Source organism: Pogona vitticeps, chromosome 4 (genome assembly GCF_051106095.1).
Source record: "Pogona vitticeps strain Pit_001003342236 chromosome 4, PviZW2.1, whole genome shotgun sequence".
Classification (NCBI taxonomy): domain Eukaryota; kingdom Metazoa; phylum Chordata; class Lepidosauria; order Squamata; family Agamidae; genus Pogona; species Pogona vitticeps.
This window is the reverse complement of record NC_135786.1, coordinates 16,050,358-16,293,845: the sequence shown is the minus strand read 5'-3', so window position 1 is coordinate 16,293,845 and position 243,488 is coordinate 16,050,358. Positions and strand designations below refer to the sequence as shown.

At 42.1% G+C, this 243,488-nt stretch overlaps 4 protein-coding genes and 3 long non-coding RNA genes across 9 annotated transcripts; 6 read left to right on the top strand and 1 right to left on the bottom strand.

Moving 5' to 3' along the window:
* Positions 1-18,480: 18,480 nt before the first annotated feature.
* On the bottom strand, positions 18,481-18,961 carry LOC144588804 (uncharacterized). The gene is made up of 2 exons (XR_013544514.1): positions 18,811-18,961; positions 18,481-18,764 (listed from the first exon to the last, which is right to left on the bottom strand). It is a non-coding gene; the product is annotated as an uncharacterized LOC144588804 (long non-coding RNA).
* A 9,847-nt stretch (positions 18,962-28,808) lies between these two features.
* On the top strand, positions 28,809-71,968 carry SPO11 (SPO11 initiator of meiotic double strand breaks). The gene is made up of 13 exons (XM_020797483.3): positions 28,809-30,810; positions 34,998-35,111; positions 39,089-39,177; positions 40,020-40,086; positions 40,636-40,744; positions 48,519-48,605; positions 50,815-50,848; positions 51,262-51,371; positions 52,536-52,635; positions 54,572-54,609; positions 56,628-56,704; positions 63,993-64,104; positions 70,164-71,968. Exons 1-13 carry the CDS (start codon positions 30,653-30,655, stop codon positions 70,281-70,283), a joined length of 1,215 nt encoding a protein of 404 aa, XP_020653142.2. The 5' UTR covers positions 28,809-30,652; the 3' UTR covers positions 70,284-71,968.
* A 1,764-nt stretch (positions 71,969-73,732) lies between these two features.
* On the top strand, positions 73,733-90,631 carry RAE1 (ribonucleic acid export 1). Of its 2 annotated transcripts, XM_072996823.2 has the most exons (13): positions 73,736-73,889; positions 74,058-74,102; positions 76,218-76,314; positions 76,430-76,534; positions 81,361-81,453; positions 81,788-81,874; positions 82,913-82,999; positions 84,369-84,440; positions 84,745-84,852; positions 85,758-85,864; positions 85,986-86,061; positions 88,251-88,445; positions 89,262-90,631. In XM_072996823.2, the coding sequence occupies exons 2-13, from the start codon at positions 74,095-74,097 to the stop codon at positions 89,346-89,348; spliced, it is 1,122 nt and encodes a 373-aa protein (XP_072852924.1). In that variant the 5' UTR covers positions 73,736-73,889; positions 74,058-74,094; the 3' UTR covers positions 89,349-90,631. The 2 variants fall into 2 exon arrangements, with proteins under 2 accessions (XP_020653145.1, XP_072852924.1); XM_020797486.3 differs by lacking the exon at positions 74,058-74,102 and having other exon boundaries at positions 73,733-73,889.
* An 11,882-nt stretch (positions 90,632-102,513) lies between these two features.
* LOC110081077 (uncharacterized) lies at positions 102,514-122,323 on the top strand. The gene is made up of 3 exons (XM_020797477.3): positions 102,514-118,938; positions 119,622-119,679; positions 121,032-122,323. The coding sequence occupies exons 1-3, from the start codon at positions 118,804-118,806 to the stop codon at positions 122,195-122,197; spliced, it is 1,359 nt and encodes a 452-aa protein (XP_020653136.3). The 5' UTR covers positions 102,514-118,803; the 3' UTR covers positions 122,198-122,323.
* A 9,273-nt stretch (positions 122,324-131,596) lies between these two features.
* On the top strand, positions 131,597-168,345 carry RBM38 (RNA binding motif protein 38). 2 transcript variants are annotated; one of them, XM_072996821.2, is made up of 5 exons: positions 131,597-132,062; positions 139,263-139,386; positions 141,907-141,961; positions 142,210-142,239; positions 166,825-168,345. In XM_072996821.2, the coding sequence occupies exons 1-5, from the start codon at positions 131,895-131,897 to the stop codon at positions 167,126-167,128; spliced, it is 681 nt and encodes a 226-aa protein (XP_072852922.1). In that variant the 5' UTR covers positions 131,597-131,894; the 3' UTR covers positions 167,129-168,345. The 2 variants fall into 2 exon arrangements, with proteins under 2 accessions (XP_072852922.1, XP_072852923.1); XM_072996822.2 differs by lacking the exon at positions 142,210-142,239 and having other exon boundaries at positions 131,752-132,062.
* A 16,994-nt stretch (positions 168,346-185,339) lies between these two features.
* LOC140706496 (uncharacterized) lies at positions 185,340-202,632 on the top strand. The gene is made up of 2 exons (XR_012086126.2): positions 185,340-185,486; positions 202,321-202,632. It is a non-coding gene; the product is annotated as an uncharacterized LOC140706496 (long non-coding RNA).
* A 1,935-nt stretch (positions 202,633-204,567) lies between these two features.
* On the top strand, positions 204,568-219,181 carry LOC110081087 (uncharacterized). The gene is made up of 2 exons (XR_012086127.2): positions 204,568-217,444; positions 218,419-219,181. It is a non-coding gene; the product is annotated as an uncharacterized LOC110081087 (long non-coding RNA).
* Positions 219,182-243,488: the final 24,307 nt, after the last annotated feature.

Genomic DNA, 243,488 nt, shown 5'->3' with positions numbered 1-243,488 from the left:
AAATTAATGGTATATGGCAGGGCTCTCTGGTATAAATTATCCCTCTTTGCAAAAAGTCAGTTGAAACATCTCTTTCATTCATGGTTTTCTGAGCATCATAGTCAACTATAGATTATTGGACAATTAATATGATTTCCCCACCCCACCCCCAGTTAATACATTGATTGCACAGAGAATAATGGGAACAAAACAACTTTTGTTCAGGCTAAATTGTTCCTAATGATCCTCTGCATCAACAGTGGCACCAGCAGATGTATCAACAAGGCCTTGTATTGAGATCCCTTTCAAAGGGCCAAGCAGAGCAGAACGTGAAGGAGAAACGCTCAGAGCTGCTAGGTATTCCTGCAGCTACTTTGGTGGTCTGACTGGAGGGGGGGGGGGGGAATATGGGTTGGATAAAACAAGAGCAATAGAGATACCGTGTTTCCCCGAAAATAAGTCAGGGTCTTAGATTAATTTTTGCTCCAAAAAACACATTAGGGCTTATTTTCAGGGGATGTTTTTTTTCCCATGTACAATAATCTACACATTTATGCAAATACAGTCATGTCATCTTCTTCTGGTTGCTGCACAATCGTGGAGAGCGAGGTTTCACTTAAATGGGGCTTATTCTGGGGGTAGGGCTTATTTTCGGGAAAACAGGGTAGAAGCTTGACAAAATAGCTTCGCATGACTGAATTTTGCTGTGAGGCCTTATTCGGTTTTCAAAGAAGAGACTGCAAGCAAGAACTTGTGAAAGTTCATTAGAAGTGTGGGGTTATAAGACAGCAGAGGGCTGAATCTTCCCCAATATTGGAAGGCCTTATTAGCGATCAACAGCAAAAGGCTTTGGGAGGAACCCATCCCAGCTACTCCTTCCAACTTGTGTCTGATTGCCTTGGCATTTAATCAGGACTCAAGACAGCCTTTTTTTCGTTTCTTATGGAGCAAATCTAATCACATTGAAGCTAGTGCTTTGAAAGCAGGCTAAGTACCAACTTCAGGACTCAGACTGTTGTCCATCAACAGAGGGTGCTTTGCCCCATCTGGCCTTCTCTGCATGGAGGACAGAAGGTGAGTTCCTTAGAAGGTGGGGCTTCTGTATGGAGTGACCTAAGAACCTCTGCAGACTAGGGCAGGGGGGCACGGGCAAGCTGTGGGTTCCACCTACTCTGATGTACTGACTTAACAGCACAATCATTGGCCTCAAATTAACTTCATTTAGAAATCAAATGCTCTGTGTGCCTAGTTCTCTCCATTTATAAAAGTACAACAGAGAACCCATTCAATGAAATCCTAACCATAGAGTGAAATTCTAACTACCTTGATCCTACTGGGATCAGTAAAATTTACTCAGTCATAGGTATGTATGCTTGGGATGATGCCCTATTCCTTGTGGCCAGTTCCTTACAGTCAATTTTCACTGTTTCACTGCAATGTGAAACAACAGTCTGCAAAACAAATATGAATGAAAGGGGCTGGAAAGGAACTGTAGATATAGGAGCAGCAGAACTAATGCTTTCCCTCTCTGTTCAATGGATAAGAAAGTTTGGCTCATACTGTATCTTCCTTGGTTCTTAAGGACTAGAGCAGTACTTTTGGATACAGAAATAAACATTCTTGAGGGTGAGGTTGCATACAAATATTAATTACTTGCATTATTTACCGGAGCATAAATATTGGAATATAGAACATTTTGCAATGTCTAGGAATGCTGCTCTTCCCTGAAGCTTTGGCTACTCAGTTTAGGATCTGCTGACTTAACAAGAAAAATAATATAGGTATCTCAGGAGGATGAAACAAGTAAACACACGTTCCTGCCTCTTGTGCCAAGTATTTCTCTGAGGGATTATTTCCATCAAAATTAGGAAAGGTGATCATTTATTTATTTTTAGCCAGGTGTTCTCCTTAAAAAAAAGGACCCAAGGTGGCTTATATTATTAAAAAAGACAATATTTGAAAGCTAAAAACAGTAATTTATACAAATATTAAAAAGAATTAAATAAACATTATATTAAAATGTTAAATAAAACATTACTAAAACAGATCTAAAAAACAATAAAAAGACAAAACATCCCATTTTAAAACTCCTCTCAGACATCCAGCCACTAAAGGGAAAGCTTGTCTGAAGATAAAGGTCTTTGCCTGCTTGCAGAAGGACAGCAAAGATGGGGCCGACCAGGCCTCCTGTGAGAAAGAATTCATAATTTGAGAGCAAAAATAGAGAAGACCCTCTCTCATCCTCACCAAATGCACCTGTGAGGGAGGCCTTCCCAAAACTAGTCAGACTCGGAGGCAAATCAAGAAGCACACCCAAGCTGCACACCTGTGTTTTCAGAGGAAGTGAAACCTAATCTAGAATGGACTGGATCCCTATTCTTTGATCTGCTGTTGTCTTGTCTGGGTTAAGTTCCACTCTGTTACTGATACCAGACCCTGACCTGGAACCAAACATTTCCCTCAGATTTAGATGGAAAGGAGAGATACAGTTGGGTGTCATCTGCATACTGGTGACCAGCACTCCAAAACTCTAGACTACCTTTCCCAGCATTTTCATGTAGGTATTAAATAGCATAGGGGGCAAAACAGAACCCTGAAGGATGGGTGCTGCTCATAGAAATGGGGTTCAATGAACTATTTTTTGTGGCCCTTTCCTTAACGGGCAAATGGCCAGACGTGGGCTATTTGCATTTGTGTCCCTGGGGATACGAATATGAATAGCAGCACCACAGGTGCCACAGAGGCCCATTCCTCCCTCCCCCCAGAACAGGCTGGTCCACTTACCCTTTGGTGAATGGCACTTGGCTCTGTCATTGTTGTGCTGGCTCTTTCCCCACCTCCCCACGTAGCCAACCACTGTGGCGCTGATGCAGCACGTGGATTCTCCCTGCTCAGCTGATGAGTGGTTGGCTGCTTGGGATGAGATGGGAACTAACTCCAAAGGTTGGGTGGAGAGCCTTCCCTGCTCCAGTCATTTTCTACCTGGGTTAGAGGAGTAAGGATATGATGGGCATGCAAGACCTTACAGAACTGCAAAGTGGACACGGCATTAAGCTATCCTGTCTTTGTCACATTTCAAAACTTCACAATGACCTGGAACCACTATAAATTAATGTCTGCTCTATATAGGATGCTGCATCCTCCTAAGTAGATGTCAGGAAAGTGTCTCTTTCTCCTAAGGACCAGGGTTACAAAGGTCACAAATCATTTCTCAGTTAGTTTCTTTGTTTAATCTGGTGCCCCCAATGTTTCCAAATAATACAGAAAAATGACCTCTGTTCACCCACTGAACTTCTTGTCTCTTTTCCCATAATTAGGAAACAAGGATTAGTCTGAGAATAGGATCCTGGTCTTTGAACTGACATTGATTTAAATCTGCCGAAGAAAAAGCTGCCCAGCTTTTTCAGGAAGTGGGTGTGAATGCTGTTGTGAATTCCTCAGATCTGACAGTTTGGCATGGGCTAAGTTTACACCAGGACACACAACCTGACTAGCTCTACTTCTTTCTACAGTATTTAGGAAAATAACTCCAAGGTCAGCTCCTCCCCCTCCTCTTTTGGTAAAGAATATTTTCACCCAGCAAAGGAAATCCAACTTATGCAGTTAAAAAATATTAGACTGGAAGACAAGCAGAGGGCTGGAAATGCCAGGAGCATCTCTTGAGCTCACTGGAAGCATGAGAGCTACAGAAGTGTGAGATCACATTTTGCATATATGCATCATCTGAATTAGAGCAGGAACAAAAACGGGTGAATGTAAAATCAACTACACTGTCCAAATGTCATGGTTTTGAACTGGGGTGCAAGAGGTCAAACAGGCTCTCAGAAAAGCCATGGTCTAAGTGAGGCAAAGGAAAAGAAGGATAAGGCAGCTTTTTTTTTTTTAACTGGAAATTGAAAGGGGTTGCTTTAAAAAAATATATTTTGCTTTGTCTGGGTTTTTTTCTTGCAATAATTTCTGGAATTCCCTAGCCATCACATCCATTGGCTATGCTGTCTGGTGTTTCAGGAGATGTACTCTAGAAAAGTAACGTTTCCTCTTTACAGGCTTTTTCTTCTATAGAATCCCAACATCTAAACAAATAAAGCCAGAAACAAAGCAGTGTCTTGGGGAAAATACGATACTCCTAGAACTAGGGGATAAAAAGCTTCTGAGCATATATTTGCCCCTTCGATTTGTTTCCAATGTCCCTATTGAGTTCATAGTCCTTTCACATATAAACATGCACTGCAGAAAGCCTTTGTGACCAACAGTAGCTTTCCAGAGCACCTTTGGGAAGAGACCTATTTACTTTTTAGCTTCCTTTTTTAAAAAAAGTTAAGACTAAGCAGGCAAACAGAAAGCTAGGGAAGTAGTCAGAAAAGCATGGAAATGGCAGAAAATTCATCACATTGGTGAGAATCTGGTGATCACCCAACCCACCAACAACCCAGGGTTGATCTGAAAGCATTCGCCATTGGGCCAAAGGGATCCAACAAGCTGACTGGGTAGGTAAAACTAAAAGTTCCAGCGAAAGGGGCTCCAAGGATCACACAAATGCTTAAGCTTTAAATCACTTGCCACAAATGCTGGTAAAACATATTTGATGGCCACAGGGTCGTTTCTCCTGAGAAAGTCTGACAATGGAAAGGGCAAGAATCCAGGAAGAAGAAATAGTGAGAGAACTGGGCATATTTAACCATGAGAGAAGAAGATTGAGGGGAAATATGATAGCACTTTTCAAATACAGTACTTGAAAGGCAGTCTTACAGAGGAGGGGCAGGATGTGTTTTCCATTATCTGAGTGCAGAACATGTAATATTAGGCTATCCAGTAGTTGCTGTTCAACAATATTTCCTAATCCAGCATAGATCATAGAACAATTGAGTTGGAAGGGTCCACCTCAAGTCCAAGTCTACCCGTATCACTCAATCTAGACACCTAGGTCTACCTGTATCACTCAATCTAGCCAGGAAGTGAGACTGAGGAGCGTAACGCCGAGGGAGCCTCAGAAGGAAAAAACAAGAAACCGGGCCTTCTCGGCAGTGGGTCCTCATCTTTGGAATAGCCTCCCTCCTGAAATCCACATGGCCGCTTCCCTGGACATCTTCAAATGCCAACTAAAAACCTGGCTGTATAAGCAAGCCTTTCCTCCATCCACCGCCTGATTTTGTTCTCTGTTCCTTTTTCCCATCTGATTATTGTGGTTTCCTCTTTTTTTTTTTTGGTGAAATGTTGTTATGAGTTTAAATTGTATTAGATCTGATCTGTTGTTACCTGCCCAGAGTAGTCGGTACGACTAGATGGGCGGGCTATAAATGTAACAAATAAATAAATAAATATAAATAAGTCTCTGCTCAGTATCAGGAATCCAAATCAAACTAGATCTGACAGATGGCTGTCCAGTTTTCTCTTGAATGCCTCTACCGTTGGAACACTAACCACCTATTGAGGTAACTGGTCCTATTGTCGTACTGCTCTAACAGTTAAGAAGCTTTTCCTGATATTCAGCCAAAATCTGTTTTCCTGTTAACTTGAGTCCATTAGTACGTGTCCTATATTCTGGGATGAGAGAGAACAGATCCTTCCCCTTCTCTGTATGACTAGGAAACTTGAGGAATTCCTTCTCTGTCTGCTCCTTCCCATGCAAATATAAGCATTTTATACAGTGTAAGCTGAGTTGCATCCAGACCCCTCCAATGTATCTCATGGGGGAAAGTGTCTCAGTTTAATAATATGTACACATTTGCAAGGCATTTGGGTTCTTGTTTTCAGGACAAAATGTACCAGCGAATGTCTCATGTCTTGTCAAATCTTTTTACACTATAAAACTATGCCACATGTTTGTCTCTGTTACTTCAAAAGTCTCTTACCCGAAAGGCAGCTGTTTACTTGTAAGGCTTTCTGATAAATGTTTGACTAAACTGATGGCAGTCTGCTGGCTGCAGCTTCAAAGACATCATAGTTTGGAAATTCCAGAAAGATAAAAAATTGTTGAAAACACATTACCTTATTATTTGAAAGCCACCCAGAGAAGCTCCCTGAAATGTTTAATTCATCCAGGGCAAAATAAGAAATTGGGATTGTAAGTCTCTTGCTGTCATCCTTTCCTTATTCTACCCACCTCTTTTTTTCTGCCTTTAATCTGTTTTTAAAAGAGGTATCATAAGCACACCTAAGAGATTGTTTATGCACTTGCCTGCTGGGTATTATTTCACACATCCCTTTGATCCAGTGCATCATCTTCCATACTTAAAACAGATCATTTGTTTATCTGTTTGACCCTTCTATCCTCCTGTGTAGATAAATTGCAGACATTGAAGGCACAGACATTCAAGGCTTACCTATATTTGTGAAAGGTATAACTGATTCCATCCACACTGATTCAGCAGTTGTGAGCACTCAGCATCTACATTTTATATTTTGTTTCCCTGTTAGGGGGTCAGCCCTTCCAAAACATTTCAGCTTATGCACCTACAATATTAAATGAAATGTCCAAGGAGTAAGCCATGTCAGAGCCAATTTCATGTTATGGATAGCGTTGGACTCAGGAGTGTTGGACAAGTTCAAATCTCTGCTTGGCCATGGAAACTAGTGGTAGGGGAGGGGCACCAGTAAAACAATTTCTTACATATCTGACATTCCTTGGATACCATACGAGGGTTGCCATAAGCTGGGATCCACTTGACAGCACATTACAGAACACACAGCCACAGTCCTAACTAGCAAAGATGGGCAGGACCAGATTAGCTAACAGAAGGTTAGATAGCACTGTGCTGAAACCTCATTTGGTACAGATCAATTGAGACCTGAATTGAACCAGGTCCAAATCAAAATTCAGAAATCTTGATTTTCACCTCTATTGATTTGCAATGGAAAACTGAAATGGATACAACATTCTTATTTTTTTCATTGATGCCTAATAAAAGTACTACTAAAATAGCTCTGAGACAAACACAGAGACTCAGTCAAATAAACAAAAAAAACATAAAGGATAAGAAAGAGTGAGTTTGGATTAGGGAAATATTAGGAAAAGAAGATTGATGGGTGGATATTAATACAGTGAGCAAAATAGAAATGCAAGCTATAATAAGCAAAAAAAAATATCTCCCATTAACTCTAAAAGAAGTCATTTTAAAAACTGTGATAACAAAGTGCTGCTGAGATTATTGCTCAGGTCAAATTGGAAGCCAGACACTTGGACGGGGGGACAAATAGAGGTATCGCTACATAATACATTAACACTCATATGCAACATAGATACAGTATTACTATTCAAATAAGCAAATGAACAAGAAAAGCCAAATGAAAGTAGGCTAGGTTACTCAGATGTACAACATAAACTGTTTGGATGAGTAGAGACAACAATCAGATTAATCAAGACCATCAACAACCTCAAAACACTCACTGCAGCTTTTTCAAATATTTGGCACCAACGGGTAAGGGAGAACAAAACAGTGAAGTGCTGCATGAAAGAGTTGAATATAAAACTTGAGTGAAATCACACCGTCCTTGCTGCTCCTAAAAGAGAGGGCTGCTATGCCTGCAATGAGGGCAGGTTTGCAGGGATCCTCTCTCCAGAGATCTGTACCTGTTTCTCCCAACATTGATGCTTAAACTTCTGCTTCCTCCATGAGCTCTCCCAACCTCAGTTGAGTCCTTCGCTTCCTCTCTCCCCAGTAGGGTGGCCTGAGAGGAAGGGAGTTTGAAGTTCTTTTCTCTTTACCCTTCTCCCTTGGGGACCTTAGCTGAATAACAACAACAACAACAATCCTCTGAGGTCTTCTTCTTTTTAAAAGCAGACCCACTCTCCTGGGGGTTTTGGTTTCCCTTCTGTGGAGTCCTTTATCCAAGAATATCTGAGACCACACTTTCTGGATGTCCCCACAAACTCCTTTACCGATGTCTTCCTTCCCTTCCTTTCCTGAGGTTTCTCCATCATATATCCTTCATTACTTCTTCAAGGGCCTCTGGTTGTCGTCCTTCTCCATTCCATAGCTGGACTTTTTCCTAGATAGCTCTTGTAAAGGTTCTACCTCCACTGGCAGCAAGGTGGCTTTTATAGCTGTCATCCATCAGGACTAGACCAGTCTCCCCTTCTCCTCTAGGGTCCATCCCCCAATCTCCAGAGCCAACGTTACCACAAGGGCCTCAGTCTGGGTTTGGTCTCATGGGAGTGTCAGGCCTCACTGCCTCTTTCTCCCTCCTCAGCATGGTGGGGGCCCCTCATGAGCCATTATCACAGACAGGGCAGGAGACTCAAGTCCTGGGTCAGAGTGCAATGGCTCACCAACAGGGCCATATATGGTCCTGTCCTCTTCACACATAGTGACAGGAAGGCAAACCGTGTGTTAGTTTCTTATGGTCTGGTTAACTCTGGCACTGAAAAACAGCTAGATTTTCATTGCCAAATTAGTATCATTTCAGCTTTGAATTTAACATATGCCAAGTTTCATTTGTTCTATATGTACTTAATAAAGCTTTGGCTTAGTTAACCACAAGTCATTATATTGTACTTTCCCTTCATTCTCTGGCTGGTACAGCCAGTGATTTGACGTTCCAGTCAATCTCCCTCAAAGAGAAAAATGAAGCTTTAGTGCTTGAATTTTACTACTGTGCTCCAGTATCTCTTGTGTTGGAAATGTAGGGCCTCTCTTATGCCCAAGGCAGGAAGATGTAGAAAGCATCCATCTAAACCTTGTTGAGTAACAGGTGAAAAAAGTAAGGGGTAGGATGTTATCTATGCAGCATTTAGATTCTATCAGCTCAACTTTGGCATCAAGAATATCCAATGGTAATGCATCTCACACTTTCCCAGAGTTTTGCTGGCACCAGAGAAGGCTCCAAACCACTTTCTACTGTTAATGAATCATTTTAATGGACTCTTTTAGCAGGAACATTCATCACCTTTTGCACCACAATTTTTTTTTAAATAGCAACATGGTTAAGTAGGCAATAAATGCTCATCAGGCCAACCACTGTAGGCTAGTAATCTATAACCATAAATCACTGGTAGATTATCATTGTCCTATTTAATTAACACTCTCCAGGATTTCATCTGGGCAACTTTTTCAGGGGGTGCTCATGTCCAAAGTTGGCAGAAGTGTTCATGCGGGGGAGCATTAATCTTGGTGACCTGCAGTTGAAAAGACTGGGAAAAGATAAAGAGTGTGAAAAAATATATATCAGGAAACACCGCTTTTCACAAGAAAATCAGTTATTTGTTGTTTTGATGTATAGAATATCTGCTCCTCTTTGCCACTTGTAGAAGTAGGAATTATGGGTTGTGTTTTTTGTTGTTGTTGTTGTTTTTTGTGGGAGGGATCCCTTTAAAAAGGGAAGCAAAATCCAATAATGGGGGGGGGGGGTCCAGAAGTTATGTTTATTGCTCCTTGTAGATTGAAATGGTCAGTAGGTGTAGCTGTGGCTCCTGTAGAATCTGCCACCTACATCATCTTCTTCAGGCTTCTTTGTGGTAAGGCCAGTCCAGCACATATTGCTTTCTTTAAAAGGATGATTTTACACTGGTCTGGATTTCAGGGCAAACCATTATTACATTTTGCATCTTAAAGGATTCAAGACTTCAGATGGTGGCAAGGGGGAGGGTAATAACAAATATATAAAATTCAATGTAATTCTTCATTTTTAAAATCTGATTCTCCTTTATTTGCAATAATATTGCAGATAAAATGAAGTAATGACAAAAATTGTTTGTCAGAGGTCAAAATCCTCTTGTTTAAAGTTATGCAGCACAGACAGGATGACGTTGCCATCTGGTCCCAATAATAATTAGTTTAAACTAATTAAAAGCTTCTTATCTCCCTCTTTCAGATTATGAGGCTTCATGGGAGTTCCTTTTGCCCTGGGGAAAACCTTTGGGCAAAACTGGGAGACAAAGCCTTAAACAGTCAAAAATTTTTTGCCAGATCACCAGTGGCAGTCCCAATCCAAGTGGCAGCTATCTGACAATGATTTTCTGATATGAAAGCCTCCCCCATCCCTGCCGGAATCTCAAGGCTCCCAAAGGCTACCCCAGAACAAAAGGGAGCCTCAGAACCTGAAAGGGGAGAATAGGAAGCTTTAAATTAATTTACATTAACTATTAACAGCAGTAGATTTTGCCATCATCTGATCTGTACCTTGTAACTTAATGAAAACAGGATTTTGGCCAGTGTGTGATTACTGTTGCCAGAGTAGAATTGTTTCAAAAGAAGATAAAACTCTGTCCTGAACAGAGTGAGTGAACAAATTCCATTAGTGCTGCTATTTGTGGAAAAAATCTAGGAATTTTATTATATCACTTGGTGAACATGAGTCAACAGTGGATGCAGAGGCAAAAAAAAGTGCACACAGTATTCCTGTATTTCAACAGAAGTATACTGTCCGGTTCAAAGGAGGTAGCATTATCATACATACTATTCTGCTTTGATCATATCTGCTTTGATCAGCATGCCCCCTCTCATCCTTCAGGTGACAGGTGAAGACCATCCTTTTCAGACAGGCTTTTGTCAACTAATTGGGCAGTGAAAAAAACTGATACTGGGTGCTGTATTTTTATTACCTCATGTATGTTTTAAACAAATTGCTTTAATTAAATCACTTATTTAATTATTTTAGTAGTAGGCATCCTTCAGTCTCGAAAGACTATGGTATCGTGCTCTGTATGGAGGACTTGGAACAGCGTCTAGTGTGGCTGAGGAGGCCAATTCGAGAGTGACAATCCCTTCCACACTGGAGACAAATCCAATCTGTCCCCTGTCCAGCTCCCTGGTTTTGCTTCCTTTGTGACTTCCTCTTTGCCTCAGCCTGCTGGACAAGGGTCTCTTCAAATTGGGAGAGGCCGTGATGCACTGCCTGCCTCCAGGCTGAACGATCAGATGTCAGAGTTTCCCATCTGTTGAGGTCTATTCCTAAGGCCTTCAGATCCCGCTTGCAGATATCCTTGTATCGCAGCTGTGGTCTCCCTCTGGGGCGATTTCCCTGCACTAATTCTCCATATAGGAGATCCTTTGGAATCCGACCATCAGCCATTCTCACAACGTGCCCAAGCCAGCGTAGACGTCGCTGTTTCAGTAATGTATGCATGCTGAAAATTCCAGCTCGTTCTAGGACTACTCTATTTGGAACTCTGTCCTGCCAGGTGATGCCAAAAATCCGTCGTAGGCAACGCATATGGAAGGTGTTCAGCTTCCTCTCCTGCCGGGCACAAAGGGTCCAGGACTCGCTGCAGTACAGGAGTGTGCTCAGGACACAGGCTCTATAGACCTGGATCTTGGTATGTGTTGTCAGTTTCTTATTGAGCCATACTCTCTTTGTGAGTCTAGAGAACATGGTGGCTGCTTTCCCAATGCGTTTATCCAGCTCGACATCTAGAGAGAGGGTGTCAGAGATGGTTGAGCCAAGGTACACAAAGTCATGAACAACCTCCAATTCTTGTGTGGAGATGGTAATAGAGGGAGGTGAGTCCACACCCTGGCCCATGACTTGTGTTTTCTTCAGGCTGATTGTTAGTCCAAAGTCTTGGCAGGCCTTGCTGAAACGGTTCATGAGTTGTTGGAGGTCTTCAGCAGAGTGGGCAACAATGGCTGCATCGTCTGCAAAGAGGAAGTCCCTCATGCATTTCAGCTGGACTTTGGTCTTTGCTCTCAATCTAGAGAGATTAAAGAGCTTTCCATCTGATCTAGTCCGGAGATAGACACCTTCTGTTGCAGTTCCAAAGGCATGCTTCAGCATGACAGCAAAAAAGATCCCAAAAAGTGTTGGTGCGAGGACACAGCCCTGTTTCACTCCGCTTCGGATGTCAAAGGGATCTGATGTTGAGCCGTCAAAAACTACAGTGCCTTTCATTCCATCGTGGAAGGACCTGATGATGTTAAGGAGACGAGGTGGACATCCAATCTTGGGAAGTATTTTGAAAAGGCCATCCCTGCTAACCAAGTCAAATGCTTTTGTAAGGTCTATGAAGGCCACTAAGAGTGGCTGTTGTTGTTCCCTGCATTTCTCCTGCAACTGTCGGAGGGAGAATACCATGTCAGTGGTGGATCTATTTGCTCGAAATCCGCACTGTGATTCCGGATAGACTCTGTCTGCAAGCACCTGGAGCCTCTTCAGCACAACACGGGCAAGCAGCTTCCCTACAACGCTAAGAAGAGAGATACCACGGTAGTTATTGCAGTCACCCCTGTCACCTTTGTTCTTGTACAACGTGACAATGTTTGCATCCTTCATGTCCTGTGGTACTCCACCTTCCCTCCAGCAGAGACAAAAGATTTCATACAGTTCGGTGATGATGATCTCCTTACTGCATTTCAGCACTTCAACAGGGATGTTGTCCCTTCCAGGTGCCTTGCCAGAGGTGAGGGAATCCAAGGCCGCATTTATTTCTGCTAGGGTTGGTTCGCTGTCCAGCTCTTCCAAGACAGGCAGGCACTCAATGTTATTTAATGCTTCTTCGGTTACTACATTCTTTCTGGAATATAGCTCGGAGTAGTGCTGCACCCAGCGTTCCATCTGCTGTGCTCGGTCCTGGATGATCACACCTGTAGTAGACTTCAAGGGAGCAGATTTCTTCTGTAATGGACCTAAGGCCTGCTTGATACCATCATACATTCCTTTGATGTTACCTGTGTCCGCTGCTATCTGTATCTGAGAGGAAAGCTGAAGCCAGTAGTCATTGGAGCATCTCCTGGCAGCCTGTTGGACTTGGCTACGAGCGGCTCGAAGAGCTTGCAGGTTGTACTCGCTAGGACAGGCTTTGTATGCTGCTAGAGCTCTTCTCTTATCCTCAATGGCTGGCATTAACTCCTCCGAATGGGCTTCGAACCAGTCAGCCATCTTTCTGGTCTTCTTGCCGAAGGTGGACAAGGCAGTGTTGTAGACAGTGTTCTTGAAGTGTTCCCATCGTTCAGGTGCATTTACATTAGCTGGACCTGGAAGGGTTTCCTCGAGTGCTTGGGCAAATTCCTTCACTTTTCTTTGATCGCGAGTCTTGTTGATGTCAATACGTGGTCTTCCTTCCTTTTTCATGTGATACAATTTCTTTGTTCGCAGTTTTACTCTACTACACACCAGGGAGTGATCAGTATCGCAATCAGCACTCTGGTAGCTGCGTGTGATCGTAACACTAGGAAGGCTAGAACGTCTAGTGAGGATCAAATCGAGCTGATGCCAATGCTTGGATCTTGGATGTCTCCAGGAAACTCTGTGTTGCAGCTTCGTATTAAAGAATGTGTTGCTGACACAGAGACCATAGTAACAGCAAAACTCCAGTAAGCGTTGGCCATTTTCGTTCATCTTTCCAATGCCAAAACGGCCTAGACAAGTGGGCCAAGAATTGTGATCAGCACCAACTCTAGCATTGAAGTCTCCAAGAATGAACAGTGACTCTCTTTCAGGGACTTTTTTGATAGTAGCTGCCAGATCGTCGTAGAATTTGTCTTTCACTTCTGGAGTGGATGACAGTGTTGGTGCATATGCACTAATGAGGGTTACTGGTCCTGCTGATGAGTGGAGCTGCAGAGACAGGGTTCTTTCACTCCCCACAGTGGGTGGAACAATGCATCTCAGGAGAGTGTTTCTGACTGCAAAGCCAACACCATATTCCCTGGTCTCATTCGATGGTTTTCCCTGCCAGAAGAATGAGAAGTTTTTTTCTTTGACAGATCCCGAGTCCGGCAGTCTTGTCTCTTGCAGGGCAACAATGTCCATCTGCAGTCTACTCAGTTCCATGTCAATGACAGCTGTCTTGCGCACATCGTCTATTTCTTGCAGGTCGTTAGGAAAGCCGTAGTCAGGAAAGCCAGGGGTCATTGTCCGTACATTCCAGGTGCCCAGCTTTAGGGCAGAAGTTTTCTTATGATTGTTGCATGGTGCACGGTTGTCGATCTGCTTGTCGGGTTTCACCCTAAACCCCACGCACCCCGTGAGGTTAACAGACCGTGGCGAGGTAGCACCTTACTGGCTGGGGGCTGCCCAGCTTAAGGCGGGCGGTATCTACCTAGTGAGGTGCAATGACCTCTCCCACCGTCAGAAGTAGCCCCTGGCGTCCTGCTCTACGCCAATTGAGCAGAGACTTATAACCGGTAACTGCTACTTCCCGTGTTGTTTCGACGCTGTATGCGAAGCTGGAGTGTCCTCTCCAGAGCACGAAGCCTGGGTAAAATAGTATGGAGGATAGGCTGTTACCCAAGCAGCAAATCCCCCCTCTCCACATCGCTGAAATGGTCCAGTGGAAAGGCAAGAGCCAATACAACTGGTTCCAGCAACGTCGCAGGAGTTGGCAGAATGAAAGAAAATGCCTCCGGGACTCCGGCTCCGGATTTTGCCTCGAGGTTATCTCCTGAAGCCCTTTCCATAAGTGGATATAGCCACAAGGCAGTGGAGGTTTAAATTCGGATTTAATTTAATTTTAATTAAATTAAAATAATTTAATTATTTTAATGTAATAATTTATTGGCTGAAATCCTGTTGCATCACTTTATTCCATGAAAGGATGTTGACATCATCATCAAGCAGCAGAAATCTTTAATTTAAGTTAAAATGGCCAATCCCTTCCTTCAGGTTCTGAGGTTCCCTAGGGATTGGGACCATCAGCAGTTATCTGGAGGCAGTTTTCTAAAATGCTTCCTTCCTCAGCCTAAGGCTCCCAAATGCTTCAGCAGGGCAAAAAGGCAACCCTAGGGAGCTTTGGAAGTTAAAATATGGGATATGAAGTTTTAAATTAGATTTAAAATTTCTATCACCAGCTGATGATGTCATACTCATTGCACAACATAAGGTTATACCAACTGGATTTTCTGTCATTGTCTTTTTCAACAGATTTTTAAAAAATAATTGGTAAGCCATGTTGGGTCTCTTCACTGAGAGAAAGGAAGCATAGAAATAAAAGTCAATCTCACCTGGAGAACTGTCTCCAATTCTGGGCACTGCAATTTCAGGAAAATCTCTATAAACTGAAATATATCTATAAGATGGTGACCAAGACAGTGAAGGATTTGGAAATCTAGCCCCATGAGGAGTTACTGAGGAATCTAGTTACATTGAACCTGGATAAGAAAATATCGAAAATGATATAAGATAGCTATCTTCAGATATCTAAAGACTTTTCATGTGGAAGATGGAACAAACTTGTTTCAGCTGTTAGGGTAAGGCTGAACAATGGATTCAAATTGCAGGAAAGAAGATTCTTACTAAATCCTGATGGTTAATGCTGTTTGACTGTGGGATGAAGGATTGTATCTTCCTGTATAATCTTCTCCACCTTTTGAGATCTTCAGGGGACAATCTTCTCTCTATCCTACCATCCTTGTTTGTTGAGGACATTAAAAAGAGTGTGTTTCCAGCAGCTACTCTCAGGCTACTGAACGACCTTCCAAAAGAAGCTAAGTTGGCCCCCTCCCTGTTGCCCTTCCACTCCAGGTAAAAGCCTCCCATTTCAAAGCTGGCTTTTGTTAGACAAATGCCTTGAGAAATTAGTTTTATTAGGATTGCTGCAGTACACTTTACTGTTTTATGGTGTGTTTTACACTGGTTTTTTTTAACTGTTTCTAGTAAGCAGCTTTTAAATATAGGTATATGTTTTATTTTCTTTATTTAATAATGCAATTCAATGTAATATTGGCAGTATTTGGAATCTTGGGTCCCTTTTGAGGAGGAACCCAGGATAGGAATAAGATAAATAAATAATATGGACTACCTCAGAAGGCGGTGGACTTCTCTTCACTGCAAATTTGGAAAGCCATCTATCAGGAATGATTTAGCTGTGGATTCTTGGTAATGGGCTGGACTTTATGATCCCTTGGTGTCCCTAACAACTCTAGTTCTATGATTCTATCAAACAACATAGCAGGATTGCTAACATCAACTGCAGCAAAATATCTCAACAGATATCCTTTCAAACAGCAAGAGAGAAAGCTGAGAAAACCTTTTAAAAACCAGGTGACATAAAGGGGAAAAAGGATGGGAGAAACTACATAGTCTGCCTGATTTATATTCATGTGCCTAACTATGTTTGACATTTTTCAAAGTTTAATGAAAGCAAAGGGATAATTTAAGATTTCAGAACTTCTGTCAGACAAAAAGAAACTTCTAAGGAAATCTTACTTAAAACCTATCATTAGAAATGTCAGTCTCATCATAAAATCATTTGAAGTGAAACACATTATATTCTTACTTAAAGAATCTTCCTCATTTCTAAACATTATGTTTAATCAATATTTACTTATTTATTTACCATCCCTTTAGTAGTGGAAACTACTACTCTCTATTTTATACCTATGCGGTATTTCTTACAGAGCATGTACCATTCATGAGTATTGACTGCACATATTTATCAGTGTTCACGCTGATATCCTTCTTAAGTATGTACACAAATACACATAGCTATTAATCTGAAAGAAATCTTTCAATCAACAAAGAGGAAAAATAATTCTAGTTTCTCTCGCCACATAAAAGTCAGAAGGATAAATAGACGCAAAGGATAAGCAAGCAGACATGACAGCATGTACATGTAGAATAAAGGCCCAAATTAGCAATTGTCATAAAGATGTTGTAGCTCAGCTTAAACTCAGCTGAAATACGACAGGCTGACTGAGAAGATTTCAATGATCAGCCTCTAATGAAAGAGTCAATCCAAATCTAGGTTGTTTCAAAGGTGCTCTTACATACTTCACCACATGGGGCAGAGAAAGGTGACACCTAAAGAGGGCATATATTTGACCAAACTCCGGGAGGCAGTGGAAGACAGGAGGGCCTGGCGTGCTCTGATCCATGGAAACGACTTAACGACTAAACAAGAAAAAGAGGGCATATAGGCAAGTACTATGGAGATAGCTAGGGGGGAATGTGGTGGCACTGCAGGCTAAACCGCAGAACCCTTTGTATGCTGCAGGGTCAGAAGACCAGCAGTCGTAAGATCGAATCCACGCGGTGGAGTGAGCTCCCATCACTTTGTCCCAGCTCCTCGCCAACCTAGCAGTTCGAAAGCATGTAAATGCGAGTAGATAAATAGGTACCATCTCGGTGGGAAGGTAAACAGCATTCCAAATCTAAGTTGCACTGGCCATGTGACAACAGAAACTGTCTTCGGACAAACGCTGGCTCTACGGCTTGGAAACGGGGATGAGCACCATCCCCTAGAGTCGAACACAACTGACTAAATGTCAAAGGGAACCTTTACCTTTTTATGGAGATAGCTTAATATCAGTGTTTCCAGCAGTAAGCTGTTGAGAAAAGAAATATACTGTATTTTATCAACTCCTAGTAGCAAAAATGAACTGTTGGAAATCTGGTTTCCTTTTGCCGATTTATGAATTCAAGAAAATGCATGCAGGATCTACCTACAACATATGCTGATATCATAGTTGGAAAGCTGCTAATATTAGGTTTCTCCATTTAAGAAGCAAACTGTTAATTATTACTGATTTATTCATTAACTGTTTTCATTGAGCTGTTTCTACTACAATTCTCCTTTGAATTACATGGACCTGAGCAGCACAGTTTTGGTTATGCACTCTTTTTAAATAAATAAATAAATATTTCAATAAATAAATATTCAAATAAACTGTCTCCAGAAGGTGGCCAGAGAAAGATGGGTCTTGAGCTTACCTAGGTCCCTGTTGTTGCCAGCACGACAACCCCCAATCTGATGGCAGGAGTCCAGCTGGCTACCTCTCCTGTCATGGCAATTCCACATGGTGGCCAGGGAGGGTGCTGGGGCATGCCAGGAGCATAAAAGTTATACAGCACAGGTGTCAAAAACAAGGCCCGCGGGCCAAATCCGGCCCGCCAGACCTCGACTGATGGCCCGCGGAGCCGCCGCCAGCCTTGCAGCCTCCCCCCCTTTTTTTCAATGAATTTACTCCGTGCCTGCACGGAGTAAATTCATTGAAAAAATGGCTCAAGTTAACAAGGCTATGTCCTCCTTCCGATTGGCTGTGGCGCTGTCACTCCTTTCCTCTCCCTCCGCCCCCCGCTCCCCCTCCCTCCCTCACGTGCCTGTTCCTCGCTCGCTCTCGGCCTGAGGCGAGAGCCGTTCCCAAGGTCGCGCGAGGAGAGGGCTCCGCGCCGCCTCTGTCGCCCCGAGGGGAAGGGAAGGGAAGGGGAGCGGTGGGAGTTCCTGGCCGGGCTCCGAGGCGGAGGGAGGAGATGCTGGGGGGACGTGGGAGGCAGCGGCCAGCGCGGCCCTGAGGAGAGGGAGAGAAGAGGGAACGCGGAGCGATGCGCCGGCCCGGTTGGGTAACGTCGGAGGCGGCCGTTCGACCCAGCCGCGGAGAGAAGGGAGGGAGGGCGGTAGGGCTGGCTGGTTGCTCGCTTCCCTTCCCTTCCCTTCCCTGACGTTCCGTTCTCTCTCTTGCTCGATTGGAATGCCTGAGGATTTGAAAGGACCGAAGAATGTGTTTTTTTGCAAGATCCAAGCAGAGTTGCATATACTAAATAACTCTCTCTCTCTCTCTCTCTCTCTCTCTCTCACACACACACACACACACACACACACACACACACACACACACACACACACACACACACACACACAGATCCCGGCACTTTCCCTTCCTTCACACACACATACACATTCTCTTCCTTCCTGTAACTCTCTCTGTCTCTCTCTCTCTCTCTTTCTCTCTCACACACACAGAACCCGGCACTTTCTCTTCCTTCACACACACACACACACACACACACACACACACACACACACACACACACACACACACACACACACACACACACACACACACACACACACGTTCTCTTCCTGTATCTCTCTTTCTCTCTCACACACACACACACACAGGCACTTTCTCTTCCTTCACACACACACACACACACACACACACACACACACACACACACACACACACACACACACACACACACACTTTCTCTTCCTTCCTTTTCCCACCAAGTCGGATAGGGTCCTTGCAAGGCCATCAGTACAGATACAACCAGCCCTTTGATGGGGACCAAACTGCTGATGCGGCCCCCGATGAATTTGAGTTTGACACCCCTGTTATACAGGGATTTTGAACTACATGGGGTCCGGCACCCCTAGCCCCTGTGTTGTTGAAGGGAGAAGTGTACTCATATATGTTTAATAAAACAAATCATTTAAAAGAAAGAAAAAATAACACATTGCTTGCTTGCTTATTTCCTAACTTACATTTCTGTTATCCTGGTACATACTCATTTGAATGACTTGGGTGACATAAAAAATAAAACTAGCTGAAGTTGGGTGCAATGTGAAACAGGCTTAGGCACATAGGACTTGCACTGAGCATAAGATGTATTCAATATCAATTAACCTGCAGTTCTTATTTATATCCTCTGTGTTACTTTTAATCAATGTATTAATTCACATTTATTTCCTCTCCACTTAAGGTACAACTACATTAGGGGGGAAATTCAGGAAATGCTATGGGTTTGGCATAGGGTATTTGCATTTTTTCCATTTACCAAATGATGTAAAAGGAAATGTATATCAACCCAGAGTCCCCTCTTTGAAACTGTAGCTTTTCCTTCTGCCACTGGGGCTTTTGCTTAAAAATGGATCTATTTGCATCGGTTCAGATATGCAATCACATGGACTGATGCAAAAAAAGCAACCGCACCAGCACAGACTCAGGAAACAGCAAAGTCCCCCTAATTAGCTGTTTTCTTATTAAATCACTGATAAGAGGAGGAAATGAAACCAGGACAGCCTTTTTTGCATCTTATTAGATAATTACCTTGTAAGTGCACCTCCTACAGGGCTTTAGTAGAACTGCAAACAAGATTTTCTTCCTATTTCTCTGTGTGGCCACTTAATGTAAACAGACCCAGGGAAATCCAAACTCCCCAGTGCAAATTTACAGCTAGTGAATGCAGGTAAATTCATATTTCCCTCATTGTGTAGTCACACCCTTAACTTCAAGCTATTCCGTATGGTTTTGGCATAGTAATATCTTCTATACATCCACCTCTACTTGCTCATCTATATTTCAGTAGCATACATCACACTGATGAGTAGAAGAATGAAACTGAGTGATATGACTGGATGCTAGAACAGTGTTGAGAGCATGGTCATGCACCCTGTTTGATTGTTCATGAAAGGGTTAATCTGAAAACATAAGTTGGGGAAAGTTCTAGCCCTGCTCCCCTGCTTGTTGATCTATTCAGATGAAAAATGGCAGTCTGAAGAGGCAATCTGCCATGTGTGTACATGCAATCAAGAAACCTGTTTTTTCAGGATCCTCAATCATACAGATATTCCACATGTAGAAGTTTTCTCTTCAGGCAGTCCCTTTCCCTGTGTGGACAATAACAGGCAGGAAGAATGAGACAGATGGTTTTCCAATTTTCTCTTGAATACCTTCAGTGTTGGAGCACTTACCACCTCCCAAGGTAATCAGTTCCATTTTCATACTGGTCTAACAGTTAAGAAGCTTTTCCTGATATTCAGCCAAAAATTAATCTTCCTGTAATTGGGGCCCACTTTGATGTGTCCTGTACTCTGGGATGAGAGAGAACAGATCCTGCCCTTTCTCTTTATGACTTGGTCTTCTAGGAAACTTGAGGAATTCCTTCTCTCTCTATCTGCTCCTTCCCACGCTAATATATGCATTTTATTCAGTATAAGCTGAGTTGCATCCAGACCCCTCCAATGTATTTATGGGGAAAGTGTCTAATTCAATAATTTGTACACATTTGCAAGGAATTTGGGGTCTTGTTTTCAGCACAGAATGCAAGGTCTGTTAGTAGTCTTTTAAAACTGAGCAGCTGTTTTTGAATAAGTATGAGCTAACTACATAAGGCCTGCAAGAAAGGTGTGTACAGAATAGGCTGTAGATCATTGACGAAACATTTGAGTTATTTTACCTAGAAACCATAAAATGGTTTTTTTAAATTATTGAACACAATAGTGTCATGGTTCTCTTGTCTTCTAGGTTTTTACTACAGTGTCTACACAACTATGAATTCTAGACATTCTTTCTGTTTGCTGCTGAAGCCCCTGTGCATGTTATTAATCGGCTGTCCTTTGCAATAATCACACAGTAGCTTTTTTCCATTCCCTGGACCAATCTACCAAGTTAAAATAACAAAAAACTCATTTTCTAAAGAAGTTCTAAACAAGAATTTAATTCAATTTAATATTCAATTAGTCAAGATGCTTTAAAAAAGTTTAAATTGGGGGGGGGAGTCAGCTAAATCATAGGGGGAAGCTGATGATCAAAGAGGAAATCAGCACAGAATTTCAGGAGTAGCCTATAGTCTAAATGAAGAGTATACTCCAATGGGCCACAGCATTGCATATGAAGCAGAGGTGTATTGGTTGAGAAAGGAAGATGTAAAGAAATCAAGCTTAGTCTGAAGGAGAAACTCACAGCAACCCAGTTGTAAATGTTTTGGTACCCAACATGAGCCCTTTGCTGCATCTGAAGTCATGCTACTTTGGGCCATTTATTTGTGTACCGGCACAAAAATATTTGGTGCCAATTCTTGTGCTTTCTCTTTTGGCCGAGGAGAAGTTATAGCAAAATACAAATTGCTTGTATAGTTGCTTTCATTGAAGGAGATCAGCTAACAAGTTGGAGAAACCAGTTCAACAGTTTCCCATGGCATTTTAGTGCTGAAAGAAATTTACATACAGATCAAATTTTCTTTAATCTTTCTAATCTTGATCACACCCAAATTAAAGGTTGTGCAAAGAAGTTTCCTCCTCCTCTTCTTCTGCTTTAATACTGATTAAATTCAAAAGAAAAGTAATGGACAAAAATAAATCACTCTACAGTTACCTATCAAGAAAGAATAACTCATGGGAACTAATGAAACTATGAAAGACACTTAAGATGAACACTTCCAGCTTTACATGTCAACACTAACACCTTGAAGGACCATCATTCTCCATTGCTGTGACTATATCCTTGTTTTTGACTTCTGAGCTTACCTGGTAGTGGCTCCAAACAGAAGATAGATTAGAGGACCTAAAAGCCAAAACAAAGGACTCGCAGAAGACTTCTCTACAGGCCTGCACGCTGAAGTTACCTGCTATTTCATTTTTATTTTAATATTTTCTTGCCTTTTTTTAATGGCCAACCCCCCATTCCACCCCTGAACTGGATATTATTGGAGAGGTAATGAGGATTCACAGCAGTCATATGCAATTTCACAGCAGTCATGTATTGCTTCTCACATCTATTTTGGGTTTCACTGTCACTTCCAACTCCCTAATATGTATAAATATGCTAAATTTTTATTTACAAATGCTCTGGTTAATAATAAAATTCCAGTTGTATGTGATATGACTATTTTTCCTATTTCAGCAGTATGCTCAGCTTAACAAACATTTCATTTAGTTATTCAGTTTAGACTCCTTTGATCCATCTGATACAGCTCAGCAAAATCTGAATGTATGGACCCAAATCAGACTTCAAGATGTTCTTCAGAAGGCCACCAGAATAGTTTCTTGGGGCTCAGTCTCATATTTCTGCAGCCAAATATACAGTATGCTAATTACTTCTTATTTTCCAAAGCTTTCTGTAATCACACACACAGCAATTAGAGTCACAACCCCTCTGATTATCTGGTGGAGGCTTGGCAAGATGATCTTTGAAGTGTTGATTATAGATATATAATTTCAGCCACACTGTTTGAAGGAATATGCCAAAACTCATATGAGAGCACCAGATATTAGTTACTGAATTAGAATGCTTCAAATCCAACAGTGTACAGTAGTTGCTTTACAAATGTACATGCATCTTTGGATGAGCCATAAGAGACAGAACCTTTATTTCAGTTGAGATTGCTCAAATGAAGCTCACAGAACAGGCTTCTTCTGCCTCTTCCTTCCCACTGCACCTCTTACAGTGTACGCCCCCCTGACCAAACTATTCCTAAGAATTTGTCACAACCATTTGTTTTAAATAAATCCATTTTCATATTTAGCTTTGACTCATCAAGCAGCAAATAAATAAAATGATGCAGTATCAGGTGGCCCATAATTTCTGGCAATTCTGAAACATTTATTTTCAAAGTTTAAAAATATTCACATGAGCATTACAAATGTTGCCATGGCAAATACAGCTACATGGGTTTGTACTAACATTTATCTATTTCACCTTCAGCAATGATATTTATCCTCTGCTCCAGAGCAAGATACCTTAATCACTGAGCTGAAGGAATTCCACCAGCATTTCAATAACTTTGATTCTTCTGTTAACCTAAAAGCAGACCAGTTTACCCAACAAGTACACTTTCTGGATACCATTGAGCAACTAAAGAAAGAACTTATCGGTGCTGTATCAGAGGCCCATTGGCTGTACATGCCTCTGTCCTCCATCCAAAACACACCACCTGTGTTTGCAACAATCTATCTCATATAACTAAATTAGCTTAGAACCACAGAACAGAAACTCAAAACTCAAAGGTTTACAGTAAGCATTTCCTGGATTCCAGAAAAAGGGAATTACAAAGGGATCTCCCTCTATGAACCTGCCTGGGCTTTAAGATCATCAGCAGAGGCCTTTCTCTCAGTCCTGCCACCCACACAGGTGAGCTTGGTAGGGACATGGGAGAGGGCCTTCTCTGTTGCTGCTCCCAGACTCTGGAACTCCCTCCCATAGGAAGCCAGGCTGTAACCGTCATTGCTGTTCTTCCGCAAGCCGGTCAAGCCCTTTCTGTTCAGACAGGCTTTCCCTTAATAACTGGTGGTCTGAAAGGATTTTTCAAAATTAATGGTTGTGCTCTGTTGTTTTAAATATGTTTTAGTATTGGTTTTAGTATTCTTTTTAATGTAATACTTGTTTAATTCTTTTAAAATATTTGTATACCTACTCTTTTTAGATTCTAAAAGGAGAAGGGCAGGATATCAACTAACCAACCAATCAGGGAGACTGAAGAGGGAAACAGCAGAAATTAGCTACACGAACACATTTCAGAGCAGTTGTAAAGACCTAAATAAAGACCAAGTCTTCTTAGCACATTACCGTACTCATACTAATAACCCAAGTTTATGTAATATGTTACATAGGATAAAATAGTTATCATCTTTGACATATCTGACCTGTGCTCAAAAACAACTATTAGCATTTCTGCAAGAGCCAAATCTTTCTCGCATACAGTTTATGACCAGCAATTTAAAATAATTAACATATTGTTGATCTTATTTCTGGATCACTGATACACTGACTTTGTCTATTGTCTGTACCCTCACCTGGTCATGATCTTTTATGCGAATATGTATAAATACATAATATAACTACTTTATCTGTGAAAGCTCCTCTGATACAAATTTATTCTAGAGCTACAATATTTTATCCTTTGTTTTTCCGTATTTTGCTAACATGGCAAAGGCCTTTGTTAGCTACAACATGTACACATTCACGTTTAACACTGATTTATGTGACAAAGTATACCTCATTATTACAGTTTCTTGCTATTGTTTTGTCTCTTCTATCTCATGGAATAAAAAGTGTAAGCATCTTGAAAGTCAGATTTGCAAATCAACATGACAGAGATTAGACATAAATTCCTTCTCACTAAGAAAGGATCTGTCGGACCTATAAGTGGCTTTAAGATTCAAAACAAAGAACAATAGTTGGAGAATAAAATCCATCTATTGCACTGATGGATACGAAATTACCTGCAGGTGTTTCTCATTCAAATGTTATGTAATCTAAAATGTATTGGATTTTATTCTTTAAGCAAGGCATATCAAATCAGAAAGGATATGCCCTCTTTCTGCTCTTTGCTGTGAATGACTTTTCATCTTCTGTTTCTATGCTAGAGGCCCTGTTCATTAAAAAAAGATCAGCATCTTTCCATGTAAGCAGCAGGTGATAAGTCTGGTTCCCATACTAGCTAACTTGGTCACAGACAAATCTGCCAGTGCATGGAAAGCATTTTTCTTCAACATTTTCTCACAGCCATAAGAAACTAAGAAATAATAGAAATAGACCAGGGAAATTCTTTCATGCCTCACTGTTACATTTTCTTTCAACTTCTTCAGATTTTAAGAACAGGAAGCAACTGGATTCCTTTTGTACATGTTTTTAAACACTGAATTTTGCCCCAGAAGGGACATGAACACATTTCAATGCACCTGTAAGAACATAATGTCATAATGGACTAGAAGTGAAGAGCCAGTGGTGGATTTGGCTGCAAGCAGTTTCTTGACCAGTGGTAATCAAGAATCACCACTGGCTGTCCAGTGGATCAAGACCACCACTGGCTGTCCAGCAGGAATTTCTAACTTTTAAAGGCTTTCGCCCAACCATCCGGAGGCTCCAAAACCTTCCCCTGGGCAAAAGGGAGCCCTAGGGAACGTCAGAACCTAAAGCAGGCAATAGGAGGCTTTTAATTTGTGTAAATTGAGTTCTTCCAGTACCTGATCCAGGTTACAGTGGGCACAATGCTAAGCAACAGGAACTTGCCCAATGTTTCAGATGTGCCTATTGATGAATATTATATTATGTGATAATCTGAACTAGAAAAACACTTTAAAATACAAGTTGTGATTAACATTATATCTTCTGATAAGGGCAATTCAGGAAATTATGTTCAATTCTAAAGTCATGCCTCACTTCAGTTGATATTTTATGGTGTACCAAAGAGGAGGAGGAGGAGGTTTAAAAACACTCTCCCTGTGGTGTGCAATTTAATTTGTTGGTGCTATTCAAGCCCTTGACATATACTTGTCAGCCTGTATATCAAACAAGCCTTGAAACACTTACATTTGATATGGAGTTCTTAGGTTGTGCTACAGGGGTTTTCCATAAATATTTTCTACATGATCTCAAAATACCTAAAGGCCATAAGAAAGGTGTGTTAATTTAAAGGGATTTGTTGATTCCTTCTTCTTTTGTTGTTTCTTCGTTAATTGCAGCCCTTTCTTTCATGTCAGAGCCCAAGGCTTTACTGGAATTAAAAGAAAAGGAAAAAGAACTTGAGAATTACCTTGCTACTATCAGGGTGGGCTACATCTGAGTTTTCAAATGCAGTCTTAACTAGCACAGACAGCTAAAGGCCAGCTGAAGCTGTGCTGCATCCAATTTTGGTTTAAATTTGTGCTGCCATAGCAGATATACTCCCTAGATGGAGGGACTTTGGATAAAAATAATTCTGATCCTTTTCTCTTCCTATTATCTGCCTTTTTTCTGATTCTTACTCTGACAGATTTTGGTAATTAATGCAGTTATGTTGGCAGCCTCTCCTCCAGGAGATTTTACCAGCAAAATGGCACTTCTGATAATATAAAAGTTTTTCTACTGGAAGAAGAAGATTCTGACTCTTTAAATTCCTCTACAGCTGATGCATGTTTGAGTTAGGATTTCACTGCAATTAATTTAGAGATAAGCAGTGAAATCAGTAAGTCAACTGAATAGCTCAGGAAGATGGAGAACCTAGAATTGGGTGTTTCATTCCCTACTGTGCCATATGAGAGAAAAGCCAGCCAATGTATCCTTCAGAAAGACACATGGTCCCACAGCAACCCCATGAAAAAAAAAGATAATGTTAACCTAATTCTGGATATGCCATAATACATCCACCAGACAATCCAAGAAGACTCCAGTGTCATCTCCAAGACCAACAGTGCTAGTTCAGAAAGGAATACTGTACTGTTGAACAGAAGGGTGTGTGGTACAGTACATCAATCCATATTATGTCCTGGGCCCCCATTTTTGTATAGATTTACTCCAGCACACTACAGGATGTGGTACCTAGTAAGCGCGCTGCAGTCAACAGACAACTGCCTAGGTCTCACCTGCTGCTGCCAGAGAACCCAGGAGTGCAGAGCTCAAAGAGATTACCTACTCACATGCACACAGAGATAGGTTTATCCAACTAGGTTTCTATATTCCAGCCAAGTATCTATAATTCAAGCAAGTCAGGATGCTTATCCAGAATTAAGTCTTGGATGGATGTTATTTTACCATGCACTGACCTGGCATTTAGTAGTGGTATTTTCAGTTGAGAGTATGAATACGAGTACCTGAAGTTTTTCAAAGCTATTTGAATTAAGCAACAAATTGTTAGGAACTGTTTTGTCAGAAGACTATTTGCTCAGCATGGCCGACCTGGCACTGTATGCTTCCCATAGACCCCAAGTGCTGGTCAGTGTCCTTAAGCTAGATGTTTCAATCAAGAATACAGATTTGGCAGGAATCTAACATTTTATTCTCATACACGCTTCAAGAAAAGAGAGTTCTTAGATTAAAAGTGAGCCATTGCCTCTGTAACAGACAGTCTAATTCTGAAAATCTTTTCTTCCCTGGATTAAGGAAGATACTGTTTGACAAGGAACAGAGTCACCTTTTGAGAGCAGAGTATCACAAAACCTTTTAAAATATACATAAATACATTTAGAGACAAAAAGAGTTTATTGGAAATCTTCTGATTTGGGAATCTTTGTGGAGACTCTTTCTAAGTGATCAACAGATGCCCCAGACATCTGAATCCTGGAATCACTACTTTAATTGCAGGACAAGAAAATGTGCAGTGATTAATTACTGAGCCATTTCAGGATTTAAAGGGTGGAATTCTTAGAGCAGAGGTCATCAACCCCCAGTCCATGGCCTGAGCCATACCAAACCGTGGAGACAGACCTCCCGCCTGCCCCCGCATGCACTCCCCACAGCTGCTTTACACACACACACACACACACACACACACACACACACACACACACACACACACACGTGTCAGCACCAGCGTAAGTACTCCCCCACCCCTTCACGGATGCGTCCGAGTGCCCACGAGAAGGGGTGGGCGGGCACGCGGGTGCTCCTGCACATGCGTGAAGGGGTAGGGGAGCACTCATGCTGGTGCTGGCGGGCACATGCAGGCTCCCCCACCGCTTTATGCATGCACCTGAAAAAGCATGCATGTGCCCAAGAGAGTGCGCGCATGCGCCCAAGAGTATGCACATGCCCACATGAGTGCAGGGGGGTCCCCCACCTTCTTCAGAGGCTCAGCCAGTCCATAGTCACAAAAAGGTTGGGGACCTCTGTCTTAGAGGTTCGATTAGTTGAATTGTGTGACACTGGAACTTAGCTGGCAAGCAATATAGGCTTGGCAAAAAGGGATTTCTTAAAAAGGGGAGATTTACCCTGAAACATTTGTGGTGTCCTTAGAGTCTAAAATGCTTTTTAAAAAACATCCAGCTTTAATTTGGCTTTAACGATACACAATTACTCTTTAGGCTTTTCCCACATGTACAGTAAATAAAGGAAAAGGGCTATTAAGAGCTGTAAATTACATAGTTACACAATTTCCTTGCTATTTTAACCTCTCCTTTTCTGTCAGATTTTAAGCTGTAAATTTTTGGGGATAAGGGGCTTCACTTCTTCAGCTTCTGTTAGAAAACCCAACAGCCAAAATGCTGTTGATTAGCATATTAAATCAAACTAGTATAGCTCATTGAATCAATGAGGATTTGATGAGTCAGCTCTCCCATAAGTTCCATTGATTCAAATCCATTGTAACTACAACTTACAAAGCCGTACTGTATTTAGAGTAGGTTTATTTGAATGGAATTTATGGAGAAGCTGACACACCAAATTCCGACTAATTCAATGGGCCTAATTAGTGCAATTTACTACGGTAGGCAATAGGATTTTGGTCAATATGGACTAATGAAGAGAAGGATGCAAAACAGTTCTTGTGAAAGACATTGTGTAGTACAGAAAGTGGTAGAGAAGTTAATGAGCAATTTCAATCTAGAAAAAAATATGAGCTTTTGCGCCACAATTGAGAGAAAGAAACATGGTGACCATCCATCTTCCATATATAAAGCCTGTCTCTGACATACTGAAGAGGAGAAAGCAGGTCAGAGCAACCACTCAGCTACTCATGACAATGTATTATTCCTGATGGGGGGAAAGGTGGAAAATAGACACAAATGCAGGACATGTCCTTGAATTAGAACTTGCCTTCTGCTGCTCTATTCTATATATGCAGTAGGTGCTGCTGTTGAATAATGTTCTATGACTACCGAAAGCCAAGAAGCTGAAGGAGGACTGATGACCCTCCAACTGTGGTAGAGGAATGCAACAATATAGTGTTCAGATTTGTGTCTGATAGTGTGAGGTGCTGTGGTTCATCCTGGGGGATAGCTAAGTGAGGCACATAAAATTGCTAGGGTTGAGCAACAGCATTGCCTTAATCTCTGCCAGAAAATGTGGAGGTGACAGAAAAAGTGCAGCCCAAAATATGCTCGCAAGCTTTTTAAAACTCCCATTGACTTTGACTCTTTCAAGAAGCTATGCCAGGAGTGAAAGACCATCCCTTCAGAAACCTTCGGTTCTCCTCAGCATCACTCTTTTCCCTTGTCTTTGGGATCAGAGCACAGCCAAGCATGGCTTCAATCCTTGCCTCAAAACGGCTGCTTTATCCTGAAAATTAATTCAAACAGTGTCATAAGCAGAGCTTGGAAACATTGCTTTCTTTGCACTGCAACTCCCAGAATCCCACAGTTTCTGAAAATTCATGTTCAATTGCTTCCAACTTCTGGTTCTAATGGCTCAGCTACCAGTCGTGCCAGAAATATGCCTGCTAGTCAAACAGGACTAGTAAAGGATCACTCCCTTTGACCCTGGTCTTCTTGGAGACCCTTTCTTCCAAAGTATGGACTGCCTCAAAAGTATGGACTGCCAGCTCTGTACAACTAGAAAATATTGTTGTTGTTATAGCTTAAAATACCGTGTTTCCCCGAAAATAAGACAGGGTCTTATATTAACAGGGGATGTTTTTTTTTTCATGTACAATCATCTACACCTATTCAAATACAGTCATGTCTTCTGCGGTTGCTGCACAATGGTGGAGGGCAGGGTTTCACTTAACTGGGGCTTATTTCTGGGGGTAGGGCTTATATTACGAGCATCCTGAAAAATCATACTAGGGCTTATTTTCAAGTTAGGTCTTATTTTGGGGGAAACAGGGTACTAGAAACTTATGATCTAGTCAAAACTTTTTTCCTCAGTGAAGTCTCTATACATTAAACACAATGACATTTTGTTCTCTGAGGTAAAGGACAAAGTAGCATTCTTTCCCCTTCAGTGTCCTCTTCAGAAACTGGTTGGGCTGAGCATTATTTCCACCCTGGAAATTTATTATATATTTATGTTACTTATATATGACCTTTCTCCCCATAGGGGACCCAAGGCAGTGCACAACAATTAGAAACTGTACAATTCTCATATAATAGGGTCTTTGACCACACCTGAGGGCAACAAGTTAATTTAGGGGAAGGAAGGATGAGCCCTAGGGAAGCTCAAGAACAATGGCTGCCGGGCTGCCTCTGATGCCTGTACTTGTAGCATTTATCAGCTGAGAGACACCCACCTCCCTCCATCACTCCCTTTGAGTGGTGGGAGAATCTCCTAATTATTTTTAAACAGGGTCCTTTTAACAGCTCACCCTCACAAACCCCTTTCTGGATAAAAATTACCAGCAGCCAGTAGGGCTTCAGCCCCGCCTCTGCCTCCTCATTTGATTGGCTATCTGGCTGAGCCCAGTAAAAGATGGACACAAAACAGTCACTGCCCGACACAGGCACATGTTACCTCATGATGCCTTTCTTACTCCTTTGAATTACTGTGCTGAGGGACAGAAAAAAAGTATGGGTTTGGTAGGACAGGTGTGAGCTTTTTATAGGCCAGAAAAACAGCAGCAGAGCAGGTGGGGCCAGTAGCATCCTTCCCCACTCCCCACTTTGTAATAGATGTCACCTTTCCCATTATCCCCTCCTTTCAGCTTCGCAATGGCCTTTTCTAGAAAGACAGACTGGGCTTTGTTCACTTTACTGGATCAACACCGACAATCCCTCAGAGAAGCAGTAAGGGAACCTGGTGCTGACAATAACAGCTGTGAGATATCCAGGTAAAGGCAGAAAACTGTGAGTTGTCAAAGCAAGAAGCTGATATGAGTTCGATTTAAAATAGAACTTTTCCCACTAAGAGCAAAACAGAAACATGGTCAGGAAATCCCCACCTCTTCCTATTAGTATCATACTGTATAAAATAGAATCACATACAGAGTAACAGCTGACATTGATGTCCCTGCTCTCTTGAAACCTGAAACCTTCACTCCTTTACCTCAAGAGATAAGCCACATAAAGGTAAAGCAGTAACCTGCAAGTTCATGCATATGATTTATCCCCAGCCTCACTAATCTGACTGACATGCTTTGGCTGGTCATTTCAGAAATATAGAACAGAAGTGGGATTTCTGTTCTGCCATCATACAATTCAGAACTCATGCTCTGAAATTAGGAATATCCAACCTGTCTACTTTTTGATCAAAATGTATGCACCTAAAGGACAAATTGTTTTGCTGTACAGAAGTGTACTTCAAATTATTTAAAATTATAAAAAAAAACATTAAACATACAACAAATAGTTTGGAGAACAGAAACAGAACACACTGGGCCTTATTAATCAGTCTCAAATCTTTGATGTTTCCTGTTCTCTCAATCAAAACAATAGGGAGAAAGATTTTCCCTTTAAAATGTAGTCACTAGCAATAAAGGATGTTTGCCAGTTTGCTCCTGTCCCAGTCATGGCACATCCTAATTTCCCAGTCCCAGAAATCACATGAATGCACTCAAAATCTTATCAGAGGGCTGTGCCATAAAATCACATACATTATTGTGAACATATGAAATTGCACTGTAACTAATGTTTCTGTTCTACCACCGGAGGGCTGAGGAACCCACAGCAAGAAAGGCCTTAGAAGTACTATAACATATGCCTAAGCAGGGGAGGGTAAAATCCAGTCTTCCAGATATTGACAGTGGTCTGCAACTCCCAGTCAACACATCCCCTGTCACAGTATGCTGGGAACTGCAATCCAGCAACATCTTTGCTTTCCCTTGGCCTAAAGTCATTACTAAACAGTCCATGGTTGAAATAAAAATTGAAATAAGGCTTTCTAGCCCATACAGAGACTGCAGTTCAAACAATTATGATCTTTACTGAATACTGATTTTCTAATCGCTGAAACTACATGCATTTCCAAATAAGTGTTTCCAATTGTGTAATGATTTTGTTTCTTTTCTTTCCATTCTTTCCAGGAATGCTGCATTTTGTAAATTCAGGGGGTTTAAGAGTTCTTACCAGTGTTTTTGAATATTGTTATCTTTATTTTTTAAATTTTTTATTTATTATGGTGTTTTTAAGTGTGTCTATCGTGTTGCTTTATTTTACTGTGAGCCTTCTTGCGTTCCAGGGGTGGGATGAGGAGAAGGCAGCATATAGATAACATTAATGGTAGAAATAATTCTAAGCAAATAGTCAACTGCAAAATTGACTATGCAAGTGTACTAACTTTAGATTCCACAAAATTAAAGAGTAGTACTGTACTGTTTTTGAAGTTACGTGCATTTATCATGTTTCCTTATTGGTTTAAGAGTGTATAAAATTTGCCATTTTAATACTACTTACTTAAGCAAACTCTTTTCCAAATTTAATTTCAAATATTTTTTATCTCTGTTTATATACCAGGTTTGCCAACACACACTTTCTCTCAAGGATTAATTCTGTAACTGGATTTAATTCATGTTGTGAAATAATGATTTAAGTGCATTTCTGTTTCTGTTGCCAAAAACAAAGAAAGAATGCTCATGCTGTGACTTGTTGGAAATGAGCTGACAGGCCTTTTCCTTGTGTGATACATCTGTAGTTCCTTGCTGTTCCCAGCTTAGATTTCTCTGTAATTAATGCTGAGAGCTTTTTAAGTTGGCATGTTTGGCCATTAATGCATCTTTTTCTTCTGAAGGGTTACTTCATCTTTAAGAAGTGGGAGCTAAAATGAAAGGAAGAACATATGTGATTTGTTCCAATGAGCATGCCATTCAAATCCTCCCCTTTCTCTTTTAAAGTACTTTCAACTTCTGTTGGCTCTCAACCCCAGGCATTAAGCCTGGATGTGAAAACTGGATTTATCATTTGGCACTGTTTACTTACCCACACATTTCTAAAGATGAAACAGAAACATATCTGTCTGATACTTTGACATATACTGTACAGAACAGTAGTAAGATTCAATACACATGTGTCGTAAATGATATAAAAGTTATAACTGCAGGAACTGAATGAATCAGAAGTAACTTGATAAAAAGTATCAGTAGAAATCATTGCTAACCAACAGTTTCAACTAACCATTTTTGATTACTTTCTCCATCAAATCAATTTTATTTTTAAGCCTTTCAGCCTCAAGTATGGGGAATATCCAAAGTAAATATATCTGAAAAAGCAGGGATTCATTGTGCATGCCTTATAGAATATGCTTCTGATTCTGAGGATTTCCTCCTTTTAAAGACATGAGTAATATGCAATCATCTTCAAAAAGAACTAAGTAGTTTCTTAATAGGGAGGAAGTAGATTGTAAGTGTCTGCGGTTCACTGTGATATACTGTATTCCATAAATGTGCTCCTATTTTAAAAATTGCCATGTTCTCTTCCACAACCGAATGTGATCATTCAGAATTAGTTGTTTAGTTTGGACCCAAGAACCTCACAAGTGGTTCTGCATGGTAAAAGAAGCTTTGGGCTTCTGTCCTTTGAACTGAAACCAAACTTCTTTCCAACCCACCATCTTCATTCACAGGTGAAACTATTTTTGAAATTGTGATATGACATGATATATGTATCTCAAATATAAAGATTTTTTTAAATAAAAGATTGGGAATAACTAAAGTACTTTTCCACATTTTGGCTTATGTTTATTTGTACTAAAGATACAAGTTATATGTGAATTTCCCATCTATTAACGTTTTGCTCCACACATGGTCCTCCAAGAACAATGTTACACAACTGTGGAGCAGGGGGCTCAAAAATTAAGCAAAAATGGTACTGTATTTTGTTCTCTGGAAGTTCAAAGCAACCTCCTATTTTTTAAATTAGGAGCAGCACTATTAGTGCTTTTAGTTCAGTTCATAACACATTTTATCTACCCCCGCCACACACACACAATGTTGCTATCCAGCCAAAACCTTCATATAATTAAAAACCACAGGCATTCATTCAAAGTGTTAGATCAAAAGGTTAATGTGCTATGGTAAAGAGGAAGTACTTCTATTATACCCTTGAACATTTTTTTGAAGTTTACAGCATTTAAAAACAAGTTAAGTCAGACTCTGGCCAAAGTTAATATTACATCATTGATTTAAAACATTAATCATAGCTGTTTTAAACCAGTTGAGCCAAATGTTTGGCTGGCTGGAAAAAAAATCAGGAGTGGCTAGCAATCTACTTCCTAATGTTGACGCTTACAGTAGAATAACAAACTAAAATTGTTAAGAGTACTGAAAGCAAGACAAATTGCAATGAAATATTTTTTGTGCAACACTGTTAAGATTTAAAGGGCTATTGGCTTACTATTGATGAATCTTGCAAACACACTTTCCCAAAATAGGTGTCTTTTTACTTGCATCCATGTGACAGTCAACATGAGCAATCAAAATAACAAAATAACAAAATGCTGTAATTTGTACACCCAAGTGTTTGCAACAATACAGAAGTTGCTTGTAGAATTTACAAAGTTCAAGTGTCCATTTGATTTCAAAGTCAAACAAAAATCCAAGATATCTTCCTCAACTGGGTTGGGTATCCATAACACAGGAGAATCTTCAAAGCCTACAATAAAATATCAAAACAATTGTCTGCACTTCATGAATTCACTATCTAGATTCACCCCTCCAGCACAAACAGATTAAAATTAAACTTATTTATTTATTTTTATTTATTTATTTTATTTTTATCCCGCCTATCTGATCGGGTCAGGACCACTCTAGGTAGCTAACAATACTTAAACCAAGTTGGCAAGGGCCTTTGCAATCCAACTGACAACAGTAGCTTCAGCCCTTTCAGCTCTCCCAATCTTTCTGAGATTTAAATCTCTTACTCACAGCCATCCCTTTGAACTGAACCAATATTTCATGGGGGTTGCACTTGCATCTTCATAAATCAAACAAATAAATTAACCAAATATTTGTGTTTTTAAGTTTCATTGGAGATTGTGGAATTGGTGTACATGCTATGTAATACTATATATTATAACTTGTTTTAGCTCTGAGATTCTTAAAGCAATCGAAAATGTTATTGAAGAGACTATTACAAGCCTGTCCAGAAATGAAGCACCTGTTCTCTTCTTGAAAAATAGATCTGACTGGGCAAATATACAGTAGGTATTTTTAACCATACTTGCGAATTTAATTTATCATAATTAAAATGTTGCTTATTTATTAAAATGAGCTTATTTATTGCCCTTCCTTGTATCAGATTTGAGGGTGGAGTACACATTAAACTGATCAGTTATTCCCCCCCCCCCCATGTTGAATGAGGTTCTATGCCTGGTATAATGTTGCCGAGATTACAGACCTATTCTTACAATCCTTCCAGTATGTGATATCTGCAGTTTTTAGTCAGTGCTTTGGAATGCTACTTACACAATCAGCTCAATAGATGACAATCCAGCTATAACCTACTATGGCTTCTCATGGTGCAGTGTGGTGAAAAATTCACTAGAACAGGTCTCAATAGTGGGTGATCATTCACATTCTTAAGTAATCAATTAAAATCGTAGGCCTAAATTTAATGGTTCCAACTACAGTATAGTATATCTACTGAATCAGTGGAACTCTAGCCAATCAGTTATCTAGGTCTAATTAATTCAATAGGGTTACTCTAGTGAGATTAACAACTGGCTTGTGGCCTTAGTGATAAGAGAAATGCTGAAGAGAGAAATCAACTGTTAGTGTGTATTAAAAAGTGATTTGAAGAGGAATTTTTTCAGCTGATCTATATTCTTGAAAAGGAAAGTGGTATAAAAAGTTAATGGAAAGAGAGGGGCTGGCTGCTTTAATATGTTCACAAGGAGCTATGGGCTGATTTCAACCTCTTGCTCTCTTTGTTTACAGAGCCTCATGGCGCAGTGGTTAAACTGCTGTACTGCAGCTAAAACTGTGCTCATGACCCGGGGTTCAATCCTGGGTAGCCGGCTCAAGGTTGACTCAGCCTTCTATCTTTCCGAGGTCGGTAAAATGAGTACCCAGCTCGCTGGGAGGGGCAATGTGCAGCCTGCATAATTAACAACCGCCCAGAGAGTGCTTGAAGCACTATGGGGCGGTATATAAATAGCACAGTTTGTTTACACAGTTCTCCTAAGTGCCCTAGCAATACTGTGTTCCAGCGCTGAGTTGAAATCTTTTAAAAAAGGAACTGTGGAGAATAGAGGCACATAGTTGAGGTGAAATGATTACCACCACCAGCCCGTGAGCCCCTCTTTGCATCAAATCAAGTAATCACACAGACAGAAAGCAGAAAAAAGTAATATCAACTTGATTGGAACAAATGGAAACCATGGTTTTTGGCTAAACAAAACACACAATTTTCCATTCAACAAAGATAGTCCACAGTGAGCTTCCTTGCATTGAGGATTATATTGTGTAGTCACTGGATTTTAATTTGAATTTATCTGTCCCAATCTGCAATAAAATGCAGAATAAATGGCCAGTATAGCTGTCTCCTAAGTCTAGTGTTAGTCAGTAGCAAAATGGGAAACTGTCTTTGAAGCCAGTATATAATGCCTGGAGTTCTATGAAAGAAATATGTAATATCCATATAATAAATAAGAACATTGCAGGGACAAATGAAGTTATTTGCCTAAAACAATGAGTTTGGGTACAATATGGTATATGAATTAGGAAGAGACAGAAACTGTTGGCCTTAGTAGATGGGGAAGTAATAATATTATGATTTAAGAAATTCCAGACACCTGACAGAGCTTTTATCACAGAATGCAAAAACTATATTTGGTGTAAAAAGACTAAAGAAAGCTTCCTCAAACTTTGACTTATCTCTATTTTTCATTTTATGGTAGTTTGAATTATGAAATGTGCACAGCAGGCCTAAACAAGAAAAAGTTGACTACTGCTGATGTCTAGATGAATCTTATTCACCAGCTGTACAGGAAATATGATCTAATTGCGATTTAGTCTCTATATCCATCATGACTCTTAAATCACAACATTTTAGATGTTTTGCCACATTCAGGGTGCAGAATTGGAAGACGTTAATTACTAACATAGTCCCACTGGATTCGGTAGGTCTGTTTTACTATGTCTAGATACAACAAAATAGATTGAGGAATCCCAGGTTTTACAAGCAAAAGTCTTTTGCATAGTGTCTTCTGCCACCTTCAGGAAAAAAAAAGGTAATGCATTAAAAAGCAGCTAACTCATATTTTGCAATACAGTGTATTATTTTCTAATCAGTTCATTAGATATTTCATTGATATTTCATAGATATTTCACTTACCAACAGTATGTTAATTTATCACTTTTAAATCTAATAGATATTACTATAGAAGTAAATGCTACATATTTTATAGCAAACATTTTCAAGTTAGAAAAATACTAAAAGACCCTTGAAAAGTAGCAAAGTGGTGTAGCTAATGCAATTTCCTAACCACATTTCTTGTACATATCTTACAAATAACAGTATGTTTTCTAAGGAGTCCTACAAATTATACTTTACTAAGTGTCCTGAACAGTCCTTATAGAAGCAGTATTATTTGTAACAGAGAATAATTGACAACACACAGGAATCACAGCTACTTCCAGAGACAAATAATCAATGAACCTTAATGAACCAATTTGATTGCCATTTCGTTCTCATTACATACAGTAACTGTCAATTTTTAGGGGGACCTCCCCCATGGTTTACAAATAATAACCCATGGGCAGGAACAAAACCATCTTTTCTATATTTGTACAATGAGTTGTACACATCTGATGTTAGACATTGCCTATTGAACCTTCACCCTAGAGCCTCTAAAATATATATTTTAAAATTAACATGTAACAAACACAAGCCAACGACTAAGTAACATACCAAATTTTGACTCATGGAACAGTTTTGGGCAAGACTCATTTTAACATAACATCTATGTTAAAAATTGGAAAAGGTAAATTTACAGTACATATTGTAAAAACAATAGACTTTTTTTCTGAATTACAATGTATTAAATTGTATGTTTTTATAGTAATTAAAGGCACACTTACAGTATGGATACTGCCCTCTCATTTTTATCTTGTGATGCTATTGCATCAGCAAGTTTGCCCAATTTCTCTTTCTTTCCTTTAAATAACATCAGAGAAAATTGTTTAAAATAAAGAAAAAAAATCTAATGTATTTGCGAAGGCTTTCACGGCCGGCATCTAATGGTTGTTATGGGCTTTTCAGGCTCTTTGGCCGTGTTCTGAAGGTTGTTCTTCCTAACGTTTCGCCAGTCTCTGTGGCCGGCATCTTCAGAGGACAGCACTCTGTGCTCTGGTGTAGTTTGCTTGGGAGTGGAGTATTTATGGCAGTGAGATAGGCCTTTGTCCTATTCAGGAGATGGGTGATTAGTGTGTCTTGTTGTGGGTGTATTGTTGTGATAAGGAGGAGAGATTTTTTGTCACTGTAACTGATGGGTCTCATTAGCTGGTTTTTTGTGTGTAGTGATCCCCAGTCCTTGCGGCAGGGTAGAGGTCATTGACCTTTTGCACGCTGTATTTTTGAGAGCTGGGAGCCAAGTTTTGTTGAGTTTCAAACTTTCCTCTCTTTTTTTGAAGTTCTGCTGGTGCTTGTGGATTGCACAGACTGCACAGGGAAGCCATTGAAATCCAAATGTCTTTGGAATTACAAAAGAGATAAAGGGAATATCACACCAGACACTGTAAATATAATCCAAAATGCAGAACTGCAAACTAAATTAGACAGAATCTTATTACACAGATGCACCAGCATTAGGCACCACGTAAACTGCAGCCATGAATTGCTACTAGTTAAAGAGCTTGCAGTTGTGTTCTTCACCACATGCCAGTCACATGGCTTATTCTTTATTCTTATTCAAGTATAAGAAACTCAATAGATCAAATAAAAGTAATGTGGCCAAACTCCATCTGTCCTTCTGACAAGGCTAAGTAAGCAACCAAGGCTGATGTCATTCCATGACTGGAGTCATAATCACATCTGACTTAATTGCATCAGAACCTTTGACTTTTCCTGATCTCTTTTCATAAAGATTTGCTTTAAATTGCACAAGATAATATGAACTAAAAACACAATGCAGTTATTTATTTTTATAAATGTCTGGATTAATTGATAACATCACAGGTTTGAAGACTGTGTAGGTTTGCAGATGACATCTAAATGTACAATAAGGAAAATAAGAAGTGACTGTCCTAAATCAGCAACAACATACGGTAAGATAAAGACACCATGTGATTTATTTTTCTTTTCTGTTACAATCTGCAGTACGCAATGTTTTGAAAACCATTTTAAACCTATACATATGGTACTGATACAGCTATGGTGAGGAACGTTGTCCTAAAATTTGTGGAAGTCTAAAGCAACAACATTCATTCTATCCATGGTTATTGTCATTGTCAAGGGCTAGTGAGACAGGGCTCAAATTTTCATGAGGCAAGTTAATCCCTTTTCCAGCAACACAGTTCCTTTTCTTTTATGTTTGATAATATTTCATTATGTGATTAAGGAGATTTGCCTGTACAACCAGTGATATATGTACTGTACATATATCACTTGCTGTCAAAAACCACAGACATCCAGATGACCAATATATAAAAATAGTTGAGACTGCATTTGGACATGGCTGATGACTGTATGCCCTGTACTGCTTGCAATGATTTGCCCATCTGATTGGACCACATCCCCATTTTGGCACAACTAGTAACATATACAAATGCTTTAAAACAAAATTTGGATCATGGCAATTAAGTCTGAAAATGGGACACATTTGCAGTAAAAACATTATAACCAATGACACAAAGTTTTCCTTGTAATACAGGCCAGTGTACAGGTAAAGAACAAGGTGGAATATTGGGATGTGGGAGACCTGATCTCTATTCTGACTTAAGACAGGACACTTATAATTGTAGCAAGGAACATGTATCTATGAATGCAAATTTCATTTACAAATACTTATGCCCAGAGAAATTCCCAGTATTTTAAAAAAGATAATATCTGAAAGTATGATGGTGTTTTCAGTAGGGTTAATAATATCAGGTTTCATTTTATATTTCAGCTCTGTTCCTTAAAATGTTAGCTATTATTTACAAGCTGGTGCAGACAAACACTTATGCAACGAAAAGGTAATAATTATGTTTATGTAGTTATAAAACTAAAACATATACACATTTGAAAAACTATATTAAATTGGAATGTTATATTTCATGATACAATGCTTTTTGAGGCATATCAAATTGTTTATATTTCACCCTTACCAGTAACTAAAGAAGTCTTTTATATCCTGCCTTTCTTCTAAGAAGTTCAAGGAAGCACATACTTATAGTTCTTTTTGTGCTCACAATCCTGAAAGGTAGGTTAGACTGACGCATTTCAAGTCTCATACTTGGACAGGAATTTGAATTAGAGACTCCTCAGTCCTAGCTATGATCCCAATCAGTGCCTCATTGCTGTGGACATTCTGCATTAGAAATGCTGTAAATACTCCCTTTGCTTCTTTTATATGAAATTCAACCACTACTATCTGCTGAAGACAGGGGAAAAAATGAGGGCTTTACTGGTGGCCATTTAGCTAAACATTTATGAACACTGAAGTGTTCCTTATGAAACATTAGATACCTATAAGACTATTTATTATTCATTTGTTTATAAACTGTAGTGTTTTATCTTGACAGAGACATATTTTACACTGATACAATACATTTTGGTAACCAAAGAGTTGTGGACAACATTATTAATGACATTTCCTGCTTGCTCAAGATACCTAGGAGGAGTCTACATATTGTTAAGTATTCTATAATTCTTTTATTACCTACAAAATAATTTAATTATTTGGAAAAAGGAAGAAAATAATAACTTAATAGTTGTAGAAGGTACTGTTAGGATGGCAGGGTCAATCGGAAACTTCCACCCATCTCCGGCGCAATACAGTGAACAAATACCAACAGCAACTAATGGTTTAGGACTTCATTACTTGTTTGAACACATCTCCCCGAGATCGTCCACTGTTCCACCCGCTGCACTCAAGTTATAACGCTGTGAGCCGCCAACCTGAGATTGGCCTGGAAATTTACAACTAGGAACCAGGCTTCCTTGGTGGTGGCTTCAAGGACTATAACATTCACTTTACCTTTTAATATTACAACCCGCAAATTCTTCTGCAGCTCAGTTTGATCCGCAACCTTCTTCTCAATGACCAAACTCCCTGCTTACAAAGTAAAGCCTGTAAAGCACAAGAGATGGAAGGAAATTAGTATGGTATATTGCCCACTCCTATTGCTAGTTTCCTTTGTTGGCATGCTGACGTTGCAGCAGTCCTTTTAAAAAACTGCACAGAGCTGCTTCAGTGTTGGAAGGAAAATACTTGCCCTCCTAGCCCAGAAATAACAAGGTGAGACACAGATTGTTGGATTAAAACTTGCACCACAACTTCATTAACTATTTAAATTGTATCCCCCAAAATACAAGGGAGCCTACCGTAGTGCGAATTCCTTTTATGTCCGGATAATCCTAGATCTCCAGATGCTTCCTAGAGCAGGGCGAGCTCCTATTACTGAATCATGCTATCTGCTGAACAGCACGCTTTCAGTTGTTCTATGAAATGGTACCCCCCCCAACCAGCTCTTCCCATCGAGCCTCGTGACCCTAAATGGGCAGCTGGCAAGGAGGTCCTTGCATATAAGACACCTCTCACCTGCTAATCGATAGGCTTGACCTACCGGCGAGATGTCCTAATTTTTAGCAACCCTGTGCAAACATGAACTCAGCTCTTTTTGCATCACACTACCTGCCACGGCTAGGGACTATTTATATGCCCCATGCCTGCCACCCAAGCTGAAAATTACGGCTCTAAGGCCCCCTTGTAGGTCCTTAAGAAAGAGGCCTATGCCCAACTTCGATAAATGAACACCATTGCTCTGATATAATTTGGGCCAGTAACTCACAATTTCAGGATGTGATATCACAGACCCCAACCCCGCTCTCATTGCACGGCAAACTTCTCGGGTCACACCACACCATGCCCTGTCTATCCTGCCAGGTTTGCAGTCAGCTTGCCAAGCCCTCCATGGGATCATAGTGGACCAAATCAGCTTCATTGAAGGAAACATATCCTTCAATATCTGGAGGTCCTAGATGACCTGCAAAATCAAAGACTTGCCCGTTTGTTTCATCAGATTGTTACTACCCAAATGAACAACAAAAATATTGGGGGGGGCGCAACCCTGAAACTCAGTACTGCAAGCTCCAGAAGCTCATGCCACAGTATACCCCTTTTGCCCTTCCATTCGAGGGCAGCTGAAGCCCCCAAACCTAAATTACACCCCCATCCAGACTGCAGAGCGTGCTTCGCTGCCCAGTGAATATAGCTGTGACCATAAATAGCCACTCGGGCCCTGGGTTCTGAAAAAGGAAAAAACAGCATCACTTTTATTGAGGGAGGGAACGAACATATGTCTTAAACCTACAAGATGATCACCCCCCAAATTTCTTTATTTGATCCTCACCGTAAACCAAAGCCGCTGCCATGAAAGCTGCAGCTATACGAAAGGAATGTGTGCCAAATTTCCATCCTACAATGCCTGGTTTCTTAAGCCCTCAGGAAGTTACAGTCCAAAATTGATATTGTGTAAGGGGTAAACTGTCCTTGTGGCAAACTAAGTCTCCTCCAACATCCCCTCTCAACTGAACAAATTCAGATAGTGCTTTTACCGGGCAGAGTTCAGTTACAGAACAAGGCCCTAGGTTTATAACCTGTCCCCTTCCAAACTGATCATTTTTAGAACTGCGGAGATGAAGCAAAACCCTGACTTCAGAGACAAAAAGGTCATCCATCTGCAACGCTGTCTGAGAATCATCATTTTTGGATGCTGTCACTGGTTCACTAATATGGAAAGCCCCGAAAAAAGCATATAGTGTAGCTGCCCTAAACAAATTAACCCCACACTGATAAATACAAACATCTTCCCAAACTTGACTCAACTGAGCTAGAAACCTGGGGAATATATGGGTATGCATATCTAATTGCTTACCCCTTTCTTTGCGCCATTCTATCATTTTTTTGACTTGGAAGTCGCCAGCCAAATCTGGACACCCATGGGCTGACAATCTACCTTGAATGGTGCAGGGGGCCAAACCTTTGAAACGAAGGTAAACTGCAAATTGCTGCAAATGGTCCACCGTTATAGGCCATGGCCTACCCATGCCTTCACATTTGCTGAATGCAAAAAATTCTTTGCATGCTGCTGCATAGCTGTACCTGGTGCTAGGAGCAATTGCCAAACTTATCGCTTTGTTGGCTTCAATCCTCCAGCGCTCCATACCTCCTGAGGCAGTATGTCTGGATAAATTCTATCTTTGGGGGCCAACTCCCTGAACCTGTCAATCTGTTGATGGGACAGGACGTCAGCCAGCTCATTCTCTATACCAGGAATATAACAAGCCTGGAACACAATATTGTACAATGGTGCCTTGCTAGATGATGTTAATCCATTCCATTGAAATTGCTGTCTTGTGAAAACATCGTCTAGCAAAAACAGTTTCCCCATTGGAATGCATTGAAACCCGTTTAATATGTTCCAATGGGGAAAATAGTCATCGTCCAGCGAAGATCGCCCAAAAGGAAGCCATTTTAAATCACTGTCTTGCGAAAGAAAACACCCTAGGGAAGCCACTTCGTGAAGCCGCCGGTCAGCTGTTCAATTGACCTCTTGCTGTTCAGTTGTCCTCTTGCTAAGCACCCCCCTTCCCTTCCGTTGTTTTTGTGAGTGGGCGTCTGACAAAATTGGGTTGAGTCCTGAGGGGCTCTGGCGCCTGGGTGGTGTTGGTGTGTGTTGTCGGAGCAAGAGGGATGGTGTGCCGTGGGTCAGCGCCTGGGCTGGGAGGTGCGGTGGATGATCTGGGGAAGGCTGGAGGCAAGGGAACAGCTAGAGGCGACTTCTCATAGCTGTCCCTTGTTGCACCGCTCAAGCAACAGCAGCCAAAGACAGCGAGGCAGCAAGCACTGGGAAGAGTCTTTGGCTGTTGGCGCCCAAAGTCCTCTTCCCCCCAGCTCTTCCCGCGCTCGTCGCTACAAGCTATGTCTCCGTCAGGCTGTGCTTCTCCTTTGCCCTCACCTTAGCTAACCAAGCAGATTTGCTGAGGGGATACGGGAAGGCTAGCAGAAGGAGTGGGGGGGAAGGAATGCGGGGGGGAGAGATGGAGCGCTTGACAGGAGAGCACACACGCACGCTGTGCAAGACTCCCTGCTGGGTGGGAGAGGTGCCTTGAGCCTACCGGAGCCACCTTTCCACAGCCAGCAGTGGGGCCAGAGGCAGCCCATCACAAAGTCTCCCTTTTGTGAAGAATGCTGCGGGGCAAAGGAGTGATGGGGGATTGGTGGCGACTGCGACTGACTGGCAGAAAGGCTGCTTGGCTCGGATCACCTGCATGGGAGGCTCTGCAGGCAAGGGTTGCGCTGGGCTTTTTGCATTGGCGTGCATGGTCCTCGCACACAGAAAATGGTTGGAGAGTGCTGCCCCTAGGGAAGCCATTTGCAGAGCCGCCAATCAGCTGTTCAATCGTCCTCTTGCTAAGCATCAGTCCTGGAAAAAAAAGTGTCTGGGGAAGCACGGACCTAAATGGAGTCCAGCGAAATTCCTCCATAGGAAACACTGTTTTGCGAAGCACAATGGCGGTCGCAAAACCTCGTCATCATTCGGATTCATCGTTCTGCGGGGTAATCGTCTTGCGAGGTACCACTGTATTCCAAACAGCATAGTGTGAAGGCTTTTATGAGTCTCATAGCTCTCACTGATTTAGATGAGAGGTTATTCACTACTTGGACTACAGCCATGTTGTCACACCAAAAGGTGACTGCTGAGTTGGCCCAAATGTCTGCACAAAGCCATAGTGCCCCAAGAATTGGGAAAAAACTTCCAAAAACGTGAGATCTTGGGTGACTTTGGAGTCATACCAAGCCACCAGCCATCGCCCAGTGCACCAACAGCCTCTGAAATAAATACCATATCCACATGACTCTGCCACATCAGAGTGCACCTGGAACTCAGCTCCAAGCCGCTGCTCGTCTCTCCAAAATGAAATGCCGTTGAATCCATCCAGGAATTGCAACCAGGTATGCAAATCATCTTTCATATCCGCTGACATTTTTCTCCGATGATATGGCTTCTTTAAACCACTCATGGCTCCGCAAAGCCTTCTGAGAAAAGCCCTACCTGGGTCAATGACTTTACACACAAAATTGAGGTGACCCACCACCTCATTAAGCTCTCTCAATGTGACGTGTTGCCGCAGCAACAGGTTCCGGATCAGGATCCGCAGATCAGAAAGCTTGCTATCCTGTAACCTACTGGATTGCCGAACAGTATCCAGTTCAATCCCCAGAAAAGTAAGACAAGTGGATGGGCCCTCAGATTTTTCTTCCACCAAAGGAACAGCTAGGTCCTTCGTGAGGGTTTGGAATGCTCTAATGATGAACTGGCACTGTCCAGATCTGGGTTCCCCACAAAATAAAAAAATCATCCAAATAATGGATGACATGGGAAAGTCCCACCCTGCGCTTTAGTGCCCACTCAAAAAATGAGCTAAAGCGTTCAAAGGCCACACAGGACATGGAGCACCCCATGGTCATTGCCTTATCCACATAGAAACAGCCTTCAAATTGAAAACCCAACAGTTTAAAATCAGCTGGATGAACTGGCAGCAAAGCTGACTTAATTTCAGCCTTTGCCAGCTCCGCCCCAGTGCCTCGGGATCTTACCATCGGTATTGCGGCATCAAAAGATGTGTACCTAACTGTACACAGCTCTTGGGGAATCATGTCATTTACAGATTCACTAGCAGGGTGAGATAGATGGTGTATAAGCCAAAATTCCCCTGGCAACTTTTTCGGGACCATTCCTAAAGGAGAAATGTGCAAAGTTGGCACAGGAGGTTCTGCAAAAGGTCCAGCTACTCTTCCTTCAGCTACTTAATTCTGAATCTTCCTCCTAACTTCTTCTTCCATACCCTTGAAAGATTTTAAATTGGACGCTGAAGTGGCACACCTAACACCCTGAAATGGAATCCTAAAACCCTCTTTAAAACCAGTTAACAAATAAACTGCGACCTCTTTGTCTGGGTATTGCAGCAAAAACTCTGCCAGTACCAATAAATGAATTGGACTAACAGGCAACACACCAGGATCAATTGGAAAACAACCTGGGGAATTGACTCCACCCCAAGGCCAAACCCTTCCTACGTGATGTGTATGTTGTACAGGTGCGCACTCATCTTGAGTTATAGCTGCCTGAACCACCGAGGCAGCAGAAGGCAATGCCAGCACTTCCTGACTGGTACCCAGAACAACACCAACAGGGCTTCTCTGCATGTCGATCATAATGCCCATTCCTGCATCAGTAGTCCCACTGAGCGGTTGGTCCTGGAATTGGCCTGTTGCCATCATGCTGCCTTCCTGCATGCCTTCAACTTGTATTCTTGTGGTCACATTCGAGGAATTGCCCTCTTCAGAAACCACCTCCACTGGCCCTGTGCCTGCAGAACACTACTTTTCCAAAAGAGCAATTCAAGACATCATCACCTCACCTAATTGCTTGAGCTCAGCCATCTTACAGGCTTTAGACTTCCTTCTCAATCTCCTGGGTATGGCAGCTCTTGAAGTGTCCCTGGCAAGGGCCTTTTTTCTCTCCAACTCGCTCAGCTTAGCCAGAATGGCACTATAGTCAGGGCATTCCTCCTCGTCTGAAGAAGAAATGGCTGGTGCTGCTCTGGCTAGAGCAGGGTGTCCAACCTTTCACCTTCCCTGGGCCACATTAGAAGATGAAAATTTGGTTTGGGCCGCACATACATTTGGTTTGGGTCACATGGGGGGCAGCCCTAGCCATCTCCACAGCCCTGCTCCAAGTACGCTTACCGGCAGCTGCGATCTTAGACAGCAGAGGCTGCCAGCTTCGCCTCTGGCGGCTTTATGGGGCCGGGAGAGGGTCTGCCTATTGACGGGGAAGGTGCAATGCAGTCACGCATCCCCCCTGTCCCCTCCCCTCCCACTCCTTCCTTCCTTCCCTCTCTCCCCCTCTACTGTTGTGACATGCCCCGGCCACATTCCGGCCGCAAGCACCGGCAGTGTAACTTGAAACTTTGGAATTTCTTTTTTTTAAAAATTGCACTGGGCCGCATTACGAGCTGACCTGGGCCGCATGCAGCCCTCGGGCCACAGGTTGGACAAGCCTGGCTAGAGCCTTGTGTTTAGCAGGATATTTACCCTTCTTCTCTCCTTGCCCTTTTTTGGATCCCATAATAGCTGTGTCTATATCCTTCTGTGCTCTTGAATTACCTTTATTTTTTATTTACTTATTTAATTCTAATATTATTTAACTTTATGTTATGTATTTGTCTGTTTCAATTTAAAGCCAAATTGCAATATAAAGAAAGTTCGGCCAAACTGCAGGCCAGCAGGAGGCGCAAAATCAGCCTGTCTGCCTTACTTACAGCCTTCCCCCCCTTTTTTGGTAGTACTTAAGGACGTGGTGGCGCTGTGGGCTAAACCGCAGAAGCCTGTGCTGTAGGGTCAGAAGACCAAGCAGTCATAAGATCGAATCCACGTGACAGAGTGAGCGCCCGTCGCTTGTCCCAGCTCCCGCCAACCTAGTGGTTCGAAAGCATGCAAATGCAAGTAGATTAATAGGGGCCACCTCGGTGGGAAGGTAACAGCGTTCCATGTCTAAGTCGCACTGGCCATGTGACCACAGAAGATTGTCTTTGGACAAAACGCTGGCTCTATGCAGAGGGGAAGAACCAAAAACACACATACACCCTTAATCCCCAAAGCAAACTTAAAGAATTAAAATGCAATAAATAAGCTACGTTCACAAATAAAGTAAAAGAAATAATGGTGAAAGACTTAATCCTTTTGATCTTGAGAAGAGGTCTCCTCAGGGGGAAACAGCCGCTTGCAAGAAAGTGAAACTGCGATCTCGCAAGGCTACGTACACAGCTCATTCCTTGCTGGCTCAACCGGCAAAAGAGGCTGAGTCAGGGAAATGGAGTCTTTTTGAAAGCTCCGTCCTTCCTCCCCTCCGAAAGCAACATCACCTGTGCAACGCCACTTTCCTAGCGGGAGGGCAAAGCATCCCTGCCACGGCAGGAGAGCGCTGTGACAGAGTGGACATTCTCACCTCTTGTAGCAAAAATGCTTTTCTAGGCATGATGGGAAAGATAGCTCCTTCTCCTTCATGCCTGGTTAAGCGAGGTTGGGAAGGTCTGATGTTCAGATGAACAGGGAAGGCCTGGTGGGCAACCTGCGTGTACAAAGTGAGATTGACTTAGAGATTAAGTCATTACTCAGGTTTGGGGAAGCAGATCAGATCATTTTCTCAATTTTTTCAATGTGAACATTAATAAAATAGCCCATTTCTAATGAAAATGAATCAATATGTGAAGACATGAATACACTTTGAGCTTTCTGAATTTTTACCCATAGCACATACAATTTACACATAGCATTAACAATTCATTCCATCCTGCAAACTACAGAATACTTGAATTGCTATTTTCTTTTCTACAGTTGTCTACTAGTAAAGGCTGCATTGCTGGTAATTTAAGTTATCTTGAAGAAGATGGCACAAAAGTCATCTGTACCTTCAGCACTACAGTATGTATTAGCAACTTCTTAGGTTATTCATTTATGTAAGTTTATTTTATAATTTCAAAGATAATATGTGATTGTAGTTGTACAACTTAAGAAATGAAGACCTTAGATATAGTTAATTTATCTGTTAGTTAAGATAACCTATCCAATATACCAGAAGAATTAATAGTTAGATAATTATATGCATATTGTACGAATTTTGAGTATTAAAACAGTTACTTTGTGGTAACTGATTCAACAGTTTCAAAGTGAAATTTTAATTTTTTAACAACTCCTCTGCTTTGAACAGCAAATTATCTTCTCTGCACCTTCAATGCCTTTTCCTTCCTTTGGAAATTGTGACTCACTTGCTAATATCCAAAATCTACAGATCCTCTGTTGTATATTTATATTTGCCCTTCCTTCCTCACAAAGCAGAATGAGGTTAAGGATTTTAATATATATTTTAATGTGAAATCTGCATGCCATTGCAACAATGCAGTATAACAGCAATAATTATATGCCTTCAAGTAATCTACCATTCCCTTTTCTGGGGGCATCTGGGGACTGTGCAGCTTGCCCAAGGCTACACAGCCTGGCTCTTCTCCTGGGAGGTAGACTACTTCTGGCTCCATAGCCAGATACCTAACTCACTGAACTACCTAGCCAAGCTAACATAAATATTTCAAACAACAGTGAATTATAAAAGTAAGTACAACATACTTGTGGCCTCAAAAGGGCTATAGTATTATATTCATAATTCATTTAAATCACTTTGAGGTGTACCACAATGGCTGTCTTCAGATGAAACATTAAGCTATGCTTTAGCAATATACAACAGCACCCTTGACCAATTGTCTCAAACATGTGGGAAGAAAAGAGTTTAGAAATTTCTATTCCTGGTAGCTGAAATCTATTATTTGCACAAACCACAGCCTGTCAGCAGATCAAAGGCAAATAAGTAATCATTCACCAGGTTCAAAGAAATAGAAAACCATGGTTTCCTAGATACCAGGACTGGATGCTTCTAAATTGCTGTCTTCTTGACACAAAGAAACAAGATAAGGAAAGGCTACGTAGGCACAAGATGCATGGGTGCCACTTCACAGAATAACACTCTTCGATTTAGTGATGGTTACATCTGAATATAGGTAGTCACTATTACAGTTTTCTGTAACTGAAAATTAACTTTAATCGACCTATTTAAAATAAGTCCCCTATCCAGGCAGCTACATACTGTATATATATGCGCACACAAGCACTGCATATGCAGTTATTTTGTGCATGCCTGCCCATTTATTCTGATGGAAGATAACCCATATGAACGTGCACTCTGCTTTCTTTCCTGCAAAACTGGGGGCCTGAGAGACCTAAGCATACAACAGATTGTCCACAGCCCAAACAGCCTGTGAATGTGGATCAGTTTAGAGCAGCGGTTCCCAACCTTTTTGGGGCCGGGGAACGGTTGGTGGAAGCAAGCTCCAGAGAACAGTGTTTCCAGTCTGAGCACAAATGGATGGTATGGGGGACCCTCCTCCCCTTGTATTTTTCTTACTTTGTTAGGATTACTTATAAGGTTCCTTTATGATTAATATTTTGAAGGGAATCCTCATGTTTCAGTATGTATGTTCAGCTGTTTCATCCTGGACACCTGGAGTGATATAATGGTTAAACAGCAAGGCTTCTCAGTTTTTATTACACAGATTTCTGTGCCAACTCTCCTTGCCCTTGCTTCCTTTTCTTCCTGCATATGTTTGCCATATTGAGGCAAATTCCAGTATGAGATATGAAACATTAACAATGCTTCCCATAATTCTAAGTATCAGCTGAAAAGCAATAAAATGAATGGAAAATAAAGCAGTTTAAAATGTCTGTAAACATCTGTCATCAGGATGTTTAACTTTAACTCAATTGACCATATGAATGTTCCAACCCAAAAAGAAGGCTATTGTATGCTGGTAGTGTCTCATGGCTCTTGGGCCTGTTGATTTAACTGGACCAATTTCCAAGCAAGTACAATTAAGATTAAGAGGTTAATGCATGAAGATTATAAAAACCATTAATGTTTATCAAGGAATATCAGGTTAAGTCTACAAATATATCAAGTATTACTGCAGAAAACTGTTTTAAAAGCCAAGGACTTGGGGATTGTTATTCCTGTTTTTCATTAGCCAGTTATTTTAAACTGATATATTTTCTCTATTGATGATAACACGTTACCTTTTGTTTTTAGGCAGCAGTACCATCTAATGTTGAAGGAATGAGAAGTATCCTTTGAAATAACTACTTGTTGCTTAGAACAGGGGTTCCCAACCCCCAGTCCACGACCCAGCCGGTTTGAGCCAGACTAGGCCGTGGAGACAGACCTCCCACCCCAGCGAGCGAGCACCTGCACAAGCCACCATTTGCGTATGCGCATGAGTGAGTGCCCACACCAGTGCCACACCACCATTTGCGGATGCATGTGTGCGTGCTCATTTGTGCGAGAGCGCTCATTCACAAATGCGCATGAGCACAGGTGTGCCCCGTCTTCCCCAGCCAGCCCATGGGGTGAAAAAAGTTGGGAACTCCTGGCTTAGAATACTTTTTAAAGACAGAGACATAAATCCATTATTCAAAGCTTTTATTCCTGGTGTTTTGGATTTTCACTAGTATCTTTTCCTCAGCCTTAATATTACAGATTTGAAAACAGATGCAAAATTTATTCTAATTGTAGAAAAAGATGCAACCTTTCAGAGACTGCTGGATGATGATTTCTGCAGTCAAATGGCACCCTGCATAATGATTACAGTATGAAGCTAGTATTTTAAATGATCAGATCTAGACGTTCATAGATAAAAAAGATTTTCTGAAGGTGTTAAATTGAAGGCGCTAAAACCTTCAATTGAGGTTTTAGCACCAGAACTGTCTTGGTTGACCTGTGAGATGACACTGAGAGAATAATTTTATATTCCTGGACTTTTTGCAACTTTCTGGAACATCATCCATAGTATCCCTTTTCACAATCTTTCTATTCTTGCAGATCTCTCTAAATTGTTGTCTCCTTTCTGCCCTGTTTGTTTTTTTACAGTGGCATTAACTTTTTGAAATTTCAAAAATCTTTAATGGTTTCTGCATGTTAATTACTTCAGGATTTGAACAGACTTTTGTACTATTTCTTATCTTGTTGATTTAGATTTTACTCAATTTTTGCTTTCATGTTTACTTACATTTCTATTAGTCACCCTGAGAACAAATCCTTATAGACTGATAGACAGAGAAACTGCTTGCATTTTGGAACACTTGTGACACATTCTGGTGCAAATTATTATCTGACGATAAGATGATGTACAGTAGACAGTGGGCTAGTCCAACCTTGCTCTGGGTCCAAGCCCAACCTTTCTGTCTAGCTCCTGTCCTAGCTACCCTTTTTTGGATTGGGGTAGGAGTGATCCCTGTACGCATGGAAAGGTTACTTTAAATAAGATCACTCTCAGTGAAGCAACTCTTTCCAACATGATCAGATGCAGTTCTTTATCATTGTCTGATCATACCCTAATACAAACTAAATGAATGTGTAACTCTAGAAATTGGGGGTGATAGCTTCCAAATATATAGTATATTCAGAACGCAACGAATTGTATTCTCGAAGGCTTTCACGGCTGGAATCTGATGGCTGTTATGGGTTTTTCGGGCTCTTTGGCTGTGTTCTGAAGGTTGTTCTTCCTCTGATGGACAGAGTTCCTACTCCAGTCCTCTGAAGATGCCAGCCGCTGAGACTGGCGAAATGTCAGGAAGAACAACCTTCAGAACACAGCCAAAGAGCCCGAAAAACCCACAACAACCAACACAACTAATTATTATAAAAACTCTAATCAGATATTATCTTTTTCAGGGTATGTTGCATAATACTTTCTAAAAATATATTCAAAAACATAGCTAAGTAAAACCACCAATTAAACATTATTTTCATAGGGGAAGGGTGTACCAGATGTGAATACGCGGCTGCTAGTCAGAAAATTGTGGGATACTTGCTGTGTACCTATCTTTGCTCTCATGGATGCTGACCCACATGGTAAGTATGAGGAGCATCTATTGAACTAAACTACAAAATATCTTTAATGCAGCTCGTGCAGCAGGAATAGGCTGTCTACTCCAGGACAGAAAAACTCCCCCCTTTATTCACTAAGAGCTACATTCCCCCTAGGGTAACCTGTTGGAGATAATATGCTGGCAATAAGCAGAACCAGAGTACTGTAATTCCACTCACTTTTCCTTAAGAACATTATGAGAGTGGGTGGATAGAAAATGAAAGCATGGAGTGATAATGATCGCTAACTTTTAATCTGTCCCACACACACTCACACAAGCTCCGTCTATCCATAGTCTTTCTAGGCAATCTTTCTAATAATTTATAGCATTCAAGGTGGCTTAAAACAATAAAAAGAAGTTTAAAAACAAACTGAACAGTAAAACCTGTAACATAAGATAAAACACCAAAAAAAATCAGTACATTGCCTATAAAAACAAGCAGTTTAAAAGGCTAGTTTGAAGAGATGTATCATTAAACTGATTACAACTGTTAAGCAGGCCTTGCAGGTGTTCGTATTCTCAAGAGGTCCTCTCTTGAAGATTTTAAGGAGTTCATCATATTATGAACCCAAATAGGTTCATAATATGATGAACCCATAATATGATGAACCCATATTTGAGTTCATCATACTATATAATGAACCCAAATAGGTACATAATGAGGTAATTTAGATCTGTAAATGAAAATTGGCCATGCAACTATACTAATGTTGAATAAAACAAGTGAAAATAATGTAGACCAGGGATGTGAACTGGTACCTCAGAATCTGAACAGCCCCTCCTGTGTTTTTTGCCCTGGGTAGGCTCTACTTTTCCTTTCTACTACAGCAATCAATGCCTGCCTTCTCTATGGATACACCCATCCATCTACTTACATCCATTATTCAGACTTACATAAGCTAATTTAAGAGAGGACAACCAATAACTACTGCAGCAGAAGAAATAAAAGCAGGTACCATAAGCCTTACCTAGTGTTTAGGCTGCTGGTACTACATGATCATCTAGTTTCAAAAGATAAATATCATACAGTCTAAGGACAGTGCTAGACACTTTTTTTGGAAGCAGGGAGTTCTTAACTTTGCATTTATCTTGTAACACAGTACAGATGAGAATCTGCAGAGTCAAATTGATAGGGGATGTTCAAACTTTTCCTAACTACCAGCAAATGCCTCCAGTGGTCTCTCTCTCTCTTCATCTCCTGCTCTAGATTCTAGAAACAAGAAAAGTCAGGTGGAGGAAAAAACTAGCAGGCTTGGAAAAGGATTAATTATCCCTCTCTTTCATATCTTTACCTGGGATGCTCTTGTCCTCATAGTCTAATTATGTAATAAAACCCCAAATGAATCATGGAATATTCTGGTTTACTAACATCATGTCTAGTGCTGCTTTAATGAAAATTGCGGGTAGCAATTGCTTTCTATCCCCCATTGCACATGACAAAACTCAGATCTGTAGTATTTGTGATAAGGTTGTATATTGTGGTTTAATTATAATAATTATGTACTCTCAACTCAGTTTTGAGCTACAATGACCCTTTACAGGGTTTTCTGGGTAGAAGAGTGCCCAGAAGTGGCTTACCAATTCCTTCTTCTAGGGAGTACCCTGGCATTGTGCAACTTGCCCAAGGCTACACAGGCAGGGTATTCTGCTTGGATGCATAGAGGGGAACTGAACTCCCAGGCATACCTACCTCAGTGAGTTATCCATCCAGACTACAGAAATAGATTTATCCATTCATTTAAAAACTTAACTCATTATAATTGGTATAACTTCATTTATGAATTTGACCAAACTCCGGGAGGCAGTGGAAAACGAGGGCCTGACATGCTCTGGTCCATGGGGTCACAAAGGGTTGGACATGACTTAACGACTAAACAACAACAATAACTCCATTATCTTTGATACTGTCTTCCTACTAGGTATTGAAATAATGTGTATCTACAAGTATGGTTCGATGGTAAGTTTTTCCTTAAATTTAAAATCAGTATTTCGTTGCCTAGCTAAATTTCATTTATTTATTTATTTATTTATCCGATTGATATGCCACACATCTAAGGCCATTATGGGAGGTTTACAACAAAACAGACCACAATAACATATTAAATCAAATAAACATATCAGTCAATTAAACTAAAAGAAAGTAATGTGAAAACAATGCAAAATTAAAACACAAAAATTAAAACATTAAAAAAAGGAAGATGGTGGAGCTGGTAGTTTAAGTTGTAAAAATTACTTGTTTATTTCAATGGAGCTGATATACATAATACCTCCATTAGGTTAAGAAGAGGCATAACATTTGGGCTTGTGATGATAATGTCAGGTCAGAGATCAGCAGTGATGAAAAATGTGAATGACATTCTAAAATAGAAGGAGAAAGAACTGAAAATATAACTAGTCAGAACAAAGAAATGCTTTGCTGGGTGTTAATAAAGACTGCAAACATTAGGGCATGAAAGAAACCTAGCCCTGCAATCAGATCACATACCTTCAGAAATACAAAGGTTGGGATAGAAGTCAAGAAATAATCTTTACCTCTTTGACAATAGACTAAATCTCAATGGTGGATAGAGCATGTCCCCCAGTTTGAAAAATATAATGGGTGAACAAGACTATAACAAGATAGGAAAGAAGTAAGTTGAGATTTTAAACTAATGAGAGGCTTCCATGGACCAAGAAAAAATAAAACCTAAAAATCTGATTGATGGAGGACTAAGATAATGCTTAGACAAAAGAAAAAGAACAGAAAGAGCAAAAACAAGTAATAAAATTAGGCTACTATATTACAACAACTGTATCTTGAGACAGAATGGAAAACCTCTTTAACTTTGAAATCTATACTCTCAGTTTTAAACAAATAAACAAACAAAAATAATTCACACAACCTTCATGTCACATTGCCTGTTAGAAGATGGTAAACAAATAAATTTTATCCATCCAGTTCTTATTTTCATTATAATGTAAACTATTCCTCCAGCACATGTCTTCATTTACTCCTAATACTTGCATTTAGTTTGCAACATTTATTGTATAATCACTTGGAAGAGTGATTATACAATAAATGTCCCTACACAGAAATAGTTATACTGAATCTGCCCACTATTTTCCACTACAAAACACAGACAATCCTTGACATCATGTGCTGGGATTGGTGGGGGTGGATATCTGTTTATTTACCTTCCACTGAAGAAACAATATATATCAGATAAACTACCTATTTGGCAACAAATAAAAAATTCCCGACACTGCATTTTCTGCCTGTGTACATAACAGTGGCAACTGAAATATCTGCACAGTAGCTGGTGGAAGGGAGAATACATATTTCTACCCTTGCGATTCACTTTTCATTCACAGACTCAGTCCCCAAGAGATAATTTCTCTCAGATAATAGATATATCTCAAGCCCTGATCTGTGGAAATGCAGCTGGTGAAAAGGCTGCAGAGGAAAAGTGATAGCTAAAAGAATGCATAAATACTCCATACTCATTCTTCTCCTTTACAAAATACCTATCCACCACCACTGTACACACCAGTGGAGAAAACCAAATGGAATCCCTTGCTTTCTGCCATATTTGTAATTCTGTCTTTTGTATAAATTCAGTATTTTCACCACAGAAAGGATGTGTTTTTAATTTTTGTCTACAGCCTGGATTGTTTGGTTTTTCTCAGATTTATTTAAAAGGTATTAGTGCATACATGCGCAAAATAGAAATATATATGTGTAGAAAAGTTTTGAAATCTCTAGGAATGTTTAGGAGGCCGAGGACTCAGCCAAAACCATGTATTATAGCAGAAAAAGAATGTGGCTCATTTAGTTTCCATTCTAGTACCACTGCTATCCTTTTTGTATGCAAAATATTTTTTTTTAAATTGACCTTCATGACATTGCTTGAAAACATTCTTTGGTATTAAGTTTCAGTCTAATAAAGGCAAATGTAAGTAATACTCAGCATAGTGGCTTCTATTCCAATGTTTCAGTCTATGTCATTTGAAGCCCACCACCTCACGGTTCCAGCTATAAGATGGCTTGGCCTCCTTCCATCCGATTTTAACAGGTTAGTTTTTTTAAAGTATGTTATTCCTTCATACATATAGACCCAAGACACCTGCTCCCTTCCCCACCTTTTTCCTTTGTCCTCCTACTGCAGTTGTCACCATTCTATTATAACAATAACAATAAAGCTGTGGGATTAAAAACTTCCACTGGACTGGAAGTTCAAAAGGAGTTTCAGCTGTACCAACAGTTATTGCTGTTGAAGGGGAAAATATTTTTTTTATTTAAGATATTTTTATCCCGCCGTTCTCCTTTAAAAGGAAGACAGTACTTAAAGCTAACAACTTTCAGTATACAAATACTAAAATGTATCAAATGCCATACTAAAAAGAGTAAACAAAAGCAACACTAAAACACATTAAAGGCAGTAACAACAATCCATTTTAAAATCCCACTTGGGCAACCAGTCACTGATGGAAGGCTTGCCTGAAGAGAAAAGAATACACCTGCTTGCAGAAGGATGGTAAAGATGGGATCAGTTTAGCCCAGTGGTGGTGAACCTTTTTCGGCTTGTGTGCCCAAACTGGGGGGGGACGGGACCAGCGGGTGGCATGCCACAGTGGCACTGGCAGAGGAACCAGAAGTGGTGTCTGCAGAACTGGAAGTGGCAGCGGAAGGGGGAATCCTGGCATGGAGGTGCCTTGAGACCCCACTCCAGATCCGCTGCCAGCACCAGCTGCTCCTCATTCGCCTGCTGAAGTGCCAGCACTGCAGCTGCAGCTGCCTTCTCAGGCTGCACAGGAGGGGGAGTAGCAATCCGGTGACTTATGGCTCGTGTGCCGGCAGAAAGGGCTCAGCATGCCAGCTGTGGCACGTGTGCCATATGTTCGCCATCGCTGGTCTAACCTCCTGTGGGAGGGAGTTCCAAAGTCTGGGATCATCAACAGAGAAGGCCCTCTCCTGTGTCCCCATCAGACACAACTGTGAAGGTGGTGGGACTCTCTTGATTATCTCAACACCCAAGCAGGCTCATAAAGGGAGATGCGTTCCCTGAGATATCTTGGGTCCAAGCCATTTAGGGTTTTATAGTTAGAACTAGCACTTTGAATTGTGCCCAGAAATGGATCGGCAACTAGTGCTGTAACAGGAGGTTATGTGCTCCCTGTTACCAGCCCCAGTTACCAATTTGGCTGCTGTTTTGAACCCACTGAAGTTTCTTGAGACTTTTCAGAGGGAGCCCCACAGAGTGTGTTACATTAAACCATCCAGGTTGTAATGAAGGCATGTGTCACTGTGGCTAGATCAGAGCTCATTGCAGAAAGTATGAATTTCCTTACACATCCAGTGCAGGGTGTTAGAGAGAAAAGTAAGAAGCCAGCTACACAGGAGTTTATCCCAATATGTAGCCCCCTGCTATGCAATGTTCTTGTTAGAATGTTCCAACCCATCCTTAATGGGGATCAATCTTTCCCACACTGGTCTAGGTTGGATACTAATGTTTATTTGGAATGATCGGGATCAGTCCAAACAAACACAATTTTCTTGTGAAGTGATCACTCCATTGTGGGGTTAGGGATGTGTTCTTCCTACACACCAGTGGTAATGTGTAGAAATGGGTATGGTCTGGCCATTACTGTGGATGGCACTCTTTATCTGACTTTGAAGTGAAAAAAGGGAATTTTTGTTTTAACTTAATGTTTATTTGTTTAAAAAAAAGTTCTCACTATTCTGCTGTATGTCTTAGGTGTTAAAAAGTATAGGGTTAAAGATGATATCCTGGCTGTGTTGCTTTGCCTTTACACACATTTATTACCAGCCAGTTTTGCAAAGTTGATGTTGCTCAATATCTGCCAATGAAGACTATATTGCACAACAGTACAGTAGGCAGTACTGTAATGTTAATTGCTTTAGTCAGAAATATATTTCAGAAATTAAGAAAGCCGAAGGGTCACTAATGAAACAATGCAGTGCTATGCCATTTACCAAAAATTAATTTTAAAAAAGAGGAATGAAAGGGGAAACCTGGGACTGAAATATGGCACTCCATACCATCCTGTGTGCATAAAACATCAGCATTAATGCCCACCTGCAAGCAAACAGAAGCAGGCTGGCTGAAAACTTTTACAAAAAAGAAGTCAGGAGGTAGGGAGTAAGAAGGGGAGGGGGCACATTGGGACTAAAACAAAGCGATCTAATGATGGTTGACTAGATCGCTACCACAAAGGCTGTAGGATCAATTTCCAGAGACAAAAGAAATATTACAATAGCCATTGGAAAGAGATGGAAGAGAAGAACAAAAGAGTAAAAAACAAGAGATCTCATCCAAAAGAGTGAAACAAATCAAAGGGAAATTTAAGGCTAGAGTAGGAAAACTAAATGACCAGCAGGGAAGCACACTAACTGACCAGGAGAAAAAGAAGGTGGAAACAGTATAATAAAGACCTATACAGAAGAGATAAAAGGATGTCAGATTCCTTTGAAGAATAATCCTATAATAAAAAACCTGAAATTCTAGAAAGTCAAGTAAAAGCTCCTCTGAAAGAACTGGGAAGAAATAAATCACCAGGGCTAGATAGGATATCAATAGAACTATTTTGTAATACAGATACTGAATCTGTCAGAATTTTTAAAAAAATGTGTCAACAAATATAGAAAGCAAAACAATGGTCGACAGACTGGAAACATTCAATATGCATTTGAATCCCCAAGAAGGGAGAAGGCAAGGAGTGCAGTAACTTTAGGAACACTGGCGTAATTTGCCATGCAGTCAAAGGGATGCACAAGATGTTGTAACTAAAGCTTGTACATCATATGCAGCAATAAATGCTTTCATGTTCAAGCTGGATTCCAAAAACGGAAGAGGCACTTGAGTTCATATTGCAAATATCTGCTGGCTACTGGAGTACATCAAAGAATTTCAAAAGAAGGTAATTGTATAATTCATAAAATACAGCAAAGCCTTTGATTGTGTGGATCATGAGAAACTATAGGTTGTTCTGAAAGACTGTCCTGATGCGTAACTCGTATTGTGGACAAGAAGCTACTATTAGGACAGAATATGGAGAGACAGAATGATTTCCTATTGACAAAGGTGTCGGACAAGGGTGTATTTTATCTTCTTATTTGCTCAATTGGTATGCAGAACATATCACATGGAAAGCCATACTAGATTCGGACGAAGGGAGAGTCAAAATTGATGGAAGAAACATCAGTAACTTAAGATATGCAGATTTATTTATTCATTTATTTATTTATTTAATTTATATCCCGCCTATCTAGTCGTGGTGGACTACTCTAGGCGGCCAACAACAGAGATAAAATACAATAACATAAAACAGCATAATTACAACAACAATTAAAAATAGGGAAACAATAAAGGAGAGAAGAAAATCAAAAGTAATCTGGAGAGAAGGCCTGCCAAAACATCCAAGTCTTTAATAGGTTCTTAAAGGTGCCCAGCGAGGGAGCTCCGCGAATGCCAGGAGGTAAGTTATTCCAAAGGCGAGGAGCCACCGCCGAGAAGGCCCTATTTCTTGTTTTCTCTTTTCGGGCCTCCCTCGGCGTTAAGCTCCTCAGCCTCACCTCCTGGCTCGCCCGTGTGACCCGGGTAGAACTTGGTGGGAGTAGGCGTTCCGCCAGGTATCGAGGCCCTAAACCGTTTAGGGCTTTATACGTAAGCGTTAACACTTTGAAGTCGATGCGGAACCTGATGGGCAGCCAATGCAATGCGGCCAGAGTGGGTGAAATATGTTGGAATTTTTTCACTCCACTGAGTAATCTGGCCGCCGCATTCTGCACCACCTGTAATTTCCGCAGCAACCTCAAAGGAAGCCCCACGTAGAGCGCATTACAGTGGTCTAATCTTGAGATTACGAGCGCGTGTACTAAGATGGTGAGCGCCCCCACATCCAGGTAGGGCCGCAGCTGGGCTATCCGCCTGAGGTGAAAAAAGGCGGTGCGGACCACCGACGCCACCTGTGACTCCATGGAGAGCACCGGGTCCAGATGGATCCCCAAGCTGCGTACACCATCCTTTGCAGGGAGAGTCACCCCCCCAAAAGAGAGGGAGTTTCCCAAATCCCCAACTGTGGGAGGGCCCACCCTCAGTACTTCCGTCTTGTCCGGGTTCAACCTAAGCCCGTTCTCCTGCATCCATTCCAGTATGGTCCCCAGGCAGCGCTGAAGGCACAGAATGGCTTCTCCTGCGGTTGGCGAAAAGGAGATGTAGAGCTGCGTGTCGTCCGCATACTGGTGACACGAAGCACCACACCCCCTGATGACCCCACCCAGCGGCCTCATATAGATGTTAAATAGCATTGGGGAGATAATCGACCCCTGTGGAACCCCACAATTGAGGCTCCACGGGGCCGAGACTCTCTCCCCAAGCTGAACTCTCTGGGGGCGGTCCTCCAAGAAGGAACGGAGCCAGGACAATGCCAGGCCACCTATTCCCAACTCGGAGAGCCTCCCCAGGAGGATACCGTGGTCAATGGTATCAAAGGCCGCTGAGATGTCGAGGAGGACCAACAGGGACACTTTGCCCCTATCGGCCTCCCTCAATAGGTCATCACACAGGGCGACCAAAGCCGTTTCTGTGCCGTGGCGCGGCCTGAAGCCCGACTGGAATGGATCCAGGGCATCTGTTTCATCCAGGAGCGCTTGAAGCTGGTCGGCCACCACCCTCTCGACTACCTTGCTAAGGAAAGAAACATTGGCGACGGGCCTGTAGTTGCCAATTTCGTCCGCCGCCAAACTAGGTTTCTTCCTGATGGGCCTAATGAGTGTGTCCTTCAGGGCAGATGGAAATCTGCCCTCAAGGAGAGACTCATTTATTATAGCCGTGGCCCACTCCGTTGTTAGCGGCCTGGCTGCTTTGATTAGCCAGGCCGGGCAAGGGTCCAAAGAGGAGGTGGTGGCACGACAGCGGTCAAGCGCCCTGGAGACAGTGTCAGGCGTAACAGGCTGAAAGGTGTCCAGGATCACCGGGCAAGACGGAGCGCTGGACATCTCAGCTCGACTCACTGTGCTCAAAAAAGGAGAGAGGTCCCGGCGGATGGCCTCCACTTTTGATTTAAAAAATGCTGCAAATTGGTCCGGTGAAAAACTAGGGGGAGGCCCATCGCCCGGACCAATTCCGGAGAGGTCGCGTACTATACGGAATAACTCCGCCTGCTGGTTGGACGCCTCGCTTATCCGGTTAGCGAGGTATGATCTACTAGCAGCCTTTACCTTAGCAAGATAAAGGTTAGTAGCGACCCTGACAGCTATCCTATTGAAATCCGTCGGGACCTTTCTCCATTTGCGCTCTAGCCGTCTCCTGACCCGCTTCCTCGCCCGGAGGTCCCGATTAAACCAGGGTGCCGGGCGGTCTCTGCAACGGAGAGGGCGTTTAGGTGCGATCATGTCAACAGCCCTAGTCGCGGCAGCAAACCAGCCATCCACCAGAGCCTCGACAGGAGCGCCAGCCAGGTCAGCCGTAACACCTCTCATGGCATCCTGGAATCCAACCGGATCCAGTAGCCTTCGAGGGCGGACCATAACAATAGATCCCTGCTCCCTGCAGGGGGGGGGAGAGCCATTTTAATGGTACACTTTATTAGGTGGTGATCCGACCATGACAAGGGTACCGACTCAAGGTCAGTCACCATCGGACCACTCTCGCTCCCATTAGTGGAAAAAACCAAGTCAAGTGTGTGGCCACCCACGTGGGTGGGGCCGTTAACATGTTGGGACATGTTCAAGAAGGCCATGGTCTCCAAGAACTCAAGAGCTGGCCCGGAGGTCTCTGCCCCCGCATGCACGTTGAAATCCCCCAAAACCAATAGGTTCGGGGAACTCAGCAGTGCCGCGGAGACAAAGTCCACCAGCTCCGGTAAGGAAATGGCTGGGTCGCGGGGAGCTCGGTAACCCAGCAAGATCCCAATACCATCCCTGGCCCCAATCGACACGTGGAGGGCCTCAAGACCCGGCTTTACCACTGAGGAGCGCCTAGCGACCTCCAAGTTGGATTTGTGGACAATGGCTACTCCCCCCCCCGACCCTCCAGTCTACCCTGGTGTTGGACAGCATAACCGGGCGGGCAGATGAGTGCTAGAGGGGGACCCCCCTCTCCGCCGATCCATGTTTCGGTTATGCAAGCCAGGTCTGCATCCTCCTCCAGGATAAGGTCGTAGATTACCTGGGCCTTATTGGATACAGACCTGGCATTCAACAACACCAGGCGTAGGGTGGAAGGCTGACTGGTCTGGCTGCCTCGATACTGGGGGCTGGTCACGATCTCAGAACAATGTACAGCCTTCAGACATCTGTTCATCGTTCTTCTTGCACGAGTGGGGACCGTGCCAACGCCATAACGCCCTCTACCCGTGACCACAGAAATGTTTTGGGGTCCCTCGCTGGGAGGGCAGGCCGTCCATTCCATGTCAGAGGGGAAAGGAAGGGAGGGAAAAAGAAAGGGGGGGGAGAAAAGCAGGAAAGGAGGGGAAAAGGAGAAAAGAAAATTTAAAAAAAATTAACTTAATACAACTAGGTCAAATAAAAAAAAAGAAAATTAACCATATACAGTAAGACAGTGCACAAAAATGATATACATAAAGTAAATAAACATAAATTGAATACAGTTAATAATAATACAAATAAATCAAATAATAAAAGAAAAATAAACCATATACAGTGCATGCAAATAATATACATGGCATACCACCCAGGGCCAGGCTTCTGGCTTTTATGGCCTCCCTCCCCTCCCAGCCAGGTGGCTGATGTTATGGAAGGGGGTGGGGTGGCCTGAAGCAGCATCAGCAGTAGCAACAGGGTCCCAGTCCTGAAAAAAGGCCAGGGAGTGCAGGCCAGAAATTCTCCCAGACACGTCTCTCACTCCGTGCCTGGGGATGGCAGATATTGCAGGCAACTCCCCCAACGTCAGGAACACTGGTCTGTGAGGGCCCTGGCACAAGCTTCTGGCTTTTATGGCCTCCCTCCCTCCCAGCCAGGTGGCTGATGTTATGGAAGGGGGTGGGGTGGCCTGAAGCAGCAGGAGCAGTAGCAGCAGGGTCCCAGTCCTGAAGAAGGCCAGGGAGTGCAGGCCAGAAATTCTCCCAGACACGTCTCTCACTCCGTGCCTGGGGATGGCAGATATTGCAGGCAACTCCCCCGACGACACCATCTTACTGGCAGAAGCAGCAATGATATGAAAGCGAAAGAAGAAAGTGCCAGACAGAACTGCTGCTGGACATTAAGAAGACAAATAACATGACTATGGATTATTCTAATGTGTTGCATTGAGTTAATAAACCTAAGTCTTTAAAACAACTGTGGGGAAAAAAAGCAAGACTAACTTTTCTGCCTTTTAGGTTGAATATACCTAAGAATGCATTGATTCCGTTGACTAAGCAAGATGAAAGTAAACTGGCCAGCTTGCAGATGAGACCTTATATTGCCTACCAGCCAGGGTGGAAAACAGAAGTATGTATGAACCATATTATTGTTCATTTATTACATCGTGAATAACTTGAAGAAATATATTTTTATTCTACTTGTGAACATAACAGAGAAGCAACTGACTAAGGGTTTGACTGGATACGGAGGCTTGTCAATTAATTTTAATTCAGTCAATCTGAAGTTTCCTATGGTGGTTAAATCATTATGGTCGTCACATAAGATGTTTTAATTATACCAACTAATTTTAGCCCACATCATACCTCAAATCAATACAGTTATTAGTAGTGGTGATAGTTTTATTTATATGCCACATTTCTCCCAACAAGGGACCCAAAGCGGTTCTCCCTGCAATTGCCACCGTCCTCTGTCTTTGTCACCACTCTCTTCCCCACCTCTTCTTCTTTTTTATTTGACGCAAGAGAAATATAACTGAATTGATAAAATAACTTGTGAAATTTCAGTGCTTATCTGACATACCACTAAACTGAAAAAGCATAATTTTAAAAATTGTTTGAATAAGAGACAAGAGGTGTTCATGTCAGGGGGATGTTCCCAATGTACTGTCATTAGCGATGGGTTAGAATGAATTAAAACAAACATGGAAGAGGAGCTTAAGTTTGTTTCCGTGTTCTTCCATGGCTTTCTAAGGAAGTGCCTCAAAAATACTAACCATCTGTTTCAATGAACAAGAGGGACATGGATTTTTCCATAATTACTTCATTCAGCACCTCTACTTACTCCATGAGTCGCCTCACACTGATGTTCCAATAGTTCACTTGCTCTGTTTCCCTCGCTCTCCTTGCCTAGCCACTGCCACTGCTGTGTGCCTCCAAAGAGTCAGCTAGCCACATGACTCTTTCCACCTTCCTGCTGCTGTAATCATATACCTTCCCTTTTCCAGCCAGACTAGGGTTGCCAGAAACATGGGTACCAAAAAGAGGACATAGAAAGACAAAAAAAGAGGACAGAGGAGGACGTATTGAATGTTTCATTTAACAAACAGGAAGGGGACCTACCAGAAGCAGTGGCCTCTGATTGCGAACAAAGCAAATAAACCCGAACCCACCACAGCCCAGCTGCGGGATCCCCCAGCCGCTCGCACTCTGCACAGGCTCAGAGGCCACCTTGCTAATCTGGATGCCCAAACAAGGCTCCGTGGCACCAGGCAAAGCCAAATGAGGCAGCCTCCCCTCCCCTGAGGGTTATAAGTTCAAGGCTGGGGAGTGTGGGAGTTGGGAGTCCCAGAAAGAGACTATGAACACACACAGTCCGGGTGCTTGCTTTCCCATCAATGCACTCAGGCGCTGCTTGCTCCTGCCTGGCTCGCCGGGTGGCACTCCGCTTGCACTGACTTTCTGGGCTCCACATGGGCTGGACAGACATGGCGAATCGCTGAGCAGCTGCGGCGGGAGGGGGTGAGAGCCGGCAGCAGGTAACGGGGGCGGGCAAGTGGGGGCAGGGAAAGACAGGGGGAGGGGGGCCTTCCACCTCTCCCCCTCCCACCCAAAATTATAACATAAAATATACAAAAGCCAGACATTTTATAAGTTTTTATCTTTGCCTACTGGATGGAGGACATTAGGCTAAATAGGAGGACATGTCCTCTTTTTGCCAGATGTCTGGCAACCCTAAGCCAGACCCACTACCCCTTTCCTTCTTCCCGCCATACACATCCTTGCCAAGTCAGCCCCATTCTTTCCCTACAAATAGGGGGAAATGAACCAAAAGGACCAGAAGGAAGCATCTGCTTTTGCGATAAATGAAAGGAATTGTGCGTGAAAGAACAGAAAATGAAAGAGGCATCACACTAAATGAAATGAAAATGAAATAAAAACATATCTCAATGAACAGGACATGTACAGGGGGAACATCCCCCAAAAGTGAGCACCTCTTGTCTCTTCTGAATAATTTTCTTATTGTGCTTTTCCAGTTTAGTGCCATGTCAGACAAACACTGGAGTTCCACAAGTTGTTATTTCAATGCTATGTCACTTGCCAAACCTTTTCCCCCAAAAAGACTCCGCACTATCAACCTCATCCTAGAACGCATCCACCATTGCTCCTTTGAACTGATATCAGCTATCAGAGAACTTTCAGAGAACTAGTAAATTCTATTAACTACTCTGCAGTCTACACATTAGTACAACATTCCAGGATCAGATCAGTTCATTCTGCAGTATAGAGTGAATGAGTATCTCAGGTATTGTAACCATTATTCGCTCCATAGTTCCTTCATCAATTCCTGCTACACTAATGAGATAGCTTTTTCCATTAAAGACTAAGTACTCCACAGTAAAAGGCTGGTTATTGTTTACTGAGCAAGAGGGATCTTTGGCCAGGTTTGAACCGAACTGTTTTCAGTTGGTTTAAATCTCTGCAAGTCTGTCTTCACTGGTGGTCTTTATTTCTTGATGGTTCTGTTATGGTTTTTATGACTTAATGTGTTGTGATTTACAGCCGAAACATATTGGTTGGTGGTGTGGTAGTCATAAGTCTGCATTGCAACAAAAAAAGGAACACCGTATATGAAACAAGAGGGCCATAATTGTCAAGCTCTAATGTCTCTTGTTTCCTGTAGGTATTTTATTTGGTGGTCTACATTTGAGTGTTTTCATTTGCTGTCAGATAAAAACCAGAGAGAGAGAGAGAGAGAGAGAGAGAGAGAGAGAGAGCGCTAAGTAACTGCTCAAACGTAAGAGTGAAATTATACAACTGTCATAGTTATACATGGCCTCGTGATCAGGTGGGGATACAGATATTGGAGTGCCTCTGGATCATCAGAACAAATATGTCATACAGTCTCACTCTTGTGTCTGAGGAAAAGGACTTGATCCATGAAATCTCACATTAAAACAAACAGTTATTCTTCATGGTGCCATGTTGTTGCCTCTTAGTTTTATTTTGCTTTCTTTTTTGGTTAATAGGCTTGCATGAGCCTGGGTATCTCTTTGAAAATTGTGGAAGACCTTTGTCATAGAAAGGATGGTCAGTGGCATGTGTCAGTGTTCCTTCTACGCCCAGGCATACTTATACATGTGCAAGAGGGTTCTGGATATAGTTATAGATTAGTGGACTTTCCCAGCATCTTCCAAGACATACAAGACAAAGGAAAGGGTGCTCATTGACAAGCAGAAGAAAGTGAAAATGTAACAGGGATTATGGAGGAAGAGACACTTCAGTGGTGGTGACCTGCAAAATGTGTGCACTATTTGTGAAAGAACTGGAGGAGCGAGTGGCCAAACTTAAAGCTATAAGAGATGAAGAATACATAGACAGAACACTTGAGCGGCGGCAGCGAAAGGAGGCACAAGAGGCTGAAGAACAGCAAGACAAAGCAGAGAAGGCGAATATTGAGGAGAGAAAAACATAGTGGTGGAAGCACCATGGAAAAGAGTCACAGGAGCAAAAGAAGGAGAAGACACTCCTCACCAGTGGAACTGCAAAACTGTGTTCAGATTCTTTATGAGCCAACAGCATGCAAAGGAAGACACACAGGAGACTCTACGGGAGGACATGAGAGAGGCCAAACTCAACCAAACACTGAACCCACAACCTACGGAAAGAAGAAGAGAAGAGTAGTTGTAGTAGGAGAGTACCTACTATGTGGTATTGAAAATTAAATATGCTGGGAAGATCTATGGACCTGCCTGGTATGAAATATCCCTGGAGGACAGATTAGGGATAAGACAGAAGGATTCCCATTGCTCATAAAATCCACAGATGCATATCCCTTTCTTCTCATCCATACGGGAACAAATGACACAGCCAAGATGAACTATAAAGAAATCCCATCAGACTTTGAAGAAGATTTAAGCCAATCTAAGAGTATTAAAGGGACTTGTTGAAGACCTCTCAGAAACACTATTTATTATTTTCTTGAAATCATGGAGGATAGGTGAAGTGTCAGATGATTGCAGTACGGCTATCCCTACCTTCAAAAAAGGGGGGCAAACAGACCAATCAGCATGACATCAATCCCAGGGAGCAGATTAAAAAGCAGTCATTCTGCATGCATCTTGAAAACAATGTAGCAATAACTAGGTAACCTCCATGGTAGATAGTAGAAATGCTGTAGATGTAATATATCTTGACTTCAGCAAAGATTTTGAAAAAGACCCCATGATCTTCAGATTAGCAAACTACATAGGATAGCCCACAACAGTCAGGTAGATGCACAGTTGGTTACAGAATTATACTCAATGCTTATCAATGGCTCCTTCTCAAAGTTGGAAGAGGTAACAAATGGGACAACACAAGGCTCAGTCTTGGGCTTGATGCTCTTCAACATTTTTATTAATTGTTGCAGATCACAAGCTGAATATGAGCCAACAGTGTGATGTGGTTCAAAAAAGGAAATGCTATTTTAGGCTGCATTAATAGATGTATAACCTCCAAATCCCATGAAGTTCTAGTTCCCCTCTATTCAGCACTGGTTAGGCTCATCTAAACTGCAGCAGTCCCCAACCTTTTTGGAACCGTGGACCGGTTGGGGGGGACAGGCCTGCGAGCACAACACACCCCATCGCGAGCACAACACACCCACCGTGCAGGCGAATGGAGGGGCAGAGATCTGTCTCTGCAGCCCAGTCCTGGGAAGCCCATGGACTGGCACCGGGCCGCAGACTGGGGGTTGGGAACCCCGATCTAAAATACTGTGTTGAGTTCTGGAAACTGTACTTTAAGAAGGATGGCAACAAACTGGAACAAGTTCAGAGGAAGGCAACAAGGATGATCAGGAGACTGAAAACCAAACCTGATGAGGAAAAGCTGAAAGAACTGGGCATGTTTAACCTTGAGAAGAGAAGACTGAGGGGAGATATGATGTTGTTGTTGTTTAGTTGTTAAGTCATGTCCGACTCTTCATGACCCCATGGACAAGAGAATGCCAGGCCTGCCTCTCTTCCACTGCCTCCTGGAGTTGGGTCAAATTCATGTTGGTAGCTTTGATTCAGGTGGACCGCGTTTAGTCAGAACTCTCCACTATGACCTGTCTGTCTTGGGTGTCCTTGCACGGCATAGCCCATAGCTTCTCTGAATTACTCAAGCCCCTTCGCCACGACAAGGCAGCAATCTGTGAAGGGGGGGATATATGATAGCACTTTTCAAATACTTGATAGTCATACGGAGGATCTGTACCCAATCATTCTAGAGAGCAGGACACAAAATAATGGGCTTAAGTTACTGGAAGCCAGATTTCAGTTGAATATTAGGAAAGCATCCTTAATTGTTAAAGCAGCATGAAAATGGAACCAATTACCATGAGAGGTGGTGAGTGCTCCAACACTGGAGGTTTTCAAGAGAAAAATAGACAACCATCTGTCAGGTATACTTTGATTGCAGACGTGCATTGAGGAGGGGTTAGATTTGATGGCCCTTCCAACTCCATTATTCTGTGATTCCGGGATATTGGCAAATTAAATTCTTTCTTTAGTATTCCATGGAGAGCAAAGGAAGCCAAGAAAATGTTTTTACACTCTATTAGGGCAGTGCTGACGTGCTACATGAATTATGAAAAAAAAATTCAAAAATGAAAATTTCCTCCTGGAAGTGACAGGAGGTAGGAGGAGGCAACAAGAGGTTTTTTATTTTATTTTATTTGACTAGTTTTAAGCTTCTGGTCAAGAACCTGCCCACAGTTGAATCCACCACCGGCTTCTTGTTTCATACCTGCTTTTGCGTTCTATTCGGCAATGCAGAATTATGATTCTACCGCACAATAAACTGATGAAATTGGGCAGTACACCACTAAACATTAAGACATATAAACCATTAGTGAACTGACAAGAAATGAAGACCACCGTCAACACAAACGTAAGGAGACTTAAGACAGCTGAAATCAACAGGGTTCCTATACTTTACCTGGCCCCTGGAATGTGGCCAAAGATTCCTCTTACATATTAAAAATAGCTAGGTTTTTTTACTATAAAATACTTAGTCTCTAAAGGAGAAAGCAGTTTTCAAGTTGTCTTTAAAAACAAGAACTCTTGTCCTGATGCTTCTATCTCATAACACTGTTGCACTACTGTACACCGTGCATAGTATCAGTTTCAACTGAAATTTAATTTTCTCTCCTTTCCTTTGCAGCTAGATATCATGGCAACATGTAAAATGAAGGCTGAAATTCAGGCTTTGACTTCTTTTTCATCTGATTACCTTTCCAAGGTGTATTTGCCAAATAAGCTGCAGTTTGGCGGGTGGATATGAATGTTCAGACAAACTTTCAAAGTTTCATGAGATAAATTGAGTTAAGAGTTGTTAAGACAGACCTTATAAATTGTAAATCATTCTACATGACAAAGTGTGAAGATATATTTACAGTTTGGATGTTTTAGAATGTGCCTGTGAATTAGTTTTCATCTTTGATTTTTTTTTCCCTTCAGTTGGGAAAAATAGTTGTTTCCTAATTTCACAAACACTTAAACTGCTGAACATAAAACTAAAGGGGGGGGGGACATGTTAAGATGTATATTTAACACTTAATTACTTCTCACAATTCTACCTTTTGAAAATAGTTGGATAGTTATCACTGTGTTGGATACCCACAAACTGTTATAGATTAACAATTTAAAATTAAAACAATTCAAATTTAAATCCTAGCTTTTAAAAACAATTATTTCCATTATGTCAATCTCTTAACAAGTTAAAAGATATATTTTTTCTAGTTTGCCATCTTTGTAAACTCAGAAGTGACTGGAAAATAAAGATGAAAATTCTTCTTAAGAGGAAATATAATGGGCAAAATCCCATTATATAACTACGCATATGCAACTCAAGCTTATACTTGCAGTACCCAGGCAGAAGTACTACCCATGCAGCACTTCTGATGGCACACTGCACAACTGGTAGCATTGGGGACGCACACCCTGCTGCAATTGTGCAATTTCTGTTGCCAGGAACAAAGCCTGGATATTATATTTGTATTATAGGTGAAAACAAAATAAAAAGAAAGGGTTAAAAAAAGACAAAAATGTGGTTAAACATTGTGATGATAGACAGTGTACAGTATTTGATATGCAGGTCTAGTAGAAGCTAGTGCTGTAAAGAAAGTGAGAACCTCTGAGTGACCAAGGAGCTAAGATGGAGACACCTCTCGCCTGAGCACTGTCCATTCCAGCAGAGAAAGGGAAAAGGAACAGAAGATCAGAAGTGGCCATGCCCAGAGAGATCGCTCATATAGGTTCCTATAAAGGGGTCATGAAAGAAGAAACTGAACAGGACCCAGGGGAAATAGAAAAGGTGGGGGAACTGTTAAAAAGGGTGGGAACAGAGGAGGGGATGATAAACCAACCAGGGAGAGAGAAAAAGAAAGTTGGCAGGAGAGGAAATATGAGAAAGGGGGAAGTCTAGCTAGAAGACAGGAGAGCCACCACATCCTGCCACCTAGATGGGAATGGATCTGTTAGAGAATCCGTGGACGCACAAGTGGAAGAAATTGATGGTGCCCAGGGAAGAAGCTGAGCACAGAGGGAGGGCAGTTGTCCCACAGAAACCTTACTTGGGAGAGAAAGAAGCATGAGAGTAGTAGTGTAGGCTGAGAGAAGAGAGAGCAAGAGTAAAACAAGAAAGGAGAGAGTGCTCCAAATGGAGAGCAAAAGAGACGATGGAGAAGAGAGAGTCCAAGGCACCTGAGATTTCCTTGAACTAGGTGAACAATTGAAACAGGAGAAATACGTGGGAGAAACCACTTTGTCCTTGTTGCCGTTATCACCAGGGACAACTGTGAGAGACTGGGAACAAATAAATCAACCAGGACCCTGGAATGTTAGTCAGGAGAACCTGTTTGTTAATCAGGATTGAAACCCCTTTTCTGCCCAATTGGCAAGAGAGACAATATTCAGCTTGATGTAAATCGTTTTATTGAAGTTCCTACAATAACTGTTAATACTTTACAACTTGAACCTGAGCCTGCATCTGAAGAGGTTAAACATAAAGTAGAAGGTACACTAAGCAAATCTAAACCTGCACCTGCAGTAGTTATGACAGCACTGACACAGAAGTACTATCCATGAAGCATTCTTAAGGTCTGATTTATGTCCATAGATTTGTTTGTGTATATTGTCCTGTTCGCCCTATGTACAGTGCAAATGGGGATTGTCGGCAAAAAAAATTGCATAAATAACATTGGTAGAGGAACAAGAAATAGTGCCTTTAATATTGTGTGTGGCATGGTTAAGTCCAGTAATTGTGTTGCCCAAAGAAATATGGGGGCAGAGCATGTGGGTTGTAAAAGGGTTTCATTCTCATCTCTGTCAGCATTGCATAGTCCATTATGTGTCAGTACTATACAGGTATTTGTTTGAGGTTGGAGGATTCTCTATAGTACGGAGGATTCTCTAGTACGGGTCTGCTACCAAGGGCTTGGGAGAGCAAAGTGTTTTTGTCGAGGCTTAGTTGGAGATCATTTGTGATGTGTGTGCCTGAAGTAGGCTTGTCCATGAAAGTTCACATTAACAAATATAAAGGTACTGTAAAGGTAAAGGTTCCCCTTGACAATTTTGTCCAGTTGTGTCCGATTCTAGGGGGCGGTGCTCATCTCCATTTCCAACCCATTGAGCTAGCGTTTGTCCACAGACAATCCTCCGTGGTCACGTGGCCAGCGTGACTAGACACGGAACGCCGTTTACCTTCCCACCAAGGTGCTACCTATTTATCTACTCGCATTTTTGCATTTTGCATGCTTTTGAACAGCTAGGTTGGCGAGAGCTGGGACAAGCGACGGGCTCACTGCGTCATGTGAATTTGATCTTACGACTGCAGGTCTTCTGACCTTGCAGCACAGAGGCTTCAGCAGTTTAACCTGCAGCAGCACCACGTTAGTCTTTAAAGTGCCACATTTTGGCTTTTTTAAACTCTTTATTTATATTTTGTTTTCCTCTATAATGCAATTTCATTGTAAATTCAAAAATTCTGCTCTCTTTTTGTACATCCTTGTGTCCTACTTTTCTATTCAATTTCTTTTCTTTCGAAATTGTCATCAGCTATGACTATTCACAGTGTGTGCAAGAAGCACCTGTATTTATCTTCTTTATGTAGTTCCACCAGGGGAAAAAAAGAAAAGAATTAACCACAACATAAAAATTGGCATTCCACCTATCACAAATACCTGTGAATTTGAATCGCTATCGAATTATTTTACGTCTGGGCAGTGGCAGACCTACATTTTTGGGGCCCTGAAGTTTGAACTGTTATGGGCACCCCTTCGCAACAAGGTCTGGATAGCCCTTGTTATCTTCTTCAAGGGGTTGTTCCATAATAAATCAGTACGATTTTTCTTAAAATGTGGTCTCAATTCGCTTTTTTGGGGGGGTCACCAGGACTAGGGCCCCCGAAGCTTAAACGTCCTTAGTTTCACAGTAGATCCATCCCGCCCGCCAACAAAACCGAAGCAAGGGGAGCGGGATCTGATCCTCACTACTGAAAAAAGCTAGCTAGCAAAACATACGAAATAACTTGCGAAGAGGAAATTATGTGCTAGCAGGAGAGAAAAAAACACAACCCGATCAACTCTTTTGAGACCGGCCCCTTGCCCTCTTAAGTAATAACCCTCTTCAACCCAAGAACTTTAAGTCTAGAAGTATTCAGGAAGTGTTCGCTTTCTGGACTACAATGCCCACAATTCCTCGGGCGACTAGGAGGCACGTCCCCAGCTGACGCATGCGCATTAAAGAGAGGCCTAGACTCGCGTGAGGCGAGCCTTTGTCGATCTGTTTTGCGTAAGGGCGTCGTGAAGGGAACCGCTTGGTCAGGCGGCCTCTTCCGGGGCCCGTTGAAGGCCGGTTTCTGACCTCACGTGCGGGATCTGCCTGGGAGGTAAGCGAGGCGGCCTGGCGTGGGGGTGGGGCGGCGTGGTTTCCCGCCCCGTCTGCCTGGTCGGCTAACCACCCCTCGCCCCTGTTTCCTTGGGCTGCGCCGGTTCCGTTCGGGGGCTCCTGCTGCCCTCGCCTCTCACCGACCGGACCCTTTACTATTTTCCCGCAGGTGTCGCTTCTCCCCCTTGCCTTGGGGGCCATTTGCCATGCACAGGTCAGCCCCGTCGTCGTTCTCCCTCGTTCAGCACCGTTGCTTTCGGGGGGCGGCCCAGAGATTGAAACAACGCTCTGGGTTGGTTGGTTGATGTATTTACTGGCTCACTAAAAAGTTTCAAACAAAAAGAGTTTTCTGATCCTGCAGAAGTTTTTAATGGGGAAACATAGTATCTTTGGATTATAGGCAAATCGTGTTGAAATTCGGCCAGATGTGCTTGCTGTGGCTCTTGAAACTAGGCTACTACCAAGGCCCGTTGGCGTTGCCAGTGATTTCAAGTATAGAGTGCACGTCATAGGAATTTGGGAAGCCGTTTTAGGCTGTTGGCCCAACTCATTCCGTGTTGCCAACCCGCAGCAGTGGCTTTCCAGTGTTTCAGGTTCTCCCCCCCCCCCCCGCCCCCAATCTTCTTATCTGGTATTTTTTTTGTATTTTCCCATGGAAGTACTGAGTAGGCAACAACTTCCAAAATGAGACAAGATTAGTGTGGTTAGGATGATAAGAAATCCTATGATGTTGGGATGACAATCTCTTATATCTGGGATTATTTATCAGATGCTGAAGACAGTCCGTCTTTTTAAATTGTGTGCAAAAAAGCCCCCCCCCCCAAATAACCCAACCTTAACCTTCGATTTTTAGAAATGACAACCTGGAGCATGTGCAGGTACTCTTCTTTTGCTTTCAGTATACACGTGCTGAAAGTTGGAATTCTGTTCATTACTTCTGGTTTTGTGGAACCCTTGGGGAATGTTTGGCCCTCTGACAATGCTTAGACATTGGGTGAAGGCGCTTGGAGCTAGCCCATCTCTGCTATATGCATCATAGTTTCGTATAGCAATTTCTACCAGTGCCATGTGCTGTCTTATGTTTATGTTGTTTACCATGCTGAACTCCTTAGAATACATGTGACTTTCCATGACTACATTGCACAGCTATTCAAGAAGCCAAGGTTGAGAGTTCTTTGACAGGGTACAATCCACTGTCACTTACTCTATCAGTAAACAGCTCCTGCACGAGAACAGCTTGATTCAGTTAGCAGCCTCTGAGCTATGATTAGTTTCTCTCTATGTCTCTAGCATGCACTGTGGAAATTGCTGGGAGGAATTTTGTTGTATTTTCTTCAGACTAGAATTCAACTGGGGCATGTAACAGAAAGTCATGTTTGTTGAAAAATGTGGCCAAAAGACATTAAAAGTTCTAGACATGTCTCATGTCTAACTTCACCTGTGATGCACTTTTCACGTTAAGGAAGAGGACAGCCGTGTATGCACCTGCACATAGAAAATTTCCTGAACAAATCTGTATATGCCCCTTCTCCAATGACTTAGGTTTACAAATTCTTAAAATTCATGTTTTAAACCTGCTTCCCGGTATATTTTTATACTTTGCATTCATGTTTATTCAAGGTTAGAGTAAATCCATTGAAAATCAGTGGGATAAGTTAGTAATTTATTAAGTTCCTCCTCTCCCCAAATTTCCTTCCTCCTGCAAAATAGGAGGTGATTGAATTATGAAATACCTCTACTGCTCCACTACGTCCTTATAGATGGAAGTTTGAAAAGAGCTGCTTCTTTTCATGAAATGCAGGTTGTGCAAGGTAAGGCCTTTTAGCTTACGAAAAGTGACAGAAGGTCAGGGGAGGGGAGAGAAACAGTAACAGTCTAGTTCTGTCACAGATGAAGCTGGAGAAATACCATTCCTCAGTTGCCTGCATAGCTTCAAATGGTGGAGTAATCTGAAAAGAGCCTTTGATGAAGAAGGAGGAATTCAGGGAAGCCAGTAGAAACAAAGATGTATCAGTGTGTTTGCTTCCATATGCAGAATCATTTTTTAATCCTGTTGCCTGCAAATGGCAGTGTAAATCAATGCTACCCGTTTGCTGGGCTGTCTGCGCCATATCTGGTCTTCCTGGGATTCACACTGATCACACAATCTATAGCATGCTCAAGAGGTTCAAAAACCACCTGAGCAGTTCTTTTTGTAATAGGATTTTGTCCCATTAGTTTTAATTATAAGTTTAAATACAGTGTGCATGCATTATATGATGACTGATATGCATCACATAATCTTGTGCAACGTGCAATGTATTCAAGTTGTTTTCAACTCTGTTCACAGGACCAAAATGAGTTTGTTTGGCTCAACTTCAGGATTTGGAACTGGGGGCACCAGCATGTTTGGCAGCACAGCTACAGATAACCACAACCCCATGAAGGTACTCAGCCCATGTTCACACGGGGGCAGGGAAAATATGTTGGGTTTTTGAACCAATTAAAATTGTCTGCTGTGCATATGCACTGGGAAATGAGTGTAACCTTGATCTGTTCCAGGATATTGAAGTTACTTCACCGCCTGATGACAGCATTGGTTGTTTGGCTTTCAGCCCACCAACATTGCCGGGTAATTTCCTTATTGCTGGATCATGGGCAAATGATGTAAGTAACAAAGAAAAGAACATATTGGGGCATACCATATATACAGCTAAGAGAGTTTATATTAAATGTGTATTTCTGCTTGTTGCTAGCAAAATGAAATCAGATTTTTGTTTTCATCAGACTTTCATTGGCTTGTACTGGTTTGACACAATGGTTGGAATCCTGTTCGTTGTGGTGCAACATAATATTATACCTGCTTAAACATGCTTTGTAAATAGCACTTCTGCCTTGACACAGTTGCACCTGTTATGTGGGCAACATAAGTTATGCCTACATAGTTACTCAGTAGGATTTCAGTTATTAAACTCATTATAAACAGGGTATTTTCTATTAGCACAGTCTTATATGTGTCTCAGAAGTCAGTTGAGTTCAGTGGGTCTTATTCCCTGATAACTGGCTACAGGGCTGCAGTTTCAGTCTCTTTTGATTTGTTTATATGTCATGAATAGACATGGGCATGAACTGACAAATCAGTGTTTTGTCCTGGTTTGTTTTTCAGTCAAAACAGGTGCTCAGTGTTTCCCAGCCCTGTTTCCTCTGGTGGGAGCCCACTCGGAGGATCTGGGGTGGGGAAGCTGGTTCGCTGCCTCTGAGTGGGCACCTGCCAGGAGAGGTAGGGCTGGGAAGTGCTGAACACTTGTTCAGCTGAAAAGCAAGCTGGCATGAACCCTTGGTTTGGCATTTCATGCCCATTTCTAATCATGAAACAAAGTTGAAAGAGCAAATGAATTTGAGAAGAGCAGTCATTATAAAAGGAAATTGTCATCAAACATAAGGACGATAATAGACATTTTAGAATATTATGAGCTTCATCCAGGAAAGCAGATGATGCTGATATTTTTAGATGCAGAAAAAGCCTTTGACAATGTTAACTGGGACTTTATGATACTGCAACTAAAGGAAATGGGAGTGGAAGGAAAATTCCTACAAACAATCAAAGCAATATATTCCGAGCAGGAAGCCAAGATCAAGGTCAATGGGAATTTAACGGAGAGCATACTGATTGAACAAGGCACAAGACAGGGCTGTCCGTTATCTCCCCTCCTATTCATACTAACGTTGGAAATTCTAAATAGACAAATAAGAGCTAACGAAGGAGTCAAAGGCCTCAAAATTAGAGGAGAAGAATTCAAGGTACAAGCCTACGCAGACGATCTGGTAATAATACTTGAGGACCCGCAGGATGGCCTAAAGGAAGTACAGTGGTGCCTCGCTTAGCGAATGCTTCGCTATGCGATGAATTCGCATAGCGAGGGGGTCCGGGCCATCGCTGGAGCGTTCGCTCAGCGATGGCCCCTATGGCGATTTTTCGCTTTGCGATGATCGCTAAGCGATTCGCTTAGCGATCTTCGCAGAATGAAGCGGGGGAGAACAGCTGATCGGCGGTTCCAAAATGGCCGCCGGAAGGTCCGCGCTGCATTTTCGCGCCCTGCCCTCGCTTACCGAGGGCGCGAAAATGGCGGCGCTATGGAGAAACATCGCTTAACGGTGAGTTTTCAAGCCATAGGAACGCATTGAACAAAGTTCAATGCGTTTCTATGGCTTTTTTATTCCCGTTTAGCGATGTTTTCGCATAGCGAAGGTTAATCCGGAACGGATTAACCTCGCTATGCGAGGCACCACTGTATTAAGAATTATAGAAGAATATGGTCAAGTAGCAGGTCTCCAAATCAATTATCAAAAAACAAAAGTCATGATCAAAAACATAAAGAAAGAGGAAGTGGGAAAACTGTTGAGAGAAAGTAACTTTGAAGTAGTTCAAAAAATTAAATATTTAGGAGTTATTATCACTAAAAAACCCAGCAATCTAATGAAAGAGAATTATCTTAGAATACAGAAGGAAATGCAGAAGAATCTGGAAGATTGGAGCAAGCTTCAAATATCATTGATGGGAAGAATTGCAATGATAAAAATGATGATTTTGCCTAAACTATTATTCCTTTTCCAAAATTTACCAATACTTATGAACTTTAAATACTTTAAAGAACTGGATCGCCTGACAACTAAATTTATATGGAATACTAAGAAACCAAGAATAAAACTTAGGCTATTACAGGATTTGAAAGAAAGGGGTGGTGTAGGGCTCCCAAATTGGTTATTATACTATAAGGCGTGTGCAATGACATGGATAAAAGAATGGATAACCCTGGTAAATCAAAGATTATTGAAATTAGAGGGGTATGATTTAAGTATGGGGTGGCACGCATATGTGTGGTATGGGAAAGATAAGGAACAATCTCATTTTATGGAACATATTGTAAGGAAAGCTTTGGGTCTAGTCTGGTATAAATTTCGAGCACAAACATACAAAAAAATCCCACTGTGGATAGCCCCCATAGAGGCATTTTCGATGAAAGTGATGAATCAGAAAGGGATGTTGTTAAATTACAAAGAATTGCTTAATAGAGAACAAAAGCTAAAAAGCAAACAAGAATTAGAGGAACTAGGGGTGGCAACAGACTGGTGATCGCTGAACAAACTAGAATCAAGATACAGAAAAGATAGAATTTTGGGCTTTTTTGAAGGTGAAGTACAGGTAGATAAACTCTGGATCCACTCTGATGAGAAAATAATAAAGAAAATGTATACATATCTATTGGAATATGAAATGGAGGATGAGAGGGTGAAGGAGACAATGGTAAGATGGGCAAGGGATTTTGGTTATAATATTGACATTGATCACTGGACAATGATGTGGAAAGACTGTTATAAAATGATTAAGCCAGTTAATTTAAGAGAAAATACCCTCAAAATGTTTTATAAATGGCATCACACTCCCATAAAGCTGGCAAAAATGTCAGAAGGAAGCAGCAATATCTGCTGGAAATGTTAAAAAAAATGGGATCTTATTACCATATGTGGTGGTCATGTGAAAAAGCCAGGGCCTACTGGTCACAGTTGTGGGATATGATACAGGGAATTATTCAAAGGAAACTAAATTTTAAACCTGAAATAGCTTTGTTAAGCATTATGCCAGAGATTACTGATAAGAAAGTTAAATATTGCTTGATGTATATATTGATAGCAGCTAGAACTCTCTGGTCCCAAAAATGGAAAAGTGAGGAGGTACCTACAATGGAGGAATACCTGAAGAAGCTGTTGGACATTATAGAACTGGACACACTATCAGAAGCACTACGAGATCAACCAAGAGACTATGCAAAACAAAGCTGGAACTTAATATATGTTTGGGCCCAGGGTCAGATATGAAGATAGGATAATGTGGTTGGTGAACTGTGTTGTTGTTTTTTTTCTTTTTCTTCGTATTTTTTGTTTTTCCCTCAGCTGTGTTTGTTTATGCTTTAATGCTCTCTGAAATTTGGGAAAGTTGATCTATATCGAGGTCTGAACCCTTGTCCTCAAAGGGGGGAGGGTGTGGGGTAGTTTGTAATTCAAATTAATAATAATAAAAAAATAAAAATAAACTGCAGCATTATTGAAACAATCTTAAAATAAACTCCTTTGTGGATATTGATATTTCATTCCAAGGAAATCTGCATCGGATCAGGTTGTATGTGTTTTAGTAAAAATAAAAGGTCTCTTGCATCCTAAAAGCAGTGGGTTAAGACTGGACTTAGTTCAGTTTTAGACTCACTAGATTTAGACTTAGTCATGTTTAAAATAGATTTATTGAAATCAGTTGGGCAAGTTAGTTATAACTAGGATTTCTATGACATGTCACACTTTCTCTTCAACCTATACTTGAACCCACAAGTGAGTTTAAACATGTTTATGAGTAATCTGGCCTTTCTCACCAGATTACTCATAAACATTTTCAAACATAGGCTGCAGAAAAAGTATGACCTGTCATAGAACTTCTCCCCCTAATTATAATTAACCTAAGTCATCTTGATTTCAGCAGATCTCTTCTAAGCATACCAATGACAAGATGGGAAGAAGTTCTCATATTTATATAAACCTCATCTTGAAAGTGGTTGTTACGGGTTTTTTGGGCTCTTTGGCCGTGTTCTGAAGGTTGTGCTTCCTGACGTTTCTACTCCAGTCCTCTGAAGATGCCAGCCACAGAGACTGGCAAAATGTCAGGAAGAACAACCTTGAGAACACGGCCAAAGAGCCCGAAAAACCCACAACAACCATCAGATCCGGGCCGTGAAAGCCTTTGAGAACTCATCTTGACACGTTGTACTTCCTTCATATTTGGGTCAAGTGGATGTTTCCAGTTTCTTTTGGCTTTTGTTTTATTACTACTGTAGTTTAGAGCAGAACATTCATGCTCTTTCTGTAAATAATGAAAGTGGTAATGCGGATAGTTGCATGTAATGTGTTGTATAAATAACTTTTAAGATTCCAGTACAGTGATTCTCAACCTTAGGTGAGCCAGCTATTCTTTGATTGAAATTCCTAGAAACCCTGGCTATCACAGCTAGTGGTGAAAGCTTCTGGGAGTTGTAGTTCAAGAACACCTGAGTTACCCAAGGTTGGGGACCACTGGTTTACTACAATTTCTTTTGAATGTATTATAATGCTAACCTATACATTGTCCCTCTCTGTTTTCTTTCTTTTTTATTAGCTTCCACAGACAGCTCCACATTGCTTGGGCCAAACATATTGTGCAGTTCCTAAAGCATAATAAACCAGGTTTTCTTAACATCCTGAGGCTTTATGTCTCCTTCATATTTGGGTCCAATTGATGTTTCAAGTTTCTTTTGGCTTTTTAGCTTTTGTAGGTCAGAATTGGCTTCATCAGGAAGTCCTTTGAGTTTGGTTTTTAGAAATGTCCCCAAATAATGTTGTTTACAATAATACTGAGAGTCAATGGCACTGTAGTACAGTAGTTTAACAAGTTGTCTTTCTTTTAACTTCAGGTGCGTTGTTGGGAGGTCCAAGATAATGGGCAAACTATTCCAAAAGCTCAACAGATGCATACAGGACCTGTGCTGGATGTTTGCTGGTGTGATGTATGTTTTTCTTGTATATTCATCCATCCATCCATCCATTCATTTTTACTTTGCAAGGATTCTGTTTAAATAGTTTGTGCTGTCTATTCATGGAGCTGGAAATCAAAAATCTTGACTTAAAACCTTGGTTTCTCCTTGCATGGAAATTAATCTTGAGTGTTAGGAGCATCCCACTCCAGGGCACCCTCTATTCCCTAACAACCAAGACATCATAGTAATGAAACATTCTTATAAGAGAGAAAGTTATTGCCACTGGGATGCTTCAGCATCTGTGTTTAGCCAACCACAGATAAATACAGTAAACTACAAACTTTTTTTCTTTGTTATTGTTTAGGATGGGAGTAAAGTCTTCACAGCGTCTTGTGATAAAACGGCCAAAATGTGGGATCTCAACAGCAACCAGGCAATACAAATAGCACAGGTATGGTTTTCAAATGTAACTATATAAAAGGGTATGCATTGAAGTTTATTGCATTGAAGTGTATTTGAAAGAAAACCTCAGGTTAATAAGACTTAACATCAAGATTTCTGATCCATTAACTGTTAATATAGTTTCTAAAATTAAAATAGAAAAATGGCATGCTTGGAACAAAGCTTAGATGAAATTACAACATTCCTGTGCATGTGAAGACTGTAGTTCTCAAACTGGAGTAAGGCAGAAAAGGGGTGATGTTTTCAGAGTTCAGGACTCTTTTCCACACATTGGCCAAATCATGAATGAATCAAATGTCCTATAACAGTGTGAGCTACATGTTAGAATATGTTTATATGAGGAGTGCTTATGGTACTAAGGAATGTTAAGAACTATTTTTGAGCTGGAAACAGCAAGTTTAAATTTTTGATATATAGTGTCAATCTTTGTTGGTATGTTAGTGGACGTCTTGGTGTCACAAACACGTTTTAAGTAGTAAAACTACCCTAGAAGCAAATGCATAATGTTTAGGAATACATACAATTTTATCCCAAGGACTGAATTTGGAGAAGCTAGAACTGTCTGTGTTGTGTGTTTGGGTGGAAACTGGCTGCCCATTTGAAGCTTATGATATTAAATACTGTCTTTTTCTTGTGCCCCGCCAAGTGAAAAGGGACAGATTTGTTTAACTTCTTCAAATTGTGGAGTGTTTAAAATACAAAAGATAGTGTTTTGTTGCTTCAAATTCTATTTGAACTAGCCCTTAAGTTGGCTGAACCTGTGAATGCATTTAAAAGCAAAAGAGACAGACAACACGAAGAGACGTGGGAAGTGTAACAGATAGCTTGATCAGTGTTGATTTGCTGGTGTATCTGGTATATCTGCCTGTCAGAAGCATTGCAAGGTCTGCTTGAAAGAGCCGTCTCGCTTTCCAGGAGATAAAAGTAAAAGGAGGAAGTCTGTATTGCAAGTTAGGTTGATCCACATTCTAAACAGAATAAATGGGGAATGTATCCAGTTATCTTCTGAATCTTATTTATTCTATAGCATGAAGCTCCTGTAAAGACTGTCCATTGGATAAAAGCACCAAATTATAGTTGTGTGATGACTGGAAGCTGGGATAAAACATTAAAAGTAAGTGTCTTGGTTATTTTTTAATAGTACTGATCTATAGATCTAGATTGATCTTCTGAAACTGTATGTGGTAAATATTATGGGGAAACTTGTGTTTATTTTGTGTAACATAGTGATGTGTAGTGTAGTCTTGTGTATGTTAACATGGAAGCAAGTCTCCTTTTGTTGACCTAAGTGCAGGAAGTGAAGCCTAGAAGTGTGGTGTATTAATAGGAACCCCCGATTCAACTTCTAGCTCACTTTGACAGAGGGTAATTGCAGAAGGGCCACGTGCCCTTCCCAGCCCTAGTCTGTTGTAAGGCAACACTACTGTTCTCTCTTAAAAGGCCACATTAGGGTGGGCAAAGGGTGATTGTAAATTGCTTCAGACCAGAAGAAGATGGAGACCCGAGAGGTGGGGCAAGGAGAAGCTATAAAAAGAGATGAGCCCTTGCCAAAGGAACCCTGGACAGATAGATGGGAGAGAATTGGAGTTGCTCCCGAGGAGGCGGATTACAGGAGAAGATCCTCCTTCTGGTTCGTTGTTCTTACTGGGGGGGGGGACTAAGGAGTGGCAGAGAAAGCTGAAGGAAGAGAGAGAGAAAGGCAGAAGGACAGGAGAGGACAGGATGGAGGATTCTGGAGATGAGAATGGAGGAGAAGAAAAGGGATGGCAAGAATTGGATAGGCCGGGGGATACCCAGTGGGACGAGATTTCCAGAGATGACACTGTGTCCCTGTTGCCGGGTTTGCAGACCCCCAACTTTGAAGCATTGAATGTCTACTGAATCCCCCAGGACCCTGGAACACTATAATAACCCATTTGTTTTGGACGATTGGAAACCCCTGTTGGCCACGTTGGCTAAAGGAGATAAGAACTGAGATACAATTAAAGACACTGGTTTATTTGTTAAGAGCACAATAAATGTTCCTTTGTTAGAAAAGCAATCCACGTCTGAAACATTCCTTTTGAATGGGCCAGAGTTGGCCCCACACACAACGAACCCTCACAATAAGGTTGCAGTTATTTACAGAGACAGTAGTTATCAGAATGTCATACCCATCACGGTCATTTTGCGGTTCTTGCTATAGAGCTTCAATGTGAAAAATGTCTTACAGTCCTTCAAGTAGGTCACTGTCACTTACATCCAATTGTTAGTCCCAATTACAATAGACCAATAAGTGAACACCTAGGTCTGTCCTCCTTGGAATGAAGACTTGGATTTAACTATGTTTGAAGAAAAATTTTGGGGTTGATCAAAATATTAGTACAGAATAAATAGGCTTCCTTTGTAATTGTCATGGAAACAACTTGAAGCCATATTATGCTAAAATGGTCCTTCTTACATTCAAGTGGGGATTATTAATGCCTTATTTATCTTCTCTTTAGTTTTGGGACACACGGTCACCTACTCCAATGATGACTCTGCAGTTGCCTGAACGGTGTTACTGTGCTGATGTAGTAAGTTAACCAGCTTCACAAATTTATACCAGAACTTATGCTGTACTTTGCCATTTGCTTGGCCTCCTTCCTAGAACAGTAATTAATATTTGGAGTTTCTGTTGTTATGAAGAATAAATTTATAAGAGTATGGAGGGAAATGGCATAAAATGAATTATTTCTTAGATAATCAGGGATATGCCTTTATTACTTGCCAATGACGTGACACGGATTAAAATACAGCAGTGAAGGCTATCACTTTTTTTCTTACAAGTGCATGTCTTTGTAGCAACTATAATTCAGATTATTCATATTTTGTTTTCAGGTTTACCCGATGGCTGTTGTGGCTACTGCAGAGAGAGGCTTGATAGTTTATCAATTGGACAATCAGCCATCAGAATTTAGAAGAATAGACTCTCCTCTTAAACATCAGGTAATAATTAGACTTGAATTGAAGCTTCTTAATTTTCAAGACTTGGGTTAATATTTGAGTTATTGTTATAAGTTACCATTTTTAAAACATTGCTTAAGTTACACATTACAATTTTTAAACACAATGGGCAAAGTTCTGAGAGCTGTTTGCATAAATACATCTGCTAGGTTGTAAAAAAAGCATCATAGGAGCACACAAAGAAATAGGTTTCTTTTAATTTTGCAAACAACTCTAGCTTGTTGTGTGAGAGACCAGCACCTAAGAATGCAATACTTTCAGTCTTATTTGGAGACTATATAAGGTGAACTTAAAAAATAATTTAGCCATTTTGTACTTTACTGTGAAGGGAACAAAATGTATCCAGATGGAATTCAAAAAGCCATTTCATTCTCCCTAAATATTTGAGCTTATGCTGTAGAATTCTTCTTTTCTTTGACATTTGGACCATCATGGCATAGTAAAATTATTTTGAACTTCTCTTTGGGTTCAAAAGATGTTTTGCCAGGTTGGAATAATTCAGATTGAGCCACCATGTATAGGCTAAATAGGTGGCAACATTCTTTGTATGCTAATGTCATATTGAAGCAGCTAGGTAGTCAATGGTTTCCCTGCATTTCAGTAAGTCTGTTCACATCAGTGTTGCAACAGTGTGGGCACTTGGTGGCCTAGTGTCTTCACAAGTTCAATTGTCTTTTGTTTCTGGCTGAGGAAATATGAGCTATCTGCCTCCCTTTGATTGGAATGTCGAAATAGTATATTGTAGATTTAATAGTCCTTATAAGTAAATGTTCTCTGTAGTTGTAACTATTTGGTGGCTTTCATACTATGGTTGTACCTACAAAAGATGCCCAGCTAATGCTTATGTTTCTCTGATACTTTACTAAAACACAGTATTTCTTGTTTAGCATCGTTGTGTGGCAATTTTTAAAGACAAAGTGAACAAACCAACAGGGTTTGCTCTTGGAAGCATTGAAGGAAGAGTAGCGATTCATTACATTAACCCACCAAACCCGTAAGTATCTTGAAATAGGCCTCTGTGACTTCAGGCTTGCAAGAAACATGGGCTGTTATAAATACTGCATTGTGTGCCCTATGGAATTGAGAATATAAATGTGGGTGTTTTTTCCCCTTAGTGCCAAAGACAACTTCACCTTCAAATGTCATCGGTCCAATGGCACAAACACATCTGCACCTCAGGATATCTATGCTGTAAGTATTTCTCGTGTCATGCAGTAAGCACCCTCCAGGGCGGTTATGCATAGACTGCCAAATCTAGACCCTCACTTCTTTGACATTTTGCCTCTGAAGAGAAGATCTGTGCTTTTTTTGTCTAAAGGGAGAAAAGTGACATCTGTAACAACCAGAATGACAGTGAGCAAAGCACATGTATCTTACATTGTCAACCCAAGATGTTCTTATTCTACTAAATATATCTGGAGTGGAAAAATTGGCAGCCTTTTACAGAGGCATTTGGCTATACCTTTATATAAATAATTTCTAATGTTCTTTGGAGCGCGTTCTTTCTCAACATGCTGTCTTCCTGTACTTTAAGACTGAGGAGCAGGATTGGTTTGAGAGCTAGATTCCTTCCCTTTTCCTGGAACCTGTTGAACCTATCAAGCCATACCCCTCATCTAGCATCTCTCCCTTTCTCTTCAGGCAAGCCTTCCCTCAGTGACTGGCTACCTGTGTATGATTTTTAAATGAATTACAGTGGTGCCTCGCTTAACGAGCGCTCCGGTTAACGATGAAATCACATAGCGATTAGGTTTTTGCGATCGCAAAAGCGACTGCATTGCAATGTTTTAAATGGGAAAAATCACTTTGCGATGGTCGGTAAGCTGTTTCGCTTACTGATTTTCGCATAGCGATGTTCTCCCAACAGCTGATCGGCGGTTCCAGAATGGCCGCCGGGTAAAAAACATGGCCGCCCACTGTGTTTTGGGACAGATTCCTCACATACTGGGCAGTGAAAATGGCTGCCGTATGGAGGATTTTTGCTTAAAGGTGAGTTTTTTGCCCATAGGAACGCATTGAAGGGGTTTCAGTGCATTCCTATGGGCATTTTTTAAAAATTGCGTAGCGATGTTTTCAGTTAGTGACGATTTTTGCTGCACCAATTAACATCGCTAAGTGAGGCACCACTGTATTATGCATTACTGCTTCAACTGGATTTTTAGTACTACAGTGGTGCTCTGACTTATGAATGTCCCGACTTACGACCAATTTGAGTTACAACCAACTTCGGCTGCAAAATTTTGCTTCGACTTACGACCGGAGCTTTGAGTTATGATCAGAAAAAAGGTGGGGAATTTAAATTGCTAACCGTTGGTTGGCGAAGAGGCTGCTGCTTTGTAGCTCTTTCGCCCCAGCGGTTAGAGTGGGTGTGTTCAGAGGAGGCTTCGGACTGCCTGGTGCTGTTTTCTGCTTCTGAGTGGGTACATACAGGGTTTTGCAGCATGGGTTTGGGCTGGGGGGGGGGTTATGTTTCTGTGCTGTTTTTTTGTGTTTTGGCATGTGTGTTTTTTTCAGCCCCAGTGCGTTCTGGTGGGGCTTGCTTTGTTGTTGTTTTTCCTGGTCAGTAATGGGATTTCAATGCATTCCTATGGGAAGTGGTGCTTCGACTTACAAACAGTTCGAGTTATGACCATCTTCTGGAAGTTCATAAGTCGAGGTACCACTGTACTTGTGTTTTCCATTTCTCAGAGTGGCATTTGTTTGTTCCTTTTCAATATTTGTATACTTATTGTTCTTAGCTTTAATATTGGTTTTTAATAATGCCTCTTTCTATTCATTGTTTTAGCTTTAAATATTGACTTTTAATTATGTAAACCACCATTGTATAATTATCTTCAGATTGAAATATAGTCTTTCAATGATGTAAGCCGCCTTGGATCCTTTGTAAGGAGAACAGCAGGGTAAAAATATTTTAAATAAAATAAAAAATAGGCAATCGTTTAATAGTAGGAATTTGTGATATGAAGTAGCTTTGTTTTTCATTGATCTGAAATGTTAAAACTCAAGTCCTGTCTATCACATGTTGTTGCACCCTTTTTTGTACAGGATCCAGACCTGCATCACATGCTTGCCTTGTTTTACATGATACAGATATTAACTTGGGCAGAAAGGAGAATAGCGAAGTAGTGCCTCTTAGCAAATTCTGCTTAGATATCTGCCACAGTTGGCTTTTCCTTTCCTTAAACTGTTTCCCTTGAAACACATCATCACAAGATTTGTTTAAGGTTGTGCTGTAGTATGGTTGTTTTGTACAATGTTTTTTAGATTGGAAGCTTGGAAAAAAGGCACTGCTAGGTTTGCCATTTTTGTTACAAAAGCCCCGATTCAACTGAATAGCCAGGTAACCTTAAGCTAAATTGTAATTAATTTTTATTTAAAAGGTAAATGGAATTGCCTTTCATCCTGTCCATGGCACTCTTGCAACTGTAGGATCTGATGGTAGATTCAGCTTTTGGGATAAAGATGCACGGACTAAGCTAAAAACATCAGAGCAGCTGGACCAGCCAATATCTGCTTGCTGCTTCAACCACAATGGCAACATATTTGCATATGCTTCCAGTTATGATTGGTCAAAGGTAAGTCAGTTGGTTAAGTGGGAAGATAAGCGCTCAGCATCTCTTTCAGACCAAAGTCTATAGTTAGAGAAGGGAAATGTTTCCAGTAAGGTTGCAAAGAAAACGTAGTCAGAGCCCTACTCAATATTAGAGGAGGTAGCCATGTTAATCTACTAGCATATCAGGCCAAAACAAAAAGAATAAAACATAAAGAAAACAAAAACGTGGCACTAAAGATTAACTGATGTATTTTAATGTGAGATTCAGTGGACAAGTCCACTTACATTTATATCTGAGGAAGTGGGGGCCTGTCCACAAATGCTCAAATTAAACTATATCAGTTGCTACTTAATTTTGTCTGTTAATTTGAAACCTAGAAATAGTGGTTTCCAACCTGGGGTCCCAAGATGTTCTTGGATTACAACTTCCAGAAATCTTGGCCAGCACAGCTAGTGCTGAAGGCTTCTGGGAGCTTTACTCCAAGAGCATCTGGGGATCAACATCTCTCTAGAATTTTTTTTTATGCCAGTTCACAATTTTTGGCTACAAACCTGATCAGTTAAATATGTTTTCAGAGTACTTCACAGTGCCTTTGAGTAGTTAGTTTTAATACATAACCTTCCATTTGTTGTCTTATTCTTAAAGTCTTTCCATGTAAAGCCTCACAGCAAGGAATATAACTTACCCTCATAGAAGTAATGTGGATTTCTAATGTAGCAATGAGACTATTATCTTAAATTCTGTCTGACTGAATATCGGAAAAACTGGTCACTAGTTGTACTGTAAATGTAATCAGTTGTGTCTGTGTAGTAGTAACTCATTTTACTATTTTTACAGGGGCATGAGTTCTATAATCCACAAAAGAAAAACTATATTTTTCTGCGCAATGCCGCTGAAGAGTTAAAGCCCAGAAACAAGAAGTAGTGAGTATTATTCAGATCATCCTTCTAGTGCTGCTTTCCCACCACATGCCCTCCTTTGGTCTCCTCCTAGTTTGTCAGTTCTGGACTGTAACCCTTCGCAGGGGGGCTCTGTGACTAATACCAAAGCACATTCTGGAGAACTCATTATTTTGAGTGATTTGTTCAGTGTTGTACAGAAACGTCTGACAATTTGCATGACAAGTTGCCAGTTTTCTCATTAGTTGCAAAATCCCTGCATTGGACCAAGAAACTTATTGACTTTCCTGTATGCACATACTGCAGAAATTCAAGGCAAACACTTATTTTCTGGCTGGGGTAAGAATGCAACTAACTCAGATTGGGAAGATCACTTGAAAGGGGCCACTTACAATTTTAGTCTTTTTACTTTCATAGAAATGTAGATTTAATATTGAATTTAATATTAAATATTAAACTGTGGGCCATTTAGAAAAAAAGTGTGCTGATTTTTTTCGGGGGGGGGGGGTTGTCTTAAAATTTTAGTTTTCCACTCATGCAAGTGGACATATGTATTAGAGGCAAAAAATCTAAAGACCAAATGGGCATTTCCTCCAAGAAGGCATCAATACCAGATTTTGGGAGGTGCAATTCTGATTTACTTCCCTTTTTACATAGGTTCTACATTATACTAGGGGATGTATTTTAGTACCCCCAAGGAGCTAGGGCTTCATCTTGTCTTTAGGAAAGGATACCACAATAGTTGAGAGTATGTTTAGAAGTCCAAGGACACAGTTAGGTAGAAGTGCTATTATAGCTATGACTCTGAACTCAGCCATTCATTTTTACAGGTCGGTGTTTTTTACCAGTCAGTCTTGTAAGATTAAGATTGCATTTATCCCCTTTCATGCAGTAGCAAGCGAAGGGAAGGGCTACTGTGTAGCTGAAAGAAGATTTTTTTAATGAATGTGTGCTACATAATATGGCCACAACTGTCACTCAGCCTGTGCCCTAATGAGCTGCAGGATCGTTGTCTCTCTAACACCTTTGCATCAGTTACACCATTATCTAACATAAGCATCAAAGTACAGCCAAGTAGAAATGATGTTGAAGTCTTTGGTTGGTCATCTAGTTCAAGCTTGCTTTCATGAGAGAACCTGATTTGTGAATGTAAACCTGATAAACCTGATGCTTATTTTCATACGTATGAGTGAAATTAAAATAGGGAACCAGAATGTGTACACAATGCTACTTCTGACAGAATTCTTTCTGTAAATTCATATGTTGTAAGACTTGCTACAATTTAAATAAAATTGCTTTAAATAAAAACATTGTTGCATGTAAGTAGTTATCAAAAGTCTTAATAAAATGCAATGTTGAAGGGAATGTATTGAAGCAGAATTCAACTGTTCTTCCTAAGAATAAGCCAGTCTGTTTTGTACTGAACACAAATCGGATTTCCTTAATTAATGCTGAAATCCTGTATGTCAGATCCCTCTGATTTCACAGAAAGTTAAGAGTATGTAGGGTGAATATAGGATTATAGCCTTACTTTTACTATCACGTTGAAACAAACGTTCTTTGCTTATCTACCTCACTGCATTCCTTAGTCCAGTAAATAGACTGGATGCCAGTATATAGTCAAAAGTATACTTCAGGATGCTTTCTTTCCAATAGTAAGAAGTTTAAAACTGTCTCATAATCAGGTTACAGTATTTGTCTGTCTACTGCAGTATTGTCTACTCTGACTGGCCTTACCTCTCCACAGTCTTGGGCAAAAAAAGGCCTTTTGAATGTCATTGCTTGAGGCAGTTTTAACTGAAGAAGCCAAGAATTCGAACCTGAGACCCCCTGTCTACAAAGTCAATATTCTGCCTTTGAGTGATCGTTCCTCCCTTATGGTAGAGATTACAGAAGGCAGTACACTAGAATTTGTTACAGATACACACATCTCATTAGAGCTTTTAAAGAACCCTGATTTTTTAAAAATCCACTTTCTACATAGCGCAGTGTATGTGAGAAACACTTCACCAGTGCAGTTCAACATGGCAAAGTGTTGGCCTCATGTCTTGTCTCAGCAGCTTAGAACCCTCACCCTGGCCCTTTCATGGGTACTTCACACATTAGCAGGAGCTCTCTGTGGGGCCATCACTCACTGATCTGCTAACACTGCATGTGAAAGCACTGGTAAATGGATTTCCGTTAGTCGAGATGCCAAGCTACATGGAACTGCTTAGTAAGGTTTGTATGGTTTTAAATCAGCTGCCAAGGCCATTTGTGTGGGCAGAGGTGCATATTGTGTCTGCATCGTTGCACTTATAGTGGTAGTTCTGTGTGATCAGTAATTTGAATTCAATGCACACCATGCACAGTAACTTATAAATAAGGTTTTAGCTCAGACAAATAAATCCAGAATCATTCCTTTGACTAAACATCCCAATCCATTCCTTAAGGTTATGTTCTCCTTGCTCTGCTTCAGTCTCTCGTGCAGGTTTCTAGACAGCAGATACTGTAGTTGCTTTTATTTTCAGGCATTGTTGTAAAGCTTAATGTACTGCTGAACTGTAGATAGGATACTATAAATTCAATGTTTGTTCTCTCTAATTATTTTTGCAGTTAAATCTTATGGATGTCAATAACAGTCTTAGCAGGTAATGGACGTGTGTATGTGTGTGACCTGTGCAGAGCCAGTATTTCCTGGCTTCATTAGAGCTACTGACAGCTTATCTGTGTAGTGACTTCAGCAAAGTACATATTTGCTTATTTTTAGAGTATTGTTGTAGTTGCACATAAGCCAGTGTCCTGTTGCTAGTCCCAACTAGAGTAGATCTTTTGACTTACTGGGATTTATATAAGTGTTGACTTATCATTCAGTAGTTTTTAGTTAGGTTTAACAATAGGAATAGTGAAACTTTCAGACAGTCTACTGCAGTAGAGGCATTGTAAATGAAGTTTCAAAAGCAAATTGATCTTTACCTATAATAATAGTTCAGGTTTGCAAGAACGTACTATTTGCTTACATTATGTGCTTCTAACCTTAATGTGTATATGGTAGGTCACAGCACATTTGGTATGGTGGCCCTTGTTTTGGGAGGCTGCTCACATGGCACTGTATCAGTAGTCATCTGCATGTCATGTGTTCATCACTTCTCCTGTGTCAAGACCATGCATATGACTTAGCAAACAAGTTCTTCGTGACCACTGGGCAAGTCTGTATCAAAAGAGGAACTTGAATCAGTTTAAATTTTTTTACAGTATCTTTGGAAGTGAGTTTAGTACTGTGTAGGAAATTTTGGGAAAGCTGAAATGATAAACCTGAATTTACCAACAATTTATACAAGATGACAGACTGGTGTGGAGTATAATACTATATGGTGAATTTTTGTAGTGATTATTTGAGTATACTTATCAAAGAATCCACCTGTCTGTACATTGTCTTTGGGTGCAGATGTGTACTGCTGAATTCTTGGGAAATCTCAGTTTATGGAAAGGCTGCCGAGTTTGGATGTGGGAGGCACTGCTTGCCAATAGTGCCTGCTGAGTCAACCTTGTTATTAGAGCTTCTGTAGCTGAAAGCATGTTTAGTCAGCTTTTGCTGGTCCATTAGCTGCAACCTCGCTTGGATGGACTTAGTCTGACTACAGCATACCTATGTATTGTTACCTCCTGTTTGGACTGTTGCAATGCTTTGTATGTGGTGCTGCCTTAAAAAAATTCTCCAGAAACTGTAGTTGAGCCTGAATAGAGCTGTGAGATTATTAATTGGGTCTTCAACTGTATTATGTCAGTGTTCGATGGTTGTGTGAACCCTCATACCATTTCCATGTCCAATTAAAAATGTTGGCAGTCGCCCCTAAATCTCTTGATAGATTGACTATCTATCAGCAAGGTGATGTCTGCTTTTCAAGAAGGTGTCTAGATTTGTCATCGTTTTCCTCCCAAGAAGCAGGCGTCTTTTAATTTCGTGACTGCTGTCACTATCTCCAGTGATCTGGCTGCCAAGTAAAATCTGTCACTGCCTCCATATCTTCCCCTTCGATTTGCCAGTGGCCATGATCTTAGTTTTTTTGATGTTGAGCTTCAGACCATTTTTGGCGCTCTCCTCTTTCATCCTCATTAAGAGGTTCTTTAATTCCTCCTCACTTTCTGCCATCAGAGTGGTATCATCTGCATATCGGAGGTTGTTGATATTTCTTCCAGCAATCTTAATTCCAGTTTGGGATTCCTCCAGTCCAGCCTTTTGCATGATGTATTCTGCATACAAGTTAAATGAGCAGGGAGACAATATACAGCCTTGTCGTACTCTTTTCCCAATTTTGAACCAATCATTTGTTCCATATCCAGTTCTAACTGTTGCTTCCTGTTCCACATATAGATTTCTCAGGAGAAAGATAAGGTGGTCAGGCACTCCCATTTCTTTAAGAACTTGCCATAATTTGTTGTGGTCCGCACAGTCAAAGGCTTTTGCATAGTCAATGAAGCAGAAGTACTGGGTCAAGTGACGTAGTATGCAACAGATAATGCCTGTGAGGATTTCTTAATTTGAGGTAATTCACCTCCAAAAGTTACACATTTTGATTAAGTAACAAACAGGATTTCTGCTATTGTGTTGCTTACTATATAAATAATATGTTGCTTACTTATAGTTTCTATCAAACTTTCATTGATTAGAAGTTTATTACACATGCAAAATAATATGGCAACTGTATTTGATCTCAAAATATACATTTCCTTCTGTATACTATACGAGAACAGTGAGCAGAAGATTCAACTATCAGAATTTTCCAGAAAAAAGCAATTGTTTCACAGTGCAAAATGTGTGGTTTTATATATCCAGTGGGATGGTGTATAAACTTTTTGGTAGTTGCTAGTTTTCCTAACTCAATAATCAGACGAATTAGAATACAGGTGAACGAGTCTGTAAAGTATAGGTTTCCTGTGCTTCTAAATGGAATACAGGGCGTGTGGTAATTTGATTTAATTACGCCATTATCAAGGTCATAAAAATATGCTTTATGCAGTTCTCATAATGCTTGTAATCAGAAAACATATTCTATATTGAATGATTGCTTTTTGTGTCTGTAGACAATGGATTTATTATTAAGAGCCACATGTCAACTTTGTTTTAGCAGGTTTCTGTTAAATTCAGTTAATATTAAAAGGTAATTTTACTTTGGTTGAAATTTTAAAAATCGAATGCATTTGGAATTAAAAGCAGCCAAAATGTCTAAAAGCAAACAGACTAAAAGCTAGCATTCCCCCTTAAAACATCAGAGACATCAGTCTACCTTAATGCAGACATTAGGTGTTTCAGTATTCTACCTTGCAGTGTTTAACGTTTATACAGTGGTGCCTCGCTAGACGATGATAATCTGTTCCACTGAAATCGCTGTTTAGCGAAATCATTGTCTAGCAAAAAGCATTTCCCATTGGAATGCATTGAAACCTGTTTAATGTGTTCCAATGGGGAAGAGTCATCGTTGTCTAGCGAAGATCGCCCATAGGAAAGCTGCTTTGCAAACCGCCGATCAGCTGTTTAAATCGCTGTATTGCGAAGCTTAGGTCCCGAAAACACCTGTTTTGCGAGCGTGGAGGAAGCTGTCAAAATTGTCGTCTAACAAAAATCGGTTTGTGAAGCAGGCACCAAACATTGCCCAGCGAAATTCCCCCATAGGAATGGCTGTTTTGCGAATCCCTATAGCAATCGCAAAAAGTCAATGTCTAGGAAAAAACGTCATGCGGGGTAACTGTCTAGCAAGGCACCACTGTATTTGTATCCACATAGTGCTGCTGCTGCTGTTGTTTGAAATAATTTCTTGGCCTTTTCTACCATATATCAATAATAAATTTATGTATGCCATATAGAGCTCTGCTATTCACCACCATGTTCCATTGTGAAAGATTCTGCAGTGTGTTGTGCCATGCATGTCAGGCCTTAGCCCTGGCCGACATCAATGTACACCCAGATGCCTTTGAGAATCTGTATTTAATGATAAAATCATTTAAGGAGGTCAAGCTGTCTTACAGTGAAGCCTGTCCGCTATTTTACATGTCATAACTTCTTTCCTGAAATACAGTATAAAAATAATTGATATTTGTGCTGACTGCAAAATCTAATATATATGTCTCAATCCTTGTATATATTTTTTAAAAAGTTTACATTTTAAGAAATGAGAAAAAGATTTTTCATATTTTAGATATGAAACCTCTTTGGCCAATATATATGTGGTAGCATGAATACTTTCTGATGGGTATCCTTTTCCCAAGTCTATAGTATAGATGGATCCATATGTTAAAACAAGTTTCCACAGCTGGGTCAGCCATATGAAGTACTCAGAACGCTTTACATGGAGGGAGAAAAGGCTGCAATAGCATTTACTATTGTAACTATTATTTTAGAATAATTCATAATATATCCCAAAAATCATAATCTAGTATGAACTGGTAACACATTGGTTTGTTGTATTATCTGATGCTATTGCACTGTTTCCCTGTATAGGTTTGTGCTTTTGGTTGCTCCAACAGTTTTCTAGCTTCAGGGAGCTATGTCTCACTTCTTTTAGTGACAAATGATCTAAAGCCCTAAATGGTGGCATCATAAGACAGCTATCTGGGAGGATGGCTAAGGGTAACTAGGCAAGAGGCATCCATTACCAGACTCATTCAGAATCCAGTTAAATGCACATACTTAAACAAGGCTGAAGGAATTAAATCATTTGGCTTGACCATGTACTTTTTCTAACTTCAAAATTTAGATCAGCTGGAGTTAGGTTCACTGTAAATAAGCAATATTGAGTTATGAACTTAATCATAGCATTAATTTTATAATCCTACAGGGTGCACTGTTTGTAGGTTTTTAATGCTGCATTTCTGAGAACTCCTTAGCTTCACACAGTGGGGATTGCTTATAAGGACAGAGTTCTTTCAGCTAGTCTTAATACACAGTTGATCTTTTACAAACCCAGCATCTTGGACATTTTGAAGAGCTGAAAATTAAGGCTATATGTTAGCTAATATTTTATATGTAGAAATATACGCAGATCAAAAGCAACTATGGCATGTCAACTTCCACAGTCTCATTTTCAGGTTATTGTACTGGGTTTTAACAGCCAGTACAACGTCATCAGGAAACATAGTACAAACCTTGGATGGTAATAGATGTAAGTCATTGTTTGTGGCTTGTATATATGCATAAATCTCTGTGAACATTGTTTAAATGCTTGGTGTGAATCCTAAATGTTGATACCTGCCCCATGCTTGGAATGTGCGGCTTCTAAAGTAACAACCCTTACAATCCTCTTGTTCCTTTTCATTTTGAAGGTACCACAGAAACTTCAAATGAGGAAGGTGTCTACCAGAAAGTCAATCTTTCCTGCCTAATTGAGTTTCTTCCTTATGTCTTTTATGGTGCAACAACAAAAAAAGTGCTCAAACGTGATTACTGTGTTTACCTCAGGTTTTGTTTTTTTTTTTTTAAATCCTGGATGCCATTTTCCATGAACTGCTTCAAATTTTCCTCAGGTTGCCTGTCATCTATATATAAGGTTTAAGGTTGCTGTGTTTATACCTGTTTATGTGGCCATAACCCCCACTGGGCTCAGTGAGGACTTTAGGGCAGTGGTTCTTAACCTTTGTTACTCGGATGCTTTTGAATTGCAACTCCCAGAAACCCCAGTCAGGACAGCTGGTGGTGAAGGCTTCTGGGAGTTGCAGTCCAAAACTCCTGAGTAACCCAAGGTTAAGAACCAGTGCTTTAGGGTGTACAGAAATGTACGGTACGGGCACATGGCAGCTTTAACTTTCTCCTGTAGCAGAAGGCTGTGAGCTGCAAAATATTGAAGTTTGTTTCAAAGACTCATAGATGTTGAATAACTGATTTATGAATAGCATCTTGCCCTTCTCACTCTTTTTGGGGATTGTGACAAACCCAGACCTACTGGGACCTGCCACACGTTAACTAAGCTGCCACCAACCATTCCCTGTAAGAAGTCACACAGACCAGGGATGGATTTTCAACCAATAAAAGAATAAGGTTTATTTAAATACAACACACAGGGAAAATAAAATGATCAGGTGAATAAGATATAGTAACGTGGCTTAGTCTCATTCATACATGCATACAGTTTGGTTCACACAGAACACTTAACTTGAAGCACAGACCCTGAACCTATCAGTTCTGGCTAACCAACAGACACCTGAACCTATCAGGTTGGTACTCTGACACACAGTAGTACCCTGTCTGACACACAGACTCCCACACCAGCTTCTTCTTCCCAGCTGCTGCTTCGTCACATCCCAGCGTCTCCTAACTTCACCACACAGGCTTCACATATATATACAGTACAGCCCCTCCTCCTGATGTCCCGCCTTCCACTCCCCATAGGATGGAACTTTCCCTCCAAACCCATGACAGACAGGTAACATCAGTGCTGTATGTAACACCTCCCCTCTTTATAAGTTGTTTTGTAGGGGGAAAGCTAAGGTGCTTTTTCCCAAAAAAACAACCTGGATAAAACACACAACAACAGTTATACATACCATATCATACTTACTTATACTTACATTCTAAGTTAACCATATCAATTAGGCATTTAAACATTTACCATATACATTACATCAATTTACCTTTATTCATACAAACCAAGTTCAAAAAACAGGTACATTTAACTTTTTGTCATCAATATATATACATAGTCCATGTCTCTTTCGCCGTCTTCAATCTTCAGGTCTTCTTGACAAGGCGTCAGCAACACAGTTCACTGACCCTCTGACCACCTTCACTTCAAAGTCATAGTCCTGTAGGTTTAAAGCCCACCTCATAAGTTTGCTATTGTGGGTTTTCATTGTCTTTAACCATTGCAGTGGTGAATGGTCAGTGCACAGAACGAAATGTCTTCCCCAGATGTAAGGCTTGGCCTTCTGGATCGCGTAGACTATGGCCAAACACTCCTTCTCCACGGTTGCCAAATGTCTCTCACCTTTTTGAAGTTTCCTACTCAGGTAGGACACTGGATGCTGGTCACCATTCTCATCCTCCTGGCAAAGAACTGCTCCTACCCCGCTGTTAGACGCATCGGTGTAGATGATGAACTCCCGGTCGAAGTCTGGAGCACGCAGCACTGGATAGTTGATTAACGCCTCCTTCAACCTCTGGAACGCCGCCTCACAGTCGCTGGTCCACGGGATGCGGTCATCAGCCTTCTTCCTCGTCAGATCGGTCAGCGGAGCCGCAATCTCGCTAAACCTTGGGATGAACTTTCTGTAGTAGCCCACCAACCCAAGAAATGATTTGACTTTTTTCTTGGTGTTGGGTCTGGGCCAATCACGAACAGCTTCTATTTTGGCCTCCAGGGGTTTTATCACTCCTCCCACTACCATGTGACCCAAGTATTTTCTTTCTGGGATACCCAGCTGCAGTTTGCTCTCTCTGCAGGGCCCAGGCCACAGCACTTCCTCCCCTGGGTCAAAGTGCCTCTCCCTGCCTTCCTGGTCATCCCAAGCTTTCTTTCTGACCTTTTGAGCTTGCAGGGTCTCTGCTGCCAGCTCTAGATTTCTCTTTAGGTCATTCATCAAGGTGTCTATGTATGTCACAACGTCTTGTGGGTCATCCTGGGTGATCTGCTCCCAATTTTGTTTGATCAAATCAAGGGGCCCTTTCACCCTTCTCCCAAATAAAAGTTCAAATGGACTGAACCCGGTACTGGCTTGTGGCACTGATCGATAAGCAAACAAAAGGGATTGCAGCTTCTGGTCCCAATTGTTTGGATTCTCTGCCAAGTAAGCCCTAATCATGCGCATTAGAGTCCCATTGAACTTCTCAGTTAACCCCTTACTTTCAGGATGATAGGCAGTGGTTTCCTTGTGCTTAATTCCACAGATTTGCCATAAGCGTTTCATGAGCTTTGATGTGAACGATGCTCCCAAATCTGTGATTATTTCTGAGGCAAATCCCATCCTGGACATATACCCCACCAAGGCATCTGCCACTGTGTTAGTTTCAATGTTAGTCAAGGGTATGGCTTCAGGGTACCTCGTGGCATGGTCCACAATGGTGAGAATGAACCTGTTCCCCCTCTTTGTGGCCTTGGGCAAAGGTCCCACAATATCCACCCCTATGCATTTGAACGTAGTGTCAATCACAGGCAAAGGGCACAACTTTGCTTTGGTCCTGTCGCGGCTATTCTCCTGCCTTTGACACACATCACATTGTTTACAGAACTCCCTGATCTGCTTCCCTATGTCAGGCCAGTAAAAATTCTGTGTGATTTTCTGCTGTGTTTTGTTCACCCCTAAGTGCGCAGCAAACATGTCAGAGTGCCCCCTTTGTAAGATCATGGGGCGATACTTTTCAGGCACCACTAGCTGACTTCTGATCCCATGTCCCCCTTTTGAGGTATTCCTCAGGGTCTCTCTATATAAAATCCCCTTTTTCTCCAGAAATCTCACTGGGGTTTCAGGTGTTAGCTGGGCGTCAGTCACCTGCTCAAAACACTTTTGGAGAGTGGCGTCTGCCTTTTGCTCCTGACCAAATCGGCTGTCTGTGGTTAAGGTTTCCACCACAGCTTCTGAACTCCCCTCTGCTTCCGTCTCTGGCTCATCATTACCCCCCTGAACTGTCCCCGTGGTGGCTTGTGAGCGTGTAATCACTAGCACCCGTTTCACATGTTCAGCCAGGTCATTTCCCACGAGCACGGCTGCTGGCAGAGTCGATGAAATTGCTAGCCGCCAAACTCCCCTCCAGCCTTGAAAGTTGACAGGTGCCTCCGCGACTGGCAGAGAGATCACCTGCCCCTCAATCCCTGCCACCTTCATGCTCTCATTTGGGATTACATATTCCCTAGGAATAATATCTGGATGGCACAGGGTCACCTGGGAACAAGTGTCCCGCAGCCCCCGATACTGACGGTCAAGTATTCCTACGTCCACCCCTGCTGTCTCAAACAACTGAGAATCTGTTCTCACCAACAGGCAGCGCCTGACCTCTACAAGAGGACCATTTTCCTCAGCCTGATCAGCAGAGGTAGCTGTTCCAGATTGAGTAGCCATGGCAACAGGCTCCCTCAGTGAGAATGAGCCTTGCTCTTTCTGGACACAGAACACAGCTTTTGGCTTGGTTCCACTAAAATCCTGAGGCACCATTCCTTTTAGCTGCCTTAATTTCTCACACTCTGAGATTAGATGGCCCTTTCCCTGACAGAAATAACATTTTCTGGTGTATTTTGAGTCTTTCTCATCTTGTTTTGGTTTTCCCTCCAAAATCTGAGGTCTTAGTTTCATGTCTGAGGGCTTCCCTTCACCATGGGCCCCTCCCCCTTGCTGGCTTTTCCCTGGTCCCTGAGAGTACTTGCTGTAGGTTTCTTTGGGTTTTCCTACAGATTTCTCCTCACCTAAGGGCTTTCTTATCTGGTAAATAAAATCTGCGATCTCGGCAGCTTCGGCCACAGATTTCGGTTTCCTTTCCCTCACCTGGAATTTCAGTTCCCCATGCAGGACTGAATAGAATTGTTCCAGCGCTATCAAGTCTTTAAGCTGCTGGTAGGTCTCTGTCCCCTCCTGAGATAGCCATTTCTCAAGCAGCCTCACCAATTGGGCCCCCACTTGGGTAAAAGTCTGCTCTGGTTTCTTTGTGAGGGACCTGAATCTTTGCCTCAGCTGTTCCGCATTTATCCCATGTCTTGCAAACACCAGTTTTTTAAACTCTGCAAAATCTCTCATCAGTTCCTGTGGCATCTCTGAATAAACCTCAGCCAGGCTACCACTGATTAAAGATCGCATGATGGTCATCTTCTCAGTTTCCCTCACTGAGAAGTCCACAAACGCTCTTTCCACTAAGGAAAAGAACACCTCAGGACAATCTCCCTTGTGGTACACAGGGAATTTCTTCAGGTCAGCCTTAGACAATTGGCCTCCCTCAGAATCCCTATTGTTATTATTGTTCTGGTTCATCATTTCCAATTTCCTTAATTCAAACGCCATCCTTTCTTTTTCCAGAGCAATTTTCTCTCTCTCTCTCTCTAATTCAAATTGCCGTTGTTTCTCTCTTTCCTCCATTCTTTCTCTCTCTAATCTTTCCTCCATTTCCCTCACCCTCAGTTCATGCTGTTGGGCTAGGAGCAATTTTCTGAGTTCTGGGTTCTGCTCTCCTGTGCTGTCACCTGCACTGAGCCAAATTCATCCTCAGAACCTTGGTCTACCTGGGGGTCTTTCACTTCACCCATTTCTGCCATTTGGCTTCGAGTCAAGGGCATAATCCCCCCTCAGAACAGGCTGCTTTAAAAAGTCAAGCCTCAAAATAAAACGACCACTTTTTTTTTTCTTTTGCCTCAGAACCAGCTTTCCATAGATTGCTGCTGTCCTTCAGCACTACTTGCAACTGTAGCGAGTTAGAGTCTACCCCCCTCTGCTGGGCCTCTCAGCAGGCAAGCTAGCTCACTGCTATTTCACAGTTTTGCCTCAGCTTTTTCCCGCCAAAACAGGCTGCCTCAGAGCTCCCTAATCTAGTCCCCAATCTGAGGTTACACGTTCTTCTACTAGTGCACCCCCCCGTGAGGTACACCTAGAAGATTACCTACGTGCTCTCAGATTGTCCCTGACTAGACCCCCCTTGCTCTGGGCACACTTGCCAAGGCTTTTCTGGACCACTGGACAACTGGACCAGTCGTATCCCACACGCTGGACACCAATCAGTGTGACAAACCCAGACCTACTGGGACCTGCCACACGTTAACTAAGCTGCCACCAACCATTCCCTGTAAGAAGTCACACAGACCAGGGATGGATTTTCAACCAATAAAAGAATAAGGTTTATTTAAATACAACACACAGGGAAAATAAAATGATCAGGTGAATAAGATATAGTAACGTGGCTTAGTCTCATTCATACATGCATACAGTTTGGTTCACACAGAACACTTAACTTGAAGCACAGACCCTGAACCTATCAGTTCTGGCTAACCAACAGACACCTGAACCTATCAGGTTGGTACTCTGACACACAGTAGTACCCTGTCTGACACACAGACTCCCACACCAGCTTCTTCTTCCCAGCTGCTGCTTCGTCACATCCCAGCGTCTCCTAACTTCACCACACAGGCTTCACATATATATACAGTACAGCCCCTCCTCCTGATGTCCCGCCTTCCACTCCCCATAGGATGGAACTTTCCCTCCAAACCCATGACAGACAGGTAACATCAGTGCTGTATGTAACAGGGATGACAGGGCATTCCAAGATTTTTTAAATTATTATTGTTATTATTGGCTGCTCCCAGTTTTTTTTTTAATACAGCTTGTTAAAAGAAGTGCTTTGGACTACAGCTCCCAGAATTCCCCTGCCAGCAGTAACTTATTTCACTACTGGCATATTTTAAAAAAACAAACAAACCTATAATTGACAGAATCTCACAGCTGGGAGTTGTAAGATTTTAAAAAGTATCTGTTCCAAGCTCTGTGGATAAGTTCCTGAAAAACTCTTCAGGGCTGTCCCTGAACTTGATTAATTTGTTCTGGCATTTGAGAATGAAGCCAGTTTATGGAACAGACTAACAAAAGCCTAACGTATTATCCTTGATTTTCACATAGACTGCTGTTTTATTTGGTGGTGCTAGTGCTGAAGAAACGTTACTACAGATTGAATTGCATGAGCATCTTTGTCTGCTCTGTAGTTGGGCTTTTCCAAGCTTGTGCAGTATCTCCTACAGGCGTGAGCCCCATTAGCTGCTGTGAGGCAGTCTTGGGCTTACATAATAAATAAATAAATAAATAAATAAATAAATAAATAAGTTAAATAAGTTAAATAAATAAAATAAGTTAAATAAATAAAATTAAGTTAAATAAATAAATAATAGCAAGGCAGAGGTATTGTAGAGTGTTGCAGCAGTAGGTCATCACACTCCAAGACTGCAGGTAGGATACTAATATGTGCTTTGGTTTGAAGAACAAAAATATTGAGTAGTTCATTAATGGCCTGTCCCCCACTTTTTAATGAAAAACTTAATACACACATACTTACACAAAGTGCTGCTATCCACTGAGACCTTTTGAAGATGGGCAACATTTCTTTCATTTGTGATGCCCCATTACGCTTCCAAAACTGCATAGTTTCTTTTGATGGTGCATGACCCTTCCCTTTAATTAATACATAATCAATGAAAACTCCCCAAATATATCTAAAGATATTTGTGTTTGTGAAGCCCTTTTTAAACTTAACATCACAAGTTAGTTTATTATTAATAGCAATATTCCTTATTTCTTTATATCATTCATTTAAGTGAAATTCATGCTTTAATTTCCAATTTTTAACTGCAATTAATTTTGCTGCAGATATTAAGTTCATCAATTCTTTTACTGTCCAATTCCATTGTTCCTTTTGTTTGCTATTCTCAGGGTAAACTCTATATTTAAAGTCAAGTATTTCATTAATTTATTAACCCATTTCAATTTGTAAATTGTGGGGAAAACAGAAAGAACAGTATTGTCTAAGGTAGGGGGCTTCAAACTATATATCTGGCCCACCTTTTTATCCAGCCCGGACATAGGAAGAGGATGGGAGGGGGGACCCTTTGCAATGACAGCAGTGATGAGGGATCAATTGAGTCCCCCTTCCCTCCTTCAGCCATTGAATATGTGTAAAATATATGATGTGGCCCTCACACTGAAAAAAGTTTGGAGACCCCTGGTGTAGGGCATACTTTTCATATAATGATGTGGAGCTATGGGCTTAGCTAGTGCTCTGAATAGTTGGGTATGTTGTACGGTACAGAGTCCTCTGCGGTGGAATAGGCATATTTTCATGTAACATATTTGGAAAACATTTATCTCTATATCCTCTCCTTCCTGCCTTTAGATGTATATCCTATATCTGTACTGTTATTTCTTAATACATTCAGCAATCCTTTTTTTGGGGGGGGGAATGGACTTAGCACAGTAATAGAGCCAAATGGAAAGATGACAAAAACATACTGCCTTTGTTCATGTCCAAGAAAAAACTCAATTTTTTCCTATCACATGGCCCCTTGTCTTAGACCACGGGGTCTCCAAACTTTTCAGTGAGAGGGCCACATCATATATGCTCCACATTTTTGAGGGCCAGAGGTAGACATGCGCACCCACACGCCGGGCCAGATAAAAAGGCAAGGCGGGCCAGATGTAGACCGTAGTTTGGAGACCCTTGTCTTAGACCATGAATCAGTTTTTAAAAACACACAGTTACAATGTACTTCCTTTTGTTCGTTCATCGTAACCATCGTCCATCATTATTCATTTGATAGTTGACTTGGGCTAGATATTTGAAAGTCCTCCTTTGCACATAAATTGTTGTTTGTTTGTGTGCTCACAAGTTCTCATTACACATTCCAGTTGTCATTGTACCAATGGTAATAGTCATCAGTGCTTCCCAGAGATTATTTCATCTTGTCTGCAACCAACACTGAAAAGAAAGAAATGGGCCATCAATTCTAATGTTCCTGTCTAGTCTACAAAAACGTAATTTACACATATTAGGGATAGGGTAAAAATGCTCCATATTCTTCCTGACAGTTGTAGGAGATGGATAGTGTGATCGAATGAACAAAAAAACAGATATCAGGGAGGAGAATTATATAGCCTAGTTTCTCCTTTTTATATGCTAGCTTTTTTAAGGGTAAGGGCTTTCTTTTCAAGGAGATGCTCTGCAAGTCGGAGGAGCTGAATCACATGATTGGTACTGTTCTGGTTTTATCTGCTCTTCCATTATGAATTGGAACGAAGTATGAGAACTTTCAGAAAGGGTTTTCCTACCACATTTTAGTAACTTGACACACATTTTCAAATGATCTTATCCTGTCAAACATGTTAATATTTTGGGGGAGGCAGAGGAATCCAGTGTTATTTTATAAGCAGTGAAATCTATGACTTTCACCAAAGATGATGTGTTGCATATAAAGCTTAAGTCAGTATCAAACAGCATATGTTACATGTTGTCATCTTGACAACAAAGACAAAGGTAACAGTTTGCCAGAATCATTCTCATGCCTTTAACTTGGATTATTATTTCGTTATGTATATATGATCTATATATGACACATAAGAAGTACAGTGGTGCCTCATTTGACGACGTTAATTCGTTCCAGTGAAATCGCTGTAGAGCGAAAACGTCATAAAGCGAAATAAAAAAGCCCATTGAAATTGATTGAAAACTGTTCAATGCATTCCATTGGGCTGAATAACTCACCGTCCAGCGAAGATCCTCCATAGGGGCAGCCACTTTCGGTGCCTGTAAAGGAAGGAATCTGTCCAAAAACACAGTGGGGAGCCATTTTGAGCAGCCGGCGGCCATTTTGAAAACCCGGCGATCAGCTGTTTTGATCGTCAGAATACGAAGAATTGGCTTCCGAAGCAGGGAACCGATCATCGCTAAGCGAAAAAAAACCATCTAAACATCGTTTTGCAGTCACAAAAACATCATCGTGAAGTGGATTCATTGTTATACGGGGTCATCATTAAGCGGGGCATGACTGTACTTGCAGTTTCCTGAATTATTGGTTTAGCGTTAATATCTATGAAGAACAGATCCGTTGATGCTATTTTATTATAAGTAAAATGTGCAAGGCGGAAGTCTTGTAGTTATTTGCTGTCTTTTCCCCAATAATTTTTGGAGCATACATTGCTCCTGAGATCTCCAATCTACTTTATACATTTTGATGTAATTTGCTTATTAAAATAATAATAATCCCTCTTTTAACGATAAATGTCATGACTTTTTTTAAGGTTACAAACTGTATAGCACTCCAAAACATAGGCCTGTGCAGCAATATATCAAATTGGGAATCCAATTAATATTTTTATATGAACTATAGTGTATTTCATATATCATTGTTAGATGTGCAAGCAGTGCAAGGTCGTATGTCTGAAGATTCTCAGTCATCCAGGTGAGGTTATCTGGGATTTGAGTCATGACAACTGGACTTGGGTGGGCAGTGGATGGAGGAAGACTGCAAAGGTGGGATTTTCACTCACAGACACCCCCATCCGTTGTCCATCTAACAAGCCCTTTCAGACCAGGGGGGAATGAAACCAAGGTGAAGGATACATCAGGAGTCTCCTACCAACTCTCCTCAGACTGAAGAAGCTACTTGAATGAGTAGCAAAATGTTCCAGCCTAATAAGAAAAGTCCAGTTGCCCTGACTGAACTTCCAGATACAGTGTAAGGTAGGTTTTGCAGCACTAGTTGCAGGGGGCTGGGGGAGATCCTCAAGCAACAAGTCTTCATTTGGTGCCCTTGCCATGTGGGCTCATCTTCCCTTTGCTGTGGTTGGCAAAGCTCTCTTGGGGTGCAGGCCACCACTAATGCCAGTCCTCTTTTTTACCTTGTTTCTGCATTTGAGCATCAGGATCAGATGGCACTCGCATGTCTTTTCAAATGGTTTCAAGATCAGACAGGGGACAAGGAAAGTCTGTAAAAACTATTCCAATTGACTCTGATGTACTGGTGGGGAAAAAGCCATGACTGCTGTAGAACACCTGAGAGTCTTGTGTAGAGATGGGCACAAACCTCCGGCAGCCGCCCATTCAGATGAGGAGGCAGGGCAGGGATTCCTGCAGTGCTGCCTTTGAGTGGACTGCTGCTGAAGGAGGTGGAGGAGGGAAGCATGCGCTCCTGCCACGACTGGTCGAACACCCGAAGGGAAGAGCAGTGTGCGCTGGCTGGTGATTGGAGGATCCAGCTGTGAGGGTGGAGGGAGGGATCATGCAGCACCCGGAATGCCAGTCTGACAAACGGGCACAAACCTTCAAACCAAGGTTCATGGCCATCTCTAGTCATACACCATTCTAAAGTCTAGTAGAGTCCATCTGTGTGATGGCCATTTTAATCCAGACTCAATATCATGAATCAAATTCATGAAGCAGTGCCCTAATTGGACATGGCTCAGGTCCTCCTTGACTACGTGCGGCCAAGATCACAGGACTTGCATTGCAAATAGCTGAGGTTGTGATAAGATCAAGCTAAAGAAAGTGCAGGGGGAATGGGATGGTGAAGCTTTTCTTTCAATTGTCTTATGTGAAAAGTTGGAGCTTGTAAAGCTTTTGCTTTATTCCTATTACTCATAGGTACAAGGAGAAGATTTGAATTGGTTTTATTTTCTACTCATTTATTTGTTTATTTAATTTAATTTATTTATTTATTTAATTTATATGCCGCCCACTCTACCCAGAGGTCTCTGGGCAGCTTACAATAATTAAAATTCAAAACAATAAAATGACTAAAATACAATTAAAATACAATTAAAATTGCCATCATCAGGACCCACAGTCATGCAGGTGGGCATATTGTATTAGAGGCAAACAACTGGAGATGTTTCTCAACACTAAATGGAACATGACATGATCCAGAACACAGTCACATCCCATTGACACCACACATTTTGCAGCTTTACATCCCTAGTTTTGGACCAGGCAGCAATGCCTTCAAACCTTTGTGGGTTCTTCAGTGAGAAGATCAGTAGAGGAATACAGTCAGTACAAATGACTGGTGGATACAGAGAGTATTCTTTGAAGCCAGAATATAGGAAAAACACTGCTCTGTGCCAAGGATTTGATTGAAGTAAACTTTGAGTGAACAGGTGTGCTTTCTGTACCTTCAGCTGGTACACCAACAGCACCCTTTTCTGGAACATATAGATCTGGGCATGCTCCTGCATATTCTTATTTATACGTTTGTTTGATTTTTATACTGCCCATCTGGCTACTATGGCCACTCTGGGCACTTTACAAATTCCATCATTGTAAAATAATAACCTATTAACAGCTTAAAACAAAGTGCAACAATAACGAAAAGAAAATAATTAAAGTAATAGGCATGACGGAGGGTTGAAAGTGTAGTTGCTAAAAGCATCGCTGTATTAAGATATTATAGAGTCCGGGAAGGCCTGTCTAAACAACCATATTTTTAGTAATCTTTTGAAAGTTCCCAGTGAAGGCGCCAGGCGAATTTCAGGTGGAAGACCATTCCAGACTTGCAGAGCGACTGTCACAAAGGCCCGATTTCTAGTCATCCTTTTTTGGGCCTCTCTCAGGGTCAAAACTCTCAACAACTTGACCTGAGAAGATCTTACAGGATGGGCACATCTAGTCAGAAGGAGGTGTTCTGTCAGATATTGAGGTCCTAAACCGTTTAGGGCCTTATAGGTTAACACCCTCACCTTGAGGTGGCCACAGAAACAGGCAGGCAACCAGTGCAGGGCGGCCAGAGTGGGAGAAATGTGTTGATGTCTCCTTACGCCACTCAATAATCTGGCTGCCAAGTTCTGAATCTCTAATTCTGATAAATATCAGATTCCATTTTGGTAACACCCATAACAGTTGTCTGCCTCGAAAAATATCCTGGAAACTATCATTGATGTAGAATCTCACAATCATCTGTTGTCATGGTAGGAAATGATCACCAGCTTCACTGATTTTAGATTACTTCAAAGTACTGTATAGGTCTTGTAGGTCAAAACCTTATGTGATTTCGCAGCAAGATACCCAAAGCAGCTCCCTTCTCAGGCCTAGTTCATCGGAAGCATAGTAGATCAAAGGTCTAGTGCATCTGAGGCACATTAGATGGACATTTATGGTGAGGCTTTCATCACTCTTGCTACACTGGAATTTTTATTCTCAGAGGCATTCATATTTATCTTGGGACTATTTTCCTGCAAATCACAGATTTTACAAAAGATGTTGAGTGAGTATCCATGTGGTTTTATGAGTTAATGTGGCTCCTATTTCATTGTAATGGTTGGACGTGAATTCCCATATTTTTAATATATATAACCTGGACTTTAGGAAAGCCAATTTTAATAAACTCAGAACAATGATACGTAGAGTCCTATGGCAGGAAATCCTAACAGAAAAAGGAGTTCAAGGTGTGTGGGAATTACTCAAAAAGGAAATTCTAAATGCAAAACTACAAACAATTTCAACAAGAAAAACAGATGGAAGAAAGCAAAAAAGGCTTCACAAAAACTCGGAGAGGACCTGATAACAAAAAAAGGACACACATAGAAAGTGGAAGGAAGGCTAGGCTACACAGGAGGAGAACAGACAAGTAGCAAAGAATTGCAGTAGGAAGGGAAATGCTGAGAATGAGCTGAGATTAGCAAGAGATGCTAAAAGCAACCAAAAAAGAGAGCATTGTTCAGGTGCATGCATAGCAAAAGACATAGGAAAGTGGTGGCTCAGTTGGGAAAATGATAAAAGATAACAAAGAAAAGGAAAACCTTCAGAGCAGTATGAAAATTGGAATCAGTTATCTCAGGAGGTGGTGGGCACTCAAACTCTGAAGGCATTCAAAAGAAAATTGAACAACCATCTGCTAGATCTGCTTTGATTTGGATTCCTGCATTGAGCAGAGATTGGACTTGATGGTGTTATAAGTCCCTTCCAAGTCTATGATTTTGGGATTCTATTTTAAAAGAAAACATTTTTATAATCATTTTACTGCTGGTGGCTTCCTGCCTTGTGTTATCTGACTGAGGCAGGATACAGTTGTTTCAAGAAATATTAAGAGATGCGCTCTCTTCGCCTTAGTGAAATATGAAAATGGTTAAATAGAACTCTTTGATACCTTGGGAAGTGGCATGGGTGACATCCAACAGCACTGGCTTTGATAGTTGAAATGGGAAACGGTCTCATCTGAATGCACACATTCTGCCTTTGCTTAATTTCCAAAGAGGCAACCCAATTCACACAAAATATGTTATAATCCACTGGCTAGATAGCTCAGTGGTTTAGGCATCTGACTGTGAAGCCAGAGATTGGGAATTTAATTCCCCACTGTGCCTCCTGGGAGAGGAGCCAGCCTGTGAAGTTATGGGCAAGGTGCACCATCCCGGGATGCCCTCAGAAGAAGGGAAGAGTACACCATTTATTATTTATTTATTTATTTATTTAATTTATATGCCGCCCAATCTACCCAGAGGTCTCTGGGCGGCTTACAACAATTAAAATGCAATACAATAAAAGATAAAATAATTAAAATACAATTAAAATTGCCATCATCAGGACCCACAGTTGATGTTATTTCAATTAAAAGCCTTCTGGAACAGGAAGGTTTTGACCTGCCGTGGAAATGTCATCAACGTCGGCGCCAGACAAATTTCAGTCAGGAGGGCGTTCCATAGTCTGGGGGCAGCTGCTGAGAAGGCCCTTTGTCTACAAGCCATCCCTCTTACCTCCTTGAGGGATGGCTCTTTCAAAAGGGCCCCCTGGCTCATATGGAAGGAGGCGGTCCTTCAAGTATCCGGGGCCCAAGCCGTTTAGGGCTTTATATGTCAAAACAAGCACTTTGAATTGGGCCCGGGCAGCAACTGGTAACCAATGTAAATTAAACAGAATCGGCTTGATGTGATCTTTAGCAGCCCTACCACTCACCAGCCACGCAGCTCGATTCTGGACCAGTTGCAGTCGCCGGACTGTCTTCAAAGGCAGCCCCACGTAGAGCGCATTGCAATAATCTATACGAGATGTTACCAGTGTGTGTGTAACTGTCATGAGACTCCGCTTCTCCAGGTAGGGCCGTAGCTGGTATAATTTCCGCAGCTGAAGGAAGGCACCTCTGGCCACCGAGTCCACCTGGGCTTCCAAAGTTAGACTGGGGTCCAGGAGCACCCCCAGGCTGCGGACCCTGTCCCTTAGGGTGAGTGTAACCCCATTCAGGGCAGGGAAATGGCCCCCCAACCTGTCCGGCGAAGCACCCACTAACAGCACTTCCGTCTTGTCTGGATTGAGTTTCAATTTCTTAACCCTCATCCAGTCCATTATCAAGTCCAGACACGAGTTCAGCACAGAAACCGCCTCACCTGGATTGGTGGAAAACGAGAGGTAGAGCTGAGTGTCGTCAGCATATTGCTGACTCCTCAGCCCAAACCTCCTGATGACCTCTCCCAGCGGATTCATGTAGATGTTAAACAGCATGGGGACAGTATCGAGCCCTGAGGAACCCCATGACATAAATGCCATGGGGCAGAGCAACTGTCCCCCAGCACCACCCTCTGGACAGGGTCAGCTAGGAAGGAGCGGAACCACTGTAAAACAGTGCCCCAACTCCCAACCCAGCCAGCCTATCCAGAAGGACACCGTGGTCGATTGTGTCGAAAGCCGCTGAGAGGTCCAGGACTATCAACAGGGTCACACACACCCTGTCTCTCTCCCAGCAAAGGTCATCGTACAGGGCGACCAAGGCAGTCTCTGTACCAAAACCCAGCCTGAAACCTGATTGAAATGGATCCAGAAAATCCATTTCATCCAGCAGCTCCTGGAGTTGCCAAGCCACAACCAACACTTTGCCCAAATAAGGGAGGTTCGCCACTGGTCGGTAGTTAACCACCAGCCTTGGGTCCAGGTTAGGCTTTTTAAGGAGTGGTCGAATTACCTCCTCTTTCAAGGCAGTATGGACCACTCCGTCTCTCAAAGAGAGACGGCCTCCTGGACCCAAGTGCGAACCCCCCTGGCAGATCTTCCAATTAGCCAAGATGGGCAAGGGTCGAGCAGTGGTAGAATGGGCAGATCCAAGCACCCTGTCTCAACAATTGAAACTCATCCATTAATGTTTGACCTAAGCACGGCACGCTGGACACATCTTCCGATTTTGCAGTAACAGTGGAGTCCAGCCCACTGCGAATCTGAGCGATTTTCCCCCCAAAATGAATAGCAAACTCATCACAGCGAGCTGATGAGCAGTCCGGGACGTCCACCGGATTTCCTGGTTGAAGAAGATCCCGGACCACATTGAGACAGCCCCATGGTTGTCATGGCGGCCATGAAGTCCTGAGCCGCCCCAGTCAAGACAGCCTCGGCATGGATGTTGAGGTCCCCCAGCACCAACAACCTGGGAGTCCTCAACACCAGGTCCAAGACTACCTCCGTCAGCTCAGGCAGGGAGACTGTTGGTGTGCAGCAGGGTGGGCAGTACACCAACAGAATCCCTAATCTGTCTCGCAAGCCCAACACACAATACAGGCCCTCAAGACCTCCTCTCAAAGGGATAGGAAGCCTGGTCAAAGAGATAGAACTCCTATAGATTATAGCAACTCCCCCTCCCCGACTCTCCGAGCGACACTGGTGCTGGACCGAGTACCCAGGCGGACACAGTTGGTAGAGGGGGACACCACCTTCCTCTCCCACCCAGGTCTCAGTAATGCACGCCAGGTCAGCAGCCTCATCCAGAATTACATCATGGATGAGGTCAGTGTTATTTTGTACTGACCTGGCGTTCATCAACAACACCATGTGGCTCGAGGGTTTGCTGACATGGTCACCTGATACCATCTGGTTGGGGGCAGAACTAGAAGAGGGGATAGATGTAAGGTATCTAACCTCTCTTCTCCTACGCGGGCATGTTTTACCCCCACCGCCATTCCTTCCCCTATCCAGCACCACCTCAATGGCTGCCCCCTCCAATGCCCTCCCCCCTTCGTGCTCCATCAGGTCGACTGTGGGTCTCTGTGCAATCCGATGGCAATTAATAGTAATAACAGTTAAAAACAAACAAACAAAAACAAACCCACACACCCTTCTAATGCCCCTTCTCCCCTCCCAGCCAGGTGGCTGGTGTTAAAGAAGGGGTGGGGTAGCCCGAAGCAGCAGCAGGGGCCCAGTCCTGCAGGCCAAGGGGGTCCAGGCCAGAAATTCCTCCAGACACTGTCTCTCACCCAGTCCCTGGGGATGGCAGGTATCACAGGCGACTCCCCCAACTGCAGGAACTGCTGGTCTAGCAGGGCCCTGGCACAAGCTTCTGGCTTTTACAGCCTCCCTCCCCTCCCCCCCTCCCAGCCAGGTGGCTGGTGTTAAAGAAGGGGTGGGGTAGCAGCAGCAGGTATTCTCTACCTAGAAAACTCTGGAAGGGGTTGGCATAAATCACAATTGACGTGATGAAATAATTGTTATTTATTCTAATCCAGACACTGCCTCTCTCCACATCCTGAATGTTCTTTCCTGAGATTAGGGCCACATCTGCATAACCTAGTTAACTTTTTGTTAATGGTGATGAGACTACCTACAGTCATCCACAAGTGAACATTTCTGTGTGATAGTGGTAATGTATCAGTAATCAAGACAATAAGGAATCCATACACAGAAACAAGTGCCACTGATAGGAAGATGATACGTCATTTGGATATCACTTACCCCATACACTATGAGTTCTGCACGTTAAACAGGATGTATGTTCCACTTTGTGTATGTTTTATATGCAGCATATTTGAAGATCTTACCTCCCTATTTTTCCAGATCTGTTTAAAGCTTCATTTTGTATAATGTATGTATCTGCCCACTGGATAGCTATTTTGCTAATGTAATAAATAAATTCCCTAGTATTTAAGTAGCTTTGTATTTCTTAAGGTTGTAAACCTTTATTTGGGCCAGGAGATGGCAATGTATGTATCTCTTGCACTCATGAAGCTCTGTGCTAAGAGAGAGAGAGAGAGCATAAAGTTAAACTTGAGAAAAAAGAGATGGAGCAGCGAGACTTCTGTGCCGTTTTGACTTTATGAAGACTAGAAAATAAGGACCTGGCGTGCTGTGGTCCATGGGGTCATGAAGAGTCGATCACAACTAAACGATTAAACAACAACAATAAGGAGCCAGCTCTAAAGGCAGGGTCCTTATTTAGTTTTCTGATAATTGTATGTGATTGCTGCACTTAAATGTGATTTAGAATTAGCACTGATTCCTGCAATAATGATTACAGAGATATATAGTTTTCTCTCTCCGTTGAGATGATATAGTGACATTTTCCAGTTCAATGTCAATTTGCAGGCAGGCCCTAATGCTCCATGAAGGGGTCTTGTTCAGTGTTCCAAATAACCAGTGTTGATTTCTATCAGAATACGCCATTCTCCTTCCACCCCAAGTCAGCCATTATTCTGAGGCTATCAAGTATTGGACTGTCCCAAGAGAATTTCTCTCCTAGGTGTCATCCCATGAAAAAAAAAATTACACTTCTACAAATGCTTCCCCTCTCCACAAGTCTGTTGTTCCTGCTTCTTGACTCATATCAGTTCACACCATTGGGTCATCTGTCCCTGTATTGGCAACTCTGACTGGCTCTTGAGGGTTTCAGGCAGGATTCTTAACCTTAAGAAAATAAGACAGAGGGGTGATATGGTAACACTTTTCAAATATTTGAAGGTCTGTCATACAGAGGAGGGGAAGGATCTGTTCTCAGTCATCGCAGAGTGCAAGACACTCAACAATGGGCTCAAGTTACAGGAAGCCAGATTTCGGTTGAATATCAGAAAAAAACTTTCTGTTAGAGCAGTACAGAAATTTAATCCAGTGGTTCTTAACCTTTTTGAAAGAAATGCCCCCTTGAACCATTGAGGAAGTTATCATCGCCCCCCTCCCTGAGGTGATATCTTACCTACCTACCTACCTACCTACCTAGTCTCCCTCCCCATCTGGGTGCGAGGCAGCGCTTCACGGGGCGAGGATGAGGACCCAAGAGACCCTTTCCTTCCACCCAATCCACACTCAGTGCTCCCCTAAAGGAGAAAGTCGAGATGTGGCAGGTAGAAAGAGCTGGATCATCTGGCGGCGGCAGCAGCACCGGATCTACTGCCAACACTGCGGCTGCAGTTGCCTTCACAGGTTTGGCTCGCTCCAGCGCCCCCCTACCGCCTCCTTCTGTTCTTTCACCCCACACCACCCCTTTTCGTTCTACCGCCCCCCTGAAAAATGAAATTGCCCCCTGGGGAGCATTATTGCCCACGTTAAGAACCACTGATATAATCAATAACCTCGAGAGGTGGTGAGTGCTGCAACACTTAGACAACCTCTGGGCAGATATCCTTTGATGTGTATTCCTGCATCGAGCAAAGGGTTGGGCTTTATGGCCTTATGAACTTCATGATTGTATAATTCTTCCTCAGACCTATGTGGTGACCTCTGATACAAATTGTTTTGCCATGTACATGGTTGCACGGCAGTGTGGACAGAGCAGCATATTCAGTGAGGTAGAGCAGTGTGGACAACTTGTGGCCCTCTGGATATTGTTGGACTGGACCCACCGCCCCCGGTCAGCCCTAAGCAGGACAATTGAGGAGAGATGAGTGGAACTGCAGTCAAGCAATATCCTGCAGGCCAGAGGTTACCCACATTTGTTGTAGACCAAGGACATATTCCCTTTGAAGAACATGTAGTTTGAATAAATATGCTCAATATTGTAGTCTCCAAATCTCATGTGGCACCTGCCCCCCTCTATTCGGCACCAGTTAGGCCTCATCTAGAGTATGTGTCCAGTTCTGGACACAGCACTTTAAAGAAGGATTCCAACATACTGGAACAAGTTCAACAGAATGCAACAAGGATTGTGAGCCAAGCCCTATGATGAAAGACTGAAAGAACTGGGCATATTTAGCCTTAAGAAAAGAAGATGGGGGGGGGCGGAATATGATAGCACTTTACAAATACATGAAAGGTAGCCATACAAAGGAGGAACAAGATCTGTTCTCAGTCATCCCTGAGTTCAGGACATGTGATAATGGACTACAGTTACAGGAAGTTAGATTTTGGCTGAGTATCAGGAAAAACAACCTTACAGAGTAGTACAACAACAATGGAACCAATTACCTCAGGAGATGGTGAGTGTTCCAACACTGGAGGCATTCAAGAGAAAATCGGACAACCATCTTGTCAGATCTGCTTTGATTTGGATTCCTGCATCAAGCAAGGGGTTGGACTGGATGGCCTTATAAGCCCTTTCCAGCTCTATGGTTCTATGAGTATGTGATACACAGAGGAATGTGGGAGGGGAGGCAATTCCATCTATTGCTTTCTTGGTATATTTCTTTGCTGTATCATCATATGATATTTAGGAGTACACTTAACTATCTCAGTCTTTGAATTGCACTGTAATTAATGTTTTTTAAAAATGGAAGAGTGAAATAAATATTTTTGTCTAAAAGTACAAACCATTTTGTCTGCTGTTTGTTTCTGTTGTGTTATTTCAAATTATTTTTAGAAAGGATAAGGAAAGGCAGATTTGAATGGGGATGCGATTTTTATTTTTTTGTTAAAAAAGGGGGGCATAGGTCAAAATAAATTTGAGAAATACTGTCCTACATGAAATACAGAAGTGAACTTTTGTAGTAAGTTCAGGCTCAGTCAGGGGGAAGTGCTCACCCGTTACAGCTCCTGCTGAGTGTACAAGTATGATGGATGTGGTTGCAAAGACAAGTTTCGTAAACCTTCGTTTTACACCTGCAAAAGATGTGGCTTTTAAGTGTCCCAGAAAGAAACCTACTTTAAGTCAATCAGAAATTTGTGCTGTGCCGAATTCATCCCAAGTTCCAGAATTTCTGAGCTGCACCATCCTATCTGCAACCTCACTTGTTTTTAAGTCAGACAAAGGATCCGGCCGCCAGCATTGTTGGCTTCCTAAAGGGAGCAAATTTTCTCCTACTGACCGATTAATTACTCAGTGAATTCAGTCAGCTTGAAGAGACACTTTAATTATTCACGGACTGCATGGATGATAAGATAGGCGCTTTTTTTGTGTCTTTTGAGTCACCCGGATCTCGTCACATGAAAGCAAACCCCTGGTTTTGTATATTCAAGGAAACGATTCAGAATGGCTGCTTTCTGGCATCAAACTCCACTAGAGACAAGGCCCAGATATCAGGGCCAAGGTAACATTATACGTCTGGACTGGGAGTGTTTTGCTTATCCTGACTGCTTTTGTTAGAACTTTGAAATGAGCAGCTGGTCTGGGCACATAAACCCCCCTCTGATCAGCAAGCCAGTGTCATAACTCTGTTTGGAGAACACGTCATGCAGAAGAAAAAAGAAGTGTGACATTTGGAAGTCAGATTCAACATATTTCTCTTCTGGTTTTCTTTCTTTTTGTTGTAAAATTAAATCTGAGTAGACATGGCTGTTTCCTTGGCTTTTATTTTCTCTCTCTTCATCCACTTTCCACCTAACTAGGATTAACATAAGCTGTGACTCAGTAGTATTTTCTTTCCTAACTAGTTTTTTTTGAGAGGATCTAGGTTAAGGTGGAATCCTGAGGTGCTCGAAGCTTAGCATCTTCTTTAAATCCAAATCTACCAACTGAAAATGTGAGGTGGTCTCCTTAATTAGTAAATTCTGAAAATGGAGCACCAATGCACGTAACAGAGAATCTGAACAGGGGCACTGGAGGTCAGTCCGCATGTGTTCTTCCTCCTTTTCTAGATCTATGTTTAGATTGCTACTTTTAGACTCTATCCTTCTCTGTCTGACATGACTTCCTGCTGCTTCTTCAGAGTTAAAGAGAAGCAGACTTGCCAGGCTTCTCCATAATGACTGAGCATTTGTACACATAGAAGCCAGCTTTGGGAACTTCTGTAAACATATTCAGGGCTCTTCTCCCCCATCTCTGGATTTCCTGAAGCAATAAACATTTGTTTGTTCTATTTTCACAGAATTACAAATATTCAGATCAGTAATTTCTGCTTCATACCCATATGTTCAGCACTACCTTGCTGCACTTAGTCATCTAAATGCTGAATATTCTTAGAGCAAGTGCTGGACTGTGGCAACAAGATGTAGGAGGGTGGAGTTGTGTGCCCTATATCCTCAGCGACTCTGCTATCTTCAGGTGGGGTTCTGTTGTCAATGAGTTGATTCAACTGCAAGTTCAAGTCCATGTCTAGTTGTAAGGCTGAAATATTCAGCTGCCAGTCACTCAAACAATTCAGCCATACATGTACTTACACACACATGCAAGCAAAAATTCATACAAAGGAGAATTTTCTGCAGCTGGAAAGGAGTGGGGCCGGGGCAGGATGCCTGGGGTAGCATGAACTGAGGTGGGTAGTGCTCCCCTTACTCCAATACACAAGTCGCTGGTTTCTGACATGCTGGCCTCAAGCCATTTAAGAGTTAGCAGGTCAAAACCGGCATCTTGAATTGAGCTCAGAAGCCAACTGGAAACCAATGCAGGTGATTTCAGATCTGAGATATACGCTGTTTAAAGCACACATCAACCAACAGTCTGGCCACAGTCCTTTTGCACTGGCTGTAGTTCTTTCTCAGGGCCAGCCCCACATAAAGCACTCTTTTTGGACATTTTGGTCAAAGGTCCAGCACTCGCACTAATGAGACTGCACAGCAGCTGCAGTCAGCTTCGGGGTAAGGGTGGGGGAGTCATGGCAGGGCCAGAGTGGCCATATCCTGGCCTGCCAGATGTTGCCCTGCAACGGTTGCCATAACGAGCCGGGCCAATGACAAGGAATTCTGCAAGCCGAGGCCTAACGCCTGGAAGACCACTTTGCCCCGCCCCCTTGCTCTAAAATGTAGCTTCTGATTGGCTGAGCCAAAACAATCTTCTGCTGTCTCATGGTTAGGATCACAAAGGCTGAGGCAGGTGCTTTAGCAACCCCTTGAGGCCTCCTTCACTGCGGCAGATGTGCCTGTGCCAATCACAGCAACAGTGGAAGGGGTGGAGATGAGGGGGGAAATGCTGTACTGACTTCCAGCTTCCTTTTTGATTCTTCCAGCTATGGCTCTGCCAGGGGACAAGGTCTACAACAGCTACCTCCCCTTTGGTGAGCCCCACCAGCAACTACTGGCCACCATCTTGATTGTGTTGGGCCTTTTTGCCGTACTGGAGTATGCCGTTAAACTGATTGCCTTGGTAAGTAAAAGAAAGTACGGTAATAATAATTATGCATGATCAAGTCAATTCTGACTTACGGCAAACCCTTTCAGGGCTTTCTAGGTACAGAGTATTCAGAAGTGGCCTGCTGTTCCCTTTTTCTGGGGGCATCATGGTACAGTGCATCTTGCCCAAAGCTACACAGGCTGGCTCCTATCCTGGGATGAACAGCAGGGAATTGAACTCTTAATTCTGGCTCCACAGCCAGATACCCAACTCACTAAGCTATCCAGCCAGCCCAAACCAAAGTAGGTAGGTAGGAAGGGGCATGGATTGCCCACCAGATGCTATGCACGTGTTCAGTATCTACAGTATTCAGTATACTGTTATCTTTAGACAGTTTTAAAAGGCTGGTTTTGTCCTATCAAGCCCTCTGTGAGTTTCAAACCAGATAATAAGTTTTTTGGAGATAAAAACCCCACTCCCCGAAATGATGGAAAGTTGCTGTTCATCATGGCCTGTGTCTTAGAAAGATTGGGAGATGTAGATCTCCCACACTGTGGACAAATTTCCTTTCCCCTAACCCTTGATAGTCTTTCCAGTTCAGGAAAGCTTAGAGGGTCACACTATATAGTCACTGATACTTTCACAAATTTTGTGATACTCCATGAATCAAAACAATGGTAAAACAATGACTTTGTTCTCCTCGCCCCCCCCCCCAGGTCTGGATTTATCTTCTTCCATTCATGAACAGCATATGTGATTCTTGCTTCGAGAAAGGTAACTTGTAGATGAGTAAGAAGTATACTGTACAGTTAATTAGCTCTTTTCCTTTCATTTAGTCTGTACTTTTAAAGGATTACCTTTCTTTCTTTCTTTCTTTCTTTCTTTCTTTCTTTCTTTCTTTCTTTCTTTCTTTCTTTCTTTCTTTCTTTCTTTTCCTTCCTTCCTTTTCCTTCTTTCCCTTCTCTTCCCTTCCTTCCTCCCACAGTGTTTCCCAACCATTTTTTAGAAACACAATTTATTTATTTATTTATTTATTTATTTGTTTGTTTGTTTGTTTGTTTGTTTGTTTGTTTGTTTGATTTATATCCCGCCCATCTAGTATAATTATACCACTCTGAGTGTAGGCAGTGGAAAACTATCAGGTAGCCTCATGGCCAGAAATGACAAGGGTTAATCAGCAAGAAAGCGACTGAAGGATGAAAAGCTCCTGCAAATGACATTTCTGCAGTATTTCCTCCAATACTAACCAGTTACACAGTACAGTTGCTGAAAAAGACGCTACCCTTGTCTGTAGCTGAAGGAATGTAAAGTGAGTGAGAAAGGCCAGCAAAAATGTAGCTTCTCTCTCAGGGATGCTGAACAGTTGGAATCTGTTAGCAAAGAATTGATAGGTAACCATCTGTTTGCTATAATAATTGAAAGAGGATCTGAATGGTGTGGGAAGAGAAAATAAGGGAAATAATTTCTCCCAGACTACATGGTATAGACTAGGTGTAGGGAAAATTGTGACTCCTCAGACATAGCTGGGTCAGAACTCCCACCAGCCCTGGTTGGTATGGTGACGGTTTTGGGAGTTATAGTGGAGCACTTGTACCCACCTGGCACTGCTACCAGATAAGCCCATGCTGGAAGATCCATCAGTGGAGGTGCATCACCAGAGGGAAAAATTCCAGGAGTATTCTTGAACTCGGAGACAGACCTGGCTATGCTACAATTTGATCATGGTTTTGTACAAAGCCTGGAAACATTACAGTGGATGTGTGTTGGTGAGCGTGAACTTCCAGAATCCCCTACCTAGCATAGGATGCTAGCAGGGATCCTTCTGGAGTTATCATCCAAAAAAGATAACTTCCTCAAGCTAGAGTTTTGTGCCATTTTAAATGCCATGGCGTTTCTTAGAGGTAACATTGTCAGATGTTTCCATCTCTACAGTTCCCTCTCCTGTTCCCACCTGGCCCTCTGCTTCTTTCACTTGGCTAGTTGTTCTGAATAAAGCATGGAAAGCAATCTGGACTTTCGCTTGACTGGAGATTCAAGAAAATAATTGGTGTAGCATAACACTTTTAACTATTTTGCTGAATCACTGTGTCTCTCTTGCTCTTATGGTTCCTTTTCTTGGCCTACAGGTGGCAGGTTACTCAAGGCCATAAGGATCTTCTCCAGCACCAAAAGATTATGGAAAGGGTCATCGACGGTCGTAAGTCGGAAAAAACTCTCCAATCTGCGATTCCGCTGCATTGTGGATCCTGTGAAGGTAACTGTGAGGATGGGCAACCCACGCGAATCCAAGACCTACTCTACTCAAGTTGGCAGGAAAAATAAGGCCTGCTACTCCGGTGAATGGTCAAGACGTAATGATGAAGATAATAAGAAAGCCAGCTGGTACATAAACCAACAACATCACCAGACTAGTCCATACAGTTCCCATCTCTCAGACACAGAAACCCCTCAGCCAGCATGTCCTGCTGGATCGGTTGCCTCATGGGTGCGTTTCAGATTCAGTTCTCCAGAGCACGTGGCTGATGTGGGAAGCAGCTCAACTCATTATGGCGTCCATACCCGTAACCACCAGAGGGCCACTGGTGACAAACGATGTAGCTCTGAGGTAGCTGGAGAGGGTAGCCATGGGCAGAAGTTCCTGAAATACTCTGTGGGTTTCAATACAGAAGAACCTGCCCTCTGCCATCTGGAACGTCCTCATGAACAGCTTAATCATCAGACCAGTGAGACCAATTTCATCCCTAGCCCCATCTTATCAGGCCCCAGTCGGGTGGTGTACTCAGCCCTGGCTTCAGATACAGCATCCAGAACTCGTTTCAACAATTACACCTATCCACATTCTCCAAGAGGTCCGCAGCACCATCTCGGGCTAGAATGGCACCAGCGTTTACCAGTAGCCCAGCAAGCAGAGGTGTATGTCTACTTGGTCAGCCCACCCCCTCCCAGCCCTGAACACAACCCAGAGCATCCCAACCATCCCTTCTCAGCACCTCGGACCATCTCTGGGAAGGATGGGCTGGCCAACAGGATCTCTCTCAGCCAGAGCAGGGGCAGTTCCAGTCAAGGGCCAATGGTCCATGGGAGCAGCGAGACCCACAAGCAACGCAGGAGCATCTGGGAGAGAAAGCATCAAAGAAGGTCCCTGCAGCCAAATTTGGACTATGAAAAGTTGGCAGGTAGCAGTGGGGGTGGCAACCTGGAACATCATGAAACGTTCCCCCACAATTCATCCCTTTTGGCAGACAGGGGGAGAGGAGGACCTGAGGCCACACCACCTACCATTCCCAGCTGAAGATGCTTCTCAGTGAGGGTGAAACACTGGATAAACTCCTTGGGAAAGGAAGAAACAGCATTTTCTGATGTTTCACAGAACACCTTGGGCATGCTTGGGTCAATTAAAAGGAAGACAGCACAAATATTTCTGTATTCTTATTATTTAATCTGTTTGTAATTTTTTCCCTCTTCTTCTTTCTCTCCCCTCCTCTTTTCTTTGATATGGAATGGAACGCCTGCTCTCCCAGCGAGGGACCACTAAACATCTCTGTGATTATGGGTAGAGGGAGATAGAGCATTGAGACAGTCCCTACTCATGTCAGAAGAATGATGAACAGATGCTTGAAGGCTGTTCATTGTTCTGAGACTGTGATCAACCCTCAGTATCGAGGTAGTCAGACCAGCCAGCCCTCCACTTTAAAACTGGTGCTGTTCAATGCCAGGTCAGTATCTGTTGCTTAGTACAGTAAATTGCACTAGCCTAAACACACTGAAAGAAAGAATGAAAGATGTTCTTGTCATTAAAGGGGATTGGAATGCTAAAGTAGGGAGATAAAAGGAACAACGGGTAAGTTTGGCCTTGGAGTTCAAAACGAAGAAGGACAAAGGCTAATAGAGTTTTGTCAAGAGAACAAGCTGGTCATCACAAACACTCTTTTCCATCAACACAAGAGGTGACTCTATGCATGGACATTACCAGATGGGCAATACCAAAATCAGATTATGTTCTCTGCAGCCAAAGATGGAGAAGCTCTATACGTACAGTCAGCAGTAACAACACCTGGAGCTGACTGTGGCTCTGATCATCAACTTCTTATATCAAAATTCAAGTTTAAACTGAAGAAAGTAGAAAAAACCACTGGGCTAGGCAGGTAAAACCTAAACCAAATCCCTTATGAATACACAGTGGAAGTGAAGAACAGATTTAAGGAACTAGATTTGGTGGACATAGTGTCTGAAGAACTATGGTTGGAGGCTCGTAACATTGTACAGGAGGCAACAATTTTACAGAAAATTGAATGCTGACTTCCAAAGAATAGCAAGGAAAGACAAGAGGGTCTTCTTAAATGAACAGTTCAAAGATATAGAGAAAAATAATAGAAAGGGAAAAACCAGAGATCTGTTCAAGAAAATTGGAGATATTAAAGGAACCTTTTGTACAAAAATGGACATGATAAAGGACATAAATGATAGCGACCTTACAGAAGCAGAAGAGGTGGCAAGAATACACAGTGGAATTATACCAGAAAGACAAGGCTATATATTGTCTCCCTGCTTATTTAACTCATATGCAGAATACATCATGCGAAAGGCAGGACTGGATGAATCCCCAAACAGAATTAAGATTACCGAAAGAAATATCAACAACCTTAGATACGTAGATGATACCACTCTGATGGCAGAAAGTGAGAAGGAATTAAAGAACCTCTTAATGAGAGTGAAAGAGGAGAGCGCCAAAAATGGTCTGAAGATCAACATAAAAAAAACTAAGATCATGGCCAGTGGTCCCATCACCTCCTGGCAAGTAGAAGGGGAAGATATGGAGGCAGTGACAGATTTTACTTTCTTGGGCTCCATGATCAGTGTGGATGGTGACAGCAGCCACGAAATTAAAAGACGCCTGCTTCTTGGGAGGAAAGCGATGACAAATCTAGACAACATCTTAAAAAGCAGAGACATCACCTTGCTGACAAAGGTCCGCATAGTCAAAGCTATGGTTTTTCCAGCAGTGATGTATGGAAGTGAGAGCTGACTGTCGAAGAATTGATGCTTTTGAATTGTGCTGGAGGAGGCTCTTGAGACTAAACAACAACAAACCCACTGAATCAATGAGGATTTAATTACTCATCTCCTCTACGTATATGTTCCACTGATAAAATAAGCCTGCTCTAACTGTGACTTACAGTAACATAGTATGTTACAGTTAGAGTAGGCCCATTTGAACAAAGGAGCTAATTCACGAAAACACCACTGATTCAATGGGCCTATTCTAGTGGAATTTACTACACTAAGCAACAAGATTTTAGCTGTTGTGTTCAATGCTTACAGAGTTCAGTCTCTTCAGTGCTACGTCAGCAAGGCTGCACACTATTTATATTACACAAACAAACCTATGGCTCAAAATGACTTCATAATACTGTAGTCAACCTAGTTCCTGTTCTGTGCAGGTTATGTTCTTGAATGTGGACCCGAATGCTGAATTCAAAAATATTTGAAAAGGTTAGTTAATTCCGAAGATGTATGGCTGAGCAAAGGCAAGATCTAGAACACTTTCTACTTTCATAGTTCACTAAACACAGAGATTTTACCACCACCACTTTAATTCAAAGGTTTATTATTTATAGTAACAGCAATTTTAAAGGCCACAGTGCATGCAGGGTGACCAGCCATGCAGAGACAAAGGAAACAAGTTTTAGATACAGCGTGATCACAGCTACAAACATTTAGGGCATCTTCACCCAGGATGCTTCACAGCCTAGACCGTGGCAAACATCCATATCTGATATTAACAAAACCAACATGCCTCACTATTCCCACAGTACTATAAAAACTACTGAGTAACTTGTTGAGGCTACAGTCTATAGCGCACAGTGCAAAATAGCTGTGTTCTCTTCAAGCCTCCTGCCATCAATCCTGACTTGTAATTGCTATCTCCAGATCTGTTCTCCGTCTGCAACCTCAAGTCTCTTTGAAGGATTGTTGTTGTTTAGTCGTTAAGTCATGTCCAACTCTTCATGGCCCCATGGACCAGAGCACGCCAGGTCCTCCTGTCTTCCACTGCTTCCCAGAGTTGGGTCAAATTCGTGTTGGTTGCTTCGGTGACACTGTCCAACCATCTCGTCCTCTGTTGTCCCCTTCTTCTCTTGCCTTCACACTTTCCCAACATCAGGGTCTTTTCCTGGAAGTTTTCTCTTCTCATGAGATGGCCAAAGTATTGCAGCCTTAGCTTCAGGATCTGTCCCTCCAGTGAACACTGAGAGTTGATTTCCTTCAAAATGGAAGGATAGATACCTGTAAAAATGCAGATAAAAGTGATCCACTCAATCAAGGTTGGGAACAAGTCCCCTATGACGAAAGGCTGTAACATGTTGAGGCTCATTAGCTGGGGAGGAAGCAAATATGAGGTGCTATCATAGGTCATTTATGCATGACATGAAAAAAGTGGAGACAAACTCATCCATTGAAAACCCATAACTAGAACCTCAACAGGCAGTATATGCTGAACTGTGAATTTGGGGATTTAAAAAGAGATTAGATATATTTATGAAGGTTAGAGCCAGTATAATAGGGTTCAGAAGCAGGATGCAGGTTCAAATCCGTGCTCAGCCATGGAAACCCATGGGGTGGGTGGCACTAGTAAAACCTTTCCTTAAATATATTGTACCACCTATCTTGAAAACTACTAGGATCATTGCACATAGAGTAGACTTGACATTTACTAATCTGGACAGCTATTCATTCCTTCCTACACCAAATCCAGTATGCCTCTCTATATATTGGGCAATGTGCAGTGGCAGGCATAGCTGTATCCCTCATGGGCTTTTCTTAGGCAATAGGCTGACCACTGCAGGAACCTAATGGTGGACCTGAAAGGCCTTTGGTTTGGTCTGGACCTCCTCACCCTTTGAAATTGTGGCCTTGCAGGCTTGTCTCTGCCCAGTTTTAACTGCTGCCTGAGACTAGAGGAACATGCTTGACCATCAGATCTTTGTTCTGGAATACCTTAAAGTGGGAAACTCTTTGTTGACAGTACTGTTCAGATTGCATGCCTGAAAGCCTTCTGGATTAAAAGCCTCATTCTAGGTAAAAGTAGTATGGACCAAGTTTCTAATCATCCAGGCATAGTCTCCTACCAAGCACTCCGTAACTACACAGCATTCTCATTCCTCACTTGGTTAGTCTGGAAATCCCTAAAGATGTCTCCTGCTCCCCCAAGCAGATATTGGGGTTCCCCTCAATACCTCCTTATGGATGGATGGCACCATTTGGGCTGCATAAAGTGCAACACATAGAGAACATGTTTGCTGTCAATCTACAGTCACACATCAGTAGAAGAGAATGAATAGTTCCAGTGGTGATCCAGGTGGAGAAGCTCCTGAAGAGCAAGCAGGAGCAGAAAGTGACACTGGCAGAAGATCTTCCATAGATAACAGCAGTGGCACAGTGATTGGGAAGAAGAGACTCAGACTGATTTAAACCATTTTTTTTCCTTCATTAACTCGCAGTGTTTCTAACATTAGACCAACAGGGTCGAAACAAGACAAATCCGGCAACTGGCCATAACTAGTCCATGAGGATCTTTCTTCCACTCACTGCAGTGCAGGGCCAAATCTTTTGCGGTCGGTGATCTTGCATAGGGGTGCACTCCTCATTGCGCACACCGTCCCACAACATGGGTGACGCACCCAGTCCCCTCCTTTTGGCGGAGAGTTGCAGACCTGACCTGGGCATATCACTGTCCCCTTGGGAACACTATTATTGCCCATTCTAATGTTTCATACAGTATATCTTCTCTCCTTCTCTTGTGATCTCTGGGTCGGGTAGCAAACCTCCTATTTATTTACAAGGTTCGGAAAATCCTTTAACAAATCCCACGCTTGCTCATATTTTTTTCCCCACTTGGATCTACCTTGATTGACTCTTTATTCTCCTCCCTTTCTTTTTCTAATATGCTCCCCAATCTCTTCCCTCCCTCCTCTTTTATATCTTCCTCCCACATTGAAAGTTTTAGCTCCTCCCCTTCTTTCCTTCTCCCTCCTCTAGTAAACAAACCTCTATGTCCTTTTTTCCCCTCTACTAACATGCCTGCTATCCCTCCTGTATCTTTCTCGTTAACGTCTTTCTCCTCCTTGGGTGGTCTTGATGCTGAGGATGGCACACTTGCCTCCTGACCTCCTTCACAGGCACTCAAGATAACTCTTGTTAGTATTACACAGAAGGCAGCAAAGGTAAACCCAGAAGTGTTTCTGCTCATTGTACACACATGATTTGAGAAGGCAGAACTCTCATTTTCAAGGTCCCACTCTTCATTTCAAGGAGGTCATTGGGAAAATCAGTAGCGTCACCTATACTGTATATTGTGTGCAGATGCTGTGAAACATTAAAATTTGGTAACATCCGCCCTTTGATATTTAAGAAATCCTCATACCTCCCCTCCTCTTTACTCCAACTCCCGTTTAACAAAAACAACCCCAAAATTTTAAAAAAGCTCATTTTGTAATTTAAACATTAAAAACTAATTTACTTAAAAAAATTGAGCTAAGAGATTTGAAAATAATTTTTTTAGTTGAATGCCCCCTCCTGGAATTTCTTCATATCCTCCTTGGGGGAGGGATGCAAACCTAAGTCTAGATGGATGAATCATCCTGGCAAGGATTCTTTGGTGATGGAAAGTGCTGGGAGCATTAAGACATGCAACTGATTCCCTAAGGTTCAAGAAAAATAGACAGAGGTCATTATTATGAAGCATGCCACTATATGCTAATTTGCCTCCCTCACAGTTACCTACCACAGATTATCATCCACCCGTTCCATTCTGCATTTACCTTTCCTCCTCAATCGTTCTTTGACCTTGCAATTTGCTGCATGTCGATGCATGGTCTGGCACTCCCATATGGGACTGTTAAGGGACTCAGCAGACACTGGAGGCTGTTTTTGTGTGTGTTGTAAGCCATGTGGAACACTCACTTCCTTTGCACCTGTGCTGGCTGAGGCCAGGGTTGTGATTAATTGATGATAACACCATGGTTCCTTTCTATCATGTTGACATCTCATCCTAATCTCAGGGGAGGCCCTCAAATCAAGCACCGTGAATCGTTGTCTCCAGGAAAAGCCAAACGTGCCATAAGGCCAGAACCTTGCCCTGGAGTCTCAAGCCAGGCAGCCAACGTCAGCCATTTTACCAACATGTTATCAGCAGGTGCACTCAACACCAACAAGACGGAATGACACATTAGTCTCTCTTGATGTTTTTGACTTCTTTTGGAGTCCACTTGATTCAGCCAGAAATAGCAAGATTCAGCTGCTGTTCAATGAAGGCAGTGGGGGAAAGAGTTTGGAACGACAAACAGAGATTTGGTTGGGAAGAGGTGTAGCCGCACATCGGCCATGGTGCAGCAATGTCATCCCAGCCCAAAAGAGAATACACCCACCAGCATACCAGGACTCTAAATGCCCTCAAAAATAGGAAACTAAATGCCCTCAAAAATGCAGTAGTTTATTACGTCAGGGTCATATTAAAAGCAGCAAGGGGAGGGGAAGAAAAAATGCATTTCACAGCCGTCCACAGCAAAAGACAGACAAATGTCATGCGTTTTGCAACAAAATCCCAGGACCTTTTTCAAGGCTAAAGCATGATTATCCACTACCACCACCTCACCACACAACCCATTGCTCTCACTACCAAAAACCATGTGAGAACCTTCTGGGATGCAGCAACAAATGTTTGCTTAGACTTCCCTGGGAAGAGAAAAGTATTAAATAAAGACTTCAAATGAAGAAATAATGTACAGATGTATGAAAAAAAAAGTCTCGGGGGGTCTGGGATTTCTCTAAGCAGTATCAGCAGCACCAGCACTGTTTTAACTACTTTAGGAGTCATTCTTTTTAAAGCATACATGGTTTCTGTAACAGTGAATTGTTAAAAAGAAATTCCAGGTCTCCAATCTGACATCGTCCATGAATGAATGAGAAGGAAAAATTCGTTTGTCTCCACATCGCCGCCACCCCCCGTCCGCCACCCAAGGCCCCTCTTTGTCATAATTTACAACCACCAAAAGCGCATCATAAAGAGATGGCAGACTACCCAGAGGCAAAAACTTCCCAACGACCTTCTCCAAATGCCAACAGTTGCAATTATTTGCAATTCTCATTCTTGCAAAGGGTTTAATGTCCCTCGCGCACCCCCCCGCCCCGCCTTCTGTTAGGCGGCTTTTCCTGGCGGGCTTCTTAGCGCAAACATTTGCGTTGCAAACGGTGTTATTTCTTAGTCAAATCCATACAGCACTCCTCCTCGCCTTTCCACCCACCGAGCCCGCCTTCGATCCAAAGTGCTCGCCCGCCCGTGGCTGCGAGGAAGGGCTGTTTTGGACGGTGGGGGGGGGGCGAGGAAAGGGATACCGCACTGCCTGTAGGGAAATGTAGTCATAGGCAGAAAGCCGAACTCTCAGAGGAGTGGCAGGGATGTCGCTCTTACCTGAGGTCAAGTCGGGATCCCCATAAGGAATTTATGTGAGATATTTATGGGGTATCTTATCTTCGTCAGTGAGATTCCATAGCCAAGGGGGGGATTTGAACCCAGGCCTCCTGAGTCTACTCCATCACTCTACCTTTGGGAAAAGAGAGTGTGCTCTTTATAAATGAATTGCCTCAGTTAGGTTTACTAGTAACCATGCTTCTGTTTGAAAGTTTGGTCAAAAGAGGCATATCCTGCACTCAGCTACCAAGAAGCAGTAAATGAACACTGTCTTAAGCAGTGACCTCTGTAAAAATGGGGTGACTCTTGTGTCCATGATGCCTCGCTTATAAGGTCAAATGAATGAGTTGCAATTCTTTCTAAGGCCCCCTGGACCCAGAAACAGAGTCCCTCCAGCCCTCTTCCTCCGGCCTGTCAACCAGTGTCAAAAGGTGTTTTTCACTCCTGTGTGTGTGTGCTTTCTCCCTATATGAATGCCTGTTTCAGTCCCTGCTCTTCCCAGTATTGATCGCAGTGCCCACCAAACACCATGGGCATCAACAGCGTAGGATTCAATTGCTGGGGTGAAACAAATACCCTACACAGCCCTGGCACTTTCTATATTTGCATCAAATGACTAGGGTTTTTGCCTAGAAAGATCTGGCAGCAAAGGCACAATCCTGTTCTGAGGGGCCACTGATTTTAACAGGATTTAGATACATGTACGTGTGGTTTAGGCTTCTGGTTGTTGAGAGGGACTGGACTCTGCAGTTGCAAAGATGATTATATGGGACTCATGCATCCTAGAACTAAAACAGAAATACTTGCAAAATAAAAGGCACTTATAAGAAGGTAGAAGTTATGAATCCTAAACCTGATACATGTTATACATTAAACACACATGTATGTGTACAAAGGCACTGCATCGTGGCCTCTCCCAGTTTGAAGTGACCCTTGCCCAGCAGGCCGAGGCAAAGAGGAAATCACAAAAGCAGCAAAACCAGGGAGCCGGACAGGGGACAGATTGTATTTGTCTTCAGTGTGGAAGGGATTGTCACTCTCGAATTGGCCTCCTCAGCCACACTAGACGCTGTTCCAAGTCCTCCATACAGAGCACGACACCATAGTCTTTCGAGACTGAAGGATGCCTAACTAACTAACTATGTGTACAAAGGCACATATATTTATTTCCGAGAGATAGCCACCTTAGTCTGTTTCAGCAGTTATACAAAATGAAAAAATAAAACAGTAGTAGCACTTTACAAATAGATTTATTTCAGCCTGAACATTTCTGGAGGAGGCCAGTCCAGTTGTTCAGACCCATGGAGCATCACAGGGATAACTAGCCTAACTATTATGTTCCCTGTGGTCTGAGCAAGTTGACAGGGGAACAAAAACTCACTCTGGAATAAAACTGTTAGCCTTTAAGGTACGGCTACCCTTTTGCATATACTGTATGTTTGACTTCCCCTGTCAATCACCCGAAGGATGATGGGCTCCCGTGGTGGACGAGGGTCAGGTAAGAGGAGAACCACAAGCGATCGAGCCGGCCCCAGGTGTTTTGCAGCCTGAAGCAGAAGAATTGCACAGCAGTTCACACTCATTCCCATCAAGGGGCTTAATACCAAAAGCCATCCAAGTTATTTTGGCAAACGAGTCATAAAAAATTTCCCTCGCCCCTTTTCTCCCTCCTCGGCAACAACCGCAACCATTACAAATCAATTAGGCGCGGCCCCTTCCAATCCCTCTAGTCTCCCCGGTACGGCTCGCTCCTGAACGAGCCACGTGTCGGACGGCGCGGTCCAGGGGCGCCGCCGGGGGTTTTCCACCCGCGAGAGACGGGAGGGGGAAAAAAAAACCCACACAGGACGAGGCCGGCTGCGAACTACGACGCCCAGGGGCCTCTGCGGGGCGGGGCGGGGCGGCGGCCTTCCCTTCCCTAATACCCTACCCGGGCCGTCGGGCAGGGCAGGGAAGAGAGAGGCGGGGCTGGAGCCGGAGTTGGAAGGGGCGGGGAAGAGAGCGAGAGAGAAGGAGGGCTGCTCCAGTCCAAAGCGGGGCGGGAGCGGCCGCGCAGAGGCTGGGGAGGCTCCGCGGCGGCGAGCGGGAGGTCTCTGCCCGACGGGGCGGCGGCGGCGGAGGAGGAGGAGGGGCCGCGAGCGCTGCTGAAAGGCCGTCGATGCCGCCGGGGGCCATGCGTGGGGCGCGGAGGTGCTGCGGCTGCTGCTGCTGCTTTCGCTGATCCGTCGGCGGCGTGGCTCGGGGGAGCGGGCTCTCCCCCTGTCCCCGCGCCTCCTCCTCCTCCTCCTCCCGAGTAGCCCTCGCGAGTAGCCCGTTTCCTCCTCCGAGGGTCGGACGTCTCGCTCCGCCCTGGAAGTCTTGCCTCCCGTCGCGGCTGCCCCCTCGCCTGGCTTTGGATGCCCTTCCTGGCCGCCTGGCCCGCTCGCCGCCAGCCGCCGCCGCCTCTTCCTCCTCTCGGACCCGCCGCCGCCCCAGCAGCAGCAGCAGCAGCCCCCGCCGGGGTGGTTGCGCCGCCAGCGCCATGCACACGGTGCAGAAGGACACGACCTTCACCAAGATCTTCGTCGGGGGGCTGCCCTACCACACCACGGACTCCTCGCTGAGGAAATACTTCGAGGTGTTCGGGGACATCGAGGAAGCCGTCGTCATCACCGACCGGCAGACGGGCAAATCGCGGGGATATGGCTTTGTAAGTGCCCAGCGCGGGGGGTGGGGTTGCGCCCACCTGAGGAGGTGGCCAAGAGGGGTATAATAATAATAATAATAATAATAATAATAATAATAATAATAATAATAATAATAATAATAATAATAATAATAATAATAATAAAATTGCTCCAAGATGAGGAGTCGCCCCACGCTCTTATCTTCCCGCGCTTGTGCGGGTTGGTAGAGAATCCGGAGTAGTTACCACGGAGAGGGATTCGTCCTTCTTATCGCTGAAAGGGGGTCGAATTTCTCCGTCTGGTGGCTAAATGCGTGTTGAAACGGGGACTTTGTAAGCTCTCCTCCTTGGTCACACTGGGTTCCCCTTTCACACGTTGCCCCGTCTCTCTGCTCTCCACCTCCACTTTGGAGCAACTTTATTTTCTCCTTAGCTTTCCTTGTCTCTCTCCTGCGTTTCCTTTCAGGAGCTCATGGCACATGGCTGCCTTTTCTGTCCACTTTCCATTCACAAGAGCCTTGGGAAGTTGGCCGGACTGAAAGAGGGGCCGTGGCCCAAGGTCACCCCAAGAGTTTTCATGCTTTCCTTCAGCCTTCTACCCATTGCACAACACTGTGTAAAAATACACTTTTTAACTATTTTGGTTTGGGACAGGATGTTGTGTGGCTTGAAATAGCGGGCATGCTGGACGGTGGTGTTTGATTATTGAAGAGGTTGGCAAGGGATCCAGATTGGGGTCGTGGGGAGGCCAGGGTTTAACCTGGAGCATGAGAAAGGAATTCCTTGCCTTGGAAGACGGGGTGGGGGGGACCCACAATGATGGAGCCACTGGCTTTTCATAGGTTTCTGAAACAAAATGAATGCCACTTGGAGAGATTCTGTTCCAGTGATAGATCTGAGGTGAGGGGATTCCTGGGTGAAAAGCGAGGTAGGGCAGAAAAGGGTTTGGTGAAAGGCTGTAGATTTGATGGCCGCTTCTGAAGGAACCGAAATAAATCAACAGTGGAGTTTCGCTAGGTGCCCGTTTTAGATGGTGCAGGGAAAATAGGTTTGTGATCTTTCAACAGGCACAAAATTCTGGCAGAGACAATATCATTATATCCAGAAGAAAATGTTCTGGGAAACTCTGAAGCTCAATTTTATTTTTTCGTTCTTTGCGTGTCACTGAAAGTATTACCCAATCCAGAAATTTGGCTTCTAGAATGGTCTCTGGCCGTGGATGTTCTGTTTGTTGGGTGCTCAGTCCAGTGGCAAAGATGCTCAAGAGCTGGCTGGATTTATAGTTCAGCCCCGGTTTTTGCTTGGTAGGCATTTTCTTTTATCATTGCTGAAAAGCTAGACTTTGTTTAGAGGCACAGGAGCGGGAGTGGGATGAGGTGGAGACAATGTTTTTATGGATGGACTGGATGGCCCGGGCGTCCCTGTGGAAATCCACTGATTCTCCTACTGGGGTATTTTGAGTCTCTGTTCAGTGAAGCCATGTTAGATCTTGGTTATTTTTTGTTTCTGGAGACATCCATCCCGTTCAGGGAGAGGGTCAGTTCTTGTAGTTACACGGTGTGAAGGTGGGTCAGAATTTGCTAAAAGATTTGTGTGGACCCAGGAGGAGAGGCTATCGCTTGAACCAGAAGGCTGGATTAATTTAATATCAGCAGTTAGAACTGTTTTGTTTGTGTTTCCTTCTTGCCTTTTGGTCTTGCAGCCTCTGGTCTTTATTAAACTGCAAAAGCTAACAGTTGTTTCTCTGACAACTGAAGGGTGCACCACTCAGCAAGAATGATTTTGTAACTGAATATATTGGCTGCCTATACTGTGCTGGTTTTGTTGACCCTGTTTTGTTCTGTGTTCTTGTTCATAGTTGCTAGATTTCACACTGGCTTTCAAATTATTCCCTTTTCTATCGTGGTCATCTCTTACACTATTTCAGAGTCATTTTCTAGATTGATTTCAGGAAGAAATATCCATCCTAGCTCCTGTATTCTAGATTGTTCAGGAGGGTGGGTGGGACCAATGACTATCCCTCCCCTTCACATATTGTTATCCTGTGTAAGTATAATTGCACACCAATAGCAAACACTGTCCTTGAGTGTGAAATGTGTTACCCATTCCTGTTCAGAATTGTACATCCTTGTACTTCCTTGTTAATACATCCTTCTGTATGAGGATGCTGTTTTGTTAACAAGTTTACAGTATTTGCTTTTATTTCTTAGATTAGATTAGGCATCCTTCAGTCTCGAGAGACTATGATAACGTGCTCTGTATGGAGGACTTGGAACTTTTATTTCTTATGGCACTTTTATCTTGCCTTTCTCTTGCAGTGAGCTTAGGGCAGTATAGATCAGACCTGGGCAAAATGTGGCCTTCCAGATGTCGCTGAACTGCAACTCCCAGCAATCCTAGCCCACACAGCCAATAGTGAGGATTGCTGGGAGTTGCAGTTCAGCAACATCTGGAGGGCCGCATTTTCCCAGGTCTGGTATAGATGGATTACCTTCTCCCCATTATCTTAAGAACAGCCCTGTGAGGTTGATCAGCTTGAGAGGGAGGAACTGGCCCCAGGTAACCCAGTGCCTTTCGTGACTCAAAGGGGAACTGGAACCCAGATGTGACACTATCCATTATACTATAGGAGCGCAACGGAGTACAAAAAAAGAAAGACATGTCAGAGTGGGATTGCTTCTTCCAAGCAGTACAGTGAGGGACGAGCATGGCCCACTAACATAGAACACTGGGCATCTGGGGGGGGAAAGAAATAGTGAAAGTGAGGTGAAAGGATGTGGAATAGTGAATTCTAGAAGAGAGCCAGGCTGGCAGCCAGTCTCAACAGGAGGACTCTCCGCTGGAGCATTTTCCAGCATCACCCATTTGAGCAGAAATTATTCCTCTGAATCTGGAAGCTGTCCCTGGAATCCACCAGCACACACTGGTGTCAAAGGTCAGGAAGAGTGGCTTTTGAGTGGAATTGGAGAACTTCATGGAGGAGGAAGCTGCCAATGGCTGCTAATCATGATGGCTGTAAGCAGCCTTGGGGGGGTGTCACAGGGAGCCTGGGTGGGTTATATATTCTATCCAGAATGGGGGGGGGCAGGAGACCAGTTGCTGAAGAAAAAGAGTTCAAGAGGGCTGTTGCCATCACGTCGCGGAAGCATCCGATTGACTGTTGCAGGAAAAAGGATGCTAGACTAGAACAGACCTTGGTCTGATTCAATAGAGCTTATCTTCTTCAGAGCCTACCTTATTTTCAAGTCAGGTTAGATCATCATCCATGCAGCTCAGTGCTGTCTACTCTGATCAGCCTTGGCTCTCTGAGGCATCAGAGAAGAATCTTTTCACATTATGTCTAGCAATATGAGAGGTTGTCCAGTACTTGGGATCTTTTTTGCATACAAATCCCAGGATTTGCCACTGAACATTTTCTGCTTTCCCATGTCTTTGTGGTGTCCTTAAAGCTGCTCACAAAGAACACTCCTCAGGCAAAATCTGTATTCGTGGAAGCAGCAGGTTGGGTTTAAACATTCGATTTGCAACCTGACATTGGAAAAATTAATTTTTTTGGATCAGAGTCCCTCACACAGTATGATTGGTGGCCGCGCTGGCTAGGGGATTCTGACAATCGTAGCCCACAAAAGTGACCTTCCTGCTTACAAATGAACTCACTTCTGGAACCTGGGTAATGCTCCTGAAAAGCTCTCACAATCACACTTGCATGTCCATACACCTAGACATACACACACAGCCTTGCTGTTTAGTGTTAGAATAAAAAGTCGGAGTGCAAGCATGTGCTGCTTTGGTAATTATTTTATGTGGCTTGTTATTTTGTCAGTAAGAAAACTTGTTTCATTGGATGCATTTGGGCTTGGGTTAGCTGTCATTTCGCCAGTTGACCTTGCCATTACAGTGGGGTCTTGACTTGAGAACTTAATCCGTATTGGAAGGCGGTTCTCAAGTCAAAAAGTCTGTAAGTCAAGTCTCCATTGACCTACAGTGCATTGAAAACCGATTAATCCCATAACAGGCCGTTTTTGTTCCATTTTGGTTTTTTTCTGGTCTGTAAGTCAAATCTCAGTCTGCAAGTCAAACCTAAATTTTGTGGCCAGAGAAGTCTGTAACTCAAAAAGTCTGTAAGTCAAGCCATCTGTAAGTCAAGGGTCCACTGTATATAAACACCCATATAGGATGAGTGAACCTAATACAGTGGACCCTTGACTTACAGACGGCTTGACTTACAGACTTTTTGAGTTACAGACTTCTCTGGCCGCAAAATTTGGGTTTGACTTGCAGCCTGAGAATTGACTTAGAGACCAGAAAAAAAATATGGAACAAAAACGGCCTGTTAAGGGATTAATCGGTTTTCAATGCACTGTAAGTCAATGGAGACTTGACTTACAGACTTTTTGACTTGAGAACCGCCTTCCAATACGGATTAAGTTCTTAAGTCAAGACCCCACTGTAGGACTTTCAAGGCAAGTGAGATATTTAAGGAATGGCTTTACCAGTTGCACTCCCCTAATGGAATTCCATGGCTGAATGGGGATTTGAACCCTGTTCTCCAGAGTTCTAGTCCATCACTCTATCCACTACACCACTGGTTCTTAACCCTGGGTTACTCAGGTGTTTTTGAACTGCAACTCCCAGAAACCCCAGCCAGCACAGCTGGTGGTGAAGACTTCTGGGAGTTGCAGTCCAAAAACACCTGAGTAACCCAAGGTTAAGAACCACTGCACTACACCACACTGGATATACAAATTCTGGACTTTAAAAACCAACAAATTTGCATGGATTTCCTTGTCAGAGGAGTGTAATAAGGGGAACTGTATCCACCAAAGCCACCACTAATCTATTGGCCTTTGAGGAGCCATAAAGTCAAAAAAATACAGTATTTCTTCAATATCGGTGCCCCGCAATAGCTTACTACTTGCATACATACACTATTGGAAGGGGGATCTTTTAATATCTTCTTTCTATTTCCCAGCTGTAGTGACACAGGAGAACCGAAGAGACCTCTAAAGTAAACAGCTGTGCCCTCAAGTCTCAGAGCTGAAGGAATATTAAAGTTTGCAGGAGTTGAGCAGGGCTGTTAACAATCCAGTCAGGGTTTTAGAGTCACTAATTCGAAAGACCCTGTGAAAGTCAGATGCAACCTGATGGCATATAACAAGGAGAACAGCTTTCAGACCACTGACTGATGTTGTGCCAGCACTTCCCACTCCAATCAGTCTGCTGATTCAAACTCGCTGTCTGGTTTGAAGTTAGCCATGTGTTTCATAATTGCCCACAAAGGCAACAAGTAGCCATGATAGCTGCATTCAGACACAATACAGTGTACTCAACTTAGGGTGAATGAGTCGTAGCATCAGTGGTATGCAACAACCAGCCTGAGCCTTGAGCCTTCACTTCAGTTTTCAAGTAACTGCAGGGTCAGCGTTTTGTCTGAACCTGAATAGCTTGCAGTTTGTCTTAATGAGAGACTGGAATGTAACCTTTTTTGGACTACATCTCCCAGAATACCCCAGCAAGCATGGTAAGCACGCTGTAGTCTTAAACAGTGTGTGTGGAGGTATCCTTCTCCAGATTTAAACATGGTTTACTGCTACTAGCCCACTTAAAACCACGATTTGTTTCAAGAAATATTAGTTAAGGCTAACAGCAGTTTGGGTGTGTGTGTGTGTGTGGATGTAACACTATTATATTGCAGTTAAATGAAAATGCAAAGCAAAAGCTTCTCTTGCTTGGAGTATTTGCCTAAATGAGGAGGAGATTCACATGTCATGAATGTGAGTCTGTAGTTTAGTGTTACTTCTCCAAGAGGTCAATGATTTGCAGTTATGTAGGACAGCCACATTCAAATCTTTCTGCTTTAAAAAAAGTTTTGTATGATCTATATGTGTTAAACATGTTGGTTTCTCCCTGGAGACACGTCATTTCTAGCAAATTTATCATATATTACAGCAAGCATCACCTTGCTGGCAGACTGGATTGGCCCCTGTCTTCAAACTCTGATAGTGTAATGAAATTCAACACTTGCATTTTTTTTTCACTCCTCTGCTGTTCTTAGTGTTGATTCGATGAGGCTAAACTATTTCTGTCCACTTTGCCATAGTATGTACAAGCAAAGTTATTCGTTTCTGTTCCTTTGCATTGTTGAAACCAGCTTGTTGGATATAGTGGAGATATTGTTCCCAAAGGAAACAAGAAATAGAGTAACTAAGGAGTCATTTGCCTGTAGTCAACTGCATAGCCTCTTTATTGTGATTTCCTTTGGGAATGCTTCCATGTACTGCTGTTCTGTAGATCACTAGGTTTGAAGTCCATATCTTACAGGAACAGAAGCATTTAAGCTGTAAAGCTGCTAGTAGAATTGTTACCAGAGTTCAGGGCATCTTGAATCTTAAGCACCATTCAGTGTACTATCGAGGGCTTGGGAAGCAACAGTTACAAAAAGTAAGATTTACAAATATAGCAGTAATTAAGGCATAACTAAAGTACCATAGGATGGTAGGATCTCAAAGACTAAATTGCAACCTGTCACAGTCACTTTTTACAGTTAACAGGATGCATGTGGTCTTACCAGTGATGTGTGTTTTCTATCACAGATAACCAGCTTATTTATTTTGGTGTGTATTAGAAGTAATTTCAAATCACGCTAAAGAGTTGCGCTTTAGATTTACAACTAACCATGTGGTCCATAAGTAAAAGCAAAAATTAGAGCCAGAGAATGCTTTTATTAGGATCACTAAAATATTATTTAAAAATGCAAATATAATGGTACCGATTTCTGGTGGCATGGGAACTTTAACTGTAACTAATTACATTTTAAAGTAACTCATTTAGTGCTTAGACCTCTGATGTTTTACTTCCGATGTTAAACAGGAAAGAGAAAAAGAAGTGGGTGTAGAGAGTGTTGTTATTCTCTATGCACCCAGCCATTGTGACTGTAGTTATCTTTTTATTCTGGTTGCGTCAGGGAGTATTTGCTATCCCCCTGTAGGCATGTAAACCCTGTTGTTTTAACCAAGTGATCTTTGACTTGCATAACATCAAGCTAAGAATAGCTGGTACAGTGGCAGAGTGCTCCACCATGGAGTGATTATGCTCTGCAATTGCTAATCAGATTTTGCCCAGAAGCTTTCCAACAGTTTTATGCAACTACTTGCAAGAGAGGGAGGGAGGTGAAAACATGCTGGACTTTTCATCTCTACAAATGCTGTCTATCCTTCTCTCCAGGTGACGATGGCAGACAGAGCTGCGGCTGAGAGGGCATGCAAAGATCCCAATCCCATCATTGATGGCCGGAAAGCAAATGTCAACCTAGCATATCTGGGAGCAAAACCAAGGAGTATTCAGACTGGTGAGACAAACATCTCTGGCTTTCTATCTCCCCATTTTGCTTAGCCTTGCTTAAACGAGTTCATGGTTTCTCTACATTTGAATGGGACAGGGCTCTCTCTCTCTGTCTCTCTCTCTCTCTCTCTGTGTGTGTGTGTGTGTGTGTGTATTCTGCGCCCTAGGAAGCTCATTCTGTTGCCCAAATAAACTGCATGTTAAGCTGATTTTGTGCAGTTCTCCTGCCAAGATGATGGGGGTGTGAAAGCCATTGGCAATCTCTTGGGAAATAATGGAGGGGGAGAGGTGGGGAAAGGCGGCAGCAGGCCTGTAGCCGTGTAAGGTATAGTTCCAGGCAGCCAAGTGTGTAAAGCTTGAGTGCTTATGGGCCAGCCACAGTTGGATGGCAGCTGGCAAGATCATCGGTCTGCACCAGCTACTGTACATCAATATCAGAAGCAGACTGGAGTGTTACATCAACTAGCTACAGGTTGCTGATGGTAACTTTGAAAAGTTCCCTTTTTAAAATTACCGTTCCCAGAACCTTCCAGCCAGAAGGAATAGTGGCAGATGTTCAGGGTAGATTTGATTTAAGTCAGTAAGACCTGACTTTAAAATCATGATTTTAAAATGTAAAGACTCATTCTTGCTGAGATGTAATCTTTAATATTTGCAACTAGACGAAGATTTCATATTTAGAATAATAACCTGTCAGATTCGTAAAACAGCTCCATCACAACAGATTCTAGGTTAGTAAGTTAATTACTCGTATTTGGAGAACTACTTAAATTGTTTTATTTAGCGAAAAGAGTAACTACACAGCATACATATTTTTGTATTTGCTTAAATATCAATGTGTTCATTGTTCGTGCATAGAACAACAATGGGATTAAGGTCTTTTCCTGAACATTTTATACCATTTTTACTATGAAAAAATGCATGTTATCTCAGCTTGGATAACTTGGATTAATTGAATTAGTTTACAAAAATGTAAATATTGCATGAATATACAGCTTCATGCTGTATAACTAAGCTCTGTTTCATGCTGAATAACCTCTCAACTATAATGTATCTTAAATATAAAACTGTATTAGATAGATTTCTCCTCCAGAAGCATTTCATTAAAAGAAATGTGATTTAAATTTTAAAAACTGATTTTTAATTTTTAAAAAACCATTGATTTTATAAGCTGAGCTTATAAATGGTAAAACCCCCATTTGATGGTATAGTCTGAGGATTTTAGGTTTTTTTATTAAAAGAGAAAAAATTAAAGTGGGTTTGATTTAAAGCAAAATGAATCAGATTTTTGAACAAAATGATTTAAATATTTTTGATGATTTAAATAAAATATATTTTAAATTTTAAATCGTTTAGATTGCAATTTAATTTTTTTTAAAAAAATCATTAATTTTTATCCAACCTGAATAGACACATTCTCTTGGACAGGGAGTGTCTTTGTGTTCGCTTGCATTTTTGAACAATCACAGTGGGGAAAAATACGTTGAACTGGGGCAGAAAAAAACATGCAAAAGGAAAAATGACATGGAAGTTTTTCCAAAGGTTAGGCTGGTTGTTCTGAACTCATACACAGATTTGATAAAACAATTAGTTCTTGCTAAAAGAGTTGCAATTTGCTTTGATCTGAAACGTCTCTGTTTTTCTCACACACATGCACATACCCCTTGGATCAATGCTTCCCAGCCTTGCGTCCTCCAACGTTGTTGGACTACAAATCCCAGAAATTCAGGCTAGTGCAACTAGTAGTGAAGGATTCTGGGAGTTTTAATTCAAGAACATCTGGCACCCCAAAGTTGGAAACCATCGCTTTAGATTGGGGGTCTCCAAACCTTTCACCGTGAGGGCCACATAATATATTTTCCACATTTTTGAGAGCTGAAGGAACGGGTGCACGCTCCCGCATGCATGCACTCCCGCCCGTAAGCACGCCAGCACTGGATAAAAAGGCAAGGCCAGCCGGATGTGGCCCGCGGGCTGTACTTTGGAGACCCCTGCTTTAGATGGAGGTGGGAGACTGACAGCAGTGTAATATATGCAACAGACAATAGGAAAAAGTTGAAATATAATTTAGGAAATATAGTGTGAAAGGGAAAAAAATGAGAGAGTTTAAAAGCTCCACAAAGCAAAACTATAAATGTCATTGAATTGAATGTGGCTTCCTCTGCATGAGGAGGTCTCTGCTTGGGTTGTGATTACCAATACAGTGGACCCTTGACTTACAGACGGCTTGACTTACAGACTTTTTGAGTTACAGACTTCTCTGGCCGCAAAATTTAGGTTTGACTTGCAGACTGAGATTTGACTTACAGACCAGAAAAAAACCAAAATGGAACAAAAACGGCCTGTTACGGGATTAATCAGTTTTCAATGCACTGTAGGTCAATGGAGACTCGACTTACAGAATTTTTGACTTGAGAACCGCCTTCCAATACGGATTAAGTTCTCAAGTCAAGACCCCACTGTATATAGAATACCCCATGGACTAATCTAACCTTTCTCTTATTGAATTTTATTTTCCCCTCTCCAGGTTTTACCTTAGGGGTTCAGCAGTTGCATCCAGCTCTCATCCAGAGGCCTTACGGGTAAGTGGGATTTGGTTGTTTGTTTGGTTTCTTATTTCATTAGCAGCTAGTTAAAAGTGAAATTAATAAATCATCATGGGGAAGTGAAATAACTGCCTTAGTTATTGGAGCATACCTTACCCACAGCAAGACTTCCTGGTTCTCACTTTCTGTTTTGGGTAAAATCTTTGAAAATATTATGCATGGATTCCTCTTGCCTCTTTCAATTTATTGTGGCTTCGTATCTGTCTGCATATGTCAAATTTCAGATATGATCCTTCCACGCCCTGCCTCCGTGGGTGAGTTTTCTCCATTTTCTTCTTCCTCTTTATTTCCTTTTCTGTTGAGCCTTTTTAGCTTGTGTGGCAGAGGTTGGGGATTGCCTTGCCTTCTGTTAATTTTTGTGAGAAAATTACTGTAGTAAAAAGCTTGTGTTTTATGATCTTAATAAAAAAAAATTATATGCTTATGACATAACACTATAATACAGCTACACTTTTATTAGTATTATTGATGTACAAGCCCCACTGAGAGCTTCTGTAGCTGTAGAGGACAGTATAAATACTATAAACAGAAGGGACTCAGTAAGGTTCAGCCAAGTATTTAATCCTCCCTTCCACTTACCATGTGCTACCTCTTCAAACAGGGGATTGGAATGCTAAAGTAGGGAGTCAATAGATAAGAGGAATAACAGGTAAGTTTTGCTTTGGAGTTCAAAACGAAGCAGGGCAAAGGCTAATAGAGTTTTGTTACACAAACACTCTTTTCCAACAACACAAGAGGCACTTCTACAAATGGACATCACCAGATGGGCAATACCAAAATCAGTTTGATTATGTTCTCTGCAGCCAAAGATGGAGAAGCTCTATACAATCAGCAAAAACAAGAGCTGGAGCTGATGGTGGCTCTGATCATCAGCTTCTTATAGCAAAACTCAAGCTTAAACTGGAGAAAGTAGGAAAATCCACCGGGTTTCTCATGTATAATCTAAACCAAATCCCTTATGAATACACAGTGGAAGTGAAGAACAAATTTAAGGAACTCGATTTGGTGGACAGAATGCCTGAAGAACTATGGATGGAGGCTCGTAACATTGTACAGGAGGCAGCAACAAAAACTATCCCGAAGAAAAGGAAATGCAAGAAAGCAAAGTGGCTATCCAGCGAGGCCTTACAAATATCAGAGAAGAGAAGGGAAACAAAATGCAAGGGAGATAGGGAAAGTTACAGAAAAATGAATGCTGACTTCCAAAGAATAGCAAGGAGAGACAAGAGGGTCTTAAATGAACAGTTCAAAGATATAGAGGAAAATAATAGAAAGGGGAAAAACATCTGTTCAAGAAAATTGGAGATATTAAAGGAACATTTTGTGCAAAGATGGACATGATAAAGGACAAAAATGTTAGAGACCTTACAGAAGCAGAAGCGGTGGCAAGAATACACAGAGGAATTATACCAGAAAGATCTGGATGTCCCGGACAACCCAGATAGTGTCGTTCCTGACCTTGAGCCAGACATCCTGAAGAGTGAAGTCAAGTGGGCCTTAGAAAGCATGGTTAACAAAAAGGCCAGTTGAGGTGATGGCATTCCAGTAGAACTATTTAAAATCTTAAAATATGATGTTGTTAAGGTGCTACACTCAATATGCCAGCAAGTTTGGAAAACTCAGCAGTAGCCAGAGGATTGGAAAAGTTCAGTCTACATCCCAATCCCAAAGAAGGGCAGTGCCAAAGAATGCTCCAACTACTGTACAATTGCACTCATTTCACACGCTAGCAAGGTTATGCTCAAAATCCTACAAAGTAGGCTTCAGCAGTATGTGGACTGAGAACTCCCAGAAGTACAAACTGGAGTTTGAAGGGGCAGCAGAACTAGAGGCCAAATTGCTAACATGCGCTGATGGAGAAAGTCAGAGAGTTCCAGAAAAACATCTCCTTCTGTTTCATCGACTACACAAAAGCCTTTGACTGTGTCAACCACAACAAACTATGGCAAGTTCTTAATGGGAGGGCCTGATCACCTTATCTATCTTCTGAGAAATCTATATGTGGGACAGGAAGCAACAGTTAGAACTGGATATGGAACAACTGATTAGTTCAAAATTGGGAAAGGAGTACGACAAGGGTGTGTATTGTCCACCGGCTTATTTAGCTTATTTGCAGGACAGATCATGTGAAAGGCTGGACTGGATGAATCCCAAGCTGGAATTAAGATTGCCGGAAGAAATATCAACAACCTCAGATATGAAGATGATACCACTCTGATGGCAGAAATTGAGGAGGAATTAAAGAACCTCTTAATGAGGGTGAAAGAGTAGAGTACAAAAAATGGTCTGAAGCTTAACATCAAAAAAACTAAGATCATGGCCACTGGTCCCATCATCTCGTGGCAAATCGAAGGGGAAGATATGGAGGCAATGATGGATTTTACCTTCTTGGTCCATGATCACTGCAGATGGAGACAACAGCCACAAAATTTAAAGACCCCTGCTTCTTGGGAGGAAAGCGATGACAAACGTTGATAGCATCTTAAAAAGCAGAGACCTCGCCTTGCCGACAAAGGTCCACATAGTCAAAGAGATGGTTTTTCCAGTAGTGGTCTATGGAAGTGAGAGCTGGACCATAAAGAAGGCTGACCGCTTTTGAATTGTGGTGCTGGAGGAGGCTCTTGAGAGTCCTCTGGATTGCAAGGAGATCAAACCTATCCGTTCTGAAGGAAATCAACCCTGAGTGCTCACTGGAAGGACAGATCCTGAGGCTCTAATACTTTGGCCATCTCATGAGAACAGAAGACTCCCTGGAAAATACCCTGAGGTTGGGAAAGTGTGAAGGAAAAAGGAGAAGGGGACGACGGAGGATGAGATGGTTGGACAGTGTCATCGAAGGTACCTTGACCCAACTCCAGGAGGCAGTAGACGATAGGAGGGCCTGGCGTGCTCTGGTCCATGAGGTCACAAAGAGTCAGACATGACTTAATGACTAAACAACAACAACCCTTTTAAGTGCTCTTGCTTTGAGCACATCCGCCTTCTGTACCCTCACCCAGTCTTCCTTCCTGGACCATTGAGTTCACATGATACGTGTCTTCACATGATAGGATTTTTAGAGAAGACATACAAGACTGTGGGCTCCTTCTGCATGAGAGTACCAGGTCCATACAGGGAAGGATCACAATCATTCATACAGCTGCAAAGAATTTGCACACATACAGCCCTTGCTGGACAAGGGGAAGGTTCTGAGAAATGTCATCAAACCCCAGAACTTTTTCCAAGCTCTGCTTTCATACAGTTCAGAAATGTTGACGTCATTCCTTAATACTGATCACTCTGAGCTTCTGTTCCTCATGGATGCTTTGTAAAAGGTGCATTGCCGTGGGTGAGGGCCATGCAGGAGCATAGCATTGCAGGGTTTTTGATGTCCAAGAATGCCAGTACAATGTGCACCATGGACGGGCCTCTTAAAATGGTTGCTGGTGAGGTCTCCCCCCCCTTCCGCCCCTCTACTTTTGCTTTGGGGTGGCTTTGTGTTTTTGATTTGCTCTCTCAGCTCTTGTTTAAATGGGGGCCTACGAGGGGAGGCCTTTGCTCTCTGTTGTTCCCCTCTGCTTTTGTGCTCCAAATAACAATTCTGGCCCAGAGAATGAATTGCATATGGATACAAAGTTTAATATTCAATGAAAGAAACATTAGGTCAAGAATTGATTCTGGACAGATGTTCTGCGGGGCTTGAACGAGTCTGCAGAAGTGAGCCATTGTCTCCAGTTTTCAATAGCATATTCCATCCCTCCCCAGTCCAAAGCATCCTCTTTTTTATGCCCCTAATAGGATCTGTCAGCTGCGTTGGAAAAGACAAGTGTGCTGAGAGACAACAATAGGGACTGTCATACTACCTCCATTTAACTCTTTAATGATTGATCCAATTCCCTTTTCCTTAAACAGTATTTTTGGGGGGTTTGGAGAGGAGAACGTTTTGCTTGTGGGTGGCTATTCGTAAAGAACTTTAGAAAAGTAGGTTCCCTCTTTGAAAAATAAGTGTTGGAGGGCCGCTGGTTTTAAGAGACAGTGCACCAGCTCTCTTTTTTTGGGGGGGGGCAGGAAAAATTAATATTTAATGTTTTTTCCCCACCCTGTTTCCATACAAAGGCTTTCTTTCTTTTCAGTCCCTTGTAGCGTTCCTCTTGTGGGTTACACAACCATATTGTGTTGATGCTTCCAAAAGTTTTGCTAGCAGGCAAGACGGCATTGTCACAAGACTGCTGTGTGCGTTGTTGGTTTTTTCACAAATTGTCAGCTCTTTTGGGATGCACTAAACTGATGTGTGTTCCTAAATATGCAGTCTTTGTTCTTAAAACCTCTGGGGGGGGGGAAGAGCACCAAGTTCTGAACGTTTTATTTTCCTTTGAGGGGTTGGTATGTTGTGGGAGGTTGTTGTAGAAAACATTAATAAGGATCTTGTGGATTTCAGTGTGTCACATTTTGTGGCTGTGGGCACAGGGTTTTTATAATGGCAAAAGAATGTCTTCGTTCTTGAAGTTATTAACTCCACAGTTCCATGCAAGCAGCCTGCGTGTACACTTGTAGGATAAATTGGAGCACAGTTTTTAACACGAAGGATAATTCAGAAAGAGAAGTACATACTATTTATCTTAAAGAAAATAAATGAAAGCTTTTAGTCGTTGAAATTAGTTCTGAATCGCTATTAGCTGAACTCTGCAATGTGGACTAGGTGGTATATACTATAGGACATAAATGAGCTTGCTTCCACTTCAACTGGGCTAAGGTTCATAGCTGACAAAGTAGTGATAGATTGGTTTGATAACAATAGGTTGCAGAAGGGGGTTGCCTAGTGAGAGGAGAGGCAATACACCAAAACTTTTTTCCCATCAAATAAACAGGCTGCAACAAACCCACTGACCAGGAGTTTATGATCCTTGCAAGCAACAGCACTGAGGGCAGGGCATTTCATAGTAGGAGCTAAATTAGGCTGTTGGGGAAAAAAATTGGACTACCCTTTTGGGGGAGAGTCCTGAATGGAGCTGCAAAACATTTTTTCCCTTTTCCACTTCCTTCCCTCCTTTTCCTTCCTTGAAATATACACTGGTGATGTGGTTGGTGAATTGTGTGGATAGGCACTGAGTTTTTAGATTCCCTCTGATTATCATCACTTGCCTCCTTGCTCCACTTGCACAGCTGTTTCTCCTAAGGAGTCTTTCTTATTCTTCCACACCAGGCTTCCCTCCCTCTAGGCAAGCCGCCTAGAGTGGCCTTATAGGCCAGATGGGTGGGGTATAAATCAAATAAATAAACAAAATAAATACATAAAGTCCCAGCCTCGCCTCCTCCCCCTGAAAATCTAGTCCTTTCAGTGCTTATTCATTTTCAACAGAGCGGGTTCTCTTTTTCCTAAGAATATGGCAGATTTACTTTTCAAATTAACCAGATCCGGGAAGGCAGAGAACAATTTCAAGTCCTTTCTCGGTTCTCCAGCCCATTGACAATTGGATTATCCTTCTTCTCTCCCATCTCTTTTCAACAGAGGGAGGGAGAGATGAGAACCTGATCATGTTCTTGAAGGAGAGTTGCTGAAGGGAAGGAAGGGAAAAAAAAATCTGAAATGGATTTATGCGAATGGGTGGCGGAAACTGTGTCTTAGGTTTTCGAACCCCATGTTTTGAAAGCGTGCTGGCTAACCTGTGATGGGACTTTCCCACGAAAGTGAGATCAATGTTTAATTTTCATAAACACCTACAGAAGACTTAGCCCAACAGGGAATAATGCCATCACAGTTTTTCTTCCTACTCAATTTTTTTGGGGGGAGAAGTGGACCCATTTCTGAGTAGAAAGAGAGGAGTGATTAGGGATGTGCACTTTGGATTTTTTGGGGACTAAAGATCCCAAAATTCTCCTTACAGGAGTCTAACCTGCAGGATCCAAATTTAGATGCCCAGATTTTGCTCACTTGGCTAGACTAGCGGGCTTCATGAATTGGATAGGTTTGACTTCCTATTTGAATAGAAAGCTTCCCATCCACCACCAGGGTGACTTTTTTCTAACCGAAAGTTAAGCCTCTCCAAGGCATGAAGCCTGCCAGTTGTGCCTTCTCTCCAAAAGAGCATCATTTAGGTGTCCGTATGGTTTGGGTACTCCAGTTGGGACTCCCTGAAAGGACAATCTGAAATGCACATCCCTAGGAGTAATTTTTGGCTTCTTTTAGACCCCAGGGGCGAACTCCTGCCCAGTGATGTAAGCTGCTGTGGTGTCATCAGTGCTGGAGGCAGGAAATACAAAAAGTGAGGAAAGCAGCATTACACATGGGTTGAAGTGGTGTGCATCAGTGCTGAAGAATTCAAGGCAGGAAGGAGAGGGATAAATCTCCCATTTTAATTGTATGGCATTTCAATAAGCCAGGACAGATCTTCCACTCAAGCCTTTCCAAACTAGGCAGTCTAAGCTCTACACAGGCTGGCTCTTCTAAAATGCAGAGTGGGGGAATCAAACTCCCAATCTGTGCATCCAAATGCCAGACGTACTGAGCTATCCAACCACTTCATATGATTTCAGCAAGAGACAAATAGGTAGAATTGCACAATAGTTAGACTGATCTCCCCACTCTGCCACTGCTTCTTGAGCTGCAGACCTGCCTAGTTCCATCCATTCTCCCATTCAATACTACTTATCTGAAGGCCTTTTGGTGTCAAGCAACGTTGCACTTGTTTCTTTGCTATCCCTTAGCAGGAATAGAGTTTTGGAGGGGTTTTTTTTTTGGACTACAAATCTCATAATTCTCCATTCTGAGCATTCCACCTGACAGGTGGATACCTAAATGTGTCTCACCTAGGAGAAGAGGCTATGCTGGAAGGTAAAGGTAAAGGTTCCCCTTGACAATTTGTCCAGTCGTGTTCGACTCTAGGGGGCGGTGCTCATCCCTGTTTCCAAGCCATAGAGCCAGCGTTTTGTCCGAAGACAATCTTTCTGTGGTCACATGGCCAGTGCGACTTAGACACAGAACGCTGTTACCTTCCCACCGAAGTGGTCCCTATTTATCTACTTGCATTTGCATGCTTTCAAACCGCTAGGTTGGCGGGAGCTGGGACAAGCAACAGGCGCTCACTCCGTCGCGTGGATTCGATCTTACGACTGCTGGTCTTCTGACCCTGCAGCACAGGCTTCTGCGGTTTAGCCCGCAGCGCCACCACGTCCCATAAGCTGGAAGGCTTTATTTATTTAGCTAGGCCTAGCTCAAAAAAGCTGCCCCACTGCTCGCTGGGAGGTTGCTTTCTACACAGAGAGCTAGGCTGCAAAGTCTCCCAGCTTAGGCCTTTCTCCCAGGTGAGCTACATTTAGGTATCTGTCAGGTGGAACTCCTAAAATGGAGAATCGTAGGATTTGTAATCCAAAAATCCCATGCCTCTCCTCTTTGCAAGAAATCTTTGATGCAATCTCTCTGTCTCAAGTCCTAGTTCAGCCTCCTCATAGCCTGAAACCGTCTAAATGTGTCACACTACAATATCCACCATTCCTAATTGCTGGCTGCACAGCTGAGGTGATAGGACCTGAAGTCCCACACATCTAGAGATGCTTTATCAGGGAACGGATGCCTTTGTCCATGTGGCAGAGGCTGTCTCTGGACAGGGGGGCTTATCATACTAGCAATCAGAAGGTGCTTCTTGGCTATTCTGTTTGGTCCCCCCCTTTCTTTAACTGTTTTTTTGAACAGTTAAGAAAAAAAAGGAAGAACTGGTGGAAAAACAACAAGCTAGAGTGATGAGTGGAAGAAAGTAATTGCTCGTAGCCCCCCCCCCCCCGCAACCGCCTTTTCAAGGAATGAGGCATGGCAAGCAGTAACAAAAGTCTTTCCTAGAACAACTGGAATAAATAACAGCAGATCCAGGTCTGGCTGTATCCTTGCTTCACCTCTTTTCTGTTTTTCCCCTGTGCCAATTTTCTTGTGCTGTTTTGGGGGAGGAGACTTGACCTGTTGTCGGTTGTGAAATGCATACCGATAATGCTGTGTAAATCATTATCACTTGTTACAATGGGCTTAATGAGCTGGCTTTCACGAGAGTCAAAGCTGAAAGTGCCACCTTCAGTGAGAGTGACACAGAAAGCAGCCGTCCTGGGATGTAACGCTTGACTGCTTGGATTTGGCTGGATTCCTCTTGTCATGTGAATAGCTGCCCTGCTGCTTCATGCTCCTTGTGACCAGTGACATTGCTACTCACACTGTGATAAGGGTGAGCTGAGCAGTATCTAAAAATTACAGCTTGAAAACGGAGAGGTCATAGTGGATGTTATTTTCGACAGCATTCCTCTACCAGGCATGATGCATCTGTCTGCCGTGAAGGTGCAGTTTTAATTGGGCCCAAACAGCATGTTTCATGCAGAGGGACATAGTGTTAAGACCAAGGTTTGCTCTCAAAAAAGCAATTTCTATTGGGGTCAGAGAAGTGGCCTTTGGTTGGCCTTATGCCACCATCAGGTTTCGGCAATATGTGACTCCATCTGCCTTGAGACTATTGGCCTTCCTACTGTAGATATTGTATGTGCATGCATGTACTTAAATTCAGGTGTCTGAATTGTCAGTGATCATTGGCCCTGATGGCTTACTTGGGCTTCCACTGACTGATGCAGTATACCTTAAATCCTGAGATGCAAGGACAGACGGCATATGGCTTCCATGTCTAGCTTTTGACCTTCAAGAAATAGTTTGCTGTTTGTACCTGATTAACGAAACACTAAATTGGGTGAACCTTTTATAACCCACTCAGTGTTGTAGTTTTCTTGGTAACTTTGGGTACAGGTCACTTTAGCCAGAAAGGTGGTGTATGGGCAGAAGCTGTGCAATGGGGTTGCCTCTATATATGCTTTGCAGGAAGCAGTCAGTGTTATATGTCTGTAGCATTAGTGTCCCTAGTAGGAACCATCAGAGTTTCAGTTAATCATGTGACAGTGAACATTATGAATTGTTTTTCGGTTGCCAAGAGACAGGGACTGGGAGACCAGTGGAGTCAGGACAGCAAGGTGGGGGATATTTAATATATATCACCCTTGCAAGCATCAGTAAGCAAGAATGTCAGCATATTCCGCTCCAGTGGATGGTTTAAACACCGAAGATGCAGGCTGGAAAGAGTGGCGCAGTTACACCGACCAGTCTTGGCTAGCATGGTGCCCTTTTCTCTTTACTGAGCACCAGGATCTCTCCCAGGCAACACGTTTGGCAGTTGCCTCTCTTAACGTCCTGTTGGAACAACCAGCAAAAAAAAAAGCTTTAGTGTTGGTTCCAACATTCCTTGAACATCCAAGGCTACTTTAGTCTTTGGACTGAAATGTTTCAGCCTTTTTTTGTGTTAATGAAGATCAGTTATAGGAGTGGTTAAAAGTGAATATGTTAAAAGCACTGTCCTTGATGAAGAGAGAGAGAATAAAAACAGCAAAGAGTCTTGTGGCACCCTAAAAACTAGCAGGTTCTATTTGGCACGAGATTTTGCAGTCCATTTTGTCTGATGCCTATATAGCTTCAGTAGGCAGACCATTAAAGTGAGATGCAGTTGTTTACAGGTTCCTCTGCAGACTTTCATGCTCAGCCTTCGAAGGTCTCGCTGCCTTCCAGGTGGAGCATTTTTTTTTCGTCCTCCTTGGTTTCAGGTGTAACAGGGCTGCTGTTAGCATGGTGGAGAATTTTTTGGCGTGAGTAAACAACTGAACCTAGCCAATTTGGCCACCTCCCCTTCTGAGATGATCACCTGAGTTTCTGTAAGACGTGAAACTTAGAAAGAAAACAGGATCCCTGGGGGAAACAAATTCCACATAGTATGCGTTCTCCACAACTAGGTTCAGGGCTGGCCCTGCCATTAGGCAGAGTGAGGCAGCAGATGCAGGGACAAGCAAAGCCGTGGCAAAGTGATGGAGGAGAGATGAGCACACAGCCTGTAAATTAGGCTGCTGATTTCATGTCCTATGAAGGATGCTGCCCTGTCTTCATTATTAAAGTAAGATACAGTGGTGCCTCGCATAGCGAGGTTAATCCGTTCCGGATTAACCTTCGCTATGCGAAAACATCGCTAAACGGGACTAAAAAAGCCATAGAAACGCATTGAACTTCGTTCAATGCGTTCCTATGGCTTGAAAACTCACCGTTAAGCAATGTTGTCCCATAGCGCCGCCATTTTCACGCCTTCGGTAAGCGAGGGCAGGGCGCGAAAATGCGGCGCGGACCTTCCGGCGGCCATTTTGGAACCGCCGATCAGCTGTTCTCCCCCGCTTCATTTTGCGAAGATCGCTAAGCGAATCGCTTAGCGATCATCGCAAAGCGAAAAATCGCCATAGGGGCCATCGCTGAGCGAATGCTCCAGCGATGGCCCGGACCCCCTCGCTATGCGAATTCATCGCATAGCGAAGCACTCGCTAAGCGAGGCACCACTGTACACTTGGCAGTCTGCTTAGTTCTGCATATGCCAGGTGTGCCTACATGCACATGCAAGGGAATGGCATCTGGTCATTTGTCTCAAGGAGCAGAATATGTTGGGCCCACTCTATCCAAAATAGCATGGGTTCAGGTAGTGCTTGTGTTTTCCTGCCCCAGTACTTAATTTTTTAAAATTTGTGTCTATTTATTGTCATTGTAAGTATATACACAGTATACCCATACAATGAAATTCACAGACACCCAGAGACCAGACACATGCACACACATAAAATTCCCCAAACACTCCCCACCCACTAAAAAATCCCCCAACACTCCCCACCCACTAATGTAACGTGACACATTTTTCTGCAGACATTCTGCGAACAGAATGGGGAGGCTAGGGCCCAGTATTATTAAGTTTGTTCCCAACATCTAAGCCCTAAAAGCTGCAGAACTGACACTCGAGTTTTACACTCTCTAGTTTTATAAATTGCTCAGGGAGAGTCCTGCCCTCCCTTGCGGGCCAGCTGACCTGACAGGGTTGTGAGGCCGGAAGGGATGTGGCGCGTTTGTTCAGGCAAAGGGAGAGGTGCACATGTGAGAAATAAGATGAATTGTGGCTTCCTCTTGGCCTGTTGCCAACTGTAAGCTGCATTTTTGTGAAATGCCATGCCGTTGAAGGAGATGGTGGTGCCCTGGCACTGCCTGCCTGTAGAGATGTCATTAACTATTAAGCGTTTTAAGAGTAACCACGAAATGTGACTAGTGCAAGGAAGCAGGCAGCTTGGGCTGAGGCAGTTGGGTGAACAGGTGCTGCTTACAACAGGTGCATGCTCAAGTGTTCCCGTCTTTGCCCAGACTGGTAGGGTGAGCAAGGGGGTGGCTAGGCCTGCACCCCAGATTAGTACCATTTGGTTTCAGAGCTGGAGTATGGAAAGTGTTTAATAGTTCATTTATTTAGTAGCAGCATTTATATTTCAGCTTTCCTTCAGTGAGGTCAAGGTGGCCAATGTGGCTTGTCTCTTCTCCATTTTATTCTTGTTATAGTACTGAGAGGAAGTCAAACTGGGACAGAGCAAATGGCCTCTGTGGTCATCCAGTGAGTTTTGGGGTACAGTGGAGAGAGGAAACCAGATTTCCTCCTAGTCTTCATCTAGTCTAAAAACTGTTGTGCACTGGGCAGCTTAACCTCCCAGGCTTGTTAGGAATAAAGGGAAGATGAAAGTTTCCTCAGAAAAAGAGTAGGGTATATGTGTTAGAAGTAAAACTAACTGAAATTTCCTCTTAGATCCATACATATTCGCCAGTGTGATTCTCCCTAATTGTCCATAGTGTTTTTCTGCTGCACAAAATACTCCTTCCAACCCAATACTTGGGTTTGTAGCATTTTCCTGACTCACTAGCACCTTACGCTATAGATGCAGAAGCTTTGGCCCTTCAGATGCTTTAGACCAGTGTTTCCCAACTTTGGGTCCCTAAAAGTTCTTGAATTGCACCTCCCAGAAGCCTTCACCACTACCTGCACTGGCCAGGTTTTCTGGGAGTTACAGTTCATCTGGGTACCCGAGGTTGGGAACCACTGCTTTAGACTAAAGGGCCCACTTCTTTATTCTTGGCCACATCTGGAGAGCCACTGGTTGCCAGTTCAGGCAATCTAAGGCACCTCTGGCAACATTGGGCTCACTGGCTGAAAAACAAACAAACCACAAAGCCATATTCCTGAGTTTGCAATAGAATCGACATAAAGTGTGCCTACACTACACATTTAGAGCCATTTGATACCACTTTAACTTGGTAGTACGATACAAAACTCTTTCCTGTGGAATTCTGGGATTTACCGTTTGAGTCAGGAGACAGAATTCTTTACAAAATAGTTCTTATGCCTTCCCTTGAATTGCAAGAGAGATTTCTAACAAGCTCCCCAGACCACCTGTCCCAGAACTCCAGAGGATACAGCTAAGGCACTTAAAATACTATCAAACTACTGTAGTTCTTTAGTGCAGCTAATGCTCATAATGTAACCCAAGCCCACCACTATAAACGTGTACTGCATTACTGATGGATGTTCAGTGGGCATTTTTTCCTCAGCTGTTTTACTTACACAGGCCTTGGAGTCCTCCATCCCACTTCCTAATACATCTCTTGCTCTTTTGGCTACATAACCAATGATAGTTGTAAAATCCTGAACTTTGGAAATGGAAGGGATAATCATGATGCAATATTTGTAGACGGGGAAAGTCAAATTTAACTCATCTGCCTCTTCCTTCCCTGTGGTAATACTGTTTTCTTGTGAAATGTTACAGACAGTATTCTGCTTCCTTTACTGTGTCTTGATGGTATTTTTTTCTCCTATCCTTGTTGCTCAGTTCCCCCACCTCAATGCCACTTCCTGTCTCAGTATATTTATATAATTTTAAAGGTGCCACCAACATCAGAGTTTACAGTGGGAGACTGACAGTAGTGTGGTAGCTATCTTTCAAGGGAGTTTTGTTTGCAATTACAGTGGGGTCTTGACTTAAGAACGGCTTGAGTTAAGAACATTTTGACTTAAGAACCGCTCTCATAGGAAAATATTGACTTGACTTACATACTTAGATTTGAGTTAAGAACTGAAAAAAACCACGTGGGAGGCAGGGAAAGTGCGAAATTTAAACTTTCAGTTAACTTGTTGGCCAGTGAAAAGGGTGCCTGTCTGCTTCCTCACTCCTCCCAGCGTTTAGAGAGTGGATTGGGAGACAGTCTTCGGACTGCCTGGTACTGTCCTGCCTGGACTGTATTTTCCCTGCCTTCCCTGAACCTTTCTTGACCTAAGAAAAAAAGAAACACCTCTAGTGGTCGAAGGCAGAATAGCAGCTTCCCATTAGTTTCTATGGACGGAAAAGAGCAGATACGGATCAAATGGTTTTCAATGCATTCCTATGGGAAATGCAGATTTGACCTGAGAACTTTTTGACTTGAGAACCGCCTTCCAATACGGATTAAGTTCTCAAGTCAAGACCCCACTGTATTACGTTGTCATGCTAAGGAACTCTGGTCTCCTTAAGGGACATCAGGTTTTCCCATGCCAGTATTTCAAAACCTCCAAACCCTGCATTCCTAGTTCTTCTGCAGGATTTGCTTGTAGGATGCACAGCCACTTAACTTCTGGAGACTGGAAGATTTAAACATGCTTAGCTGCAGATTGGGTTTAAAAACATGTGCCCTTCAGTTGTTGTATATGGAAAAAAAGCTTATCCAGCTTTCACTAACATTTTGCCCTCAAGGTATGGGACTACAAATCCCATCATACCCTGCCAGTTGAGCACTAGCAGTCTTACACATCTGGTGGGCACCAAGTTGGGAAGGTTAAACTTTTAGTTCTCCCACAGTATGGATTATTTTTTTAATACAACATAATCCCCCATCATCCATAGTGGTTGGGGGGTTCTGTGGGATACGATCCAAAAATTTAACTCTTCCAGGCTGCATTTTTCTTTCTAAAGCTCATAAGGAAAGTCTTCCCTCCTTACCGTATGTTGACTTTGCGCACAGATTGTATCTTAAACTCTGTTGTCAAACCACCTTTTTTGTTTGCATGTCAAGAAAGATTTCTAGTTCTTTTAGCTACCATGTAGTTGCTGTAGTTGCAGGCAAGATGGATCTAGAGATATTTCAGATGGATCCTTATTTGCAAGTCATGCAAGGGGTTTGTCTGAGCTGTAAAAAGGTCTCTCGCTCTTTCTAAATTAGAGACTGTTGGACTGTCATGGCCTCCTTCGCACTTTCCCGCCATTCTTACCCTACTTGTTGTTTTAAAAACAGTTTGTCATCTTGGGAGGGCGTGAAATGTTAAAAGTCTGAGGCAGGGAACATGTTTCTAGCCCTTTGGGTTACAAAGGTAGCCTTGAAGGCCAAATGAAGAAATTGAAAGACTGTTTTAAATCTTGAAATCCAGCCAGATAAAGTGAGAACGTTGTGGATTGTAGGAGCTTTAGTGGCCTCATAGTCTAACCAAAAGTTGGAGATGTATATACTCTTTCTCTCACCCATTTGTGTAGAGAACTGACCTTTTTTTCTTCTTTTGCACCCAAATGCAAGTAATTTTGGCTATAGAGAATGCATTGTATTTCTCTTATGAGGATAGCTGTTGTCATTCTGATTAGACTGGGTTCTTTAATATCCTGCACCAGTGATGGCTAAAAGAAACTTAACAGTGGGATAATAAAAAAGGTAAAGGTTCCCCTTGATAATTTTTGTCCAGTCGTGTCCGACCCTAGGGGGCGGCGCTCATCCCGCTCTTCAAGCCATAGAGCCAGCGTTTGTCCGAAGACAATCTTTCCGTGGTCACATGGCCAGTGTGATTTAGACATGGAACGCTGTTTACCTTCCCACCGAGATGGCACCTATTTATCTACTTGCATTTGCATGCTTTCGAACCGCTAGGTTGGCGGGAGCTGGGACAGGCGACGGGAGCTCACTCCGTCGCGTGGATTCGATCTTAGACTGCTTGGTCTTCTGACCCTGCAGCACAGGCTTCTGCGGTTTAGCCCACAGCGCCACCACGTCCCTCTGGATAATACCAGAGCTAAAATATATTTTATTTAAAAACCAATAGCCTAGCCCTGTCTGTTTCCTCTGAAGTTCCATTGATTTCAATACAATTCGAAAGTACCGTAAAAGGGTTTGAGTACAATTGAAGACTCCAATCCTGTGCACATTTGCCTGAGAATAAACCCTGTTCAACACACTGGGATTTGTGTCTGAATAAACATGCATAACTTAGTGTGCTCAGTAGTGTGATGTAATGGATACAGTGATGGACTGGGTTCAATTCCGGAGACCTGGGTTCAAATCCCTGCTCAGGCCTGGAAATTTACAGGAGTGGCAATGGTAGAACCACTTCTTCAAACATCATAGATCATGAAAAGCCTAGTAGGTTGGCCAGAAGTCAGATGCATTTGGACAGTACATAATATTTACAGATGTACATAGGATTATATTGGAAATCAATTCTTTTTATGTTAGACTTATCTGTAATAAAATGCAGTAGCATTTAAGAAAAGTTGTCTTGTCTGGCTGATACTTGCTGGTCTGAAGCAAGTGAGACATGGAGATATGAAGATTTTTGAAGAAGTGTTGGGAAATATTGACTTTCTGGTTCTTATTAGCTGAATTTGAGTCAGTAGAGCACTTGAGACAGGGAGAAAGGAGGAAATATATATGTCCTGTCCTTTGAAATGGTGGTGGGATTTTTGATTCCCCAGAAATTTTGGCTGGTCAAATCCTCACATACCTTAGGTATCTCTGGATGAAGCTGTTGATGGTCCTCATTAAATATTCTGTCAACCTTTTGAGAGAGAATTGGCTGTACGGTATATGTATATGTTGGCCCTGCTGGGGGATGATTCTTCAAGTGGTCATTTGAATTGTTAGCTGTGCTACTTAGGGATGCTAATTTACCTCATTTTGGGGACTTGGTGTTTTGTTTTAAAGAAAAGCAACAACGATTGAAACATTCCTTTCTAGGAAGCAATTTAATTGCTGTCTTGCCATGTGGGGGAATATTATGATGGAAAAGCTTCCTTCTGTTCTCTCTTAATAGGCCGAGATGCCAGCTGGGCTCATGTTCAGTATGGGGCAGGAATATGGAACTTTTGGCATTCCAAAATGTTTTAGACTACAACTCCCAGAATCTTTTACCATAAACTAAGCTAATTAGGGCTTCTGGGAGTTGAGGTGGGGCCAGGACTTGGATAGGAGACTACGTACAAGGGAATCTTTAGGTAGGATTGAGAAAGACTCCCACCTGAAACCCTGGAGAGCTGTTTGGTGCTGATTCGGGTTGACTGTGCGAGACGCGATGAGCCAGTGGTTTGTCTCAGCATAAGGTACCTTCCTGGGTTCCTAATCCCAAAACACCTAGATTTCTGTATCCATTCTTTAGGAGGTAGGTGGTGAGCACAAATAAACCTTTGCACTGCAGCCAACTTCTATAAATAGGTACCCTGCTAGAAAACCATGTACCATCCCCTCATTCAGTCTAGTGCATCTGTAGGTTTGCCCACTGGGTCATTTTACGAATGGGTTAAAACTGAAACATTAACTGATTTGATTATAAGTGAAAACCAGATCATGTCCTGCTTGTTTCATATGTGTGTCACTTCACATATGTACATCTACATATAAAATTATGTATAATTTACTTATATAGTCTTAGATGGTTTTGCTCTATGTTTTAAGCAGGATTGGTTCTGGCATTGTCTCACATAGTTAGGATAGCATCTTGATCCTGTTTATGAGATATCTCTAAAGTGCCCCATGAAACCTAACCATGAATCTGTCCAAGAAGCATTCGTGTCCCGAATTTTACGTTTGGTCATGTTCTTTTACTTTGGTCTTAGTCTCTGATTAATAATCAGTCCCGCTGTGAAGCAGCTCCTAAGTTGCCATTCACAGGGTGAGTTTGATGTGTCATGACAGTTTGAAGATCACTCAGCAGATGGTTTTTATAATCACATTTCAGATGAAGCTTTCTTCTGGCATGAAGAATTGTAATTTGGTCCTTATTTTGGATTCCTTTATACTTTAAAATTCATGGCAAGCAGTTGTTGTTCTTTGCCATTGTTGCTGATGTGCAAAAATTTATTTATTTATTTTATTTTATTTTATTTATATGACGCCCACTCTACCCAAAGGTCTCTGGGCGGCTTACAACAATTAAAATGTTACAATAGCACCTCTATCCCCCCTTAATAATTACATGTGTAGTTTTACACATCCTATGTTTACTTTTACGAAAATACAGTAACTCTTTTTTTAAATACAAAAGTCAAGCCAGGAAGTAAATTCATCATATTGCAGCTGATTTGTGCTTAATTAATAGAGGAATCAGAATTAAACTTATCTGACGTATATTACTTTTTTAGTGCTTAATAACAAAAATCTCAGTCACCACCTCTTCCTGCTTTCATAAAAAAACCCACTTTGTCACTTACATTAGTTTTCTGTTTCAAAGTTTCAGGCAACCCATCTTTAAAATCAAAACAGATTCTGGATTTGATGCCTACTTTCTTAACATCTGCCACTAAAACCCCATTATTCATCTCAGCTAGAGCCGAGCCCTTGAACCAGTGGGATTTACACACCTGTTGACTTACCACTTAGCACTGGGCCTGCTCTAACTGGAATTAGTAAAGTAATTGGATCTAGACCTAAATGCGGTGGAAGAGGAGAGGAATCTTTTACAACAAGGCTTTGTAATATTTGCTTCATTATGGAAAGAAATGTGTAGTAGCTTGTGTTGGACCTCTGCTTAAAAACCAAATTGAGCGGGCAGCAGATATAAGGAGAGTGAGGGAACTTTGCATTGCAAACGTTGAACTTCCTTTCTCAGCTGTCGTGGTCGTCTTGGCCGGGGCAGGTGATAAGAACAGTGGCAAGTGATGATAGGAACAGCGGTCAAATGTTCCACACCACTAAAATATAGGCAAAGGATGAGAAGATGAAGGAAGGCTCCAGGATGCACAGGGATATAATGCTAATGAACTCATCCTATTTTAAAAATATTTTTGCAGAGGCATTTGAGCAGAAGCAACTGACTTTCATCCTAGCCCCATTCATAAAGGACCTTGCTCTCCCCTTGCCCTCTTAGGATGGTAGGCTAAATAGAACTCTGCCATTTATTACTTAATTAATTCATTTTCTATCATTTATGTCTTTATCTGACATACTACACAGGGGTTATTATGAGGGTAAAATGTAGAGGAGGAGAAGCATATAAAACCCATGGAAAGAAAAGAAGAATGGAAATGTTAATAACAATTAAAGTGGAATAACAATAGCAGCAAGTATAGACAGACGAGGTACAACATCAACCCCTTAAATCCAGGGCAAAAGCTTTCAAGAACCAGGGACTATTTTGTTCTACTTTCGCCCTTGGAAATAAGCGTGCAGTGGAGAGACATTTACACTCCGACCAACCCCCAAAAAGCAAAGGATGCTATTTATATACTGCCCACGGCACTCTTGGGGAAGTTTACAGCTTAATTAAGGAGGCTACACATCCCCAATTCCCCGAGTGAGCTGGGTAGTCAGTTTACTAAATTTGAAAGGATGGAAGGCTGAGTCAATCTTTAAGTTGGCTACCTCTGAGCCCGTTGGGACGGAACTCAAGTCGTGAGCAGAATCTTGACCACAGTACTGTAGTGTAGCTAACAGCACCACATGGCACCAAAAGCATGCATGATTATTATTATTATTGCCCCTGCAATGCAAGGCACACATCTCATACTTCTCCATTACAGACTGTCAGAGGCCTTAAGCGCACGTGCGTGTACTCTCTCTCTCTCTCTCTCTCTCTCTCTCTCTCTCTTTTTCAAAGACCTACTGGTCACTTACCACTTTTGGTTTTCAGCTGTCTCTAGAAGTGATGGGTGTATACTGCAGCTCATTTGGCCCCAGAGCCTTGCACAAGGAATGCAAGTTGCATTTGAGGGGCAACAACATTTGGGAGACTGTTTTAAGAGGTGAGAGTGCATTTGCTCCCGTCCGTCTTAAATATATCTTATGTTGCTGAAAGGAAAGAGCAATTAATGGTTCTATACATTATTAAATATGTTACGTGTTGAATTCTTCTACGGTTTTTTTTTTTTATGGGAGCACTCATTTTAAGATTAGATTTTAAAAATTATAAAATACAAAAATGCGGAAAGATCTTAAAATTGCTGTTTTCATGTAATTTTAACAAGTAATCAGGAAGCATTACTTATTACATTGTGGTTGGATGAGGTCTAGGGGTTCACGGGTCAATGTTTAAAGGCCCACATGGGTTGAGCCACCCATGAAAATGCAAGAATAATGGAAAAAATTGAAACAGGTAGTGGCTGGAAAACTATAGTATGGTTTTTGTTTTGTTTTGTTTTTTGTTTGTTTGTTTGTTTGTTTTTGCTGGTGTTTGGAAGGTTTACTGCAAATCTGCAGCTGATGGGGGATTACAGAAGTTTAAAAAACAAAGAGGTTTTGCCTCTCTCCCCTTTTGAATAAAATAGTGTATGAGCAATGGCATTGTGCTTACAGGCCAAAAACCATGACCAGCAAATGCACCTCTAAAATGTTGTCAGATAATATAAAAACAAATAGAATTGCTAGCTGGACAGAAAAGATAGCTGACAGGAAAAAAAAATTGATTCATGTGAAATGTGGTGCTAAAGACCTTTGTGGACAAAGAGAAAGAAGTGGGTCCTAGACTAAATCAACCCTCAACTATCTCAGCAAAAAAATGTTGAAACTGGTGCTATGCTGCTTTGGGCACATCATGAGACGTTAGGATCCTGAGCTATCCAGCAGTTTAGTTACATTCCCCATACACTCAATAGGTCTTGAAATGTAACTTTGACACATCTTTGTTGTCCAAAACAGTAACAGGAGACCTGCTTAGGTGTTATTTAACTATTCTCAAACTCGGCTGAACAGTCTGTTTTCAAAACATATGTAATGAAGGGCAATATGGCGAAAAAGCATGTAAAATGACTCCTAGATGAAGCAATCTTAAACTTGGTGCTGTGTGCAGGGAATCTTTGGCCCTCCTGATGAGTTCAGTTTCAGCTCCCAGAAATTCCAGCCAGCCTGGCCAATGGTAAGATATTTGGGGGGGGGGGGGGGGCTGGCAGCGAACATTTGGCGCACCAGAGGTTACCCACCTCTGTCTTACATAGTTATTAGTAGCAGGATTTGAAAACACTATTTTTGAAGCAAAGAACCATAGCTTATCTTCTAGAAGCCTGGGGTATCTCTCATACACAGTTCACCATCATGGAAGGAAGAAGAAGAAAAACCCAAGACACCAAAATGGAACCTTAAAGACTAACTGCTATATTTTAATGTGAGCTTTCAGGGTTCAAGCCCACTTCCTCAGACCTAAGAATGGGACTGTACGACTGTCAGATTTATACATGGTCCTATGACCAGGTGGGTGTACAGATAATGGAGGGCCACAATATTTTTGTCTCTTTGTGGTTTTTTTTTTTTTGCCTTTTTTTTTGTTTTTGGTCTGATATATTACTACAGACTAACATGCTCCGTCCTCAAAAACTACATCTTGAAAGAGATTCTCTGTGCTGTGTGAAAGACATGAGAGGATGTTTCTTCAAATGGTACCTTGCACTGAGTGCCATTTAAAAAATGGTTACTGTGTATAATGAGTGCTGCCCATTTTAGTTTTGAAAGCATGTAAAAATGCGAGTAGATAAATAGGTACCACCACGGTGGGAAGGTAATGGCGTTCCGTGTCTAGTTGTGCTGGCCACGTGACCATGGAAACTGTCTACGGACAAACACTGGCTCTACGGCTTGGAAACGGGGATGAGCACCGCCCCTTAGAGTTGGACATGACTGGACATACCTTACCATTCTTAATTGCTCAAGATTTATAATAGATTAATTTACTCAGAGGGATAACACATGCTGACCTCCTAGCCATCACAGAAGGGGGTAGAAGCCCCGATGCTCATAAGGAGGTATTATCTTGTCCATATTCAAAGGGACTTTCCAGAACTACTAAACAAATGGAATATATATCCAACTTGAAAAAAAATTAGAGTTTCTTTGCAACTTACTCTTTGGAGGTTAAAAAAAAAACATTAGTATAGTGTAATGCTCAGTGGCTCGCTGCTATTTGACTGATTTCTGTCTTCCTCGTTCTGCCCTCCTGTCTTTGTCTAGGGTCCAAGATGAACGTATCTCCAGCTGAAACTAGCACAAGTCTCAGCTTGTTCAGGGAGTGGGGAGGGTGTTTGCATGGTAGCTTCAGAGAAATATGAATAGGGAGTGGGCGAGGAGAAGGAAGAGTAAACAGAATAAGCATTTTGTGCTTTGCAGCAAATGCCCTGCGGTAGTTGCCAAAAATGGTGGGAGGAGAGCATTGAGTATTGTGACAATACAGGTTGAAACATGGAGTCGGTAACAACAAGCTGGAATCTCAAATAAACTTGAAAAGCCTTCTGTGATTATATAGCTAGAAGAAACATCACGACCTAACGATGAGACACTGTGATGAGAGGTTTAATGGCCATGCCTCCCAGCCATGCTGAGGTGGACAGGGGATAATGTTTTGACAATAACTCCTGTTTCGTGTGGAAGTCACAGCTAGAAATTACTGCTACGTGTATTATTTGCCAAGATGCACTTCAGTTATTATTTTGGTTCTTGTGAGAATCTGCGTAAACCACAGTAGAAATTAATACACATTGACTGTGTAAAGTGTTCTAAAAACAAAAAACGAAGTGCTGGCCTATTGCCTAAGTGCCTTCCAAAGACATCTTGTATAAGCAATAAGAATCCAGGAATTCACAGTAGGAGTGCGAGCCCTACCATTATGCCTAGTGAGGCAAATCGCCTCCAGTGGCAAATTACTGAAGGACAGCAGCAGCCTACTGTGGCAAATTACTGGAGCAGCAGCAGCCTAGCTGGCTATTCATCAGGCACGTGCGCACGCACACACGCGCACACACACACACACAACTGTCAGAAAAGAGAGCTATATATGCTAGTCAGCCTGTTCCGCTACTTTCAAGGAACCTATTCCATCACTGGTGAAGTAAGAATCGACTAGCAGTCCAGCTGGCTTCTGTACCTCAGATGGGGAGAGATGCCATTTTGTCCTTTGCATTGGGGCTCAGAATATCTTGAGCCTTCTCTGCCCAGTGCCTCATTCTCAACATCATGAGGAACAGGCAGCACTTTCACTGGAGGTGGGAAAAGTAGGAAGCTCCAGAGGGTGGTGCTGGGGGACAGTTGCTCTGTCCCATGGTGTTTATGTCATTGGGTTCCTCAGGGCTCGATGCTGCCGCCCCCCCCCCCCCCCGTGCTGTTCAACATGTACATGGAAATGGAACTGCTGGGAGAGGTCATCAGGAGGTTTGGGCTGAGGAGTCAGCAATATGCTGATGACACTTAGCTCTACCTCTCGTTTCCCACTAATCCAGGTGAGTTGGTTTCTGTGCTGAACTCGTGTCTGGTCCTAATAATGGACTGGATGAGGGTTAATAAACTGAAACTCAATCCAGACAAGACGGAAGTGCTGTTAGTGGGTGCTTTGCTGGACAGGTCGGGGGGCCATTTCCCTGCCCTGAATGGGGTTACACTAACCCTAAGGGACAGGGTCTGCAGCTTGGGGGTCCCCCTGGTCCCCAGTCTAATTCTGGAAGCCCAGGTGGACTCGGTGGCCAGGGGCACCTTCCTTCAGCTGCGGAAATTATACCCTTTACGGCCCTACCTAGACAAGCAGAGTCTCGTGACAATTACACATACCCTGGTAACATCTTGTATAGATTACTACAATGCACTCTACGTGGAACTGCTTTTGAAGACAGTCCGGCGACTGCAACTGGTCCAGAATTGAGCTGCGCAGCTGGTGAGTGGTGGGGCCGCTAGAGAATACATCAAGCCAATTCTATTTAAATTACATTAGCTATCAGTTGCTGCCTGGGCCCAATTCAAAGTGCTTGTTCTGACATATAGAGCCCTAAATGGCTTGGGCCCTGGATACCTGAAGGGCCCTGGATACCTGAAGTACCGCCTCCTTCCATATGAGCCTGCCCGGCAGTTAAGATCTAGCCAGGGGGCTCTTTTGAAAGAGCCATCCCTTAAGGAGGTAAGAGGGATGGCTTGTAGACAAAGGGCCTTTTTGGCAGCTGCCCCCAGACTATGGAACGCCCTCCTGACTGAGATTTGTCTGGCGCCGACGCTGATGACATTTTGGCGCCAGGTCAAAACCTTCCTGTTCCAGAAGGCTTTTAATTGAATTAATATCAACTGTGGGTCCTGATGACAACTTTTAGAGTATATATTTTAATTGTTTTTTAATTGTTTTATCTTTTGTACTGTATTTTAATTGTTGTAAGCAGGCCAGAGACCTTTGGGTAGTGTGAGCTGCATATAAGTTAAATTAAATAAAATAAATAAATAATGGAGCCCATGCTTGCAGAAGGTCCCAGAGCCAACCCGTGGCATCTCTAACCGACCAGATAGGCGGGATATTAAATAAATAAATAAATAAATAAATAAATAAATAAATAAATAAATAAGTCTAAAAAAGAGTCAGCCACATTTCACACCCTGAGGGAAGAATCCATCTCAGGGTGGCCATTTTCAGCATTTTCTACATGATCATTAATACAGAAGGGCAACCAGACCAGGTTCCTGAATCATTTTCCATCCTCTTCAGCAAGGCAGAGATAAATGTTATGATGCATCTTAGGCTTTGTGAGTGACTAGGCACCTAATAGCACATGAAGTTTGACACACTCAGCGTGATGCGATATTTTTTAAAAAAGTCTCAGTAAGCAGGGAATTTGGGGGGAGGACATTCCTTTTTTCGAATTAAGGCCCAAGAGATGAGATAAGCTCATACCATAATCTTGGCAAAAGTCACACAAAAATACTAGGATGAGTCACAGATAACGCCAGTTCTTGGATTAGGCAGGCTCCTTGGAGGTACAGTTCTGAGGCATCATGAAAAGGCAAAAAAAGTTAAATCTTTTTATTATTTGGGTAGGGAGGGCAGACAAAGAGGTCCTTGTGGATTTTCTTGGGTGCCAAAATTACTTGGTTGGCTTAGCAATGAAGTGTATGGTGATAACTCAACACTTTTTCAATGGGTCCACTACAAGGTTCCCGCCAAGCTGGGCATGTGCATGATTCTGCTTCCCTCCGCGCAGCTGTCTTCCTCGTTCACACAGCAGTCACGTTAGTCTGGTTGCAACGGAACCGAGCGCCCAGGAGGGCAGAGTCGCATGCATGAAGAGGTGGAGTTGAGAGAGAGAGAAAGAGAGGTGGAGACCCACCCAGCAGGGCTGAAAATTAGAGAGTATGTGGTCCATTACCAATAAGAAACCAGTAGGCAATGTGTATGGTTAGGGACCTATTGAAGAAGATAAGAATTTGTTACAAACTCATACTTAGAATTTAGATCCTCATCTAGTCAGAGTGGATGGTGTCAGTGTCTTTGTCTTTCTCTCGCCTACAAGTACAAACAGGAAGAATCATAAGGCTCTGAGGAAACCAAGATTTATAGAAATACAAAAAAAAAAAATAGGAGGACGACAACAAAAACAACCCCCTTAGGTCGCTTGGTGAACATAATGCTTACCAACTGCTTGGTAGGAGAGAAAGGGAATTGAGTATTTTGAAAGAAGCTGGTTGGCTGGAAACTCGAGTGGGAGCACATTCTGACACTTCCTTGCCGTCCCATTTTACTTTTAGGACTAAACCATTCTTCGACTTCTGTGTTTCACCTGTTTTCATTTAATCCTTCCGTATTCTCACTTCCTGTCTTGTGCCTTCCCCACCCCCGCCTACCCCCGCCCCCAAACTGTATCAGGTAATGGAAATAGTTCTTGCAGCGCAGTAAGGGCATGATCCCCCATGTTGCTGTTCTTCCATCTTTTGGTGGTAACAATCTGACCGTATCTCTCTTTGTGTGTGTCTCTGTGTTTTCATTTTACAGGCTCGCACATCACTTTATCTACCCGCAGGCGATTGTCCAGCCCAGTGTGGTCATCCCGACCCCTGTCCAGTCCATCACATCTCCGTACATAGACTACACAACAGCGAGCCAGGCCTATTCGCAGTTCACCGCTGCTGCCTATGACCAGTATCCATACGCCGCCTCTCCTGCTGCTGGTTTCCTGGGATATGGCTACACAGGCGCTGTTCAACAACCGCTCACGGCTGCCAACCCTCCAGTGGCTGCCCCCACCGCCTTTGTGCAGTATCAGCCTACACAGCTGCAACCCGACCGCATGCAGTAGAAGCCGGCAATGGGCTCCCTCACCACCTTCACCGCCCTTACAAAGAAGACTATGATGGAATGGAAAAGTGCGGTGGAAGATCTATTCAGTGACAGAGGAAAACAAACTTTTTTTTCCAAAAAAAATAATAATTTAAAAGAGGCAGTCACAGCGCAATGTTATTAGGAAGAATGCCTATGGATACCTAAGCTATTTATAGTGTTACAGGCAAGGTTTTTTTTTTTTCAAATCCTTGCAAAAGAAAAAAAAGACACTAGTATCAATGAACTTTGGAAAGCTCTCTGGGGCTTTTTAAAATCAAGACACATATTGCTGCAAAGATGAACTAGAAATGAGTTTTTCTCTTAGTGAAAACTGCATGTTTTCACACACCTGTAACAGTCTTATTCCTGTCACTAGTAGTTCTTCTCTCCTTTTACCACTGAAGATGTTCCTTATGCACTGCGCCTCTTCCCCCCCCCTCCGCCCTCCAAGCTCTACAGACTGGTCATTTGCCCTTTCCACAGAAGGTACTCAAAGAATACAGAACCTTCTTCTTCTTTTAAGTGCAAACGCTTTCTCTTTGGGCTTGTAAAAGTTGGTAATACTCAGATGCCTTACAGGAAAAAAAGAACTTATTTTTAATATTTATTATGATCTCTTTATTCACAGGAGCTGTGAATCGCAGATGGAAGAATAGTAATATCTGCCTTGTTTAATTCTCAACTAAATTATTGTGTGTAGGTGGGAAAAGAAGTTGCTAAGTAACTGCTAAATCACTTTCAACATGCAAAAAAGGGAATATTGGCTTTAAGGACCATGGGATATTCCTTTAGTCAACGCACTGTAATTTTTCTTATTGTTAATTGTTACTCTTAAGATTATTTCAAAGTTTTAGGTATATTTTTAAAACAACAAAAAAAGGAAGTTAAAAAAAGAATATTGAACATATTGTCTACTTTGATAGATCTTTTGTCTATAATGCTGCAAAGTCTAGAGAAATTTTACAGTATTTATATAAAAGTGACGCGAGGTCATGGGCTGGTAATGCTTAGGAGAATATGGCAGGCACAGATTAGAGTTGTAAAATGAATGGTGTTTACACACTTGAACAAAAGGATTTGAAACATGACATTTTTAATCCCCATTGGTACAAACTGCTGGTTAAGTAGAAGCCAGTGTAAGTTAAGTGCATTTTTACAAAGAAAAGCAATAAACTATTTTGATTTTTAAAACAACACTGTGTTGTACCTTGGAACCCTGTAAAAGACAGGGAAGTGACGGGGGTTGCCCTGAGTGGTATGTAGCAGATGGACTGTGGCTGTCGTTTAATGTAAAAGCGAAATGTTTGTTATGGAGATGTGGTACAGCTGTGTTGGGTGGGTGGTATTGTGCAGGGGCTCTGAAGAAGGATAATCTCCCAAGGTGGTGAACCTTTGGCCCTCCTGATTGATTGTTTTGGCTCCAACCGGCATGGCCAACAGTAAAGAACTGTGGAATTGTATTCCAAAACATCAGGAGGGCCTGAAGACAACAACAACACTGAATAACATCGTTTTTAAAAATGGAAGACATATGAAGTGCCTCAACAATGAATGAGTGAGTGAGTAAGTGAATGCTGTATAAATATGTGCTCAAACATTTGTAATATTGTATATAATTTGTTTGCTACATTTAAGGTACACAACATTTTGGAATGGTTTACACACAAAAATGGGTTCCCAACAATCTAAGTTTAATTTCTTTTAAAAATGCTTGGGAGAGAAGAAACCAGAAGACAGGGTCAAAGACCAGTAAAACAATCAGTCCTGAATTTAAAAGGTTTTCAAATGTTTGAGACAAATAAAAACGGCATTGCCTGGTCTTGAGACATCGTCTAAATCGACACGGCATGGGAAGTGTGTTCTGGATGAGATGCCACAGCACAGTCCTGGGTCCCCAGTCAACCGAAATGCAGAGAGCCTTCTAGCAAAGATTTCAGCACCCGCGCAGGTTTTTTGGTGGGACGAGGCAGACGTTGAGATATTTCAGTCTGTGGCCCGAATCCATTTGGGATGCAATCTGACATCTGATTATCCAGAGTGACTTCCCACTAAAACAGGGGCTATCTTTTAAGTAAATATGAAGGTTTGCAATGTTAAGGGTACAATCTGAACAGGACCTGAAAATAAACTAGGAAGCCATGTAGAATTACTACTTGGATGGAAAATTTCCCAGAAATGTAACATAACTACTGATCATCCTAACTGTAAGATTCTGGAGGTTGGAGTCAAAACAGCAATTTTTCCTTCTCTGAAATTTGGCACACGTGTTTACTATCAGGCTTCCTATTAAATACCAATTGTTTTAAGAAGTGTTTTGCACCACTGGTTTGGCTTCAGTGAGTTGTGAAGGAATAGGGAACTTATGGATGGATGGAATTGTCAGGAGATCATGACAAACAGTAAGCTTACCCTGAAGTGAAGGGGACAAGGGAGACCATCCTGATCGATGAAAATACATCCTAATGCCCAGCAACCCTCCAAAAGTGCCTCATGGCAAGGGAGAAACTCTCTCTTGCTCAGCAACCATTGATCCACATTGCTCTTGGGTCGCTTCATTTCAACAGCTCTATGGAGACAATCCTCTCAACACAGATCTAAGATGGCAAACATGGTGAGCTTCCATAATGGTGTCTTTTATAGCACATGTTTAATTAGCCATCTCTTCTTTTGCTAACACAGATGTTTGACCAAAATATTTTAGGGTGTATGGGGCACTGCAGCAAAATATTACTTTGTCACCCACCTCTTTCATCTATGTTGTCTTGAGGATAATCAGTTCCTCTTTGCCCCTGTTTTTCCAGTGTTTTTCATCTAAACATTTAGCATTCTTTGTCTACTGGATGTACTCAGGCCTCACTGTATTGTTTTGAGTTCCTTCTACTGTTTGTGTAAACATATACACATGTACACCAAGCTTATTGTTAGCACAACGAACAGCGGCAAACATCTAAGTTAACTTCTAGGTTTAGTCCCTAAAAATCAGAATGGTTAGCAGAGCACACTTCTTCCTTTGGAAGTAAATCACATCCACCCTTACAGGAAAATATGAAAGCTAGTGTTTATTAGATAACTATATTGGCTAGAATCCTACAGGTAAGTCATGGGGTGAATGGCAGCTAAATAACAAAATGTCAGTCATGTCACTTTGTTAACTAGCTGAAATTTGCTACAATGCTTAAGTGATTGCAATTACTCTGGAATACTGAATAGGATTCTGGCCAATGAGATAGGAAAGATAATATGAATCCTAGTTCTGGCTAAAGTGGAGATGTAGGGAGTCACCTCTCGAGAACAAAACCACCACCTCTGTCCTCTACAACAAGAGAAGGTCAAAGGGAAAGGAAGTAACACCTAGTTAGAAGGAAGGTCAACATAGGTCAGAATATAATAAATCTGAGAAGGTCCTTCTCTATATATACTTCTTTCCATGCAAAGCTATGCATTTTCTTCAGTGAAGCTGAATTGTACTCAGTTACCTCCAGCAACCTGTCTAAAGAAAGTCACTCTCAGAATTGAATGTATCTGCACATTTGTAGAAGTACTGTACAGTCCCTTCTTAACTATTCTGTCTCCATTCCGTGATCCGCAGTTCGGTGAGGTACTTACAAGTATCTGTTAGAGAGCTCTCTTGAAATCTTAGCAAATTAGAAATCCCAGAATTCCAGAGAATGGAACCAAGACTGTAGAAGCAGAATCAAACAGCTCTAATTGCATGTTGTGGATAGATGCTCAGTCTGCTGTCATAGAATATGCTGACATGGGACAAACAAATTAAGTCCATGAAAAGTTGACAGCAGATCCTAAAAATCAAAAGTGGTGGAGCTGCATGTCACAAGTTACTTTTTTGGCCATGGAAGGACAATCAAGTTACATTTCAATAGTATTTTAACAAGCAAGGATTAAGTTACTTTATTGGTCTAACGAGTATTTTCTAGTTCGTATCAAAGAGAATATGGATATATTTAAGCATCTTAGAGCCATTTTGACATGCATTTTCCAAATTCCATGTTGTGCTTTTGGTTAATCCTTCCCTCTTCCCAAAAAGCAACAAATGGTAATGAAAAAGGTAATGTTACACAAGTAATGTAATTGGTTGCTTTTTAAACACTATACTGTAATAAGTTCCAATGAGGCCTTACTTGCTAAATGCTATAGAAGTAGCAGGCACAAATAACTTCTGAAAAAGGAACTTTCCCAGTCTTTGTTAATAGTGCTTTAGAGTGCTCTATAGCAATCAAAACAACAGCAGCTGATGGGATAGTTACTTAACACTTTTCTGTCCAGGCATTCTGCTGAAGTGATGGAACTAAGAAATATTTATTATGTTGTAAGCTTTTCTTGAGTAGAACCCTTTCTGCCGGGAAGATGAAGCATGATCGGCAGTTGGCATGGCTACAGAGAAACAAAGTTCACAATTAAGGAGACCAGCAGAATGATAAAATATGAATGTTCTGTCCTGTTTCTAGGAAAATTTCAAATATACTGTATATGGTACAAGAGAAGAACAGGATTCTCACTCAGTAGACTTCTTGTTTGATCCATCTGGGCTCTTTTTACATTTTTACTTTGACACACTGGACAGCTGTGCTCTTTCTAGGCAGGCAGAATCTTTTAAAAAATCCTTGCAAATTAATATTTTGGAGGTGACTCAGAGATGGGAGATGTGGACAAGAGGCTAGGAGTAATAAATCACTAGATTTTTTTGCAATGAAAAGGGTCCTCTTATCAGTCTAAAAACGTCATGACACTCCCTAAACATGTCAGTGAGCCAGGCTCCATTACAGTTTCTTGACACTTGCGTGCATAATGGCAATAAGATGCGCGTCTATAATTCTACATTTCAGATTAGTAGTATGCATTGGATAAAATCATACTTTGTGAAGCACTAACTCTTTATCTATGAGGTGAAATCAGATACTTTGCCTTTATGTAGTCTTGTTTTTCTGGGGCTCGTTAACAAGATGGAATGAAAACAACAACAACAACCCCTAAATTGTTTGAGACTAAGAAATTGATTTCAGTGTGAGCTTTTGTGAGTCTCATGCACTTCTTCAGGCACATGGTAACTCCTTAGCAATATTTTCTGTTAGGGAAAAAAAATCTAAACATAGGGTGGGGAAGGAGGAGCTGTATCTTCTGCCTGACTTTGCATGAAGAGGGGCCTGGTTTCAACAGAGGCACCTTTGAGTAAGAGCTTTCTAGGTGCAGAGTTAGCCTTACCAAGTCACTTGCCGCAGTGATTCCCCACCACCACTTTGCTCAGCAGACCCCTTACATTACGGGCGCTTCTACCTCATCCTTCCCCGGTGAGGCAGCCTGACACCCGAGCTGGTTGAAACAACAGTGTTGCTGCTGCATTTTTCTGGATAGGCAGGGGAACATACCAGTGCTGCTGCTACAGCCTCCTCCTCCTGGGGTTGGGCAGGCAGGTAATGCTGTTGCCCCTACAGGTCCCTTTCATGTGTCCCTGCCCAACCCGATCCTTCAGTAGTCTAACTCAGACAGCTTCATATATACAGAGTCTAGAGATGGGCACAAACCTCGGTTCGGAGGTTCGTGTGAATTCATATGCATGACGCCGCAGGTGTCGTGCATTCCCTTCCGCCACCTCCCTGGCCAACGACCCACTCACCCATTGGAGCGTGCTCCTCTCCTCTTCACATGTTTGACTAGTCCCTGGCGGAAGTATGGGTTTGTCTATCTTGGCTCCTTGTCCGAGTGGGGGATCCAGGGAGGGAATGTGCGGGATCCAGGGAGGCAGGGGAAGGGAATGTGTGGCACCTGTGGGGCTGCGTGTACAAACCAGCACAAACCTCTGAATTGAGATTCATGACCATCTCTAGGTAAAGGTAAAGGTTCCTGTGAGGCTCCCAAAATGGAGGCTATGATAGGAGTGCCGTCGCTCCCGAAGAGCACCCACCATACACAGACATCCCCCCCGCCATCCCCACCGCGACGGGAAGAGAAAGGAGTGGAGACCCCTGATTGGGGAAAGGAATGCATCGGATCCCTTACCCTAAGCAAGGGGGTAGACACTCATGACCTGGAGGAGGTCATGAAGGAGTTAAAAATCACCCAGGAACCGGGACGAGTTCGGGCGGGAAACCGGAGGGAGGAGATTGAGGCGGGTGTAGGAGATATAAGGGAAGGAACGAGGGATATTCCGGGCGGTTGGGAATGGGTGTGGATGGAGGATCCCTGGACCTACAAGTGGGAACAGGTCCGGGTTCCTCATGAAGAAGCGGAGAAGCGCCGGCAGCTAGGCTTGAAACCCCGACCTTCTTATTGGGGGGAAACAGAGGCTAAGGAGTGGAGGAGGAAACTCCGGGAAGAAAGAGAAGCCGTGGCAAGAGAACTTGAGAGAAAAAGGCAATAGCATATCGCCGAACTGAGGAAGCTGGGGAGTTACCCGGTCCTTGGGGTACAGAGGGAGGAGAGGGATCCTCCTGGGATGGCTGGAGTGGTGACGAAGAGACACTACCCTTAATTTCACTGGAAGAAGCTTTGGACCCTGGATTGGGGTCTGTGCCGCTTACAACTGGCCCCTGGAATCCAGAGACGACAAACCCTTTTGTAAATAGTTTGTGGACTCCGTTGAAGCCAAGTCATGCGTTACAAGAATCCCTGAACCCCTTTGTAGGGGGAAACCCAGTTGATGTTAATATGGAAATAAATACAGAACCTTTTGATTTACCGCCAATGCCTCGTCCGTTTATTGGGGAGAAAACAGCCCTTCCAAACGAACCCTCACAGTTCCCCTTGACAATTTTTGTCCAGTCGTTTTCGACTCTAGGGGGGCGGTGCTCATCCCAGTTTCCAAGCCATAGAGCCAGCGTCTTGTCCGAAGACAGTTTTCCGTTGTCATGGGGCCAGTGCGACTTAGACACGGAACGCTGTTACCTTCCCACCGAGGTGGTCCCTATTTATCTACTTGCATTTGCATGCTTTCAAACCGCTAGGTTGGCGAGAGCTGGGACAAGCGACGGGCGCTCACTCCGTCACGTGGATTCGATCTTATGACTGCTTGGTCTTCTGACCCTGCAGCACAGGCTTCTGCAGTTTAGCCTGCAGCGCCACCACGTCCCTCTCTAATACATTATAAAATAACATTCAGGTCAGTTGTCTTTGTTACTGTATTCTTAGAAAAACATTGGTTTCTGCCAAAAAGTGTCTACTTCAGGTCAAGGTTAGCTTCACATGCATTCTTATAATGGCAGCCATGCTGGAAGTCCTACACATCTCGCTGTAGGATACACCAATTTTCACAACCTCCTGGGCATTGCTTTGGGGATTGGCATTTTTCATTCCCTTTTGTTCACTTTTAAAGAATAATTCAGAAAGGTCTAAGTCACTGGTTCTTAACCTTTGTTACTCAGATGTTTTTGGACTGCAACTCCCAGAAGCCTTCACCATCAGCTCTGCTGGCTGAGGTTTCTGGGAGTTGCAGTTCAAAAACACCTGAGTAACAAAGGTTAAGAACCACTGGTCTAAGTGATACCTCTGAAGAATAAGGAAACTCATCTGCATGGTGGCTGGAAGGATTCCAGGAGTTGTCTTCCCAAATACAGGAGCAACTTCGCCAAGCTTCTTCAGTAACCCTCAGGAGAAAACAACTAGCCTTTTGTAAGAGTTAAACATAGCCTATCTAATATACTCCATGTTTGCGATCAGAGAGGTTATCCAGTGACACAGTTTGCTGCCTCCAGCCCTGTCATTAAAACACTTGCTAACGCTGATAAGCTGCATGGAGAAGTGGGAGATTGGTGGTGGCATTGCCTTTGGTATGGATTATCTGTATCAGGCACTTGGTGTGCGACTATGGTGTTTTCTCCAGGACAGAAAGTGTTTATGTCTGGATGTGACAGGCGTGCTATCTACAGTTCAGGCAAGCCTGGGTCAGTTGAGGGCTACATAGTCCAATTTTCAGAGCTTTCTTCTTCTGTATGGGTTTGGGTCCTCCAGAACCCTTGAGCTTACACCTTGGAACTTGAGTATTTGAGTCACACGGCACTAGAGCAGTCCAAGCTGGGTTTCAGAATAATATTATAGTTGAGTTGGAAGGGGCCATCGAGCCCAACACTCTGCTCAATGCAGGAATCCAAATAAAAGCGGATCTGACATAGGGCTGTCCATGTTTCTCTTGAATGCTTCCTGTGTTGGAGTGTTCACCACCTCCTGAGGTAACTGTTTCATCATCATACCGCTCTAACAGTTCAGAAGTTTTTCCTGATATTCAGCCTCAATCTGGTTTCCTTTTAACATGAGCCCATTATTACGTGTCCTGCACTCTGAGATGATCGAGAAGAGGTCCTGTGCCTCCTCTGTATGATTATTACCTTTCAAGTATTTGAGAACTGCTCTCATATCTTCCCTCAGTCTTCTTTTCTCAAGATGAAACATGCCCAGGTCTTTCTTGCACATGAAGCTGATGTACAATTTGTGGTGACTGAGCCGGTGTGCTGCAGTCATCTGGATGCTCCAGTCAGACTGAGGTGACCACTGTTCAGGTTTCTGCTGAACCAAAAAAAAACAAAAAACCCTCAGGCATGGAGTTTTGAAATAATTTGTTGATTACAAGAGTAGACTGGGAAATCTGGGTTCAGTTCCATCTCAGCTATGAAACTTCTGGGGTGCCTATAGGTCAGTCAGTCACATTTCCCCCACCTAATCTATCTAACAGGGTGGCCGTGAAGATACGATGAACAACCACCACATATAATACCTTGTGTTCCCTGAGGAAAAAAAGCAGGATTTAAATGTAACTGATAAAAATCGTAAGAAATGCCAAAAGGTTGGATGGGGAGTGTATATCCTCAAGGCAAATTCAGTAGATAAGTGTCTAATGTAGTTTGCCAGATAGCTGGATGGTTTAGGTATCTGGCCGCGGAGTAAGAGGTTGGGAATTCGATTCCCTGCTGAGCCTCCAGAGAGAAGAGCCGGCCTGTATAGTCAGGGGCGACAGGCCCAGGATGCTCCCAGAAGAAGGGAAAGGTGAACCCCTTCTGAGTACTCTCTACCTAGAAAATCTTGGAAAGGGTCACCGCCGGTCAAAATGGACTTGACCGCACATGATTATTATTATTACTATTAGATTTTCTTGTGCACTTGAGCTTGAATTTGAGAAGCCTGTACAAACAGCGGCTCTCTTAGCAACCCAGAAAATGCTAACAAAACCATTCTCACTGACCCAGCCCTTTGGAATCGGCTACCGTGCCCTCTTTGTGTCCTGCACCATTCTGCCAGCCTAGCTGTTTGCTTGTTCCAAAGCGTTCCACCCTCCCTTAAAAAAACCTTTGCTACTGAAATAGTTTGAATAACAAAATCAACCAACAGCTTAAATGGCTGTCACATACTGCCATAGAAGGAGGGAGGGAGGTGTGTGTGTAAAGCCTGATCATTCCTGGAAAAGTTTCTGCTTGCTGCGATAAAAATGCTTTTGTCGCTGTTATGCTTTTCATACTCTCAGCTGAATGTTCAGCTTTGCCTAGGCAGTAGCTAGAAGGTTCTGTAGAGTAACTACCATTTAACTACTAGTAGTATATATAATGTACAGACAGTATAGTGTTCCCCTATTATTGTCTTTCTAAAAGATAATTGTGGAAGTGTTATGGCCTCAATCTGACTGGTAGTTCCAAAGAGAGTAGACCCACTAAAACTATGGCTGAATGGGAAGTCAAACCTTATGTAAATCCTATTGATTCAAGGGGCTCTGCTCTAGTGCTGTCTGCATAATATTATAATAATGCAGTTTCTTTTTCAATTTTAAATCCCCAGTGCAGTGTTTATACTAAAATAATTATTTAAAAATTGCTAGTGCATACTGGACAGTCTAGAACCTGCTGTCCAAAATGTTTGCCTCTGGACCTATCTCCCCCCAGAAATTTTGTCTGGCTCCCTCATTGGGTGTTTTTAAGAGCCAACTCAAGACCTGGCTCTTTAGGCAGGCCTTCCCTCCTGCCAATACCTAATTTATTTGCTATCTTCAATTGTATTAATGTTGATTTCTTTTATTATTCTTGAGTGTTTGTTAGCTACCCAGAGTAGACTTCGGTCTAGATGGGCGGGATATAAATAAAATAAAATAAATAAATAAATAAATAAATTAAGCTCTGAATTTTGAAGGTAAGAAAATTTAAGAACAAAAAAGCCATGTTAGATTAGAGCGAAGGCCTGCTTTCTCCAGCACCCTGTTCATGCAGTGGCCAACTGGGTATCTGTGAGAGGCCAGTTAGCACAATATGAGTACAACTGTCCTGTAATCTGCTATTGATATTACTTAAAATTATACAGTAATGCAAAAAAAGAGTTTGCTATAGCATGTACAAGCAATGACTCCAGGTGATGTTGGATGCTCTGGCTTTAAATCTATCTCACATAGAAATATATCTTAGGATAAACAAATCTTAGGATAAGCAATGGGGGAAGATGAGGACATCTGATATTGATATGTATATGTATATACAATGCATTCCCCATTGGAATGCATTGAACTGTAGGTTTGACAGCTGTCAATGCATTCCAATGGGGGGGAAATTCATCAAAAATTAACGAAGACTCAGAACAAAGCCAAATTAAGTTTGCAAAGGTTTTACAAGGTGCACTAACGATTCCAAGCATTTTAAACAGTTTTTGAACATTTTAAGACACTTTAAAAATAGTGGAAACGGACATCGCTAAGTGAAACAGGGGGACCCAAACTGTCATCGCTATGCAAAATTCCCCCATTGGAAACATCGCTAAACAGAGCGCAAGATCACTCCTAAAACCTCATTGTTAAACGAAGCAATCGCTAAGCGAGGCACCACTGTGTGCGTCTAATTGTAAACCTAATCGTGTCTCACCTTGGAGAAAGACCTTAACTTGGAGGAGTTAGGCCTAGCTCCACACAACTTCCTATTTAGAAAGAAAGCTCTCACCCAGCTCTGGGGCAGAAACAGGATGTCCTCAAGGCTTTCCTGGTGAGGCCTTTGTTCTGGGGAGTCCACATTTAGATGTCTGGGAGGTGCAAGTCAGGTGGGTCCCAGAATGGAGAATTGTGGGATCTGTAGCCCTAGAAATCCAAAATCCCATTCCAAGTAGAAACAGTTGCTGCCAGTTCCTGCTGAGGCTTGTATCTGGTGCAGATTCTAGCACACATGACACATACACACCGCTCCCTTGAATTGCACAGCAATGGTTTTGGTTATATGCTGATTTTTTCAATACATAAATATTCAGTAAATATGGTGCTGCTCTTTGTCTCCTGGAAGTAGCCTGAGAAAGGTGGGTCTCAGATTTACTGAGGCCCTTGTTGGTGGTTGGGGTGGAGCTCAGTCGGCTCCCTCTCCTGGCATGGTGGCGCCAAACAGCAGCCAAGGAGGGTGAAGAGAAATCATCCTTCTGTTTTCCACCTCAGGTAGAAGCTTTAGTTATGTTTGGGGGTGACATAAGAGTTATACACAGATCTTGAACTACACAGAGGTCTGGCACCCCCTAAACCCAGTGTTTTTGAAAGAAGTGTAGTGGATTGTTCCAGGCTTTATGCAGTGGTGGAAAATTTAACACTAGACATAAATTCCTCCCCTCCAGGCCTTGTGCCATTGTTGTTAGGGCCTGGGCAACAAGAAAGCTTATGAGCCACAGGGATGGTGCTCCACTCCCTGCTTAAGTCCACATACAGTGGGGTCTCTACTTAAGAACTTAATCCGTATTGAAAGGTGGTTCTCAAGTTGAAAAGTTCTTATGTTGAATCTGCATTTCCCATAGGAATGCATTGAAAACCATTTAATCCGTATCTGCTCTTTTCCGTCCATAGAAACTACAGTGGAACCTCTACTTAAGAACTTAATCCATTTTGGAATGGTGTTCTTAAGTTGAAACATTCTTAAGTTGAAGCAAAATTTCCCATAGGAATGGACTGAAAACCAATTAATCCGTTCTGGCTGTTTTTTTGTTATGTAGAGGTGTGTTCGTACATTGAAGCATTAGTTCCCATAGGAACTAATGCAAGCTGGTTAATACATACTCTGCCACTAGGGGGAGAATTTTTTTTTTAACCTAAGATGACCTAAGGTTAAAAAAAAGAGCAGGAAAGTTTTTTTTCCTGTTCTTATCTTGGATTTCTGTTCTCAAGTAGAAGCAAAATTTAGCAAATGGAACTGTTCTTAAGTTGGATTGTTTTTAAGTAGAGACGTTCTTAAGTAGAGACCCCACTGTAGTACAATGATCTCAAATGCAGCGGTCTCAGTTCTCTTATTTTTCACCTCTCCTTGCTCATGACTTTCTGGTTCACTAGTACTGTATTCCACAAACACAACCCATATAAAAACACTGGGAAGAAAAACTTCTTTTCTAGTCTGACAGTGTTTCCACTTAGCCACATAGTTGTGCAGTGGCTCTCCAGCCACCCAGATGAGCAGTTACAACTGTGAAAAGTTTTTTTTTAATAACACCTCTCAGAATCTCATAGCCAGCACGGCCATTAACAGTGATAGTCTTCATATCCCACTTGTTAACCACCACTGAGAAGCTATTTCTTTCTGGATCTGGAAGCAGCACATGACATGCATATGTTTTATTTCCAGGTCTGTTTCTTCAAAATACTTTAAAATTTAAAAAAATTATGTCAACCGGAGTATGTATGGCAAGGAAAGGACTTGCCATCAGGAAAGCTAAAAATAAATCAGCATCTCAGGTGCCTGGGATGATTTAAGAGACTTAATGCCTCCATTTATGCTTTGAGATGATTGAAGATTCCTAGCAGGTTAGTTAGCAAAAGTTCAAAGTTAAAGTGATTATAAAGATTTACAGTTTCCCTATTAGTCTAAACTGTCTTATGTGTAACCAGTAATAACCAAACAAAAAGGGGCCATGTCTGCACTGAGTAAAACTGAGATGTGCAGAAATAGACACCAACCTTAAAAAGGGGTACTTTTCTTACATGCCTGCCTAACTTTGGCAGTGGTGAAGGGGGAGGGTGTGCTGCTACCAGACTTTAACTATACAGCTGCCAACATGATAAGAACCAGCTGCCTAATCTCAGGATACAGCACCTGACAGGGTGGCTGTGATAATTAGCATTGCCCTAGGCTTCACAGCATGGGTGATCATAGATGGACTGCAACTCTCATTAGCCCTAACCATCATGGCCAAAAACGAGGGATGTCACAGAAGCAGGACTTCCCAAATTTTTCACAGCTTCAAAAAGTTCTTCAGGAACTCTATGAGCTGCAGTCCAGAAACCTAATTTTCCGAGGCTCTGTTGGTGGGTGTAACTTCTTTCTGGGCCAAATCTGCATGTCCATTTTACTTTAAAAGAGGGATTGCTGCTTTGTGTTGTCAAGTTGCATCTGACATATGACAACCCCATGAACGAGTGATTTCTAGAATGCCTTGTCCTTAGCCCTGCTCAGCTCTTGCAAACGTAAGCCTCTTATTCCTTTAGAGAATCGATGTACTTTATATTTTGTTTTCCTTTTTTCCTGCTGCCTTCAATTTTTCCCAGCATTATTGTCTTTTCCAGAGAACCCTGTATTTTCATGATGTGCCCAAAGTAGGGCAGCCTCAGTTTCAACATTACTTTGCTTCCAGAGATAGTTAAGGCTTGATTTGATCTAGGACCTACTTTTTTCTCTTTCTGGTAGTCAATGTTATCCCACAGTACCACATTTCAAACAAATCATTTATTTTCCTGTCAGCTTTCTTTACTGTCCAGCTTTCACACTCATACATGGAGATTGGAAATTGAAGAGTGTGGATGATCTTGATCTCCCCTGGCACATCCTACACCTGATTATCTTTTCTAATTTCTTCATTGCCTCCCTTCTGAGTTTCATAGGGACACTGATGTTTTCTAAATAATTAGGAAACACGTTCCCATGTGCTTTTTTTCCTCCTTCACCATCTCATGAGGCTGTGAGGGTGTCTGCAGAAGATAGGTAGGAGGGTATGCTGCATGCACATGCATCATCCTTTCCCTTAGAGCTGTTTTTTGCTCAAAATCCACCCCCATCAGCTTATCCCCATGAGGATGTGTGATCATATCTGTTAAATACAATACAAACGGCTGTTGTCATCCTTCAGACTTGTCACATCACCAGAAAATTCCTCAAACGCCTACTTAAGCTCCACACAGAAAGAGCCTTGAGAGCGCCAATCTCAAGTCAAATGAAGAAGAAAAATCATTGGGAAAAATAGAAATAGTTTGTCTTCTTTTTTCAACACTTTAGGAGTTGTACAATCCAGTTCTGACATTCGGCTGTGGTTCCACAAAACTTTTAAAAGTTAGTGGTTGTTGTGGGTTTTTCGGGCTCTTTGGCCGTGTTCTGAAGGTTGTTCTTCCTGACGTTTCGCCAGTCTCTGTGACCGGCATATTCAGAGGACTGGAGTAGGAACTCTGTCCATGCTCTTTGTTTGATAGCTGAGTATTTATAGCTGTGGGAACAGTTTTTGTCTTTTTTCAGGAGATTGGGTGATCAGCATGTTTTTTGTTTCGATAAGGAGGGGGAGATTGTTACTGTGATTGATGGATGTCGTTAGCTGGTCTTTTTTGTGCAATGATCCCTGGTCCTTGTGGCTGGGTAGAGTTCATTGACCTTTTACATGCTGTATTTTTCAATATCGGGAGCCAGGCCACGTTTAGTTTTAGGCCTTATTCCTTTTTGGTGAAATTCTGTTTATGTTTATGGATTTCAATGGCTTCCCAGTTGCTGGTGTTGTCCAGTACTTCAGTATTTTGAAATAGAATTTCATGTCCAGGTTGTTTTAGGGCATGTTCAGCTATTTCCGGTTGTTTTAGTCTGCAGTGTCTCTCATGTTCTTTGATTTTAAAAGTTACTTTGTGATTTGCAACTCTCAAGATTCACTTACTGGCTGGGGAATTTCTGGAAGCTTGCAACCCCCAGAAAACATTTTAAGACCAGTGATTCAGCTGCAGCAGCATTCAGATGAGATGCTGATTAATTTCCACAGGCAGGTGTAGAGGCGGCAGTTCCATGTTTCTCTCACCCTTTCCAACAATGAAAGGTGGTTGAGTGGCAGAGCTCATACTTTGTATACAGGTTTCAGGTTTTATCCCTGGCCTTGCAGATAAGAGAGGGGCCTTGTTGAAAAGCTTTAGAGAATTGTGGTCAGCCAGTGTAGGCAATCAGATGGTGATCCACTTGATTCCATATAAGGCAGTTTCATTTGTTGACTTCCCAAAAAGGCTTGGTTCCTTCCACCACCAAGCAGGTGGCTGTGGCTTAGTAAGAGCCCAGAGAAGAATCCATTCTTGATAATAGTATAAAAAGAAGAGATAAAAGGCAAGAAGAGGAGTGTTCAATAGCTCATTGCTCCATTGGTCCTCAAGGGGTTTTGATAAAGGGGGTTTGTAGCAAGACTTGTTTAAAAGCTTAGAAAGATAAGTCTAATAATAACACCGTGACCGTTAACATTTTCCAGACAACAAAGTTTTCCTAGCAAGACCAAGGCAGGGGAACAGAGTTTACCTGGCTAGCAAGAGAACATGAGTAGAATGCCACAACCCATATTAGACCAATCACATGGAGGTGGGGATCTCATATGCTAGTGGAGAAAATGAATCCATTCTGGATTTTAAGCTAAAATTCGAATTTCAGAACACATCCAGCAGATCTTTTCAAGTTTGCACTGAAGCCCAGAAGGGATCCTCCGCCTTCACTGTAGCAATCTCTTTATAAGGTCAGTCCGAAGATCTCATAATGTGAAATTCCAAATTTTTATGGTGACTGCTGGTACTTTTACTTTACATCTAAGCAGAATGATGACTTGGCAGTGCCAAGAAGTACCTTGAAAAGAACAGCTGGTACCCATTGACAGGGCAAATTACAAACAGCTGGAGTCCAAATAGTCACCACACTAAGTAGGACTTTTTAAAAGTAGGCTATGAAGGAACTTTCTTTTTAAAATTTATTTACCTGGTTTTTATCCTGCTTTTCTCCAAGAACAGGGACTCAATGCATGTTACAATATATTTTTAAAGTACAAATAAAGGAGTAGGATAGAGGTTGTTGTTGTTTAGTCGTTAATTCGTGTCTGACTTTTCGTGACCCCATGGACCAGAGTACGCCAAGCCCTCCTGATTTCCACTGCCTCCTGGAGTTGTGTCAAATTTATGTTGGTCACTTCAATGACACTGTCCAACCATCTCATCCTCTGTCGTCCCCTTCTCCTTTTGCCCTCACACTTTCCCAACATCAGGATCTTTTCCAGGGAGTCTTCTCATGAGATGGCCAAGGTATTGGAGCCTCAGCTTCAAGATCTGTCCTTTCAGTGAGCACTCAGGGTTGATTTCCTTTAGAATGGATAGGTTTGTTTTCTTTGCAGTCCAGGGGACACTCAAGAGTCTCCTCCAGCACCACAATTCATAAGCATCAATTCTTCGGCGGTCAGCCTTCGTTATGGCCCAGCTCTCACTTCCATACATCGCTGTTTGAAAAACCATCGCTTTGACTATGTGGATCTTTGTTGGCAAGGTGATATCTCTGCTTTTTAAGGTGCTGTCTAGGTTTGTCATCGCTTTCCTCCCAAAAAGCAGGCGTCTTTTAATTTCGGGGCTGCTGTCATCATCTGCAGCAATCATGGAGCCCAAGAAAGTAAAATCTGTCACTGCTTCCATATCTTCCCCTTCTATTTGCCAGGAAGTGGCCATGACATTCGTTTGGTTTTTTTATGTTGAGCTTCAGACCATTTTTTGTGCTCTCCTCTTTCACCCTCATTAAGAGGCTCTTTAATTCCTCCTCACTTTCTGCCATCAGAGTGGTATCATCTTCATATCTGAGGTTGTTGATATTTCTTCCGGCAATCTTAATTCCAGTTTGGGATTCATCCAGTCCAGCCTTTCACATGATGTGTCCTGCAAATAAGTTAAATAAGCCAGGGGACGATATACAGCCTTGTCGTACTCCTTTCCCAATTTTGAACTAATCAGTTGTTCCGTATCCAGTTCTAATTGTTGCATCCTGTCCCACATATAGATTTCTCAGGAGATAGATAAGGTGATCAGGCCTTCCCATTAAGGAAGTTTTTATTTATTTAATTTATCATTTGGGCTGTGCCTCTGGAAGCAAAATGTCTTGGGATGGCAATCACGACGGCAATTGCCTTGTGTAAGCCCTTCAAGTGCAAACCTGCCTTAAAGTCTGGAAATGTCAGTGTAAAAGCTAAAACATTAATGTTAATGTAAATTCAAAACTTAATTTGTTAATTCTGTTTAGCCAATGCTATAAAAAAATTAACTGCTGCATTAATAGTGATGCTTTGGGGATGTGTTGCTACTTTAAAATTGAGGGAAGAAAAGTGATTAAAATTACCTCTCAATTTGCCTCTAAGTAAAACTCCCTGTAATGTGAGGTATTAATCATCACTCAGACCATGAATGCTGTTGACTTTATAATGATTAAAGAAATGGCCAGGAACCTGTTGGTTAATTATACAGGTACCGTATAAATGCAGTGATATATATTGTGGTAGCAAATTACTGGTGGTTAACACTTATATCCCTCACCAATTGCATGAACTGGTATGTGCATGAGCTGATACTGTATGTGACAAGGGATATATGAGGTGATTTGCTTACTTGTGGCAATTCGCCACTGCAGTTTAAACCATTTCACGTACATGGGCATAACTAGCCACTATGATTTTGCCCAGTGACTATTAAAACGATTGTTAAAAATTAGGATGAATTATAAATAACAAATGAAGTTTTAGTGAATTAAATTCTAGGAGCTCCCTTCCCTCCGTCAGGCAGGCCACATATCTTCCCTCTTTGCGCATTACTTGGTTTACCGTGGGATGTACGCCTAAGTAAGCATTCACAGGATTATATATCCCAATTCTTGTTGGCCAGGCAGAGCTATTGAGATGTGCAGCAAAATGCAGGGCAGTGTTTTTGAATCTAGCAGGGGTTGGTGTGCACCAGAGCTGACATTCTGCAAAAAAAACAGGAGCTCTGGGTTACCACCAAACGTCATTTGGCCAGTACCATGGGAACGTGGGGAACAAACTGCGTGAAAGAAGGAGAGTGCAGGAGTTCGTTCAAAGATGTAGCAAGGGCCTGGGAAAACAGTAAAAACAAAACCGTTTTTGCCCAAGTTACAACTGCACTTATCTCTGTTTTATGTCGGTTCATTCAGATACTCTCTTAGCAACCATGTTTTCTACAGTATTTGCTAGGCAGAACTGCGCATGGTTTGCCCACTATGTCAGTTAAAGTGGTAGGCCCTGAATGCCAGGAGGGAAGGATGCAGAAGGAAAGAATCCAGCCTCTCTTCTTTGAAAGGTTATAGCTGGCTCACTAGGAGCCAGCCCCACAGTTTTAACCCCTCCATTGCCTGGTAAGTGAATTTATCTAATCTTTCTCCTGTTTCTGCAAACCTCCAGACAGGACTTAAAGAAGGCTTGCCTAAAAGCTGCCATCCATGTACTTGTGGGCTAAATGGCCTTATCGTTTGACTCAGGATGTTGTGGCTTCATGTGAGCTATAGTAAATCTGAGAGTTTACTCCTAACTGGAGTAGACCAAGCAGCTCAATGAAACTACATAAGGATGGTTGTTGCTTCTGGACTTTGGAACAACCTCCCACCGGAAGCCAGGCTGGCCCCATCTTTGCTGTCCTTCCATAAGCAGATGAATACCTTTCTCTTTAGGCAGCCTTTGCCCTTAGTGATTGGCTGTCTGAGAGGGTTTGTTTAAAATGGGTTGTTATGCTTTGTTGCTTTTAAATGTATTTTTAGTGTTGATGTTCTTTACAATTTTTAATATATTTGTTTAATTCTTTTCAATATTTGTATACCTACTGTTCCCCCCCCCCCCCCCCCCAGTTTTTAAATACTGTCTTTTAAATGATGTAAGCCACTTTAGGTCCTTTTTAAGCAGAAAGGTGGGATAATTTTTAAATAAATAATAAAATTTAGAATGTCCAGTTATTTCATAGGTCCAGTCTAACTGGGACTAACAATGAAATTTGTCTCTGTCTTTCCTATTAAGCATGCCTATATGTAAATCTGTTAGACTCTTGGAGCACACGTATTCCATATCTTTCAGGTTTTTTCCCCTCCACCTGGAGGATAACTGCTGCCTATCTTTTGGTTTGCAAAATGGGTCCAGGGCTTTCATTAATGGGAGTGGCACATAATGTTCTTTTTAAAAATCTGTAGCAGTACCTTAGAGCTGTGGGTCCAACTTTAGGTTCCCAGATGTTCTTGGGCTAAAACTCCCAGAAACCTTTACCTCTAGCTGTGCTGGCCGGGATTTCTGGGAGTTGTAGTTCAACAACATTTATTTGTTTGTTTGTTTTTGAGATTTATATACTGCCACATGAGTGGACGGCACTACTCTCAGTAGTGTACATGTAAAAACCTTTACAGAAGAGGAGAATGACATAATCAGACATCTGGGCACCCAAAGTTAGAAAACACGACCTTAGAGAATGGAATCTGTTCATTCACTTCCTATTCTGTTAAAAGCACTGCTATTGCAAAGGTGATCAAGATTTTTTTTAAAAAAGGCTGTTAAGTACTTGGCACTTTCAAACTGCACCATCCCTTCGTGATGAATAGGAAATACGTTTAGGTTTCCTACTTGCATTTCCACCCCCACAACCTATTTGGTATTAGTGGTTCATCACAGGCCACACATTATCGGGCAGCACAGCTATTTTTACCCCTGTAGTTCCTAATAACGTTTTTGTCACAGGTGATTTCACTGCAAGGCCAAAGTAATAAAGAGGGTACTATGCTCCAAAGCAATAACCATACATCAGCGCTGAAATATTGATCGCTCTACATCCACAATGGAGAATGATGGCTCAGGATGGTATGCCTTCAGACAAAAGGTTTTTTTCTCCCTCTTAAAATTAATAATGCTTCCTTTATTTGAAAAGGAGACAGAATCTTCCATAGCTCGTACCTTTCTGAGGGAATAGTTACATTTCTCTGTTATAATTTTATTTTATTTTTTTAGGTTAAAGCTACAAAAATGCTCAAGTGCAAATCTAGAAGCAGAACTGTCTTAAATGAAAAAGTCATCTGTTCATCTTAGCAGGAACGTCGCCTATCCCCATATCTTGCAAATCAACCTGCTTTGTTTTATGAGTGGTCATCAGGGAGTAAGCATAGGCTTCATTTACTTGCCTGATTGTTCAGGCACATTGCTGTTTGGAAATCCCAGCACTGGAGGACCACTAAGATCTCTGCTTCTAAAATACAATAAGAGCATCTCGTGTAATTTGACCCTTATGGTCAGATCACATGTAAGAATAATGCACATTTTCTCCTCTTGTAATAGTTTTCTGTCCAGATATGTGGAAACCTTTCAATGCTAATGCCTGAGATGTCAGTCATGTAAGCAAAAACCAGCTGATCTCCTAATGGCCAACAACTACAAACCAAACCAAACTAATTTACCGATTGAACCAAACTACCGTAATATTCAGGGAGCTGTACCACATCTCTCATGCTAGCCATATACCATTTCCTGCTCTCTGTACACAACCCAAGTGCTTTAGGAACTCTTTAAGCTGTGCATAGACCATCACTTTCCAGAGTCTAGCAAAGGGCATCATAGAATTGCCAGTGAAATGTTATAGAGATGAACTATGCATCACATATTCTGCATTGGGCAAAAGGTAAGTTATCACATGATCCTACAGCCTTATTTGGGCATTGTATCATCCTCTGCACTTTTCACAGTGCTTCAAGCCATATTGGATGGGGAGAAGGCACTTAAAAGCTCCTAGAAATTTGACCAGCACTACTGATATGTATGGAATGTCACAGAAGCCTGTTGAAGTCACATTGACCCCAAGTCAAGATTAGCTGTTAGCTGAATAGAAGCTGGGTGGCCATCAATAGTATGGCATCTTGAACTGTAGATCCATCACCAAAAAAGACGGCCAGACTGGAGTTGGGTTTTGCGCCCAGCTTTAATATGAAGAAATTTGCAAATGTTGATTGTCTACAAAAAAAGAAAAGAAAAAGAAAGAAAGTTGCTTCCTCATCCCTACGTGGGACTAGCAGTTCTCATTCTAAAATTCGGATCCCATGATTTTACAGCTGTCAATTTAGATACCTGCCTTTTAAGCACCTAGAACTTATATAATGTGTACAGTATTTTCTTTTGACATCGTATGTGGGCGTGGTAGACCAAGTGTGGTAGACTAAGGCACAACTTCTTCCAGATGTGTGGTCCTAGCACTACAGGTCATGGCAGCCATGAATTCCTATCCTGTTTGGGGTACCACTCTTTTTTCTGTGTTCCTTGTGCTGTACTCCCTCCTCATCGGTGTGTGGATCAGACATATTGAAAATTAGGACAGGAAGATTGAGCTTACTTGAAAGGTCCTGTGAAACATTATAGATCCACAGTAGCCTTTGCAGTAGGCAGCATGCTATTCCCTCTACCTTAGTAGTTTTAATTGATCTTTAAATTAGCATGCTTTTTGGCTGCAGTTTTAAAAGCACTCTTAAAATATTAGTGACTTGCTACTTAAAGGAATGGGTTCTAGTATGAGAAGTGTATGTTTCATGGTTGTTGTTTTTTTTTTTTAATTCTGGTGGTCATTGTCATTAACTGTGTTGCTAAAACAGGAGTGATAATAAAACATTAACGTTTTTCTTGGGTTTTTTTATTTTAAAATACTAATTTGTATTATAGTCCTACAATACTCTTTCATTTAAGAAATATTATACTAAATTAATATCTTTTAATAATTATAGCTGGAAAAGCATTTTACTAAATTAAAAGATGGGTTGGAAAAAGCATTCCCTATGAATATTTATAATAGTAAAAGTGTGTGTATGTTTATCTTCACTATTGCCACAAAACTATAAAATCTAGTCTCATGAATGTTGGTGTAAATACTACGGGAATCCCAAGAGTGTTCAAATTCTAGTTCTTTTAGTTTTAAAATTAATTTAAATTAATTAAAGCCTTTGTAGCCTGCGGCACCTCTTCAGTTACTAGGGGGCAGACACCATGCTCCAGGGAAGTAAGAAGATTGTTCAAGAATAAAGCAAAGTAAAAACAAAATGTAATGCTTATATACTGCCCATAGCACTTAAAGCACTCTTAAATTACTATTTAATTATTCCAGTTAAACATTCCCCCCCCCCCGCGAGAGCTGGGTATTTAGTTTACTGACCTTCAGTTTACCAATCTCAGTTTACCAGCTACCTAAGCCTGCTGGGATCAAGCTGATATTGTGAACAGAGTCTTGACTGCAGTATTGCAATTTAACCACTGCACCATGATGCTCAATTGTAGAAACCAGAAGTCTTTAGGTTCGGTCCCAACACTTGCAGTTGGTATTGAAAGAACCGTGCTATGTAAATCTTCAGAGCTTTGGAACTTATGATCTTCCCCATTGCTAGAGTCATAAGGGTTTCACTTATATGTAACCCAGTAGCCTGATGACCCTTTTGTGTTTTTGATTACAGTCACGTATTTATGCACATGTGCGTCTATATAGGAGGAAGAAGAGTGAAAAGAGTATGTAGGAGCACTGAGGAGTTGAAGTGAAGGGAGGGGGGAGTAGGAAAGAAAAACAGAAAAAAAATGTTTCAATGCCATATTGCCCAGTTGTTGAAGTTTTACTTAAATTCTCACCCTACCACCTGCTGCTTATCATTAAACTGGCTTGGATTCCCAACTTTCATTTATAAAAAGCAGTCTCTTGAGCCATTGACTGTACGTAGCAAAGCTAGCACTCACCCATTCTGTCCAATTATTTTACAAAAAAAAGCAGAGCTACTACTTTTCAGTGTGTTCAATGAACAGGTAAAGTCAAAGCTGGGACTGACATCCCATTTTTAGGCACTGGAAGTTTAAATTGTAGAGTGGAGCCATCAATCACTGCACTGCACACACACACACACACACACACACACACACACAGAGAGAGAGAGAGAGAGAGAGAGAGAGAGAGAGAGAGAGAGCATTGTTTTTTAAAAACTGATGTGGTTGCTCTTGACTGTGAATGTTAGAACAGCTCAAAAAAGAACTCCCCATCATCTCTTCTATGGGTGGCAACTTTTTGTTTTCTATAATTGCTTTCTGTCTGCAAAATTCTCCTCATAAATGTCTCATTGATGTCTCAAGTGACTAATTGATCTAAATCAGGTAGGGTTGGGTTTTTTTTTTGTTATTTTCTGTTTTTTATTTTTTTTGCATTGGAATCAAGTACAACTTCATTTTAGCAGTGAATATGATGGCCAAATGCTTCTGTACCTTGTGTAGAGGAAAGGAATCCCTAAGCTTGTCATATGAGCCACACCCACTGAAAATGACAGCTGTAAAAATTATAGGAGCCCTATAACGTTTTCCATCTGACCACCCAGATGAAGGAATGGCATGTTTCAGAGGGCATCTTCTTGAAAGGTCATTGCTGATGAGGAAAACTGTTTCCAAAATAGCACTGGCCACCCAAGTTTGTTAATCAATTATTTTTTTAAAAAAAAATCCTAATATGCTAAATTGGAGTAGACCCATTCACTGAATGGGATTTCCATAAGTGTTGATATACCATTCAGCAATTTATTCAATGAGGATTAATTGAGATTAGCAATAGAATACTGGTTGAAGTTCTTAAAGATCATTTTGATCTGCAATTCAGTTAATCCCTGTTTTTTCCCCACTTTAAAAAGTGAAACTAGAGAAATAGCATTGTAAACTGAGAACAGAGTTCAGAAAAGTTAATGATCAATACTGAAAATTTCAGAATCTTGCTGCTGGCCACCATTTTGCCCAGCTGTGGCATTCTGGAATTGTAATCCAAACAAGTTAAGACTCAGAAGCACTTCCCAGTGAGTTCAATTTTGCATCCGAATACATAAGTCTGCAGATAACAGATTTACTAGCTGAGCTCTGATCATTTGTATCTCTAATTCTAAGTGTGGAATTTTGTATTTTGCATGGATTGCTTGCTCCTCAAAACAGTGTGTAGACTCTCAAATACAGAGAGAGGCTGAAGTAAAATACTTAGAGTGAAATATAGTTGAAATTGTAGTATATAATAAACCAAAGAGTGAAGAATATGTCTGGTGCCTTTAGATTTACATTGAAACTTGCAGACATGGAGTGGACAGGATGGCTGTACATCAGCCCAGAGCTATTTGTATGTTTATTGCAATGTTTTGTCTAGCATGCACTGTGCTAAAAATTACTCTTGCACTCAGGAGATGGGGCTTTCCCAATACAGCAGCCTCCCAAGCTAACATGCTGGTCATCTGATAAGCATTCCTTTTACAGAGACCTATCGCCCTTGTCTACCTTGGTGTACAATTGTGCGCACTGATGTGTCCTTTTGGCCTCACTCTCCCTCTCCTGTTCCTGTCTGAGGCATTTCATTATAAAAATACCTCAGCAGACTTTGAAGGTTAGATATGAGCTTATAGGATGAGAATGTATTTGCCACCTGAGACATTTACCAGGAAGATTTGCCAAGACATATGGCAGGGATCGGCAGAGATGAAGCTTTTCTCTCCTGGCTTTCAAGCAGAAGACAACTGTGACTTCCAGAATCAGCTGGGTTTCTCTCTCTCTCTCTCTCTCCCCCCCCTCCAAGTGGCTCCAGAAATCTTAGATCCAACCATTCACCACTGAGTCAGATGCTGTATTCAGGGTCTGCTAAGATGTGGGTTCTTCAGACTGGTACGTAGAAGTGTTCACCTCAAGGTCAGGCAAGTTGTAGGCCCTGCCATTGTGGTGGTGGTGATTTACAATCAGGGAAAACTACCAGGCTTATTTCTAACTTTGTGAAGATCCCTCATTAGGGTCACTGTAGGTCAGTTGTGACTTACAGCACATACTGTAACAGCATACTATAGCATCACCGTAGTCAATTTAGCTTCTGGAGAAAGTTCAACGTTGATTTGATGTATAACACATGTATCTTTCTGGTTTTTATATCCATAAAACTCTCCTTCAACACCACTTTTTTAAAAAAATAATTCCTCCCCCCCCACACCAGCTTTCTTTACTTTCCATCTTTCATATCCACACATAGTAACTGGAAATACCATAATATGATCTTGACAAAATGGGTTCACTTTTCAGGGTTGGGGGTTCCTCATCTAGGTCAGGAAGAAGGAGAGGAGTCATCTTCTTTACTTTAACAACTTCTGGTTTATTAACATTTAACGTTTCAACATTGCTCGAAAACGGATCTAACAGACTCATGTCAGGCAACAGGCCAAAACTGTCCATCTCAGAACTTGTCTTTTCTCCAACGGAATTCAAAGGCGTGCAGGACCAAACCTCTCTGCGTCGGTCGGACTCCGAAGGGGGGCACTCCACACCGCACAAATGGTCCCATAACATGGGTGCCTGGCCCAGTCGCCTTCCAGTGGTGGGTTGTTGTGGCGCGCGTCCAGCCGGACCACTTTCCTTCCTCCTCTCTAGTTTCTTGGAAAAACCACCACCAACCACTCTAGTGGTTCTATCTACAGTGTCTCCCTACCCTTAGGCACCGGATCTGGCAGCAAACCTCCCACACGTAGGTGGGGGAAATCCCTCAGTAATTCCTGGGTTTTCACCCTCTCATATTCCCGCAACTTCTCCAGCTCCCGCTTCCTTTTCCATATTTCAATTTCTGCCTCGTAGCGGCGTTTGCCACTGTCATTTATCTCCTCCTCCCAAACGGACAGCTCCTCCTCTCCGCCTATCGCTCCTCCACCAAACCTACTTCAAACTTCCCACCTTCCCGCGCTCTCACACTTTCTTCCACATTTTCTCTCTCTCTCCGTGCTTCGGTTTTTGGCACTCCACCCTTTCTATAGTGGCGTTCTCTTCACCAGGGGACGGCACACTCCCTAATGATACTCCTTCACACACACCCATTAAAATCCCCAGGTGAATAGATAATATAATATTCCAGAGATAATGGCAAACTATCAGCAAAGCATAGTTTGGTAGCTGGGCATGGAGCAAAATGCCCCCAGTACCTGTAGTGCTTGCTTCCATTCCCACTAGGGTATACATCCCCCCATGGCCTTACCTACACGTCATGTTTTGAAGGTCCTATACAGCTTCTTGGACCTTGTGGAGGGCTCACCATTAGCTCACAGAGACTTTTTCTCCAAGCTCTGGGCTGCTGTTACCAAGGGTTGTATAACAAGCAGGTTCATAAGTTCAGATGCTGGTGCTCCACTCCTTGCCGTGCATGACTGCTTAGGTGTCAATGCTACATGTCATGCACAAATCAGGCTTTGCATGCTCTTTAGGCAGCTAGGACCTGGCATGGCAGGATGGGGCACACTTTATAAGGAAGTAGATTTCAGGTATCAATGAAGACAGTTTGTTAGTACCTTCAAACTGAAAAATAAAATTGATTCTGGGCTATAATGGCCGGAGAGGAGTGAGGAATAAAAAGGCAGAAATGGCCACTAATGGAACAATAAAAACGTGACAGCATTTTTATTGTGAAAAATGTTTAAATGGTATTAAAAGTTATTCTGTAAAAATGGTTTATGAATCATTCTCCACTACCACCCTAAGTGAGTCAGAGGAGAGGTACACCATTTGCATTTTCTGCCTGCAAGAGTGCTTTATTCTTGGTAAAATGTTTGACTCAAAGAGATCACATGAACACACGAAGCAGCAGTACAGTGAGCTGGCCTTTCGGGCTGCCTGATCCAAACATCAATGCTTTTGACTAGAGACCATACAGTTCCCTAGGTAGCATGACCATTGATCATGCTGACTAGGGCTCCTGGTGCCAATGTTGCTTTGGCAGCTTCATGAGTTTTGGGAAATATAGTGCAAAATTTAGTTTTCCCAAACTATGACCTTAATGCTATCAGATTTTATCTCATTCTTTTGGATGCAAAAGTGTCTGTTTCCTCCACTTGTGCAAGGTTACAAGGGAAGACGTGTAGGGGGAAAGCCTTACACCACCCAGCTGCAGAAACAAAGGACTAAAATTTAGACATTCTGAAACAGCCTATAGAACTAGATTACCCCTGGAATTCCGAAATGAAACCAAAGATAAAACTGCAGTTCTGGGGCAAAATGAAAGGAGATTCACGGAGATGAATTTGTCTAGTATCTGTCTTTTAGGATGCTGTTTTCTCAGAGCCCTGATAAAGCAACAGTGGATTTTGGCTGATTCTTGGGGTATTTCTCGCTTTGGGCTTCACCTATGCTCAACTAGTGTTTTGGAAAACAAATGCAAATACGTACTCTTGAATCTCCATTGACCCCCCCCCCCTTTTTAAAGAAAACTGAACACAGGCAAGTAATGAACTCCTGACTCAAAGGAGTGAATATGACAACGTATTTGATGAAAAAAATGCACTCCATAGGTAAGCTATGGAGATTCAATCAGTACACCACCCATAGAGAAAGACAGGCAGGAGGGTGCCTTCAGTGCTATGAAATACTTGTACTATGGGAGACCGGAAGCAGTGCTCCTTAGGATGAAAACAGGGTTGCTTTAGGCTTGTTGTGTTTCTACACAGCAGATAAAGTCACAGCATATATAGAGTTAGCTTCTTCCCGTTTCAACTTATTTTTGTACTAACCTCTATTTCTCCTCAGTCAGATAAGCATCTTGTTTTTCTGCTCAAATGGCCAAATGTGGATGGCGGGGAGGAGAAAATGGGTTTTTATTCACTCCTTTGGCTCTGCTTCTGATTTATGTCATCAGCAAACTCGCCCTTCTCCCTCACTCACACTCTCTCTCTCTAAATGCTGTTCCTATGCTATGCTGAGCCAAAGGGAGAAGCTTGACATTTTCAACCCTATTGTGTGTTCTACAAAGGTACCATGCTGAAAATGGCTAAAAGTCTCCTTGCAAGGCTGGCCCTTACTGCTGAGGAGAAAAAGGCACTCTGACTCCCACCAGTTCCACCAATGAAGACTGGAAGATGAATTTTGCTATGACACTGGTGATAAGCATCACCCATCATGCTCATACTGGGCATGTTACTTTGGGGACTATAACTCACAGTATCCTCCAGTAGCCTCCAGTATGGTCTCTGGAGAATTCTGTGGAGAATTGAAAAGGCTAAATTTGCCAAGCACTGGCTGCATCTGAAGGCAACAGCGTAGCTTAGGAGCTAGAGGACAGATTGTCTTCCAGCTTCCAGAAAGGAATGGCCACTCACCACTGCTGCCACACATACACTGGAACCAGACTCTCACACTTGAGATGACCAGCTTAGCTTGCTTAATGCAGATTTGGAGAACATGTGGCTATTTTGATGTTGTTGGACTGCCAATTCTCAGTGGCCCTTGTCTGCACAGCAAATGGTGAGTAATCACAGGACTTGTAGTTCAGTCATATCTGGAGGGGCACATCTTCCTTGTCCCAGGCCTAGATGGTCTTGCCATGGTCAGTATCACTTTTAATATGTGCCACTTCTTTAGTTCTTCCTCTTAATGTGGATGTATACTAGCTGAAGTTCTCAGGAGAAACCATTTATCCAAATGGAGGATGAGAAGATGGTTTATAGGCTCAAAAGATGTAGCTAGACCGCCTTCTCTTTTTCAAATGTGGGCTATGAGGTAAATACGGGGATGGGTTTCAGTAGTAATGTTTTGGCTTGTTCCTAGGGGGCACTAATTTTTTCCAGCTCTTGCTAAGATACCACCTAGTTTCATTCTGGAGAAAGAGTTTACTCCTCTCAAGTCTCATCCCCTTCAAAAAAGTGCTCTCTCCTCCTGCACCCTCCTTCATGGATTGCTGCCTTGTCGTGGCGAAGGGGCTTGAGTAACTCAGAGAAGCTATGGGCTATGCCGTGCAGGGACACCCAAGACGGACAGGACATAGTGGAGAGTTCCGACTAAACGCAATCCACCTGGAGTAGGAAATGGCAAGCCACTGCAGTATCTTTGCCAAGAACGCCCCATGATCAGAAACAAAAGGCTAAAGGATATGACGCTGGAAGATGGGCCCCTCAGGTTGGAAGGCGTCCAACATGCTACTGAGGAAGAGTGGAGGACAAGTACAAGTAGCTCCAGAGCTAATGAAGTGGTTGGGCCAAAGCCGAAAGGACGCTCAGCTGTGGACGTGCCTGGAAGTGAAAGGAAAGTCCAATGCTGCAAAGAAAAATACTGCATAGGAACCTGGAATGTAAGATCTATGAACCTTGGGAAGCTGGAGGTGGTCAAACAGGAGATGGCAAGAATAAACATTGACATCCTGGGCATCAGTGAACTAAAATGGACAGGAATGGGCGAATTCAGCTCAGATGATTATCATATCTACTACTGTGGGCAAGAATCCCGTAGAAGGAATGGAGTAGCCCTCATAGTCAACAAAAGAGTGGGAAAAGCTGTAATGGGATACAATCTCAAAAATGATAGAATGATGTCAATACGAATCCAAGGCAGACCATTCAACATCACAATAATCCAAGTTTATGCACCAACCAGCATTGCTGAGGAGACTGAAACTGAACAATTCTATGAAGATTTACAACACCTTCTAGAACTGACACCAAAGAAAGATGTTCTTCTCATTCTAGGGGACTGGAATGCTAAAATAGGGAGCCAAGAGATAAAAGGAACAACAGGGAAGTTTGGCCTTGGAGTTCAGAACGAAGCAGGACAAAGGCTAATAGAGTTTTGTCAAGAGAATAAGCTGGTCATCACAAACACTCTTTTCCAACAACACAAGAGGCGACTCTATACATGGAAATCACCAGATGGGCAATATCGAAATCAGATTGATTATATTCTCTGCAGCCAAAGATGGAGAAGCTCTATACAGTCAGCAAAAACAAGACCTGGAGCTGACTGCGGTTCTGATCATCAGCTTCTCATAGCAAAATTCAAGCTTAAACTGAAGAGAGTAGGAAAAACCACTGGGCCACTCAGGTATAATCTAAACCAAATCCCTTATGAATACACAGTGGAAGTAAAGAACAGATTTAAGGAACTAGATTTGGTGGACAGAGTGCCTGAAGAACTTTGGATAGAGGCTCGTAACATTGTCCAGGAGGCAGCAACAAAAACCATCCCAAAGAAAAGGAAATGCAAGAAAGCAAAGTGGCTGTCCAACGAGGCCTTAGAAATAGCAGAGAGGAGAAGGGAAGCAAAATGCAAGGGAGATAGGGAAAGTTACAGAAAATTGAATGCAGACTTCCAAAGAATAGCAAGGAGAGACAAAAGAGGGCCTTCTTAAATGAACAATGCAAAGAAATAGAGGAAGATAACAGAAAAGGAAAGACCAGAGATCTGTTCAGGAAAATTGGAGATATTAGAGGAACATTTTGCGCAAAGATGAACATGATAAAAGACAAAAATGGGAGGGACCTAACAGAAGCAGAAGACGTCAAGAAGAGGTGGCAAGAATACACAGAGGAATTATATCAGAAAGATTTGGATATCCCGGACAACCCAGACAATGTAGTTGCTGACCTTGAGCCAGACATCCTGGAGAGCGAAGTCAAGTGGGCCTTAGAAAGCCTGGCTAACAACAAGGCCAGTGGAGGTGATGGCATTCCAGTTGAACTATTTAAAATCTTGAAAGATGATGCTGTTAAGGTACTACATTCAATATGCCAGCAAGTTTGGAAAACTCAACAGTGGCCAGAGGATTGGAAAAGATCAGTCTACATCCCAATCCCAAAGAAAGGCAGTGCCAAAGAATGATCTAACTACCGTATGATTACAGGCATTTCACACGCTAGCAAGGTTATGCTCAAAATCCTGAAAGGTAGGCTTCAGCAGTATGTGGACCGAGAACTCCCAACCTTGATGTTAGGAAGGTGTGACGGCAAGAGGAGAAGGGGACGACCGAGGATGAGATGGCTGGACAGTGTCTGCGAAGCAACCAACATGAACCTGACACAACTCCGGGAGGCAGTAGAAGACAGGAGGGCCTAGAGTGCTCTGGTCCATGGGGTCACGAAGAGTCGGACACGACTAAACGACTAAACACACACACACACCTCCTGCACCACCTGCTACAGATTATTAGTCTGTGACACTTTGCTATATCAAATTTTATAGTTACCAAACAAGAACATACTGTATATACTCAATAGTCTTATTATACTTTTCAGCTACTAATGGAAATATTATTGTTCCTTGTGTTTCTTCCCAGCAACACCATCGTAATTTTAATGTCTCTCTACTGTAAATTATAAATATAACATCTGAATGCCTGTAAACTTATAAATGTCTTTGTTCAGGAAAAAAATGGGCTTTTTGTGTGGATCATGGAGGATCCAGGTGGTTCAACCAAGTGATGGTGGAGTGTTTGACTGAGATGTCCAGATGTGATGTGTTGCATCTCCTACTAGTCCCAACCAACATTGGCTCTGCCCTGTGGTGGACTGGAACTGTACACCAGTGCAGCAGGAGAATTTCAGTCTAGAAGTGGTTGCTGTAAGTCAGTGGATGTAGCCCTGCTACAAGATAAGTAAGGGGAAAGCCTTTTAAACTAGCAGAGTACATTCATCTTCAAGAACAACTGTCCAGACACAATCCTGGCATCATTATTTTGGGCTCTCACTGCAGAAAAAGAACACAGCGAGTCAGCCTCCAAAAGATTCTTGGTTTAATTGTTCTATTTTCAAATGCCGCCTCTCCTCGTCATGTGGATGCCTGCCAGAGAAACAAAAAGATCGTTTTCAGAGAGTTTAAACAATTTAGATTAGGGATCATGCTCCCCCTCCATTGCTATTTTTTGTAAAGATTCTAAAACTACGCAAGGGGGCAGAGGAACATTTGTCATTGTGTTCTACTGGTTTTTACCAGCAGTTTGAAGGGCTACGCTCTTGCAAACTGTAATTTTGGCATCAAAACATCTCCCACTTGCCCTGATCTGTGAGCACAATCATGGGGGAGAAAGTTGCTGGAGTTTTATTTGCAACCTTGCACGTTGTCTGTAGTTTGAGTGGGAGAGATTTTCTTGGTTGAGGTGAATGACTATTTATCCAGCACTAAACAATCATTTAGATGTGGAAGCAGTGACAGATTTTACTTTCTTGGGCTCCATGATCACTGCAGATGGTTACAGCAGCCACGAAATTAAAAGACGCCTGCTTCTTGGGAGGAAAACGATGACAAACCTAGACAGCATCTTAAAAAGCAGAGACATAACCTTGCCGACAAAGGTCCGCATAGTCAAAGCGATGGTTTTTCCAGGAGCGATGTATAGAAGTAAGAGCTGGACCATAAAGAAGGCTGACCGCTGAAGAATCGATGCTTTTGAATTGTGCTGCTGGAAGAGACTCTTGAGAGTCCCCTGGACTGCAAAGAGAACAAACCTGTCCATTCTGAAGGAAATCAACCCTGAGTGCTCACTGGAAGGAGAGATTTTGAAGCTGAGGCTCCAATACTTTGGCCATCTCATGAAAAGAGAAGACTCCCTGGAAAAGACCCTGATGTTGGGAAAGTGTGAAGGCAGGAGGAGAAGGGGATGACAGAGGATGAGATGGTTGGACAATGTCATCGAAGCTACAACATGAATTTGACCCAACTCCGGGAGGCAGTGGAAGACAGGCCTAGCGTGTTCTGGTCCATGGGGTCACGAAGAGTCAGACACGACTAAATGACTAAACAACAACAAACAACTACAGAAAGCCATGATATTAGTCTGTGCAAGTGGAGCATCAGCTTCAGGATCTGTCTTTCCAGTGAGCACTCAGGGTTGATTTCCTGCAAAATGGCTACCTCTTCTAAAACTACAACATATTTAATTCAATAACTGAAAGGATTATTTGGCTTCGATACAATTCTTCGCTGTTCAGGATGACTGGGATTCATGGAGTTTCAGACGTTATCTTAAGCACTTTGTTTTTTGTGATAAATAAATAAATCCAAGTTGTTACACTGGCAGAAAGGGGGTGGGGGAAGCCCAAGGACAAAAATTAAAATAAAATAGGAGGCAGCTTATATAGACACTACAGAGCAGACTACGGAAGTCTGAGGCAAGGTGTCAGAGCACAAAGCTTCTCTGAAAGGAACTGAGATCTCCTGACAGTTCTGAGCCTTTTATGAAGTTATCTTCACAGAGATTTTTTTTTAATGGTGAGAAGGACCCCGCTGCCTTTAATAATAGACACCATACTGCATCTTTTTCAACTGACGGAAGAAATAAATATTTCCCTCTCTATATTTAGATGCTTGCTTTGACAGTCTGTCCCTGGGGAGTTGATGTAGGCATACAGTAATGGACAGAGTGTTGTGTTTCCAACCTATTGTCAGTTCATTCGGGCAGAGGCCTGCTGCTTTGCATGTGGAGCCAAGCAGCTGGATGCTTTTGCTGAGAACGTCCCCTTGCTATTTCCTAAAACTGGCTGAGCAGGAAAAAAAAAAGAGTGCAGCAAAACAGAAAGAGAAAAGATAACGACAGATGGTCGATTTCCTTCAGGGAAGTAGAATACTAATATTTTTTTGCATTGTTGTTAATTATTTAGACCCCTTAAAAAAAGTTCTATTCACTCTAAAGATTCAGGATGGTAATTCTACCTACAATGAAAAAGATGAGTTTAAAAAGAAGAGGCGATGGTGGGGGAGCCTAGACAAAGATGAACATTTGTACTGGTTTCAGTAAGAGTTGTGTTATATTCTTAATAAAAAGCAGCAGGCCTTTAAGTCAGAGCTAGGTAACCTCCAGAGTTGGAGTGTCATTCATCTCAAAACTCTTCCATTGAATTTGCTGCCACATGACTGTATTTCAGAGACCTGGCAGTGATAAAAAAAAGTCTGCCATATCACTTTTTCAAACAATGTGTAAGGAGAACCTTTCATTGTGACAGTCTCCAACATGGACAGCATTAACTGAGGATTCATAGGCAGATCATGGGGAACAAAGCTATGAATGGCTACCACCATGATGGCTAGAGATATTTCCTCCTGCATCAGAGACAGTAAACTGGGGGATATGAGCAGAAGACAGCAGTGGCACTCGTCTCCTCCTTACAGATTTCCCAGATGCAACTGGCTGGCCATAACACGTACAGAACTCTGGACGGTCTTATCCAGTATGGCTCTTTTTAACGTTCTTGAGTACCCTGATAATATCACCTCTTCTGTGTTCCCAAATGTGAGCAGCAAAAGTAGCTTTGATAGCTCCTTCAACTAAGAAATCCATTCTTACAGATGTGAAATGAAGAATCCATTTTCTGTTCTCATACAGACCTAGTATCCATCACTCTGATTGACTCTGGTTCCATTTAGCTTGTTTCTAGCTACACTGCTGATTCCTTTTTTCCCAATTAAACAGGTGCATTTATTATTTTTACTCTACTAGCAGAGACAAAGGGGACTGTAGCTTTCCCTTTTGTGGGGTTCGCCTCAGCCTGCCTTCCCAACAATCACTCTAACTCATTCGAGTTCTTTCCTCTTTGCTATCCCTTTTTGCACATGCTAAGCATTTGGCATTTATATTTGGAAAAAAACCCCAGCATATTTACCCAGAAGCAGAGTCAGCATTTCTCAAATAGGGGCTGAGCCAGCTGGAAACTGTGGCCTCTGGTTTGTGACACGGCACTGCTGTTTTAATTGCACTTTTTCCTACTTGGAGAATGTGATGGGGACAAGGCACCCCATCCCATACCCCACACCCCAGTTTAGGCAGGAAGTATGGCTTCTCCAGATGCAACTAGGTGCCCATGACATATACAGAATGCTGGATGGTTTCATATGGCATGGGTTTTTTTTACATTAGCAAACAGGTAACTGATTTGTTGACAGTGGTTGGAAATCTAGCTGTTGTAAGTCGAACTTTATTTTCTCATTAGCCTCAACATGGGCTTGTTTCTTAGACAAATACAGTATGGGATTGTTTCTTAATCAGTGTTTATGCTGTAGAAATGAAACCTGCAGTCTTATCTTTCACACCTCCTCCCTCTTCCTTGCTTTGGTGGTTCCTCTCCTCCAACTTCCTCTGTCTTTTTACCTCTCCCTCACCCCTTTGTTTCCTAGCTTAGCATTCAACTGTGAACTCTACTACCTTCTCTGACAGTTGTTTTATGGTAAAGTGGAAGGATACAGAGCTCTTATGAAGGCAGTGGTGTCGTAGCATATATGGAGGTACAGATGCTCGTTGTGACAGCTTCCCTAGAAGGCCCCATTCCGCCACTGCCACCAGATTAGCAACTTACATCAACAAATGAGTTCTAGCAGTCTTTGCTTCCACCAGGAGCCACTAACAAGGAGATCCAGGCTATCTGCATGCAAATAAGTCTCTGTTCAATTCTTTCCCTCCAACTACAGATGGATTCCTTCATCAGATACAGCAAATAGAAAGAGACACAAAATAATTGATCCTGAAACAAATTCCAGAGGATGCATTTTGCATAGCTTCAGCAAATTTGGAAGCTTGCAGAAAGAACAACCAGGCTGTATTTCCCACGGCACCATTAGCTATCTCGCAAGTGAATATGAGAATGAAAATACTGAGCTGTGAAAGAGAACAGAATGACTTAATTCCAGGGAATTGCAGTGAACTGATGCCTCATGTTTCTATGCTCTACTGTCCCATATGGCTGTTGTGATTCAGAGTGATTAAAAGTGTAAGAGTGATAACAGCTTGAAACCTCAACAAAAAAGATACCAGACAGGCTGTTATTTTAGCAGAAAGCATCTGGCCACGTCAAACCAACAGGTGAAGAAATCCTTGCAGTCTGGCATGAGAATTGGCAACAAATTACAGCAAAGCATGTGCACACACACATACACATTAAGTGCTATTCAGCCAAAATTAGACCCATTTATTTCAACAGAAGACTACTAAGCATATGCCAGAAAACTTCTGTTTCCGAAATCAATGGGATTCTGAAGCGCCTGGACTGGGTGCACCCAATTCCACTACAGTCACACAAGTACAAGAGTTTATGAATTCCACAAATATTATTCCATTTTTGTTGCTGTTCATATTGAAGCCATGTAACATGGTTGGCCAGTTGGCAAATCATGAATCAAATCTGGGCTATTCCTTCATTTCTGTGGTGATCACAGGACACTCACAGAGCGGAATGGCGCACTTCACAATTCCCTTATTCTTGGAGTTGAACATATGCAGCATGGTTAAAAACAAGAAACGGGAAATTGGAAATATTGGTACCGTGAAAGGAAAATGCTGATTTGACCCCAAGAGAGAAGGAGACTGACATTTTCATCTGCCATGATGCCAAAATCCAGCCTGTATGGTTCAATCACTTGAGGAACTCAAAAGGGATTCTGGGTCTTTAGGCTGTATTTCCTTGCAGCCGCTCTCCCTGGCATTTAGCTTAGCTGCAGGATAGAGTGATGTGTATTGATGAGATCCCCCCCCCTCGTGTTAGTGTAGCATATTGCCTGGACCTTTCATTTTCAAATTTACTTTCTCATTCTTTTTAACATAGCTATAATTTATTATACTACTTAGACTCTGTGGATGTACATGTGCACATACAGATTAATGTATGCATTTTGTATGTGTCCTGAGTGGTTAGGTCAGAAGGCAGGACATTAGGGTCTGTTTTTCTGTCCCCTGCCTTGTTTTGTTGCTAGTGGGTGTGCAGTAGTGGTACAATACCATGCCAAAGAACTAAACTGCCAATGGCTACCAATGGGAAGAGGAACACACACACACCCAAGGTATTATAGCTTATGTTTCTCCAATAGTTTTCCATAGAAACCCAAAATAGTGGCATAGATAAGATTGAGGTATCTCCAGAGGGGCACAGGGGAAATTGGGTGCTGATCTGTGTGCCCTTATTTGGGAACAGATCAGATGTGTGCGTGGGGAGTACACACATAAAAGAAAGATTCTTGTGGCACCTTAAAAAAATAGCAATGTATTATGACAGGGAAGGCTGGGCGATTCTGGGAGTTATAATCCAAAAACAGTTTTCCAGAACTCTGCTAGGAATGGTATCAAATATTGATGCAACTACAACAAAGCCTAAGTTCTGTGTGTTTGTTAATTCATTTGTTTCAAAATGCAAAGATAATTCTGGCCACAGTCTGTGGATGACATCTTCACATCCCGCTGTCTAAGGAAATCACATAGCATCCTGAGAGACTCTTCCCATCCTGCTTATAACTTTTTTGAACTGTTACCATCTGGCAGAAGATATAGAACAATTAAGACTCGGACCACACGTTTTCTCAATAGTTTTTATCCCAGAGCTATAATTGCAATTAATAATGAGCTTAAAGACCACCAGTAGTGAATAATTAGTTGAACTGTGTAACTTGGCCTGCGGTGTAGATGTTTGTATTTTTAGTGGGGGACTTTTAGTGGGTGGGGAGTGTTTGGGAATTTTATGTGTGTGCATGTGTCTGGTCTCTGGGTGTCTGTGAATTTCGTTGTATGTGTATATACTTACAATGACAATAAATTATTATTATTATTATTATTATTAACTGGATTATTGAATTACTGTACCCTAGAGCCAGCCTGTGCCATCCATGCCAAGCTTTTATGTGATGGGAACAGATGACTCAGATCAGCTCCAAGCACATCTTATAAGATGATGGCATGATAATAACATGTACAAAATGACTAGTGGAAAATCAGCCTTGGGATGGATTTGTGGAGATGGGATAGGCTTTGGGAGATGAAGAAACCAGATCATGTTCAAGCTCCAACTTTCTTTTGCTTTCAGCTTTTGAAATGTCACAACAAAAGCAAGAACAGAAGCATTTGTTGCTACACCAGAGTCCAGGCCTATTCTTTAAACGGTGCCAAGCTGTGATGCTCATTCAGCACTGAGGAAATCTAAACTGTGCAACATGCACGCCTTCTAGACAGACAGTCTCTGCATTTGGCACGGAATTATCCTTTTTAATAGGCCTTGAGGAAGGCAACAAAATCATTAACTTGCTGAAAGATATTGAGCTCTTTTCAGTGACTATCACCTCCATCCCTGTCCTCTTCAACATTTTGAGCCTTCGACACAGTACAGACAGACACAAGATAAAACGATTTCAGAAAACAAACAAGCACAATTAGAAACACACGGTGAAATAAAACCCAAATTTAACCAAGGGAGAGAGGATAAGGGAAGTGTTGCATCTTGACAAAAAACATATTAGCACCTATTAAAATTTCACTTAAAATAATACCAAGACCGGCAAAAAAACTCAAATAAATAGCAAATACAGAGTAAGGAAGGAGACGCCTGGACCAGGAATGAACTAGGAAAGGGCTAAAAGTTTGGAAGAAGTAAGTGGAGAAGGGTGAAACACAACCAACAGTAAATGTGAAATACCCAAATTCCATAAAACCTCTTTTAAAACTTTTTCTCCTGCTAAACAACAAAAGACCTGCAAAAAACCCCAAAAGAACTAAATGTTTCGGTTGTTCTGGGTTTTTCGGGCTCTTTGGCCTTGTTCTGGAGGTTGTTCTTCCTAACGTTTTGCCAGTCTCTGTGGCCAGCATCTTCAGAGGACAGCACTCCTCACGAAGATGCCGGCCACAGAGACTGGCGAAACGTTAGGAAGAACAACCTCCAGAACACGGCCAAAGAGCCCGAAAAACCCACAACAACCATTAGATCCCAGCCTTTAAGCCTTCACGAATAAACTAAATGTTTTTCTTGATAAACAGCTGGCAGCCAGCTGAAGCCTGTTGAAGAACTCCCAGGCTTTTGCCTTGGGATTAAAAATACAGTAACAATAATTTAAATGGTTGCTGTAGGTTTTTCAGGCTGTTTGGCCGTGTTCTGGAGGTTTTTCTTCCTAATGTTTTGCCATTCTCTGTGGCTGGGTTTCTGTCATTGTATTCTGGACAGACAGAGTTCTAACTCCTGTCCTCTGAAGATGCCGGCCACAGAGACTGGTGAAATGTTAGGAAGAAAAACCTGAAGAGCACAGCCAAACAGCCTGAAAAACCTACAACAACCATTGGATCCCGGCCGTGAAAGCCTTCGAGAATACAATAAGTTAAATGACATTTTCCATGGTATCCTAACATTGCAAATAAGTCGCACCCTGTCAGTTTCCTCACTTGGCCTAATAGTACAGCCGGCCTCTTTGGCAGGGGAGCAGATATGGGAAAGGTTTATCTGAAAGCAGGAAGTTGGAAAACCATATCGTGCGCTAAATTAAGAAGAATTAATTACCAGTTCCTTACCCAAGAATGCCACGTTTATTAAAATGATTTGTGCCAGAAATGAAGGTGAAATTTAAAAGCTATTCTGACAGGTGAATGTGTCTTGAAGGTGTTCTTTCAAACATTTTGCACGTGTTGCATTCGGCGTTCCCTCAGCTGATGTCTCTCTTTCTCTGTGAGGATGCAGCTAGATACGAGGCCATTCTTGAACATCTCTGGACCACATTCTGGCACTTTGCACCAGTGCAATTCACTGTTGTCATGTGCACAAAAGTGTTCTTTAACCCAGGAAGGTTCATTGGAAGTCTCCTACATTTCTCTCCTACATCACACAGCCGCCCCGGCCCTTTCCCCCTCCTCTGCCATCCTTATCACCATGTCCCTCATCCATGCCACTGGTCCCTTTCAGCAACTGCCTTAGAAGACCAATATGTGCAGTCACACAACACCAAAAGCAGGCAAAAAAAAAAGTGAGCATGGAAACGCTACCAAAAAAACAAAGCCTACTGATGTCAGGTCAAACAAAGCATACTGCATACTCAGGACAAAAGATTGGAACCGCTCGTAATCACTAGTAATACTGTGTTGCAGACAGAATAAAAACAGAAATGGACAAGAGGACGACAGCACAAACAGTGGGACAGTCTCCTGCTTGGTCATGCCCTGAATCTAGCCATATCTGCCTCTACGAAATGCTTATCCCCTCCTATTCAATTACCTTCCTGCAATTCTAGATTGGACATAGTAGCCTCTCCAGATACCCAAAATGCTACACAGAGGATCTACCGCAGGCTGTGGTGTGGAGGTGGGGAACCTTGAAAATTGGTCAAAGGGGAAGGGAGCGACACTCATGGAGGGTAGCTCCACTCAGTTTCCAGGGATCCCTAACTCATAGTCCCTTGGCTTTAAAAGCTACTAAAACAAATTTACTTTATTTACTTAAAATATTACTCCACCTTTCTTCTTAAAAAGGACTTGAGGCAGCTTACATGGTTAAAGGATCATATTTAAAAGCTAAAAACAGTAAGTCTACAAATATTTAAAAGAACCAAACAAATACCGCACTAAAAACGTTAAGCAAAATCAATACCAAAACCAGATGCAAAGCAACAGGGAACAACATTTTATTTTAAACCCCCTCCAAGACAGCCAATCACTAAGGGAAAGCCCATCGGAAGAGAATGTCTGCTTGTGAAAGGACAGCAAAGATGGGGCCAATCTGGCCTCCTGTGGGAGGGAGTTCCAGAGTCTGGGAGCAGCAACAGAGAAGGCCCTCTTCTGTTCCCATCAGAGGCACCTGTGAAGATGGTGGGACCAAGATAAAGGCCTCTCCTCTGTGCAGCATGTCTAGGGGGCTGAAGGCATAGCCGTGGAAAGGAGGGGACGGGAAAAGATTTTTCCAGTAGCCAAGATGCGAGACCTTTTCTTTTCCTCCAAATGTATTTCACTTCATTTCACTCTTATCCTGCCAATATACTGGCCCAAGACAGATTATTAAAGATTTTAAAAAGCATGTGTCACTAAAATGGAGAAACATATTGGCCAGAATGCTGTGGGTGTTTGCATAAGGTGTTGGTGTTTTTATAACCTGCTGTGGCTAATTGCGGCTAATTGATTAGGTGCCAGAGCATGCCTCAGTTATGTGCTTGGTCATGTGCCTGACTGCAAAACTGGGAAATGTACAGTCAAGATATGACCAGTATCTTGTCAATTAGCCAGAATTGGATGCAGCAAGTTATGCACATGTTATGTGAATATCAATTATAGGAGTTCAATTACTGTGTGTTAAAATGTAATTACAAACAATAATTGTGTGCCATCAGGCAGTTTTGACTTATGGTGAACCTTTTCAGGGTTTTTCAGGTGGAGAGTACTCAGATGTGATTTACCATTCCCTCCTCCTGGGGAGCATCCTAGGACCGTGCAGCTTGACCAAGGCCACACAGGCTGGCTCTTCTCCCAGGAGGCTCAGTGGGGAACTAAACACCCCGTCTCTGGCTTTGCAGCCACAAACCCAACTCATTGAGCTATCCTGCCAGCAAAATACAATTAAATATATACTGTAATATTAAAAAGACAGCTGACTTAAAACCCTTCAAAACACAGACATCTGAAAACAGTTTTAAAAACACATCATCTCCCTTTAATAACTCCTTTTTCCAGCCGCAGGTCAACAGCAAAACCTGCAAAAGGACAGCAGGCGTAATGCCAGCCTGGCTTGTACTGAAGTACAGGTCCACAGAACAAAGACCTCACGGAAGACAACAGTCACAGCCACGAATTGTGCACATCTTCATGAAGTAGCTGCCACCGAGGTAGCAGGAAGAAAATGAAAGCCACCTGTGACGATAAATATGCCTTCACCGACCCAACGGTGCACCTGTCGAATTAAAACAGACAGCAAAGCTGTGCCAGCTTTTTGGGCAGGAGCCATCCCGCCTTTTCTGGCCGCTCTGCCTGGATGTTGGTAGCAGCACAATCACAGACACACACCCTCTCTCCCGCTAGCTGTCTTTGTTCAGAACAGGTGCTATTTGCACAGTTTCTCAGGTTTTTGTTTCTTAGCCAATGCAACCACAAAGCCTAAAGAGCTGGTTGCTATTGATCTTCCTGCTTCTGTCTGCTTTGTTAAACACCGGCCAGGTGGGTGGGTGGGGCTTCTTCTGGAGTTTCTGGTCGCCACCCGTCAAGAGGAGTCGTTAGGGGGTTGTTTGCCTATCAGGTTTCGGGCAGTTGTTATTTCACAATTAAGAGTCCAGTAGACAATGAGCTAGTAAGGGTGGAGGGGAGATGCAAGCTAAGAATTTCTAAGGCAGCTAAGCCTCTGCATCCTTTTAGATTACCTTTCCCCAAGAAGTTATTTTGTGGTAAAAGGAATTTCAGTTGAGGTGGTTGCAACGGTGGATTAGAAATGTGGAAAACCAGCCAACACACACATCAGAAAAGAGTTTTTTTTAAAAGAGAGAGAGAGAAGCATAAACACCTGTCCAGAACTCTTTTTTCCAGAGCCATTCAGTTGCTGAAGAATTCACATAACTCAGCGGACAATTTGATCCATACAATAATCACTCAAATAAGCATGTCAGTCCTTTTTCAGTCAAATTCCTATGTGGCTTACAACATTTTAAGATACAGTACAGCAAATTAAAAGCAGACAATCTGCCCTAAGACTGGTAATCCTGCAGCCTTCAGAAGGTGCCATACGTGTGACAGATAGAATATACTCTTCTTCCTTCAGCAACAAATGGCAGCCATTCTCTAAACCAGAAGAAAGTTATGGTGGCCCATTCAGGGAGGCCACTGATGGTTGAGTCCCTTTCCTGTAACAGGTACTGCTGTTGGGGTTCCACTATTTAAAACAAATAGGTGGATTTTGCTGCCCCTTCCAACAGAGAGCTGATTGTCATTTGATTAGTTTTTTCCTCAAAGAGCTGAATGGGAAGTCATGGAAAACAAAATGACACCCATCAACCACAGTGACAGATAATCTCTTCTCCTTAGCACAACAATACACCCACAACAAGACACACTAATCACCCATCTACAGAAAAAGACAAAAGCCTATCTTACAGCCATAAATACTGCACTCCCAAGCCAACTACAGAGTGCTGTCCTCTGAAGATGCCAGCCACAGAGACTGGCGAAATGTTAGGAAGAACAACCTTCAGAACACGGCCAAAGAGCCCGAAAAACCCACAACAACCATTAGATCTCAGCCGTGAAAGCCTTTGTGAATACAAAATGAGCTCTATTGCCCCATGTTTTTAAAGTAACACTGAACTGTGACAACATGGTGAAACCAACTTATCTGTGTCTTCTCCCAAAACAATGCCAAGAATGTAGATACTTCGCTTTCCTCATCTGGGACATTAGATTGCACATAAACATTATGGGGCACCGTGTTCCCTTGCGGCCCTGAGTATCTGGCACACTGTTACAGCACATGACGGTGGGGTTAGATCACATCAATAGAACGCACAGTGGTGGCATCCATTCCATTATAGCTCCTCATGAAACGGACACCACTTAATCAACAGAGTGTTTGGGGTTTTTCTTAATTCCCTCAACTAACATTCCATGCCCTGAATCATGGCTTGTGCTTCCTTCCCAGTATCGTGATTAATCCAGTGTCACGAACTATTACATCACTGCTCAAGTTACAAAGCAAAGCCCAAACAACTCTGCTAGCAAACGTTAGGCTCAAAAGCTATTTTAAGCATTTGCAAAGAAGCAAGGTTGTTAGTTTTTAATAAGGTCACTACACTGCTTTTAAAAGAAATGGCCTCTTCTCAAGTTTTTAAAAAGAAATAAAGCCAAAATGCCATTTCATTTTTATTTTCAGTGAACAAAAGATAGGATCCCTGGTGATCTGTCCTCTGATTCTACAGTTCCTCTTAAACATGTTAAGTTCTGTATAATTAGGGACCAACGCATGTGGCTCTTTGTGCACTGAGTATGTCAGGCTTGCTACAGGAACACTTCCTATTTACTGGTCAGTTGGCAATCCATTATAAAACTGGAAACCATTATCTTTTTCCATATTCTGCCTGAATGGTAGACTCTTAACCAAAGCATAGCTTATGCATGCAGTCAATCAAATGTTGTGATTCATCCATTCCTTCTGGAGGTTTTCTACCCCTCTGATTTAGGTGTGTTTTACTGAGTAGCAAGGTGGAGAGTAAGAGAGACCAGTACAAAAGAAATAATTTGGAGACAGAGGAGAAGACGGACAGCATTAGGGAAAGGGTATGTATCATATTTATTTATTTAAGATATTTTTTACCCCACCTTTCTCCTTAAAAGGACCTAAGGTGTTATAGTTTTTTAACCTGGATAAATGCTAGTAATAAACCAAAATTGTTTGTTAAAAAGCCATGTATTGACCCTACTTAACATGAAAAACCAGTCCTTCTTTCTGCCTAATGACAGGGATAGCTCTTATTGTGTAATAGGCCAACCCTAAGTCCAGATCATCTATGAACAATTTAAAAAATAGCAGTTCTGGTATAACTCTTGGTGGACTTCACTGTTTACATCCCTCAGTTGTGGGAACCGTCTACTGATTCTTACTGCCTGCTTTTTATTCTTCAGAGTGTTCCCAATCTACATTAGTGTGTTTCCTCTTTTTCCCATGAATGCCAAGTTTGCTTCAGAGACTTTGCAGAAGGATTTTCAGACCTGTCTTACCTTTTTGCAGCAAAATAGTCAAAACCAGGGTGGCACCTTAATGACAAATACATTTATTCAACCAATTCGCTTTCATGGGTTATCACCCTGGTTATCAAACACGAGTTTGCACAAAGATTTTTGAATAACAACACCAGAAAGCAAACAATGAACGTTCTTCTTAGTTTTCCTTTTGTACCGGAAGCTAGACATTGTGGTAACTCTGAGTATGACAGCTTTGAACAACGCAGCTATTTTGCATCCACGGCCATCACTCTGATTCCTCAGTTAATAAGTCCTTCTCTTTCCTGAACTGTTTTCTCTTTTCTTTTGTATTATTAGGTGTAACAATTACTTTTCGTTTCTCATCATGTGACTACATTTTATGTTTTATGATTTCTTGGTTTTTATTCATTTGCTTTAGTGCCTCTTTATTGGTTGACCTTTGAATCCAATGGTTTGCATTCTGCAATAAATCCAGAATTCAGATGCTTTTCTCTTCTTTTACAGTGACTTATGTTTTTTTTAAAAGGCAGAATAGATAGCATCATGCTATGAATCTCCATAGAGCCAATGCTTCAAACATTTATTTGTCAGGTTTATATCTTACTTCACAGCCTATACAAATTCCTAACTGTTAGAGTAGTACAGCAATGGAACCAGTTACCTTGAGAGTGTTGAATTAAACAAATCAACAAAATTATAACTAGCGCTTGAAGACAATATACACCTTTGTTTCCTTTATCTTTGTAAACTTTTAACTATTCTTCAAACATTTAGTCTGTTCTTTTGGCCTATGTTACATATTAACGAAGACAAGGATACCTCTGAGCATTCACAGAGTGATTTCTCTTCAGCCAGTTGTCTCACACACCTAGATGTTCAGAATGAATTATGATACTGTATTTCCAGTTCTATAATGCATATCCTTTCAGTTAAGCCCTTAGTCACAGTGGTTCCCGACCTTGGCAGACCTTAGACTGCAACTCCCGGAAGGTGTAACTATTCACTAGGCTGGGAGTTACAGTCCAAAAACACCTTGGCTACCCAAGGTTGGGAACCACAACCTGAGTGGATTATTTCGTTTTTAAAATGGAGCCTATTGTAGATTCCTTTAGACAGTTGGTAGAAGCAAATACAACTCCCCCACCCTTGCAAAAGCATAAATAATAGCAGAGAAGCTGTCTTGAAGATAGAAAAGTTTTTTAAAAATGGAGCTGGAAATGTGACATTTGGAGATGAGCAATTCCCAGAACCAAACTCCTTCCCGTGGCCAGCTGAAGAATTCTGGGAGGTGTATTCTGAGAAACTACTTTTTCCAACAAGCGTTGCTTGAGAGGAAGCAAGTTTCGCAAGGGGGGCTTTGAGACCATGGACCAAACTACGGCGGGGCGTGGTGAACTGGAGAGTTCCACTCATAAGGGGCAGCTGAGGATGCAAGAAAGACTCATTGAGGCCACCGAGGCATTTTTTTTTACCACTCCTTTAAAGTCCTGTGTTGTGACTGTCAAAGCTAACCAACGGACACCGTCTCTCTCAACCTCTCCCCCCCCCCACCAAGTTACTGCAAATATCAAGTGTTCTATGAAAAGCTTTATACAATTCAGGCCATGACCTCGTGTGATTGTGTTTTTTGTTGATGTGAGGCCGAGGCCTTAAAGGGCCTTATTTGGCTGTTCCCGGGACTATTGTTAGCTGCGCGGTCGGATTCTCGGTCACCGGGAGGGAGGGTGTTGGTGTGTTTGTGGCTCCTGCTACCAAGGGGACTGCCAGGCTTCTCTGGCACAGGCCCACCGGGCCCGGCCTAGGTCAGCTTCTCACGGTTGACTCTGCCGACTCTTAAGTGCACATGTGCGCGGCAGCCGGGGTATGGAACCAATTAGGACACCATCGTGTGACGTGTGCAGCCTGCACATCCATGTGCTTTGGGTTCGCTCTCCTGCCAAATCCCCTCCTCCCAGCTGAGGGAATTCCCCTGCCTTTTGCCTTTATATGGCCTGCAAACAACACGGTGACTGAAGTGGGAGCATGTGCGATCCTTCATTCAGCCTTGTTTAAAAGGGTGTTTGGCACTGGGCATTCAGCGAGGTTTCTTGTTTAAAAACCTGGCACTGGGTTTTGTTTGACAGCTTTCAACATACCAGAGTCTTTACAAGAAGTATGTGGGTGGGATGGTGAAGAAAAGAAGACAAGAGACAGTGGGGGGGGGGAGGGCTTTTATTTTTCCTTTAAATGTCAAGTGTTCCCTTGCCAGACTTTAGAAAATATACTATTTTGGACTGCACTTCCTAGAACCCACCATTCAGCATGATTGCTGGCCATCCTTCACTTGCAGGGAGCTGGTAACCGTAGCCTTTCTCCTAGCTCTGTCTGGTTTCCATTAGATCAGACACGTTTGAGGGCCCTTAGTCTATTATGTAATCTGAACATATAAAGCTGCACATTCATTTAATGTTGTAACTAAGGCCAGGCAGATGAGTTAGAGAGATAAACTGTGATTCCAAGAGGGGAATCGTAATGTGAGTGCCTGCATATGACTGCAAAGGAACTTCTTTCACTCTTGGCACAGTGATTAAAGTGCAATATTGCAATCAAGCCTCTGCTCACAACCCAAGTTCGATCCTGGTGGATTCAGATAACCAGCTCAAGGTCGACTCAGGCTTCCATCCTTCCTAGGTCAGTAAATTGAATACCCAGCTTGTTGGGGGGGGGGCGCAAAGTGTTCCTTGCATAATTGCATTATAAACCACCCAAAGAGTGCTCGAGCACTATGGGCTGGCATATTGTTGAAATAACAACAACCTTTGAGATCATGCAGAATAGCATGCTTTGTTTAGTGACTGGCCTTTAGGGTTTGTGCATGGGATTCCACAGAAGTCTGATTTTCCCTCTGTCTCTCTCCTGCCACATTTATGTTCTTTAAGCTCTAATCATGGGCTATTGCTTGCATCTGTTTCAGGCTTAAACTAAAGTGCAATGAGGTGACATAACCTCATGTTCTCTCCCAATTTCTCCCTGCTTTCATTTCCCTTCCATTGTTCCCTTTGTGTCTCATTTGAGACTGGAGGCACGTTGGAGTATGAACTGGCCACACCTCTGAATCAGCCCCATGCAGGAGTCTGATCAAAATTCAAATAGGGTTAAAGTGGGTAGGAAATGTGAACATACCACACAAGCCAGCATTTGATGTCCCTGTATGTGTTGGGGTTTTTACAACCTCACATGCTGTTTGTGGCTGAGTGATTGGGAGGGTCTTTTCTGGGCTAGGGTGGTTGTCAATCTGTCCAGCACTAACCAATCATCCCCTCCTGCCTCTGATTTCAAAAAGAGCCCTGCCTCTCTGCTGTGAGCACCTTTATCTCTCTTTAGTCTGTTGAAAGCAATGTTGTTTGTTTGCTATTGATCTGTTCACAACTGCAAGTAATGAAATGTTTTCATTCTTTCTCCTATAAATTTCTCAGACTGAGTTATTGAGACTGTAAATGCCAGTTAAAGAGAAAGGGAACACGAAGCTATTATCCTCTGTGATTTTTACCACATAGCACAAAGGAATTTACCAGAAATTCAAAACTCTGCAACTGTTGCAGAGTTCTTCATGCATTTATAGCATTAAAAACCAAAAGGCAGTTATAAACCCCCCCCAAAGTGGTTGTAATCTGCTTCATACTGATTCAAATTACTGCTCTATCTGTCTCAGTACTGTCTACACTAGGACCGGTATTCATGCAACCTCTGCTCTGCAAGGCTGTATTTCTCAGAGTAATTCTTGCAGCATCCCCTAAAGCATTGGTCTCCAACCTTGGGCCTCCAGGTGTTCTTGGACTTCAACTCCCAGAAATCCTGGCCTGCAGAGGTGGTGGTGAAGGCTTCTGGGAACTGTAGTCCAATAACATCTGGAGGCCCAAGGCTGGGGACCACTGCCCTAAAGTATCCCCCAAACCTGTACTGCTAAATATTGGTAGCAGTTGACTCAGCTTTGAAGCAATCACTACTCCAGGGGGTGGAGTCGCGTGCACGCATGTAGCCACATACCTTATATCATAGAGTAGTGAATTTGGAAGGGGCCCATAAGGCCATCCAGTCCAAACCCCTGCTCAATGTAAGAATACAAATCAAAGGCTATCTGCCAAGTGGTTGTCTCTTGAATACCTCCAATGTTGAGGCACTCGCCACCTCTTGAGGTCATTGATTCTGTTGCTGTTCTGCTCTAACAGTTTGGACATTTTTCCTGATATTCAACTATAACTTGAGCCCATTGTTGTGTGTCCTGCACTCTGGGATGATCAAGAATAGATCCTGTCCCTCCTCTGTATGACAGCCTTTAAAGTAGTTGAAAAATGTGATCATATCACCTCTCTGTCTCCTTTTCTCAAGGCTAAGCATGCCCAATTCTTTCAGACTTTCCTCATAGGGCTTGGTTTCCAGCCTCCTGAGCATCCTTGTTACCCTCTTTTGTACTTGTTCCAATTTATCATCATCCTTCTTGAAGTGTGGTGTCCACAACCGCACACAATACTCAAGGTGAGGCCTAACCAGTGTTGAATAGAGGGGAACTAGCACCTCGCGGGATTTGGAAACTATATTTCTGTTAATGCAGCCTAAAATAACATTTGCCTTTTTTGTAGCCACATCACGCTGGTCCATGCACTCGTAGACTCAAGAACAGACTACTGTAATGCTCTCTGTGTGGTTCCCCCCATGAGGGAACCTTGGGTAGCAGTGCTTGGAAAGGTTACTTTTTGATGCTTACAGTATCTAGAGTCCCCTAGTTGGTATGGCCGTGATGCATTTTTGGAGATATAGTCCAAGAAAGTAGCATCCCCAATCTTTCATTCCTAATAAACACATGTGTATCAGTCTCCTTTGTGTATCTGCTTAGGGATAAGACCCACTGAAAAAAGTAAGACATATATTTGGAACAGCAGTTCAAAGAACTGTGCCCTACTCCCAGGAGAAGTAAAAGTAGAATTAGTCTTTCTAAAGAATGTAACCCTGTTGTTGTTGCTATTGGTCCTTATCTGAAATGTCATTCTAGAAAGCTATAATTGCAGCAAGCTTGAGGTCAACATCTTTTTTATCTTCCCTCTCCTTTTGCTTTTCCTAACTCTTCCTTCTCTCTTAGCAGGAAGCTAGGTGGACGTTGGCCTAGGTGAGCCCCAGACCCTTTTAGTTGAGGGTTTTCTCCCAGATGAGCCATGTTTAGGTGTCTGGATAGTGACTGTGAGGTGAGTAGAACTCCCACAATAGAGAATTATGAGGTATGTAGTAAAAAAAAACAACAACCCCAGATCCCATCCCTCCTGACTCACATGTTTCAGGGTTTCAGGCCCTACTTGGAGATATCAAGACCTGGAATTGGGACCTTCCATTTCCTTTGCTGCTGAGCCAAGACCTCTTCCTAGTCCAGAGGGAAGATTCTCCATCCTTCTGCCCTAGGATCATGCAGACCCCAGTACACACCATTTAATTAAATTAATTGGGTGTGTGTGTATCAGAGACCTCTAAGCAAAGCTTTAGGATAATTGATTTATTTTACACCATGCTGTCATTGCTTCTAAATCCTGCTGCACTGTCTACTTCAAAACTAAATTGCCAATTAATTGTTACGGCTAGTGTAATAGATTCTGCTGAATGGAGCCGGTTAATACATATAAAGTATATCTTAGCCTAACAGTAGCCATCTTGCTTTCTGTAACTTGCTTCATTATATGAATATGTAAACTATTTATATTAAGGTTTTGCTTAGACAGGCAAGAATGAACAAGGGAGGACGGGGTGTCCATCTGAGTTTCTTTCACTTTGCAATTAAAGTATTTTCTAAATTGGAATCTTGTCCTTGGAGAAGTCCAGGCGCCTGACAAGAATGAATGAATTATTGCCCACAGCCAAGCACTTGCAGGAATTCCTACCAATTACAGAGTCTCCAGCCATTTCTCCTCCTTCCCACCCCTTAGCCCCTCTTTCATGTTTTGCCTTATAAAAATGTCTACTTTTTCTATCCCGGGTGCGCTTCTTCTCCGCATGTTTTCTGCATGGGAAGTCTGCGTCTATTTGCTTCCTTTCAGCTGAAAATAAACAAATATCTGTTGAATCTCTCTGGCTGATTGATTAATGCATTGGAAACAGCAAAAGGTAAGAAATTATTTCACTGCTCTCTGTTTGTCACACAGCAGCAAGATTGGGCCATTTAGGCAAACCTACTCATCAGCCTTAAGATTTATAGGCTGTTCCTTGTCTGTGAAGCAGCTCAGGGCAGAAGGAAGAAAAAGGCCACAATCTTCATAATGTTCAAGTGCTGAGGAGCACAATTACTGTTGTTTGTGAAAGGCTCTGAGCATGCCTTCTCATGTGAGACATGTCCGTGCATTTCTTTTGCTCGCACAATAGGCAATGAGGAATGAGGTTGACCTGTAACCCAGCCCTAATGCCAGAACAGGGGTGCACAACATGGGCTATGTGACAGACAAGGTCATACTGGCTGGTTCCCTGGATTCAGCTAGATTCTAACCCAAACTCCGGATCTTCTGCACTCTGCAACTCAGGAACAACAAGGCCCAGAATCTGCCAGAACTGCCCCATCAAGCTCTGCCAGAGCCAAATGTGAAGCCACCTACTCATGAGGGCCCTGTAATGCGGGAGCTGCAGATTACCAGAAAACAATGTACTGTTCTCCAGTAAGAAAATTCGCAATTTGTTAAGTGTGCCTTTGTAGCCCTCAAATTACACTGAGTTTGCATGAGTCAACTAAGGCTATATGAATGAGAGTTTTTAAATTGCACATTGCCCGCTATTTAGAAATGAATAAGTTGTGGGAGTTGATTCATCCCGCTGAGATTTCTCGGGCTGCAGCCAGAACACTTCATACCATTAGAACTACCTAGTATTCTACAATCATAGACAGAATCTAATTCAAGTGGATTTATAGCACCCTTTCCCTTGTTATAAACATTGTATTGTTAAGATTTAATTAAGCAGCCATTCCTCGGTGACGATAAGGAGAACTACTTTTAAAAAACCAGGTTAAAGTGCATTTCACACATCTCAGATGGCACACGGTGATAAAAGCTTAGTTTCTTAAGTGCAATTTCACTGTTTTTATTTCACAGAATCATCAAGAACTGTGGAGTTGCAATGAACCCAAAGGTGATCTATTCCACCCCCATACTGATGGAAGAATCTGCAACCAAATTATCATGACGGGTGGCAGCGGAAAGAAAAGCAGCCAGAATATGGGCTTCCTTATTCACATAAAGACTTTTTATTCAAATTATTAAAAAAACCCAGGCGATCTGATACAAGAGTTTGAAAAGGTTGCTTTTTTGGACGGCACCCCTCTGGGCTTTCCCAGAGTCATACAGAGGTGGGAAATGCCCTTTAAAATCTCAGATACCTTTTTCATCTGTTAATATGCTGTAAAACAGTTTGAGCCTAGTTTGGGAAAGTTAAGGTTTTTGGGACCTTGACTCCTCTACGGTGGCCAAATGTCCTGTTTTAGGGAGGATAGTCCTCCATTTGAAGAGCAGTCCTCCTTTTTGTGACATGTAACTGGCTACCATGCTGCCTTCCTCCAGTGCGTTTCCTTGGCTGAGCAAGGGGAATAGAGGTATTGACTGTTAGATGTATCTAATCACCCCACTCTTACTTTTTTTAAGTGCACGTGAGGGAATCATTATGCAAGAAAAGAGGCAAACCTCACACACTAACTACTGATGAACGTCAGGAAGGATATTGCCTGGCATGTCAATTCTGTATGAATTCCTAATGTGAGCTCTGTCCCAGGGGTGGACATTTTGAAAGCCTTGTTCGGACCATTTCTCTGAAATAGCTTATTGTTGCTTAGCAATAAATATTTTAAAACAACAACAATAATGGCCTCCGTTTATTTTCTCATTTTCAGTAAGCTGCAGAAAACACAAGAGGATTTCAGAGGGTTATTAAATCCTGTGCCTTATTTATTTATCTGATTTATATCCCATCTTTCTCTCAGTTCTGTCTTCCAAGTGCAATCTCACTCTATAGTAAGCAGTAGAGTATTTCCATTGAAATAATAGTGTGGTATACTGTATCTGCATAAATTAGTTTAAACTAGCATATGCAAATTGAATGAAAAATTGTGAGGGGTCGTTGGTTTGGGCTTCCCTTCTTTCCAATAAAATACCACCAGACTTTTTGCCAAATAGCTTGTTGTCTTTTATTACTTCACCCAACGGGGGTTTCAACCATAGCATGTTTGCTTAAACAAGTCTCTTGTTTGAGCAACGGCTCTTGCAAGGGCAACCAAAGGCTTTCTTCTACACCATTAACCATATCCTGGTCCCATAGACCGCCACCAACTCGCTCCTGACCCCCGGTCCACAACTCAGGGTCATTTGGACTCAAAAGCGGGAGGGTCTCTTCATCCCCCATCCATCCCCAGGACAGGTCTCCCTCTCTTGGCGAGTTACCCCAAGGTTCAGGAAACATCCCATCTTCCTCAGTTCTTCTAGATGCCATGCTCGACGAGCCTCTTTCTCTCTAGCGATGGCCTCTTTCTCTTCCCTTATCCTCCTTCTCCATTCACAGGTCTCAGACTCACCCCAATAAGATAGTTTTTGGGGTAAGCCTCTCTTCCTTCAGTTCTCGGCTTCAGTTTTAGGTACCCGGACTTGTCCCCATTTTCCCATCCACGGGTCCTGCATCCAGATCCACTCCCAACCTCCTGGGATGTTGTCCCAAGCTGTACTAATCTCCCCCAGCCCCCCTTCTTCTACTACCTCCTCAGTCTTCCCCTTTCCCGCCAATTCTTCCTTAGAAGGGATAGATACTTTTAACCCTTTCAATCCTTCTTCCAGGTCTTGGGTGTCCACTGCCTGCGACACCCCCTTTCCCTGTAGATTCTCTTCCTCTAAATCATGTGTATCTGAGCCTTGGTCTCTCTTAAGGTTTGGGCTAGACGGTGGGCTAGTTTGGGTTTGTTTGGAGGTCTTTATGAGAGACTCTACCAGAAAGACACGGAAAGACACGGAACTTCTGGTCTTTCCCTTCACAAAAATGTCCTCCTTTTTGGTGTTCCTTGTTCCCCATTTCTGGCAATATATGCTCTCATTTTCTTTTCTGAGGGAGCAGTGGCTACCCTGCCCCCATACCTCTGTGGTAACCATTGTGGCCACTGGCCAGGAATGAGCCCTACTGTGTGGTGCCACCCATAATGCTTTCATAGCAATCAAGAGCCTTTTTTTGGATACGAAAATGTACTGTATGCCCAAAAGCCAAACAATTTTGAATGAATTTCTCTTGCTGGGAATTCCACAGCTTTCATGATTCTCACCAAGGAGTAAAATCAGCCTGTTGAAATCACATAATCACATTTATGTTATAAACAGATGTGAAAGACCATGAGCATTCCAGCCTTGGCTCTGATCCAGAGCTCAGTTCCATGAACTAACACCCATCTATATTTGCATGTACTAATCATAAATAAACCTGCGACTATAGTGTTTTCTCCAGGAAAGAAAGTGTTTACGTCTGGATGTGGCACGTGTGTTACTTAAAGTTCAGGCAAGCCTGGGTCAGTTGAGGGCTACATAGTCCAATTTTCAGAGCTTTCTTCTTCCATATGGATTTGGGTGCTCCAGAACCCTTAATTTTATACCTTGGAACTTGAACATTTGAGCCACACATGAGCATTTGAGCTGCATGTTTTAGAATCATATTATAGTTGAGTTGGAAGGGGCCTATAAAGCCATCAAGCCCAACCCCTGCAGGAATCCAAATCAAATGATATTATAGCTGTGGATTATAACTAACATGCAAGAATGCAAGAAGAAACATTGATCCAAAGAAGAATTCACAAAGAGCAGAAAACATTTGGGACTTTTTGTTGCAGAGTTTTGGATTTTGGGTTAAACCCTTCTAGCTGAACAGCAGAAGTGCATGTTCCCCAGATTAGTCCACCTCTTTTCTCTTTATCTGGCACAGTCTGAACGATTCATTCTGAGACATTTGTACTAGAAAGAAACTTACAGTTGTGAACAGATCAAACTAACAAACATGACTGCTTTCAACAACAAACTTCAACAGACTCTACAGAGGGGGGGAAAACACTGAGCAAGGAGGTAGGGTTATCTTTGAATTCAGAGGCAGGAGGGAACAATTGGTTAGTGCTGGGTAGACTGACAGTCACCCCAGCTCAGAAAGACCTATCTCAGCCAAAATCTGCTAAAGGCAACATGTGAGTTTGCAAAAGCTCCAACGTTTTTCCAAATCAGTTATGAATTCCCTTAAGATAGGTTTGTTATTTTTCACTGAATAGATTAGCCACTTAATAGTGGATCCTTCTAAACACTATAAGATGTCTTATTAATCTCTTGTTTCTCTTTCCATTGTATGCTATCATTTTCGGGTTGACGTTTTGCTCCATCAGAGGTCTACAACCATGTAAGGTTCTAAAAATATAGTAAAATTCCACTCCATTACAGACAGATGTGGTTCTGCTGACAACCAAGTAGCAGTGAAGCTGAAACCAATCAAAGTATTACATACCATATCATATCAATATTGCCTGAGTAATGTGGCCCTTAAGAGCTGCCGTTTCCTGACATTTTGGAGTTTAGGTAAATTTGGAAAGTGCTTAACAAGATAAATGAAACTGAAATGTTTTATTGCTGATGCTCCTGTTAATAGAAAGTTTCTTTATTTTTAAATCAGTTTTGGACCATACCGTTCTTCGCACACAGGGTGATTTCAGACAGAGATAATCACCTCATAGGTCTTCACATCAGGGGTAGAGAACCTCTGCCCTGCAGTCTAATCTGTTCCACCAGGTTGTCTAGATCTGCTGAGTTGGCTAGACCTGGCCCACTTTGGGTCCACGCCTTCCCTTGTCAGAGTATTGAGAATTTACAGGCCTGAACAGAACAGAACAGAGCAAAAGTAGTAATGAGCTGTCATGTTATATAGGTGTGTAATTTGCTGAGTCACAGTTACTCTGGAGAGGTGGTACCTTGGATGATGCAACACCTGCTGTGATTGGATAAGGGCAGAGGCTCAACTGTATATATATATAAATTGTATAGAGAACATGTACCACCACCTTCATTTGATGATGCCATGCTGTCATGCTGCCGCTTTCTATACTTGTATATATGCTGTAAATACACGTGTCATGCTGGAGGAAGCTGAACATGTCTGAGTGATTTATTTTGCCTTCCGGACCTGAAAAAAAACCTTAACTCTGCTGGATTTTCGCGGGTTCGCGGTAACACCCTACCTATCCCAAAACTGTCCCCTCTGGCCAGGAAAGGTGATCCATTACTGCCGAGATAACAGGAATATCTTTTCATGCTCTCAGATCCCACGTAAAGGACCTACTGGAAGACCCATTTGATAGCACTTGCTTTACTCTCTTGCTGGAGGTGAGGTACAAAAACCCAGTTCCCACCTGAAGTGCTAGGCTACACCTGGCCAGTTGAGCAGGAAACCAAATAAAGCTGTGTGACCTTATCCTCTGCTCCATTCCAGCTCCCTGCCCCTGTGTCAAATGGAGGACTCTCCTTTATAAAGGAGGACACACATCCAACCTGTACAATGAGCACATGAAAGGCATCGTCAAAATGCTAACCATTTTAATTGCTATGACCCCCACTGTATTTCGGAGATTTGTACGAGAACACAGAAATCAGCGTGGACCCTCTTTATTAATAAAACCATTATACTGGGAAGCATGATTCACCGTTTTACACGTGCTTCATATTTTTCAAGGTCGCCATGGTGAAGAATGCCTCCACAATATTTCAGTTACGAAGTCTTAAAAAGACGTGGGTGTAGGGGGCTTAGCAAGCAGCTGGTATGACTGGCTTGCCAAGCCCCATAAACCTGCCGTTATAAATGATGACAGCTTAGTGATCATGAGGTAAAACTCCAGAGCTGAAACAGTTATTGGATGTTAATCCACTGTGAGAGAGAGTGTGTGTGTGTATGTGTGTGTCAGCTGCAAGGCTCAGCGCTAACCATAAAAAGCATCTCAGAAGGAAACATGACAAGTGCGAAATTATTTTTTCTGCTGAGATGGGTACATTGCCTCTCCTCATAACTCTGTCTCATGAACAAAGTGCCATGAGACTTCTCGTGTTCTAACAAATGAACGAAAACAAAAACCTATTTTCCAAATCAAACCACATGACCCACCTTGTCTTTATACTTGCCTCCCGCCCTGTCTGCTACACAAATTTCTGGTCCCTAAAGCCCTTAGTAGCTTTCTTGTCCCACTGAGACTGACTCTTTCTTTCTCCCAAATACAGCCCTGCCCTATTGCCAACCTCTGCTCCTCAAAGGTCTCTTGCTTGCTTAAATGATCCTGCCTGTTGGACTCTGGCTTCCATCAGCCTCTGCCAGCATGGCCAATAATAAGGGATGATGGGAAGTTTCACTATGGTTTATTATTGATTTTGCACTGAAATCAGGTGGTCATCTTGTGGCCCATCAGACAGTGCTGGGCAGCAGCTCCCTTCTCTCTTCAGCATTGATTAGGGTGCCTAAGACTGATGACTGACATGGGGCCCATCCCCAGAATAATGGAAGCTGGAGAATGAAACATATAAAGCAGCAGACGATGACTAGGTCTTTTCTGTGAAGGTGTTCCTACTTCATGCTGGCAGCTTAAAGTTTTGCATTTCTTGTCAAGATTGTATTCGCAAAGGCTTTCACGGCCAGGATCTAATGGTTGTTGTGGGTTTTTCGGGCTTCTTGGCCGTGTTCTGAAGGTGGTTCTTCCTAACGTTTCGCCAGTCTCTGTGGCTGGCATCTTCAGAGGACAGCACTCTGTGCTCTGGGTAAGGCTTGAGAGGCTTTAGAGATATAAACAATCTTGTCAAGATTGTTTATGTCTCTAATTCAGTGCTAGAGATTTCATTACAGCCAGCTAAAGATCTTTTGGTAAAGTGCAGCATGTTTTATAACTGGGATTGCTGTGTTAGGCTGTTGCAGCAAAGAGATGCTCTAATCTGTTTCGTTCATTTGATTTATTTAAGTTTTACCTTGGGACAAGGTTTTATTTTACAGTGGACCCTCGACTTACAGACAGCTCGACTTACAGACTTTTTAAGTTACAGACTTCTCTGGCTGCAAAATTTAGGTTCGACTTGCAGCCGGAGAATCGACCTACAGACCAGAAAAAAATCAAAATGGAACAAAAATGGCCGGTTATGGCATTAATCGGTTTTCAATGCATTGTAAGTCAATGGAGGCTCGACCTACAGACTTTTTGACCTGCAGCCACTGTTCCAATACGGATTAATTCCGTAAGTAGAGGGTCCACTGTATATTATAGTACGGTGTTTATTGCAAAATACTTGGTTTCATTTACCATAATGTGATTTTAACGTGCTTTAACATGTTGTGAACCAGCCAGATAATGTGTGTACTATGGGGTGGTATAGAAGATGAATGAATTAATGAATTAATGAAACCTAAAGAGCTGGAAGTAAGCACTGCTGAGTCCAATGTAAATATGCGGGCAGTAAAACAAACCTGGGAGATTTTTTGGAATGGTTTGCTTGTTTCTTTTTCCCCCCCATAAATTTGAACAAAAACAACAGAGCATTGTGACACTTCAAAGATGCATCTAATGAAGTGAGCTGCAGTCCACAAAAGCTTATGTGCCCCCCAAAAGTGTTCCCCCAAACCAATGTTCCATTGACTTTGCTGCAATAGCCTAACACAGCTACCCCAGTTGGAAAGGCAACTACTGTCAGCTGTTTGAGCAGAATCATGTGCATCCATCTATCCATCCACCATGGAGCTGAGACTGACTTTTTCTACACTGTCTTTCGCGGTGATTTTCTCTCCTCAAAAAATTTCACTGTTTGCAGCAAGTCAGACTAATTACCTGTCTATATCAGTATTGTCTACTCTGACAATATTTTCTAAAGGCCAAAAAAAAAAAAATGGAGAAAACTTTTGAGTTTGGATTCGTATTTCGCTTTAGCTTTCAAAATCCCTAGGATTCCCCATCCAGTTGACACTATAGTTGGTGGAGCTTGAGAACTGTAGTTTTAAAAAGCAATGGTTTAAATCACTCATCCATGGTTCCTGATAGAACTCTTTCCCTCTCCCCATGATTTGGACTTTTTAATTAATAATAAAACAGTCAAGAACTACAACGTGGCACATTAAAGAATAAACCAACCAGACTCTCCATTGGTTTTGCTGCAACAGCCTAACTCGGCCACTCCTTTGGAAATGATTAATTGATGACATTCCCTGGGGACCTTCCTCCAACATCAAAAGCCTGAGGTGAGCTCTGCTCCCTGTGACCCCTTCCTTATATGTGAACTGTTCTTCAAAATCCACCTCTTCTTACCTGATCTCCTGGTGACTCAGGAGTTGCAATGCCATCCTCCCCATTTACAGAAAACTTCCCCCCCCCCTCCAGCATTTCTGATTATCTCAGATGATCCATGTCAAGGCCTGGGTGAACAAACAAGATTATCATCTCCAGTTTGGGGTTGGGGGTTTGCATGTGGTTTTTTTGCTAAGCTCAAACACTTTGCCGATCCTATTAGGAGATCATGGAAAGAGCATTAGTGTATTCCAGCAAAGCGGCTTATCCTTGGCCTGTTGGCTCTGAGAACAGAGTAAGGACATTAAATCTTCATGAAACTGAATGCTAGTGCAGCCCCCAAGAACTAAGCACATTTATGTTTTTATTAATGCTCTCAACAACCAGCTGTCGGGAATTAAAAGAGCAGGGGCAGGGATGAGGGAATCAGCAATCCTTTGATCCGCCTTTGATATCAGAGTATCAGCCTGCCTCTTCCTGTGTGCCGAGCACCTTTTGTTCATACGATGGGTACAAGTATACGTTTTAAAACCTCTACTTTCTTCCTTGAGTAGCTGATACTCTACAAAAACCAAAACAACCACCCCCAACCTTTTAGTATTCTCATCTCAGCTTGGTTGCTGAGCCTACCCCGGCTTCTGAGCTTGCCACGCTGCCCGCAGGTGTGACATGCCCCTGCAGGCACAACACGGCCCCCACAGGTGTGTGACACGCCCACCGCGTGGGCATGGAGCTCACTCCTTCCAGCTGGTCCACGGCCCCAAAAGAGTTGGGGACCGCTGTTCTAGACTGTATATCCCATCAGCCCCAGACAGCGCAACCAATGACAAATGTTGATAAGAGTTGAAAAATGTCTGGAGAGCTACATGATCTCGTGCCAGCCACCGCCTCTCAGCTTAACCACCTAATTGCAGGATCATAGAGGATACAGTGGAAAGGGGATAAGAAATAATGCCTCATTGATTTTCTTGGAGGAAGAGTGGGATCCACCTGTAATAAATAACAGGTTGATTTATTTTATTACTTATAGATGGATGGAAGCTACTGAAACACACCTAGAGCTGAACTATCACCTCTCCTACTTAATAAAATCTCAACTGTGTCAAAATTGTGCTTAATCTAAAAAAATGGTTAGTCCTGGAAGCCTCCAGGAGCAAAAGAACCAGGGGACATCCACGCAGATTGAGTGCTGGGAGAGTGAGAACAGACAAAAGAAAATATTTATTTACCCAGTGTGTTGTTAATCTGTGGAACTCCTTTCCACAGGATGTGGTGGTGGGATCTGGCTTAGATGCCTTTAAAAGGAGATTGGACAGATTACTGGAGGAAAAGTCCATCACAGATTACAAGCCATGATGGGGATGTATCATCTCTGGGCTTCAAAGGAAGATACCTCCAAATGCCAGATGCAGGGGAGGGGTATCAGGAGACAGGTACCTAGTTGTCTTGTGTGCTCCCAGAGGCATCTGATGGGGCCACTGTGAGATACAGGAAGCTGGACTAGATGGACTCTTGGCCTGATCCAGCAGGGCTCTTCTTGCATTCTTATGTCAAAAACTAAATATTTTGTTGCTTGATGTGAAGAACAAGATGACACCTTCATCAATTGCAAGCAGGAAGATCATTTTATCTTTCTTCTACAGAGGCGAAGATGGTATAGCATCCTGCGCAAGATCTGAAAGCTGCAGTTTCGCTAACAGAGCAAAAGGCAAGCTACATGGCACAGAGATCTCTCTTTAACACCTCCCAAATCTGCTGCCTAAAGGAACCACCTCATTCTTCCTAATGGTAAGGCTGGCTCTACTATTGTCCCACAAATTGTTTTTTGTTTGTTTGTTTTTTGAAGAGGGATGCTAAATAGAAGCAAGCCATCTGGATAGCTCAGTGAGTTAGGCATGTGGCTGCCGGGAGGCAGAGGTTGGGAGTTTGGTTGCCCACGTCGCATCCTAGTAGAGCCAACCTATGTGGCCTTGGGCAAGTCCCAGGGTGCCCCCAGAAGAAGAGAAAAGTAAACCACTTCTGAGTGCTCTCTACTTAGAAAACCCTGAGGTTTTCTTGGGAAAATCTTGAGACCTCCGTATTTGGCAGATCGCCTTCGTCCACCCAGATCTACCTGAATTACTCGGCATAGCTAGGAGGGATGGTTGAGGGGCCTAATGCAGAGAGAGGTCCGGAAAGAAAGAACAAGAAACTGGGCCTTCTCGGCAGTGGGCCCTTGACTATGGAACAGCCTTCCATCAGAGATCTATCTGGCACCATTGCTGGGTGTTTTCAAGAGCCATTTAAAGACTTGGCTCTTCAGGCAAGCTTTCCCTCCTGTCAAATCTCAAATTCTATCTTTTTGTTCTGTCATTCCCCATCTTGATCATACTATATTATTGATTTAAATGTTTAATGATTGTGATGTTTTATTGTATTTAGTGATATTTTATGATATTTGTAAGCCGCCCCGAGTAGATGCTGTCTAGGGAGGCGGGGTAGAAATCAAATAAATAAATAAATAAATAAACAAACAAATAAATAAATAAATAAATAAATGGACAGCTATTATTGACAACAGACAGTTATCGTTAATCAGAAACAAGGCGAAATCAGCACTGTTTTGTGTTTCTCCCTGCAACACCTGTGAAAGAAGAAACAAGAGAGCTAAATATTGACCAGCTGGCTGCCAGCGCCTACCAAGGTGATTATTATTGTTTAATAGTCTTGGACTTTCGTTGCGTATGAATAAAATGGAGGAAGCAAGTTACTTCCTTTCCTGTAAGTCTGTTTCCTTCTTCCTATTCCACCTCAGCACTTTGTTCCGGTGGTGAAATATGTGAATGTAGACATGATTTCTCCACACATACCAGTGTTTTCAATTGCAATAACTCCGGAGAATTACATGTGGGCCAGATTTTTAAAAAGATAAAAGAGAGAGAGAGAAAATATATATATTCTTGCATTTTGAATATACCATTCTTTGCACTAGCACCATGAACAGAATATTACAGATCAGTTGTTACTAAGCTTTTGAAAATTTACTTTTTGGACTATTTCTCAGAATCCCTAAGCCAGGTTACCTGGAGGATTCTGGGAGTTGAAATCTTTCAAAATCTGCACCAAGATGTGCCCTTAGTATTAGCTTATAAGATTTTTTTTTCAGTGAAATGTTCAGCATGTCTAGGCTAGAATGGGAACATCTGTGTGCTGGGAAGACCTCAGGTTTGTGGGATCTCTTATTTTTAAAAACAAAACTAGAGCTTCTTCACCAACCAGAGCTAAAGGCAAAAGAGGTACACTTAAGGAATAAACAGGCTTTTCAAAAGCTACTTTTTGAGCAACAGTTCTCAGAATTCATCAGGCAGAACAGTCAGTGATAAAGCTGGATGAAAGATTCTGGAAGCTGTGGTTAAAAAAAAAACTTTTCCAAACTCTCTTAGGATATTTATCATTGTACAACATTTGTTAATTAAAGCAGTGGTCCCCAACCTTGGGCCTTCAGATGTTCTTGGACTACAACTCCCAGAAGCCTTCACCACCACCTCTGCTGGGCAGGATTTCTGAGAGTTGAAGTCCAAGAACATCTGGAAGCCCAAGGTTGGGGACCACTGAATTAAAGGATACATCTGAGTACTGTACATGGGCTGCAGTCCTCGAGCATTTCTGTGTCACAAAATTGGCTAGTCTTGCTTGGCCTCAACATTCTGTTTTTTGTTGTTGTTGTCCCAAAAAGTACCTTTTCCAAACTTGAGAACAGGCAGCTCTGAGATGTGCTCATGAGTTTGTCTTCATCTGCAGAAATGAAGTCACTTGCCATTCAAGCAAAAATGCACCCCATGTTTCTTCCCAAACTTTTTTTGTCTCAAAAGCTTAGTTTTTGGAGGGTGGTGGACACAAAGCATATTGATTTCATTGTTGTTTGGAGTATTAGGAGACAAAAATACCATCAGCTCTGCTGCAAACCAGTCTACTTGCAGATTTCATGCTATTTCCCAACTACCCTTCTTTTATAAAGCAAAGTGTGCTGCTTATATACTGCCCCATAGTGCTTCAAGCACTCTCTGGGCGGTTTACAAGTTAATTATGCAAGCTAGGTGCTCATTTTACTGACCTTGGAAGGATAGAAGGCTGAATCAACCTTGAGCTGACTACCTGGGATTGAACCCCAGGTCATGAGCACAGTCTTGGCTGCAGTACAGTGCACCATGAAGTGTCATGAGTACAGCCGAAGAGCCGGAACCTGAGGGGTTAACTGTAGCTGAGGAGAATGCTGAGCGATTAGAAACACAAACAGCTGAATCGCCTCCAGATTCTCCTCCCCCAGTAGATAGGTTGAGGGTCAAGCTTCGGGGAAGACTTATGACGAAAAGGTCAGAGGATCACTTGAAGACTGCCAGCAGAAACATTTGATTAACTAGCCCTGAGTTCTGACAGGATGAAAAGGATTCCAGCAGTTCAAGGACTGTTTTTACTATATAAACAGCTCTCAGACGGCTGAAAATCTGTGGAAGCAACAAGTCAAACCTCTGGCTTGCATCCATGCTCCTGACTATCTTGAACCTTGTTCTCTGGACCCTTGGTTCTGGACTCTGACCCTGGACTACGTTGTGCGTTTTGGCTTTGGACTCTGACCCTGGACTACATTGTGTGAGTTGGCTTTGGTATTTGGATATCGGCTCTGCATTCTCTGAATTTCTGACATAGAACTGGCTTATCGAACTCTGGTGTTGTAACCCCCTGGAACGTGACATGAAGCAGCTCAGAAATCTTATGCTCTTGGTTTGCTGTGGGATTCTGGGATTTATCATCCATAAATGTAACTTCTTCAAGCTCTAGAAAAGTAGATGGGACACTGGAGGTCAATGGCCTTGTGCTTAGAACTCTGCATACTTCAAAGGCTCTACAGGCATAATCTGTGAGTTTGTGGCAGCTGAAACAGCCTTATAGTTGCACCTCCCTGATGCTATGTTAGGATCATTTTGGAGGTATAAAAAGCTCTAAAAACGAGGGAGGTTGCACTTGCATATGCCTGCCTGGTTGATTTCACTAATTGCACATCACAATGGTAACATCAGTGGTTTTGTTGCAACCCCCATTCAAATAATAGGGAAATTGCTACTTCATACCAAAGTTCCTTTTCGGTAACAACAGATTAGCCAATGGCTCAGTTCAGTTTTTGCCTCCTCCCTCCATCTCTCTTTCTTTCCTTTTCTATTCTTTCCCACTAAACAGTCCGTACCAAAAGATTGTAGCATCAGTCACCCTGTTTTTTAAAATTCCTTTTGTGCTAGCTCATGTTTTCAGGATTAGAACTTCACCTATGTCTGTGATATTGTTTCAATAGGATGGTTTTGCTCCATCGCTGAAGAATAGGGATTTGCAAAAACACAAACACATCCTGTGATAAAATGATTGGAATTATTTATTCTAATCACTGTATTTTTTCCCAGTTTATATTCCACATATTTTCAAGGCAGGTGGCCACAATTTTATTATTATGATTACGGTGTAACTGTTAGAGGCAAACTGCTCCACTTTGAGAAATCACCATAGGCATTATCAATTGCACCTCAATCACAAAACCCAATATGTGACTGCTAACATCTATGGTGATTTCTTAACAGGAGCAGTTTGACTCCAAATGTTGTGCCATGTGTGCTATGCCAGCATAACTATGCAAAAGGACTGGAGCCACTGTTTTTCATTTTTGTTTTAATATATCTACTACCTCCTAGGACTTCTGTAATGGCTGCTTAAGCCAGGCAGAAGGAATATCAAACCAAGACCTGCTTTTTAGCTGTTTCGGCTGGTGGTGCCTAAAACACGCCTGAGGATACCCAGTTTGGTGTAGTGAATAGAGATATGAACAAGGACTCAAGAGGCCTGGATTCAAATCCCAGCTCATCCATAGGAACTCACTAGGGGAGTGGAACTGGTAAAACCACTCCTTAAATACCTCACTTACTTGATAGCCCTATTAGGATCACTAAAGTTGGTTCTGACTTGACAGTACAGAACCCACAAACATAAGGGTTCTTTTATTTACATTTTGGGTTCTTTAGCTTCCTGTACTATCCATAAGCATATCTGCTAAATTAATTATGTTTTCCTCCTTTCACTTCATGCTACTGTAACAACTACAAGTTCTGAACTAGACTGCTGCACGCTGTGTGAGTAATATCAAATAAACCTAACTTTGCCTTATCATCACCATAGTCTTTCATCATCATTATCAAGCCCAATGCTTCCCAGATGATGAGAATGTGTATAGCTAAAGAACCAAGGCCCATATTTTAAAGCAGTGGTCCCCAAACTTGGGCCTCCAGATGTTTTTGGACTACAACTCCCAAAAGCCTTCACCGCCACCTCTGCTGTCCAGGATTTCTGGGAGTTGAAATCCAAGAACATCTGGAGGCCCAAGGTTGGGGACCACTGTTTTAAAGGACCTTATACTGACTGATTGATTGATTACACTTTAGTTGCCTTTGTTTAATGATCTGTGACCTCCCGCAGTAGGACAAGGCATCTCACAGATCATTAAAACAATCAGAAAATTAAAACAGGGTACATAAATCATTAACAAGTTATTAAAAATTAAAAAAATTAAAGCATTATCAGTGAATTAAAAACGGTAAAAGTATGGAAAAATACACATACGTAGAAAGGCTGTAATTGCAGCAAGCAAAGGGCAAAGAACCCTCAGTAGGAAGGATGATGATGATGATTTGTTGCAACTGTGTATTCATTTGGTCTCTTCTTCGGGGCCTAGCCCTTAAAGCCAGTCAGAAGCAGACAGGCTCCTGAGCCTACAGACTATGAACCAGGAGACCTGACCATGGATTTCAGATCCTTGAGAAAGACCCAAGGTAGCTTACAAGACTGAATGACAATGCAATGAAAACGATGACTATACAACAGTGGTTAACATCATTAAAATGCAATATTAAAGCTAAGAACAAAAATATACAAATATTAAAAAGGGAAAAAATGCTACTCTGTGAAATGGAAAACACAAAAAAATGGAAAACACAAGTGCTGTAGTACTAAAAATCCAGTCAAAACAGTAATGAATAACAACCCATCTAACAATCAAAGCTTTGTGTAATGGTTATCATAGGTAAAGGTAAAGGTTCCCGATTCTAGGGGGCGGTGCTCATCCCCGTTTCCAAGCCATAGAGCCAGCGTTTTGTCTGAAGACAGTCTTCCATGGTCACATGGCCAGTGCGACTTAGACACGGAACGCTGTTACCTTCCCACCGAGGTGGTCCCTATTTATCTACTTGCATTTGCATGCTTTCGAACTGCTAGGTTGGCAGGAGCTGGGACAAGCGACGGACACTCACTCCGTTGCGTGGATTCGATCTTATGACTGCTGGGTCTTCTGACCCTGCAGCACAGGCTTCTGCGGTTTAGCCCGCAGCGGCACCACGTTATCATAATGCCCTCTTAATTCTCCTCCTTTTTGTTTACAAAATCTTGCCCAATGTCAGAGCTGAGCTCTAGTCTTTGTTCCTTCTGCCTTGCTCAATTGGAGATCTATTGCAAATATCTGATTTAGCACAGTCTGTGGTAAGGATGCAGAAGCAATAAAGTCCATCATTCCACTCAGGTGAAACTACCAAGTACCCTCAAGTAAATCAGTTCATCCAAATACAGTATCTCTTGCCTTCCCTTCTCTTTGGTTCTTTGATTGAGTTCCATTGGGGCAACAGCACCCTCGTCAGGTGGTACCTGGAAGCATTCAGAGCTGGTAAATCTCAAGCCATTTGTCCTTTTGTTAGTTCAACCCTGCCCTGTGTTTCACAAAGTGAAAATACTGAACACTTTGAATTGCAAACACCAGTGGTTGAAGACTTCAGGCCATATGATCTCCTTTTACAAAATATATGCTTTAATATGCATATGAATAAAGTGTGCAGCTTATAAAGGTGTGTTTATGCTTTTCACTCAAAAAGGAGTAACTGGCCAATGACATGTTTTGTTGCCTTTTTTTAACATTGCATAAAGAAATCATGGGATAATATTTACTTATGCATTTAAGACGTTAGAACACTAAATAAGAGAAAGACAAAAAGAATCTGAAAATTGCTTAAAACAGGGTGATATAATAAAAAGCTGCTTAAAATAAGCTGAACAGCAAGAAGAGAAAAAACATATATAAGCATGATCTTATCTATATCATCAATATCTATATATATAGATAGATATATAGTATAATTCTGTAAGTGTTTACTCAAAAGTATATCCAATTGAGTTTATTGGGTCTTTAGGTAAATGTCTACAGGATTGTAGCCTAAATCAGGGGAGGAGCTTGGTGGAATAAAATAGAGTGTAATATAGTTAACCTGAAGCTTAAAAGAGAAAAGGAAAGCCAATTTTGCAACTTATGCATTCATCTATTTCCCTAGAGTCTAAACCATGAAATTTGCTGTGTGAGCTTCAGACAGTAAGTCTGTCTCTTATCATCTATCATTGTGAATTACTTCACAAGATTTGTGTAAGTATTGCGTATGGTGGAAAAGGCCATGCCACCTTTAATCACTGAACAAAAAGTAGGATATAAATATTATTGCCTAGTCAACTGAATGTTATATATATTCATACAGTGGACCCTCTACTTAAGGAATTAATCCGTATTGGAACGGTGGCTGTAAGTCGAAAAGTCTGTAGGTCGAATCTCCATTGACCTACAATGCATTGAAAACTGATTAATCCCACAACTGGCAGTTTTTATTCTATTATTGTTCCATTTTGGTTTTTTTCTGGTCTGTAGGTCGATTCTCCGGCTGCAAGTCGAATCTAAATTTTGCAGCCAGAGAAGTCTGTAACTCGAAAAGTCTGTAAGTCGAGGGTCCACTATATAAAGCAAAGAGGCCAAGGCCATAGGTAGGATGCATATAAAACAAATTATTATTATTATTATTATTATTATTATTATTATTATTATTATTATTATTATTATTATTATTATTATTATTATTATTATTATTATTATTATTATTATTATTATTATTATTATTATTTAATCACAGAATCCCCATTGCTGGAGTGGAAGTCTAGGAATCACAGCCTAAAAAGAAGTAAATATTCACAGCTCTGAATGCAACTTATAAATAAATTCATAAAATGCCAAGTGTCTCTGAGTTTGTTCATAGATGGGTGTCTCTACTGCAACACCAAGGCATGGAACGCTTATGAAAGTTAATTGTTTTTCCTGCCTCTCACATGAGATATCATTTGGCACTAACTTCACTAGATCTGTCTTTTTCCAAAGCCAAACCATTCTTGAGACTAGTCCAGAACACTCTTGAGCATGCTTTTTGGGGCTGATGAAAATTGTGCTCCAAAAGATCTAGAGGAAACCAACTTGGAAGAGGCGATCTAGAAGCCCCCCAACTGTCTTTGTTTAGGTTGTCAGCACAGGGATACATATAGTCCCCATTCCATCCCCAAAGGGTGTCCAAATCTATCTCAAAGTTCATTTTATTCATGGAGGACATTTCCTTTCGTTTTAAAAATTATTTGCACCATTTCAGCAGCTACTAAGGTACCATTTCTGCATTTCAGAACTTTGCCAAAAATTGTGGTTTTATAGACTGAGGTTATGCTACGGCTTTAATATTTTGTGTGAGCTGATTTGGAAGACATTACCCTGGCCTGAAAGACAGAGCATAAATCTTGAAACAGAGAAACAGCCAAACCAGCTTAGCTAACACGGGCAACAGGTATGGATAGATGTCTTCATTATGAACCTCCCAATGTTTTCTTGCAGTTAGAGGCAATCTCTACACTTTGCTGTAGGTAATTCTGTTAGTTTTGTGACTAAGGAAGCCATTTTTAAAGCTCCCCTGAAATAAGTGGAATTTATCCTCCTCCCTCTTGCAACTAGATCATGTCCAGGATTTCCATAATGAATGTTTCATAACATCCATTTTGGGCACGTTGGTTCTTAGTGAGGCCATAGCAAGATAGTCAGTTATATAAAAAGAGATTCTATTAAATTAACATTTTCAAATAAACTCAAGAGTTCTCTGCATGCTTCAGCATAAACATGATCCTAACCTTTCTGTATCAAGGGCATTCATCTCATGAGAGGCTGGATATTAAAACAAAAGGGGAAAAGGACAAGCAGAGGGAACTTGGTCAACTAAAAGGAAAATAAGATGAGCAGTTGGCCAAGCATTGAACTATAGAGATGGAAGGTACCCCAATGATCATCTAGTCCACCTTTCTGTCAGTGCAGGAATGCACACCTAAAGCATCTCTTTAGCCACCAATCACTGTCATTGCCATTGTTTACAGAAGAATGCTTCCTGGGAGGGAACCTGAATCAACAAGGCTTTTAAAGGTCATTGCCAGGTGTGAAATGCTGCCATATCAATAACTTGTGCCGGGGAATCAAACAGTGTCTTTGTTTGGGGGCCATATATAAATGAATAAATATTTCCATGTAGTCCCACTCTTATGTCTGAGGAAGTAGAGTTGTCCATGAAAGCTCACATCAAAATATAGCAGTTAGTGTTTCAGGTGCCACAGCACAGACTAACACACCTACCTCTTTTTTAGAAACTGACCAGTTATCTTCATGTTTAATTGAATTCATCTACAGGAGCTGAACATATTGGTTTAAATGCCATTATAGTTAGTTTATAAGGTGCAATAATTCTCAACCAGTGTGGAGATCAAAATTTCAAGGGCGGCACGTGTCATTTGAAAACACACTTTCAATGTTCTTGCATAAATCTTCATATGGAAAACATGAAAAACCCTCTTATTATACTTACTGGTTTCTTAAAATGTAGTTTATTGCATTGTCCTATGACACACAATAGTATAATTCTTTTTTCCTTTTTCCTATATCTCTGAGTTATGTTGTTGTATTGAGAGTTAAATCTTGATTTGGCCCAGAACCCATTTATTTCTCCCTCTAGACTAGCTGTCAACACCTCCAACACCACATACATCTATTTCTTCCTGACAACTTTCTTCGCTGCTCAGCTTTCACATCTCTATGCAGCAATTTGGAATAACACAACACAGATCATCTCGGATTTGGATACATCTTTGATTTTAACTATCTTGTCTAGTTCCTGTGTAACCACCCTTCCAAGTCTCAGCTTTCTTTTGATTTCATAGTAGCTGCCTCCATTTGAATTGACGATTGAACTGAGATATATGGAATACTGATGCTAAGGACAAGACTCACTGGAAAAGACAATTATCTAGGAAAAGTGGATGATAGTAGGAAAAGAAGATGACCTAACATGAGATGAATTGAATTACTTCAGGAAACCATAACCTTGAGTTCACAGGATCTGAGCAGGGCTGTTAGGGACAGGACTTTAAAATGGCTGAGAAAAAAAACCTTATTTTTTTGCATATGCCCATATAAAATCCTTCACAACTCACATGGAGCAAAATATATCTTGGTTTTTTTTTCCTTGAAAGGGTGATGAGCCACATGGAAAGCATGTGTGCTGATCAACAGAGCAGAGAGCAATCCATTTATCATTTGCCCATGTCAAAGTCATGCCACAAGAAGTTGTTTTGTGGGAGCGGATAAAAGCCCAGTATCTAAACAATGAGCCTGGGCATTTAAAAGACTTGTCCAAACACATCTTAGAATTGCTGGTAAAACTATCAAAAGCTCAAAAGAAGCCACTGGCTATTGCAACACCAGTTTGTTGCACTGCAACATATGCCATACTTTTTTGCCTTCTTTGCTGGTTCTGATTGGCGACTTCACAACTGTGCACCTGCAGATTTTACATTATGCTCCCAAGGATGAAAGAGGCAAACAGCATGAGACAAAGGGACAACTTGACTGATCAAGCCACATAATTTTTTGGGACAGAAACCAAAGTGTGTCTTACAGTAATTTCCTACAATTTAAAAAGTACTTATTTTTAAAACATTGGCTGCCAACCTCAATCTGACTCTTTTACTGAGTTTTACCATCCAAACATGGTAATTCACTGGGGATCATCCAGCATGACTGGTTATTAAAATGTCTTGGTGTTAAATACCACTCTGATGCATTTGCTGTATCCCCAGGGCTCCCTCTATAATTAATACAGCTTAAAAGAGGGCACTTTAGATGTTGTCTAAGCAGAGCCATTTTAACCTTTTGCTGTTTCAGTGGAGAATGCTCTAGAAAAATATATATACTGATTTGAAGTCAAATACGGAAACAAAGGTAACAGAACATAACTGAATAAGAAAAATTACAAGGTAGGCTGGGGAGTGGGAAATGGGGGAGAGGGAAGGGGGGAAAAATACAGAAATCCACATTGGCTTCATGCTTTTGCCATGAAGTCTGCGCTCCCAAGAATGGAGGACATCGCCTTTATGAGACCTTGTGAGGAGTACAGGTATGACGTGACTCCTTTCAATGCCTGCTGGGATTTTGGTGGTTCATCATTTTCTCTTCAGCCATAAACATCTAACCTAACGTTTGGACTTGCTTTGTCATCTGTCTGGATAGTTCAGTGGTTTGGTATCAGGCTGAGGAACCAGAGCTTCAGAGTCTGATTCCCCACTGTGTTTCTTATGAGTAGAGCCAGGCTATGTGGCCTTGGGCACCCCCAGAAGAAGGGAATGGTAAGCCACGTCTGTGTATTCTCTGCCTGCCTGGAAAATCTTGAAAAGGGTTGCCATAAGTCAGAATTGACTTGGCAGCACATGATTAGTACAGTGATGCCTTGCAAGACCAATGCCTCGTGTAACGAAAAACTTGCAAGACGAAAGCGTTTTGCGATTTATTAATTTTTTTGGTGACTCGCAAGACAAATTTTTCTATGGCCGTGCTTCGCAAGATGCATTTTTCCCCAATGCATTCCTATGGGAAAATTCGCAATACGAAATTTTCGCAATACAAAATGACTCACAGAACAAATTATTTTCGCCTTGCGAGGCATCACCGTATTATTATTCATCATCTAATGTGGAGAAGGTGAAAGCTTGCATGGTTTTCATGTGATTGGCCTAGAAATAATAACAGTGCTGTCTTGTAGACCTCAGTCTTTTAAAATGTTGTTTCTCTATGTTAACATCTTCCCACAAGAGAAAATTAGATTTAAGTATCTGTATAATAACTATATATTGTGCATTGGGTTACTGAATGTGCTTTATTAGCTAAGTAACTCTTATAATGGTTGTTGTGAGTTTTTCAGGCTCTCTGGCCGTGTTCTGAAGGTTGTTCTTCCTAACGTTTCGCCATTCTCTGTGGATGGCATTTTCAGAGGACAGGAGTCAGAACTTTGTCTGTGCTCTGGTCAGACTCCTATCCTCTGAAGATGCCAGCCACAGGAACAGGTGAAACATTAGGAAGAACAACCTTCGGAACACGGCCAAAGAGCCCGAAAAACTCATAACAACCATCAGATCTCCACTGTGAAAGCCTTTGAGAATACATTAACCCTTATAACTTTGATCAGCTAAAATACCATGCTAGGATGTTTGAAGGACTGATTCCTTCCATATCAATCTACACATAGTTTGCAATAAATAAACTATGCTTTATGTCCCATCACCTAAAGAAGCTAAGGTGGTGGCTAGCTAAAACAAGTATTTGCAATAAATTCTAGACTTCACAGAATCCTGCAAGACTACCTCCTAGCAATGTTTGGTTCTGTTTGGCCTCCTACCTTTGCATGACTATCAGGACAGTCTTTTCACTGTCACTATTACAACCGTACAATTCCTTCCAAGGTAGAAGAGTCCTGTCTTAGTTTTGCTCTAAATCAGGGTGAGCCAGTTTAATGGACACGAGGTAGAATTTCCATACTACTTATCTGGCCAGGTTTTCCCTAATTTTCAACTGGTTGCATGCTTCCTTTCTTTTTTAAAAATAAATCTCTAGTCCTTGAAGAAATAGAGATAGAAAGCACAATGTTGCTGTCAGTGCTTTGACCAACTGTTTGTGAGAAACAAGCCTGTCCCTGTGATTAGTCAGTGAGTGAAGCCAGTGTCATAGCTTTTCACAGAAAAGTAAATCAAAGAAATTGATAAATGCTGCAGTTCTGAGAACACACTGTCCTCTTGCAAACAGCTGAAATCCATTTGCAGAAATTTATTTTCAGAGAAACTTGCACTGTTTCTGTACAAACAGTGTACAGAACCAATTAACCCCTAGTAGTGAATGCTAGTTGCAAGATTAGTTCAAAACAGGAATTTCCGAAACTCTCACATTATACATCTTATAAGTGCTTTTCACTCCAGAACCCTCCCAGGTCTACAGTTCTGTGGGTCTATGATTCTACAGCCTTGCAGAAACATTCTGCCCAGAGGCTTTTGGAAGGCTTGCTGGAAGCTGGAAGAATGTTTCAGACAGTGAGAAGGAAACGATAATATCCTTTACAAAGAATTAGTGGTACTTAATAATTTAACTTTATATAGCTCTTTGAACTGCTCACACAGCAGCATTTATTTATATCATTTATTTCATCAATTTATCTACTGCCCCATGCATGCAATCAAACAAAAGGCTGAGATAAAATGGTGAAAATCGAGTAAAATCAAATCATTAACAAATTACAAAACCTGGGTGGCACTATATGTTGTACTAAATTAAATGTGTCTTATATCTAATGAAATTGTATCTGTACTCACTAGAAAGCAAAGTTCAGCAGAGTTACTTTTTTTAGACTACAGCTCCAAGAATCTGCTAGCCAACATGGCCAGAGACTATTTTTGGCTGAGGGATTCAGGGTGGTATAGTCATAAAATAAAATATTAAACTTTGCTATGAATCTCATTCTCATTATAGCGACAGCAATAATATAGCAATAATATAAAACAACTGTTAAGGGAGGCGGATTGAGGGGCTATGCGGATTCGTCGTTAACCGAGGTGCTCATTAAGCGAGGCACCACTGTACTGTGAAGTCTAACCCAGGATTCGGGTTTCCATGGGTTAATTCACTTCAGCTAACCATGCAGGAGTAAGCTTGTTAAGGTAGCTCTGCTCTGACGATCCAGGTTTGTAGCAGGCACAGACTGCTTGCAGGACAACAAAGATGGGGGCAACCCAGCTTCCCATGTGAGAGAGTTCCAGAGCCTGGGAGCAGCAGCAGAGTAGGGCCGCCCTGTGTCACCAAATGTACCTGTGAGGGTGCTGAGACTGAGAGAAAGGCCTCCCCTGATTATCCTAAAGCCTGGCAGGGTCATAGAGGGAGACGCAGTCTTTTAGATTTTAGAAGTGTGATCTTTTAGCATTAAAAGTGTGTAATTCTTCTGTAACCCATTATTTTAGTCATCTTAATGCTCAGCTGTAATCCTGGTTTTGCATTGTCCTCCGTGGTCTTCAACAGTAGTTGTTTCAGCTACTTTCTGACAACAACAACAACAACAACAACAACAATATTGCACTCTATACCAGACTGCATTCCAATAGTCAAAAACAGCTAAAATACAACCATAATGTAATTACAATGATAAAACATACAGTGAGCAATTATCATTCAATAAGACAATCAAAATACTGTAACTATAATAACAATACAGTGGTGCCTCGCTTAGCGATGTTAATTGGTTCAAAAAAAACATCGCTATGGGAAAACATCACTAAGCGAAACATCATTTCCCATACAGTAGGAATGCATTGAAAACTGGATAATCCGTTCCAATGGGAACGGATTACCATCCTTAAGCGAAAATCGCCATAGGAAACATCACTAAGTGAAACACGGTTCCCCCATTGGAATGCATTGAATAGGTTTCAATGCATTTCAATGGTTTTGACAGGTCTGTTTTTGCTATTTTTAAAGTGTCTTAAAATGTTCAAAGACTGTTTAAAATGCTTGGAATCGTTAGTGCACCCTGTAAAACCTTTGCAAACTTAATTTGGCTTTGTTCTGAGTCTTCGTTAATTTTTGGTAATTTTTTTCTCCCCTCATTGAAATGCATTGAACTATAGGTTTGAGACCTGTCAATGCATTCCAATGGGGGGAAAATTCACCAAAAATTAATGAAGACTCAGAACAAAGCCAAATTAAGTTTGCAAAGGTTTTACAAGGTGCACTAACGATTCCAAGCATTTTAAACAGTTTTAGAACATTTTAAGACACTTTAAAAATAGCGAAAACGGACATCGCTAAGCGAAACAGGGGGACCCAAACTGTCATCGCTATGTGAGGCATGGTCCCAAACATCGTTATGTGAAATTCCCCCATTGGAAACATCACTAAACAGAGTGCAAGATCGCTCCTAAAACCTCATTGCTAAGCGAATACATTGTTAAACAAGGCAATCGCTAAGCGAGGCACCACTGCATAATGATAAAAATACAGTAATTCTATCCCAGTACTTGCCTATTCCATGGTCAGCCCCTGTGGTTCCAAGTTGAACAAGTAGGTTTTTAGGTCTTGTTTGACTTTCCTTGTCAGAAAAGACAGGTAGGGACACAAAACACATTGATGTTAAACACGACATCATGAGAGATGCAAATAGGGGGATTGTTACAATTGGAGTATTGTCCCACTAGGGACATGACTGCAGATATCCTAATTAAGCCGTTGGCTAGGGATAGATTCCAACATCTGCAGGGGAAATGGAATCTTATTGATTCTGGAACACAGTGCTCTGAAAAGGGATGTTGTAGTATGCAGATCAATTGTGTCCCAGTATGCAGTGGGTGATTCTGCCAATCACTCAGTTCTACCCTGCTATTGGGGCTCTATTGTGCATTGGTCACTTCCCCCCCCCCTGTGTGTGCCTTCTTCCTTGAAAAGAGCCTTTTCCAAGATGGAGATTGCCTGTGCACATGCTATCTGATGGCTCTCTCTCCATCCACACTTGCATCCATGCCATCCAGCCTTAGGGGATGGTTTACCCAGTTTAAAAATGTTCTTTAAAACTAAAGAAACTTACCTGGAATATGGGCCTTCTTTCTTTTTCACTCAAATGCTATATTTTGACCTTCGCTACTGAAATACTGAAGTCTGTAGTTAATAAACCTTTTCTAAAGTTATTATAAGTTAACTCCATGTTTTTGACTCTGTACTTAATTTAGTTCATTGAGGATACAGTGGTGCCCGCTAGACGCTTACCCCACATGATGTCGAAATCGCTTGACGATGACATTTTTGCAATCACGATTGCAATCGCAAAACGATGGTTCCAATGGGGGAAATCCACTTTATGTTGATTAGGAGCCTGCTTCACAAACTGTTTGTTTGCAAAACAATGTTTTTTCCGGCTCCGCAAAATGGCTTCCCTCCGCAAAATGACTTCCCTCCCTTTTCAAAATGGCTGCTTTCCGGTTCCGCAAAATGGCTTCCCTCCCTTCTCAAAATGGCTGCTTTCTGGCTCTGCAAAATGGCTTCACTGCACAAAATGGCTTCCCTCCCTTCTCAAAATGGCTGCTTTCTGGATGGAAGCTTTGCATTACAGCAATTTTTAACAGCTGGTTGGTGGTTCTCTATGGGCAATCTTCGCTGGACGATTAGGTATTTCCCCCATTGGAATGCATTGTCCGGTTTTCAATGCATTCCAATGGGGATTTTTTGTTCGCTTGATGACGATTTCACTTAACAGTGATTTTGCTGGAACGCATTATCGTCATCAAGCGGGGCACCACTGTAATTGGTCAGAACACACGACGATCTCTAACAATAATGACAGCGCCTTTTAGAGGTCTTTAATTTATTGGCTCACCATAAGCTGAAAGATCACACAAGGCAGATTTTCAGAGGAGCTACAAGAACTTTCCTCATTCTACCAAGGCATGTATACACCTTCTGTGGGCCAAACATATGCCATGTGTTCAGGGCCGGAAGGGAGGACACAAGCTTGCCATGGTTTGTTGCCCGCTTACATCCACTTAAATCCGCCAAGACCATGATGGTATATAGCTAGAGGATCAGTTTAAAACCCCTAG

What these genes read in the sequence shown, in the direction of transcription:
- SPO11 (XM_020797483.3), top strand. Translation starts at nt 30,653, where the DNA reads ATGTCACCTTTCCCATTATCCCCTCCTTTCAGCTTCGCAATGGCCTTT. An exon ending in TCTGACTGGGCAAATATACA is followed by an intron (nt 35,112 to 39,088) that starts GTAGGTATTTTT and finishes ATAACATCACAG; the next exon opens with GTTTGAAGACTGTGTAGGTT. An exon ending in TCTGTACCTTCAGCACTACA is followed by an intron (nt 48,606 to 50,814) that starts GTATGTATTAGC and finishes TTTTGTTTTTAG; the next exon opens with GCAGCAGTACCATCTAATGT.
- RBM38 (XM_072996821.2), top strand. Translation starts at nt 131,895, where the DNA reads ATGCACACGGTGCAGAAGGACACGACCTTCACCAAGATCTTCGTCGGG. An exon ending in ACCAAGGAGTATTCAGACTG is followed by an intron (nt 139,387 to 141,906) that starts GTGAGACAAACA and finishes TCCCCTCTCCAG; the next exon opens with GTTTTACCTTAGGGGTTCAG. An exon ending in TCCACGCCCTGCCTCCGTGG is followed by an intron (nt 142,240 to 166,824) that starts GTGAGTTTTCTC and finishes TTCATTTTACAG; the next exon opens with GCTCGCACATCACTTTATCT.
- RAE1 (XM_072996823.2), top strand. An exon ending in TGGATGTTTGCTGGTGTGAT is followed by an intron (nt 81,454 to 81,787) that starts GTATGTTTTTCT and finishes GTTATTGTTTAG; the next exon opens with GATGGGAGTAAAGTCTTCAC. An exon ending in GCTGGGATAAAACATTAAAA is followed by an intron (nt 83,000 to 84,368) that starts GTAAGTGTCTTG and finishes TCTTCTCTTTAG; the next exon opens with TTTTGGGACACACGGTCACC.
- LOC110081077 (XM_020797477.3), top strand. Translation starts at nt 118,804, where the DNA reads ATGGCTCTGCCAGGGGACAAGGTCTACAACAGCTACCTCCCCTTTGGT. An exon ending in CCGTTAAACTGATTGCCTTG is followed by an intron (nt 118,939 to 119,621) that starts GTAAGTAAAAGA and finishes CCCCCCCCCCAG; the next exon opens with GTCTGGATTTATCTTCTTCC. An exon ending in TGATTCTTGCTTCGAGAAAG is followed by an intron (nt 119,680 to 121,031) that starts GTAACTTGTAGA and finishes CTTGGCCTACAG; the next exon opens with GTGGCAGGTTACTCAAGGCC.